The sequence below is a fragment of the Mobula birostris genome, chromosome 27 (genome assembly GCF_030028105.1).
Source record: "Mobula birostris isolate sMobBir1 chromosome 27, sMobBir1.hap1, whole genome shotgun sequence".
Taxonomy (NCBI): Eukaryota; Metazoa; Chordata; class Chondrichthyes; order Myliobatiformes; family Myliobatidae; genus Mobula; species Mobula birostris.
In genome coordinates, this window is record NC_092396.1 from 18,286,206 (window position 1) to 18,574,563 (window position 288,358).

Consider the following 288,358-nt stretch of genomic DNA (forward strand, 5'->3'; position numbering starts at 1 on the left):
CTTAAAAACTCGTTATTTTTTTTTTAATTTTCTGACAGATTTGGTCCATAGATTAGGACCAGGAGCATGTATTAGTCTCCAATCTCAAATCTGTTCCCGTAACATGAGTTTTCAGGCGCAGAGTCAGTCTCAGTGATTCGCTGCCATTTACACTCACAGCGGGAAGCCTGCCATGGCAGAAGCTGCTCATTTATTTTCTGTTGTGCATTTGCAAATGTGAGCAGCCGTCGGCAGCTTAGCAGTCACTCACTAACTCTGATGCAGCCAGTCAATTGAAACAGGGTGATGGATGAATTCAAACAACTTTTATTTTTAATCACACCTTAAACACTGTAATTTGTCCCAGCGGGCTTTACACAAGTGCTAATCAGGCAAGCTCTTGATTCTCAAGAAATTAAGATGGACGAGTAAGTCTTTAATCAAAGGTGCGGGTTTTAGGGATGGTTTTAACAGGAGGAGAAGACAGAAGGAATTCCCGAGCTTTGGAAATGGACAGCCGAATCAGAGGAGACCTGAGATTAGAGGTGATGAGAGGGGCAAAGCCAGTGAATGAAAGATTGCAGATTAAAGATTAGCTTTATTCGCCCCATGTACATTGAAACAGTGCAATGCATCGTTTGCGTCAAAGACCAACACAGCCCGAGGATGTGCTGGCGGCAGCCCACAAGTTTCGCCTTGTTTCCGGTGCCAGCGTAGCATGCCCACAATTTACCAACCCGTTCATCTTTGGACTGTGGGAGGAAACTGGAGCACCCGGAGGAAACCCACATGGGACCATGTACAAATTTGCTAAAGACAGCATTAGGAATTGAAGCTGGAGTGTTGGGGCTCCAATCTTACTTCTCCACTGCCTGTTACACCACTGGTGTTTGGGGCAGCAATGAAGGTCCCCTAAAATCTGGCCGTGTTCAGGGCTTCCTTCATCATGCCAGTAGCTTCCTCTCGGTTTTCACTCCTGTCGGCCATCAAGTCCCGGGTGGACGCTCAGGAATACCGTCACACTCAGATGTAGAAGGATTCTTCATTGCTGTTTCCATAGCAGTTTTGTTTTACTAGTCAGGGTTGTTGGCTCAGAGCTGCACCCCTGAACCTGGAGGACCGGTGGACCACTCCTAGTCTGGCCTCTACCCTTTGACCTGTTTGGCGTGGGTGACCCTACCAAGAACCAAAGCATAAAGGCCTGACCCCAGCCAACATAGCTCTCCGGGTCATTGAGGCACACAAGCCTCCCCAAACCCAATGGTCCTCTCGGAGGAGGTGCTGCAAAGTGTCACACTAGCCGATGTGGTAATGTGTCGCCCATCTCTTCAGCCGCACCCAGATTCTGTTCCTCACCCGCACGGGGATAAATTGCTGTGACCAATTGGTCTGCCCAATGGCAAGTCCTTGGGACGTGGGAGGAAACCAGAGCACCAAGAGGAAACCCACGTGTTCAAAGGGAGAAAGTGCAACTTCCACTCACAGGGCCTAGCCTTGGGCTTGAACCTGTGTTTCTGCCACTAAATCCGCTGCCTTACTCCCTTTGCCGCTGTGCAGGTAGTGAGTCAGCCCATTCAGAATAAGACCAGAGCAAGCAGTTTCATTCAGAAGATGTGGGCGGAAGCTGTCCTGGAAATTCCATTTACCATTGTTTTGTATAACCCTCTGATACACTTGATTAGATTAGAAAATTCAGGGTTCAAGATTCAAATCTATTTACCACATGTACATCGAAGCTCACAGTAAAAAAAATGTCATTTGTGTTAACAGCCAACACAGCCAAGGGTGCGCTAAGGGCAGCCCACAAGTGTTGCCACATATTTGGGCGCCAACAGAAGGTTGTACAAATTTACATTACTACTACTACATCGACTCAGGCCTAGGAGGCCTACATTAAGGCCTAGGCCTACATTAAGTAGAATTCAATGTACATCAATCAATCGGTCTCGTCCCCAGTTGCCCTGGGAGTGTGTTCAGTTGCTGCCATGCCTGGTGTACGATGCGTGTGAGGAGGGAGTTCTCACTGCGCTGTCTTGAACGTCCCACGTTCGAAGCTGTACTGGAGGGGAGGCCATTGACGGAGTGGCTAAAAACGGTTTGGTCTGGGACCTTCCACTGACGAACCTCCATGCTTCAGACCTGGGACTGAGATTATTGACTTCCAACAACTACAGCCATCTTCTGTGGAAGGAGCAGTTCCAGTCAGTAGTGAGTTTTCTCCTCGGTTCGCGTCGGCCGTCCTGTCCTGGTGTTGGAGGACTGTCCGTATGTGTGTGGGTTGGGACAGAGGAAAGGGGCTTGCTTTAGCTGTTGTTGTGTTCTGTGTTGAGCATTGTGGGCATGCCATGTTGGTGCTGGAATGTGTGGAGACACTAGTGGGCTGCCCCCGGCACATCTTTAGGATGTGTTGGTTGTTAACGCATTTCACAGTATAGTTCCATGTACGTGTAATAAATTAATCTGAATCCGATCACAAGCTTTTGCGGTCACCTGGAAACCATGTGTAGTCAGACCCAGTCTTGATGAGCAGAGCAGACCCTCTCACTCATCCATGGGATTAGTTGGGAAGACCTATCTCCAGTTCCCCCGGGGGGTCGGTGGTGCCTGAGCTGTGTGCTCAAAGCTCTGGAATGGCACTTGAACCCGAGACATCCTGACCAAATAGGAGAAGTGAGGAACAGCTGGCTCTTTACCTTGAGGGGACCTGACCGTCCCAGTTGTTCTGTCATCAGCCAGTAAAGAGAGACGAGGGATCTGTGATCTTCCTGCAGATCTCCTTGCTCGTTCGGTGTTCATGTAGTACAGGCAACGTCTGAGCAGAATTGCACTAATCCCATTGAATGAAGCCTTTAATTTGTTGTGGGACAGAGCTGCAGTGTGACAGTGTCTGCTCTGCAAAGCTCAGCGTCTATGGGTTTGGTGATCAGAATCTGACATCGTTAATCAGTCCTGATTAGTTGAAAGGCACCAATTAATTTACACTAATCATAACATGCACAGGAAACACTTTCACCAGCTGTGAAATGGCACTGTTCGGAAATTAGACCCAAAATGAGCTTGGCCCCGTCAGGGGCTTTATTAGAAACTTCCAGTCTTTGCTTTCCTTTTGTTCGCCTGATCATGTGTAACATTTCATGTGTAATCATTTCCTAAGAGCTCTCCCTCGCTCTCTTTCCCTCCCTCTCTCTTCCCTTTTCTCTCTTTCTCCCTCACACTTTCTTCTTTTCTCTTGCTGGCTCTCCTCTCTCCCACTCTCTCTTTCTTCCGTTCTCTCCCCTCACTCTCCCTGTCTGTCTCTCTCTTCCCCTCTCTCACTCTCTATGTCTCTCTTTTGTTTTCTCTCTCTCTCTTTCTCTTTCCCTTTCTCCCTCTCTTTATGTCCTTCCCTCAGACTTCTGCAATCTCCATTTCTTCCTCTCTCTCTGTTTCCCATTCTCTCTCTCTCTTCCTCTCTCTCTCTTTCCCATTCTCTCTCTCTCTTCCTCTCTCTCTCCCTGTCCCTTTCTCTCTTTCTCTCCTCAGACTCTGTTCTGCCATCTCCATTTCTTCCTCTCTCTCCCATCTCTCTCCCTCTCTTTCCCTTCCTTTCTCTCTCTCTACCTCTCTCTCTTTCCCATTCTCTCTCTCTCTTCATCTCTCTCTCTCTTTCCCTTCCTTTCTCTCTCTCTCTTCCTCTCTATCTCTTTCCCATTCTCTCTCTCTCTTCGTCTCTCTCTTTCTCTTTCCCTTTCTCTCTCTCTCTCCCATCTCTCTCCCTGTACCTTTCTCTCTGTCTCTCCTCTCAGACTCTATTCTGCCATCTCAGTTCCTTTTATTTTTTATTTTACTGAGATTCAGCGTGGAATGTGTCTATCTGGCCCCACCCAGTAATCCCTGCATTAACCCTGGCCTAATCACGGGACAATTTACAATGACCAGTTAACCTCCTAACTGGTTATCTTTGGACTGTGGGAGGAAACCAGAGCACCCGGAGGAAACCCACACGGTCACGGGGAGAACGTACAAACTCCTTACAGGCAGCGACGGGAATTCTGTGGTCTTTCACACACAATCTTGTTATGTTTTTCTTTCTGGATCTCCGACTGTGTCTCTCTCTTCCTTCCTAGCTAACAAACTAAGTCATTGTCCCTTTCCCCTGTCGTAACTCATTCTTTTTCTCCCTTTCTATCTCCCTTTCATTCTCACTTCATCATAAAATCCTCTCTCTCACAGACCCACTCTCCCCTTGTCTCTCATTAACTGACTGCCTGTGACGTTCTCTGCCTCTGTCACTCTTCATCGAAGAGTTCATAGTACAGCAGCAGGCAGGCCATTCGGCCCACAATGTTGTGCTGAACAGCTAAACAGCAAATCAAAGACACCCAAACACTAACCCCTCCTACCTACACAATGTCCACATCCCTCCATTTTCCTCACATTAATGTGCCTATCTAAACATCTCTTAAAAGCCTCCAGTGTATTTACCTCCACCACCATACCAGGCAGCGTATTCCAGACATCCACCACTCTCTGAGTAAAAAACTTACCCCTCACATCCCCGTCTCGCCTTCAGTGCATGCACTCTGGTATTAGACATTTCCATCCTGGGAAGCAGATACTCCCTGTCCACTCTGTCTGTGCCTCTCATAATCTTGTAAACCTCAATCAGATCTTTCCTCAGACTCCACCAGTCCAGAGAAAACAACCCAAGTTTATCCAGCCTCTCATGATAGCATGTTCCCTCTAATCTCTCTCTCTCTCTTCTTCTGTGCCAGTCATGTACTCTCGCTCTCTCCTTCTGCCATCACCCACTCCACCCCCTGCTCCCTGCCATCTCACGCTCCACCCCCTGCTCCCTGCCATTACCCACTCCACCCCCTGCTCCCTGCCATCTCACACTCCACCCCCTGCTCCCTGCCATCTCACGCTCCACCCCCTGCTCCCTGCCATCACCCACTCCACCCCCTGCTCCCTGCCATCACCCAATCCACCCCCTGCTCCCTGCCACCTCCCACTCCACCCCCTGCTCCCTGCCACCTCACACTCCACCCCCTGCTCCCTGCCACCACCCACTCCACCCCTGCTCCCTGCCACCTCACACTCCACCCCCTGCTCCCTGCCACCACCCACTCCACCCCCTGCTCCCTGCCACCACCCACTCCACCCCCTGCTCCCTGCCACCTCCCACTCCACCCCCGCTCCCTGCCACCTCCCACTCCACCCCCGCTCCCTGCCACCTCACACTCCACCCCCTGCTCCCTGCCACCTCCCACTCCACCCCCTGCTCCCTGCCACCACCCACTCCACCCCCTGCTCCCTGCCACCTCACACTCCACCCCCTGCTCCCTGCCACCACCCACTCCACCCCCTGCTCCCTGCCACCTCACACTCCACCCCCTGCTCCCTGCCACCACCCACTCCACCCCCTGCTCCCTGCCACCTCCCACTCCACCCCCTGCTCCCTGCCACCTCCCACTCCACCCCCCGCTCCCTGCCATCACCCAATCCATCCCCTGCTCCCTGCCACCTCCCACTCCACCCCCTGCTCCCTGCCACCTCCCACTCCACCCCTGCTCCCTGCCACCTCCCACTCCACCCCCGCTCCCTGCCACCTCACACTCCACCCCCTGCTCCCTGCCACCACCCACTCCACCCCCTGCTCCCTGCCACCACCCACTCCACCCCCTGCTCCCTGCCACCTCCCACTCCACCCCCGCTCCCTGCCACCTCCCACTCCACCCCCGCTCCCTGCCACCTCACACTCCACCCCCTGCTCCCTGCCATCTCCCACTCCATCCCCCGCTCCCTGCCACCTCACACTCCACCCCCTGCTCCCTGCCACCTCCCACTCCACCCCCTGCTCCCTGCCACCTCACACTCCACCCCCTGCTCCCTGCCACTTCCCACTCCACCCCCTGCTCCCTGCCACCTCCCACTCCACCCCCGCTCCCTGCCACCTCACACTCCATCCCCGCTCCCTGCCACCTCACACTCCACCCCCTGCTCCCTGCCACCACCCACTCCACCCCCTGCTCCCTGCCACCTCCCACTCCACCCCTTGCACCCTGCCACCTCACACTCCACCCCCTGCTCCCTGCCACCTCACACTCCATCCCCTGCTCCTTGCCACCTCACACTCCACCCCCCGCTCCCTGCCATCACCCAATCCATCCCCTGCTCCCTGCCACCTCCCACTCCACCCCCTGCTCCCTGCCACCTCCCACTCCACCCCCTGCTCCCTGCCACCTCCCACTCCACCCCTGCTCCCTGCCACCTCACACTCCACCCCCTGCTACCTGCCATCACCCAATCCATCCCCTGCTCCCTGCCACCTCCCACTCCACCCCCTGCTCCCTGCCACCTCCCACTCCACCCCCTGCTCTCTGCCATCACCCACTCCATCCTCTGCTCCCTGCCACCTCCCACTCCACCCCTGCTTCCTGCCACCTCCCACTCCACCCCCGCTCCCTGCCACCTCACACTCCATCCCCTGCTCCCTGCCACCTCACGCTCCACCCCTGCTCCCTGCCACCTTCCACTCCACCCCCGCTCCCTGCCATCACCCACTCCACCCTCTGCTCCCTCTGCCATCACCCAATCCATCCCCTGCTCCCTGCCACCTCCCGCTCCACCCCCTGCTTCCTGCCACCTCCCACTCCACCCCCGCTCCCTGCCACCTCCCACTCCACCCCCACTCCCTGCCACCTCCCACTCCATCCCCTGCTCCCTGCCACCTCACACTCCACCCCCCGCTCCCTGCCACCTCCCACTCCACCCCCGCTCCCTGCCATCACCCACTCCACCCTCTGCTCCCTCTGCCATCACCCACTCCATCCCCTGCTCCCTGCCACCTCCCACTCCACCCCCTGCTCCCTGCCACCTCACACTCCACCCCCCGCTCCCTGCCATCACCCACTCCACCGCCTGCTCCCTGCCACCTCCCACTCCACCCCCTGCTCCTTGCCACCTCACACTCCACCCCCCGCTCCCTGCCATCACCCACTCCACCGCCTGCTCCCTGCCACCTCCCACTCCACCCCCTGCTCCCTCTGCCACCTCACACTCCACCCCCGCTCCCTGCCACCTCCCACTCCACCCCCTCCTCCCTGCCACCTCACGCTCTCTGAATCTCTACCTCTCTCACTGGTCATTGCCATTCGTTCTCTGTCCTCCTGCACTTGGAGCCGATGGGTTAGAATGAGTCAGTTCCCACCCCCGACATGGTGAGAGAGGCCTCAAGGTTCAGTGAAGATCGAGGGATTGTGCTTGCTACCCTTACTCATGGTCGTTAAAAGGGGAACAAAAGTTCCACTCACACCTGGAAAAGGGGAGATGGAGAGACTGTTGGATATAGAAAGGTGGTGTAAACAGGGGTGAAACTTTATTTTCTCTTAAGGAAATTAGGGTGAAGCTATCTTGATGATTGGTCAGTGCTCTGACACTCCCTCAACTTCAAAGGTTTCAAGTTTTCTTGCAATTCACCCATTGAATGTCCTTCAGTCTCAGGACCCTATGTTAACGGGACTGCGTGGACTCTGTGAAACGTGGGCCTGCACTCAGTGGAAATTGGCCTGCGACACTCGAAGGGGAAGATGGGAGGGAAGTGAGGGGGTAGGAGGAGTAAAGTAAGAGAGGAGGGGAAAACAAGAGGGGAGGGTGTGGGGAGGGATGAGGAAAGTAACAGTGAAGAAAGGATGGAGGAAGGGAAAAGAGGAACATAACGGTCAGAGTTATAGAGCAATACAACACAGAAATCGGCACTTTGGCCCATCTAGTCTGTGGCAAGCTGCTAGTCCCATTGACCTGAAACTGGACCACAGCCCTCCATACCCCAGGGTGAAGGGCTGGGGTAGGGGAAGTGGGTGGGGGAGGTACAAGGGTAAGGAAGAAAGAGGCAAGTGGGAGAGTGGCAAATGAGAGGTAAGCAATGTATAAAGGATTAAAGGTTCGCTTCTTTTGTCACAAGTACCTTGAAACACCAAAACACACTGTAAAGTGGAATGCGCCATATACGCCAGTGACCAATACAGTCCGCAAGTGGCTGGGGGCAGCCCGCAAGTGTTGTCTGGCTTCTGCCGCCGACATAGCATCCCACGGGAAGGGAAGAAATGTGGAGAGAAACAGGATAGGGAAGGAAGAGGGAAAGAGTGGGTGGGGGGAGAGGGGAAGAGGGAAGAGACAGCGAGGAATGGAGAGAGAGGTAATAGGAGAGGAATGTGAGGGGAAAGGAGGGGGGAAGGGATGGGAAATGGAAATAAGCAAAGAGGGGGAGGAAGGGAGTGGGAGAGATATTGAGGTGAGCATTAGAAAGTTGAGGAGAGAGCCGGGGTGGAAGATTAAGTGTATGGAGGAGCTGTGGTGCCTGATGTGTGGGGAAGTCAGTGGCCCTGACTAAGGGAGGCTCGAGGAGCAGCTTGATGAACAGGGAGAACATCGTGACTGTCATTGTATGAATTAATCAGTCAGAGCTGAAAAGCTTGTCCTTAAACAGGCGTCAGATTCATTTGTACAGTTTGATTGGGGCCTTGATTAAATTAGAAGTCGACACAAATAAAATAAGCAGATGGAGGTTATAGTGAGGGGGATTAAAGAACCTGACAGCCAGCCCGGTGAAGCATCAAGTGTACAGAATCACTCACGTTGTAGCACCAATTCATTCTCTCCAGTACAGCTGCCTCCAACTCTCAAAGCACTGCCTCTTAACAGGGTGAGTCCTGGGCTTCTCCGTACCCCAGTGCAACTGTCGCTGCCCACGTGCCGTCGAGTCGCTCTGACGACTGACCCACAGACCTGCCCAAAGTTATTTCCGGGACCCAGGGTTGGGGGCTGACTGGGGAGGCAAACAGCGTCACTTGCGAAGGGGTAGGGGGGCAGGAGTGAGCAATTGAGAAACCATTTAAAAGCGGATTTACTAGAAGATGATATACCAGGCAAAGACCAGTGTCAGATTGGGACCTTGAACAAGGTGGGCAGCCTGGTTCATGGTGCGTGGGCTATGCTATTCATGGCCCTATGCAAATTGCTTGTATTTTGAAACGTAACCTTTACGAAATATCTTATCGAACACCTCCTGGAAGACCAAATATAATCTGTTGGTTCTCTTCTATGAGTTCTGGTTGAGCTTTGAAAACCTGCTAAACTTTTCAGACACAATTTCGCCTTTGTGAAGCCACACTAACTCCACTCATATTTGCAAATGTGCTGCTACAGTTTGGGTAACCCTAATCTGAAATGCTTGGGGCTTTCAGATATTTTTGGATTTTGTAATACAGGGTATATATGGGATCCCCATCATTTCCAACTTAATTAATGTGCCTTCTTTATCTTACACTTGTTCCTATACGTACTAATCAGTAAAAAATTATTACATACAATTAATATTATGAACATAGAACGTGCGCTGGGTAACAAAAGTAATATGGTAGAGTCAGGAGAATACCTAACTCGGCTGTTGAGCAACAACAACAACGGCAGGCTTTCAGTCTCACCTATGATGCCATTTTAAATTAAAAGGTTACACTACACTGTATTTGTATTTTACTTTTTTTAGGTTTTATGTAAGGTATAATAACAATCAGCTTCGTCGACTTGTTCTGGTTTTAAGCTTTCATCGGTGACGATCTTCACAAACTCATCAACAAACTTTTCTGCTACTTTGTGATCAGCACACGCTTTACCTTTAAAATGTTTTAAATCTTTAAAAATTTTTTAAATCTTTAAAAATTTAATGCTGTGGCCTTTCTTAAATTTCTGCAACCAGCCTTCAAATTTTAGTTTGTCGTGATAGATCTTTGCTTGTTTCGTGATTAAATGACATATATTCACTCCGATGCAGATGAATCCACTCTTTCAATACACAATCAATTTCTTCATTTTTCACTTAATGCAATATCTTTCTGTTTTTCATTAACCTGTTCATTTCATATGTGAGATCACTTCTCAGATCTGTCTGTGATGCGCAGAGATCTGCGTATCGCCTGGGAACCTTCCCAGCACCTTGTGGAAACTCCACATTTGTGACGTCATGTCAGCACTCAAAAACATTTTGGATTTCGGACGTTTTTGGATTTTGGAGTTTCAGATTACGGTACTCAACCTGGATTACTTCCTAAATCATTGGTTCCAGCACCTTACCAATGACAGATGTTAATCAGCCTGTAGTTACCAGTTTTTAATGCCCTCTTTTAGAAAAAAATGTGCCACTTTGACCCTTTTCCAATTCTCTGGACCTTCAGATTCAGATTTATTTATCATATGTACTCTACACCAAAAACATGCAGTCAATTGCATCATTTGCATTAACAACCAACGCATGTTCTGGGGCAGCCCGCAAAATGTCACCACATATTCTGGTGCCGATATAGCGTGCCCAGCGTGTTGATCAGAATAACAGAAGCACCCGCAACAACAAAACATGGCTCTTTCCCACCCTGGCACCTACCCACCCACCCACCCAGACAGGCTTCCTACTCCAGGGCAGGTCGCCTCCGGACCTGAGGATATTTGGAAGGTTTTAGTCAGTGCATTCACTACCTCAACTACGTATGCCAACCACGATGTCGATCTACATCAATCCCACTTGCCTGAGATTACCTGTGCCCTGTTCATTTGTGAATCTGTCCAGAGAATGCCCCTTGGCCAGTCTACATTGCCCCTTGTGTGCAGGTGAGGGGTAAAGTCCTGGGTAAAGTGACGGGAACATAGGCAGAATAAGTGGGATAGCATTAGTGTTCGAGAGAACTGATGGGCTGAAGGTCCTCTTGTCTGGTCTGCAAGACTCTATGATTCTGCTCACACTCTCCAATTGCTGTTAGACTGCTGAAGCCCAATTTTCAGCTAATATCAAGGTCGTGACAGCAGGCTATGAGGGCCTGGTAGGACATAATAGCAAAAGAATTGTAAATATTGGGTTTACTGAATGCGGAATGAGGAGTTGATGTGTAGGTTCCATTGCCTGCTCTCAGCCCTGACTAGGCTGTGCTGAGCAATTGGATTTTATATTCCACTGTGTCACATTAGATTTTCGGAGGTGCAGTGTGTCAGGTACACACCATTAGTAACACTTTAAGCTGTAATGAACCCATTCATTTATCATCCACACTTCTTATGAATACATAAACAGCTCTTCGACTGTGACAGACGAGCTGTGAGAGGGAGCAAAGTGTCCACGGGCTTTCCAATGCAAGATTATTTTTCTCGTGAACTGTAGAGGGACCAGCTGTGAAGGAGCAATCATAATTAACTGAAGCTGGTTAACTCTTTCTCCGGACACTTTTTTTCTCTCTGACTGTGGCTTTGGAATCTGAAAATTAGTGATGGCATGGGACTGAAGGAGGATCTTAAGGGAAGGGAAAGCTGGAGAGATTTTGGACGTGGATTCTGGAGCCCAGGGCAAGGTTGAACTGGGATCAGGGAAACTTAGGGGAGAGTAGAGATCTTAGAGGTGTAAGTATGGGGAGGTTCCAAGGCCAAGGAAAGATTGGAACGTAAGGATGACAAATCAAAATTTAAGATGCCATTAGGTTACTAGGTAAGAGGGCAGTTTAGCTTAACAAGTGAGCAGGAACTTATGTATGTGGGGAACTTGGTCAACAGAGGTTTGGTCAGCTGAAGCTAATGGAGAGTGGAAGATGGTAGGTCAGTCAGGAGAGAGGGAGAGTAGCAAAGGGCATGGATGAAGAGGTGGGCTTGGTCCACGTAATGGGGGTGGAAATGGAGGGGAGGGTGTGAAGGATGGGTCTACAGTGATGGAATAGACCACCCTTTCCCAGAGGCATTATTGGGGGTGGGTTGGCACTATTGGCCTTAAAAGTGTGGCAGATCCTTGTCCACATTTCTGTCCAGTGCACAAATCCCTCAATTCTCCTGACTCCTGAGACCCAAAGATCTTACCCTTCAGTGTAAGCAACATCGAACTTCAGTAGCCCAAAGATTCTCCCTTGTTCTATTTTCCCAGCCCTTTGCCATGAGAGACTAGGACCTCCGTAAGAGACTGAGTTACTTTTATCAAATTGAGGGGTTTAGAGATAATGTGAGAGTGGATGGAATGATGAGAAAGTGAATGTATACAAGGTTTAATGAGAACTCATGATTGTTATTGATTGACCAAGGGTTTATGAAGATGAATTGTGCACTAACTGTTAGCATCACCAGACCAACAAGCAGAACTAGGCTTCTGGCCCATCGAGACTGCTCCATCAGCATCATCAAACTAACGAGCAGGAATAGGCTTTTGGCCCATCGAGACTGCTACCCCATTCAATCAAGGCTGATTTATTTTCCCTCTCATCTCCATTCTCCTGCCTCCTCTACATGGATTTGACACTCTGTCTAATCAGGAACCTACCAACCTCCGCTTTAAACATACCCAATGACTTATTCTCGACACTCACCTGTGGCAATGAATTGCAGGTTCCCCACCGAATTCCTCATCATCTTTGTTCTAAATGGACATGCTTCTGTTCTGAGGGTGTACAGTTTGGGAACAGTCACACAATTGGAAATATCCTCTTCACACCTGTGCTATCTAGGCCTTTCAATAGTCAGTAGATTTCAATGGGTTATGGGCAGAGAAATGGCATATGGTGTTTAACCCAGATAAATGTGAGGTGTTGCACCTTGGTGGGGAAAACGCTAGGAGATGGTACGCTATTAGGGGCAAGACCCTTAATAGTGTTGCTGAGCAGAGACATCTTGGGGTCCAAGTTCACAGTTCCATTTAAGTGACTACACAGGTCGATATGGGGCTTAAGAAGGCTTCTGGAACTTGCTTTTATTAGCTGAGATGCTTGAGTTCAAAAGTCAAGAGGTTATGTTGCAACTTTATAAAACTCTGGTTGGGCCACATTTGGAGTATTGCGTTCAGTTCTGGTCGCCTCACTATAGGAGGGAAGTTGAGGCCGTGGAGAGGGTGCAGAAGAGGTTTACCAGGGTCCTGACTGGATTGGAGGACGTGTGCTATCATGACAGGCTGTTTTCCCTGAAGCAGCGGAGGCTGTGGGGAGAAACGATAGAGGGTTATAAGATTATAAGAGGCAATAGATAGAATAGACAGGGAGTACCTTTCTCTGAGGGTAGAAATATCTATAGTACCAGAGGGCATACATTGAAGGTGAGAGGGGGGTAAGTTCAAAGAGGATGTGAGTAAAAAGTTTTTTACTCAGAGTGGTGGATGCCTGGAGTGCACTGCCAGCTGTGGTAGTAGAGGCAAGTACATTAGAGGCTTTTAAGAGACGTTTGGATAGGTAAAAGAATAGGAAGGAGATGGAGGGATATGGACATTGTATAGGTAGGAGGGATTAGCTTTAGAGTTTTTTAAAAAAATTACTTTTTAGCTGTTTCAGCACAACATTGTGGGCCGAATGGCCTGTTCCCTGTGCTGTACTGGTCTATGTTCTATGAGATCCTCCCTTCATTTTTCTCAACTCCAGTGAGCAGAGGCTCAGGGCCATCAAATGCTCCTCGTACATTAACCCTTACATTCCTGGGATCATCACGAGGATGTGAACGGCTATGGGATTTAAGGACAGTGTACAAGTCTTAATGAGGGAGCATGTAAATATGGGGCCTAATGAGTGCAGTGTCGGTTTCTATGAGTGAGTGAGGATATATGGTGTGGTACAAAGGAGGGTGATGCTTTCGTGAGGAAAGGGAGAAGAGAATACAGGAGTCAGTTAACAACAAATGAAAAGCAAATAACAAGAGCTTGTTGGGGAGTTTGCTGCAGTACAGTGCAGAATCATAAAACTCCTATAAATTACAAAATAAATAGTGCAAAAAAAAAGGAATGATGTTCATGGACCATCCAGAAATCTCATGAAGGAGTTGTTCCGGAATCACTGAGTGTGGGTCTTCACCTCCTCCCTCCATCCTGACAGTAGTGACGAAAAGGGAGTATTTCCCAGATGGTGATGGTCCTTGGTGATGGAGATGGCTGAGTCTGTGATCCTCGCGGTACAAGATGGGCATCTAGAGACACCGCCGCTGGAAGATGTTCTTGATGGTGGGGAGGGTGGTCCTGTGATGGAGATGGCTGAGTCTGTGATCCTCTTCTGCCTCCTGCGACGCTGTGCATTGGAACCTCCGTATCAATCTGTGATGCTGCCAGTCAGAATGCCCTCGACCACACATCTGTAGAAATCTGTGCTGTACCAAATCCATGTCTTATAAGACTATATGGGAGAGGAGCAGAATTAGGCCATTCAGCCCATTGAGTCTGCTCCTACATTTCATCATGGCCGATCCATTTTCCCTCTCAACCCTATTTTTCTGCCTTCTCCCCATAACCTTTCATGCCCTGAATAATCAAGAATTTATCAACCTCTGCCTTAAATACACACAATGGCTTGGCCTCCACAGCCACATTGAATTTCCACAGATTCACCACTCTCTGGCTAAAGAAAGTTCTTCTCATTTCTATTCTAAATGGATGTCCTGCTTTTCTGAGGCTGTGTCCCCTGGTCCTACACTCCCCCACCAGAGGAAACATCCTCTCCACATCCACTCTGTTGACACGGTTCAACATTCGATAGGCTTCAGCGAGATTCCCTCTTATTCTTCTAAATTCCAGTGAGTACAGGCCCAGAACCATTAAACAGTCCTCATATGATAGTCCTCTCATTCCCAGAATCATTCTCGTGAGCCTCCTCTGAATCCTCTTTGTGTCAGCACATCCATTCTTAAAGAAGGGGCCCAAAACTTCACACAATACTCCAAGTGAGGCCTCATTAGTGCCTTATAAAGCCTCAGCATTACATCCTTGCTTTTATATTCTAGTCCTCTTGAAATGAATGCTAACATTGCATTTGCCTTCCTCACCACCAACTCAACATACAAGTTAGGGAAGTTAGGGAATCCTGCACGAAAACTCTCAAGTCCCTTGGCACCCCACTTAGAAAATAGTCTATGCTTTTGTTCCCTTCTATCAAAATGAAGGACCATATACTCTCTGACACTGTATTCCATCTGCCATTTCTTTGCCCATTCTCCTAATCTGTTTAAGTCATTCTGCAGACTCCCTGTTTCCTCAACACTACCTGTCCCTCCACCTATCTTCGTATTCTGGCCACAAAGCCATCAATTCCTCATCCAACTCATTGACAAATAATGTAAAAAGAAGCGGTCCTGACACCCCTCCCTGCGGAACACCACAGTCTCCTGCCAATTAGCAAGTCCTCTACCCATGCTAGTATCTTTCCTGTAATACATGGGCTCTTACTATTAAGGATGAGGTTTTGGGGTACTCGGAGACCAATGATAAAATAAGTCAAAGTCAGCGTGTAAAGGGAAACCTTGCCTGACAAATCTGTAAGGTGCCACACATGAGGCTGCTTAACAAAATAAAATCCTATGGCGTTACAAGAAAGATGCTGGCATGGATAGAGGAATGGCTGACAGGCAGGGGGCAGAAAGTGGGAATAAAAGGGGCCTTTTCTGGTTGGCTGCCAGTGACTAGTGGTGTTTGTCTGGGGTCAGTATTGGGACCACTACTTTTCACATTGTTTGTCAATGATTCAGGTAATGGAATTGATGACTTTGTGGCGAAGTTTGTGGATGATACAAAGATAGGTGGAGGAGTAGGTAGTGCTGAGGAAGCAATGCGACTGCAGCAGGACTTAGACAAATTGGAAGGATGGGCAAAGAAGTGTCAGATGGAATACAGTGTTGGGAAATGTAGGATAAAGCATTTTGGTAAAAAGAACAATAGTGCAGACTATTATCTAAATGGAGAGGAAATTCAAATATCAGAGGTGCAGAGGGCTTAGGAGTCCTTGTGCAAGACCTGCAGAAGGTTAATTAACAGGTTGAGTCTGTAGTAAAGAAAGCAAATGCAATGCTGCCGTTTATTTCAAGTGGAATAGAATATAAAAGCAAGGAGATAATGCTGGGGCTTTATGAGACACTCGTCAAGATGCACTTGGAGTATTGTCAACAGCTTTGGGCCTCATATCTCAGAAAGGATGTGTTGTCATTGAAGGGTGCCCAGAGGAGGTTCACGACAATGATTCTGGGAATGAAGGAGTTAACATATGAGGAGTGTTTGGCAGCTTTGGGCCTGTACTCACTGGAATTTAGAAGACTATGGGGGGATCTCATTGAAACCTGCCAAATGTTGAAAGGACTAGATAAGGTGGATGTGGAGAGGATGTTTCCTATAGTGGGGTTATCCAGAACTAGAGGGCACAACCTCAAAATACAGGGGCGACCTTTTAGAACAGAGGTAAGGGGGTATTTTTTTTGTCAGAGAGTAGTGAATCTGTGGAATGCTCTGTTGCAGACTGTGGAGGAGGCCAAGTCTGTGAGTATATTTGAAGCGGAAGTTGATATTTTCCTGATCAGTCAGGGCATCAAAAGATACGGTGAGGAGGCAGGTGTATGGGGTTGAGAGGGCTCTGGGATTAGCCATGATGGAGCAGACTTGATGGGCTGAATGGCCTAATTTTGCTCCTGTGTCTTATGGTCTTGTGGTCACTGGCAGCCAACCATTAAAGGCTTCTTTTTTTCCTATTCTTTGTCTCCTGAAAACTAGCCAATCCTCTATCCCCGCTAGTATCTTTCCTGTAATACCATGGGCTCTTATCTTGTTAAGCAGCCTCACGTACAGCATCTCGCCAAAGCCCTTCTGAAAATCCAAGTACCCAACATCCACCAATTCTCCTTTGTCTGTCCTGCTTGTTAGTTCCTCAAAGAATTCCAACAGACGTGTCAGACAAGATTTTCCCTTAAGGAAACCATGCTGACTTTGGCCTGTTTTATCAATCCCCTCAATCCTAACAAACTAGAGCCACTGACTTGACTTTTTTGATTGCTTAATCAATGTGTTGGCCCCAGGACAGATCCTCAGAGGTGTTGACATCTAGGAATTTAAAGCTGCTCACTCTTTCCATCACTGACCCTTCGATGCGGATGGGTATGTGTTCTTCCTACTTCTCCTTCCTGAAGTCCACAATCATTTCTTGGACTTCACAATCCGCAATCATTAGACTTGCTGACATTGACTGTGACACCACCCAACTGGGCAGCCTATCTCATTTCTGTACGCATTCTCATTGACAGCTGAGATTCTGCCAACAATAGTGGTGTCATTGGAGAATTTATAAATTGGGCTTGAGCTGTGCTTAGCTGCTCAGACGGGAGTGTGGAGAGAATAGAACAGTGGGCTAAGCACACATCCCTGAGGTGAGTCTGTGTTGATCGTCAGTGAGGAGATGTTCTTTCCAATCCATACTGACTGTGGTCTCCCGATGAGTAAATCGAGGATCTAATTGCAGCAGGAGGTACAGAGGCACAGGCTTAGAAGTTTGGTGATTAATATTGAGAGGATAATGATATTGAAACCTGACAGAAATGGATAGAAGCAGGAAAACTTATACTGGAGAATAATAGAAAGGAAAAGAAATATTTTACAACTGTAATCAGGGAAGAAGGGACAGAAAATACTGAAGAAATTATGGTGGATTACAGGACCAGAGTAGGCAAGTAATTATTGAATTACTGAAGAAATTAATAGAAATGAAAGCTGCTCCATCTCCAGTCCTGACCTGGATCCGGTGGTTTAAAATGATGAATACGGAGTCATGGATTCACTGGTTGTCACTGTCCAAAAATCTGTAGAATGATGGTGGTGGGTTGGAAGGTAGCAAATGTTTAACAAAGGCAGGAAGGAAAATTGCTGGAATTTACTGTCAAAGAAGTGGCAACAGGCAAAATAATAAAAGAATCGGCGAATGAATGTAGATTTATGAAAAGTCAGTTTAACAAATCTATTTCAATGTGTTGAGGTCATAACTTGTGAAATGGATAAAAGTAAAAGGAGTCCTAAAAGAGATTATTAAACAGCAATAGAGTACAAGGTCTTGGGGATTATAAATAGAGTACGTAGTCTTGGGGATTGTAAAATAGTGTGGTTTGTGAACTGGTTAACAGAGAATTGAAATAAACGGGTCGTTTTTGGGATTAGGAGACCAAAACCAGTGGAATGCTGCAGGAATGGTTCAGGGGATGCAGTTGTTCACAATCTAAATCAGTCATTTGGATTGGAGTATCAAGTATCATATATCCAAGTTTGCTGGTGTTATTGTTGCTGTGAGAAGCATACAGAGAAACTTCGGGGAGATATAGACAGGCTAAATGAATGGGCAAAGACATGGCAAAGAGAATATAAAGTGGAAATACAACATGGAAATTAAAAAAAATGAGGTAGTCACTTAGGTAGGAAAAATAGAAAGGCGCCACGTTTTTTAAAAGGTGAGAAATTGAATGTTGTTTGTATTCAACACGACCTGGGTGACTTGGTACAGGGATAGCTGAGAGTTACTATCTGGATTCAGCAGTAATTTGGAGAGTAAAGAATGTGGCAGGTTTTGAGTACAAGAATATAGGTATCTTTTTCCAATCATAAAGAGCTCACATGGAACTACGTCTGGTTTATTGGTAACTGACCTGGATGGATTTTGGAATAGGGGTTCACGAGATGTCTTTTCTCCCACGGACAAGCATCGACCTTCTCCCCCCAGTTCAGTAAAGAAAAGCATTAGCACCTCCACCCACCATGCAGGCAATAGCAAAGCCCCCAAGAGAACCCGTAATCAGCAGTGCAAAAAAAAATAATTGTGCACCCGAAAATTCAACATAACCACAGGCTCACTCTCTCCCTAATAAAGGCACAGATAGGTGTCCCCCTTTCACAGCGAGAGGGGAAACCAACAAGGACAAACAACTTGTTGATCACGGTGTTAAAGTCTGCCATGTGGCTTTGTTTTCTGAGTCCTCCAGCTCAAGTATCGGCAAAAAACTCTCCCCCACCTGACGACAGACAGAGTGAGAGAGCGTGCGTGATTCGCCCAGTACAGAGCCTCTGTACTGCTGATCCATTGTTCCTGATGTTCCATTTTCTCCCATGATGCTTCAGTCGGCAGCATGGGCATAGAATTGGCATGCCCACAGGGCCGCAAAGCCTCAGAATCCCAAACTTGGCCTTGTATTTTCGGCCAAGTCCTTGGGATGTCGAAAAATGGCCAGTCATGAGCATCTGGGAGTGGTTCCCACCACCGCAAAGATCTGAGGTTTGAGTGTGGCTCCAGGTCAGGCCCTTTGATAGAATCCATTCCACCTTGAAAGGGAAAGAGAGAGGCATCGGAGGTAGAAATCGAGATGTTTCCGCAGATGAGCTTGAAGGAGTAGCTGTCGAATGCCATCAAAGCTGCTTAATGTGAGGGCACATTAAGCAGATAGGCCTGTTGAGCTTAGAAGAAGCGATTTCACCGAAACAGAAAGAATTCTTTAGAGACCCAACAGGGTAGATTCAGACTTAATTTTTCACTTGGTTGGGGTACCCAGAATCAGGGATTGCCACTTCAAGATAAATATCGGCTAGTCGGGACAGAAATTTCTTCACCCAATGATTAGTGAGTCTTGATATTCACTCTGCAAGAGGGCCAGGGAGATTCAGTATATTCAAGGAAAGATTGGCAGATTCTTACGTATCAAGGGATGTGGAGTTAGGACAAGAAAGTGACACTGAAGTAAATGGTCAGCCACAATTTACTGAACAGGGAAGCAGGAATGAGGGGCCAAATGGCCTGCTTCTGTTCTGCATCTTAAGTTGTTATTAAGTTGTCTTTAGGTGTCCTTGTTCATCAGTCACTGAAAGTAAGCATGCAGGTACAGCAGGCAGTGAAGAAAGCTAATGGCATGTTGGCCTTCATAACAAGGAGAGTTGAGTATAGGAGCAAAGAAGTCCTTCTGCAGCTGTACAGGGCCCTGGTGAGACCACACTTGGAGTATTGTGTGCAGTTTTGGTCTTCAAATTTGAGGAGGGACATTCTATTGGGAGTGCAGCGTAGGTTCACGAGGTTAATTCCTGGGATGGCGGGAATGTCATATGTTGAAAGATTAGAGCGACTGGGCTTGTATACACTGGAATTTAGAAGGATGAGAGGGGATCTGATTGAAACATATAAGATTATTAAGGGATTGGACACTCTAGAGGCAGGAAACATGTTCCCGATGTTGGGGGAGCCCAGAACCAGAGGCCACAGTTTAAGAATAAGGGGTAGACCATTTAGAACAGAGTTGAGGAAAAACTTTTTCACACAGAGGGTTGTGGTTCTGTGGAACGCTCTGCCTCAGAAGGCAGTGGAGGCCAATTCTCTGGATTCTTCAAGAAAGAGTTAGATAGAGCTCTTAAAGATAGCGGAGTGAAGGGATATGGGGAGAAGGCAGGAAAAGGGTGCTGATTGTGGATGATCAGCCATGATCACAGCAAATGGCGGTGCTGGCTCGAAGGGCTGAATAGCCTACTCCTGCACCTATTGTCTATTGTCTATTGTTATACATACATGTAAGGCTCTGGAGGGTTTAATGAGAGTGTGAGGGTGGGTGGAGTTTACTGAGGGTTGGGGTGCACGGGGTAAAGTAGGCTTCAGATATGGATGAATGTAGGAAATTATGGAATTTAATGAGACAGATTGTTTAGGGTTTAGAAGAGATTTAGATGTATACACGATTTAATATGGATTTGTATGGTTTAATGAAAGTGCAGGGTCTTATGGGTTTAAATCAGTGTACAGAGAGTTACTAGGGCTAATGCGTATAGATCGTGAGAGGGTATGTGCTTTAATGAGGGATTTTATTGACAGTGAGAAACCATGTGGATCTTAATGAGGTATTGAGATTCAAGTGACAATGTACGGAGAATGCAGGAGAAGGTAATAGTTGAGTGTGGGTGCATCAATATGCAGAAGTTAACGAAGGTGTGAAAGATTGAGGATTAATCAGGTGCGAAGAAGTACATGAATTTATGAGCAATCTTGTGGGTGGGTTTCTGACCTTACAGTGTTTGGAATTCAAAAAGGGTCAAAGGGTACTTTGGATCAATGAGAGCGTGAGGTAAAAGGGATTTAATGTGTGTGTGAGGTGTTTGGGATTTTTAATGCAAGTGTGAGCTGTTTGGGATTCAATGTGAGTGTGAAGTGTTTGGGATTTAATACAAGTGTGAGGTGTCTGGGATTTAATGTGGGTGTGAAGTGTTTGGGATTTAATGCGGGTGTGAGTTGTTTGGGATTAATGTGAGTGTGAGGTGTTTAGGATTGAATGTGAGTGTGAGGTGTTTGGGATTTAATGTGGGTGTGAGGTCTTTGGGATTAAATGTGGGTGTGAGGTCTTTGGGATTTAATGAGAAGGAGAGATTAAAGGAGGTGGGTTTGCATTACTAGTTAGGGAAATGTCATGGCAGTGCTCAATCAGGACAGACTGGAGAGCTTGTCTAGTGAGGCACTATAGCTGGACCTGAGTAATTAGGAGGGTATGGCCATGGTATTTGGGCTATGTTACAGACCACCCAGCAGTCTGCGGGATTTAGAGGAGCAGATTTGTAGAAAGTTTGCAGACTCTTCCAAGAAACATAAGGTTGTTATACAAGGTGATTCTAAATTGCCACATATTGACTGGGACTTCCATACTGTAAAAGGACTATAATGGATAAAGTTTGTCAAATGTGTTCAAGAAAATTTCCTTCATCGGTATATAGAAGTCTCAACGAGAGAATGTGCAATACTTGATCTGCTATTAGTAAATGAGACAGGGCAGGTGTCCCGAGTTTGTGTCAGAGAACACTTTGCATCTAGTGATCACAATGACATTAGCAAATTCAAAGTAAGTATGCAAATAGATAGGTCTGGTCTGTGGGTTGAAATTGTAAATTGGAGAAAGGCCAATTTTGATGGTATCAAGAACAATCTCGGAAGTGTGAATTGGGAACGGGTGTTTTCTGGCTAAATTGTACTTGGTAGGTGGGAGACTTTCAAAAGTGAAATTTTGAGAGTACAAAGCTTGTGTGTGCCTGTCAGAATAAAAGTTAAAGATAACAGATGTAAGGAAACTTGGTTTTCATGAAATATTGAGGCTTGGGTTAAGGAAAAAAGGAGGTGCATAGCAATTATGGTATAGGTAGGTACAAGTGAGGTGTTTATGGAGTATAAGAAATGCAAGAGAACACTTACGAAAAAATCGGGGGGCGGGGCCTAAAGAAGGCATGAGATTGCCCTAGCAAACAAGGTGAAAGAGAACCCTAAGGGATTTTACAGATATGTTAAGAACATAAAGGATTGCAGGGGTCAAAATTGGTCCTCTGGAAGATCAAAATGGTAATCCATGCATGGAGATAAAAGATATTTCAGGCCGAAACCCTTCGTCAGGACTAACTGAAGGAAGAGTTAGTAAGAGACTTGAAAGTGGGAGGGGGAGGGGGAGATCCAAAATGATAGGAGAAGACAGGAGGGGGAGGGATGGAGCCAAGAGCTGGACAGGTGATTGGCAAAGGGGATATGAGAGGATCATCGGACAGGAGCCTCTCCCATGTCCCATGAGCCTCTCGTATCCCCTTTGCCAATCACCTGTCCAGCTCTTGGCTCCATCCCTCCCCCTCCTGTCTTCTCCTATCATTTTGGATCTCCCCCTCCTCCTCCCACTTTCAAATCTCTTACTAACTCTTCCTTCAGTTAGTCCTGACGAAGGGTCTCGGCCTGAAACATCGACCGTACCTCTTCCTAGAGATGCTGCCTGGCCTGCTGTGTTCACCAGCAACTTTGATGTGTGTTGCTTGAATTTCCAGCATCTGCAGAATTTCTGTTGTATGGAGATAAAAGAAACGAGGGAGATCTTAAATGGATTCTTTGTATTTTCTGTATTTACCCAGGAGATGGACACAGAGTCTATAGAAGTGAGGCAAAACAACATCAACTTCTTGGATCCTCCAGGGAGGAGGTGTTTGCTGTCTTGAGGCAAATCAGGGTGGATAAATCCCCAGGGCCTGACAAGGTGTTCCCTCAGACCCTGTGAGAGACTAGTGCTGCTGATGCCCTAGCAGAGATATTTAAATCATCATTCATGACAGCTGAGGTGCCAGAGGATCAGAGGATAACCAATGTTCTTCTGCTGTTTAAGAAAGGCTCTAAAAATAAACCAGGAGATTTCAGGCTGGTGAGCCTGAGATCAGTAGTGGGAAAGTTATTGGAAGGTATTCTAAGGGACCGGATATTTGAGTATTGGGATAGAAATGGACTGATTAAGGTCAGTAGGGCATGTGTAACCAATCTTGTAGAGATTTTTGAAGAAGTTAACAGGAAAGTTGACGAAGGCAAGGAGGTGGACGTTGCCTACATGGACTTTAGCAAAGTCTTTGACGAGGTCCCACGTGGGATTTGGTAAAGAATGTTCAGTCACAAGATGAGGTAGTAAATTGGATTAGACATTGGCTTTGCAGGAGCAGTTACAGGGTGGTATTTGATGGTTGCCTCTCTGACTGGAGGCCTGTGACTAGCGGTGTACCACAGGGATCGGTGCTGGGTCTTTTGTTTGTCATCTGTATCAATGATCTAGATGATAATGTGGTAAACTGGATCAGCAGCTTTGCAGATGACACCAAGATTGGGGGTGCAGTGTTCAGCGAGAAAGACTATCATGGCTTGCGGCAGGATCTGGACCCACTGGAAAAGTGGGCTAAAAAATGGCAGGTGGAATTTAATGCAGACAAGTGTGATGTGCTGCACTTTGATAGGACCAACCAGGGTAGGTCTTTCACAGTGAACATTAGGACACTGAGGAGTGCGGAAGAACAAATGGATCTGAGAGTACAGGTCCACAATTCATGAAAGCGGTGTCACAGATAAATATAGATAGAAAGAAAGCTTTTGGCACGTTGGCCTTCATAAAACAATGTATTGAGTACAGGAGATGGGATTTTATGTTGAAGTTGTATAAGACAATGGTGAGGCCTAATTTGGAGTATTGTGTGCAATTTTGATTACCTAAAGACAGGAAAGATGTAAATAAGATTGAAAGAGTGTAGAGAAAATTTACAAGGATGTTGCCAGGTCTGGAGGACCTGAATTATAAGGAAAGATTGAATAGGTTAGGACTTTATTCCTTGGAATGTAGAAGATTGAGCGGAGATTTCATAGAGGTATACAAAGTTATGAGGGGTGTAGATAGGATAAATGCAAACTGCATATTTCCTCTGAAGTTGGGTTGGACAACAACTGAAAGTCATGGGTTAAATGTGAAAAGTGAAAAGTTCAAGGGGAACATGAGGGGAAACTTCTTCACTCAGAGGGTCGTGAGAGAGTGGAATGAGCTGCCAGCTCAAGTAGTTCATGTGTGCTCAATTTCAATGTTTAACAGATAGGTAAATGGATGGTAGGGGTATGGAGGATAATGGTCCCAGTGCAGGTCGATGGGAATAGGCAGTTTAAGTGGTTCAGCATAGACTAGATGGGCCAAAGGGCCTGTTTCTGTGCTGTACTTTTCAATGATTCTATAACTCTATGATTTATTTTGGTTGTGAAATTTACCGGATGAAATATGGGTATCAGATGTGTGGGATTTTATGTGGCTGTGAGGTATAAGGTGTGTAATCAGGGTGTAAGGTTTATGGGCTTCAAGGTGCATGGGATACTGTATAACATGGGTGTGAGGTGTTTGGGATTTAATGTGAGTGTGAGGTGTTTGGGATTTACTGTGGATGTGAGGTGTTTGGGATTTATTGTGAGTGTGGGTGTCTGGGATTTGCTGTGGGTGTGGGGTCTTTGGGATTTCATTTAGGTTTGAGTATATGAGAAACATTTCAACAGCGATCCTGTCATATTGCCTGAAGATCTTGGTTTCAATAATATTGCTGCTCATTCTACAAAGACTGAAAAATACAGGATTGATTTCTTGAGCCATTGGTCCCAAACCTCTCATCTTCTGTTCCCTGAAATCTGTTGCAGACTGCTTCCAATGTTGGCACATCATTTGTTAAGTGTGAGTGTGAAAATTGTGCACGGTGTTTCTTGTGCAGCCTCACTAACACCCTCAAAGAGAAGGGAAGAGAGGTTCTCCTCTCCTCACTTGCCCATCACCTGCCCCTGGTGCTCCTCCTCCTTCCCTTTCTTCCATGGTCCACTCTCCTCTCCTTTTAGATTTCTTATAAGGCCATAAGACACAGGAGCAGAATTCAGCCATTAGGCTCATCGAGCCTGCTCCACCATTCAATCCTGGCCGATCCTTTCTTTCCCCTCCTCAGCCCCACTCTCCGGCCTTCTCCCTGTAACCTTTGATGCCGTATCCAATCTTCTTCAGTGTTTCACCTCAGTGGAAACACTGGGTCGGGTGGATTGAAACGGCAGGGTGTCAGGTCCGGAGGCGAGGGTTAGGCCACTTCTGCTTGCTGCTCGGCGATGTTTGTTCCACACTTCGCTCCGGTTGTTCTGGGCTTCATGCCTTGGACTCACTTTCATTCTGAATGCTGTTTGCTTGATTTTTAGTCTTTACACGATTTGTTTTTTTTTCTCTCTCTCTGCACACTGGGCTTATTTTTATGGATTCTTTTGGCTTTCTTTGCTTTGAGGCTGCTCGGAAGGAGACAAATCTCAAGGTTGTATAATGTATACAGACTTTTATAATAAACGTACTTTGAACTTTCAACTTTGAACTCTTTCGCCTATCCTGTCCCGGCTTCTTAACTCATCCTCCCTCCCCACCCCACCCCCTTCCTCCTCACCTGCTTTCACCTATCACCTGCCGACTTGTGTTGCTTCCCCTCCCCCCACCCCACCTTCTTATTTTGGACTCCACACTCTTTCTTTCCAGTCGCGATGAAGGGTCTCAGCCCAAAATGATAACTAAGTTTTCCTCTCCGTAGATGCTGCCTGACTTGCTGAGTTCGTCCCTCAATATCAAGAGCATTTCTAAACTGCAAGCCTCTTTCAGTCTAGGTGAATTTGCCATTTGCCTTCCTTTCCACTTGCAGTCCCCACCTGTCGCCCTTTTGTCATTCATGCACGAGGACACTTGGATTGTTCTGAGCTCTGTCCATTTGCAGTCCTGATCTGCCTTCTGACTTCTCCCACAAAAATGTATGACCTCACACTGCCCCACAGTAAACTCCATTTGCCAAGTTTTCACCCACTCACTCTCTTCGTCTTTGAGAGACCAACTGCCTTCGCCACACTCCCTCCCACTTCAGCGCCATCAGCAAACTTGGCTACTTCAGGCCCTGGCTCTCCTCCTAGTCATTAGAATAGATGATATGTAGGCGAAGCCAAGAACTAACCCTTGAACTACTCACTTAGTTTACAGCTTTCTAGCCTGGAAAAAGAACATTGATTCTGACTCTCTGTCTTTAAGTGATAACCTGTCTTCAGTCAATGTTAACGCACTTGCCCACAAGAACCTACAGAGGTTAGTAAAAATTACCAGGAGAATCACTGAGGTCTCCCTTCCCCTGTTTGTGACTTTTACTGGGAACATTGTGTATGAACCATTGCTGAGGGTCCCCATCACCCATCCTGACCCACTACCGTCAGGAAGGAGGTACAGGAGCATCAGGACTGGGACTGCTGGACTGGGTAACAGCTTCTTCCCTCAGTCTGTGAGACTAATGAATACTCTGCAAACACTGAGGTCTTGTCACTAGGACAGTGAGTTGTTTACTGTTTAACTGTCCTGTGGACTTCAGGCACATTTTGAATATTTTACTCACTTATATGTGGCAATATTTTGTTTTATGTGCTGTATGTGATGTATGAATTGTGGGTGCAATGAACTTCTTACTTACTCACTATCCATTACACCGCTGGCATTTAGGGCTACGATGAAAGTCCTCCATCTCTGGTGGTGTTCAGAGCTTGCTTCATCACATCAATAGCTTCCTCTCAGTTTTCACTACTGTCACTCGTGCAATCCTGGATGGAGACTCAGGAATACCATCACACTCAGATTTAGAAGGACTCTTCATTGCTGTTTCTGTAACAAATTTGTTTTGCCAGTCAGAGTTGTCAGCCCTGAGCTTGACCCTGAAACTGGAGGACTGGCACTGAGGTTAGAGGTTAGAGGTTAGGGTTGTATGTATGTACAGTCAGATGACAAACGTGAACTTGAACTTAAGCAATACTGTCAATCTTATCTTGATCAACAGCCATTTGTGTGGCATCTTGTAAAGGTCCGTCGTGGGAATTCAAATATACTACACCAATAGGATCCAAATGCATTACACCTATACGATCCAAATACATTATACCTATAGGATCTAAATATGCTACACTTATAGGATCCACCCGACCAATCCCACACTCTGTCAATCCACTCCATCGATTCTAGAAAGCCTGTCAATAGACAATAGACAATAGGTGCAGGAGTAGGCCATTCGGCCCTTCGAGCCAGCACCGCCATTCACTGTGATCATGGCTGATCATCCACAATCAGTATCCAGTTCCTGCCTTATCCCCATAACCTTTGATTCCGCTATCTTTAAGAGTTCTATCCATCTCTTTCTTGAAAGCATCCAGAGACTTGGCCTCCACAGCCTTCTGGGGCAGAGCATTCCATATATCCACCAGTCTCTGGGTGAAAAAGTTTTTCCTCAACTCTGTTCTAAATGGCCTACCCCTTATTCTTAAACTGTGGCCTCTGGTTCTGGACTCACCCATCAGCGGGAACATGCTTCCTGCCTCCAGTGTGTCCAATCCCTTAATAATCTTATATGTTTCAATAAGATCCCCTCTCAGCCTTCTAAATTCCAGAGTATACAAGCCCAGTCGCTCCAATCTTTCAACATATGACAGTCTCGCCATCCCGGGAATTAACCTTGTGAACCTACGCTGCACTCCCTCAATAGCAAGAATGTCCTTCCTCAAATTTGGAGACCAAAACTGCACACAGTACTCCAGGTGTGGTCTCGCCAGGGCCCTGTACAACTGCAGAAGGACCTCTTTGCTCTTATACTCAATTCCCCTTGTTATGAAGGCCAAACCTGGTTTCCTTTCAAAAATCCATGAGATTGCCATGACCGGAGTTTAATGAAGGTGTTGGAGTCAGTGCTTAATGAGAATGCAGAAGAGCAGGTCCAATGATGGTGTTGGAGACCAGTGTCTCATGAAGGTGCTGGTGTCCAGTGTCCAATAACAATATACAAGACCAGTGCCCAATGAGGATGCAGACGACCAGGTCCAATGAGAGTGCAGAAGACTGGTGTCCAATGAGAATGCAGAAAACCAATGTCTAATGAGAGTGCTGGAGTCCAGTGTCCAATGAGGGGGCTGAAGTTCAGTGTCCAATGAGAGTGCTGGAGTCCAGTGTCTAATTAGAGCATTGGAGTCCAGTGTCCAATGAGGGTGCTGGGTTCCAGTGTCCAATGAGAGTGCTGGAGCCCCGTGTTTAATTAGAGTGCTGGAATCCAGTGTCCAATGAGAATGCTGGAATCCAGTGTCCAATTAGAGTGCTGAAGTCCAGTGTTTAATGGGAGTGTTTCTGCCCAGGCTCTTGCACATGGAGAGTAAAAGAAATCTGGGTGCTTGCTCTGAGTAATTAGATTGCCATCATTCGACACAGGTTCAGTGTTGAATACTACGGCCTGCATTCTCATCATCCTAAGTACGTTGTTGACCCATCTTTCCAAATAATGAAAGTTACAGGTCAAATGATATCAGGGACATTGTAATGGGGGCCACCCCCACTAACAGAAGTGAATAGCTGCCGACTTGGAACATGATTTGGGATAATTGATGGTCAAAGATGATATCCTTGTCATTTCCAGCTACACTTACCTCAGTTACCTCCAGTGTATTGTTGAAACCTGACCTAACCAATATCTACCAATCGAGGTCTTAAATGTTTCCATTGACCTGCGGTATCCACAGCATTTAGGGGAGAAGGTTCCATGCTTTCAATTCTCTTCCGCTTGCTCAGTTCTCTTGCTCATGTGCAGTAAAAGACAGCCTACTGCTTACCAGAAATGTCTAGCACTCTTCTTCTGAAGTGTGCCATTTATTCACATTTTGTATCTGGGTTCACTGACCTGGTCTGTAATTATTCTCCATCCTTAATTATCAGTAATAATGTGGTGGTGACCTTCCTTTTGCAACTGCAGCAGTCGCTGTGGCACTTGGGATTCCTGAATTTAGACCCAGTGATGATACCAAAGGACTGATCTTTCCAAATTAGGATGGGGTGTGATTTGGAGGGGGAAGTGCTCCCATGCACCTGCTGCTCTTGTAGCTTACAACAGTATGGGAAGTGATGTTGGAATATCCCTGCAGGATATTTTACTTCAAAGCAAGTGAACAGTCAGTTTAATTTCTCTGGGAGTTCTAAATACCAGGATCTGTTAGCCTGAGTTTTCTGTGCCCAAGTCGAGGTTCAAAATAAAGTTATTATTGAAGTCCGAATATATCACTATATGCTACTTTCACAGTAGATACAGAGAAACACAATAGAATCAGTCAGATTCAATAGAATTGAAAAGACAGACAAACAACTAAAGAACAAAAGAAAACCAATTGTGCAAATACAGAAAGTAGATTGATTGATAGATAGAGAGATACTTTATTGATCCCAAAGGAAATTACAGTGGCACAGTGGCATTACAAGTGCACAGATATACAGGTATTAGAAGAGAAGTGAGAAAGAATAAAAAGTAAGTTACCTCAAGCATTCTAACAGGTGGAGGTCATCACTTGCTACAGGTTGACTCATGATAATGGCCGAGGATAAGAATAACCTCATAGAGCACTCTTTGGAGCAGCACACTCAGAATCAGAATCAGGTTCATTATCACCGGCATGTGTCATGAAATTTGTTAACTTAGCAACTGCAGTTCAATGCAATACATAATATAGAAGAAAAAAAGTAATAAATAGGGTAAATCAATTACACTATATGTTTATTGAATATATTAAAAACCATGCAAAAAACAGAAATAATACATATTTAAAAAGTGAGGTAGTGTCCAAGGGTTCAATGTCCATTTAGGAATCAGATGGCAGAGGGGAAGAAGCTGTTCCTCAATCGCTGAGTGTGTGTCTTCAGGCTTCTGTACCTCCTACCTGATGGTGACAGTGAGGAAAGGACATGCCCTGGGTGCTGGAGGTCCTTAATAATGGACGCTGACTTTCTGAGACAGCGCTCCTTGAAGATGTCCTAGGTACTTTGTAGGCTAGTACCCAAGATGGGGGCCAACTAAATTTACAACCCTTTCTAGCCTCTTTCGGTCCTGTGCAGTAGCCGCCCCCCCCATACTAGATCGTGATGCAGCCTGTCAGAATGCTCTCTATAGAAGTTTTAGTCTTACTCTATCATGTAAAGTGTTCCTCTGTTCAGCCAAGGTGGCATGCAGAGGGTAATACATAATGTTGAGAACATGAGTTGTAGAGTCCTTGAAATTGAGCCCATAGGTTGTGGAATCAGTTCAGTGTTGAGGTGAGTGAAGTTGCACGCATTGGTTTGGGAGCCTGATGGTTGAAGAGTGATAACTGCTCCTGGTGGTGTGCGACCCCAAGTTCCTGTACCTCCTTCCCAATGGCAGCAGCAAGAAGAGAGCATGGCCTGGATAGTGGGTTCCTTGAGGACGGATGCTGCTTTCCTGTGGCAGGACCCCTTCTGGGTGTGCTTAATGGTGATGCCAACTAGGGAGAAGCAATTTTCTGACTCCTAGTGAACCACAACGATGCAGCCCTCAAACACTTAGCTCAAAAAATGAATAAAAAGAAGATACAGCGGGGTATGTAAGGATAAACCTTCTCACACACAGCAGTTACAGACGGGAAGTCACTGCCTTCATCTGTGATGGGCACAGAATAAAAGGATACATTTGAAAGAGAATTGCATAGCACTTAGGAAAGATGAAGGGAAAAAACGGAGGAATAAGACTTATTCTAGTAGGAGTACAGACTCAAAGGGCTGAATAACTCCTTGTGTTCCATAACAGATCTCTGATTCTACAATTTTCTAGACTATCCTACTCTTTCTCTTTGTTTAACCTGCAAATTCCTTTAATCATTTTCAGCACTGTAGCAACTAGAGAAAAAGGGAACCTTAGATACCAACTTAAAAGGGTGGCACTGATGGGATGGAGATTGCAGATAATGGAAGGTGTTTTTTTTCTCCCTGTGAGATACAACCAGCTGTTTTTTTTAATGGAAGATTGCTAATTTATTTTTAATTTTTTTTTCCTTCTTATTCACTTTAATCTCCAGATTTCCATTGCTCTCCCTCCCCCCCTCTCCCATCGCAACTCTGAATCTACCCCTCAGAAGGTGGGATAGCATAAGTGATACCAGGCTGATTGTATTTAAAAGCAATAGACAAAATAAAAAATATTTGAAAATGTATTTCATGGTAATAATGTCATATTTTATGGTGTGATAAAGGTACTGAGGCACGAGCTGGATGCCTTAATTTGTATAGAAATTGTAATCATTTGTTCAACCCAAGGTGAAAATTGCATTTTTTAATTTAAATTGTATCTTCCATGATAGGCTATTATCTAGTAAAATTGTCTCCTTGTTCTGGGCCCATACAGTGAATTCACGGCTGTTAAGGTGTCGCTTATATTCATAAAAGGTTGCATTGCATGTGTGTGTCTTTTAAAAGCTGTCCTTTTTTCATAGAAAACTGTACAAAGAAGAGACGAAGTCATTTAAATGTTTTCTTCTTGTTAATTAGTCAGGGTTAGGGAAACCGAACACACAATATTTCAGACAGCAGCAGAATTTGTTTTATCTTTCCTTGCTCTGAGTTTTTCTCTCAGCTTGTGGACACCAAGCTAAATTTTAACCCTTGAACACCCAACACATTGCTTTTTTTTTACTGTTTGGTTTTTGAAGGGTGCTGTGGGGATGAATGGGATGGGGAGACATCTTCCACATGTCACTCTAACCCATTCTTCACAGCTTGTTCCTGCTACCAGGTAAAGCGATGTTTAATGTGGTAATTATAATGGAAGGAGTGACTATACTCATTTGATTAGAGTGTTGCTGTGGCAACACATGGTAAAACAAGATGTTACAATGGGAAACTGTTATTGATAACACATTAAGGAGAAATGTACAGAAAGGTGCTGGGGAAAGGCCAGCGATACCATGAAGGATCCACTCACCCTGCTCATGGACTGTTTGTCCCACTGCCATCAGAGAGGAGGCAACATTGCATCCACTCCAGGACCACTACACTCAGAAACAGTTACTTCCTGCAAGCAGTAAGGCTGATCAACACCACCACCACTACTTTATCACTTCGTGTCAGGGTCAGCTGAGATACATACCAAGTATCACTTTATGTCTGAAACACTTTGGTTTCCTCGGCTGCGTAAGTCTAGGAAAGACCATCTCCGGCGCCGCCAAATATGTGAGATCGAAGCGTGAGCCCACCACAAAACCCTCTGTTTGTGTGATTTGCTACTCTGTTACAAATGAGTGCCATGAATAACAGACAGTACACCGCAAACAATTAAAAGATTTAGCTTTACAATTCTTAGATAGATAGATATACTTTATTGATCCCAAGGGAAACTGGGTTTCATTACAGCCGCACCAACCAAGAACAGAGCATAAATATAGCAATACAAAAACCACAAGTGGTCTACAAACACGTTCCTCAATCGTAATATGACCCAGATTGCACCATCCGTTGTTAACCAGAACAGCAAGCCCCTAACTCCTTTACGCTTACTGCTCTTGGTGCACTTCTGGTCAGCCCGAATGGTCTGGAAGCCATCCATGGAAAAGTTTTGATTGGGTATGTCCTCGTGCAGCCCCGTTTTAGTAAAACACGTAATTTGACTAAAGGGTTAGTAAAAAAAAAGGGCCCGTTTTAATGAAACAGCCTAATGTGCTCAAGTTGGAGCTCACGGTTTCCCCATTGCTGATCCTCCATCGATCACCCCGGGCTTTGTCGAATCACGGCCCTGCTCCGGGTCGAATCCTATGACCTCTTCTCCATGCCTTCTCTCTTCATCTCTCTCTAACCAAAACCCCAAGCCCAACCTTAGTGTCCCTCACCAGAGAAACCTCCCCTTAATCCGACCATCCTAACTGGATGGCACACAATTCTCTTATCTCTTATCTTCAACAGTAACCCAGACATACGTGGGCATGTGGCCAAGTGGTTAAGGCATTGGACTAGCGATCTGAAGGTTGTGAGTTCAAGCCCCAGCCGAGGCAGCATGTTGTGTCCTTGAGCAAGGCACTTAACCACACATTGCTCTGCGACGACACCGGTGCCAAGCTGTATTGTCCCTACTGCCCTTCCCTTGGATAACATTGGTGTTGTGGAGAGGGGAGACTTGCAGCATGGGCAACTGCTGGTCTTTCATACAACCTTGCCCAGGCCTGCGCCCTGGAGAGTGAAGACTTTCCAGGTGCAGATCCATGGTCTCACAAGACTAATGGATGCCTTTAATTTAATTTAATCCAGACATAAGCTGAAAACAAGCAGCTCACGCAGAACAGCACAAAATGAAATACAGAACAGCATAATAGTAAAAAATATGAACTAGGGCATCACTATGTACATATGATCAATTTATGTATATAAGTTATCTTATGTATTTATATTTATTCTGTGCTTTTATGTGCTGCGTTGGAGTACTGGAAATGATATTAAACAATCTTGATTCTTAAATCTTGAAAGAACCATTGCTACAGAAAGGAAAGAGAGGGTAGGATTAGATTAAGGTCATTGTGTTAAGGCACTATCCCACCATAGGTCTGGGTACAATGAGGTTCCTCAGCACTACTCAGCATAGGAAAGCAGAAGGAAAAAAGACAAGGGAATTGGGTCCCTGAATTTATATAGTGCCTTTCACAACTTGAGGACTTCCCAAAGCGTTCATGGCCGGAGAAACATTTTGAAGTGTACTTACTGTTTCAGTGCAGGAAATACAGCAGCTTGCGTGTGGGAAGCTTCCACAGGCAGCAGGAAATTAAGTGGACAGATTACCTGTTTCACCGATGTGGGCTACACATTCGCTAAAGGCTTTCAAGAGAACTCCCTTCTCTAAATAGCACTGTGCGATTTCTTAATGGACAATTTTGTGGCCAGTGGGACTTGGTTTAGTGACGCACCTGCAGCAGTGGGGAACCTTCGGAGCGATAAGGCAGGCTGGCCCATCAGTCTGGAGCTGAAGGTCACTGCCCCTGCACTGTTACCCCGGAATCTCCGCAGATTAAAGGGTGGTCTTCAGTACAGAGCTACAAGTGGCACAGTAGCAAAGTGGCTAGCGTAACGCTCTCACAGCGCCAGTGATCCCGGTTCAATTCCCACCACCGTCTGTAAGGGGTTTGCACGTTCTCCCTGTGACTGTGTGGGATTCCTCCAGGTGCTCCGGTTTCCTCCCACAATCCAAAGACTACGGTTTATGAGGTTAATTGGCCACGTGGGTGCAAATGGGCAGTGTGAGCTCGTTGGGATGTTACACTGTTGTATCTTTAAATTAAATAAACACGCCTTCCCTTCATGGGCACTACAGTAGCCTAGCAGTCAGTGAGATGCTATTACAGCTTGGGGCATTCCAGAATTGAGAGTTCAATTCCATTGCCGTTCTGTAAGGAGGCTCAGTACGAACTTCCCATGGAACGCATGGGTTTTCCCGAGTGCTCTGGGTTCCTCCCACAGTCCAAAGACCTGCCGGATACATTATAAATTACCCTGAGATTAGTTTAGGATTAATCAGGGTTGTGGGGTTGCTGGGGGTGGGGTGGTCATAACTCAAAGAGGGCAGAAGGACCTATTCTTCACTGTATCACCAAATAAAAAGATAAATAAGCAAGATTTAGGAGAAAAAAAATCACAATATTCAAAGCTTTGCTCAGGGAAGTTATTCCCTTATTAGTCCTTCTGGGTTGGAGGTGTGAGGTCATGTGATGCAGGGCGTCCAATCAGAGTTTGAGATGTTAAGACTTAAACTAAAATGCGCAGGCTCAGTGTCTTTAAGGCGGGAGTTTGGTGTGACAGGCATCCCACTTCTAGTGTACGATGAATAATGAGAGTAGGAGGAGGAAAGAAACGTAAAAAGGAGGGGATTGGCCATTCTGAACCTCAGGCCTTGCCTACCATTGCTGATCTGTGCATTAACTACAGTTAGTGGCCTCTGCCCCATGTCCCTTGAGTCAGAATCAGAATCAGAATTAATATCTCCGGCGTATGGCATGAAAAGTGTTGTCTTTGCGGCAGCAGTACGATGCAAAACATAATAATAGAGGAAAACATGATTTACAGAATACAGAAATAAATAGTGCAAAAATAAAAAAGTAAGTGTGTTCATGGGTTCAATGTCCATTCAGAAATCGGATGGCCGAGGGAACAAGTTGTTCATGAATCACTGAGTGTGTGCCTTCAGGCTTCTGTACCTCCTTCCTGATGGTAGCAATGAGAAGAAGGCATGTCCTGGGTGATGGGGGTCCTTAAAGATGGATGCCGCCTTTCTGAGGCATCACTCCTCGACGATGTCCTGGATACTACAGAAGCTAGTGCCTGATGGAGCTGACTGAGTTTGCACCTCTCTGCTGTTTACTTCGATCCCGTGCGCACCCCCTCCCCCAGTGCCATACCAGATGGTGATGTAGTCAGCTGCAATGCTCTCCATAGTGCATCCGTACACATAACCAGCAAAAAAAAAATACACAACCTTCACAAAGGGTGACCTGGATTTCCTGTGCTCGTGGAGTCAAGAAGTTATTAAAGTCCGGGAAGGAAACGGATCAGCGAGGCACAGGTGTAACTGAGCCTCAGATTTTTACCAGTGAGGCGGTGCTGGAGCCTACCACCTGACTGTAAATTGGAATGCCGCCAGACCGGCTGGGTCCCCCGTTCACACGACAGAGCCTGCGATTGCTGCTGAGCTGTGCCAGACGGGGCTGCAGAACCTGGAGACCTGCTAAGGGTACAAAAGCGCAAAAAGAACTCCAGATTTTTGGCAGGAAAGCACCGTGTTAGCGACGTCATTTGCAGTTAGTTTTCCGAGTGACCCAGAGCCGCAGGTAAACAGAACTGCTCATTAAAACCCCCGTTTACTTACCAATTGCACAGGATTAAACGTGTCTATTTCTGCTTGTAATCCAATGCTCTCCAGCTATATCCTAGGATTTGATTAAATCCTGATTAATACGAGGCTTGACATGGCGGGGATAGTTTTGGTGAATGGCTGATAATCTCCCTTTGCTGAAGGATGTGTGTCCAGCAGGTCCACACGTTTCACTCTTCCTTTGCCGCTTCTCTGTGCCCTCACTTTAAGGTCCGGCACCCCCAACCCCACAAACAATCATTGTGAAATCTGCGAGGTTAACATTCATCGGCTACCCTCACCATCAGATAGTGATGCAAAACTTTGTACGAGCTCTAAGGTAGAGCAGAGCAGTTACAGCACACCAGCGACCTTGGTCCATCCCCCCCCCCAGCTGTTTGTAAGGAGTTTGTACCTTCCCCGACCCCCCCCCCCCGGGTTACCGTGTCCTACGGGAAGATCAGGAGACTTGGGACCGGGACCGCCGCTCACTGGTATTACACATAAACCTGTACCTCACCACCTCAGTCTTTGCTTTCCTTGTTCTCCTCACTGTTCTCTCATCCGTTTTTTATGTGCTTTACCTGTCTTTAACACCTCATTGCAGAACCAGCTGATGGCTGTCTGGGGAACTACAGCTAAGCGTTTATCAGTTCAAAGGTTTTAAAGGTTTCAAAGGTACATTTAATGTCAGAGAAATGTATACGATATGCATCCTGAAATGCTTTTTCTTCACAACATCCATGAAAACAGAGGAGTGCCCCCAAAGAATGAATGGCAGTTAAAAGTTAGAACCCCGGAGACCCCCCAGCTCCTCTCCCTCCTGTGCGTAAGCAGCAGCAAGCAACGATCCCCCTCCCGCAACCAGCAAAAAAAAGCATCGTCACCCACCACCGAACACTCAACCGTGCAGCAAAGCAACAGCAAAGACACAGACTAGCTGACTACTTGTTCACCCGGTATTCGACACACCACAGACTCTCTCTCTCCCTAATAAGGAAGAAAGAGATGTCTCCGTTTCACAGCGAGAGGGGAGACAGAGCAAACATCTCGCTGGTTTACAATGTTAAAAGCCTGTTGTATCGCTTTTTCTGAATTCTATGCCCAAAGATCTCAGGTCTCTGGGCACACAGCCGTAGATCTTCCGACTCCCACAACACACCGATCTCCCGCCGTGACACCGACCCTCGATCTCCCGTCTCCAGAGCCGTGAAATCTCGGACCTCCGAAGGCGAGTGAAGCTTTCAGGCTGCGCCCTTAGCATGTCGAATACGGCCAGTCGTGAAACCCCGAGAGCAGGTCCCATTCACGCAAAGAACTGAAGTCAGCATGTAACTCCAGGTCAGGGTCTTCAAAAGAACCTTGAAAGGGAAAAATAGAGATATTAAAGATAGAAATAGAGCTGTTTCTGAAGAAGCAAGCAAAGGACTCGCTGTTAGGTGCCATTAACTCTCCTAAACCCCCTGTGAGTTTCAACAATTGATGGTGTTATCTTATAATACCTCAAGATACCAACACCTCTTGGCCCTGTATCACACTCAAAATGCTGGAGGAACTCAGTAGGCCTAGACAGCATCCACAGAAAAGAGTAAACAGTTGATGTTTCAGCCCGAGACCCTTCTTCAGGACTCCAGCATTGTGTGTGTGTGTGTGTGTGTGTTGCTTTGGATTTCCAGCATCGGCAGGTTTCCTCATGTTTGTGCTCCTTGGCCCTGTACCCGACAGAGATTCTGGGGCCACACTGCTTGAGTTTAGAAATTACGCACAGTCTAAGCAATCTAACACTGAAGCAAAAGTAACACACTTGCCAATTACAAACACAAGAGATTCTGCAGCTGCTGAAAGTGTTGAGCAACACACACAGGGTGCTGGAGAGACTCAGCTTGTCAGGCAGCATCGATGCAGGGACATGAACAGTCAATGTGTTGGGCCAAGATTTCCATCAGGACTCATTCGGTAGATTCTGGTGATATTCTCACTTGTGATGTTACCTCAGATGATGCATCAACACCAAAAATTCCAGTTATCTCACAGACTCAACATCTATAATGACGGACTGATAGTCAGTCCTCTGCACTTCCTCATTTTCATAACTTTCTTTGGGGTACAATTTTCCACGGACTCTTGAATCCTACTGGGGTACAATTACGCAGCCACAGAATACCACTGAGCACCAGTTCCACAGTCACGGAAACTCAGTGGAGTAGAGTTCCACAGTCACAATCCCACAGGACAACAGATCCACAGTCACTGAAACACGCTGGGGTACAGTTTCACAGTCATGGAATCCCACTGGGGTACAGTTCCACAGTCACTGAATCCCAGTGGAGTACAGTTCCACAGTGACTGAATCCCACCGGGGAACAGTTCCTCAATCTTGGAATCCCATCCCACTGGGATACAGCTACACCATCACTGAATCTCCCTGGGGAACAGTTCCACAGTCACTGAACCCCACTGGGGAACAGTCCCACAGTTAATGAATCTCCCTGGGGAACAGTTCCACAGTCACTGAACCCCACTGGGGAACAGTCCCACAGTTAATGAATCACCCTGGGGAACAGTTCCACAGTCACTGAACCCCACTGGGGTACAGTTCCACAGTCACTCAATGACACTGGGGAATAGTTCCACAGTCACTGAATCCTGCTGGGGAATAGTTCCACAGTCACTGAATCCTGCTGGGGAACAGTTCCACAGTCACTGAATCCCGCTGGGGAACAGTTCCACGGGCCGAGAATACCACTGGGGTACAGTTGCACAGTCACTGAATCCCACTGGGGAACAGGTCCACAGTGACTGAATTGCTCTGGTGTATGGTTCCACAGTCACTGAATCCTACTTGGGAACAGATCCAGAGTCACTGAATCCCATCCCACTGGGGAACAGTTCCACAGTCACTGAATCCAGGCGAGGTACAGTTCCACAGACTCTAGAGCCTACTGGGGTATAGTTCCAAAGGCACTGAATCCCACTGGGACGCAGTTCCACAGGCATTGATTCGCGTTGGGGAGCAGTCCCTCAGTCACTCAATCCCAGTGTAGAACCTTCACCAGTCACTGAATCCCATCGTGCTGGGGTACGGTTCCACAGTCACTGAATCCCAGTGGGGTACGGTCCCATAGTCACTGAATCCACTGGGGAACATTCACCAGTTACTGAATCCCATCGCGCTGAGGTACAGTTCCACAGTTACTGAATCCCGCAGGGGTAGAGTTTCACATTCACTTAAACCCAATGGGGAACAGTTCCACACTCAGTAACTGTTCCCTACTGGGCTTCACTAAGTCATGGAATCCCACTGGAGAAGTCTTCTACAGTAACTGAATCCCTGCGGGGGACATTCTACAGTCACTGAATCCCATCGCGCTGGGGTACAGTTGCACAGTTACTGAATCCCACAGGGGCAGAGTTCCACAGTCACTTAATTCCGCTGAAACCAGTGACTGAGGAACTGTTCACCAGTGGCATTCGGTGAGGTTGGAAGAGGCAAGACTGCGCAGGGTTGTCTCCAACTCCTGTTCACTCTCTGAGTCTGGCCATTAGATTGGGGGTGGAAGCCAGACAAGAGGCTGGCCGTGGCTAGTACAAGAAAGCAGAAAGCCCTCCAAAAGTGGGAAGTGAACTGTGGTCCACGATCAGACACTATGTCTTGAGGAAAGCCATGGATCCTGAACACATGTTGAACCTTGAGTGTGGCAGTCTCACGAGCCGATGGGAGCTTGGGGAGGGCAATGAAGTGGCAGCCTTGGAAAGTCGATTCACAACGACCAAAATGGTGGTGTTTCTATTAGACGGTGGCAGATCAGTGATGAAATCCACTGACAGGTGGGACCAGGGGCGGTGGGGCACTGGCAGTGGACATAACAGACCCGTAGGACGTTGGTGTGATGTCTTGTTCCGACCGCAGGTGGGACGGGCAGATACAAGTCGTGGACATCATGAGACATAGATGGCCACTAAAATTATCTCTTTATAGGCTCCTGAGTCCGTTAAATTCCCCCTTGCCCAGCCAGACGGGAGGAGTGACCCCATTCCAACACTTTGGAATGCACCGTATCAGGGAGAAACAGCCGGTTGGGAGGTTCCCCATCCGGGCCTGGATCTGATTGTTGGGCAGCCCTCATCTCTGCCTCTATTCCCCAGATCACCGGAGCAGCGATACACGAGCGAGGAAGAATGGGCCCCGGATCGGCATTGTCCTCTGATCCGCCGAACTGTCGGGAGAGAGCGTCGGCCTTTGTATTCTTGCTGCCGGGACTGTATGTGATGATGAAATTGAACCGTGTGAAGAAGGGGCCCACCGGCCTTGAAGAGAGTTGAGTTTCTTAGCATCCTGAATATAGGGGAGGTTCTTGTGATCTGTCCAGACCAAGAATGGATGCTCTGCCAATGTCGCCATTCCTCCAGGGCCTCCTTGATAGCCAGAAGCTCCCGGTTCCCAACGTCGTAATTCCTCTCGGCCGGAATCAAATGACAGGAAAAAAGGGCACAAGGGTGCAGCCAGCTGAGAGAGGACAGTTCCAATGCCGACATTGGATGTATCCACCCAGACAATGAATGGCTGAGATGGGTCTGGGTGTCGCAGCAGCGGGGCAGTGGTGAAACATCGCTTTAGCTCAGAAAATGCTTGGTCGGTATCGTCCGTCCAATGGAGTTCTGCCGAGCTCTTGATGGTGAGTGCATTAATTGGAGCCGCGAGAGAACTGAAATTCCGGATGAAGCGGCGGTAAAAGTTCGCAAACCCCCCATGAAGCGCCGTACCTGTTTGACTGTAGACGGTTTGGGCCACTCTGCAGCTGCCTGAACTTTACGAGGGTCCATTTGAACACTGGATGGGGTAGGTATATAGCCCGAAAACGTCTTTATGGAATTCATATTTATCAAGCTTGGCCTACAGGTCATTTTCAAGAAGGCTCTCTCATTCCATCCCGTCTCTACTGCAAGGGAACGGAATTTCACTGCATAGGCTCTCAGAGTTCCTCTGCTTTGGCGCAGGTCCAAGAGTCGGTGGGCAGCCTCCTGACCCCATACTGGAAGATCAAAAGCTCTCATTAACTCTGCCACGAAATGTCGGGGTATCCTTGCTCCCGTAAAGCGTTGAACAGTTGCGGCTAGGGACGATACCTGTTCCTCCAAGTGAGACTGGGCTTGTCGGTACGAAGTTATCTAGCTCATTGCCTCCGTACCATCACTGAGAGCAGATTCCATTGCCTATAGTTTGTCTCCTGCCTGACCAATGAATCTCACGGCCAAGGTCAGCTGCTCTCTTTCTGTTAGGTCCACCTTTCTGTGGTCGAGACTTCCTACTACCAGGGTCGGATATGGCCCAAGTGCGGAGTGAGGGACACTGAAACAGCTCGATAGTTCACAAACTTTATTGCGAACAGTGTAAAAAAGAAAATAAACAATAAACTCTAGGCCAAATAGGGCCGTTAACTGAAACTCTCAAATGGGAAACGAAGCCTACACTGCGACTGAAAAGAAAATCTAAACATTAAACAAATACCGCGAGTCTCCAAAGTCAGTTGACACAAAAGTACAATTTCTCAGGGAAGGCCGAAAGCAAACAGGAAGTAAAGCGTTGTAGTGCTCTGTCCAACTCTCGACAAGCACTGCGACGACAAGAATGGAGTTAATTACTATTACCATTAACTAATAATTAGCTGACACGTGCAAATCCACCAGCGCAATTGCCGTATCTACTGCGTTGCCGATCCGTGGTTGGGACAGAATCCCACTGGGGTACAGTTCCTCAGTGAAGGAATCCCACTGGGGTACAGTTCCATAGTCACTGAATCCCACTGGGGTACAGTTCCACAGACACTGAGTCCCACGGGGATGCATTCCACAGTCACTAAAAAACCTCTGGGGAACTGTTCCACACTCCGTGAATCCCAGTGGTGTACTGTTACACAATCACTAAATCCCACAAAGGAACAGTTACACCGTCACTGAATGACAAAGTGGACATTTACTCAGTCATGTAATCCCACTGGTGTGCAGTTCCAAAGTCACTGAATCCCACTAGGGTCCTGTTTCACAGTCAGTGAATCCCACTGGGGAACGCTTCCACAGTCAGCGAATTTCAAGCCACTGGGGTACTGTTTCACAGTCACTGAATCACACTGGGGTACAGTTCCAGAGTCACTGAATTCCAGTGCGATACAGTTCCACAGTGATGGAATCCCACAATGGAACAGTTCCACAGTTACTGAATCCCACTAGGATATAGTTCAACAGTTGCTGAATACCATTGGGGAACATTACAACCGTCCCTGGATCCCACTGGGCTGCATTTCCACAGCCACTGAATCCCACAGGAGTACTGTTCCTCAGTCACTGAATCTCACTGGGGTACAGATCCACAGTCACTGAATCCCTTTGGGGTACAGTTGCACAGTCACTGTATGCAACTGGGGTACAGATTCCCAGCCATGGAACCCCACTAGGGTACTGTTCCACAGTTACTGAATCCCACTAGGATATAGTTCCACAGTCACTGAATCCCAATGGGGAACAGTTCAACAGTTACTGAATACCACAGGATAACATTTCCGCCATCACTGAATCCCACTGGGGAACAGTTCCACAGTGACTGAATTCCAGTAGGGGTACAGTTCGTATATCACTGTATCCCACTGGGGCACAGTTCCACAGTCACTGAATCCCACTGGAGAACAGCATCTCAGTTACTGAATTCCACTGGGGACAGATCCACAGTCACTGAATGCCACTAGGGAATAGGGTTACAGCTCCTCAGTCATGGAGTCCCACTGGGGTACAGCACCACAGTCACTAAATCCCAGTGGGGAACAGTTCAATAGTCACTGATTCCCACAGGGGAACAGTTCCACAGTCAGTAAATCCCACTGGGGTACAGTTCCACAGTCACTGAATCGCATTGTGATACCGTTCCACAGTCATGTACCCCGGTGGGGTACATTTCCTCGGTCACTGAATCCCACTGGGGGACAGCTCCACAGTCACTGAATCCCTCTGGGGTAAAATTGCACAGTCACTGTATCCCGCTGTGGTACAGTTCCTTAGTCATGGAATCCCACTGGGGAACAGTTCCACAGTTATTGAATCCCTCTGGGGTACAGTTCCTCAGTCATGGAATCCCAATGGGGAACAGTTCTATAGGTACTGAATCCTAATGGGAACACTGAATCCCACAGGGAAACAATTCTACCGTCACTGATCCCCGCAGGGGAAAACTTCCACAGTTAGTGATGCCACTTGGAGCAGTTCCACAATCACTGAATCCCAGTGTGAAACATTTCCACGGTCAGTAAATCCCACTGGGGAACAGTTCCACATTCACGGAATCCCAGTGGGATGCCATTCCACAGTCATGAATCCCAGTGGGGTACAGCTCCACAGTCACTGAATCCCTGTGGGTTATAGTTCGCAGATCAGAGAATCCCACTGGAGAACTGTTCCACAGGCACTGCATCCCACAGCGGTACAGTTCATCAGCCACTGAATCAAACTGGGTTACAGTTCCACAGTCACTGAATCATAGTGGGATACCGTTCCACCGTCATTGAATACCAGTGGGTAACATTATCACCATCACTGGATACCACTGGGGTGCAGTTGCACAGTCACTGTATTCCACTGGGGCACTTTCCCCTCAGTCACTGAATCCCACTGGGTACAGTTCCGCAGTCACTGTAAATCAGATGGGAACAGTTCCTTAGTCATGGAATTTCACTGAGTACAGTTCCACAGTCACTGAATCCCAGTGGGGTACAGTTCCACAGTCACTAAATTCCATTGGGGTACAGTCCGCTGTCAATGAATCCAATCCCCTTGGGGAACAGTTCCTTAGACACACAAAACCAACCCACTGGGACACAGTTCCACTGACACTGAATCCCACTGGGGAACAGTTCAACAGTCAGTAAATCCCACAGGGGAACAGTTCCACAGTCTCTGAACCCGCAGGGGAAATTTTCCATTGTTAATGATGCCACTGGAGAGCAGTTCCACAATCACTGAATCCCACTGGGGAACATTTCCACAGTCAGTAAATCGCACTGGGGAACAGTTCCACATTCACTGAATCCCAATGGAATGCCATTCCACAGTCATAAATCTCAGTGGGGTACAGTTCCACATTAACTGAATCCCAATGGGGTCCAGATCGTAAATCACTGTATCCCATTGGGGCACAGTTCCACAGTCACTGAATCCCAGAAGGGAACAGTTACACAGTCACTGAATCCTAAAGAACAGTTCCACAGTCACAGAATCCAAGTGGGGTACAGTTCCACAGTCACTGAATCCCAGAGGGGGAACAGTTACGCAGTCACTGAATCCTACAGAACAGTTCCACTGTCACCGAATCCCAGTGGGGTACAGTTCCACAGTCACTGAATCCCACAGGGGAACAGTTCCAGAGTAACTAAACCCCTGTGCGGTACAGTTGCAGAGACACTGAATCTCACAGGGGAGAAGTTCCAGAGTCACTAAATCCCTGGGGGTACACTGCCACAGTCACTGAATCCCACTGAGGTACAGTTCCACAGTCAATGAATCGCATCCCATTGACTTTCAATTCCACAGGCACTGAGTCCCAAGGGCTCTCTTCTTCACACGGTTCAATTTCATCCTCACTTATCGTCTCGGCACAAGAATATAAAGGCTGACGCTCTTTCTCGGCAGTTCGACGGATCTGAGGATAATGCCGATCCGGAGCCCATTCTTCCTCGCTCGTGTATCGCTGCTCCGGTGATCTGGGGAATAGAGGCAGAGGTTAGGGCTGCCCAACAATCAGATCCAGGCCCGGATGGGGAACCTCCCAACCGGCTGTTGGTCCCTGCTGCGGTGTGTTCCAAACTGTTGGAATGGGGTCACTCCTCCCGTCCGGCTGGACATCCAGGAATTCAACGGACTCAGGAGTTTATAAAGAGACAAATTTGGTGGCCATCTATGTCCCAGGATGTCCACGACTTTGTATCTTCCTGTCCCACCTGCGCTCGGAACAAGACATCACACCAGCGTCCTGCGGGTCTGTTGGTACCCCAGCGCCCCTGGTCCCACCTCTCAGTAGATTTCTTCACTGGTCTGCCCCCTTCTAATGGAAATACCACCATTTTGCTGGTTGTGGATCGATTTTCCAAGGCTGCTCACATCATTGCCCTCATTGGCTCGTGAGACTGCCGCACTCAAGGTTCAACATGTGATCAGGATCCATGGTTTTCGTCAAGGCATAGTGTCTGATCGTGGACCACAGTTCACTTCCCGCTTTTGGAGGGCTTTCAGCTCTCGTCTGGCTTCCACCCCCAATCTAATGGCCAGACAGAGAGAGTGAACCAGGAGTTTGAGACTACTCTGCGCTGTCTTGCCTCTTCCAACCCCAGGTCCTGGAGATCCCACCTGGTTTGGGCAGAGATCGCCCACAATAACTTCCAGTCGTCCTCCACTGGTATGTCTCCCTTTGAATGCCAGAAGCGATTCCAGTACCCGCTCTTCCCTGATCAGGAGATCAGGAGTTGCTGCTGCTGAACAGCTGATCCAGCGCTCCAAGCGCACCCGGAGGCGAGCCAGGGCTTTTCTGCTGCGCGCCCAGAAACAGCATTCCCGACAGGCTGATCGGTTCCATCGACAGGTAAGGCCATTCAAGCCAGGAGAGGAGGTCTGGTTGGCATCAATGGATCTTGCCCTAGAAGTCGAGAACTGGAAATTGGCACCACGCTACATGGGACCGTTTGTAGTGGAAAAAGCTGTGAACGAGGCGTCCTATAGATTGTGTCTACCAGCATCACTGAAGATCCACCCAGTATTCCATGTTTCCCAGCTCAAGCCGGTTACTACCTCTCCCCTGGCCCCAGTCACCCCGCCTCGCCCTCTTCCCCGGCTGGTAGATGTTTCCCTTGTCCATACTGTGCGGTGCCTCCTGGCATCTCGCTGGCTACGTGGTAAGGTCCAGTACCTTGTGAACTGGGAAGGGTTTGGCCCAGAAGAATGTACTTGGATCCTGGCGAAGGACATCTTGGACAAGTCGCTGATCCGGGACTTCCAGCGGACACAGGTCTGTGGCGCCTCAGGGGCTGCGCCTAGAGAGGGGTTCCTGTCACAACCACGGATTCGGCAGCGCATTAGATACGGCAATTGTGCTTGTGAATTTGCACGTGTCTGCTACTTATTAATTAATCGTCATAGCATTTAACTCCATACTTGTCGTCGTAGTGCTGGTCGAGACTTAGACTACGCCACGCTTCGCTGCCTGCTTCCTTTCGGCTTTCCCTGAGAAATTGGAGTTTGGAGTCAACGGACTCTGAAGACTAGCGGTATTCATTTAATGTTCAGATTTCCTTCATCCTTTCCCGTTTGAGAGTTTTAGTTAACGGCCCTATTTGGCCTAGTGTTTATTGTTTATTTTCCCTTTAACATTGTTCGGATTGAAGTTTGTGAACTATCGACCCGCTTCAGTGTCTCACACTCCGCGGTTGGGCAATATCCGAACCTGGTAATAGAGGGATATTTCCACGTTTGCTTAAACCCATCCCACAGGGGAGCAGTTCCAATGTCACTGAATCCCTCAGGGGTACATTTCCATAGTCATTGAATCCCACGTGGAACCAGTTCCTCCGACACTGAATCAAACTTGGGTACATCGCAATGGGTATAGTTCCTCTGTCATGGAATCCCACTGGGGTACAGTTGCACAGTCACTGAATCCCAGTGGGGTACAGTTGCACAGTCACTGAATCCCAGTGGGGTACAGTTGCACAGTCACTGAATCCCAGTGGGGTACTGTTCCACAGTCACTGAATCCCATCCCTCTGGGGTACAGTTCCACAGTCACTGAATCCTGTCACCACGGTTCGGATATGGCCCAAGTACGGAGTGAGAGACTGTGAAGCAGGTCGATAGTTCACAGACTTTAATACGAACAGTATTAAAGGAAAAATAAAACAATAAACGCTAGGACAAACAGGGCCGTAAGCAAAACGGCTGAAAAGAACATTTGAAATATTAAACGAGTACCTCTAGTCTTCAGAGTCAGTTGATTTGAAAGTCCAATATCTCAGAGAAGGCCGATTACAAAACAGTAGTGAAGCGTTGCTGTGCTCTGTCCAAGTCTCGACAAGCACCATGACGAGAAGTATGGAGTTAAATACTATCGCGATTAAGTAATAATTACCTGACTCGCGCAAATTCACAAGCGCAATTGCCGTATCTACTGTGCTGCCGAATCCGTGGTTGTGACAGGATCCCATCCCAGCGGGATACAGTTCCATAGTCACTGAATCCCTATGGGTTAAAGTTGCACAGTCACAGTATCCCACTGGGGTAGAGTTCCTCAGTCATGGAATCGCACTGGAGAACACTTACAAAGTCACTGAATTCCAGTGGGGAACTGTTCCACAGTCACAGAATCCGACTGGGGATCAGCTCGACAGTCAAAGAATCCTATCCCACAGGGGAACAGTAAAACAGTCACTGAATCCCACTGGGGTAACACTTCTGCAGTCAGTGAATCCCATCCCACATGATACAGTTCTTCAGTCACTGAATCTCTTCCCACTGAGATAACTGAATCCCACTGGTGAACAGTTCCACAGTCACTGAACCCCACTGTGGAACATTTCCACAGTCATTAAATCGTACTGGGGAAGATTTCCACAGTCACTGAGTTCCAGTGGGTTACAGTTCCACAGTCACTGAATCCCATTTGACTGGGGTTCAGTTCCACATTCACGGAATCCCAATGGGGAACAGTTCAACAGTCACTGAATCCCTTCCACTGGGATACAGTTCCACATTTACTGAACCCCAGTGTGGAACAGTTCAACTGTCACTGAATTCTAATGGAGAACAGATCCATAGTCACTGAATCCCACAGGAAAACAATTCTATGGTCACTGAATCCCACTGGGGAACAATTCCACTGTCATGGTATCGCACTGGGATACAGTTCATAAATCACTGAATCCTAGAACATAGAACATAGAAAACCTACAGTACAACAGAGGCCCTTCGGCCCACAATACTGTGTCCAACATGTATTTACTTTATTAATTACCTAGGTTACCCATAGTCCTGTATTTTTAAGCTCCATGTACCTATCCAGGATTCTCTTAAAAGACCCTATCTTATCCACCTCCACCACTGTCGCCGGCAGCCCATTCCATGCACTCACCACCCTCTGCATAAAAATCTTACCCCTGACATCTCCACTGTGCCTACTTCCAAGCACCTTAAAACTGTGCCCTCTCATGTTTTCTATTTCAGCCCTGGGAAAAAGCCTCTGACTATCCACACGGTCAATGCCTCTCATCATCTCTTACACCTCTATCAGGTCACCTCTCATCCTCCGCCTCTCCAAGGTGACAAGGCTGAGTTCACTCAATCTATTCTCATAAGGCATGCTCCCTAATCCAGGCAACATCCTTGTAAATCTCCTCTGCACCCTTTCTATAGTTTCCACATCCTTCCTGTAGTGAGGTGAACAGAACTGAACACAGTACTCCAAGTAGGTCCTGACTAGGGTCCTATATAGCTGCAACATTACCTCTTAGCTCTTAAATTCAATCCCATGGATGATGAATGCCAATGCACCGTATGCCTTCTTAACCACAGAGTCAACCTACGCAGCAGCTTTGAGTGTCCTATGGACTCGGACCCCAAGATCCCTCTGATCCTTCACACTGCCAAGAGTCTTACCATTAATATTATATTCTGCCATCATGTTTGACCTACCAAAATGAACCACCTCACACTTATTTGGGTTGAACTCCATCTGCCATTTCTCAGCCCAGTTTTGTATCCTATCGATGTCCTGCTGTAACCTTTGACAGCCTTCCACATTATCCACGACACCCCCAACCTTTGTGTCATTAGAAAATTTACAAACCCATCCCTCCACTTCCTGATCCAGGTCATTTATAAAAATCACTAAGAGAAGGGGGTCCCAAAACAGATTCTTGAGACACTCCACCGGTGACCGACCTCCATGCAGAATATGACCCGTCTACAACCACTCTGCCTTCTGTGGGCAAGCCAGTTCTGGATCCACAAAGCAATGTCCCCTTGGATCCCATGCCTCCTTACTTTCTCAATAAGCCTTGCATTGGGTACCTTATCAAAGGCCTTGCTGAAATCCATATACTCTACATCTACTGCTCTACCTTCATCAACATGTTCAGTCACATTCACAAAAATTTCAATCAGGCTCGTAAGGCATGACCTGCCTTTCACAAAGCCGTGCTGACTACACCTAATCATTTCATTCCTCTCAAATGTTCATAAACCCTGCCTCTCAGGATCTTTTCCATCAACTTACCAATCACTGAAGTAAGACTTATTGGTCTATAATTTCCTGGGCTATCTCTACTCCCTGTCTTGAGTAAGGGAACAATATCTGCAACCCTCCTATCCTCTGGAACCTCTCCCGTCCCATTTGATGATGCAAAGATCATTGCCAGAGGCACAACAATCTCCTCCCTCACCTCCCACAGTAGCCTGGGGTACATCTTGTCCGGTCCCAGAGATTTATCCAACTTGATGTTTTCCAAAAGCTCCAGCACATCCTCTTTCTTATTGTCTATATGCTCGAGCTTTGCAATCCAATTTAAGTAATCCTACTGGGGAAGAGTTCAACAGTCACTGAATCCCATTTGGAACATTTTGACAGTCACCGGGTCCAGTTCCACAGTCACTGAATCCCAATGGGGAAGTTCCACAGTCATGGAATCCCACTGGGGAACAGTTCCACAGCCACTGAATTCCAGTGGAGTACAGTTCCACAGTCACTGTATCCCAATGGGGTACTGTTCCTCAGTTACTGAATCCTGCTGGGGTACAATCCTCAGATATTGACTCTCACAAGGATGCACTTCCCCAAACACCGTGATTTGTATTCCCATGGAGCTGGCTGACGTCTGGTGCTGATGACCACAGCAGGATGGTCTGTTCTGCCACATGTGTAAGTGTTGATGGCTACATGGGCAGGTCCAGGGTTTGGGATCTTGACAGATTTCGGTGCTGCCCCCACTTCCTGGATCTGCCAGGATACCCTTCATTCCTGCTCAAATATTCCTAGCAGAATATCATTCTGACATTGACGGTGACGATCTTCAAGCCAATTCTATCACTTTATGGGGAATTTTGTGAGGACCTCATATCCCTGAAAGAAACTGTTGTTTGCTGTTCATAGGATCAAAAATTTTAACCTTTTGCCTTTCAGAAGTGTGCCCAGAATGTCCTGTGGATCTGGTAAATTAATGTACTCTGTACCACTCCTTTTATTTACTAAGACCTTCCTCAATCCCATTAATAAAATTAACGTGATCACTGCACCCATCCCGATCTAGTTCTTGATTAGTAAGGGAGTCAAAGGTTCTGGGGAAAGGCCGAATAATGGGTTGAGAGGGATAATAAATGATCAAATGGCAGAGCAGACTCAATGGGCTGAATGACCTAATTCTGCTCCTATCCCTTATAGTTTTATGGTCTTATAGTCTTCTATGACTTGGGCTGGTCTGGAGTCTAAGTGGCCAAATAGGCTCCTTCCATTTTTATGCCAGTGGTAGTTCAGCTGGACAGTTTCCAACTTCAGGCACTTGAGCACAGACCCACAGGCTGGCATTTCAGGGTGGTGCTGAGAAAGGGCTGCACTATTGAGAGAGCTGTCATACCCAGCCAGAGGCATTTATCCCCTGTACAGCTCAGTCCCCTACAACAGCCTTCTGCTTCCCAACCAAAGCTTAACTCATTCTAACGACAGAGCAGACTCAATGGGTTGACCCAGCTCACCCAGGTCAACCTCTCTCGTAGTAAATTCTAGGCAGACACATAACCCCTATACGCACCAGGCCTACTCCCATTCCAGCCCACCCTGGAGATACCCCATCTGGAGATAACCCTGAGAGGTAGGCCATCTCCAAGAACCATGTACTAGATTATTGATCTTGCTATCTCTGAAATCTATTGTTTCCATTATTCTGCATGTACCATCACCTCTAGCACCTATCAGTTTCCACAGGCACTGGTGATGTCCAGCTTTGCCCCTCCACACAACCGCGCCCCCCCCAACCCTCTTGTACTCCATGAATCACTGCCATCGTGTAGTCCCCGCGGCCAGGAGGTTTTTCAACATTTGGATGCCAGGGTCCAAACTTGTAACAGGTCCTATCTGGCTGTCAGCCCCGCGGTCACTGTGGTTTTAAACCCCTGCTGAGGCTTCCTGTTTCTGCAGCTTCTGTTCTCTCTCCAGTGCTCTGCTTGTCCAGTTGTGCCCTCTGGACCACCACTCACTTATTTGCCCCACCATTAGAAGATAGAACGGCACAGCACAGTAAAGGCCTTTTGGCCCATGATGTTGTGCCAACCTCTTTAACCTCCTCCAAGGCCCATCTAACCCTTCCCTCCCACATCGTCCTCCATTTTCCTTTCAGCCATGCACCTGTCTAAGAAACTCTGAAATGCCCCAAAGGTACCTGACCCTACCACCAACCCTGACAGGGCATTCCATACACCCATCAATCTCTATGTGAAATATCCACCTCTGACATCTCCTTATACTTCCCTCCCAATGCCTTAGAGTTATGCCCCTTTGTGTTATCAATTTTTGTCCTGGGAACATCTCTGTCCACTCAATGTATGCCTCTTATCATCATTGACACTATGCCATCTGCTGCATGGTCCCAAGATTTCACACCACTTCTGAAATTACATCTTTCATCTTTTAAGACAGTCCATAAAACATCAGGCTAACTATCAAGCATTGGCCAATATCTCCCTACATGGTTTAATTGCAAACATTCCTAGGCGGTGCCTTCAGATGCTTTACCAGATTATGGAAGCTCACGTAAAGCCTGGTTATTGTGCCAGCACTCAGAGGTGTCATGTTCAGTTGACCACTGGTTCCTGGCATTTGTGGAGGGTGTTTCTGGAAGTGTAGGGAGATACAAATGCTTATTCATGATCTTTCATATTATCAATTACTTTATGTCTGGTGTCGTATTCCCCCAGTGTCTAGGCTGCAGACACCCCCACCCCCACTGACACACACATGTTGTGATACCTTGAAGATCTTGGTTTCCCATTCCCTTCCACCCAGCCATTCTTGCCAATCATCTGTACCTCACCTTTCTTCTCACTGCCTGGCAGCAGTGTTGGTTGTAGGTCCCGGGTTACACCTGTCTCCGGGGAAGTAGGCTGATCAAATGTCTGGATGTCTAATGAAATCAAACGCACGTCTCATGGAACTCACAGAATGAAACCCATCTCTTCCCTGTGTGCTTCGGCCCTGATTTCCCAGAGAGTGGCTTTGGAGTCTTCATCGGTGAGTGTTTCACACATGAACAAGCATTCAAGCATAGGCAGACATTTACACATACATACTTCTACATACTCACGCACACGTGTATACACACAAATGTACACTCCGTGGCCACTTTATTAGGTACACCTACTCGTTAATGCAGATATCTAATCAGCCAATCATGTGGCAGCAACTCAATGCACAAAAGCATGCAGACATGGTCAAGAGGTTCAGATGTCGTTCCGAGCAAACATCAGAATGGGGAAGAAATGTGATCTAAGTGACTTTGACCGTGAAATGACGGTTGGTGCCAGACAGGGTGGTTTGAGTATCTCAGAAACATTCTGGGATTTACAAACAAGAATCCAGTGAGCGGTAGTTCTGTAAGCGAAAAGGCCTTGTTAACGAGCGAGGTCGTGGAATGGTCAGACTGGTTCCAGCTGACCGGAAGGTGAAGGCAACTCAAATAGCCACGCGTTGCAACACCTGGTGTGCAGAAGCGCATCTCCGAATGCACAACAAGCCGAATCTCGAAGTAACCGGGGTACAGCAAAACACGAGGAACTTAAATTCAGTAGACACTTTATGTACAAGCGGTATCTAATAAAGTGGCCTCTGAGTGTACACAAAAGCAAATGCACCCCGTACATATGCACACAAATATACACACAGACATATATAAATATAAATATATATACATAATATGGCGCCGGCTAGTTTCAGTTAACTTTTAATAAGGTAACAATTATAGCAGGTTACAGAGCCAGACATCTACTGACCGTATGTAAATGCGAGTACAGGTTCCCATCTACTCTATAATTAACAACGTAGCAGAATAAATTATGCAGTGGATTTATATACACACATGCTCAATCAAATTATAACAAGCACAGAAGCTAGGCGACTCATTGGGACAGGATTTAGGGAAGGGAGGTGGGAAGAAGTGAGTTGAAGAATCTGTTAATGGTTCAAGGATCAGCCAGATAGAGAATTTAATGGAAATCGAAGGTGCATTTGAGTGAAAATGAATGGGGCAAATGCCCTATAATGAGGTTGGACGTGCCCACAAATTGAGTCAAAATTTCGGGCCTTTGGATAACTAATATTTGCATTGCAATTAGATGTCCCTCTCTCCCGAATCCTTCGCCCAACCCAGAGTTAACCCATGAAGTTGCGTTCCCATTGACCGGAGGACATTGGAGTGAATGATTCTAGCACCAGGGTGAGGGGAGAAACTCAGAGCGGTTTTAAAACAAACCACGAAGTGAGTCGATGATTTTCCAGTTAGACGCATCGCAGACAGGGAAAACGATTGTCTGGTGGGAAATCACGCGACGGTTTGATAAGTCTGTTCCTCGGCTACTTTGGTCCCGACTCAGTCGTCTCTTTAAAATGGAGGACGGTGCCGCGAATCGCATTGGACAGGACACTGCGGCAAGAAACTCCCACCTGGGAAGGTACAGGCGGAGTTGCTCCGGTCTCGCTGCAGAAACGCGGGGTGGGGGCACTTATACCCCCCTCTTCTCTCTGTCTATGAGGATGGGCAAGGTACACCTGTCTCCCCTTTCCATGGAAACACGTCTCGGAACGAAGGCTTGATTTTAACTTCAAACAGACGAATTTGCGTGGGGTGGGGGCGAGCTGGAGAGGACTGGATTTTAGGTATCAATGAATTTCTTGGGTCATCGTAATCAGATTGATTTATGAATTTGTCATGGGAAAGTACCTGTAACCATGTTATCACGGTACCGTAGGTAAATAGATTGCAGACTGGAACCTAATGATTACCATCTTCTGCAACAGCGCAGTGGCCCCTGAAACCCTGAGCTGGGAGCAAAGAGAACGAAACAGCCTGATTTTCCTGCTCCTGTAGCCTTGCTAGGGAGAGCCCGTCTCAGGGCTGTGTGAGGTCAAGGTCACGGGTGGGAACTGGCACTGGCGGGTAAACCTCCGGGTTTCGATACGAATGTTCACCCCATCACGGTCAACCACAGCCCAACTTCATGGGAATTAACTTCCCTCTGGACAAGGTAACAGGCTGCAAACAGTACCTGGAATTTCCATTAAATACATTCAGGCCAGAAGAGTCTACAATATAGGGTACCGCATAGGTGGGAGGGAGCGGGAGGAAAGAGGTCGGGAGAGAGGAAGAGTTATTCAGTACCTAACATGCCAAAAATGTCTATAGAATATTGGTAAAGTTCTGTCGAATGTATTTTTTTAATTACAGTAAAATGCACGGAACCCACATTCTGTGACAGAAGATTACAAATCCTTCCTCAGTTCAGCGTCCGAAGAAGTGGGAAAAGGATTAGAGTTTTGCCAAGTAACAATACGTCTGAAAGCGTCATCCCTGGCATCGGGGATGTGTCCATCAATCACTGAGCGGGAACTGGAGGAGGATGGTAATTGGACGAGAAAAGAGAGGGGAGGGTTCTGAGTGAACGCAGCAGGGCTGTGAGGTGATAGTGAAAATAAAGCTTCTTCATTCAGTTGGTCCGTAATCTTAATAAAGAGCCCACAGGCCCCCATACAGTCTAGTTCTTGTCGAAATTCTTTTATCTGAGTCAATTTATTGGAAAAGAGACTACCATCTCTCTCGTACCAGCAGAGCGGAGACGAGACACTCCGTGAATGCTTCTTCCTGCAGTAAAGGCTGTGGAACAGACACAGGTCATGCCCGAGGTCTAGGACCCAGCTTCACACCGCACGGCGGACACGGGACACCCTCTCAAGAGTGTCAGAAACAAAGTACATAGATATTTCAGCGCCAGTCACTTGTATAAACAGTTTAGCACTTGCTGTGGATTACCGCTGGAATGTTTATATATACTTTGAATCCCCATTGACACTTCGCACTAATTAGAATTTAAAATAGTTAAAATCACAGACGTTATCGCCAAACCCCTCGCTTCACTTCCCCTCCCCCCCCCCAACAAACATTCTGGCCGTCTCCACTTCGCCTTCTTCCAGTCAGTTGAAGATTCTGTATATCAAACTCGGGCTCACGCACACAATAAAGCTGCCGCTTGTCAGTGCAGTCTCCTTCACCCCTCCCCGCTCCCTGCGCCCCACTCTGCCTCGAGAATCTGAGGGACGGTGTAAATTCCCATCGCTGCCGGAGTGGGTGAAGCCTCTGCAGGGACGGAGACCTCGCCCTTCCACCTGGAGTCACTGCTCGGGGTTGAGAGTTTCCAGTGGCGAGAAGCGGCTTGACTGGAGGAATCAAAATGTCCATCTCGGTCTCCCCTGCCCTGCGGTCCGCGAACAGCCCCGTGTTCACGATGTCACCGATGGGGGACGAACGGGCCACGGCACTCGCCGGCTCCACGGAGTCAGTCTGTGGCGGTGGCGCGTGGGAGGAGTGGATGTAACTTGAACAGCAATAAAAATATACACCTTTACAAACCATCGAAGGTGTTGCACAATTTGGGATGGGGTGGCAATTCTAGGTGGGCGTCGGGCTTCAGCACGGCGGCCCATGCGTGTTCGGAGCGTCGGAGGTCGCTGAGGATCGAGCGCGGAGGTCGAGGTCTCTAGAATTGTCCCACAGTGTCTCAGAGATCGTCACCCGCACGCCCGGCGACAATTTCTCTCTCGGTTTTTGCTCTGTGTATTTCTGCTCGGCGAGGGTGCGCGGACCCGGGCCACCCTCAGTAAGCTTGCCCCGTCTCGACCTGCAGCAAGCCCAGGACAGCGGAGTGCTCGCTCAGCTTCATCCGCCTCTGTGTGGACAGGCTCACGTTCTTGGTCAAGTAGTCCACCGCACCTGGGGGGGGGGGAGGGGGGAAGAGACAGAAACCAGAAAATCCAACAGAATAAATAAACAAACACAAACTAGGAATCCCGCCCTCCCGTGTTAGTGAAAACCACCTCCAGTGCTTGTGTGATGTGTTCTTTTTTAAGAGATGTCCCAAGGTAAACATTTGCCACCCAGCCGCTTAAATGTCCGCGGGAATGCCGACATCTATTGGGGAACAACCGGCGGTTATCTGCCTGAGTTGGATTTCTGCGTGAACATGCAGACCCTAAACTTCCTGTCCCGACTGCCCTCCCCCTCCCCAGCTGCACCCCACGCCTGGTCTTAGTCAATAGCGTTTTGAATGTCAGGGACATGCAGCAGCAGCGTTGAAACTTGACAACTTCGGCAGAACAAAATTACTGCGAGGCCTCGCGGTCGCACAGCTCTTTGATGGGCAGGCCTAGTTCCGACCCGCCCCACCTTTGGCGTCTTGCGAATACAGATAAGGCAGGGGGCGGGACAATCGGGTTCTTTAATGCGTTTCGGGCAGGGAAGGCAGGAGCTCAGTGAAAGGCGCGGGTTTAAAGGACGGCGCCGAGGAGGGGAGAGTAGTAGTAAGGTTTGTAAAAGGGAATTCTGGAGCGTCTGCAGAAAACAGTGGTGGGGCAAAGGGAGGGCGAGATTAAGAAGAGGGATACAGAAGGTTGTATGGGCGGATAGAGCTACGGAAATCAGGAGGGTGAAGTCTCGGAGCAGGAGAGTTTGTTCCTTGTGTGTGTGGGAAGTCGTCCTGGACTATTGAAACACCGCGTGCAGTCACTAGATGGTGATCCGGCATCACGGTGTGGGTCTGAGAGAGTGCGTGCAGCCCAATAAAAACCAGCGGTGGCTCTGGAGGTTCAGCTCAAGGTTTTCTTTTCTGCTGCCGACTCGCATTAAACCCGGAGCATGTTACATAAACAAATCGGCAAAGTTTTCTCCTGACCCATCTCTGCCTCATATGGCCCTTGTGGCTACGGGGATCAGGGGGTATGGAGGGAAGGCTGGGGTAGGGTTCTGAGTTGGATGATCAGCCATGATCATAATAAATGGCGGTGCAGGCTCGAAGGGCCGAATGGCCTACTCCTGCACCTATTTTCTATGTTTCTATGTTTAACATTGAAAAAGCACCGGAATTTAGACCTGTGTTCATGAGCGAAGGAGGAGTCCACATATCTGGACTTCAGGGTTCACCTTCAGTGGTGCATGTAAACGCGCTGCCTTGATTCGGGTTGCTTTCATTACCTCTCCGCTTACTCTTCCAATAACTGTTCTGTGCAAGCTGGCACACCAGACAATCGTGCCTGATAAACAAACAACATTTTCAGCATAAAGCGCTCGTCATCTCTCTGCCCCAAAGGGGGGAGCGGTGTTCGATGGAAAGCCTTATTACCGAGCTGTCATTTCCATTTAAATTCACTTCATGGTCTCGCACAAAGTATTTGCTATTCCTTGGCACCAGCCTGGAGATGGGGGATTGGCTAATTAATACGTTGCGCATGCTCGGTGGGCCAGGGAGCATACCATGGCGGGATGACTTCTTATGGCTCCCAGCGGGCCTTTCTTCCCAATAGACATTACTTATCACCTTTGATCTGTGACTTGAGGAGATTGGTTGGCCGACTAAATCGTTCGGGGTCCAGCCCAGAATTTGTCCTGCAATCTTCATTATCACTCGCGGGCAGGATAGCTATCAGATGTCAGACTTGGGACTCCTGTAATGGGGAAGTCGACGCGCAGACGGTGGTTATAGAGTGCCTGCTTGGGTTCAGGTTTTGGTGACAGGAAAGTGGTAAGGTGCCCGGTTTCAGAATGTGGTTATGCAGAAGAGACTTTTAAAATTTAATCATAAGTTGTGGCTATCGCCGTCAAGGCCATTCTCTCATCATACTCTGTAAATGGGTGGCTATTTAAGACTAGAACGAGCAGAAATTTTTCACTAAGATAGGGGAAAGTCTTTGTAATCCTTTGCCCTAGACGACTGTGGCAGCTCAGACATAGATTGCACTCCTGGACATAAAAAGAAATTGTGGGAGATGGGGACAGGTGCCTGGAGGATAGATCTTGTGGATAGGCTTGAGTAGCGAAATCAAGCTTCCATTTCTCATGTTCTTGCTCATCCCTATGACAAGATGCTGATAAGCTGCCTTCTTGAATCCATATATTCTGGCTGGTGAAGGCACTCCCCCAGAAGAGCTGGGTATGGAGCCTGAAGATTGAAACCTTGTGATGTTGAAAGAAGAATCATTTGATTTGAAGACAGAATGGCTTCTGACTTGGTGGCAATTCCAGTGAACAAAGTACAAATGAATAATGCCACTCGATGGCACTATTGAGAACATCTTCTGCAACTCTGCTGACGACTGATTGGTCAGCACTGAATTTTTTCCATTTGATTATGGGATGTGGAAAGCCCATTATTTCTCATTCTACTCCTCCATCCTACATCTTGTGATTAGGACATCAAAGTCAAAGCAACTTGTGACCACTGAGGCACAAATGCATATCCATATGGAAAGCGGCCAGTGCATGAGTGGAGCTTTGAGGCTTTGACTCGAGAGGCTTCGACGAGAAGAGGCAGAGGACAAGCTAGCTCACAGTTAGTTTTTACAGTGTCTCCTGAGACAGTGATGTGCCTCTCATGTGAGATGTGGCAGTCTTGGGGGAACTCCCCTCTCCCACAGAGTCACATCTGCCAGAAGTGCATACGGCTGGGCGATCTGGAAGACCGTGTAAGGAATCTGGAGCAGCAACTGGATGACCTTCGACTCATAAGGGAGAATGAAGCAGTCATAGACGAGAGCTACAGGGAGGTAGTCACACCTAGGCTGTCGGAAGCAGGTCGTTGGGTGACAGTCAGAGGGGGGAAAGCGAAGGTGAGCAGACAGGCAGTGCAGAGCACCCCTGTAGCCATTCCCCTGAATAATAAGTTTACCATCCTGGATACTGTTGGCAGGAACAACCGACCAGGTGTGAGCCACGGTGGCAGGGCCGCTGGCACTGTGTCTGACCCTGTGGTGCAGAAGGGTGGGACGGAGAAGAGGAGAGCTGTCGTCATTAGAGACTCTATAGTCAGGGGAGCAGACAGGAGATTTTGTGGACGTGAGAAGGACACCCGCATGGTTTGTTGCCTCCCAGGTGCCAGGGTCCGGGATGTCTCTGACCGGGTGCACAACATCCTGGTACGAGAGGGAAAGCAACCAGAAGTCGTGATACATGTTGGGACCAACAACATAGGCAGGAAGAGGGATGAGGTCCTGAAGTGTGAGTTTCGGGAACTAGGCAGAAGGCTGAAGTACAGGATCTCAAGGGTGACGTTCTCAGGATTGCTGCCAGCGCTACATGACAGTGATGGTAAGAATTGGAGGAGATGGCAATTGAATGCGTGGCTGAGGAGTTGGTGCAGGGAGCAGGGTTTTAGATTTTTAGATCATTGGGATCTCTTCTGGGGAAGGTGAGACCTGTACAGATTGGATGGGTTCCACCTGAACTCGAGGGGGAGCAATATCCTTGCAGGTAGGTTTGCTAGCATGGTTCAGGAGGGTTTAAACTAATTTGCGAGGGGGATGGGACCCAGAGCGATAGAGCAGTGAAAGAAGTGCATGGAGTAAAGCCAGATCTAACATACAGAGAGGCGTTGAGGAAAGAGAAGCAGAATAAATGGTGTAAAGACAGTAAGGTAGAAGGGCTGAAATCTGTGTACCTCAATGCAAGAAGCATCAGGAACAAAGGTGATGAACTGAGAGCTTGGATACATACATGGAATTATGATGTAGTGCTATTGGCTGGCACCAGGGCAGGAATGGATTCTCAATATTCCTGGATTTCAGTGCTTTAAAAGGGATAGAGAGGGTGGAAAAAGTGGAGGAGGGGTGGCATTACTGGTCAGGGAGACTATTACAGCTACAGAAAGGGTGGGTAATGTAGCAGGATCTTCTTTTGAGTCAATATGGGTGGAAGTCAGGAACAGGAAGGGAGCAGTTACTCTGTTGGGGGTATTCTATAGGTCCCCTGGTAGCAGCAGAGATACAGAGAAGCAGATTGGCAGGCAGATTTTGGAAAGGTGCAAAAATAACAGGGTTGTTATCATGGGTGACTTTAACTCCCTAATATTGATTGGCACCTGATTAGTTCCAAGAGTTTAGATGGGGCAGAGTTTGTCCAGGACGGATTCCTGTCGCAGTATGTGGACAGGCCGACCAGGGGGAATGCCATATTAGATCTAGTACTAGGTAATGAACTGGGTCAGGTCACAGATCTCTCAGTGGGTGAGCATCTGGGGGACAGTGACCAGCACTCCCTAGCCTTTAGCATTATCATGGAAAAGGATAGAATCAGAGAGGGCAGGAAAAGTTTTAATTAGGGAAAGACAAATTATGAGGCTATAAGGCTAGAACTTGCGGGTGTGAATTGGGATGATATTTTTGCAGGGAAATGTACTATGGACATGTGGTCGATGTTTAGAGATCTCTTGCAGGATGTTAGGGATAAATTTGTCCCTGTGAGGAAGATAAAGAATGGTAGGGTGAAGGAACCATGGGTGACAAGTGAGGTGGAAAATCTAGTCAGGTGGAAGAAGGCAGCATACATGAGGTTTAGGAAGCAAGGATCAGATGGGTCTATTGAGGAATATAGGGAAGCAAGAAAGGAGCTTAAGAAGGGGCTGAGAAGAGCAAGGGGGCATGAGAAGGCCTTGGCGAGTAGGGTAAAGGAAAACCCCAAGGCATTCTTCAATTATGTGAAGAAAAAAAGGATGACAGGAGTGAAGGTAGGACCGATTAGAGATAAAGGTGGGAAGATGTGCCTGGAGGCTGTGGAAGTGAGCGAGGTCCTCAATGAATACTTCTCTTCGGTATTCACCAATGAGAGGGAACTTGACGATGGTGAGGACAATATGAGTGAGGTTGATGTTCTGGAGCATGTTGATATTAAGGGAGGGGAGGTGTTGGAGTCGTTAAAATACATTAGGACAGATAAGTCCCCGGGGCCTGACAGAATATTCCCCAGGCTGCTCCACGAGGCAAGGGAAGAGATTGCTGAGCCTCTGGCTAGGATCTTTATGTCCTCGTTGTCCATGGGAATGGTACCGGAGGATTGGAGGGAGGCGAATGTTGTCCCCTTGTTCAAAAAAGGTAGTAGGAATAGTCCAGGTAATTATAGACCAGTGAGCCTTACGTCTGTGGTGGGAAAGCTGTTGGAAAAGATTCTTAGAGATAGGATCTATAGGCATTTAGAGAATCATGGTCTGGTCAGGGACAGTCAGCATGGCTTTGTGAAGGGCAGATCGTGTCTAACAAGCCTGATAGAGTTCTTTGAGGAGGTGACCAGGCATATAGATGAGAGTAGTGCAGTGGATGTGATCTATATGGATTTTAGTAAGGCATTTGACAAGGTTTCACACGGTAGGCTTATTCAGAAAGTTAGAAGGCATGGGATCCAGGGAAGTTTGGCCAGGTGGATTCAGAATTGGCTTGCCTGCAGAAGGCAGAGGGTGGTGGTGGAGGGAGTACATTCAGATTGGAGGATTGTGACTAGTGGTGTCCCACAAGGATCTGTTCTGGGACCTCTACTTTTCGCGATTTTTATTAACGATCTGGATGTGGGGGTAGAAGGGTGGGTTGGCAAGTTTGCAGATGACACAAAGGTTGGTGGTGTTGTAGAGGATTGTTGAAGATTGCAGAGAGACATTGATAGGATGCAGAAGTGGGCTGAGAAGTGGCAGATGGAGTTCAACCCGAAGAAGTGTGAGGTGGTACACTTTGAAAGGACAAACTCCAAGGCAGAGTACAAAGTAAATGGCAGAATACTTGGTAGTGTGGAGGAGCAGAGGGATCTCGGGGTACATGTCCACAGATCCCTGAAAGTTGCCTCACAGGTGGATAGGCTAGTTAAGAAAGCTTATGGGGTGTTAGCTTTCATAAGTCGAGGGATAGAGTTTAAGAGACGCGACGTAATGATGCAGCTCTATAAAACTCTGGTTAGGCCACACTTGGAGTACTGTGTCCAGTTCTGGTCACCTCACTATAGGAAGGATGTGGAAGCATTGGAAAGAGTACAGAGGAGATTTACCAGGATGCTGCCTGGTTTAGAAAGTATGCATTATGATCAGAGATTAAGGGAGCTAGGGTTTTACTCTTTGGAGAGAAGGAGGATGAGAGGAGACATGATAGAGGTGTACAAGATAATAAGAGGAATAGATAGAGTGGATTGCCAGCATCTCTTCCCCAGGGCACCACTGCTCAATACAAGAGGACATGGCTTTAAGGTAAGGGGTGGGAAGTACAAGGGGGATATTAGAGGAAGGTTTTTTACTCAGAGAGTGGTTGGTGTGTGGAATGCACTGCCTGAGTCAGTGGTGGAGGCAGATACACTAGTGAAGTTTAAGAGACTACTAGACAAGTATATGGAGGAATTTAAGGTGGGGGCTTATATGGGAGGCAGGGTTTGAGGGTCGGCACAGCATTGTGGGCCAAAGGGCCTGTACTGTGCTGTACTATTCTATTCTATTCATATGCATCAGAGCTGCAGATGCATATCTTGTGTCTTAGGTAATTCCCAGACAGACTAAGCTGGTCCTGCTCACCTCCTCACCGGTGCTGCCATTCAAATACTAACCAGACTGTGTCTTCTCAGCTTTGCACATCAGGCAGGATTGGGTGTCTGCAGACTAGGATGCATGGGTAGAAAAGGCACGTCTGGTTATAACGTTCCACCCTGGAACGTGCATGGCAGCCTTGTAGGCTCATTACGGGTTCAGACCATGATCAAAGTTGACTGAAGGCAGATTGTGGTTATGGAATGGTTGTTGTTAAGAGAGTCCATTGCTCTAGAGTGTCCACATGCCAACTGTGGTTATGGGTTATCTATGATTTAACGTGGCTGTGAGGTGTATAGGGTTTAATTTGGATTTAATGAGGTTTCAAGAGTGCATATGTTCAATGCAAGATCCATAATTTAATGGAGTGTTAGAATGTGATGAGTTTGTTCATGATATGAGTGTTTATAATGTGTATCATGGCTATGAGTTGCACAGGTTGTTTATACATGTACCATTTTGGGGATCAGGCATCACTGGGCAGTGCTAACTATTCTTGAGAAGTTGGTAGTGAGGTAGTTTCTGTGTAGATACACTCCCTCAGTGAAGATTTTCCAATAGGCTTGTTTTGCAGATACAGTGAAGTGTGCCAAGAGCTAATCAGGGCAGTCACTTATTTTGCACAACTCTCAACAGAACAAAAACTAATCAAGAAAATAGCTGGCATTCCCTTTGTTTATTTGGGACTGCTGCTTATTTGGGGCAGGAGACCGTTGCCGAATAGTTTCTAACTTGTTTCAGACATGTGCATGTCACGTGGCAACTAGACACTACACCATACTTAGAGTGAACAGTTTTTAAATAGTGTGTCTTTGCATGTGCTTGCATTTGAAAAGCAGTGATTTTTATCACTGATAGTTGGAAGAAATAAACAGTAAAGACAATTCAGAACTACTCAGCTCCCAATGGTTTCAAACATTCAGAAAATCAAACTATTTCACTGCTTCAACAAGTTAGGACCTACGAAGAATTTGAAGGTATCCACAATCATCTTGAATGTTACAATGAAAATGCAGACTTGGACGATGCAATCTACATGAGGTATCTATGCTGAATTTGTTCATTTATGGTTAATCAAAAGAACACAGCATTGTACACTGTATTAATTCCTACATTAATACAGTTTTATACTACTGTAGTAGTATTGGTAGTGTTTTAATTTGTTCCGTATTTTATTTAAATACTTAATTTGTTACTCAGTTAAATGGTAGTTTTTTCTAATACCTTTTAGCTATTTCCACAAAACTTCTGTTCACTGGGACAGCCCTTTAATTGGGACAAAATATACAGGTCCTGACGTGTCCCAATCAACCCGAAATGCACTGTATTGGTTAATTGTACTGAACAATTGCCGAAGGTTCTGGAGTGAATCTCAGCTGCTTGGGCTTCAGTTTGTATCAGGTTTCTGATACACATGGTGAAACACACCCTGGAAACTTTGATCCTTTCTGGATATTCCCTTGAGCTCAGCTGTGGGGCAGTGGCGTGCTAAGGAAGGGTCTAGGTGCACACTACATCTGTCGTCAGCATTGTACCTGGAAAGTAGCAAACCCACACTATTGCTGTGTGGAAGGACAACAATGTACGCAAGTGGATGACTCACTTCTTGTTAATATAGTGCAAAGCATCTTAATGTGTTTTAATTGAATTAATCTTTAAAAATACTCTCAATCTATCTAATGAATTTTTAAGTATGTTCATCACAGACAGTTAAGAACTGCTCCAAAATCTTTGTCAACCAGTGAGTGGTCAGATGCTGTCAGTGGGATTATGGTCTCAAGAGACGGTATGTAAAACAGAGACTGCTCCACCTCACCAGACCTCTGCTGGGTGCAAAAGGTCAGCCTGGAAGGGTAAATGTGGAAGGGTGGGAACACTGGACTCTCAGTTTGGATGCAGGGTAATCTAGCCCATTAACTGGGAAGTTGCACAGGACAATCCCGTCAGAACGGTCCTGGGGTTTAAAGGGTTAAAAATTTGTGCAACAGGTGCATTGATGAGGGGAGGATCTAATCCAGAGGTTTAAAATGATAACAAGGAATCAGTAGAGTGGATTGGAGAAACATTTCCTTGGGTGGGAAAATCCAGAACAAGGGTGCTGAAGACTGGTGCCAGGGATCTGGCAGGTAAAGTATGAAATACATTTTCACACGATAGGTAATAGAATTCAGAATTCTTGAGCACTGAGCGAGGATATTCTGGTGACCAGTAGAGTTTTACAAAGCAGAGGTTCACAGATCGATGGAACACAACTGGGAAAACTGTGTCCCTCTATGATCTCACAATATTCCTTCTGTTCAGCTATGATGGCACAGCAGATCTGAGGGGCTGAATGGCCTAATGCCATTCCTGTAAATTTATGTTTCTGAGGAAATTGGACTGCATTCTGATGTTTCCCACAGTTACATGGCCCCACTGACAGTTAAGTTCATCTTCAGCCCAAAACGTCAACTGTTCATTTCCATTTGTAGACACTGCCTGACCTGCTGAGATTGTCCTGTGTTTCGGATTTGTGTTACCACTGACCATCATGTGTAGGGTTTCTGATTAGAGGCATTTGATACAGCTTTTAAAGTTCTGAATAAAACCAATGACAAAATTCATCCAGGCACATGAAGCGAGGATTCTAGGATGTGTCTAGGTGTCCGGAGGGGGGGTCAGGACAGTGACTGGGAGGGCAGAGGGGAAGCTTCAAGTTAAGGAGATGTGCCGAGGCTCTGCTCCTAGTGAGAAATATCACAGCTTGTGGTATGTCCAGGCTGTGGACTCGATGGAAGTTAGAAGTTAGATGTGGGGGGTGTGTATACATAAATACCGCAGATATCAAGATATGCTGGTGAGATTCTTAGAATGGCATGTGGAATCCTGACTCTATAAACATAAGAACATAACGAAATAGAAGCAAAAGTAGGCTATTTGGCCCCTCTAGTCTATTCTATTATCCAATTTGATTATGGCTGACTAATGGGATGCCTCATTTTTTCCTCTGTGTCAATTCCTATAGGCCTCAATTCTCCAGACTTTCAAAAATGTATCAATTTCCTCTCAAAGCACCTCCAACAATCAAGTCCCCACGATGTTCCAGGGTGGAGAGTTCTCCAGATTCACTACCTTTCTCCATTAGTCCATATGAACCAGAGTTTTATATGTCGGACCATCAACCTTGTAACCATGCTCCCTCATTCAAGATTTTCCCACTGGTAGAAACATCATAACCTCCTCTCTCTCCTTCTGCCTCTGGAGTGTTGTATGTTTCAAAAACATCAGCCTCCATTCTTCTAATCTCAATGAGTGTAGATCTAACTTCTTCAGCCACTTGTGGAAGGACAACCCTATCATTACTGGGAATTATCCTAGTGAAGTCTTTCTGACAGCCTCCAATCTTCCTTCCTTAAGTAAGTGGACCAGAGACAGCATACAGGCCAAACACAGGGAAGTTATGTGAGTCGCAGGTTGAGCCCCTCCCTGGAGAGCTGTGGCCAACCTGGTCACCACACCTCAGGAAGGACAGCAAGGTCCTGGAGAAGATGTAGGAGAGAATAACCAAAGGAGGACTAGTTCATGTGGAGAAAAAAGGAGAGATTTAGTACAGTCATAGAGCCCTACAGCACAGAAACAGGTCCTTCGGCCCATCTCATCTATGCCAAACTATTACTCTGCCTAATCTCATCTTCCTGCACTTGGACCTTAGCCCTCCGTACCCTTTCCATCCATCCATCTAATAGGGGTTTATCAATGGGTTTTGCAGTGTCAATAAGGAGGAATTGTTTCTGGCTACTCACTGGGTTGATAAATAGAAAATACTCATTAAATTGTTAACAGTAAAAAGTTTACAGGATTGAGTAGAATTCTATTCCGCAGCCAGAATACATTGCCTGGGAAGGTGCTGGGAACAAGACCCAACAGTGACTCTCAAAACAGAATTGCAAAGGAAACATTTTTCAGGGCTATGCGGAAGAAACACTGAAGTAGTTCTGGGAGGTGACGGAGAAGTTGGCTGAATTTTGAAAGAGCCAGCGCCGACATGATGTTCCCTGTGTTGCAATACGTTCTGACGACTCTGAACTGTGCAGGTATATCAGCCGAGTGGTGTTCAGCCCATGCGAGGGCCAGAAATGAAGGGTGTGACTCACTGATTGCCCCTGGGCACATGGTATTGGCAATAAACGATAGCAGTATTTATTCGAGATTTATATCAACTACACATGTCCGTTCACATCCAGAGGCAAGTGTGGGGAGGTCAGAGGGCACTGCGTGCACTCAGTGAAAGGGAAAGCTGCTATTGATCCTGCCAGCTCCTGCAGAAGGTTTCAATTTAACGGCAGGAGCTAAAGACATTAGGAGCGGCTGCAGAGGGAGCGTGGAGAATCCAGGCTGGGGTCGGAAAGGACAGTACAAGGGCAGGACAACGAGGATGATGGGGGTGGAGGTGCTGAGTGGGGGATGGAAGGAAGGACCTCTGAACCCATCAAGGACAAGAGCTGTGTTGCCAGGAAGCTGCGATTAGTTTAACATCCAACAGAATTGGCCAGTGAGACTTTCAGTTTCCACTCCTGCTGGTGATATGGTTCCTTCTGCATAACCGTAACATCAATATTTTATCAGATTCTACAGCTAACGTCGACCCCATCAAACATTTCATCACATGTCAAAACCCTTGAAACAAATGCAAAGACTCAGCAGTTTCAACCTTGATTGATAGCTTCACTTTAGCTTTGCACTTGGAAATCTTAATCCTCTTCCTTGCACACGCGTGCGCGCAACACACACACACACACACACACACACACACACACACATAGGTGCAGACATGCACACTCTCTCAGAATTCAAAGCAAATGGAAGGCTAACAATTATCCTTCACGACTGCATTGTCAAACATAGTACGACATCATCAATACATATACTCTCCAGCACAACCTTCGCTTTACATTTGGGACCTCCAGTGTAATCCTCTGATTTAACTGACCATCCTGAATACCTTTTACTGCAAGAGTCTCATATGAACACCACACGTACACCCAGTGGCCACTTTATTAGATAGCTCTTGTACCTAATAAAGTGGCCACTGATTGTATGTTTGTGGTCTTCTGTTGCTGTAGCCCATCCACTTCAAGGTTCAATGTGTTGTGTGTTCTGCACATCGCTGATGTAACGTGTGGTTGTTTGAGTACTGTTGCCTTCCTGTCAGCTTGAACCAGGTGTCCACTCTCTTCTGACTTCTCTCATTAACAAGGCACTTTTGCCCACTGATCTGCTTCATTTTTGTTTCTTGCACCATCCTCTGTAAACTCTAGAGACTGTTATGCGTGAATATCATAGGAGATCAGCAGCTTCTGAGATACTCAAACCACCCCGTCTGGCACCAACAATCATTCCACAGCCAAAGTCACTTAGATCACGTTTCTTTCCCAGTTTTGATGTTTTGTCTGAACAACAACCGAACCTCTTGACCATGCCTGCTTGCTTTTATGCATTGAGTTGCTGTCACATGATTGGCTGATTAGATGCATGCATTAACAAGGTGTACAGATGTTCCTAATAAAGTGACGACTAGGTGTCGTTGTAGGAAAGTCCCTCAGGGTTGAGGGTGATGTTTCCACTTGAGTCTTGTGGGTTTAGAAGAGGCTGGTATGACTGACGTTAGAATCAAACACTCCCACATATGGTGCTGCGTATGCCAGTCTGGTGGGCAGGAGGGTGCTTTACTAGGTGATGCGATCCCCTCCCTGGTTCTGCAGGGCCCCTTAATACCACCCAGGGTGCTCCTTCTCCATCCAGTGCAGTTAGGGAACAGAGAACCCCAGGCATCAGTCGTTCATTTCTTCAAGGAAACTGTGAGCGAATCCTTGAAGCTTCCAGCTGCCCACCAGCTGATATCACCCTTTGACAGAGCTTGCAGCAGTGTCTGTTTCAAGGGTCTGATATAAATAACTGTAGTGTCTGATGTGACACACCTCTCACTAAAACATTATCACACACACCTCAGAGTAACACTCAAATATCCCTCACAGCAACTCTGACATAGCATACCGCTAACGGTAGCAATGATGAAACCAACTCCTGCGTGTAATATCTGAACTAAAACACACCTCTTGTTTTAACGTACTGATTTAGCACATCACTAACTGTAACTCAATCTGATGGAATACGTCCTTCAGTGTAACACTGAACACCGTTCACAATAACTCTGCCAGAAGACAATCCCCAGTGTACTGGATTTAGTTGATTTAAATCTGGGTGCTCCATCAGCTTGAGACAAATTTAAGCCCATGATCCGCAGCCCACACCTGGATTCTGAGGAAATTCTGATGTTCTAATTAATTTTGTCAGCAGATGTTGGTGGCATCAAGTGGGAAGACAGGAAGGGAATTGAATCTTTGGGCCCTGTTTCATATTAATGTTCTAACTTGTTCCCTGCTGTCATAAACCCAACAGAATGCCTCCGTTGGCATCAGTGTTAACAGGGGTACTGAGAAGCTCAGTATACTCTCACATAATACACACACACACACACACAGTCCAGCGGGGCAATGGTCACAGACAGAGATCTTGCAATATTCCACCTCCATTGAGGCCAGTACTCAGACTGCTCTCTGGTAGCTGAGAAAGATTATCCCTGCGTAGACCAGGGGTCTATGAGTCTTTCTGCCGTGTGTGATACAAAGATGGGCTATCATTTTGACCCACCCATGCTGGTGTCCTTCCTCCCCTCCCCTCCCCTCCCCCAGGAGGATGTTTCAACAGGCAACGCTTACTCTGTCCATACTGAGCGTACTGGTAGCCAGGCACGGGGTCCATGCTGTATCCGGATGTGCTGTAAGCCGGCGTGCAGTAGGACTGAGAGGTGGGCAGGCTCTCCACAGCCTTGATGGACTCAGAGCGCTGGCTGCAGCTGCCGGACAGTGGGTTCGAGGTATCCAGGCTCCCGTGCAGGGGGGAGATGGAGAAATCATGCTGCCCCTGAGTGGAGACTGCTCCAGGGTTACTCAGGATGCTCATTACCTGCGGAAACGGGACCAAGAGGGGCAAGGAGAGACAGAGAGAGGAATGGTTAGTGGACAGGAAGAGAATTAGGCTTCCAGTCTGGGCTGGGGTGGGGGAGAGGGAAAGAGGAAAGGAAATTATAAGGGGAGAGGAGGGGTGGTGAATGAAAAGGAAAGGGTTGGAGAAGGGATTATGGGTGGTCGAGTAGGAAGGGGTTAATGAGGAATTGGAAGGAGGTGGGAAAAAGAGATAGGAAGTTGGAGGATAGGGGGCTGGAGATGCTGCAGAGTGTTGAGGAGAAGGCGAGGGGGAAAAGGGAAGGTTACAGCCCAGTGTTTCACATTATTACCATCACCAGCAGTGAGTTGGTGGTCTGGCTGTACAGGCAACATCGGCTCTCGAGATCCTGGCTCCAGCTCCCAATCACCTCCCAGTGACTTGGGTGCAGAATGGGTGAGAAGGTGGTTGGGGTTGACAGGGAACATGCAGGGAATGGCAGTTTAAGCATGCAAGGAAAGGGATGGGGTTAAGTGGGATACTGGGAATGTGAGATTGTGGAAAAAGGGATAAGGTGACAATAGAGGAATGGGTATGAAAGGTGGATTGGGAAACAGATTGATGGGATGGTGTGATAGGAACTGCAGACGAGGATTGGGAGGTTTGGGATGGCAGGATGGGGATAAGAAATATGAAAACATGGGAATGGGATATGTGGAATTGGTGACATAACGAATGGTGATGGGGAATAAGGATGAAGAAGCCGGGCTGGTGATTGGATAACTATCAACAGGGAACATGCTGGTCATACACAAGGAGCAAAAATGCAGACCTAAAGAGTATAATTGGAACATTAGAACAAGCTCGCTGACAGCTTCACACCAAAATTAATAATCCCATTAAACAAGGGCAAACCTGGACAGGGAATTTTATAAAACTCTTCTACCCACAGTTTGTACCCCTCCTTTTCCAGACGGTGAATGTGCAAAACAAGGACAATGGCTCCCGAGCAGAAATCAAATAGCGTGCGACATCTGCAAAGTTTTATCCGATCAGTGCCGAGTGGGTGGGGGCGAGCAGAGGGCAGGGGAGGGGGGATATCCGAGTTGGTTAGCTGTCAATCACCCAGACTGACAGAACTCCTCTGAAATCACAAACAGACTGCAGTGATTACTGTTGGTGGATGGAGCCGGTCTGTTCCCAGATCAAGGCTCTGCATTGAGAAGTTTTTCCAGGCTGGATCACTGGGCTGTTCCCTGGGTTTGGAGAGGATGGTTTATGAGATAAATCCAAGTAGGCATAAACACACCAGTCTTGCTGAAAGATACACAAAAATACCTTCAGGGTATCTCGCACTTTCCCTGCAAGATAGTCATTCTTTGAGGGGGAAAAAAATAATTAATTTTGGCAACTTCAGAGCCAACAGCCTCAGGGAGTGCTAATCCCACAGGGACCATTACTTAACCCACACAAACAGCCTTGGCTGTTAAACAACAAGCTATCTGTTCCACTTACATGTGCTCCTGTTAAAGAGGGAACTGTTCTACTGGGCACCCTTATATAAAAAATAGGGCCTCGCTGTTAGGACCCCTTATAAGAAAGTTGGACAGTGAGGACGGAGTTGTCAGCGACCCTCATTAAGAGAGACTCGCACTGTCAGGAGTGCATGTAAAAACAGTCACGCTGTGAGGACCTCTTATAAAATCAGAGTCTCCTCGTCAGGACCCCTCATAGCTACACTATGAAGAATCCTCATAAATAACTAGCCATACTGTTAAGACCCCTTATCGGAAGGAGCGTTAGTGCCAGAATCCCTTATGAAGGGGGAGTCGGTAACGGTGCATTGGGGGAGGGTTACTGAGTGACAGTGTGAAGGAGCTGCCTTAACAATAGAGATATTGTCAGAAGTAGGGAGTGCTCCACGAGCAGTTAATCCATCTCTCTCTGTCACTCAGTAACTCCTTTCCCAATGAGCTGGGGGATCCGAACCTTCTGAAGAGGAGGGCGGGGGGTGGGGGGGTGGTATCGCTTTCACGTTTTAAAAAGAAATTTGTGGAAGTGCCCGAAATGTTCCCCTCAGTTTGAAAACCGATAGCTACAAATTTGCCAAATGAAAGTGTTCCTCCAACTCACCAATAATCCAGTTTTTATTCACTTGTTCCTCGCACAGAATTCTCATGGGACGGCAGCCTGCTGTTCTATGGATAAGTTTCCAAAGTTTTATTTTGGATTTGCAATGTTATTAAAACATTGTCTAAAACGCAAGCTGTGAATGGATGGTGGACAGGATCACTTCACTACTCAGCAATGCGACGAGGAGCTGTAGACCAACTCGTCTCATTCCCACCCAGATACACTTTCACTCGTTGGCAGGGCTGGGGGATTTCTAAAAGTAGCCTGCCAGAATCAGGCTATCAAACAGCTCTCCAACTAATCACTACATGGGGGGGGGGGGGCGGGGACTGTAGAATATCTTGGGCTGATAAAAGGGGCTGATAACTTTCTAGTGTTTGAACCCAAACGGGGGGGTGGGGGGGAGAGGAATCTCAAGTTTATTTACTCTCACAATGAGCTGCGGCTCCGTCTCATCTTACTGGCAGCTTGGTTCTTCTGATCGTTGCAATCTGCAGCAGCGGGGAGATGTACTGTTGTAACCTCCACCAACTGCATTATTACAGATTGGAAACTGCTGCTTGTGAGAGAGTTCTTCAATGAAGAATTTACCTCAGTCTGAGACGTTGCTCTGCTTTGTCAAGAGCCACATTAGTATGTACAGCGACATGGCAGCTTAGTGGTTACACGACGCAATTACAGCACCAGAGACCCGGGGTTCAGTTCTGCCACTGCGAGGGGTTTGTGCGTTCTCCCAGTGACGTGTGGGTTCCTCCGGGTGCTCTGGTTTCCTCCCACAGTCCAAAGCCCTGCTAAGGCAGGCTAGTTGGTCACACGGGCATAATTAGGTGGAAGGACCCATCACCATGCTGTATCTCGCAAATCAAAAATAAAAATAATGAACTCTATGTTACAATAAGTCATAGGGGTCAGGGCAATATCTGACGCACGGTGCAGTGCAGGGAGCAGTGAAGGAGTTCAGCAGCAGGTCGGGAAATGCTACGCGTTCTGAGAGTCAGTGCGGAAGGAAGTCTGTACAGTCAGAAAGCAGAGCGGAGGGAGATCTGCGTTTCCAGAAGGGTGGCTTTGAGAGCTCAGTGCGTGGCTGGGGAAAGGACAGAGTCAGACCTGCGGATCGATGGGAGATCTCTGCCCTGCAGCACCGAAGGGGTCAAAGGGAACGCAGCACAGTCGGAGGGTCAGAGCCGAGTGACGGTACAACAATAAGTAGCTCAGCACCGCGAAGATCTGCATAGCCAAAGGCCTCTTCATCCTGATGGAACATGAAGCAACTGCTCCCCATCTCTAATTGGGCGCTAACATTTGTCAAGCCAAAGCTACTTTCCCTTCTGATGTTTTGGAATCTTGCTGAAAAAACAGTGCTGCTTCAATTAATGACAAAACAGTGTTCCTCTCTCTGCCGAGACATTACTTAACTCAAACTTATCTTAATTAAAGCCTACCCGTCTATTCTAATCCCATTGGCCAACACTTGGAGCATTGCTTCTTATTTCAAGACAATGGAGGCCATTCGGCCCATTGAACGCACGCCATTTCCCAGACTATCCACGGCCACACCCATGTGAGAGGAAACCAGACCACTCAGGGGAATCTCACACAATAACAAAAGCTGAGGGCTACAGGGAGCCAGCACAGAACAGGAACATAAAACAAATCCGCACAATAAAGGCCTTTTGGCCCATTATGTTGTGCCGACCTTTTAACCTACTTCAAGATCAATCCTATGCTTCCCTCCCACAAAGCCCTCCATTTCTCCTTCATTCATGCGCCCATCTCATGGTCTCTTACGTCTCTGATGTATCTGCCTCTACCACCGCCCCTGGTAATGTGACCCACGCACTTACCACTGTCTGTGATATCCCCCATATACTTTCCTCCACCAATCACCTTAAAATGTGCCCTCTTTTATTAATGACATTTTTTTCTTGCAAAATTTTAATGACAAAAAAAAGAACACACAAACTCCGCCCAAGGTCAGAAAGGAACTCGGGTGGCTGGAACTGCAAGGCTGTATCACTTCAAGGTGCGTTTATAGAACAAGTTACAGTAATTCTGTGAAGCCTGAGTATAATCAGTTCTCCACAAGCTTTCACAGCTTTAAACTATGATCGTCAGAACATACCGCAGCAGGATGATCGCTATTCAGACAATCTGCTTAACAGCTGTAGTGGGAAGTGCGGTAGAACATAACAAAAAGAGACATTGAGAAACTGAAATTGCAAATAACAATCAACTTGGCTCAGCAACCTTACTGCATGTTGTGATGGAGTAATAGAAAGAACAGATAATGGAGATGTCAGGATTTTCAAAAATACTTTAGTAAGGTATGTAGTGTACCATATTGCAGGATCGTGACCAAAGGTAGAAAATAGAACATAAAAATAAGGAAATATTAAAAGACATTTTGAGAAGTATGTGGTCAGGGAAGTTTAAAGAAGGATATAGGCCAGATGCAGGCAAATGGTAGACAATTTGGTTGGGTTAGACCGAAGAGCTGTATGATTCTAGGACTAAACAGGAGCAGGAATAAGCCGTGCGACTCCACAAGCCCGCTTGCCAGTCAATATCTTAAAAGCTGATCTTCCTCAGGCCTCACCTCCTCTGCACCCTCACTAAAGCTTTCACACCTTTCCTAGAATGAGGTGACCAGAACCGAACGCAATACTCCAAGTGCCTGGAAGGAATATCTGGATTGGAGATTGTGTCTTATGGAAGAAAGGTTGACCCAGCTAGGGCTTTTCTCTTTGGAGCATAGAAGAGTAAGAGATAATAGAGGTGTATAAAATGATGACAGGCATCGGCAGAGTAGATAGGCAGCAACTTTTTCCCATTGCAGAAGAGGCTAATGCAAGAGGGCCTGATTTTAAGAAAAGTATAAGGAGGAATGTCAGAAGTAGTTTTTTTTCACCCAGAGAGTTGTTGGTGTGGAACGCACTGCCAAGGGTGGTGGTAGAGGCAGATAAATTATGGAAATTTAAGAGACTCTTAAGAATGCACATGGACGAAAGAAAAGTGGAGGGCTATGTGGGAGGGAAGGGTTAGATTGATCTTGGAGTGGGTTAAAAGATTGGTATAACATTGTGGGCTGAAGGGCCTGTACTGTTCTATGTTCCTGTTCTGTATCAGCTTCATAGCCCTCAGATCTTTTCAAAAGGGACTACTTCGATGATCTAGCCTGCACCACCCTCCCAAAGAAAGGAAGGGTGGGAAATAGACTAAGGATTTAAATCGTAAACAAGTGGATGCTAAATAGAAAACTGAGTCTGTTGTTTAAGTGGGTACTGGGCTGGCATTCCATAATGATTGTTGCTGGGATCATTGTTCAAAACTTCCATCTGCAGATGGTATCTCATTGGGAGGTGCAGTTAATGAGAGGAGGGCAGTGATAAAATACAGGAAACACCTCAACTTGCCAAATGGGCATGTAATTGAGTAGTTAAAAGATTAAGTTAATTATAATTAAGTATGAGGTAATAGACTCTGATTGGAAGAATAATTAGATGTAAGGCTCATTCAAATGTGGGAAGGTTCGATTGACCCTAGAGTAGGTTAAAAGATTGGCAGAACACCCTGAGCCAAAGTGCCTGTATTGTGCTGCTCTATTCTATGGTCCATTAAAAGAAAGAGTCTAAATTTGGTTGACGATAACACAGAAACACATTCATTAACAGTGCCAAAACAAGTTCATAAAGTCTTTAAAAAGTGAACAAGGAACAAGGTGCATCGCTGTTGGGACAGAATAGATAGACGTGTAAGACCCTGGTCAGACCACCTGGAATACTCCCACAGATCTATTCCCAGTATTTCATCAAGGAATTATTAGAAGCATTATAGATATAAATCATAAAATGAGTCCACAGTGAAAGCATGAGAAATCATAGATAAATACTGAATTTAATTCACCCAGTTCAAATTTGATCAAGTACTTAAAGACCAAAACTAGTAATCTAAATTGATTAAATCTATTAACTTCAATTAACAAAATAAGTAAAACACAGTAAGAATGGGAGAGGATGGAGATAAGGCAGGGAAAATGGATGAAATGTATCTGGAATGCTACCAACACAAAAGATGGAACTCATTAATAAGTTACAGCTAAAGGTTCTCTTTTTTTTTTGCCAAGACCAGGACTCTGTCTTAAATTTACATCCATTAAATATTTATTTTTAAAGATTAGCCTTTTTTTGGCCAAAATGTTATCGAAACTTACAAGTGAAATCTGTCGTTTGCCTCCAGGACCAACACAGTTGGAATATGCACTGGGGGCAGCCTGCAAGGGTTGCCACGCTTCTGGCGCCAACATAGCATGCCCACAACTTATCAAAGCTAACCCCTTTGAATGTGGGAGGAAACTGGAGCACCCGGAGGAAACCCATGCATTCACATGAGAGCGCACAAACCCCTTACAGACAGTGGCGGGATTTGAGCCCTGATTATGGATCACTGCCGTTGCAACAGTGTTGCATTAACCGCTACGTTACCATGCCAACCCATTAAGTAGAATTAGTGGTTTAATAAGCAGAGGTTGGCACTCTATACTATCAAGTGCATATCCCGTGCCACGCAGGAACACACGCGTACAGGCAGTGACGTCAGCGAGAGGAGCTGGATCTCCAAATTATGGAGTTTGAGCTGCAGCTGGCATTCCTTTAATAATCCCTCAAGGCCAGCATTGTTTAATTTCCCTGGAGGAAGCACTGCCCCAGTGTTCAGAAGCACCAGGGGGCTGAGAGCAGAGTGCCAGCGTTCTTCAGAAAGTGGTCACTCCACAGCTTAAGGTACACAGGCAGAGGGAAGATGGGATGGAATGGAACTCCCCAGGTGCATCTTGGTGCTTCAGATCACTCAGGAGATGATTGTTCCTCCAGACAGCAGAGTCAGTCCACGACAGAGTTGGTAGCTCAGTTCGGTATGGTAATGGGGCATTCAATAGTGCGGGAGACTGCCAGATATTTCTGCAGTCACTGATGTGATTCCAGGAATGGATATTGCTGCTTAGCGCCAGCGTCAAGGACATCAGTGAGTAAAAGGAAAGGTATGTCGCATCCGGAGTTTCTCCGGTTAGCGGACGATTTCCCTCCACGTCTCTCTGACGTAGTGGGGAACTGCATACGAGGCAAGTTACAGCGGTGGTTTGCCGTTGCCTTCTGCCGGGTGAGTTTCCAAAGAGATCACCAGCTCGTAACCCAGCACGGATATAAGCGTGCAGGTAAGCCGGCTGGATTCGAACTCAGGACCTTTCGTCCCGAAGTCTGGTGAGAGTAAGTGCAGAAAATTATGAGAGGCTTAGACAGTCGAAAATGTTTCCACAAAGCAGAGGTCTCTGAAGTGAGAGGGCAAAATTTTACGGTAAGATGTGAGAATTTATGAGGGATTGCAGGAAACCTCTTGGATGCAGAGAGGAGTTGGTGTTGGCAATGCACGGCATGGGGGAGTGGTGAGGACATTTCACAACACTGTTTAATAAAGTACTTGTACAAGCACTGAACACAGGTGTGGACCAAGTGCGGGTAAATGGGATTAGCATAAATGGATAGGTGATGGTTGGCGTGGGTAAAATCGACCAAATGCCTTACTCCTTATCATCTCTAACAGGGAGTGTGGACATCAGTGTCTATATAAGATTTTCTAGACATGGGCAAAAAATGCAATGAAGTCCCTTGAGAAAATTATAGAAATATAGAAAAGAGACGAAAAGCAGAACATCAAAGGAAATAACCCCAGGATTACTGCTGGTGCCATGCACTAGTGAGACCAGAAATAGGAAGGTGGTGCAGAGGAGTGCGGGCTGGAGAGAAGGTCCAGGAGGGAAGGCTGCAGATTCCTTCCGCACCAGGACCTGATCTAGCAAGCTGGGACCTGGACGAGCTGGAACAGTTGCACATCGACAGGGACTGGAACCAATTCAACAGCAAGTTTATGCTTGGCATTTTAGGAAGATTTAAATGAATTTGGCAGGGAACTGAGAACAGGAGTGCAGGCTATTCAGAAAGAAGAGAAGTAAAATTAGAAATGGGTAGATGTCTTGAGAGGAATGTCTGATAGTGATCTTTATCACTGATAGCAACAGTGATATAAAAAAAACAGGTGGTTGTAATATTGCTTAACAGATAAATTATGGTTGTGGGAATAGGCAATATGTTAGAAGGATCATTTAATGGGGGTATAGTTAAAATGTTAGGTAGAAATGGAATACAAAAGCAAAAGAGTGCATATGCTGGAAAACCAAATTAAAAACAGACAATACTAGGAATACTCAGCAGAGCAGTTCCATACATCTGGGAGAATACTGTGGGTCCCCAGTCAGAGGACCATGGAAGAGCAAATAGATAAAGGAACTGCTGAGACATATGCAGTTGTGTTATGGCAACTATTCTGAGAATCTGACTAACCGAACTTTAACTGTGATGGATCTTGTAAGAGATGTAAAGGGTTCAAACTTCTTAAAGCACAACCAAATTTAGGCTATACCGACCAAATACATGGAGAGGGCAATTTAGTCTCAGTCTTAGGGAAAGAAATTAGGCAGCTGTAGGTTGTATAAGCGAATCAATGTTTTGAGACTAGTGACTACGATTCAGGTAGGTATAGGTAGATTGATAGATATGTATGTATTCCGTTATATTCATTTATGGAAAGTACAAAGATTGACCAGGAACAAATGTTCTTTCTTAGAGAGAAAGAGATCAACTTTGCTTAGTTGAGATGCAGAGGTTCTGAAGATTAGTTTTATTTGTCACGTGAACACTGAAACTGCAAAACATACAGCGAAATGCATTGTTTGCACCAACGATCAACACAGGCTAAGAAGAGTGTCACCAGGCTTTTGGCTCCAACTCACAAACCCTAACCCGTACAACTTTTGGAATGTGGGTGGAAACCAGAGCACCCAGAGGAAACCCGCACCGTCACGGGAAAAACGTACAAACTCCTTACCGACAGGGGTGGGAATTGAACCCTGACTTTCCAATCACGGCCACTGTAAAGCCTTACGCTAACCTCTATGCCACCATGCCACTCTTTCGGGAAAAAAGATATTCCAGCCAAGGAGCAGTGTAAGGTTTTTAGTCCGGTACAGAGAGTTAAAACCATAAGACTATAAGACATATTTAGGTTATTCAGCCCATCAAGTCTGCTTCACCACTAGACCATGGATCCCTATCTTCCTCCTCAATGCCATTCTCCAGCCCTCTCCCCATAACCTACTGAGTGCCTTCATCTCTGTGGAATACCCAGAGCTGCATCAAAAGTGTAAAGTAAATGTAAACTATTCACTTAGGGACTAAAAATGTTAGCAAATTAAATTGTGTAACTCTAACATGCTTTAAAATTACATTTGGAAAAAGAAACTGAAGGAGAAGGTGGATCCAATTAGAGACCAAAAAGGCAACTTATCTATGGTGAGGCAAGATCTGGGACAGTGCTGCAAATACTCAGCATCTGTTAATTATGAAACAGCAGGAAGATGTAGACATTGTATACTACAGAGTGTTGGCTGGGTTAAACGAAGGGAGACTGAAAATATGAATTAACTTAGTATCTTTACTAGAATAGAACTTCTTACTGAAGAACAGAACACTACTGCAACACAAAATTTTGTGTTAGGGCGCCACAGTAGTGTAGCAGTTAGCGCGACACAATTACAGCTCATGACATTCCGGAGTTCAGAATTCGACTCTGGCGCATCTGGAAGGAGTTTGTACGTTCTCCCCGTGACCACGTGGGTTTCCTCTGGGTGCTCCAGTTACCTCCCACAGTGCAAAGGTTGGTAGGTTAATTGGTCATTGTAAATTGTCCTGTGATTAGGCTAGGGTTAAAGAGGTAGGTTGCAGAGTAGTGTGGCTCATTGGTGCAGGAGGGCCTGTTCCACACTATCTCTAAAGAAAACAAACTAACCAAATAAATAAATGCTTGTTATTCTGTGCGGCAGTCTAGTGGTGTTCCAGTGTATCTTTGTAAGCAGATAAAATCACAGGCCCAGATAAAATCCATTACACCTGTTAAAAGAAGCAAGGTAGAAAATAATGGAAGTTCTGAGTATTGTTTTCCAATCCTCTCTGGTTAGTGCTGTGGGTCCAGAAAAGGCTGTTCATATGATGTAATTGTTAAATAAAAATGGCAAGAAATTTCAGGCCAGTCAAACTAATTAGATAGTGGAAAAGTTCTTTGGGGCGGGGGGGGGGGGGACAGGGAGAAGAAACTTCTATAGGACAGCAGTAATAATCATTTAGAAAAACAACAGTTTTCATTCCTTTCCTGATATTTTGTAATATTACATGGGAAATGTGGGCATAGAATTAAAATCATCGGCAAGGGGAAATATAGAGAAATATTTTCACCCAGTTGTGGTTGGAGTCTGGAATTCAGTGACCTGAAATGGCAGTTCAGGCAGGAACAGTCATCCCATTTTAAAAATTGTTGACTAGAAGCTGGAAGGTGGCATTAGATGGATCTCTTTTGGCTGACTCACTCACACACACACACAGTGGCTGAACAATCCATGCTGTAAATTTCAATGGTTCAATGACTCAAAGGTGAAAAAGACATTTACTACAATGATAACAGAAGTAAGAGGAAAAATTGAACAAGGTGAGGCACTTTGTTCTATAACAGTGTGACCTAATATGAGGTCACTGTCATGGTGAAAAAAATTGATAGGTAGACACAGGGAAAGTGTTTCCTACAAGGAAGTTGATCAATAATTTATATCAGAAGGAAATTGGATAGGTACACTGGGGAAATAAACCTACAGGGCTACAATGATAAAGTGGGAAATTGGAAATGACTGGGTTCCGCAGAAAACCAGCTTAGTCTCAATGTCCTAAATAGTTCCTTCTGTGCCATGGTGGCTCCATAACTCTATTACCAACTATTTATAGTACAGAAACACACCATCCAGTCCAGCAGAGATGTGGCCCACAACCACTGCAGACAAGATCAGAATCAAAGGCCATATATAAATATTTCAGTTAGGAATTTCAAAGTTCAGAATAAATTTATTATCAAAGTATGTGTAATATACCAGAGACTTATTCTGCTGCAGACATTTACAGGGTAAAGGAAATACAATAAAATTCCACACACAAAAAAACTACATAAAGACTGACAAGCAATGTGCAAAAAAAATACAAACTGTGCAAACAAAAAAAAAACTTTGGGAGCAACTTCTACACTTAGAGTGTGAAATTCACCACTATAAGAAGTGGTTGAGTTAAGTGGTATGTTAAAGGTAGATCGATAAACAGATAAAGGAGAAGACAGAAGGATGTATTGATGAGATTAGGTGCAGAAATGTGGGAGGATACTTGAGTGGAATATGGATCTCTCAGATTGAATAGGTTGTTTCAGTACTGAAAATAGGTTGCAATGGTCATAGAACCAGTACTCTCCAATACTACCTATACAGCAAGTTTACCTTTACCATTTCTGCCTCCATTAGTAAACCTTGAGACAAGATACTTAGAAATTAGCCAACTTGACAGTCACTCCGGTTGGCTTCTAAGGCTGCCGAATGCTCTGGATGAAAGATATTCCTTTAATTGTTATCAAGTTGGGAACCAAATCCACTCTGTCAATTAGCTCCTTGCAAATTGAATTTGTTGCCATTCAAACCCACTTTCCATTCTTCCACATCAGATATAAAGACCCTACCCCACATCTCATCTAGCTCTCTTTCAGATACTTGGCCAATGCATGTACAATTTTCTTTGTCTCTGAGAGTGCCATCCTACATCCTACTACCCACCAACACACACAAAATGCTGGATGAACTCAACAGGTCAGACAGCATATATAGAAGAAAATGAACAAACAACGTTTTGGGCCTGGATACTTCATCACGATTTTACTATCTACCCATTAGTTACATGCTAACAGTAAATTCATTGCTTCATTTTATTAAACTGCCACTCTACATATTCTCTCTTTGCCAGTCTTATTTCCCTCTTTGTTCCCCTACACATCTCCAAGAATTTAGCTTGGCTTTCAGTTGATGAATTCACATTTTATGCTTCGTACAATCTCTTTTTGTGTTTTGTCATAGCTACCATCTCTCACATCATTCCTGGCTTTGAATACTCCACCTTTAAACCTGTGGGAATGTACCCAGCCAATAATATCCTCCACACAGGTTGTTCCATTGAAGATACTCCTGTTAATCTTCATTTGCATTATACCCTGCTTACATAACCTGTCCCATTAAAGTCCGCCCCCTCCCAAGTTAGAAGTTCTACTGGAGATTGTCCTTGCCCTTCTTCATTATTAATCTTAATGCTTGCTCAAGTATTTTTCCACTGGTATTTTAGCTGTCTTTGACCCCCCCCCCCCAAAGTCCCAGATCTAACAGTGACCTCTTCCAATTTGGACCAATAACATACTGGTCAAGGAAGTTCTCCTGAACACATTTTGGAAATTCCTCCTTTTTTAAACATTGTCCTGATTGGTATTCAAGTAATTAAAATCCCCAACATCTCTGTGCTATAGCTTTTAATTACCTCTATAATTTCTCTGCAGGTTTATTCCTCTAACTTCCTCTCACTGTGTGACGGGGTATAGAATATTCACAGTGACACAGTCAACTCCCTTCTGCTTCTCAACTGTAACCAGACAGATGTTGCCCTTGTTCACTCAATTTTACCCTCTGTTTCCAATGGGATAATGAATTCACCAATCAGTACCTCCTTAATCATCAGGACCATAAACTCTGCAGATGCTGGAAATCCAAAGCAACACACACACACACAAAATGCTGGAGGAACTCAGCAGGTCAGGCAGCATCCATAGAAATGAAAAAACAGTCGACATTTTGGGCTGAGACCCTTCTTCAAGACGGGGGGGTGGGGGGGGGTGGGGGGGGGTGGGGTCAAAGACAGTTAAAATATCAGGGTCTCAGCCTGAAACGTCAACCGTTTATTCATTTCCATTGGTGCTTCCTGACTGGCTGAGTGTGAGCATTTTCTGTGTGTATCCTCCTTAATCACACTATCTTCTTCTCTTCACTAAATCTTCTCTGCACCTGTGAATATTAAGCACCGGGTCTTTGCAGTTTTAAGCTGAACTTTTGTTGCTGACACTACACCAACCTTATTTCCCGCACTTGCCTTGTTATATGCACGTGGTCTAAACCTGTTCTAGTGACCCTTACAGTTCTTAGTCTGTCCTGCTGAACAAGATACTACTTGCTTCTGTGGAACTATCCAAAACTCTCAACTTCACGCTCCTTATTCCTCTTTACTGCTTCTAAATGCGGCTGCCATCAAATCTCCACACAAGGAAACTTGGGCTGGGTACGTCCTGCCCCAGAACACGTCCCGATGGCCACACACTGATCCCCCTCACCTTCCTGGTTCTACTCTCACTAGTGCGTGGCACTGGTGGCAACCCAGCCTTCACCTCCTTCCTGGCTCTCCTCAGCTCCCTCTCTAGCTCCTGAAGTCTGCCCCTCTCTATGCCCCTGCTGTGAATTAATAATGTGGCGAGAATTTGTACAATCCCAACCATTATTGAAAGATATTTATAAAATGACATAATTGAGAAGCTGGGGGAAAAAAACATTGGTTCAATCGGTCTCGGTTTAATTTGGATAGAAATGGAAAGGGTAAACCCTTCTGGTTCACGTCATTACCCAGTGATACCTTCCTGGCTGAATATACAGAGGAGAGGCCGGATGGGTTTCTGGGCCGGACTGAGTATTTGTGTTCTAAATGGATCCCCACAAAGCGTCAACTGACAAGTCTATTTGGTTAAACTATCGGATAATGGGCCGCCGAGGAGGGGAAAAAAATCCCTCTCCATAGAGTTGGGTGTAGAGGAAAAAGACCAAGAGTGGTTCTGAAAATACTGAACTTGCACTCTTTATTGTTGATCTACAATACACATACTGTATAATATTTACCTTTAGTGTTAATAACATCCACCTTCTCTCATCCGCGGTAATAATTGTTTTAGTATTCGGAGGATTCTGGGACAATTCCGGAGTGCTGCATGGGATCTGTTAGCAAATGATTTTGATTAAAGTTTAAAGTTCTCTCCGTGCCTCTCTCTTTCTCTCCACGCTCTGTATCAGGAGTACGCGGTAACCCCCTGCGGGTGCAAGTAATAGACTACGCCGAGTGACTTATTGGATCCAAACGAGGTTTCTCGAGATCTTTCGGGTCTCCTCTGTGGTTTCAATGAAACGTGAAAGAAAGTCAAAGTACAAAGAGCGACAAGGGCAGTCAGTGCTGCCCGGGGCGACGCTGTTTGCAGCACTGATAGTCCAAGGCTTCAGATGCCTGCCCTCCACACCATCAATCAGTCCCTGTAATCTGTATCGAGTGCGGAAAGAGGGTGTGAGGGGAACAGAAAGGGAGGAGGGGAAAGGACGCTGGCCACAAAACCAGATCCAGTCGTTTAAAAAAAAAGTCTTTTTTCCCCCTTTGTACTGATTGCTTCGGGCAAATATCTGAAAGAGAGAGGTGGGGGGGGGGGGTTGGGGCTGTATTTAAAGAGGAAGAAACAATTGGAAACTGGGTCTAAATGTGACAACAAATGAATTCAATTCGCAGGGAGCTAATTTGCACATCAGATTACAATGGAATCTGTGACCAGGCCTGATGGCAATTAACGGAGAAGCCGTATAGCAGCTTTAGAGAACGGTCTGAGTGACTGACAAATGGAGCTAATTTCACGTAATTTAATCCCTTCACTTTCATATTTCAGTTTGCTGATGGAAGCCGATTTCTAAAAAGACAGTTTAACCCTTTGGCATATCACACGTTGTTAGAGTACAGCGCCACAGTCCATTCCCCACTGGGTGACTGAGTACCTGCTCCAGAACTCTTCTCCCACTGGGTGATTGAGCACCCACTCCCGAACCCTTTAACCCAATAGCACCCATTCACATTTCCCTCTCCCACTGGGTGACTGAACACCCATTCACATTTCCCTCTCCCACTGGGTGACTGAGCACCCACTCCCAAACCCTTTAAACCAATAGGTAATAGCACCCATTCACATTTCCCTCTCCCACTGGGTGACTGGACACCCATTCACATTTCCCTCTCCCACTGGGTGACTGAACACACACTCCTATCTCCCTCTCCAACTTGAAGACTTGAGCACCCACTCCCATTCCCTTCTCCTAATGAGTGACTGGACATTCACTCACATGCCCCTCTCCCTCTGGACGTCTGAGCACCCACCCTCACTCTCTTCCCCCACTGGGTGCCTGAGCACCATCTTCCACACTCCTCTCCCATTTGGTGATTGTGTTCGCATCTCTTGTCACATTCCTCACCCACTGGGTGCTTTAAATCACAGCCACGGACAGCCAACTCCCCTAGTGAGAGATTGAGTCAGGTCATTGTGCCTATCATCGAATAATAGGACGACACAGCATGGAAAAAGGCCACATGGTCCAACTCATTCGTACCAACCATACTAATCCTATCACACACCTCTCCGACCACAGCCTAAAATCAGGGGTCGGCAACCTTTTCGCCTCTGTGGGCTGGATCATGTATTAATGAGCGGACGGTGGGCTAGATAAATGCCATTAAAAACTTGAAATATGGGAATTATCCATTTAAATACATCTAGTTATGTTTTGCCTCAAATTAATGAATAATGCATGCTAGAAAATCATTTGTGCTTAAGGTTGCCTACCCTGGCCTAAATTATCCAAGTGCTCACGTAGACTTTAAAAACATTGCCAGGAATCCAGTTTCAGCCACAGTCCCAGGAGGTGAATTCCAGGTATTCACCACTCTGGGAGGAGAAGGACCTCTCCTATCCCCCCTGATTTCTTTCCCTTCCCCTTTTACTTTTATTAATCTCTGATATGGGGTAAGTTTCTTGCAGCCTACCCGATGAGTACCTGTTATAATTCTACATTTCTCAATCATGTTCCACTCACGAGGGTGAACAAGTAGTTTCTCCAGTCTCTCCTCTTTCAATGGTGACTGAGTTAAAGTTTAAAATTCAAAATAAATTTATTATCAATGTATACGTCACCAAGTACTACACTGAGATTCATTTGCTTGCAGGCATTCACAGTGGAACAAAGAAACACAATAGAATCAATGGAAGATGACACATAAAGACTGACAAACAACCAATGTGCAAAAGAAACTGTGCAAATACAAAATAATAATGATGATAACTAATACATAAGTAAATAAATACTGAGAATGAGTTTGTAAAGTTCTTGAAAGTGAGTTAATACTTCTCTACCCCCCAGGGGTAACAGAATCTCTGTCACACCCCTTTCTCGGGTGGGCAGGGGGGGACGCTCATCCAGTCCCACTGCATGATGCTGCATTGCTGCCCACTGCCTTTGGTTTGTTACCACCCTCCACACAGCACTCCTCCCACTGGCAGTGAACTGGCTTCCAATGCCTTTGCAGAGCCCTCAGGACATCCCACGCTGGCTCAACCAGCTTGTCAGACCTGTATCACGGCGCTGAGGTGCCCCAGTGGGATAACCTTGCGGTTAGGCGTCGTTGTGAAACCAGCCCCAGGGAAGCCCTTAGACACTATTCTGCAGTGTAGCTCGACAAGCTGCAACATGATCAGTCATCACATCAGAGCCTCACAGACCTCTGCATAGAACAATCACACGCATCCTTGTATTTCACTCTTGCCGGGGACTGCAGCAAGAGACACAATAAGGCACTTGCCATCCTTCAAGGTTCGAACTTAATAATCGTGCGTACGTTGAAACATAGTGCAATGTGTCATTTGCATTAACACCCAAGGATGCACTGGGGGCATCCAGCAAGTATTGCTATACATTCAGGCACCAACACAACATGCCTACCATGCTTGGCAGAACCATGACAAAATAGGGAACAGAACAACAACAGCAAACCAAGCCCCATTCCTCCCGCCCTACACCCACCCACCCACTTGCACAGTTCTCCAACACGAGGTCAGGCTGCCTTTGGCCTCCAGTCTCCAGTAGACTCAAACTCCTGGAGAATTTCGCTCTCATCCAGCCCTTCCTTCCTGTCCAAAATAATATTCCTGCCAAGACTCAGCAAGGGGAGAGCCCAAGCACACACCAGAACCAGCGCCAGATCAACAAACACACTCAACAATGAGGAATCACGCTTCACAAGTAGAACAAGGGAGGCAGGCAGGTGAGCAGGAAGTTTTACCTGGTCCAAGTTTGATGGGACGTCAGAGAGGGAGCTTGGCCATGATTGCAGCCAAAGTTGTACCTGCCTCAACCAAAGGACCATGTGGGGTTAATCCCCTCTGAATTACTGCCAATTACTACACTGAAATGATGGGAAATAGTCTCAGTTAATACATTAAAAGTTCTGTGATTCTCAGATGGGCAGGCCTGGGAATTGAACTGGGGGCGGTGGGGGGGAGAAGTGTCAGGTTATCTTTCAGCCAAAATAAAGCAAATTCACGAGCTTCAAAATAAATTGTGATGACCGCAATTATGGGGATTTTCACGCCTCATTCAATCTGTTCTAATTAATAGACCTGGACTGGGCAGTGTTTGTGACTGAGCCTCGCTGCCTCCTGTCTGGCAGAGAACAGATGACAGAGATGATTTCTATCTGGTCTCCATGTCACTTGGCTAATTGGCTGCAGTGATTTAATGAAAACTGAAAAGCTCCAGAAGGAAAGCACGGCGAGGGAGTTGGGAGGAAGCATTTGGAGTGGGTGGTGGGAAGGGGAGCTCAGGGCATGAGGGGGAGCTGAAGGTGTGAGGGGGACATGGGGGAAGAAGGAAGAGATGGGAGGGGAAACAGGAAGTTGATCAACAGGGAGGGAGAATGGGACAAAGGGGTGGGAGGAGGGGGAAAGATGATAGGAGGAGAGGGGAATGCATGCGGAGGGAAAGGGAATCAAAAACCAGAGGTCGTAGGTTTAAGCTGAGAGGGGAAAGATTTAAAAGGGGCCTGAGGGGCAACTTCACACAGAGGGTGGCCGGCATGTGGAACTACAGTACTGTGCAAAAGTCTTAGGCTCCCTAGCTAAATATATGTGCCTAATACTTTTGTGCAGTACTGTAGCTGCCAGATGAAGCAATAGAGGCAGGTGCAATTACTTGGACAGGTACCACACACAAGATGTCGAAGGAACTCAGCACCATACAGAATCTATGGAGGGAAATAAACATCTCAGCTGTTTGCTCCTCTCTACAGATGCTGCCTGATTTGCTGAGTTCTTCCAGCATTCAGTGTGTGTTGCTCAAGATTTCCTACATCTTCAGAACCTCTTGTCTTTAACACTCAGACAGGTATGTGGATAGGAGAGGCTTAGAGGAACATGGGCCAAACGCAGGCAAATGGGACCAGCACAGATGGGCATCTTAGTTGGCATGGATGGGTCAGGCTGAAGGGCCAGATTCTGTGCTGTGCTGCCCTGAGAGGGGGAGGGACAGTGGTGAGGAGGTGGAGTAGAAGGTTGGGAGGGAGATGGATGAAGGGGCAAGGGCAGAGATGGGTGGGAGGTGAGAGGGTGGAAGAGAAGTTGAGAGGGAATGAAGGTCACCACTGTGGGTAGGAACTGTTGAGGGAGGGGTGAGAACGTGAACCTCAAAGGAGGAGAAAGAGGGACAGTCCCTGGAGAAATTTGACACAGACCACTGGAGTGTGGTGTAAATTTAGTCCTTGCTGTCATAAAAAAGGGTATTGTCTCAATAGCAGGAAGAGTTTGGTTTATGACTACATGATACGGTCAAGAGAAGCAAAGAAAGAATGTTTCATATTTGATGAAGATCAGAACTGAACATATCACTTACAGTACTGTACAAATGTCTTAGGCATCCTAGTATTTATATGTGCCTAAGAATTTTGCATAGTACTGAGGTTTGCCAGAAACCTACTGCCTAAGAAACACAATCGCCTGTTTGCACAGATTATCATTGATGCCACAGTGGGAGGGATGTGTTCCTTGCATTGGGGGATTCTGCTCTTCACTCTACAGTGAAGTGAAGACTAATTTTCCTTTAATCTATGCTTTAAGAATCTTGGCACCACAGTTCACTGGAGACGAGAAAATCTGCAGTTCACTGGAATTCAGTTTCTTTCTACAACTTACAGTCTATTACAATACACATTTAATGGTTTCACTCTTAGGAAATAAGTCAGAAAATGTATAGCTCGGGCAGTTAATGACTGGGTTGAGTTATTCTCTGATCTTGGAGAACAACACAACCCAACCGTTCCACTCTTTACTCCATGTCCAGTTTTTCTTGACTATGGTGTCAATTAACCAGTGAAATGCTGCCCCTGTTAGTAAAACATTTCATCCATGAGCAAGAAAGCAACAAACTCATTATGCAATATTATGAGGGCAAACACCTTAGATTCCACCCTTTGGAATAATTCCACCCCCCAGTCCTCTAAAGAAACAATGAGGGATTATTCTGAATAAGTTGGAACATAACCCAATTGATCAGCATGGGAACTCTTCCACAGAAGAAAATGATGTAAAATACAGTTTGTAAATACAAAGTATTGAATTACATACTTCTCATAATATCTCAATCTGAATTTATGTGGAGCTTTAAACATGTAAAAAAAGGCTCAATAAAAGCACATCATACAAAATAAAACACCAAGATCTTCAGATTAGGATGGTTGACAAAAGGTGCAATTATTAAGGAGGTAGAAAGCTCGTGAGGTTTAAGGAGGAAGTCCAAAACCTAGAAAATTCGGATTTGAATGCAGGCTCACCTACACTGAAACAGTACAAATGGGGAAATGCAAAAACTCAGATTTGAAGGTGTATGGAATTGAAGACAGGACGGTAAGAGGAAGTTGAAGAGAGGAGGGAATGTGAAGGCTGGTGAAGGTTACAGAGTTGTGGAGGGGTTAAAGATTACACACGTCGAATGCGTTGTGAAGGTTACATAGGACCAGGATAGAACTGAAGGTTACAGATGTAGGGAAAGGGGTGAAGGTTGCATCGATAGGGAGAGGAGTGAAGGTTACAGATGTGGGGAAAAGGTGAAGGTTACATGGACAGGGAGGGGTGAAGGTTACAGACATGGGGAATGGGGTGAAGCTTATAAGGATAGAGACGGGGTGAGGATTACACAGACGGAGAGGAGTGAAGATTACACAGACAGGGAGAGGGGTGAAGATTACACAGAAAGGGAGGGGGAGAGGTTACACAGATAGGGGAGAGGGGTGAAGATTACACAGATAGGGAGGGGGTGAGGTTACACAGATAGGGAGGGGGTGAGGTTACACAGATAGGGGAGGGGGTGAAGATTACACAGATAGGGGAGGGGGTGAAGATTACACAGATGGGGAGGGGGTGAAGATTACACAGACAGGGAGGGGATGAGGTTATACAGATAGGGGAGAGGGGTGAAGATTACACAGATAGGGAGGGTGTGAAGATTTCACAGATAGGGAGATGAGTGAAGATTACACAGACAGGGAGATGAGTGAAGATTACACAGATAGGGAGAGGAGTGAAGATTACACAGACAGGGAGATGGGTGAAGGTCACTGAAATTGGGAGAGGGGTGAAGGTTATAGAAATAGGTAGAGAGGTGAATGTTACAGAGAACGGGAGGGGGTGAAAGTACAGAGGTGGGGAGGGGGATAAAGATTAAAGAGGCACTGTAATACAATTGTTCTGCCAACTATGGAATCCCACCTCCAACAGTCACCACTCAGTTAGGATCCAAGGTTCAAGATTATTTATTGTCATTCTTCAATACATGAGTGTAAAGGGGAACAAAATTACTCAGTTTATAAAGAAGCAATAAGCATGAGCACAATTAAAAAACAAAAAGATAAAAAGCCATCCGATAACACACAAGTAACTGTTACATACATTGATTGTATGCCAGGTGATATGTATATGTAATGGTGGTGGAGGGGTTGGTTGATGGGTGGAGGTGTTGATCAGCCTCTCGGCTTGGGGGAAAGTAGCTGGTTTTGCATCTAGTGGTCCTGACATCGATGCTGCGTAGCCTTGTCCCTGATGGGACTGGGTCAAACAGTCCATGAGCAGGGTGGGTGGAAGCCTTTCTGAAACTGCGGGCCTTTTTCCAGCACCTTTCCCTATACGTGTCTCCATGAATACTTGGTGTTAAGGAGGATCATTTGAGTTGGGCCATCAATCATGGAGTTCACCTTGCTCCACCATCTTGGTGAAAAGTCAAGATGCATTCTCCTAATGCGGGGCTCCAATGCACCCCTGGTCCCCTCACCTGCATTACTGGAGGTCATGCCTTTCACAGCCAAGGCCCTGAGGTGCTGCCTAAACCTCCTTGCCTCTTCACCAGCCACTCTTCACATGCACTTCCTCTTTAACCAAGCTGTGAATCTGCTCCGTGTCTGTTTTATGTGTCTCCGTGTCAATCTTCGTCTTATAAAAGCTACTGCTGTTGATTCTATTCCAGTCTCTTTGGTCTAATGCTGCTGACGAGAATGGGCACTGGATCAAACAGTCCAGTTTTACTTGCAATTCCCCTGGTAAAATTGTCCCTGAATTGTGCAGAATTAATCTCCCTGGTCTTGGGTCCTGTGATCAATACCCTGGAGTGAAGTATGATCAGGGATCATTACAAAGCTGGATGTCGTCCACAGTAACTTGGACTAGACACCTGGGAGAGACAGAAGTCCGCTCACCAATCCCTCTCTCTCTCCATCTATCATTTGATATGGTAAAGAACACATACAGCAGAGCCCCTGGGTGCAAATACAGTGTCTGAGAAAATAATAGCTGGTTGTAGAAATGAATGTAGTTTCTCTCATTGGGTTTGTGTCGAGATAATAAATGAGAGAAGAGAAGAGAGACAGAATGAGAGAGAGAGGACTGTGATAAACATTATCTTCGACCCAAGGGTGAGATTTTGTACCCCAGAGAATGAAGCACATAGCAGCTGTTTCTCAAACATTTTCTATTCGTGTTTGTGATCCAGTAATGACAAAAGGAATCTGGTGTATTAATTAAGATACTGTGTGTGTTACTGTACTGATAGTGCTGACACCAGCCACCCTCAGGGCTCGAGAGAGGAATGTTTCACTCATTGGGATACTCAGACGAACTACAAGCAAGATCCCAGATTCAAGCTGTGGTACCGAGCAGGTTTGTGCATTTCTGCTTGGACGGGTGTTGGGTTTACCAGTTTGTCTGAATAACATACAAAACAGGGAGAAAATCAATTGGGATTTTAGCTGCTGTACACTGCACGACAACTCTTGAAAGATCATACAGGACTCTGCATGTTGGACAAAATTGTTTCGGTACTAGCTTTAAGTCTCACTGCCCTTCTGTGCTGTAGAAGTTCATGCATGACCAATTGATTTTTAGTACGGAGACTGAGCCCCAGTGAGTCAAAACCTTCAGGGGAGAGGTCTGATCCCCAGTGAAAGTCAGCACCTTCAGGGGAGGGGTCTGAACCCCAGTGAGAGTCAGCACCTTCAGGGGAGGGGTCTGAATCCCAGTGAAAGTCAGCACCTTCAGGGGAGGGGTCTGAACCCCAGTGAGAGTCAGCACCTTCAGGGGAGGGGTCTGAATCCCAGTGAAAGTCAGCACCTTCAGGGGAGGGGTCTTATCCCCAGCGAGAGTCAGCACCTTCAGGGGAGGGGACTGATCCCCAGTGAGAGTCATCACCTTCAGGGGAGGGGTCTGAACCCCAGTGAGAGTCAGCACCTTCAGGGGAGGGGTCTGAACCCCAGTGAGAGTCAGCACCTGCAGGGGAGGGGACTGAACCCCAGTGAGAGTCAGCACCTTCAGGGGAGGAATCTGAACCCCAGTGACAGTCAACACTTTTGGGACAGAAGCAAACATGTAACCAATTTTACTCTCCATTTCGGAAAACAGAGCCAAATAAGTCGCAAAATTGGCTCCCATTTTCCTCTCACCCTTTTTGTACTGACATCTGTGGTGATTTTTTTTCTCTCTCCCCAAGTACACTGTCTGAATCTGAAATTGTCAGCATATTTTGAGGTTTACTGAGATAACAACTACGGTAACAGCTGCTCTCTGTTATAAACTATGACCGATTAATGGGAGGTTAATATTTCACATTAAGATTTCATTTCAAAAAATCTTTGACACAAATTTATTTTGAAAACTGTCAGACCCTGAATTCAGACTCACTAACAAGTATATAAAAAACACTTTCAATACACAGCTTGCTAGACATTTGATCAGGGAATGAAACCGCTGAGTTTAACAGTGAGGCACAGGTTTGTTATGAATCTATGACACAGTTTGAAGAGAGAAAAAAACAGTGCAGGTTCTGAGTGGCAAGTGGTTTTCGGTGAGAATGGTGGGTAAGAGACAAAGTGAGAAATGTCAAAGCAAATTGCTGTTGACAGAGTTAATAACCGCACCTTACAGACATAATTACATGTAAATAAATACTGAAATAGGCTCAGCTGGAGTCTGAGTGAAGACGAGCAGCCACTTGGAGCAGTCACCAGCTGAGAATTCTGAGTGGGCACAGGTTTAACTCAGTGAATGCCATCGCTGAGTGGGGACAGGTTTAACTCTGCGACTGCCTACTCTGTGTGTGTGTGTGCTGGTTTAACCTTATGAATGCCTGCTCTGTGTGGGCAAGGATTTAACTCAGTGGCTGCTGTATCTCTGACTGGGCACCATTTTAACCTTGAGAAGGCTGGTATAATGAGGCACAAATTTAACCCTTACAGTGCTGACTCCCGAACACACTGAGCACCAACTTTCTGAGTGTTGTTTCTTGTGGGCATGAGTTTGCCACAGTCGATACAACCCGTCTAAAGATGGTCAGTATTGACTGTGACGGACCACAGTTTTATCCCAGTCAATGCTGATGCAGAGTAGACACAGTTTTAACCCTAAGAGCGCTAACTTTAGGAAGATAAGTTTTAAACCTACAGAGTGCAAAAGAGAATCTGTTCACTTAATAAGTGTCAGTTCTGAGAGACCAAACTGGGTACCGATCCAACAGGGACAATAGTTTAAGGACACTGAATCTTGATGGACGGCTTTTTAACCCAGAGCCATTGATGTATGTGTGTACACACAGATATTTAGATACACACAGGTTCAAACACTCCTGGCCAGGCAAATTCACATTGTCAAAATATAAACCCACTTACATAGGAAAATATGCATATTCATTCAGAGTATTCAAACATATTAATTACACAAGTACATAAAAATAACCTCGTACTGAATGTACGCAGACTTACTTACTCTGCTAACTTATAAATCAGGATTTCACACCTTCCCATTCACAAGTTTGTCCACACATTCAGTCACAGTCCCGCATTTACACTGGGTGTACCTACAACTTCTGTATAATGAGCTACTTTCACAACGTGTGACGGGAACTACACGTCTTTCTTATACACAATTTTGGTTTATTCATTCTGCGGATCCCTCACTAGACAAAGCCTGAAAGATACTCAATTTTTTTAATATCTAAAGGGGTTTCATGGGCACTTAAAGCGAAAAGATGCACTTGAGTACGTGGGAAGAGTGCAGGAGTGGAAGGCACCCAGTTCGGAAGGGGACGGGTCGTGAGGAGGATCTCCTGGTGGACGTGCTCCTGGGCCTGGACAAGTTGGCCATTCACAGGTCCAGGTGGCAGAAAGCGAAGGGCACTGCCTGGGCCAACCGCCTGCCCCTTTTCCAAGGATACGTTCGTGCCCAACTGTCTTTGGAGAGGGAGCATGTGGATGCAATGGGCACACTGGGGGACTTACGGGAGCGATGGGCCCCCCTGGGGTAGTGATTGTAATGGACAGTAGAAACCATATTTTAATCTCAGTGTACTCACTGTCTTGTAAATACTGAATGTCTGTACCTTGTATATTTGTGATGTAAATAAGCTTTCATAGTTTTGTAAGAAAGAGTGGAAGAGTAGGTTTACAGAGAGCTAGCGCAGGCTTGATGGGCCGAAGAACATCCATCTGCTGAGCATTTTACTATAATCCATGCTTTTGGAATCAGGAGATCTGGCAGACAGAGTGACATCCATCTGTGCTCCTTGTGATCTTAAGTGAGCAAGAGCAAATAATCTTACAGCCCCTCCGAACAGAATGGACAAGAATGGTGAGTTTTACTCTCAGGCTCACGGAATCATCTGCAGACCCAGGGTGAGAAAAGGAAGGAGCCAGGGCTCGAAGGAGAGCAGGGATTAATTACAGGGCCCGCCCCTGTCAGTCTGGTATTTGTAACTAACGCAAAGCACATGCGGCCAATTGACCTTTCCGTCTTGAGTAGGCCCTTGATATCTGTCTGTTTGTCACCACATCTAATGCTTCTTGTTCAACAGGCGGTGGATCGGGGGGTGAGGATGGTGTCAGAGGGCTTGGTGTTTGAAGGGATACGCAGTGGCCCTGAGAGTGCTTGGTCGCAGGAGCTCAGCAGAGAAAAGGAGTGAGGAGAGGGATGAAGAGCAGGGGATCGGACCAGAGGGGCGGAGGATTGAGAAGAATGAAGCAAGGGGGGAGTGAGGGAGATGATAGGGGGCTGGAATGAATGAAGAAGGGAGGAAGGAAGAGAAAGAAGGGGAGGGAGAGAAGGAAAGCTTCACCATGGATGGCCCCCAAGCTCGGCTATAGAAGAAGGGTTGGGTAAGGGGCTAACAACCCCATCCAGTGAAAGCTAGAGCGGCAGAAACACCAACATAAGTTCCAAAGACCTTATCACTGGGAGAGGAAGGTCTTCATCCAGACAACTTGAAAGACTGGCCCAGGCCAGGGCTGCTGTTGGTGGGTGACGGGCCGAAAACAGAGGACAAAGGAGAAGGAAGGTTGAAGTAGAGGGAAAGAGAGGGGGGAGGAGGAGCAGGAAGGAAAGAGGGAGAGAGAGGAGAGAGAGAGCAAGAGAGAGAGAGAAGGAGCAAGGGGGGGCGGAAGGAGGGGGGGCAAAAAGCGAGGGGGGAAGGAGACAGAGAGAGAGAGAATCAAGCAGACTTTAAGAAAGATGAACAGGGGAATCTCCACAGACTGCAGGGGAATCTCCACAGACTGCTGTTTTCCTATTGTGACATGTACTTTGACAAAACCTTTCAGTGTGTTAATTAAATGTTCAATGCAGGGAATGCTTGTACAAGTGTAGCAGAGCTTGAAGGGGACAACAGTAATCAGAATTTGAACCTCATAAGAAGGAGAGGCAAAGATTTACAAAGGAAAAGCAAGAGCAACGGGCAAGAATTTATGAATGATTGTACTCTATCTGACAATGACCCTTCAGTACAGGTGCTTCAGAACATGTTAAAATACTTGACTTGAAGTACTTAGTGTATTCTGAAGCACCTATTCCGGCTCTCTGTTCCAGACATGGATTTCACTGTAATTCCACAGATTGGCCAGCTGCTGGTGTGATGGGTTGTGTACAATGCTGGGGTTCTGTTCTTATCTCCAACAGACACTTGCCAGGAATAACTGAAAACCTCTCACTCAGACTGGAAGTGGTTGTGAAGTGTGCCTGGGGCGGTGGATCAAAGGAGAGCGAACGTCTCTCTCATTCCCTCGCTCCAAACTCACCGGGTTGATAGCGGCTCAGGAAACATCAAATGCAGCCTGTCTCCCTCCAACTAATCATCCAACAATTCTAATTATAAAGATTCACAAATTTCTCTCTTCCTACTTATCTAATGAAATAAATGAAACATGGCCACTTTAGTAAATCGCTCACACATTCAGGTACATTAAAGTCACTTGCTGTTAATTGCTAGTGTTGATAACTGGCAGGTAGCAAACAATGCAAAGCACACAGACCCCTAGAGTCATGGTTTCTGCAGATCTTGGTCTACAGGATCCAGGGTGTGTAGACCTCATGGTGACTTTCACAGAGCCACCCAACCTCCCAAAGGCCTTGATTGTCTCTTAAGGTCCCAATTCTAGTTCTGGTTGAATTCCAAACCCATTGCCATTCAGCATTGAAAGGGGCTCAACTCCTATTCCAGTCCTAAGGATTAAGTCAAGTGGAGTTTCATGTCATGTGCACAAGTCCCAGTGAGTTCCAGGTGCAATTAAAAACTTCACCACATTCTTAAAGTTTCAAACAGCACACAGAACATAAATTATACAAAAAATGAAGGAAAAAGAAGTCTGTGCAAAAGTAAGACTTTAGTGCAAAATAAAAGACTATCAGAAACAAGTCCAGGGTATTGCAAGAGTTGGTCTGTGTGTTCTGTTTCTGAGGTAGCATTTGAGTTGTGCACGCAAGTTCAAGAACCTGATGAACCTGTTCCTGAAGGCTTCTGTACTCAAGTCTCACTGTTCATGCTGGATGTGACTGGGAAGAGTTTCAGAAAGAACCTCCAAAGTATCCTCCGGCCCTTTTAATATGGTAACTGGTGACTCAGAGTGAGAGTGTGCCCTTACTGGGGAGGATAAATCAGTGATGGCTTTTGTCACTAAATGCAAAGCAGACTGCACACCATGATCACTCCAGCGATGCAGAGAAGGGAGAGGTTAACAGGGAGAGCTGAATTATTTCTGTTGGTCCCAAAGAGGTAGACCTGACCTACAGAAACAATTGTGCTTTTTTCTGGCCTGAACTCCAGAAGCCCCTCACCCAACCTCAAACTCTGGGCTCTTCCTTTCCGCCCTCAAGCATAACCCTCCATCCATAAACCACAAGATTTTCCATGCAAACCAATCCCACCCACTCCAAGAGCCCCCGAGACTGTCACATCCTCAGACCCCACACCACCCTGAAATGAAACTGTTTAGAGGACACATAGAAAGAAAGCAGGTGGCATTGGTCTGGCCCCACAGTCAGACTGCAGGATCCTGAATGAAGTTTCCACTACTGCTGTCCCACTGTACAAATGCAAGTGGCCCTGTGTACTGAGTCTATTCATTAACATGGTATGACTCTGACAGATTAAGGCAGAGGTGGGTAGGTTCAAGTGTCCAAACCCTGGCAGATGTTCCAACAGATAAACATCACCAATTAATGTAAAACTCCAAATTCTTTAAAGGACAAATATTACCAAATCTGGTAGAGACAATTTCGTGTGTGTGTGTGTTTGTGTGTGTGTGTGTGTGTTGGGGGGTGGGGTGTGCGTGCGTGTGTGTTAATCTACGTGCTGTGGTTACTTTATTAGGTACACTGGTACACCTGCTTTATTAACGCAAATATCTAATCAGCCAATGGCTTGGCAGCAGTTCAATGCATAATAACATGCAAATGTCGTCAACAGGTTCAGACCAAACACAGAATGAGGAAGAAGTGTGATCTAAGTGACTTTGACCATGGGATGATTGTTGGTGGCAGACAGCAGGGCCTGAGTATCTCAGAAACTACTGATCTCCTGGGATTTTCAGTCTTTAGTTTACAGAGAAAGTTATAAAAAGCAAGAAAACATCCAGAGGAGTGGCAGTTCTAAGGGTGAAAATACCTTTTGAATGAGAAAGGTCAGAATTAGAATGGCAGACGGATTCAAGCCAACAGGAAGGTGACAGTAATTCAAATAACAATGTGTTACCAACAGTGGTGTGCAGAAGAGCATCTCTGAATGCACAACACATCGAATCTTGGTGTGAATAAGCTACAGATCACACTGGGTTCCACTCCTGTACCTAATAAAGTGGCCACTGAGTGTATTTCTATCTGCTTCTCCCTCCCTCTCTGTTGCAAAACCTTCTTCTCTTCAATCCCCTGTTTTGGACCTCATTCAAATAAGTCATGCAAAAGCATTGATTTAACATTGCACAGTTTAAGAAAAATTTTGCGCTTATCAAGTTTACAAGATGACTGTGTGGCAGCCCACTCAAGGATCTCAGAGAAACAGTAGCGTAGATGGAGTGAGAAAATATTACTGGGATTACTGATTTCCCAAACAAAAAATGGGATTCATTCCAAAAGACGGTGGAAGCTGAAGAAAGGAACTTTCCACCAGTGCAGAGTGAGAAATCTGTGAAAAGTATTTAAGTATTTAACAGCCCCCCAAGGATGGAGAGAAGCTTAGCTTTCCGTAGTCCTGCCATAAGATCATGATGATATCTCATGCCATGTGGTTGCAGTGTGGCCCTGCCAAGTTAGAGTGCAGACATTGTTCGGACCGTACCAGGTGCTACTAACATCCGCTTCTCAGACAAGCTTTCGGCTCCACAGGGAATGCGAAAATGAAGAACTTTCTGGTAAATATGTCATACCCGCAGCCCCGCCTACTAGCAGAGAGTCAGGTCATGAGAAATTGGAAGCCTTCCAGAACAAGGCTTAATGCTTCCACTTTGGCTCTCACCAGCTCGAAATGAAGACTGATTCACTTTGTCCCTGGCCCATTTTCATAAGCCTTTTGAAGGTGCTGACTCTCACTGGGGTTCAGTCCCCTCCCCTGAAGATGCTGATTCTCACTGGGGTTCAGACCCCTCCCCTGAAGGTGCTGACTCTCACTGGGGTTCAGACCCCTCCCGTGAAGGTTCTGTCACTGGGGTTCAGTCCCCTCCCCTGAAGGTGCTGACTCTCACTGGGGTTCAGACCCCTCCCCTGAAGGTGCTGACTCTCATTGGGGTTCAGACCCCTCCCCTGAAGGTTCTGTCACTGGGGTTCAATCCCCTCCCCTGAAGGTGCTGACTCTCACTGGGGTTCAGACCCCTCCCCTGAAGGTGCTGACTCTCACTGGGGTTCAGACCCCTCCCCTGAAGGTGCTGACTCTCACTGGGGATCAGACCCCTCCCCTGAAGGTGCTGACTCTCACTGGGGTTCAGACCCCTCCCTTGAAGGTGCTGACTCTCGCTGGGGTTCAGACCCCTCCCCTGAAGGTGCTGACACCCACTGGGGTTCAGACCCCTCCCCTGAAGGTGTTGACTGTCACTGGGGTTCAGACCCCTCCCCTGAAGGTGTTGACTCTCACTGGGGTTCAGACCCCTCCTCTGAAAGTGCTAACTCTCACTGGGGTTCGGGTGTGTTCCTTCTCTATATATGGGGGGGCCCTTCTGTCTTCCTTTATATCAATATGCTTCTTTAACCCCTATTTGACTCCCACATCCGGGCAACCCACCAGTTCAACATCTAATCCCATCTTCAACTTCCCCTGCTCTTCGGTGAGTTATGTTCCCCATCAAGTCTCCTTTCCTGTCCCTCAGAATTGCCAACCAGGTCTGAAACATCTGTTCCACAAACTCTTTGTCCGCACCATGAATACACACACCACCCTACTGCTCTGTCTATCCTCCCCTCTATTAACCTCTCCTTTCTCTAATAGTCCATGGCAGTATAACCAAGAGGACCATCATCTCCGGATTTGCCCACCTTTTTGCCCTGGTAATCATTCTCCAGTCCAGAGCCCGGGATTAAATCTGATGGATTCCTGTCACTCTGTTGGGTTCATTTGAACATCTGTACCATTAGGATGGCCTATTTGGGAGAAATAATTGAAATACAGAAGTAATGCCAGTGCCAATGGGATGGAAGGTCCTGCTTCTGAGACCTGAGCCTTGTCCCAGGTGGGGAGGTTGGGAAGGGGATCTGGGGTGGGGGGACATAGTGGTACCGAGTGGGGTTCGAGCATGCGATTGCATGAAGGCTGACCTGTGGAGAGAGTCCATTGCTGACCTGGCTCATGGAGTTGTTGGGTGCTGTTGGGTTCATGAAGCTGTCGGGGTAGCCGGAGAAGCCGTGCCGATTGGACGCCAGGCCGTAGGAGGCGCTCTCTGCTGCCGCTGCCAGGCCGCTCTGGTGCATGGAAGAGGGCGGCAGGGGCTGTGGCCTGTGGACAGTGCTCCCTCCATCTGAGTCCAACCACATACCACAGCAGTTAGTCACACAGGCAAGCTCCAACATCATGTCCACAATGTATTCCTCCTCTCTTTCTCCAATACTCTCTACTTTCCCTAATTTCTCTCTTCCCCCTCTCCAAGACTACCCTATCCTTCTCTTTATATGTCTCCCTTTCCATGTCCTTTCACTTTCCTTCCTTCATTCTCCATTCCCAAGCCCCCACCCCCCCCCACTGTGCTCCTCTCCTCCCTTCTCCTCTTCCCCTTCCCTGCCTTGCCCATTCCTTCCCCATATCTCCCTTCCCCACCTCCACCCCCTCTCCATCCTCCCTCAAAGCGTTCCCACTACTCGATTCCATTGAACAGGCAGGAGCAGCTCTTCAGCTGATGTCAGGTAGGTCTTTGCGGTCACAGAGGTACTGTATCTGAACCCAAGACCGTGCTCACTCATGCTGTCTGGCAGAGTGTCCGGGGAAGGACCCCTGGTTAGCTCCTGCTCCTCCCTCACCCAGCAGCTTGAAGACTCATTGTGCGTCCCTACAGCAGAGGACGGAGCCTAGATCCCCCAACTCAGACTGCCAAGAAGGAGATCTCCTTAACATTAGACTTTAAGAGTTTGGCTGGATCCACCTTTAAATAGGAGCAAAATTTTCCATCATTTTACTTTTCAACTGAATTTAATAGAACACAAATCAGACCACTTCAGTACCGGCCAGTGATCCCACTCCAACCGACAGCCTCAAATAATCCCATCACCCATTCAACGTCTGCTCTACCAGAGAGAGCTTCACCAGGAGCTGAAAAGGCTCAGAGCCAATATCAGCTGGCCCAAGACCGTACACACAATCTTGCCTGTTCAAGTGATCTTGTACAGGGTGTCAATGAGCTACAAGCTCATCCCTTGCATGCTGTTCTGCAGACATGAGACTGCCCTTACCTTGGGAGAGCGTAGTTGATGGGTACGATGACTCGGGCAACTGGTATGGGGGCAGGGTTGGCATTCCAGTGGGCGCAAAGCCTCCTGGTAACAGGTGGTTGAAAGCTGCCAGCTGATTGGCTCCAGCCTGTTTACGCCACCGAGCACGGCGATTACTGAACCACACCTGAAAAACAGAAAAGAAAACTATTACTTCAATACAGTGTGAGTGTTAGATGGGGAGCAGAGAGGGATCAGGTAAGGCATAGTGCTGTCACTCTTAAATACTCTCAAGGCTTTGCACCATTCACACCGAGACCACCAGACTCAAAATGAGTTAGGCTGATCATCACCTCCTCCATTAACCCATCCCACCATACCTGCCCCCCCCCAACTACCACTACTTTATCATTTCCTGACAGTCATCTGATGTTCAGATACTCCTGTACCTAGTGTCACTCATTTACATACAACCAGTCCATGTATATAAGCTAACCTTATGTATTTATGTTACTTGTGTTTTCGATTGTGTTCTTTATGCTTGTAGTTTTTTATGCTGAATTGGATATAGAGTAACAATCATTGTGTTCTCCTTTACCCTTGTGTACTGGATAATAACAATAAACAGTCTTGAATCTTTAAACTTCAGGAAGGAACTATCCAGTGTGTGATTCTTTGAATCTGCGTTCAATCCATTGCTTTGAACACACACTAGACAACTGCAGTTTTCTCCTCCTTCCTTTCAACTCTTCCATTTCACCCAGGTTGAGTTTATTTCCCTCTTGACTTCTCCACCTTTCACTTGGCGTTTGGCTCTTCTCTGTGGCCAAAACATTTGGTCAGTCCTTCAACTTACTGTCCAATTTTATCTTATTTGTGCTTCTATAACGCTGCATCAGTGAAACACCTGTCCAGCCATACCTGTACAGCAACACATACACGCAGAAACACACACACAGCCTTGCTACTTTCCTTCACTTAGAGCTGCTGTGAAGGTGCAGATCCTTGGTGGGGTTTAGTTCTGAGAGCACTGCGTTCCCTCTCCATTTGCCAGCCCGTGCATTCAGTAATGGTGGGCCATACAGTCACTGAAGGAAAAAAATAATGATCAAGGCAACAGGAGTGGGTGCAACGTACCTACCTGGACGTATGCACAGAGAGGTATCAGAAAAAGGCCAGCAATATCATGAATGATCCTGCCCACCCGGCTCATGGACTGTTTGTCCCGCTCCCATCAGGGAGGAGGCTACTTAGCATCCACGCCAGGACCACCAGACTCAAAAACTGTTACTTCCCTCAAGCCATTAGGCTGATCAACACCTCCACCCACTAACCCACCACCACTTCTTTACCATTTTCTGTCACAGTCACCTTACGTACAGATACTCTTCTACTTAGTGTCACTTTAACGTGCATGCAATCGGTGTCTGTATATTAGCTAATCTATGTATTTATATTTATTATGTTTTTGCTGTATTCATCATGCTTATTGTGCTTTTTTTATGCTGCACCGAGCCCGAAGTAACAATCGTTTCATTCTCCTTTACACTTTTGTACAGATGAATGACAATAACGATCTCGAAAGTTTCCTGATCTGCTAACAATGCTAAACTGAGTTGGTGCATTGAGTGTGCTGGGGGTTTGAAATGTTTCCCCAGGTGTACACATGAAAAGCCATGTATGGTTACTCACCTTCTCTTCCTTTGTCTCTGGGGCACGTGTCCAGTGTGTAGATACCTCTCATTTAACCAATTTCCCCCGGGATCAATAAAGTATGACTATGACTATGACTCTCTTTGTGTGTCTGCAAAGAGCCTTAGGAACGTCAGGCAAGAAGCTGAGAGATGTGAGGTTCTGCATTTTTGAAAACGGTGCCATAGTATTAAATATTCAAATGGCTTCACGTGTCCTAATTGCTTGCAACGCCTGCATGCAAGTACTCTGTGTGTCTTTGCACACAAAACACAGTCTCTTGCAGGTGTTGCAAGCAGTTAGGAAGCAAATAGAATATTGGACTCCTCTGCACGAATCCACGAGTCTGCTAGAGGCTGGAGGCGATGACCTCTGCTGGGGTTGGAGGATTGTGCATGCTCGTAGGGTGGGAGGAACAGGGCTTGTGTCCGGTTTTATTGTGTCCTGTGTTGTTTTTGCCCAGCTTCGTGGCCATGTTCTGCTGGCAGCAGAATGTGTGGCAAAACTTGAGGGCTGCCCCCACCAGCACATCCTGAAGTGTGTCGATTGTTAACGCAAATGTCACATTGCACCATATGCTTCAATGTACATTTGATAAATAATTCTACATCTACACGTCCCGGGCATCACTGTGACCTCACCCGGAGAACCAAATGCACTGAGGGAAGGTCACGCCTGCCTCCCAAGGCAGAACCTTAAAGGTTCATCAGATTGATTATTGGGGTAGTAGTTGTTCTTCTGAGTAAAGATTGGGACTCTGCTGTCTGCCGTTTAAAAGAATGAGATGCGAGATCCTGAGAGGTTTTGACAAATGTAACAGCTGAGAGGCTGTTTCCCACAGCTGGAGTCAACATTAGGTGATGGGAAATGCACTAGCCGTTTGGAACTGAGATAAATAGAGAATTCTTTACATGAGAACACGAACCTCAGAGATGGTGCCACGATTCCCATATCTGCTGTCTCTTGTGCAACAAGAAGTACATTTGGCTCTTTCGATGAGACCACAGCTGATCAGTACCACTTCCCCGCACTAACACAGTTTCAGTTCATTTGCGAAAATCTAGCTTTGTCTTTAATATAGCCGCAGTCCAGCCTCCACAGCTCCCCTGGGTAGAGAATTCCAAGGACTCACCATCCTCTGGGTGGGAAGTTCCTCTTCATCTCGGCCCTGAATGGTCAACTCCTCATTTTGAGACTGTAACCCCTTGTTCGAGGCACCCAACAGTGGAAAAAACATCCCTCCATCCACCCTGCCAACCCCTTACTTACGTTATTTAGATTATGAGGACACACAGTCCTCTTTTATTGTCACTTAGTAATGCATGCATTAAGAAATGATACAATGTTCCTCCGGTGTGATATCACAGAAACACAAGACAGACCAAGACTGAAAAACTGACAAAAACCACATAATTATAACATATAGTTACAACAGTGCAAGCAATACCATAATTTGATGAAGAACAGGACATGAGCACGGTAAAAAAAGTTCAAAGTCTCTCGGAAGTCCCATCATCTCACGCAGACAGGAGAAGGAAGAAAACTCTCTTCCTGCCATGAGCTTCCAGCGCCGCAAACTTGCCGATGCAGTATCCTGGAAGCACCCGACCACAGTCCGACTCTGGGTCGTCTGAAAACTTCGAGCCTCCGACCAGCCCTCCGACACCAAGCACCGAGCACCATCTCTGCTGAGCGCTTCAACCCCGACCCTGGCCACCAGCAACAGGCAAAGCCGAGGATTTGGGGCCCTCCCTCCGGAGATTCTCGATCGCACAGTAGCAGCGGCAGTGAACCGGGCATTTTTACTGAGAATGCCTCTCATTCTTATAAACTGAGGGGAGAACAGGCGCTGTTTGCATAATCCCCCACCCCCCCCATTCACCTTCCCCCTTTGTCTAGCTTCACCAATCACCTGCCAGCTTGTACTCATTCCCCTACCTCCACTTTCTTATTCTGGCTTCTCTCCCTCTTCCTTTCCAGTCCTGATGTAGAGTCTTGGCCCAAAATGACTACTGCTTATTCCCATCCACAGCTGCTGCCCGACCTGCTGAGTCCCTCCAGCATCTTGTGTCTGTTGCACAGGTAGTTTCTGTTTTATCTCAAACACGAGGGATTCTGCAGATGCTGGAACACACGCAAAATGCTGCGGGAACTCAGCAGGTCAGGCCGCATCTGTGGAAATGAATAAACAGTCGACGTTCAGGTAAGACCTTTCTTCAAGACTGGAAAGGGAGGGGGAAGATGCCAGAAGGAAAAAGGTAGGGCGAGGGGAAGAAAGACTAGCAAGAAAATAATAGGTGAAGCCAGGTGAGTGGGAAAGCTAAAGGACTGGAGAAGAAGGAACCTCAAAGAAGAGGAGAGTGGACCACAGGAGAAAGGGAAGGAGGGGGACCCAGGAGAGGTGATAGGCAGGTGAAGAGAAGAGGTACAAGGCCAGAGTGGGAAATATAAGAAGGGGGAGGGGAGGGAAAGAAAAGATTTACCAGAAGGAGAAAGCAATGTTCATGCCATCAGGTTGGAGGCTAGCTAGACGGAATACGAGATGTTGCTCCTCCACCCTGAGGGTGGCCTCATTGTGGCAAAGGAGGAGGCCTTAGACCAACATGTCGGAACAGAAAAGGAGATAGGATTTAAAGTGGTTGGCCACCAGGAAATTCTGCTTTTGGTGGAATGGACGGAGGTGACTGCTTTGCTCAATGCCCACTCAACTCATCTGAGCTGCTCACCCAAGTCATTGACATAGATTGTGGACAGCCAAGGTCCCTGTACTGATCCCTGCTGCATCTCACCAGCCATGGCCTCAAAACGTGAAAATGACATATCTATTCCTCCACTCTCTTTTTTGGTCATTACTAATCTTCTTAAAAATTAGCAAGTTACAAGGACTTGAGGACCTGAGTTTTGGGGAAAGGTTGAACAAGTTAGGACTTTAGTCCCTGGCGTGTAGGAGATTGAGGGAGATTTATAGAGGTATATGAAATTATGAGGGGTATAGATAGGGTAAATGCAAGCAGGCTTTTTCCACTGAGGTTGGGAGAGACAAGAGGTAGAGGTCATAGGTTAAGGGTGAAAGGTGAAATATTTAAGGGGAACCTGAGGGAGAGCTTCTTCACTCAGAGAGTGGTTAGAGTGTGGAATGAGCTGCCAGGAGAAGTTATGGTTCTGGGTTCCAGTTCAACATTCAAGAGAAGTTTGTATAAATACACGGAAGGGAGGGTCATGGAGGACCACGGTCTGGGTGCGGGTCAATGGGACTAGGCAGAGTAACAGCTCAGCATGAACTGGACGGGTCGAATGGCCTGATTACGTGCTGCAGTGCTCTATGACTCTGTAGCTCCATAACTTCTATCGACGACGCTATTTTATCCCTAATAACAGGCATGGTAATGTTGTCCAATAATCTCTTGCGTGACACATCATCCAAATCTTTCTGAAAGTCCATTCTTTCGCTGATCAACCCTACCTGCTTTGACCAACACATCTCAAAAAACGCTGACAGATTTGACAAATGTGATTTCTCTTTCAATGATAGGGCTGACTCTGACCTATTGTTAATTCCCTGCATTGCCGCTCTTTCCTTTCTTAAATATTAAGTTTGTACATATTACTTTTTGATCTGTGGAAGCCATTCTGGAATCCATTAACCTTTGGAAAATGACAACAGTAGCCTCCTCTTTCAAAGCTGTCGAATGCACACCATGTCCTTGGGATTTACTGTCCTTTGGGCTCATTACCCTCTCAGATATTGATTTTTTTGGATGTTAGTTTCCTTGAGTTGTTTGCCTACTCAGACAGGTTCACTTTTCCCTGGAATTTCTGAATCCGTTTTCAGAAAGCAATACACATAAGATGTGATTGATTTCTCTGCCATTACTTTATTTTCTCCAGTATAGTTTCCCGCGCCTCACCCCGAAGGGGGACCACAGTAATTTAAGCTAATCTTGCCCTTTTTAAATATCTGTTGAAGCTTCGACAGTCTGTTTTTACGTTTCTGGCTGGCCTCTTCTTGAATTCTACTTTCCCTTATCAATGCCTCAGTCCTCCCTTGCTGAATTCTGAAATTCTCTCAATCCTCAGGCTTACTGCTTTTTTTTTTGGCAATGTTATAAGCCTTTTCCTTTGATCTAACACTATCTTTAACTTCTCTTGATAGCCATGGCTGGACCACTTTCCCTGCTTTTTTTTGCTTTAAAAGGAAAATATATCATTCGCAATCTATGTATTAATTCTTTAAATGTTAGATATTCTTTGTTCACTCAGGGGCTTGTGGAATTTTGTGACTTTGTGGTGGATACTTGGATGTTATAGGATGTTTAAGGCTGAGGTGGGTTCTCAGGAATTTTAAGGAATTGGTGATTTCCAAGGGTGGGAAGGGGTTGGTAAAGGATCAGCCATAACATTACTGAGTGGTAGAACAGGAATCAGGAAAACAAGCTTTCTATTTCTCCAAAAAAAATTTAAGATTAGCTTTATTTGTCACATGTGCATCGAAACATCCAAACATAGTTTAGTCCGAGTATACGCTGGGGCAGCCTGGAGGTGTTACCCTGCTTCAGACACTATCATAGCATGCCCACAATGCACTAACCCGAACCCATATATCTTTGGAACGTGGGAGGAAACGGGAGCACCTGGAGGAGACCTACGCGGTCATGGAGAACGTACAAACTCCTTACAGTCAGCAACGGGATTTGAACCCTGATTGGTGGCCGCTGGCGCTGTAAAGTGTTAACGCTAACCACTGTGTCACCATATTCTTACTTTGTACATCACAGCCAAATGGATCCCAGTCATTTCTGACCAGTGCACAAGCAAGATTTAAATTAGGAATTGTGATCAGGAGAAGCAATCCTGGATGATCCTTCCCCTCCCCTTGAATGGATACACTGGATCCTCATCCCTGTAGTTCCCAGTGCTACCCCAGAACATTAAAAGGACGGGTTCCTGGGAGGAGGCTTCAGACAGGGGACTAGTAAGTACACAGCCAAGTACAGACAGGGAACTCAGACCCGAGCATAAAGCCAGTGAATGATTCTGCACACACACATACCTGCACACCTGAGCCATTCCCCTCCTTCACACCATAGTGAGAAGTGAAGTAACCCGCAGGTTCAACTTCGCTCAGGTTACAATGAGAAGCCGAATTCACTAGTTTGTGCTCTGGTGCCTAATTCAATCACCCTTGAAAGTTGCTGGATCATTGTTAAGGGCACAGCAGCCTAGTGGCTAAATTACTGCTAGGATTTGGGACCACTGAACCATGGGGGGCATGAATGTGAATCTCTTCATAGCTGTTGGGAATTTAAGTGTGTAACATTAGATAAATATGGAATTAAGTTTCTTAATTACAGAAGTTAAAAGATCACTAGATTTCCACAGAAGCCCCTTTGACTCACCAATGGGCTTCAGGAAAGGAAATCTGTCATTGTTAATCACTCTGGACCATATGACACTCCAAATCAACCAATGTGATTGACCCTTAACTAGCCCACTTCAGACTGGGGCAGAAGTCCCAGTGGTGCCTGTAACCCACTGGTGAAATATCTGGCTGGTTCACCAGCCTCCTTTGCGAAGGGGAATTTGCTGCCCCTAAATGGTTTGGCTCCACAAATGAACCCTATTCCACACACCAACCTTTCAATGTCCCTGGCGTACGTGGAGATGGACAACGGTGCTGTTTTGCCGGTGTGACTTTTGTCCGCAGGACACCAATTATAGAGAGTAAAGCACTGACCTTTGAGGTCCAAAGGTAAATCAGTGTCAAGTGCAGTACCGACAGATCTGTGTGCAGTCTAACTGAGTCTGTGAAAATGTTGGCAAGTCAGGCCTCAGGATGGAATTGCCCTGTGTGGGTTAGCTACTTACCGAAGTATGAATCACAACATTCGGCTGCTATGGGAACTGAGTGGGAAATGGGCAAGACTGCCTCCAAATGAAAATTGACAGGAACAGTTGTGAGTGTGAGTGGGAGTTGTTTGCCTTCAGCCCCCAGCTACACAGAGATCTTTTGTTTTACAAAAACAAGCCAAATCACAACTCATTGGAAGCCCGGTTGGGATTACAGTCGGAATCGTCGCCTGGCTTCACAGCAAGGGCTGACGCCTTTTCAAATTAATTTATGACATCCTCAGAAAGTTCAGAGCACAGGCCTCATTTTTAACAAGATTGATTTCCAAAATATCAAGTGTGAAGTTAGCACAGCTAGTCCGAACTGATAACCAGGACACCTGGCCGGTTTGTGTCCAGTACCAGCCTATCCCAGGTCAGCTAAAATCACCACTCATTCCAGAACACAGAGACAACAGGCCACAGTAAAGGGGTTTCACTGGTTCAGATGGCCAATGTCCAGTCACTCAATGTGGCTTAGTACGGTCACTGTATAATGTCCCCCAACAAATAAGGCAACTAGGGATGCACAATAAATGCTGGCTTAGCTGGTGACACCCACACCCCGTAAATGAATTAAAAAAAACATAGGATCTTCCCAGTTCCATTCTCCTTCATACCCACTAAATCATGGAATTAACCTATCCTCAAGTCCTGGAGAGTGACCCCTGCCATGAAGTCTACCCTTCACAATCTCTTCTGCAGATCCTGTACACTTCCCACCACCATTCACTTACCCTCATCTACTCCACACCCCTGTACGCTCTGCCATACCAATACGCTCCATCCTACCACGGATCTTACCCCACTCCTTTTGTCCCCCCTAAGAGCATCTGTGTAATCATCTGCTGAAGAACCTCAAGAACACCCTCTTCCATCTCCCAGAGGTAACCAAGGTGAACTTCCAGAACCTCTCTCCTAAGTTACTGCCCACATCTTTAACCTGTTGCTTCAGGCAAGGATGAATGAGGTTTTCTGTATAATCAGGCACTGGCATTGGAAATAATTCATCATGAGTTTTAGAGCCACACTTCTGCCGATGGGAAAATTCATGACTGGACCTTCCAAACACTGACTTTGACACACTCCATCACCACCACATGCATCAAAAGGCTTATCTCAGCTGCACTGTTTATCTGGACAACAACAATGGGCCTCGAGCAGATTTTGAGGCTAAGCCTGGCACTATAGTTTGACATTTGTGCCCTTAGAAACTTAGTTAAATTCAAAGTTCAAAGTAAATTTATTATCAAAGTACATATATGTCACCATATACAACCCTGTAATTCATTTTCTTGCGGGCATACTCAATAAATTCAATAGCCATAATAGAATCAGCAAAAGACCAGACCAACAGGGCAGACAACAAATGTGCAAAAGACAACAAACCGTGCAAATACAAAATGAAATAAATAATAATACATAAATAAGCAATAGATATTGAGAACATGAGATGAAGATTTCCTTAAAAGTGAGTCCATAGGTTGTGGGATGTGGCCAAGTGGTTAAGACATTGGACTAGCGACCTGAAGGTCGTGAGTTCGAGCCCCAGCTGAGGCAGTGTGTCGTGGTCCTTGAGCAAGGCACTTAATCACACAGTGCTCTGCAACGACACTGGTGCCAAGCTGTATCGGCCCTTGCCCTTCCCTTGGACAACATCGGTGTTGTGGAGGGGGAGACTTGCAGCATGGGCAACTGCCGGTCTTCCATACAACCTTGCCCAGGACTGCGCCCTGGAGAGTGAAGACTTTCCAGGCGCAGAGCCACAGTCTCGCAAGACTAATGGGTGCCTTTATTTATTATAGGTTGTGGGAACAGTTCAGTGATGGGGCAAGTGAGTTGAGTGAAGTTATCCCCTCTGGTTCAAGAGCCTGATGGTTGAGGGGTAATAACTATTCCTGAACCTGGTGATGTGAGTCCTGAGGCTCCTGTACCCTCTTTCTGATGGCAGCAGTGAGAAGAGAGCGTGATCTGGGTGGTGGGGGTCCCTGATGATTGATGCTGCTTTCCTGCAACAACGCTCTGTGTAGACGTGCTCAATGGTGGCGTGGGTTTTACCTGTGATGGACTGGGTTGTATCCACTACTTTTTGGAGGGTTTTCAGTTCAAGGGCATTGGTGCTTCCATAACAAGCTGTGATGCAGGCAATCAATATACTTTGTACCACACACCTATAGAAGTTTGTCAAAGTTTTAGATGTCATGACAAATCTTCGTAAATTTCTAAGGAAGGGGAGGTGCTGCTGTGCTTTCTTCATAATTGCACGTACGTGCTGGGCCCAAGACAAGTCTAATGAAATGATAACATTGGAGGATTTAAAGTTGCCGACCCTCTCCACCTCTGATCCCCCAATGAGAACTGGTTCATGGACCTCCGGTTTCTTTCTCCTGAAGTCAATAATCAGCTCCTTGGTCTCACTGACACTGAGCAAGAGATACTTGCTATAAATGTGATGCACCTCTCCAGTTCACGTCTCAAGTTAGTTTTACGCACATTTTTATGGCACATTGCTGAGTCACAACTAGGACAGACACTGTTGCTAGGATACAACTTGGGCCTCTTGTAGCAACTCCTCAGGCACTACTGCACTGGTTTCTCAGTTGGCTGCTGAATCATGGATGTTGTTCAGCGGTTAAGTCTTTCATTTTTGTAACTAGGAGTTCAGATGTTTGTGGGGGTTGGGTGGGACCAGTCCTACATCAAGATTCATCAGGATTCCTTCTTCAGTTTGCCTTATGATGGAGGACAGAGTGGGGGTGTAACTTGGGGGGAGTACATTGGGGCGAAGGGAAGAGCAGAGTCAGGGTATGGAATCGGACTATGAGAAAACAAACAGGAGTCTGAAGTGGGTTATTTACTGCAGGTCAACATCAGACACTCCCATCTGCCCCCATGAGATAGATTTCACTGAAACTCACAGCTAGGCATCTGAACCCTGACCCTTCCTGTCCACAAAAACCATCCTCCCTTTCATGTTCTCTTTAACTCCATCCCTCAGAAGGGAATGTGCTTAGCAGGGAACTCAGAGAGAAGTCCCGGCTGAAAGCAGACAGCGCGTCACCCTGAGGTAACGCCGGGCCTACACCACCAGGCTTATCACTATAACCACACTCTAGGTCAGATTATTAAATTTCACTGTCAGCAGAGGAATGGATCAAAAGCAAAGTCATTAAAATAAAACCTGTGTCTCAGAGAGAGAGTGTGTGTGTGTGTGTGTGTGTGTGTGTGTGTGTGAGAGAGAGTGAGAGTGAGAGTGAGAGACAGAGAGACAGAGAGACAGAGAGACAGAGAGACAGAGAGACAGAGAGACAGAGAGATCGGACAGTAACCATGTTTAACCCCTTTCAGGAAGAGTCACACTGTGGTTGGTTAGAGTCTCGAGGTCGCAGTTGGGTAATGGTTGAACATGGACTGAAATCAGGAACTGTGGATTGGCGGACAGTTGTCTCCGTCCCTGACTGGAGAATCATACTGTTCTTCCTCCCTCTCCCTTTTCCCCAGTTGAGCTTCCCCTCTCCCTATCCTTTCCCAGACACCTACCTCACTGTGGGGCTTGTGTTTCAAGATAATAACATCCCTCACATCAACCTGTTAGCGTAGACATGGGTGATATTCAGCGTTGGAACCCTCCTCAGATTTTCAGAGAAAACAGTGTTGAGTGATTGGCGGATGTACTACCCCACTAGCCCCATGCTATGAAGAGCTCATAAATCTATAGTTGGGGGCACTTTTCAGCTTTTCATTACCCAATGGACAATCAAAATTCAAGATTCAAGATTGTTTAATGTAATTTCCAGTAGGCAGGTGTAAAGGAGAACGAATCAATTGTTACTCCAGATCCGATGCTGCACAAAACAAAAATACAGTAAGATAAAGAACACAATAGTAAAAGAAAACACAAATAAATATAAATTAATAAGATAGCTTATATACATAGATTGATAAGGTGCAGCAGGCACAGGACTGTCTGTACGTAAGCTGACTGACAGGAAATAACAAAATAGTGGTGGTGGGAGGTATGGAGGGATGGGGGTGTTGATCAACTTTACTGCTTGGGGAAAGTAAAGGTTTTTGAGTTTGGTGGTCCTACGTGGCCTCCTCTGATGGGAGTGGGACAAACCGTCCATGAGCAGGGCAGGTGGGATCCTTCATCATGACACTGGCCCTTTTAGAATATATGTTCTCGGTGGTGGGTAGGCTGGTGTTGGTGATGCGTTGGGCAGCTTTGACTATCTGTTGTAGACCCATCCTGTCTGCCACAGTGCAGTTTTCGTACCATGCTGTGCATCAGGATGCTTTGTACCGCACATCTGTAGAATGACATGAGTTTAGATGAGTGAGTGTGGCCAACTGAGTTTGAGTACAGGTGAGTGTTACAAACAGAAGACTCTTCCATTTTCAGCCTTGGGTTGGTTGGGAGCGCTCTTATCTGATCAGGAGGCTGTTTCTGCAGTCACTGTGGACTAGGACACAGGGGTAATCTGCAATGCAGATGAATCAAGACTTGGTCTGCAATCGTAGGTGTATAACAGCACCTGTAACTACTCAGGATAAAATCAAGACAGTTATCGCTGTATTTTTTTAAATCTATTATTTCTGTCTGCGAACCCACTGGGGGAATTGGAGGCCCAGTGCCTAAGAGTCCACATGACCAATGGAGACTGGAGGTCAGGGGATCAGGGGGCAGCCTGTCCTAGGGTGGAGGACTGTCTCTGTGTGAGAGTGCTGGATGGGAAGGATGGAAGAGCCTCGTCTGTATTGGCACTGTTGTTCTGCTGCATATTGTGGGCTCGCTACGTTGTGTGGCGACCCTCGCCAGCTGCCACCAGCACATCCTGATGTTGTGTTGGTCGTTAACGCAAATGACACATTTCGCTGTAGACTTCTACATACATTTGATAAATAAATGAATCTGAATCTGAATAAACATCAAAAAAACAGATTATCAAATTAATGTCTCAATCCCGTTTATGGAAGCTTGCTGTGTACAATTTGACTATAATATTTCATCAAAGTTTGATTATACACATGAACAGGGAAGGTACTATTGAAATATCAGGAGGCTGTCTCTGCAGTCACTGTGGACCATGTATTTGTTTTCTTTGGTTTCTTTCAGCTTCCCAAAGTTTCCCTTCTTCAAACCCTTTTCCAGTGATGCCTTTCTGTACCGACTACCCCAGGGTCACTGTGGACCAAAACGAACTTACTCTTTTTTTGCTCTTTCTCATAAAAAATGTGACAGTTTAAGTTATTCTTCTCAATGCTGCTTACATCATGCTATGTGCCTGCAATGCAGCTGCAAGATATTCACTGCACCTTTTGCAAGTGACATTAACCTCAACTTGACTCGGGTCCCCCAGTGAGGATCGTGCAGGAGCTTCTGGGGACTCGGTAAAGAGCCACAATGTCTTATCTCACAGAACATAAACATTTATTGACATCAAAGTGGAATCCTTGAGACAGACTGCAGGAGAAATCTGGGCTCTTGAGTCATCCCCCAAAGTCTGAGTCAAGTCCATGGTTCAGATTTGCTCTGACATTGAGTAGGAAAGCTCAGATGTTCAGTGGAAGAACAATTGGTTCCCAGCGAGGAAGTGAGTCCCAGTGATAAACAGGGAAAGTGCCCCAGCTCCTCCAGGATGGGACTGCACTCAGCAAAGGACAGCCATGCTCAATGCCAAGGGGGTCCAGTGCCCAAAAGTGGGAGCAGCCTGCATGTTTGCTGCTCCGCACTGCGCAGAAATAAGTGAAGGCTTCCAGTGATGCGGAATCCTTCATTGGGGGACAGTTGTAGCATTGAGAATGGGGCTTTGTGGATGTCAGAGTGGGATCAGGGAAGGGCCGGGAGGGGATGGTTTGGGTGCAGGGTCTGACTGACCAGATGGTCGTATCGTGAGACCAGTGATGGTTGGGGGGGGGGGGGGGTCAGAGCAGGAAGAAACACCCTGGTACATATCTAACCAAAGCAGACAACCTGAGACCAAGAGGGGAGGGAGAGAAGATGGCAGAAGAAGAGGAAAATGAATGGGGGTGAGAACAAGTGGGAGCTGAAGGCAGGAGAGTGCTGGACAGGTAGGACTGTGTCAGTCTGCGGGCTCTGGGATTGATTACACCGGGAGCTAATGATAAGGATCAGTGCTTACAATTTGTCAGACAAGCGGGTAAAGTGATCGCACAGGGGAGAGGCCCAGTTCTGCTCCTTCCATCGCAGCCTGGTCATTTTATGAAGATGGATTGCCCTCCAGGTGCTGTGTGTAACAGAGCACAGGAAAACACACAGGAGCTGATGCAGTCAGGGAGCAGGCGTAGTGCCCGGCTCAGGAACCTCCCCCCCCGCACCCCCAGCACCGCTTCTCACAAAATATTCCAGAAGACGGCAATGCCAAGGTGCACACTAAAAGGCAGTCAGATGCCCACTGCCATTTCCTCGGCACCTTGCACCACTGTGCAGAAGATTTTCACCCCGTGAAAATGCGGCATTGCTTAATTAACTGGAAGTATAGGCAGCCTGAACGATTAATATGCCCCCCCCATTACCCTCTTCAAAAGGCCTGCCTGAGAATCAGACACCGAGAGGGTTACGAGATTGAGGAACAGTGTGGGGGGGGGGGGGGGGAAGAGTGGGATGCCAGGAAAAGTTGAGTCGATAGTCAGGAAGGCAGATGCAATGTTAATGTTCATTTCAAGAGGATTAGGATAGAAAGGCAATGCTGAGTAACACAAACAAAATACTGGAGGAACTCAGCAAGTCAAGCACATCTAAGGAAAAGAATAAACAATTTATTCTTGCCCTTTGATGCTGCCTAACCTGCTGTGTTCCTCCAGCATTTTGTGCGTGCTATGCTGGATTTCCAGCGTCTGCAGAGCCTCTTGTGTTGATGTAATGCCAAGGCTTTTTAAAGCATTGGGCAGATCACACTTGAAGCATTGCGAGCCGTTTTGGACCCTGTATCTAAGAAAGGATGTGCTGGCATGGAGAGGATCCGGAAAAGGTTCACGAGAGTGATCCCGGGAATGACAGGGTTAATGTATGAGGAGCATTTGATGGCTCTGGGCCTGTACTCACTGGAGCTTAGAAGAATGAGGAGAGGATCTCAATGAAACCCTATCAGATATAGGGCATGGGGAGGATGATTCCTATAGTGGAGGAGCCGAGGACCAGAGGGCACAGCCTCAGAATACAAGGACATCCCTTTATAACAGAATGAGAAAGAACTTCTTTCGCTAGTGGGTGGTGAATCTGTGAAATTCATTGCCACAGACAGCTGAGGACTCCAAGTCATTTGGTATATTTGAAGCGAAGGTAGATAGTTCTTGATTAGTAAACAGCATCAAAGGTTACAGGGAAGAAGGTAGGGGAATGGGGTTGAGAGGGAAAATAAATTAGCCATGATGGAATGGCATACTGAATAGGCCGAACAGCCTAATTCTGCTCCTCTGACATGGGTGGGAGAGCTGGGAACAGTGTGGGGGGGGGGGGAAGAGGAAGAGTGGGGTTCCAGGAAAGTAGCTTCAGGTTGGTTGGAGGGCGAGGCGGGGGAGCAAAGGGGAGAAAGAGGAAGATGATTGGTGAGGATTTGGGACAGAAAGGGGAATGGGAGAGGAGATGAGGAAGGGGAGAGAAGAGGATGTAAATGAGGGGGTTGTGGTGCTGAGACAGGTTGGACAGAGTGGGGAGAGGGTGGGAAACAGAGGAGAGGAGGTGGACACAGGATGCGAATGAGAAGAGGAAGAAAAGGTAGAGGGGAAGGTGGGGAGAAGAGGGAAGAAGGGAGAAAGTTGCCAGTGGGGATGACATGACAACGTGACAACACGCACTGGCTTTATAAAGAGGTCAGTAAAATGAGCCCAAACCTTTTGGGTGGTTTCTTGCAGAGGGATCTTAAATGAAGTATGATGGGCAGCATTTCCAGTGTATAATGGGCACCAGGTCCCACCACATGGGTAACTCACCACTTAATTATTTATTGAGATACACCACAGAATAGGCTCTTCTGGCCTATCGAACCGTGCTGCCCAGCAATCCCCGATTTAATCCGAGCCCAATCATGTGTCAATTTGCAGTGACCAATTAACCTTCCCACCAGTGGGAGAAAACCTCGCGGTCACAGGGAGAACGCACAGACAGCAGCGGGAATTGAACTCGGATTGCTGGTACCACAAAGCATTGCGCTGACCACTACACTACAGCACCCCATCTGTGTACTACCTGTGGAACCAGCTAACCCTCTTCACTGGGAATATCACAGAGATGGCTAAGTGCATCTTCACCTTGCATGATGGTTAAGGTGGGTGACCCAGAGCCAATTTCCCAGCTCTTAGTTAAAGCCAAGGATTTTTTGTGTGTGACTGTATTTTACTGATTATCTTCTATGTGCTAGGTACTGCATGGTGCACCTTGGCCCCAGTGTAACATTGCTTTGTTTGGCTGTATTTATGGGTATTCATGTCTGGTTGGATGACAATTCAACTTGAACTATTAGAACTAGAGGTGGATGGGTATGTAAATTGCACTGTGGATTTATTGTGTCCCAGTTTACACCAACACACATCTCAGCACTGTGGTAAGGGCCACAGTGACAAGCAAGCTGACTGCCATCCCAGAACTTTCTAACACTGTTTGTGCTCATTTGCTCCCCTGCCAAGCTCTGCTGGGGTTGTTCTGGTTTCTCTCACATTGCCGGGGGAAAGTGTTAATGATACCAGTGCTCCTCACACACAGGGAGGGGGGAGGGAGGGAGGGAAGGGGAGGGGGAGTGGGAGAGAGGAGGGGGGGAGAAGGGGGGGGGAGAAAGGGGGGGGAGAAAGGGGGGGGAGAAAGGGGGGGGGAGAAAGGGGGGGGGAGAAAGGGGGGGAGAAAGGGGGGGAGAAAGGGGGGGGAGAAAGGGGGGGGGAGAAAGGGGGGGGGAGAAAGGGGGGGGGAGAAAGGGGGGGGAGAAAGGGGGGGGAGAAAGGGGGGGGAGAAAGGGGGGGGAGAAAGGGGGGGAGGGAGCAGTGTTGCTCTCACAGATTCTCAACTGTGCGCCTGTCTTGTGACTTGGAGAAATGTTCTTGTCAAAGGATTCTGCTGTTTAAATAAATCCATTTACTCATAAATGAAATTAGTGAGTATCATGACCGTTCATCTGAACAAAGATTCAATGATGACAATTCCAGTTTCTCTGAAACATTTGCAACGTGTCAAAAGCCAAAAAAACTCATCCAACTGATACAGCCTGGATGGTTGGACTGGATTTTGAGGTCACATTTGCTCAGAGAAAGGGGGGAAACATTAATTTTTGAAAAGGAGACAAATCAAACAGAAGCCTTACAATTTCTACAGCACCTTCTATGACTTCATTATCTCCAAGTGCTTTCTGGCCAGTGAAGTGCTGTGAGGATGTGGGCAGTTTGGGATCTGTTAGTGTCAGCAGCTTGACAATGAGGAAGAGAAATTCTTAGTCCCAGAGAAACATCTTGGAATGAGCACTGGGGAAAGTGCCCTGAGCTTGAGTAAAACAAGACTGAGACATTTTTCAGTTGTGGATGGATGAGCAGCAGGATGGATGGGGTACTCAGCTCTCCGGAAGCCTAGGATTTCCAACGCAGATGAGAGTCCAAACAAATGAGAAGAAAACTGTGTGGGATTCAGCTAGCATAAAGGGATGATGAAATGGTTAACCTGGAGTACACTAGTTCTTGCCCCATTCCTCATTGAAATGCTGCGGAGTTTGGGGACGAATATGGCTACCCATGCCCCAATAATAAATTCTGACCAAGGGTCTATGAAGCAAAAGGGATCGAGAGTGGTTAGCCTGTTTCACGTGGCAGAGTGTGCACAGCTTCCTGAGAAGCTGTCTGGAGGAAAATGCAACTTGGTGAATGCAGTAAAAAGTGAAATGAGCAATCTATAAATAAGGGTGATCGAAGACGTGACGTCAATTACATTTGCTTGCGCACGGGCACCTTGAAAAGGAGGCTACGTAACACCTCCATTCTCAATGCCCCGGGACTCAGACAATGTACAAGTGGTAAGTCTGAAGAGTTTGCAACCATCTGCAGCCATTAGTACTGGTTGATGATCACCCCCTGGTTCACATCATTGCAGCCAATTCATTGCAATCCATGCACTACCATGGAGTAATTTAGAATCTTGGATTCTGTGTGTGTGTGTGTGTGTGTGTGTGTGTGTGTGTGTGTGTGTGTGTGTGTGTGTGTGTGTGTGTGTTACTTTAAGAAAATCCAACCGCGTTGTTGAAGTTCTATGCTCCCGACAAACGCACATCTTGCCAGACTGCTGCAGTACTGGCACTTACCCAGCATATCCTACCCAGTAAAAGCAAGACGAATCCGATCCAATCCAAACCTCCGCCACCCATCGGTAGCAACAGAAGGAGTCATCAACAGAACTGTCAGGGGGCAGTAAAGCAGATTGCATAACCCCAACAATCCCTGTCGAGAGAGGAGGACCGATTGGACAACTACTTCACAGAGCTAGCATGGGTATGGTGGCCAGAATGGCCACCTTCTAAACGTTAAGATTCTATTAACCTAATTGGCTTCAAAGTAGCTGAAAGGCAGTTTACATTTATTTTCTTTCCAATTGAGTGAGGGATGGAAAAAAAAAACTAAAGCTCGTTTGTAGAGAAAAGAAATAAAGGTACAGCTGTTGTCAGCGCGCATTCCAGAAGGATTTCTCACTGCCAGAGTCTGCCTCTTCCCACCACTTTCAAGCCCACCGATCCCTCAAACATTTTCTACATTTCATTGTCGATCTCTCAGCCTCTCTGGGGCTTTCTGAAAAACTGCAAACATTAATCACTGAAATGCCTGCGCTGTGCCAAGCCCCGCTTGCTCCCTGCCCCCACAACCTCGGAGGTATGAGCCGAGAGGGTCGAACAGGAAATTGAGGATTTAAGATGTGGTAGGAGCCTCTCCTTGCTCATGGAAACTCATTCAGTCATACCTGTGACTGATCCCTTTCTTCAGAGGCGTGAAGACCCCTGAGGCTGTGATGAATTCCTGATGGACCAACCCTGAGGGATTGTATAGGGAATGGTGCTGGGCTAAAGGGTGTGCAGAAGAAGAGGTTTAGTGTGATTTACTCTGCACCATTTAGCAATCAGCTTGGATCCTTTGGGCACAAAGGTTTCAGAACATGTGTGTCAGCCATGGCTCAGTACATAACTCTTCCTCCTTTGAGGCAGGTTTTGTTTTCAAGTTCCACCCGAGAACCTGAGCCCAACATGTGGTCTGACCCAGTACCCAGGGAGCACCACACGGTGGGAGGTGCTATTTTTCAGAGGAGATGACAAATTGAGGCCCTGGCAACCCTCCCAGCTGGACGTAAAGCATTCTGCAATACTAATTTGAAGAGAGCATGTGTTTTTTTTCTCCCCCCAGTGTTCTGACCACATCCAAGCTTCAGCTGAAATCATCGTCTGACCTTCATCACATTGTGGTCTGTGGGATTTTACACAGTTTCAGATCTGCTGCTCAAACCTTTCTAATCTTCGTCGGCAGTCACAGACATGTCCTCAGAACTTGCAGTTTGTATTGAACCCTGGACCTTTGATATCTGGTCATTTCATTAAGCTTCATTGTGACATCTTCACAATAAGACCAAAATATATAGGAGAAGAATTAGGCCTTTCGGCCCATTGAGTCTACTCCTGCATTCCATCATGGCTGATTTATTAGCCCCTCGACCCTGTGCTCCTGCTTTCTCCCCATAACCTTTTACACCTTATCAATTAAGAACCTATCAACCTCCTCTTTAAATACACCCAATGACTTGGCCTCCACAGCCATCTGTGGCAATGAATTCCACAAATCCATCACCTGCCCACTGGTCCTAAACTCCCCCACTATAGGAGACATCCTTTCCATGTCCACTCTATTCAATAGGTTTCAATGAGAACTTATTAAGTCTACAGTGGTGGCTCATTAATTCAGCCTGGGCCAGGTGCTGTCACCAACTGGTAAAAACTTTCATCTTCCTGTTCCAGTTTGTGCTTAACACATCTGATCCTTGCAATTAAATAGCAAGGGTTCCAACACGCTCAATGTGCTAGCGAGATTCCCTTTGCTTCATCTATCCAATTCAGTCAGAACACCCCAGTATTAAAGCTGGGAGTGCATTGGCACACCAAACCCACAGGACAAAAACTAGTTTTCTGTTTCTACATATTGAAAAAAACAGGATGTTACCCCAATAAATAAATTATAAGTATGAGAGGATTGGGAAGAGGCTCCAACAATGAAAGGCGTATTTCCATATCCTGGCCAGAAGCATGGAATGACAGCGAATAGTAGGAGACCATTCAGCCCAATCTGCAACTGGCCTACGGCAGGGATATCCAATTAGTCTCAATCTCTACACTTTCTCTGAAACGCTGTGTTTTTGTCTTTAATTCAAATATTTATCCAAGAGATTTATGAAAGTATCTATTGAATCCGCTGCCCACACCCTCTGACCCTCTTTCACACAACTTTACAGACTACAACAACTGATGTTGCTGATTCACTCTCCTTTCATCTATGCTCTCTGATTAGCAATTCTTCCGTCACTGAAAAACAAAACTGCAGCCTTATTCTGGCAAACAGATCTAGGGTTTTGAACACCACCATCATCAAACCTCCTCTTTGAGTCTCTGCTTAGAAGAGAACAATCTTATATTTTCCGGTTTTCCAGCGGAGAACTGAAGTCCTATAATGCCTCCATTGCTAACATGTCCCAGTCAGATACTGGGATGAGTTTGCTGACCCCAATCTGACTGGGAGATCCCACTCCAGGAACTGAGTAATGAGGTCTACTTCATGCTTCCCAGTGAGACCCTTAAACAGCATTGGCGTTTCATCTCGTAGTTGTTGTTTACATAACTCTGAATATTATTAATGTTGGACTGAGGATCTATGCATGTGTAGATGTGGAAGGCCATACCAATGAGATACAGCAAGACGTCATCAGGAGAGAAACCCACTGTACAGATTTGTCCACCAAGGGACTGAGCCCTATAGACCAGAACAGACCATGGTTTGTTCCAGGAAGACTTGGGTCTACAGAGGGATGGCAACAAATGGGGAAGGGAGACAGAGAGATCAGCTAGGTTTCTTTCTTGTGATTTCTACCAGTGATCCACCTGTCTACGAGCACAGAATAGGCCCAGCCGTGGCCTTCTCCATTACCGATATTCTCTGCTTCACCCTAGAAGGCAGGATGTTTGACAGTTAGACAAGTCAAAATGCTTTTGAGAGTGGCATTGTATGGTCACGTTCTTCAAAATCTATGACCCTTATAATAGACACAGTTTGTTTTAAGCCACTCCAAAATGTCCCTTTCAAATTTTATTTTACTTTTTATTGTTATTGGGATACAGTGCGGAAGATGCCCTTCTGGCCCTTTGAGCTTTGCCACCCGGCAGTCCCTGGTTTAATCCTAGCCTAATCATGGAACAATTTACAATGACCAATTAACCTACCAACCAGTACGTCTTTGGACTGAGGGAGGAAACTGGAGCACCTGGAGGAAACCCACGCAGTCACAGGGAGAACATACAGACACCTTACAGGTAGCGGGCGGGAACTGAACCCAGGCGCTATTACTGTAAAGAGTTGTGTTAACCACTACACTACCATGCCACCCCATTTAAGACCCATTCACTATGAATCCAACGCCAGCTCAAGGTGAAGATTCTGCAGTGCCTTCAGGACAAATGGGGGAAGGGGGAGCTTTGGCAAATGCTTATCAGTGCAAAGGCCCAGTGAAATGAGGAGTGAATTACTAACTTCAGCCTGGGTAAACCAAGGGACTGAGTCCCATAGACCAGAACAGACCATGGTTTGTTCCAGGAAGACTTGGGTCTACAGAGGGATGGTGACAATTGGGGAAGGGAGACAGAGAAATCAGCTAGGCTTCTTTCTTGTGATTTCTACCAGTGATCCACCTGTCTACGAGCGCAGAATAGGCCCAGCTGTGGCCTTCTCCATTACCGATACTCTCTGCTTCACCCTAGAAGGCAGGATGTTTGACAGTTAGACAAGTCACAAGGGGTTGTGGCCTCTGTATCAACCTGGCCGAGATTTGTCAGAGCAAACCATTCCCTGGAGCCTCAGTGTAATAATGAAACTAAACAAACATCTTGTACAACCTTTGCTCTCTCACTTTGATGGTGCTGATTCACTGGGTGTAGGCAACAACATTATTGCAGCTGCCCAAATATTAGAATTCCAATGGACCAAGTCCTTTTCCATATCTTCCCTTTGTACAGAATCAGAACAAGCTTAAACCCTTCCCATTCACTCCTATTGTACAATTCCCAATGATGCAACATACTTTTCAATTCACTCTCCTTATACAGAATTCCAATTAATTTTAAAATCAATTGTGTTCATTCCATTACACAGAATCTTAAATAATTCAAAAATCATCATCGACATGGAATCCCAATGGATTTACGCCCATTGCCATCTGCTTCCATTATACAGAATCCTAAAGGAATGAAGTATATTTACTCCCTTCATGCACAATTTCATAATGTTTTCATCCTGTCTCACATTTCCATAGCAAGGAATCCAAAGTCCTCTACCAACTAAAAAGATTTCATCTCCCTTGCATGCACTCCCACCGCGAAGAAGTGCAGCAACTTTCATTCATATGGTGTGTTTAACAGAGCAAAGATCATCTAATTTGCAGGTGTGCTGACAAACAAAGTTAACATCATATTAAGTGAAAACACGGCAGATGACCAAAAGCTCGAGCAAAGAGATGGGTTTTGAGGAGCATCTTATATATAGCGGAATTGGAAAGACAAAGATTTTTGAGGTAGAAACATCAATGTTTTGGGCTTTGATAGGTGTACTCAAGGTTAGTTTATAGAGCATTACAGCTCTTCAGTCTACACTGTTGTACCTACTCCAATCTAACCTTTCCCTCTTACATAACCCTCTATTTTTCTATCATTCATGTACCTATCTAAGAGTTTCTAAAATGCCACTAATGTATCTGCCTCTACCAGCACACCTGGCAGGATATTCCATGCACCCACCACACTCTGTATAAATAACTTTCCTCTGATATTCCTCCAATCGCCATAAAATTATGCACCTTGGTATTCGCCATTCCTTCCTTGGGAAAATGTCTCTGGCTAATCAGTTGATGTATGCCTTTTATCATCCTGTACACCTCTGTTAAGTCACTTTTCACCCTCCTTCGCTCCAAAGAGAAAAGCCTTAGCTCTCTCAACCTATCTTCATCTGAAGATGATGGAAAGATTAAAAATGGAGAAGTGAAAATTGAGGAATTGGTAATGGGAACTGAGTAGCAGCAAAATCTTGAGGGATTGGAGGATAAGAATGAGACTTCTAAAAATAAAACCCAAGAGGAGATGTATACCAAATGAGAATAACACTGTCAACAGTGTTTTAAGGACTTCAAGCTTACAGGGGATAGAACAGATTGAAATTTATTATAATGGCCAGTCTAGAGTTAGTAGAGACAAGTTTCAGCCAGTGAGCTGAAGCAGGGGCAGAGCTGATTTGTAAACTATAAAGCTGGAGTTGTAAAGAGACAACCTTAATTAAAGCTAATCCTAATGGAACAAACACCTCATTAGTCCCACTCTACAGAATTCCAGTGAATCAAAATCTTTCTCATTCAGTCCAACCACACAAATTTTCAATGCAGCCAACTCCTTCTCATTTATTTCCAATTCATATACAAGCATACTGGTCTAAATGTTTTCCTTACAATGTCATTTCATCTGGGATTTCAAAGGAACCGACCCTTTGACACTTATTATGTTTCCCTGGTCCATGGAAGAAGAAAGCAATTTTAAATGTTCAAGTGCTTCAGAAAGTCATGGTTAAACAAATGAGGTTCATTCCTAACACAATATAAAGGAATATAAGCAGTTCATGTGACTGCAGGAATATTTCATAACTGTTGCATACCAGGTGGCACAGAGCTTGGAAACAAACAGAAACACATGCAATATACTGAAAGTAAATCTATGCGATGAGAAAGGCGGGTTGGTGAAATGTGTGGACAAGCGAAAAAAAGGAAATTTAACGCAGAGAATTAGGAACTGTTTAATCCTAGTAGCAAAAATAAGAGGCAAACTGAACTGGGGGGCACATTTCTAAAAGGGTACTGGAATCAGCTGATCAGAAAAGTTGTTGACAGTGGCAGGGCTGATTGAGAAAATGAGTAAAAAGCTAAATGAAGCTCTGATGCTAGCACAGAAGGATGAAGCAAGGAAGTGCTCCACCAATACTGTAAAACACTTGTTTGTCCTTGATTAGAGCATTGCCTAATTCTAAACAGACCAGGAAAGACTTGAGACCTCAGAGAAAGATTTACTGAAATGGTTTCAAAGTTGAAGAATTTTAGTTATGTAAATAGTCTTATAAGTTGTTTTCCCCCTTGAAATAAAGACTAAGAGGAAATTTGATAGAGATGTTCAGACTATGATGGGTCTAGGCAGAATAGAGAGAAATTGTTCAAAAGCCAGGGGGAGGTGGGATGAAAGTGACTGATATGGTAAGGATTTGCTCCAGAATGAGCAGTTAGGTATCTGGAACTCACTGTTGCAGACTGAAAGCTGATTTATTTTTTCATAGCAAAGGAATGACAGACTATTGGAAGAGGGCAGGACAGTGAGCTTGCCTGGGATGGACTGGATGGACCAACCTAGCTCAGTTCAGTCGTGGTCAGTGCAGATGTTTACATCTGTATTGTCAAAATGGGCTTGCTGGTGGGACTGATACATGCCCTTGATGGCTTCGAGCTCAGGGGAGGATCAAGTCCGCAAAGTGCAGCTAGAGGAGGACACATGGTGAGGGGGTGGTTGGGTTCCCCAAAGCTCAGAAAGTTGAACATGTGCCTGTGGACAGTAGAGGTCAATGAAAGATGGCAGTGGAGGCAATTATGGAAGACTACTGACATAATAAGAGCTGAACACACCAACACTGAAAGTGCCCAGTTCAGTCACACTCTCTACCTTGTGTATGGTGCAGAACAGTGAACCTCAAGCGCTGGCTCTCCTGTTGCCTGGTATGCCAGCCTTGTATTGGAGGCTTTGAGGTAGCACAGGTCCTCCAATTGAGATGAGACTAGGATGACGTGATGAAAGGGTGCGGCGGTGGGAGGCACTTACTCGATGGGCCAAATAGCCCCTTTCCGCGCCAAAGTTTCTGTAACCAAAGGAAAGCCAATATAACTCACCTGGACCCGTGCCTCTGTGAGCTTAGTCCTCTGGGCCAGCTCCTCTCGAGTGTAGATGTCTGGGTAGTGGGTCCTTTCGAAAGCTTTTTCCAACTCCTCCAGCTGCTCGGCGGTGAATGTGGTGCGACTCCGCCGCTGCTTCCGCTTCAGAGGCAGGTCCGGCTCGGATTCCACGTCCGAGGTCCCATCATCCAAACGATTACCTGCAGAGGGGCAACGTTCAATAAATCACTAATGTGCGGGAAGAGAAGAATAACATGAGCCTCCCCTCCTCCTCCCCCCCCCCCCCCAACGCCGGTCAAAGGCACCGCAATGTTCAAAAGTAAAATAAGCTTGGGACGGGCGCATCCCGACCTCGATGGACTTCCAGCCAGAGGCCGGACAGAACCTGCTCACAAGGAACAGTTCGATCGTGGCCGCGCCGGGACGCGGTCTCCCTGAGCAGGCTTTGAGGGTGAGTTGGGAGCTCACTGCCACGAACCTGCGTTGGTTTGCCCGGGTTTATTTGCGCTTCTTCCCAAGATTAATTTAACTCCTCACCCATCCCACGCCCAGAGCGTCAGTCTCTGTCATGCAGGCTATTATCAACATAGCAACATTTCTAATTTTAAAAAAACACCTCTGATTGACGTCTCAGAGCTTCTATTCTCATGGACGAAGCAACGAAAAACCCAATGCCCTGAATTCGGGTTCCAAGCCACATCCAATGATCCAGGCAAAATGGCCCTTGACCAATGCACGAGTGCGCATGCGCCCGTTGTGTGAGGGATTCAAGGAGAATCTATTATGTGAATGGTTCACTTCAAAGGGATCGGCGTGGAATATGAAGAGCGAGAGATCCATTGGGAAGGCAGCAACTCTTTTTTTGGTTCCACAGACTCAATCATTCGGCGGTAGCTCACGTGTGATCGAGGGCAGCGAGGCTTGACGTGCTGTCCGGCTGCAGAAGGCGCCACTGTTGACCCTGAGTCTGCCCTTTCCTCGTAGGCATACAGACCCTATCCCAGCAGCAATCCTAGGCCGGTGAGCATCTTAATCCTGCGAAACTCAAACCTATTTCAGCTGCGACTGAGATCACCAAAGATTCCAGGGTGACCACGGTTTCTCATCAAGAAGGGTACGTCCCCTGTAGGGGTTGAGATGTATTTACCTGTTCTACAAGTTTGATCATTCAGCAAGCCCCTGGAGTGTTAATGTCAGATCCGTGCTTTCTTGAAGGGTGAAGGATATTTAATCCAGGCACGTTACAGGGGAGGCAGCTGTCGAGTTCTGGAGGAGATCAGTCCTAACATGCCAATGTTGCTGAGCCTCGCCTTCAGGTCTTGGTGAGTCGCTGGAGGGTTCGGCGCGGCAGCAATGGGAGTCCAGTCTCCGTGAGGTGTAGTTTCGAATGAATTGCAACTACAACTACTCTGCCTGTCAATGGAGAGCCAACGAGTATATTCCCCTAAGTGGTTCGGCGATAGGCCTCACCACCAGCCTCCCACAGCCGGTTGCCATGGGCAATAAATGGGCTGAGGTCATCACATACCATAATGAGAAAAGACCCGTTACCGCGGAGATCTGCGATGGCACTGGGAGCAAACCCACCAAATGGTTCTTTCTCGCCGATCACCGGATTCCTTCCCAAACCGGGGCGAGACCTTTGCTTGGTTACTGCGTGCCTCTTAGTTGCTCGACCGTCTGCCGGCGCTCAACGCGTGAGCCTCAGCTCGGTGTCGGTGCTGTGTTCGAGTGAGTGGAGAGTACAGCTGCGCCCGATCCTGTCCACATCCAACACACACACACACAAGGATTCCCTCAGGTTAATGAGCAACAGCGGCATCCCCGCCTGATTTCCTCCTCCCTAACTTGGGGGCTCCTCAACTACTCAACTGACAGAGGTAATCTAATTAACAACTGACTGCACGTCAAACTTTCCCGTCTTTGTAACTCTCTGATTCACTACACTCCTCTCTGCCACATCCTGATATAACATACCCGGCACCCATGCAACCTAATATAACTACGCAGCGCGTAATTGATTTAAAAAAAAACTACAGGTGCTAGAAATCTGAAACAAAAACAGAAAATGTCAGAAAGAAAGGCCAGCAGGCTAGGCACCATCTGTGGAAAGAGAAATGGTCAACGTTTCCGGTCCGCGGACGTTTTTCAGAACATTATATTCTTATTCTTAGAGATACAAGACAGTAACGGGTCCTTCCGGCTCCATGAGCCCACGCCGCCCAGTTACATCCATGTGGCCAATTAACCTCATAACCCGTACACCTTAGTCTCCGTCCTCTCAAATCGCCTCGCCCACAGTGTGAAAACATCGATTTAATGCACCCCTAATATGCACTCGTTAATATTTCGTACGGGAGGAAACCGGGGCACACGGAGGAAACCCACGAGATTAAGGGAAGAACCTTCAAACTCCTTACAGGTGAGGTGAGGGCCTCCGTCAGTCAGGAGGGTGCGTCCTGGCTGTCTAGATACGCAAGCTGGGCAGTACGATATGGAGAGCAAGCTGTTGCTCATGTAGAAAGCTCCCCCTCTCCACGCATCTGATAAACCCAAAGGAATGGCAGAGACCAATACAGTTTGGTAGCAGTCAGCGTTGTACTCAACAATGGAATGCCTTAGCTCCGGATTTTTTCCCCATGGGGTTTACTCCCGAAGCCTTTCCCATGAGTGGATATAGCTGCAAGGCAGTAGAGGTCTGAGATCGGAGGTTTCCCCCTCCTCGATGAGCTGCCACCCACGGCTGGCGAGCCTCATCTGCCCGAAAACTCCTTACAGACAGCGGCGGGAATTGGACCCGAATCACTGGCGCTGTAATAGCGTTACGCTGAACGTTACGTTTTGCTCTAGCTGAACTCCCAGTATAATGAATACCCCGATACAGTTTACCAACGTTCTGCTTCACCGCGCCCTTGGCTTTAACACCTCTCAACTCAACTCACCCACAATGTAAAAAACCCGATTTAATGCACCTCTAACTTTGCTACTCATTAATATTTCATCCCCTCACCTATTTACTCCGCTATATTCCAACATTGAAAAATGCGGGGATGCAAGATATCGTATTCTATGTCCTGTTTAAACAAGAGGAAACCTATTAGAAAGTGGTACTCTGGAATATGGCAGCTGTCGAAATTCACTTTCAGGAAGTCCCCCGCTCCTCTCTTGTTATGGCCGGACTAGAAACATATCTAAGCCACGCCAGGTAAGAATATTCGTTTAGTGAGTCTTACGCTAGATTTTGAATTCAGTGTAAAAGGACTGGATATAGGAAGTTCGATGATTTTATTCCAAACCAGACGATTAACCCATTGGGTAACACGCCTCCACCGGCTTTCTGGCCCATTTAGCGCAGCCGGCTGGGAATTCTTCAGCAGAAGTGACCAAAAAATGTCGTGGTTTGTAGTAAAACAAAAGTGGTCCAATAATGTGTTATAGGAAGGTAACTTGCTCCCCTGGTTAAGGTCCATACGTGACTCCTGTCCCAAACCAAAATAGTTGACTTAACTCCCATTAGGTCGAGCCAATGAAACACGCGAGTAACACGCGCAAAATGCGGGATGAACTCAGCAGGTCAGGCAGCATCTATGGAGACGAATAAAGATTCAACGTTTCCGACCAAGATCCTTCATTGCATTTCCAGCATCTGTACAACCTCTCGTGTTTATGAAACACACAAGTGTAGAGACAGCGGCCGGTCTCGCCTCCAGGAAAGGAAAGCTGTGCATTCCTGGTGTGCAGTGTGCCGGCCGGGTCGGCGCACAAGTGTGGGCGCGGTTCCTCCGCCGCTTGAACGGCAGGCAGCGCGCCCGCACTGGCGGAGCACAGGTTTCGGCGGCCGAGGGGCTGCAGAGGGAGCTCGCAGGCATAGCTACCCCCCTCATATCAAAATGTCTTCAGCACCCCAATCCCACACATGCGCACACACCCAAAAGGCACAGACATAAACAGAGCGCAACAAATACACACCAGCGTTCACACACGCATTTTCAATATACATACACGCTAACACGGAGAAACATTATTCAACGTCCATCCGATACAAACACCGATTCTCTCTCTCTCTCTCTCTCCCTCTCTCAAACACACACAGTCAGAACACCTTCTCACGTAACACCCTCCAACAGGAGTCTCAGTCTCCCGACCCCAAATTGTGTGATGATGGCCGGTGCGGGTGGATTTCAGGGGCTCTGGCCCGGTGTAACCTGGCGCTGCTACCAGACTAAATTGCCCGACGTTTCCTACTGTGGCCGAACCCAACCCCGTGCCTGTTTGACAGTCTTCCGCAAACATCTGGGGGCAATCGCTAACCAGATCTCCCCGCTCCTCGCCAGAGAAATCTATTTTGGAAAAAAAAGAGGAGGCGGAATCCGAAGGATTACTTCGAAATATATAAGTAAAAGCCTTTCAGGGGTTTAAAATGTAACCGTCCTTCAAATTCAATTTGATAGTGGCGGGATACGGTAAACAATGTTTGCAGGTGTGATGTGGTCATTTGTGCGGACTGCGAGGGTGGAAAAATTGCAGCTTTGTGATGCAGTCTACCGTGAACTAATGTGTAAATTAGTGAGTAGAAGTCAAGCAGCCAGAGCACATTCTCCAATAATAAATCCAAACAAGCCCTAGAGTCATTAGAGGAGCGTCTTCGCGCTAGGAGTTTTGTGCAGTTAGGATTAGGGAGAAACACATCTCTCGGTAGATTGAGGTGGGAGGGAGAGGGAGGTGTGGGGGCGGCGGTGCTTGGGAAATGGGACCAAGGTACGGAGCGAATCAGCAGGCTGCCGTGGTTTAATTAAACAAGGTGTTAAGGGATTAGGTGGAACTTGTCATTAAAATCCACTCAGGGCCTCCTCAGGACTAGGAGATGGTGTTTCACTTTGGAGAGGGAGACGCGGATGGTTGAAGGCATGAGGATGCATTAATGAAATCAAATTGCGCATCAGCCCCTTATAACAGCATCGCAGCGCTGGGGCTTGTTTTCTCGGGATGACTGAGATCAGCGCTGCCCTTCATTTGGCCTGGCGCATCTCGAGGACCCAGGCTCCCGAGAGAGCGGCTCAAATTTCCCCGGCCGAGGGCTCAGTCTGGGAGAACGCACCCGAGGGGGGGGGGGGACCAAATTGAGAGCAATTCCCCCCCCCCACCCCGGAAGTCGAGTCGCCATTGTTCTTTGGAATATTGGGAGCAGAGGACAGTGAGTGATTCCAGCGTTAGGTGTGGAAATAGACCAAAACAGGGGGGCAAGGAGTCTCCCTGACCTTCAGTCTAATAGATCTTAACCCCGTGATCGTGTTATAAAGAAACACCAGAGGCAGTGGTGAAAGTGAAGCAAAGAATGGGCGGTTGTACTTCGCGGTCTGGACAAAGGTGAAAAGAGCCTTGAGATTACGGGGGTGGGGTGGGGTGGGGTGGGGTGGGAGAAGCGATGGGTCAATGAATGTGTGTGGGGGGGTGACAGTAAGAAACTTAATATTCAGGAGAAACGGTTTGCCCAGAGTAGTGGGAATGAGCGTCAAGGGGAGGTTGGGAGAGCAGCCCCCCAACAAAAGCAAGAGGAACCGAGGGCTAAGCTTCCCGTGAAGAGGGGGGTGAAGGTCTGGACTCAGCGACCAGAGGAAATGGCGGGGGCAGAAACACTCACTATGTTCCAGAGGTGTTTGGAGATATATTTGGATATGAACGGTGTAGAGGGATACTGGCCAAATGCGGACAATTGGGGTCAATATAGATGGGCATCAGCGTCCCCAGGGACAAGGTGCGCTGGGAAGGCCCATATCTACTATTATTGTAAATTTTTACACCACTGACCTCCACAGTTCCTCACTGAGTGACATTATTCCCCCCCCCCCCGGACGTTAAGTGGAAGTTCACCTGACAGGTATTCAGAGTGGAAAGCCAACCCCAGAAGAAGGATTCACTGATGAAGGATTTCAGCTGGAAACATTGGCTCTCCATAGATGCTGCCCGACCTGCTGAGTTCCTCCGGCATTATGAGTGAGTTACCCCAAACAGGGAATCCCATACAGACTGTGAGATGTGTTCATTGGTTGGGGCTGAGTAGAGTTCAGAGAAACATCAGGCGGGTTCCTGCTCAATGTCATTCTGTCCACTCTCCACATATGGAGATGAGGTTGAGATGGACGACGCCCAGTTATATTGACCGCCTGTCAGAGTTAGAGTTCCCACATGAAGAATTTCCCTTTACCCCGGTGATGGGGTAGACAAATTTTGAGAATAAAAAATATCAAAAATACAAATGAAAAAGAGCAAAGAAAGGCCAGAGTAAATTTGATCCTGTTACCCACACCACAGTCTGTGCAGCAACAGATGCCAGTGGCTACAGCTCCTTCCTTTCACATGTTCAAATGCTTTCTCTTTGCTACATCTGACCTTGCAGCAGGCCCAGATCTAACAGGGCCTCAGCTAGACTCTGTCCACATCTGTGAAGTCTATTATAGGCTTTTATTCTGCATTCACTGGGGTGGGACGTGGCTGGAACCAGGCTCAGGAGCCCGTGTGCATGGGCTGAAGGAGAGGGTTGCTAACAAACGGGGGAAGATAGAGAGGTCGACAGGAGTGGATAGGAAGAGGGTAACGGTGACAGAAATGATGGCAGCTACAGAGTTTGAGATGCACATAAAGAATAAGAGACAGAAAGAGAAACATTATTATTATCAGAGAGAGGCATAGGTAGGCACAGTGCAAGGCAGATAGAAAGGACAGACAAAGAGTGGGACAAGCAAGACAAATATTGGCACGGAAAGTCAGAGAAGGTTTGAGTAAGTGATAAACAGTGTGGGGAAGACAAAAATAGAGAGAATGAGATAGTGTCAGAAGGAGATGTGTGGACTGACACAGAACGTGCAGTTCACTGCTTTATTGTTTCCCTGACTAAGCAAAACAAGAAGAGATAAAAGTGTCTTATTTTCTGAATTTCTGTGTTTTAGCCCATGCACACTTTCAGAAACAAGTAGAGTTCAAGGGCCTCCTCACTTTGGGCAGTAAAGTTGCTTCACAAGCTGACATACATTTTACGTTTCTGAAAACAGTATAAATTATTTATTTTTTTGAGCCCAAGTGAATGAAAACGCTCCCGTCTTTTATTTTTTCGTTGATAATGGTCCCTTTTGAAGGATGGGGAATCCTGAACAGTTGGGCCTCCTCCCTTTTAGCACACAAAAACCTGGCACTATTTGGCTTTTAATAGCTCTTGTCATGTGTGCTGTGCGCACTCTGAGTTTTTTGTCTCACCTAGGACAAAACAGAGGCCCAGGGACCCTTTCAGTGCTCTGCGGCCCGCACCTTAGGGGTCCATTAGTGAGTGAATACAGCACTGACAAACCCGTGCAGTCCAATGTGATATCTATAAACGCTGACATATTTACTCGATGTGCAGCGCTGTGAAGGAAGGTGCTCCCTGAATATTAAAACATTAAACAGCAGGGGGTGGGATCACAGGGTCTCGAGCTGTTTTAGGCATAACAAAGATACCTGCTCTTCAGGCCTAGTGGCTAAGACAGCTGTCATTATGACTGGCTACAAGGCCCTTTTCACACTTCTAGCCTCACCATTGATTCTCTTTATGGATGGGAGGGAGGTGGTGGTGAGAGAGAAGGGGAAAGTTTAAATTGACACTGTGAATGTATTTTTCTGCACTGATAGTCAGGCTGGGGCTTTCCTTTAACCACTTCTTGCCCGGGGCAGGTCCCGGAACCAGAACTCAACAGCTGCAGGCATCCAGAGCTGGGCATGGAATTGGCTTGCACGTGATGTTGGTGTAAACAGGTTGGGATTAGTTTCTGCAAAACTTCCCCTTCCCCACTCAGCACCTGGCTCTCCTCACTGTCAGCCCCTCCCTCACAAGTCATCCCAAATGCCAAGAATCAAAGGGTTAATGGTTTAATAGTTTGCAGCTTAGTCCAGAATGTGCTTTACATGAATATTTCAATTCCACCCCCCCCCACGGACAAAGCACCTGTAGATTTTGACTTATTTCAAGACCTTCCCTTTCCCTCAGCACCATTCCCGCCAAGATTTGTTACAGAATTTGCACAAGTTATTTACACTGAGCGTGTCTCAGTTCCATCTGCTCATCTGCTGGCTTGGGGAAGAAGAGCTGGGAATCTGAGCTGGAGTTTACAGCACATAATCAGGCCACTCAGCCCATCATAAGGTGAATGGAACAGCCATGGAGTCATACAGCCAGGAAACAGACCTAGCCTCGCCGACTGCAACACCTGTCAGCATTAAACCCCATTTCCCTGCAGCCAGCCCATATCTCTCTGTGCGTCTTGCCCACCCACCTACCCTCAGTCTGGGGTTGGGTTTGTGTTCCATGTGACCTCTCCTCTGGCCAGCTCAGGAGTCCTTGAAAGTGGATGTGCAGGTTGTAGAATTAGTTCAGAGTAGTGGTAAGTGAGGTGATCCACACTGGTTCAGGAGCCTGATGGTTGTAGGGTAATAAGTGTTCCTGAACCTAGAGATACAGGACCCAAGGGCGTCTGTACATCCTGCCCAATGGTAGCAGTGACAGGGCATGGCCTGAATGGGGGTGTCTTTGATGATGGATTCTGCTTTCTTGTGGCAGTGAGTGATCCATGTAAATGTTAGTCTTTAATATTTAACAGAAATAGTCCATCTCTAGGTGTAAAATCCTTCAATCCAAAAAAAAACACACACATGACTTTCCTTTATTTTAAACATGTTTGGAAAGAATTATGTTTCAGCTGTGCTGGGACTTTTATTCTTTAGATGTTTGAGTGTCTGCACCTACAGCCCCCATGGTGATTTACAGATAGATTGGGTTACTCTACCCACTGGTGCCAGCACTGAGGCGATGGCATTCCCATTCATCTCCAGGTCACCCAGTGTTTTCCTTCCAAGTATCACTATCTCCTGAGTAGACATTAAGCTGCACTCCTGCCATCCACACTAAATTCCTCTCGCAGTCCAGACATAGCTAACACATTGAAAATGTTGTCAGTGATCCTTGAAGATTTAGCATGGAGATCAAAACTACAAGCACGCTGATCTCATCTAGGGCAGCGAAATCTGTGTGTGTAAATCTTTGACAGGGAAAGGGAAAGGGGAAAATGAGCTGTAAGACAGTTGACTGCAGCTACAATTTCACAATAACCCTTTCTAGGCTTTAACTCTAGCTGAAGATGAGCCACTCGAAGGCCAGATTCAGACATTTGTCAGGACAGACATGTCGGACGCTGACACAACAGCATAGTCAAGCATGGATTTGGTTCGGTGCCTGAACAACCAGCAATGGCCAACACATCAAGTTTGAAGCAGGTCCTGCAATAAGTGCTCTCTGATGTTTAAGAACTTAATCAACTTGGAAATCCGGCTCCGAGTCAAACTGCAGGGACCGGACAGTGTTATCTGCCATATCTGGCCAGGGAAGGGGGTGCCATGCCTAGCACTGGGCTGGGATGTGAGATCAGGCAGAAGACTGGGGTTCTGGTTAATCAGCTTTCAGAAGAAAGTCGTGACAGGCAACTTAAAGTGTAAATTTAACCAGCTGGAGGCAAATAGAGTGTTTGCAATGATGATCTGAGGCACAAGGGTGTTCACAAAGAGCCCAGTGAGACAAGGGTATAGACCATTTGCTTTCTGCAGTTACTGCTCAAACCCCTTAACCTAATTCTGTAGAAGCTGGGGACACGTTGACTTTTTTGGGAATATGTTAACTCACTCTTGCCCAAATCTCTTACTCTGTTTTCCTTTTGTTGAAATACATTCGCATATAATTTGGCAGCTGCTGGCAGGACTGCATTGGTTGTGCAAGAACATTGGACCAGGAAAGGAGCTGATGTGAGCCATGCCTGGCCCATGAGCAGTTTCAGTGTGGCCATACACCTCTGGATTAGTTCAGAGGGTAGTTAACTCTCAGACACATGGATCCGGCATTGGAATCACACACTGGCCCAGACTGGGCAAGGACAGCAGATATACACTCAGTGGCCACTTTATTAGCTACACCTGCTTATTAATATAAAAATCTAATCAGCCAATCACCTGGCAGCAACTCAATGCATTAAAGCATGCAGGCATGGTCAAGAAGTTCAGTTGTTGCTCAGACTAAACATCAGAATGGGAGAAGAAATGTGATCAAATTGACTTTGGCAGATGAATGATTGGAGTGGTTTGAGTATCTCCTGGGATTTTAATGCATAACAGTCTTTAGAGTTTAGAGAGGGTGGTGCGAAAAGCAAAAATTAAAAAAACATCCAGTGAGTGGCGGTTCTGTGGGCGAAAATGCCTTGTTAGAGAGAGAGGCCAGAGGAGAATGGCCAGACTGGTTCAAGCTGACAGGAAGGTGACAGTAACTCAAACAACCATGCCTTACAAAAGCGGTGCACAGAAGAGTATCACTGAACACACGACACATCAAACCTTGAAGTGAATAGACTACAGCAGCAGCCGACTACACCAGGTTCCTCTCCTGTACCTTATAAAGTGGCCACTTAGTGTATTTCCCTAACAGAGATCAGCTGCAGTTTCAGGAAGAGCTAATATATTCGTGGCCACTTCTGCTGTTTCCACATTTGCCGAATACAATTCAAGCTCTGGAAATGCCTATCTCAGAGAAATAACACTGCACAGGAAACAGCCACTGGACCTCCAGTGTTAATGTCAGCTCCTGGTCTCCTGCTTGGAAAATTCCCTCCCAAATATCTATCCAATTCTTTTCTGAGATCATTTGATTTTATTTTCAGAAGTAATGCAGTTCATAACTGCCCTCTAAATAGAAAAAAAAATTCCTCACACAACCCTGATATCATTTACCAAAATCTCAAAACTGGTCCTTGAACTATACGACAATGGGAACAACTCCTCTCTATCTTCCTGAACTAAACCAATTCTGATCTTGTACACCTCTATCAAATCTCCCGTCAGCTTTAAACTCTTACCTGCTGAGTTAATAACCTGGAGCTCAGGTTTACCGATTCAGACACATAATCACAATGTTATCCTATCCAATGTACCATGAATGTGTTTCACATCAGTGGAGTTCAAGAGCTCCTGTTTCTAACCTCCAACCAGGTACATCAAACAGAAAGTGACATATGTAAGATGATAGAAAAATGTTGAGGGCTGTTTAGGAGGGAAGGGTTAGATTGATCTTAGAGTGGGTTAAGAGGTCAGCACAACACCAGAAGCCGAAGGGCCCGTACTGTGTTGTAACATTCTATCTTCTATGTAGATGCAAACTCTTCAGGCATGTTAGGATCTCCAAGCAGTGAAGTGAGCCAGAAGTAGTAACAATAATAGCAATTGGCAAGAGTACCTGCGACAGATCCCCACATTATCAACTGTAGCTGCAGACCAGAGACACCAATTTGAGTTCCCAGGTACAGTAATCACTTCCAGTACAGCAGCTGTGAGCATTGTTGAGTCTGTTCTTATTCAAGGCATAAGTACGGCCAAATGTGATCTTACCTGTTTCGTTTGTTCAGAGGCATTATGTGAGGACTGGATCAGACTTGACTATGATGCCCCCACTGGCTGAATAACTTCCTGGTGCTGTCTAGGCTCTCATAAGACCATGTATCCGTCAAGCTGCTTTAATGCCTTAAATGTCCACCGTGGCTCACAGTTCATTCATTATGAGCCAAAATAAGTAGGTTTGAAGAAGGGCCTTAAATGGTGGGGAGAGATAAAGAGATGGAGAGGTTTAGGGAGGTAATTTCAAAATTTAAGGCCTAAGAAGCTGAAGGCCTGGCTTCCAATAATAGAGATGAAAGTCAGGGATAAGCAAGAACCCGGGATTAGAGGAGCACAGACACCTTAGAGTGCTATGGGCTGGAGGACATTGTAGAGAACGGTAGGGGCAGGGGAGAGAAGAATGAGGACGGGGCAATGCCAATCCCTATCGGACTTGTATTCCATCGAGACGGACAGAGGAAACTAAATCTGCCTTTTGTTTTTAAGTGGTGCTGATCTGCCCCCTCTTAAACAAATAGGCTTCTTTAAAAATTACATAAGCAGTTTGAAAAGCACAATTTACAAAGAAAGCTTCCTAAAGTTTTGCTGCGAGCAAGAATTGTTCAAGTTCTGCCTCAGTTAACCTCAGAATAAATAAAAGCAGGAGATCAAGCAAGCGGAGCCAGCCATCAGTGAAGCTCCCCCCTCCCCCCACCACCGCCTCCTGTCTCCTCTCCCCAGCAGAAGAGGAATGGGAACAGTGAGCAGGCCCACAGCTGGTCAGTCCCTACTGCTGAGCCCACAGTTCACCTCATTGATACATTAAGTTGGTGTAAAAGTCTGAACAAATTACTGATTTGCAACACTCAGGGTAGGACCGTTTACCGCCTTTGTCTGTGTGAAAATCTCACGTGGAAATGAATCTGCTGACAGACTCTGGCAAACTCACTGAAAAGCATAAAATGGGAAATTTTCTGCCCGTAAGTGGCATGAGCTAATGTCCATGTTTGAGCCACTGGACCATGCTGCTGGTTAGTGCAACGGGCTCTGTGATCTCACCGGGTATCTGACTTCTTAATTAGTGCAGAATTGTGGCACAAAGGAGTTGTGATTTACTCTCCCTCTGAGGCTCGGTGGGTACGTGGTCGGTCTTCTGCACAGTCGAGTGACTGAAGGTCCCACAACAACCACAGTCCACACGGACTCAGCATATCCCAACAAAGGGGTTAATAGGGAGGGGGGGCTGCGGTGAATCATTTTCATCGTTTTCAAAATTCATTGTAAGTAACATCAGACTTGGTTCCGACTCTAAATTATTACTCATCAAATACTTCCTGCCGCATCATCCCATGGACAATGAGCAGTGATGACTGTGACTGCAACTGCTCCTGAATTACCTATTGCCAGTTGCCAATGAGAACAGGGCAAAGGGGCAGTGGTAGCGAAGGGTCATTAAATAATTCGGGAAACTGTCAGACCACCATTAAGAGTCAGCACCTTCAGGGGAGGGGTCTGAACCCCAATGAGTCAGCACTCTCAGGGGAGGGGTCTGAACCCCAGTGAGAGTCAGCATCTTCAGGGGAGGGGTCTGAACCCCAGTGAGAGTCACAACCTTCAGGGGATGGGACTGAACCCCAGTCAGAGTCAGCACCTTCAGGGGAGGGGTCTGAACCCCAGTGAGAGTCAACACCTTCGGGGAGGGGTCTGAACCCCAGTGACGGTCAGCACCTTTAGGGGAGGGGTCTGAACCCCAGTGAGAGTCAGCACCTTCAGGGGAGGGGTCTGAACCCCAGTGACATTCAGCACCTTCAGGGGAGGGGTCTGAACCCCAGTGACGGTCAGCACCTTCAGGGGAGGGGTCTGAACCCCAGTGACAGTCAGCATCTTCAGGGGAGGGGTCTGAACCCCAGTGAGAGTCACAACCTTCAGGGGATGTGACTGAACCCCAGTCAGAGTCAGCACCTTCAGGGGAGGGGTCTGAACCCCAGCGAGAGTCAGCACCTTCAGGGGAGGGGTCTGATCCCCAGTGAGAGTCAGCACCTTCAGGGGAGGGGTCTGAACCCCAGTGAGAGTCAGCACCTTCAGGGGAGGAGTGTGATCCCCAGTGAGAGTCAGCACCTTCAGGGGAGGGGTCTGAACCCCAGTGACGGTCAGCACCTTCAGGGGAGGGGTCTGAACCCCAGTGACAGTCAGCATCTTCAGGGGAGGGGTCTGAACCCCAGTGAGAGTCACAACCTTCAGGGGATGTGACTGAACCCCAGTCAGAGTCAGCACCTTCAGGGGAGGGGTCTGAACCCCAGTGAGAGTCAGCACCTTCAGGGGAGGGGTCTGAACCCCAGCGAGAGTCAGCACCTTCAGGGGAGGGGTCTGATCCCCAGTGAGAGTCAGCACCTTCAGGGGAGGGGTCTGAACCCCAGTGAGAGCCAGCACCTTCAGGGGAGGAGTGTGATCCCCAGTGAGAGTCAGCACCTTCAGGGGAGGGGTCTGAGCCCCAGTGAGAGTCAGCACCTTCAGGGGAGGGGTCTGAACCCCAGTGAGAGTCAGCATCTTCAGGGGAGGGGTCTGAACCCCAGTGAGAGTCAACACCTTCAGGGGAGGGATCTGATCCCCAGTGAGAGTCAGCACCTTCAGGGGAGGGGTCTGAACCCCAGTGAGAGTCAGCACCTTCAGGGGAGGGGTCTGAACCCCAGTGACGGTCAGCACCTTCAGGGGAGGGGTCTGATCCCCAGTGAGAGTCAGCACCTTCAGGGGAGGGGTCTGAACCCCAGTGCGGTCAGCACCTTCAGGGGAGGGGTCTGAACCCCAGTGAGAGTCAGCATCTTCAGGGGAGGGGTCTGAACCCCAGTGAGAGTCACAACCTTCAGGGGATGGGACTGAACCCCAGTCAGAGTCAGCACCTTCAGGGGAGGGGTCTGAACCCGTGAGAGTCAGCACGTTCAGGGGAGGGGTCTGAACCCCAGTGATGGTCAGCGCCTTCAGGGGAGGGGTCTGATCCCCAGTGAGAGTCAGCACCTTCAGGGGAGGGATCTGATCCCCAGTGAGAGTCAGCACCTTCAGGGGAGGGGTCTGAACCCCAGTGAGAGCCAGCACCTTCAGGGGAGGAGTGTGATCCCCAGTGAGAGTCAGCACCTTCAGGGGAGGGGTCTGAGCCCCAGTGAGAGTCAGCACCTTCAGGGGAGGGATCTGAGCCCCAGTGAGAGTCAGCACCTTCATGGGAGGGGCCTGATCTCCAGTGAGAGTCAGCACCTTCAGGGGAGGGGTCTGATCCCCAGAGAGAGTCAGCACCTTCAGGGTAGGGGTCTGAACCCCAGTGACGGTCAGCACCTTCAGGGGAGGGGTCTGAACCCCAGTGAGAGTCACAACCTTCAGCGGATGGGACTGAACCCCAGTCAGAGTCAGCACCTTCAGGGGAGGGGTCTGAACCCCAGTGAGAGTCAGCACCTTCAGGGGAGGGGTCTGAACCCCAGTGAGAGTCAGCACCTTCAGGGGAGGGATCTGATCCCCAGTGAGAGTCAGCACCTTCAGGGGAGGGGTCTGAACCCCAGTGAGAGTCAGCACCTTCAGGGGAGGGGTGTGATCCCCAGTGAGAGTCAGCACCTTCAGGGGAGGGGTCTGTGCCCCAGTGAGTCAAAACCTTCAAGGGAGGGGTCTGAACCCCAGTGAGAGTCAGCACCTTCATGGGAGGGGCCTGATCTCCAGTGAGAGTCAGCACCTTCAGGGGAGGGGTCTGAACCCCAGTGAGAGTCAGCATCTTCAGGGGAGGGGTCTGAACCCCAGTGAGAGTCAACACCTTCAGGGGAGGGATCTGATCCCCAGTGAGAGTCAGCACCTTCAGGGGAGGGGTCTGAACCCCAGTGAGAGTCAGCACCTTCAGGGGAGGGGTCTGAACCCCAGTGACGGTCAGCACCTTCAGGGGAGGGGTCTGATCCCCAGTGAGAGTCAGCACCTTCAGGGGAGGGGTCTGAACCCCAGTGAGAGTCAGCATCTTCAGGGGAGGGGTCTGAACCCCAGTGAGAGTCACAACCTTCAGGGGATGGGACTGAACCCCAGTCAGAGTCAGCACCTTCAGGGGAGGGGTCTGAACCCGTGAGAGTCAGCACGTTCAGGGGAGGGGTCTGAACCCCAGTGATGGTCAGCGCCTTCAGGGGAGGGGTCTGATCCCCAGTGAGAGTCAGCATCTTCAGGGGAGGGGTCTGAACCCCAGTGAGCGTCAGCACCTTCAGGGGAGGGATCTGATCCCCAGTGAAAGTCAGCACCTTCAGGGGAGGGGTCTGTGCCCCAGTGAGTCAAAACCTTCAGGGGAGGGGTCTGAACCCCAGTGAGAGTCAGCACCTTCTTGGGAGGGGCCTGATCTCCAGTGAGAGTCAGCACCTTCAGGGGAGGGGCCTGAACCCCAGTGAGAGTCAGCATCTTCAGGGGAGGGGTCTGAACCCCAGTGAGAGTCAACACCTTCAGGGGAGGGATCTGATCCCCAGTGAGAGTCAGCACCTTCAGGGGAGGGGTCTGAACCCCAGTGAGAGTCAGCACCTTCAGGGGAGGGGTCTGATCCCCAGTGAGAGTCAGCACCTTCAGGGGAGGGGTATGAGCCCCAGTGAGTCAAAACCTTCAGGGAAGGGGTCTGAACCCCAGTGAGAGTCAGCACCTTCATGGGAGGGGTCTGATCCCCAGTGAGAGTCAGCACCTTCATGGGAGGGGCCTGATCTCCAGTGAGAGTCAGCACCTTCAGGGGAGGGGTCTGATCCCCAGTGAGAGTCAGCACCTTCAGGGGAGGGGTCTGAACCCCAGTGAGAGTCAGCACCTTCATGGGAGGGGCCTGATCTCCAGTGAGAGTCAGCACCTTCAGGAGCGCAGCCACCCAGCCGAACACAACAGCCGCTGGGACATGGTGACCCACAGTCCGCGCAACCTCGGCGACAGTTAATCTCACCCATCAGTAAAATGATCCCTCCAGGGAGGTTCTGTTCGTCTGTGGTTTGTTGACATAAACTCTTCATTTGTAAAATAATCTGCCCACGGTTTCACAATTATGCCGGTTGAATCATACTTTGCAAATTCTCAGAAGAAAGCCTCGCTGCTCTTCGACTGCAGCAAGCTCACACAACCCGGGAACCGCGCCAAAATAGAGTCAAACGGCCGTGCTATGCACAGTTCAATTACACCTCCAATTTCCCATGCCAGGGAGAGGCAAGGATGAGCAAGAGGCCGCGAGGGGCAACGTTGCAAAGAGAAAGGCGGGTGGAGAAAGAACGAAAACAAACGAGATGGAAAAATCGAACGGTGACATGTGCTCAGTGGCTCCAGAGCACATAACAGTCATACGGCACATGTCTTAATGTTTGAAAATAATGTGGAAAAACCGTGGCACCTGGAATCTTTAAACTCCAGCCTTGGAATTTTATTGCATCTGTCTGAGAAGGCGATGGGGTTTTGGTCCTCCGACGTAACCGCACTGCGTTAGAGGGTCACCCCAAATGCCAAGTTCTCCAGAATCCGAACAACCTTCTGACACAAGCTATCTATAATATTAATGCCTGACTTCCGAATTTGTAGCCTGCATTCAGTGTGATACAGCCTGGTGAACAGGGAGTGGCGTGCTGCAGTACTTTATGCACTAAAAGGCTGGTCTTAGTGCCTACTGTCCCATAATTATAATGAGTGTAGGACTGGTGTAAGTGTCTACTGGATGTCTGGCACTGCTTAGATGGGCTGAAGGGCCCGTTTTCACGCTGTGCCACCGTGTCTGTGGAAGGAATGTCACTGAATTGTGTTGCCCCACAAAGGCATCTCATTACCCGGGCGCATTTCTGGGCAGAGTCCGTAGAGTTTGGGATTTTCCTGTGGAGGAACAGAAATGGAGAGAGACCTGGCAGTCAAGAGAGTGTACATTTTAATCGGCAGATAGGGGCTTGGTTATGAAATTCCTCCAATTGTCTCTCCCTAGGTGGTGAAGTTGCCATAGGACTCACCCTGTGTCATTTCGATTCTCTACTTAGTCACCCAGGCACCTTCCCTTTGCTCACTGTACAGTCAGAAGCTTTTCACTTCCTCTTTGAGTCACCTAATATTGAAGAAATACCCCCTTCCTCTCCTAGATGACATGGGCATGGACTGCCTCTAATAACCTGCCTTAATGCTATCCCTCAAGGCAGACTTTATGACCAAGGAGAGCACTGCGTCCCAGCTTTAGTTTCATGTCCATTACAGAATGAACTCTGTGCGTTAGTGATAGGTGATACTGATTTGGATGATCAAGGTGTAGAATCATTTTGGGCATAAAAAAATACGGAAAATAAATTACTGGTGAGAGGCTTCCAAAGCCCTTTACTGTAGCCACCCCAATGGAGAAGCAGTGGGGGTTTGGAAGGAAGGTGCTGCAATAATGGTGGGTTACTTCAATCACATAGTTTGGACAAATATTGGTGAGGATGCCTCCATCACACGTACTCAGGACAGGTCCCTCGACCAATACGTTGTGGAGCCAACCAGTGATCAAACACAACAGAACCTCACATTCAGTTCTAGAGTGAGAAACCCAATCTGAAACTCATACCTTACACTTAACCAAAGGCTGCTAAAAGTTAAGAAGACAGAATTGGTTAAAGTGAAAATAGATTAGATGGTAAGGCAGCAGGTAAGGAATGGCAAACACTTAAGGAGGTACAGTACAGTATACCATAATCCTCAAGATATATTCCATTGACTAAGCACGGCAGCAAACTGAACCAAATAGCCAAACAGCACAAATGTTGCAAAGACTGGCGAGAGGCCAGAGACTGAGAAGTTGGAGGACACCAGAAGTGGATGACCAAAGAAATAGTAAAAAGGGAAGGAAGACATATTAAACAGTAAACCACTAATAATTTTTAAAAAGACAGTACAAATGTCCACACATTTATAAGAAGGAAGAGTAACAAAATTAGAAATTGGTTCCTGAGTCATTGATAAAGCACAGAAACAGATCCCTCGACCTACTAAGCCCATGCCAACCAGCAACTATCCACTTGCATTAATCTTACACTGATCTCCTTCTTTATCCTCCATCATAACTCATTATCTCCCCCCAAATTATACAAAACGGGAAGATTAAGTAGGTTCAGTCGCTTGGCATTCAGGACAAGGTAGTAAACTGGATTAGACATTGCCTTTGTGGAAGAAGCCAGAGAGTGGGTAGTAGATGGTTGCCTCTCCGACTGGAGGCCTGTGACTAGTGGAGTGTTGCAGGGGTCAGTGCTAGCTTTGTTGTTGTTTGTTATCCATATCAATGATCTGGATGATAATGTGGTTAACTGGATCAGCAAATTTGTGGATGACACCAAGATTGGGGGTGTAATGGACAGTGAGGAAGGCTATCAGAGCTTGCAGCTGGATCTGGACCAACTGGAAAAACTGGCTGAAAAATGGCAGATGTAATTTAATGCAGACAAATGTGAGGTGTTGCACTTCGGTAGGACCAACGAGGGTAGGCCTTACATGGTGAACAGTAGGACACTGAGGAGTGCAAGAGAATGATCTGGGAATACAGGTCCATAATTCATTGAATGTGACAGCACAGGTTGGTAGGGTCATAAAGAAAGCTTTGGCCTTCATAAATCAAACTATTGACCATAGGACATGGGATGTTATGTTGAAGTATCCTCCCGGGAGGGGGGAGAAGATGGCCGCGTGACGACAGCGTGTGGCCTCTTCGGTGATGATATGTCTAATCTGTCAAGTAGGGGCCGTGCACAATTCTGATTTGATGGAGACAGACGTGAGAGCACGGAGGAACATCTGGAAACTTCTGAAATGCCCGCTTCGCTGCTGCTGCTACTGTGTGGTAACCGGAATCTCCGGAGCTGAAGGCCCCGAAGTCCTCGACTTTGCGTGGTTCAGCGGCTGGGGAGAGGTCGAAGCTGCTTGGCAGAGGATGGCACTCGGGAGGCTGTATCGGAGAGGCTGGTCGGAAGCTCAAAGTTTTCGGACGGATGGACTCAGTGTCGGCTGTGGTCGGCTGCTTCCAAGGTATCGGCAAGTTGACGGTGCCTGGAGGTTTATAGCAGGGAGTTTCTCCCTTTTGCCGCCTATATCGGGGACTCGGGAGTCAATTGACTCGGGACTTTTTTTACTGTGCCCATGGTCTGTTCTTTATCAAGTTATGGTATTGCTTTGCACTGCTGTAACTATATGTTATAATTATGTGGTTCTGTCAGTGTTAGTCTTTGGTCTGTCCTGTTTTCTGTGATATCACTCCAGAGAAACATTGTATCATTTCTTAATGCATGTATGCATTTCTAAATGACAATAAAAGAGGACTGAGTGTTCTCATAATCTAAAAAAAATTATACAAGGCATTGTTGAGGTCTAATTTGGAGTATTGTGTGCAGTTTTAGTTACCTCCCTACAGGAAAGATGCGAATAAGGTTGACAGAGTACAGAGAAAGTTTACATGGATGTTGCCAAGTTCTAAAGGACCAGAGTTATAAAGAAAGATTGAATAGCTTGGGACTTTATTCCTTGGAACGTAGAAGGCTGAGGGGAGATTTGATTGAGTTATAAAAAATTATGAGGTCTTTATATAGGGAAAATGCAAGCAGGCTTTTTCCACCGAGGTTGGGTGGGACTACAACCAGAGGTCATGGGTTAAGGATGAAAGGTAAAATGTTCAAGGGGAAACCTCACTCAGTGGGTCATATGAGTGTGGAATGAGCTGCCAGTGCAAGTGGAGCATGCGAGCTCGATTTCAACGTTGAAGGGAAGTTTGGCTAGATACATGGATAGGAGGAGTATGGAGGGCTAAGATCCGGGTACAGGTCGATGGGAAGAGGAAACTTAAATGCTTCAGCATGGACTAAATATGCCGAATGGCCTGTTTCTGTGTTGTACTTTTCTATGACTCCATGACGAGGTGTGATTTACCATGGTTAATTAAACTACCAATGCACGTGTGTTTGGGATGAAGGAGGAAACTGAAACACCAGACTGGAAACCTGCATGGTCACAGGAAGAATGTGCAAAGACTGACAGCACCCAAGGCCAGGATTGAACCTAGGTCTCTGGTGTCGATAGCAGCAGCTCTATCAGCTGTGCCTCTGGGCCACTCCCCCTTTAGAGGATGAGATGGGGAAATTATTAATGGGAAACGAGGAAAGGCAGAGATATGGAATAAGTATTTTAATCTGTCTTCTAACCAGAGGCACAAGGAATTCAGCAGGTCAGGCAAAATCTATGGAAATGAATAAAGAGTTGACGTTTTGGTCTGAGACCATTCAGCAGGAACGGAAAGGACGAGGGAAGAAGCAAGAGTGAGAAGGTGAGGTGAGCACAAGGATTCCAAGCTAGAAGGTGATAGGTGAAGCCAGGAGGTTGGGGAAGGGGAGTGATAAGAAGCTGGGAGGTGATAGGTGGAAGAGGTAAAGGGTTGGAGAAGAAGGACTCTGATAGGAGAGGAGAGTGGACAGTAAGGGAAAGGAAAAGAGGAGGAAATGATAGGCAGGTGAGGAGAAGAAAAAAAGGTAAGGGGAAGTCAGAGTGGGAATTGAAGAGGAGGAAGGAGGATGGGGAAAATTACTGGAAATCAAATTTTTTCTCTCCCCTTCCTCTCCTATCAGCTCCCTTCTTCTCCAGCCTTTTATCTTTCCACCTCACAGTTCTTAGTTCATCACCACCCCCTTTCCCCTTCACTTATCACCTAGCTTGTACCCATTCCCCTCCTTCCACCTTCTTATTCTGGCTTCTTCCCACTTCCTTTCCAGTCCTGCTGAAGGGTCTCAGCCCAAAACGTCAACTGTTCACTTATTTCCATATTTGTTGCCTGACCTGCCGACTAGCATTTTGTGTATGCTGCTCTAGATTTCCAGCATTTGCAGAATCTCTTGTGTTTCTAACTAGAGGTATTAGCAGTGATCTTTCAAGAAGCCCTGGATCCTGGAATGGTTCTGAAGTACTGGAAAATTCCAGATGTTACTTCACTCTAAGAGGTAAGGGAGGCAAAAGGCATAAAATTACAGGCCAATTAGCCCAACTTCAGTGGCTGGGAAGATGTAGTCCATTATTAAGGATGAGATTTGGAGTACTTGGAGCCACATGATAACATTTTTTTTATAGACAGCTGTTAGTCTTGTGAAACCATGGATTTGCGCCTTGGAAGGTCTCCAGGATGCAGGCCTGGGCAAGGCTGTATGGAAGACTGGCAGTTGCCCATGCTGCAAGTCTCTCCTCTCCACGACACTGATGTTGTCCAAGGGAAGGGAACTAGGGACGATACAGCTTGGCACCAGTGTCGTCGCAGAGCAATGTTCAAGGACACAACAAGCTGCCTCAGCTGAGGCTCGAACTAGCAACTTTCAGATCACTAGACCGACGCCTTAACCACTTGGCCACATGCCAACACACATGATTAAAATAGGCTAAAGTTAACATGGTTTCCTTAAGGGGAAATCTTGCCTGATAAATCTGTTGGAATTCTTTGAGGAAATAACAGGCAGGATAGACAAATGTAAACCAGTGGATGTTGTTTACTTGGATTTTCAGAAGCCTTTTGACAAGGTGCCACAGATGAGGCTGCTTAACAAGATAAGAGTCCATCGTACTACTGGAAAGATACTAGCATGATTGGCTGACTGGCAGGAAATAACCTTTTCTGGTTGGCTGCCAGTGACTAGTGGTGTGCCGCAGGGGTCGGTTTTGGGGTCGCTTCGTTTCATGGTTTATTTCAGTGATTTGGATGATGAAATTTATGGCTTTGTGGCCAAATGTGTGGATGGTACAAAGGTAAGTAGAGAGGCAGGTAGTGTTGAGGAAGCAGGGAATCTGCAGAAGGACAGATTAGGAGAACGGGCAAAAAGGTTTTAGATAGAATATAGTGTATGGTCATGCACTGCGGTAAAAAGAATAAAGGCACAGACTTTTTTTTAAAAAAGAAAGAAAATTCAAAAGTCAAAGGTGCAGATGGCTTGGGCAGTAGTGGGGTTGGGGGGTGGGGATTGTCTTAGTGCAGGATTCCCTAAAGGTTAACTTGCAGATTGAGTCGGTGATAAGGGAGACAAATGCAATGTTAGTATTCATTATTCATTTTGAAAGGACTAGAACATAAATGCAAGGATGTGATGCTGAGGCTTTATAAGGCATTGGTCAGACCTCACTTGGAGTATTGTGACCAGCTTTGTGCCTCTTATCAAGAAAGGATGTTTTGGCATTGGAGAGGGTCCAGAGGAGGTTCATGAGAATGATCTTGGGAATGAAAGGGTTAACATATGAGAAGCATTTGATCGCTCTGTGCCTGTACTCGCTGGAGTTTTGAAGAACGAGGGGGGATCTCATTGAAATCTATCGAATATTGAAAGGCCCAAATAGAGTGGGGAAGATGTTTCCTATATTGGAGGAATCTAGGACCAGAGGGCACAGCCTCAGAATAGAAGGTTGTTGCTCAAGAACAGAGAGGAGGAGGAATTTCTTCAGCCAGTGGGTGGTGAATCTGTGGAATTCATTGCCACAGACAGCTGTGGAGGCCCAGTGACTAGGTACATTTAAAGTGGAGGTTGATAGGGTCTTTATTAGTCAGGGTGTCAAAGGTTATGGAGAGAAGACAGGAGAATGGGGTTGAAAGGAATAATAAATCAGCCAGGATTGAATGCAGAGCTGACTCGATGGACCAAATGACATAATTCCACTCCTATGTGTTATGGTCTAAGACATCAAATATCCCAATTTAATCTGTGGGCTAAACCTAAGTAACAATACATTTCACAAGACTAAGTGCTAAAGAAACCAAAGGGATTAAAGGCTGGCAGTGTCCTTTGACAGATAGCTAATTTTCCAGGGTCTTAAAACAAGTGGAGACACAAGAGACCGCAGATGCAGGGATCTGGATCTGCAGTTCTGGTGTTGGGTCCTGGTGCAAGATCTTGACCCAAAAGATCGACAGTTTGTTTCCTCCCACAGATGCTGCTTGGCCTGCTGGATTCCAACAGTGTTTGTTGCTCTAATTGCAGAAACCGTGGAAGCATTAGTTGTGATCATCCAAAATTCTCTCGAGTCTAAACATGTCCCAGTGGATTAGAAAATTGTAATTTTATTGCCTCTATTGATGAAAGTGAAACCAGGAATCTACGGGCCAATTAGCTGAATATCTATCACTGGGAAAATGCTGCAATCCACCCTCGAAGAAATAGTAGAAAGATATTTGGAAAAATATTGACCTTGTTTAGTAAAGTCAACAGGGTTTCATAAAGGGAAGGCTTATCATAGATCTTTGAGAATGGAATGAATGGGGTGGATAAAGAGAACGATAGATATAGTATATTTAAATTTTTAAAAGATATCTGGTAAGGTGGCATGTGTAAGATAAGAAGTTATTACACTGGGTTTTAATGTATTATTGTGGACAGAGTTGGACTACCTAAGATGGATGAAAACGTTATTTTTATGTTGGCAGCTATAACCTGTGGGGGTGCCACAGGAAGTCAGCAGCGGGGCTTGAAATATTTACTCCTATTTATATTTATGGCAGATGAAGACACAGATTATTGTGGGTAAATTTGTTGACAGAACTGTGGTAAATAGGAAAGCAGGTTGTGAGGAGGGCGCAAAGAACCAGCACAGGTTTACCTCTGAGATAGGCATGCTGTTGGAAACCAGAAGCTAGGAGCAGCAGGCCATTCAGCCCATCATGCCTGCTCTAGTATTTGACTCAGCTCTCAAATCCTGCAGCAACTCAGCAGGCCAGACAGCATCTATGCCGGGAAGTGGATTGTCATCGATGCTGCCTGAGTCGTTGAGTTCTTCCTGGGCTTTGTGTGTTGTCTCAAGTTCCCACATCTGTAGCCTCTTGCATCCATCGTTTGGCTCAACCACGACTGGTCATCCATTTCAGAATTCTTTTCCTGCCTTCTCCCTGTATCTTTTGATCCCCTTTGAAATGAAGACATATATCTACCGTTTTTCTGAATATATTTCATGTGCCAGGGAACAGGCTGGGAAGTAGAGCCAAGTCCAAAATCAGATTGGTCATAACGTGTTTGAGTGGCAGAACAGGACCGAGAGGCCAATTGGCCTGACCCCACTCCATTCCTGATGTTCTAACTTCACTCACTGTGCACAGAGGGTTTGGAACCTGCAATTTCATTCAGACTGATGGATTAGGTTGGGGAATGGTGATGCTTCTCAGTAGCGCAGGAGGAGCTGGGGCTTGCTGGAATATCAATAACCACTTCTCACGGAGCTGAAGGCCCTTTAAACATTGTGTTAAAATCACACGCACGCAGGATTCCCCCAAGGTATCAGTTAACTACTGCGAATCCGATACCCACCATAGACTAGACCCAAACATAATGCAAAGAGAATAACTCCCTCATCAATCATAGGGACTTCTGAGTTTTACACTAACAGACAGGGAGAAGAAATTAAGTTCTCCATAAAACAACATCCCTTTCTAAAGATGTTCGTCAATCGTGAAAGGAAGGTAGACAGATTCACTCCAGATAATGTACAGTATCCCAAACAACCAGCCACAACTCCTGAGGTCACACCTCACTATCTAGATTCCTGTCTTGGACTTTCACCCAGATTGCAAGGGAAGGCCCTCAGGGTCACAAAGCTTGTTTGTTTGTGGGTGTGAGGAGAAGGAATAATTACTGTCCTTTCTTTCAGAACTCAGATGAGGAGAAATGGCTTTGGAGGCTAAGTCATTTGGTGTATTTAAAGAGGTTATTGATCAAAGGTTATAGGGAGAAAGCGGGAGAATGGAGTTGAGAGAATAATCTATCAGCCATTATGGGATGGCAGGCCAGACACGACGGGCCGAATGGCCTCATTCTGCTCCTCCGTTTTATGGTCTTTTCCGTGCATTGTCGTCCTACCGCCATCCTCTCACCAATTACCCCACCCTCACCACACAATCAGGTGTCAGTGCGTCATGAACAAGGCTTTGAAGTGCTGCCCGTTTCCACCCCAAGGCACTGGCTCATTGCCGGCAAACAGTAAGGCGCAGAGAGGGCAGAGCCTTTCAAAGCAGCTGACGCGAAATGGGGGGCTCTTCCGATCATCTGCAACATGGGGGAGACCTGTTACTAACCCTCCGCTTATCAACCGGTTGCAAAAGGCTTTCAAAAAGTCACCCCAGCTGCATGTCAGAGTTTAAAGAATTAATACTCCGGGAGAGCGTCAACATTACTTCTGCCCATGGATGGCTGAGATGTGTTTCTTTCTGCCGCCTCTTTCTACACCCATTGCCTGCTCTTCCTTCCTTTTGATCTTTTTTTCTCCTTCTGCTGCCTGATGCAGCTCGTCTTCAGATTTGATGTATCCAATCTCAAGGAAGAAAAACGGAATTAAATGATTGTAAATGAGCCCAAGACACGACAGATGACTGATTAAAGCTCAGGCAGGGTGGGGGTGGACTGAACTGTGACACTGATCAATGCAGCAAACAGCCCTGTTTATTGCAGGGCTGGTCTCCAGGGGAAGTTAATGCCTAAATGCATTGTCTTGCTAGTTAATTAATTGAGTTAATATGTACTTAACTATTGTGCGCTGTCCAAGTGACCCAGCTGGAGTCCGCGCTGTTGTTTAAAATATCTCAACAGTGGCTGCCTCTCCAGGAGTGAGGGGCCAGAAAACTCCAGAAAACATTGTAACAACCTCTCGGTGGAGGAGGGGGAGCCGCACATTTTACAACGAGAAACTCGAGGAGGGGGTCTGGGAAGTGCAGGAGTAATCAAAGGCGTTCTAGCCGGTTGCTGGTTTACAATTATGGCTGGACCGCTTATGATGAAACCAGATGCTGCACCTGATCGCGGCTCCGAACCAACCACCCGGGGAAGCAAGTGGGGCTGCGCGATATTTAAATGAACTGAACATGGTATTGAGGCTCGCTGAACTCTGTCCGGTGACTTCTGCTTAAAGCTTTTCCTGATACTTCATGGATGTATCCGTCTTTCCCAAGTGCTGACTCTCACTGGGGTACAGTCCCCTCCCCTGAAGGTGCTGACTCTGACTAGGGTTCAGACCCCTCCCCTGAAGGTGCTGACTCTCACTGGGGATCAGACCCCTCCCCTGAAGGTGCTGACTCTCACTGGGGTACAGTCCCCTCCCCTGAAGGTGCTGACTCTGACTGGGGTTCAGACCCCTCCCCTGAAGGTTTTGACTCTCAGACACTTCCAGCAAGGCTGCTGACTCACTGGGAATCAGAAGTCTCTCACCAAGCGACAATTTTTAATTCAGACATGTGGAGAATACAATATACATTAGCTAATTATTCTACTCCAGTGGTTATCACAGTGAGAAGTTTAACCATTTTGCAAAAACCACTCATACATCGGACAGTGACCAGAATCATGTAGCACTTCAATCAGGTACTCCATCCCCGTGGGATTAAAATTGACACTGAAGCCAATTGCTGTCCCCACCCCAGTAGGGTGCAGTCCTGGAAGTTGATGCCAGTTTCACTGTCCACTCAAGGCTCTGCATCTACAAATCGAAGCCGGTAGGAGACCACGGTTCAGTGACTATGGCCTGGCTTTGTCCTGAGAAAGGAGGTGAAGGGTTAATTCAGTTGTGGCCTCTGTCCTTTTGCCACTTGGCCCCGTGCTTGGCCTGAGAGGAGCGTTATGTCTGTGCCTCCCGCTGGCCCTGTGATCCCATCCTAGTCCAGGTCAAATCCCACTGACACTTGTTCCCCTTTCAATGTGCTAAGTATAGGTTAGTGGGGTCAGAAGTCAGGGGGCAGTCTGTGCTCAGTCAGCTATGAACAGGCATCCAGTTCTTTAAGAGCAAACAAGGGAGAGACACACACACTCGTAAACTGACAAAGGAACTCTCCTTCTCAGAGGTTTAATCTACCTTCTGGTTCCAGTGGTATCACAAAATTGGTTCTAGTTAGACTTTCGGTGTGGTTTCTCGTTGTATTTCTCCGTTATGTTTGCTGCTCCAAAGAGTAACTTGCAAAGGATGTGAGAAATCACAAACTCTCTCCCAAGCAACTGTGAACGATGGGGTGATATGAGATTTTCAGATCCTACTCTTCTAGATGGGTACAGAGCATATGGACCATTCTGCACAGGGGTCCTTAGCATCTGGACCATGTTGCATGGGTGTGGGGGGGGGGTGAGTATGGAGGATGTGGACCACACTGCACAGGGGTACAGAGAACATGGACCACATTGCACAGAGAGAGGTGGGGAGCATATGGACCACACTGCACAGGGGTATGGAGCGTATGGACCATGTTGCAAAGGAGTACAGAGTATATGAAACACATTGCACAGAGGTACTGAGTGTATGGACCACATTGCACAGGGGTACAGAGTGTATGGACCACATTGCACAGGCGTATAGAGTGTGTGGACCACATTGCACAGGTGTATAGAGTGTATGGACCACAGTGCACAGGGGTACAGAGTGTATGGACCACATTGCACAGGTGTATAGAGTGTGTGGACCACATTGCACAGGTGTATAGAGTGTATGGACCACATTGCACAGGTGTATAGAGTGTATGGACCACACTGCACAGGGGTATAGAGTGTGTGGACCACACTGCACAGGGGTATAGAGTGTATGGACCACATTGTTCAGAGGAACAGAGTGTATGGACCACATTGCACAGGGGCACAGAGTGCATGAACCTTGTTACACAGGGGTACTGAGCGAATGGACTACGTTGCACAGGAGTGGGGGGACGCAGGGTCATGAGGTGTATGGACCAAGTTGTGCAGGGGCACAGTGTCTATGAAGAAACAGCAGGTTCTTTGACTATTAGTAGATAGACCAGCAATGACCTAATGCAATGGCAGATGGAGCAGTAGTTCATTTTATTAACTTTTGGGACATGGGTGTTGCTGGCAAAATCAATGTTTATTGTCCATTGCTAAGAATAATATGTCCAAATTCACTCGTGAAATCACAAAATAATACAACACAAAGGGTGCCCATTTGGATCAAGTTCTTGTACTTCAGAATTAAAAGAAGTCGCACACCATTGCCACTTCTCTAGAACTCAACAGATGTTTCTACTTCATGTATGTTTCCTACACAAAATGCTGGACAAACATGTTCTGTGTGAGTTGTTCTGGATTTCCAGCATCTGCAGAATCTCTTGTTTCCTACCCGCTTTTTAATGTTACTATACAACTTACATCTACCCATCCTTTCAGGCAGTTTACTCTGGGTAGTTTTAAGAAGCTCCACAATTTTTTTCACTGATATTTTGCCTAGTCTTTTCATGAAATGCAAGTCCTCTGTTAGCTGGTACTTCTAGCAATAGAAACTGTGCCTACTTGCTTACTGTAATTTTGAACCCTTTGATCAAATCTCCCCTTTACTCTAAGTTGAGTTTCTCTGGTTAGGTGACTTGACTGACAAAAAACTTTCCTCCCTGTATCACTGTAGTGAACTGGACTTGTACCTTGTTTGAAACCTGGATATTCACCACTTGTGTGCTAAGAACAGATAGCATACTCCAGCTGATACAGAACCAGTGTTTTAACAAGGCTCCCTTGCTTTTGTACCCTTTACCTGAGAAAAGGGATCACAAGACTGTCACTCAGGACACCACAACAACTTCCCTTCTGTCACTGAAGCAAACAACCAGCATTTGCTGGTTTCCTGTACCATTTGCTAATTAGATAACCATGCACTCACCACCCTTCTCATCCCAGGTGCCTTTCTTCATTTGCTGGGGCTCTTGCCTCCAAGTCAGTAGTCTTTACCTTTCCCACTCGAAGCATTTGAACTCAAAATATTACCATAAATCCCAGGGAAGTACTAAAGGAATATCGCAGCATCGGATGTCTGTCTTTCGAATGAGACTTTAAGCTCCGCTTCTGTTTGCCTCCTCCAGTGATTGTAATGGACCCTATAGAGTTGTTCCTGGTGCATTGTCCGATGTTTAACCCTCAGTCCTTTTTGCTAAAGTGTTACTTATCAGGAGTACCTCACTGCTCTATCTGGAGCTTGTGTACAAACTATCAGTTGCATTTCATACTTTGCATCAGTTACCACACACTTCAAAAGCACTTTGTGTGGAAAGGAGCATGGGATAGATGTAAAATCCATATAAATGCAGATTATATTTTTCAATTGTGCTTAGAACTCTCAACACTTGGTGCCTTATCAAATTCCTCTTAAAATTCCATAGACTCAACTGCACAACACTACCTCCTCAACCTACTCCTTACTTCAACAAAAGCTAAGAAAATCATGTGAGGGTCTTCCTCAAGTAGAGTATCCAGGACACTTGCAATGATAGCCAAAGTAGAACCCTTGATCTTTTCACTAGCGTTACCATTTCCTGCTTCCATCCTCCTCACCTACCATCCTAATTCCTCCTGCCGCTATTCCAGGGCTTCTCACTGTCCTCCCCATCCCACCATCGCGGATACCCACAAGGAGCACTGACACAAGAAAGCAGCATCCATCATCAAGGACCCCAACCACCCAGGACATGCCCTCTTCTCACTGCTGCCACCAGGAAGGAGGTACAAGAACCCTCCGTCCCACATCACCAGATTCAGGAACAGTTATTACCTTTCAACTAACAGGCTCCTGAACCAGCGTGGATAACCTCGCTCACCTCAACACTGAACGTTCCACAACCTATGGACTCATGACGACACCTATGTACTTTGATCATAAATTTACTTTGAATTTTGAACTATGCAGTCTCCTCATCGTTGGTCATCCCCTGCTCTAAACTGAACACCATTTCCATCCTGTCCTTCCTCTACATATTATCCCTATGTCCATCCTATACATCCTTCTCTCTCACTCCTATCCCTGCCATACACATCGCCCCTATTTCTAGCCGTACACACCCTCCCCAAGCCCCCCCTCCCACTCACAAGACCCCTCATACTCCCCCACCCAACACTTATCCACTGCAGATTTAGCTTATCCATTCTCTACTCTGCCTGCTTCTGCATTTTATATGAACCTCAATCTCCTTAGGGTATAAAAGTTTACTGGTAGAATTTCTGTGGAGGATATTATAGATTAAATCAGTCCAAACGTTGCAGAAATGAGGGATTAGTCCTACATCGAATGAAAGAGGCAAAAACACCTGTGCTGATGAACTCCCAAAGAAAATATTAGCATTTTTTTTCTCTCTCTCATTCCTGTCTCTGTGTCTTTCTCTCTGTACTTCTCTTAAAGTAATATGCTGTCTCATTTTACACCTCTCTCTCTCTTGATGTTACCAGGACTTGAGCTATAGGGGAAAGGTTGAACAGGTTAGGACCTTTTTTCCTGGAGTGTAGGTGAATGAGGGGAGATTTGATGGAGGTATACAAAATTATGAGTGGTGTAGATACGGCTAATGCAAGCAGGCTTTTTCCACTGAGGTTGGGTGAGACTAGAACTAGAGGTCACAGGATAAGTGTGAAAGGTGAAATATTTAAGAACACGACGGAGAACTTCTACACTCAAGAGGTTTGTGCGAGAGCGGAACAAGCTGCTGGGTTCAATTGCAACACTTAAGAGAAGGTTTAGATAAGTACTATGCATGTGTGGGAGGCAGATGGTTGGCTATTGTCCAGATGTGGGTCGATGGGTCTAGGTAGAACAACAGTTTGGCATGCACTGGTTGGGCTGAAGGGCCTTTCTGTGCTGTAGTGCTCTATGACCGTGAATATCTCTCTCTTTCTGTTCACCTATTGGTTTAGACTGTACTATAGCACGTTTCTCTGGATTCATGTTGCAGGTTGGCAGGACTCACAGATTTTTCATTACATCTGTCAGGTAAACGAGAACTGCTCGCTGCTGAAGTGTGGTAATCCCACTCCAGCCACTCTGAACCTGCTTGCTAGCAGTGCACAGGGTCTGTAGGCCTGATGATTATCTCAGCGGGTCAAAGTAACACAAGGCTGCTGATCAGCAAAGGGGTCACATTTCTCAGAGACGTGGCTTCGTCAAGGGGAGAACTCATGGTCAAGAGTGTTTGAAAATTTCCTCAATCAATTAATAACCCAGGCACCAAAACAATAATGTTCCCTGTAGCTTGGCTCACTCTTCTCTCTGCCAGTTTGCTCTGATGGAGTGCAGTGGAAACACTACACGACTGGTGTTGTTTCTGTTGCTTGTGTTGTTCTGCTGAACACTGTGGGCATACTATGTGTGGTGAAACTTGCAGGCTGTCCCAGCCACTTCCTTTGGTGTGTTGCAAACAATGCATTTCACCGTACAGTATGTTTCAGTGTACCCCTGACAAGTAAATCGGAATCTGTCATGAATGAACTTTTTCTAGAAGGTGCAGGTTTGCAAAGTTTGCTTTCATGGCAGTGCCTGGGGTGTAGCCCAGGTTCTTGCCACTGAAGGTAACCGGGACAGATCACACCCCGCCACTGTGCACCTCACAGGTGGATAGCGAGCCCGCCCTCATGTCACTGCACGTGGAGGGTGACAAGTGGCTGAGGTCCACAGCTGAGAAACTGGTCCTGTCCTCAACTTGCGTTTGATCTGCAGCTCTGGGATGGCGGGTGGAGCAAACTTAGTGGAGAACTTTATCCTGTTCTCGGCAGTCTCCACACATGGGAGAACCCCCTGGCTCTGGTGTTTGCACAGGCTCTCTGGGTACCAGGTCAACCACTGTGAGGTTGCACCACAGGCCAAATTCACCAGTAGCCTAGTAACTATTTGCACCTGACAAATCTATTCTAGCGTTGGCCTTGGATTGGGGTTGAGCTCTTTAAAAGAGCAGCTCAAAGTATTGATGGGACCAAAAGACTTGGCTGTACCTTCCTCTCTGAACTATGGGCACGGGATAGTGTTCCCAATACCCAGGCAGCTTTAACAACATCCACATGTGACCCTGGGAATGAGCACTGGCAGGGATCACTATGGTGTCAAGATATAAAGACTTTGATCCTCCTTGACTAGCCAGGAAGCACCATTGTTGTAGGCAGTCAGGTAGTTCTGACCACAGTGTGAGGCTATGTGTACACACACACACACACACACACACACACACACACACACAGTTTCAGGTAAGCAACCTCAGGTCCGAGTTTAGAACATGAACAAAGAGGAGTACAGCTCAGTGCCAGCTCTTCAGCCCACAATGCTGGCATTTTAACCTATTCTAAGATCAACCTAACCCTTCCCTACCACATAGCCCTTTGCTATTCTTTCACTCATGTGCCTAAAAGTCAGTTAAATGGCCCTAATATATCTGCTTTTATCACCATCCCTGCTAGCGTGTTCCACACACTCTGACACCTTCCCCATACTTTCCTCCAAACACCATAAAGTTATGCCCCCTTGTATTAGCCATTTCCAGCCTGGGAAAAATGTCCTTGGCTGCCATACTATCTACACCTCCTATCACCTTGTGCATCTCCACCAAGTCTCCTCTCAGCCTCCTTTACTCCAAAGAGAAAACCCCTCGCTTTCTCAACCTATCCTCCCACAACAAGCTCTCTAATCCAGGTTACTGAATAGAGAAATAATCTCAAGAATGCCTCAGAAAGGCGGCATCCATCATGAAGCACCCCAACCACCCAGGACATGCCCCTTCTCATTACAACCATCAGAGAGGAGGTGCAAGAGCCTGAAGCCAGACACTCGACATTTCGGGAACAACTTCTTCCCTTCTGCCATCAGATTTCTGAACGGACACTGAACCCTCACTATTTTTGCACTACACATTTATCTATTTTTTTAAATATATATTTCTACATTTCTCATTATAATTTATAGTATATTATATGTAACGCACTATACTGCTGTCACAAAGCAATACATTTCATGACATCCAGTATATCAATGATGATACACCCGAGTCTGATTCTGGTTCTGATTCAGAATTTTAGCTCAGATCCCGGACATCCCACCCTGCAAAAACTCATTTCAGGGAGGTAGCACCACCCCCTGCCCCCATCGACCTCTAAGGGTGTATGTAATACTTTGTTTAGTGATTTTGTCTAATCTGTAAACCAAGTTGGGTATATGCAGAAAATGTGACATTAAAATATGTACTTATTTTGTTATTTTGTTAATCTATTACAACTTTAAGCAAGTCTACAGGGAGTTTGGCCTCATCACGTAGGACATCAATAGAATAGCTCCTTAGCAGCTAGCCAGCTAGTTTAAATAACGTTAGCTATGCTAATGAATGGATGACACGTGTTAAACTCACCTCAACATGTCTTTTACATTCTAACCCACCATGGGCAATAGAAAAGTCACTGTTGCAAACAGTGCAGCGAGCAACACTGTCAATATTTTTGAGGTTGACTGTAAAGCCCGCCCACAGAGAAAATTGATAGGTCTACTTAGCACGAAGAGAGACCAATCAGGATGCTCCCTCTCGCCCTCTCTTCCTCCTCCTCTTCCTCTTCCTCTCAAAAAAAATCGATTTCCGGGATATTGCATATAATTTGCGGGTGTCAGGGAGCTGCCATCAATATGCGGGAGACTCCCGGAACTTCCGGGAGAGGTGGGATGTCTGAGATCCCACTACATGAGAATTCAAATTCTGACTTGCAGACAAAAAGCTCGTGTCAATAACGTTTTCAATAAAACTGAAGAATTCTTTAAAGCCCCAATAGATAAATAAGGAGGAAAATCTACCATCCCCAAACAAATGGTCTGGGTACGACACCACAATGGGTGACCTGTAACTGAGTTGGCCAGGCAATTTTATCAGATCTCTTGAAGAAGGCTCAGCATCAGCTTGTCAGGGCACATAGGAATGGGCAGTAATGCTGGGGCAAGATCTCAGGAACAAACAACTGAAACCAGAACTGTTTCGCTTCTTCCCTCCTCAAACTGGGAGCTGACATCAAGAGTTGGCTCCTCAGTGCACGTCAGCAGGAACTCCTGGGTCAGACATCTCTGCTGCTTTAGGTATGCCTTTCTTTCCCCTTGGAAAATGGCTCCCAGTATGACCCGCAGTTTGAAAACCCTTCCCCTTAGTTTGCGGCCCTCACCGTGTACCCCCGGCCCTTCACCCTGGGAACTTCCTCCGGCGTTTCTCCATTCTGGTCTCTGAAGCATCTTCGGTGTCTGAGCCTTCCACGGTCTGGGCCCAGCACTCTGGAATTCCCTGACTACTCTATCTTCTTTAAGGTGCTTCTTAAAACCTAATTCCATGTTCAAATGTTTAGTCACCTACAATTACTGGGTATCTAATGGAATTACTTAGAAACATTCCTGTGATCGACAATTTAAAAGTGCTATTTAAGTACTTGTAAGAATCTAGACCTTGCTGCAATGTGCAATATCGCAATGATTGGTATACTGTGGGCTGATTGGTGTGTTCATCCTTTGTGACCCCCCCCCCAAAGCACAGAGTCAGATTAAGCCTCTGAACCGGAGCTGCCCATGTCCTAGAAGGGAGGGTATCCATGGAGACAAAGATGGAATGAGCTGTATGCAGACAATGGGCCTAGAGAAAAAGGTATCATTCTCTCCACTCTAAGGTCATCAGATGGAGAGAGACCTCAGCCTCCGACTGTGTTGTGAAGATAGAGTGAACAGCATTGTATTGACAGTAACACTTCTCTCTCAAACAACAGTACGGCATTTTGGAATTGCAATCTTGGGGCATCCGGGAACTGAGCATGCTCCTGTTCCTTGAACGTCTGATGATGTATCATCAGTCCTGAAGAAGGGTCTCGGCTTGAAACATTGGCTGCCTATTCATTTCCATAGATGCTGCCTGACCTGCTGAGTTCCTCCAGCATTTTATATGTGTTATCAGCAGTTACTGCTTTAGGGCTGGGTGCAGTGTCCAGTCTTCTCTTCATTGTAGGCATATCACTCCAGTGAGGAGGGAAACTAATGCTGGAATGAAGGCTGAACAAAGGTAATAAGAGGCTACTCAAAGAAGACAATCAGGTTGTTTGCAATATGAGCTCCGGATTTGCTTTGCATGTCCACCAAAACTCACTTTCCCCTCCAGTATCTGCAGCACAAGGACAGACCATTCTTCTCAAACCTCTGCTTTCAGTCCTCAAAGGCACTTCCCCTCTTGTCCCTGTATCTGTCCAATCCTTCTGCTACAAACCTTCCCCTAAGTGCCTCACCATGCGCTCTGTGTGGCAGTGGGACTCGCAATCTCACCACCCGTTGAGCTCTCAGGTACCATCCACATTTTCTTCGATCTCCTCATGGCCATCTTGTACGGGACTCAACAACTCAACTGCCAAATCAGTTTCTCCATATCTAACCCAGAACACGCTCACTGATTTAAGGTCCTTTACCTTTATCCCTTTGCCAAAGAAACCATCTCAGCCTATTCGATGTCACACCCACTCAGTTCGGACCACTCCGCTTCTGATTTCTCCAAAACTTCTGTGTCATTTTCCTCACAACTAACACTGTTTACTTTGGCACAGAGTGGCAGGTGGTGAAGTGGGATTTGAAGTGTCCGCTGTCAATGATTCTAACAGATTTCTCACTCTCCCGCACCATGCATTCTCACTGTCCTTTACTGTGTGTTCAGATTATCCCATACCACGATCTGATTCCCTGATCATGTAATTTTGCTGCCCTTTCACTGTCCCTTACTATATCCCCACTCTGCTGTTTCTCCTGTATTGTGTGTTCACTCTCCCCTTACCACTTGACAGTAAACACATACAATACAGGACATCTACCCCCTATAATATCAGCCTCTCTATTTTATCACCTTGTTTTCAGTAACATGCACTGAAACTTAGTGTTTCTTCTGTCCACTTTGAAAACTTGTTCCTTTTCCTGTCAACTTCATTAAAAAAAACCCTTTCCCCACTAAAGATGGTGTCATAGATTCAATCTTGTCATTTGTTAAATTACATTTGTTAGTTACACCTCCCTGTTTACTGGTGGTAAATAACCAAAAGCTATTGAGTCAGAGTCAAAGTTAATTTGTTATCAAAATACATGTATGTCACCAAATATCACCCTGAGATTCATTTTCTTGAGGGCATTTACAGGAAAAGAAAGAAATACAATAGAACTTGTGAAAAACTATACATAAAGATTGACAAACAACCAGTGTGCAAAAGATTGTGCAAATAGAAAAGAAAATAAATAATACTGAGAACTTGAGTCGTGGAGTCCTTGAAAGTGAGTGTTTAGGTTGCGGAGTTGAGTTTAGGTGAGTAAAGGGGAAGGAAGAGAATATGTAGGGACTGAAGGTTAAAACAGAGCACGGTGGCTCAACTGAAAGGTTTAAGAAATGTGAGCTTTTTGGACCCAGGATGTAACTTTTTGAGTCAGTAGCAACAGAGGGTGCAAAGACCACCTGTCAGGCCAGGGTCAGACAGCCCGTGTGCAGAGAAGCAGGTAGGCTGAACAGCAAAGACCCAGCAGCGTCCAGCAGTAGCCACACTTTCCGTTGCCTCCTTTGTCTCGGCAATGCAGACAATCGGCAGTGAAGTGGCCAGGCTGACACTGAGAGGGCTGCGGGTGGGGATGGGGGGGGGGAAGTGGGGGGAGCCTTCGCACTCTGCCGAGTGCAGATGTACATTAATGCAGAAAGCAGCCCAGAACCATAGATTTTAAAAAAAGGAGACTGAAATAAGTACCCTTCCCTTTTAACATACTGTTGTCTGGTTTGATGGTGTCACTTTAGTGAGTGGTCCTATTGGGAAGTATTCAGGCAGCAGCTATTGTGAGGGAGGCCTGATTGGGAGTTGATGAACTCACTTGCCTACTTGCTTCTACCCTTTAGTCCCCATTGTTTTCTGGCCTCTTAATAAACTTTTTGGAAGAGTTAATTAATCCGCTTGAATTGGTTGATGGAGTGATTCTCAGAAGTTGAAATAACAGAAGGTTCCCTTTCTGAAGAGGGTGAGAAGGAGAGTGTGTGACAGACATCAGCTTGTCACATAATCAAAGCCAGGAAAGAAACAAAAAAAAACAGCCTCCAACTTGGAGAAAAGGGAGTTAGAGTTGGAAGTGAGTTCTCTTTTCACCGTCCAAATGCCCTGTGTTAACAAGCCATCGGTTCAATCTGCCAAAACTGACGAATATATCAAGATCTGCTGCTTTAAAATGTGATTTATTTTGAGAAGGTCGTGTCAAGGAGAATTAATTTAAGCTGTTTATTTGGCCCATTTCTTTTTAAACTGCATGGATTTCGTTCTTGTTTTATTCCATTAAACTGTGTTCCATTTACTAAAGGCCTGTGATGAGGTATCTCCCCACTCTGTGGATTATTAGAGTGAAAAGCAGTTTAAAATATGTGTCTGCCTGAAGGAGCTGGTTAAATGTGACAGTGTTGGTTGTTATCAGGCAGACACATTTGTACTTTGACTGTTGGATTTCTGTAGTGTTTCACTGGGGAATCTGTCAGGCTCCCAGTTCAGACAGCTGGGAGAGTGGAGTGGGATCTGGACATTGGGGACCTGGGGAAGCAGGTCCACAGGAGTGGGTAAGGACCATAGGGAGGTGGGTGTGCTACGGTGCACTAGGATTCCAGGTAAGTGGACCTCCTCCAGACTGACCAGTCTGGTATCCTCATCCACTCTTGCAGACTGACCAGTCCAGGATCATGTTCTGCTCCAGTGGTCTGACCAGTCTGGTATCCTCGTCCACTCTTACAGACTGACCAGTCCAGGATCATGTTCTTCTCCTGCAGTCTGACTGGCCTAGTATCCTGTCCACCCCTGCAGTCTGAGCAGTCTGGTATTCTGTCTACCCCATGTAGACTGACCAGTCCGGTATCCCATCCACCCCTGCAGTCTGACCAGTCTGTTATCCTGTCCACTCCATGTCGACTGACCAGTCTGGTATGCTGTCCACCCCATGTAGACTGACCAGTCTGGTATCCTGTCCACCTCATGTAGACTGACCAGTCTGGTATCCTGTCCACCCCTGCAGTCTGACCAGTCTGGTATCCTGTCCACCCCATGTAGACTGACCAGTCTGGTATCCTGTCCACCCCTGCAGTCTGACCAGTCTGGTATCCTGTCCACCCCATGTAGACTGACCAGTCTGGTATCCTGTCCACCCCAAGTAGACTGACCAGTCTGGTATCCTGTCTACCTCTGCCATCTGACCAGTCTGGTATCCTGTCTACCCCAAGTAGACTGACCAGTCTGGTATCCTGTCTACCCCTGCAGTCTGACCAGTCTGGTATCCTGTCCACCCCATGTAGACTGACCAGCCTGTGGAACTGGGTCCACTCCTGTGGACTGACTGGTCCAGAAGCCCTGGTCCACTCAAACTGACTGACTTGTCTAGGGGTCCTGATCCAGTCCTGCAGACCGATAAGCCGTGGATCCTCATCCACTTCTGCCACATGGCTCGTCTAGGGGTCTGATCCAGTCCTGCTGAGTGAATAGTTTGGTAGCCTGGTCCATACCTGCAGACTGACCAGTCTAGCGGTCCTGGTCTACAGTCTGATCATTCTGGGAGTCCTGGTCTACTTCTCTCCAGGTCGTTCGGTCAGGAGCAGGCTCACAGGCTAGTTCCTGGATGTTTTTCAGGTAATGAGACTCAGTGTGGACATTAACAAGGCACCTAATGCACACATTGGGTAATGCACGTGAAGCTCACTGCTATACAACCTGAATGGCTTTCATCTTCTTTCCTAGTGTATGGCCTCCCTTAGTTTTGATTGAATATGAATTCCTGACCCCCTACCTGTATAAATATTTAGAAAGTCAACTCAATCGTAACACCCCCCTCTTTAATAAAAGACATTGGGACAAACTAAAAGGGCAGTAGCAAGTGACATTGAAGGTGACTTCACATCATAGGTTACAAAAACATTGAAATAAAATTTCAGTGACATCAGATGGGAAGGGAGGTTAAGTAGACAGTTTAATTTGTGGGACTTGACCTGGCAATTGAGGAGTGGAGGCGAAAACAAGGAAGAAAGAGAAATGCATTGATGAGTTTTAAACATGTTTTTAAAGCTTAAACATTTCTATCACTTCCACCTACAGTGGATATCCACGCAGGTTCAATTCTAATTATACTAACATACCATTGTTGTCTCATTTACTTAAATTATATAGGTATTCTTGACATTATTGAAAGATAAAGCTCTGTGCAGTCAGGCAGTGCCTGTCACAATTTACACTCCCCATACATCTCTTGCTTCTTTCTTTCATTATAAACTTCAAATATTTTCTATTCCTAAACCCTTGGAGAACTGGTGATCATCTAGAGAAGTGTCACCTCCGTTCTACATTCAGCCTTTGCGTCGGGTCTGTGGTTGTGGGATTCCCAAGACAGATAATCCACAGGTAAAACTAGCAGCTAACTCACACCTGCTGAAATGCCCTGCTGAAATGCCCAGTTTTCTTTATCCTGGACGGAGAGAAATCTGGTCTATTTCAAATGGTAGTTTGCTCCTATTTCTGTAGATTGTAAAATGAATGAGCCATCTACACGCCCATATTGTACAGCCATTGATATTCTATTGACTCCACATTGTGGTATTTTGACTGCATATGCAATTGTATTCTGTGGCTAGTACGCCGAGTCCTAGGTACTATGTGTTTATTCTTTTAACAGCCATGTTAATCTGTCTATAATCGCATTTTTGTCCGAATCGGTTTTGACCACATGTTATGTTCACTGCTCAGGCCGAGTCTTTCTTACAGGCTTACTTTAACTCAGATTCACCTGTAACCCTATACCTGGCCACTGCTCTTTCGAAACAGAACCCTTTTAAAAAAACCTGTTTATTCACGGAAAAATACACGAAATACAAACATCGAGTATTTACAAGACAGTCAACAAATTCAAATTAACATATGATTATTACTGTCTACAAACAGTCAATTCCTTGGGGGGGAGGCATTCCCGGAAATCTCCCACTGTACGCAAGGTGACCGCATGCTCAAGCTCCAAGGACTCGCGGGTACCGACGTATCCCTAGAAGACGCTCGGGCAGTCGGCCTGGGTAGAGCCTTCGACAGACCGCCACCTGGACTCGTGAATGGCCATCTTGGCCAGGCCCAGCCGCAAGCCCACCAGGAGATCCTCCGAGCGACCCGCCCCCTTCGTACTGGATGCCCATATACCAGGAGCGCGGGTCCACACAGACCCCTCACGCACTACGTCCAATATCTAGCCTTTACCCATCACATTCATTCCTTGGATTTGGTCTAAGCAGCTATGTCAAGTCTTTGATTTATGCTGGCTGCTTTACTGAAGCAGCTGGAAGCATAAACAAAGTCCAAAAAGCCGAGGCCGTGGTGCGCTGAGCTGGGTCCTCAGCCCTCCGCAGATAACTGCCGTCAGCTGCCATACTAAGCCGAGGAGCACCTGGAGAGAATGTTTCCCTCGGTGCATCGATAAAAATCGGCACGGGTCGACAGGGTCAAGTCCAAAAGCCACCGAAACACCAACCTCCCTGGGAGGATTCCAACCACCAACTTTTCGGTTAGCAGCGAACCACAGAAGTAACTCTGTCCACGTCTCCACACAAGATGATTAATGGAACAAAACAAAATGCTGATGCTATTTAGGACTATGTCTATTTCCCCGAACGTATAATGTGAGGATCCCTTATATTCAAATCTCGGTTTATTCATCCGTCCACTTGCATCGTACCTGAGACTGATTTAGAACAAAGTGTCGAAGCTGCCCATCCCTAAACACGCTCTCCTGTGAAAATAGATAATGGAGATAGCAAAGGATAAGTGCCTTTCTGAAACTAATGTGGCCTTTGAACTGACGCTGCCCCAGGGACTAATTATGAGTCCACCTTAAGTTGATGATCCCTCTTAATGATACCGTTAGGGTCCCTTCAGAGAGTCACCCGTGCACGATTACAGGACAGGAATGGCCTGCTCGCTGGCTCTCCGCTTACCTGAGCCTCACTTCCATGGTCACTGGAAACTCGTGGTCATCCTGGGCCCACGACCACTGGCACCTGCGCCTCATTGTAAGCGTGGTGCTTTTGGAAAGGCTGTTTCTTTTCATAAAAGTTCGCCTTATCTTTCAAAGGAGAAAGACGGCCTCGTCAAGGAGGCAGTCAAATTCCCTTTAAGTTCAATCATGATCGGCTAAACAAAGGACTCTCAATTGTCCTTTTAAAGGTCCTTTATGCAAAACAAGGCTGTGGATGAGACCAATAGCCACACCATGCCACGCTTCCCTCAGCGACCCTGCCTCGGAGTCGCTCGCCCTCCCCCCACAGTCCCTGTTTAATTAAAGGCGATTATAGACTGGGGCACTGCCGGGACCCGGAGCTCCTTCGATCCAGGTGCAAGTCCCCAAAGGCAGGGAAATTACAGAGCTAGTGCGAATAAGTGGAGTTTACATCCAACAGGGTTCAAAACTCTTGGAGTCGCCGCCAAGTCTCCGCACAGCCGGTCAGTAACGAAGCGGCGATGCCAAGCGGAGCAAAAGAATGCCAAGTGAACGAGGAAATAACAGAACACTTCACAAATGATTAACATTCCTCTCTCAACCAGACAACAGATTTCCCCGCAGTTTGTGAATCTGACATTCCCTAACACAGGGCAGCCCCGGGTGTTAACATGGGGCCCAAAAACGAAGGACTGCTGGTAAACACGCGGGCACCACCGGCGCCTCTTCATTCTCACCATCTCCTTGGACTGTAATAGCTATTACGAAATATCCTTTCGCCATCTCCTGTAAATGGCATCCAAAATCCAGTGTGTGACAGAGTCAAGCAGGCTGCAGACTGGCGAAGAACGGGGGTGGGGGTAGCTGAGCGGGGTGAAGAGGGATGGTAGCTGAGGAAAATATTAGAGCACAGGAAAGACAGGGTTTCTGAAGGGAGGGAGGGTGCTTTCTGTGCTTGAACAGGAATGGAATTGACTGAAGAACTAAATACACTTTCTACAATAACCGGTCCTTGACAATTCCAGAGAGGATTCCTACATTAAAGTGAAAGTGTAGCTTCCTTCCTGAATAAGGAGGATTGGTAGAGGTTCTGCCAGCTCTGGTGTTTGCCCATAAACTGCGCATATTAATCCTCCTCAAGCAACACACATAAAAGTTGCTGGTGAACGCAGCAGGCCAGGCAGCATCTCTAGGAAGAGGTACAGTCAGAACGAAGGGTCTCGGCCCGAAACGTCGACTGTACCTCTTCCTAGGGATGCTGCCTGGCCTGCTGCGTTCACCAGCAACTTTTATGTGTGTTGATATAATTTCCAGCGTCTGCAGATTTCCTCGTGTTTGCGTTTTTAATCCTCCTCAGATCATTTTCAGGTAAATTCGGTGAGCCAGCGAGGGAGAGTTAATCAGCTCAAAGTGGACCGGGGTGAACTGGTTGACTAAAACCGCAAAGGCAATGACACCACTTGGAATTTGCACAGGTTCACGACACCAGCCTCGGCACAGCAGGTCTAAGTTAGTGTTTATACTCCACACAAGTCCGCCGACTCTCCCCTCGCCCGTCAACGTGTCCTTTTCTCCCTTAATAACTAGCTTCCCTTTAAACGTGTGTGGGTCATTCTTGGACCAGCTCGTTCATTTTTATCTCCTCTCCAGATGTTAGCAACATCTCTTCATGTTCGGTCTAGCCTACCGAGTCACTTCACAATAATGGAATCCACCTCTCCTTTTCTCAAGAACAGCGGGCAGTCCGTTGGTTAATCAATTAATACATTGAGTTGGTTAAAGGGGAGCCCTAATTCGGGTTCAAGGTTGGAGAGTTGATAATGTTCCATTGTTATGAAACCGAAAACCTCAGCGGGAGTCATTTCGAACTCATTTCGCCGGTGAAAAAAAGCTAACCTGGAAGTCATTTCTGGGTCTTGTATGTATTAATCAAATACATCTTTAACAAAGGCTCACTTAATAATGGACTCAAGAGAGTTCAAATTTTGTGTTGCATACACAGGTTCTCTTCTCTCTCTCTTTCTGTCTCCTCTCTTTCTCTCGAGAACTATACAGCGAGTTAAGCATTGGCAACAATCTGTTAAATGATCTGTTTGACTAAGTTCTTTGGTATTTTCTGCTTTTTTTCCCCCTGCAGATTCCGAGAACAACTTTCACATGATTTGATTTGGAATAAATCCGCGGGAGCCCTGATCCGCTAATCCGCAAGCAATGTTCAAACTTATTTCGGATCTTGACCAGTTACAACTAACGACGTAAGTGGGGGAGAGGAGTTAGCAGTGTCTTCACTGGACTATCGATACTGGTAACCAGTTGTATATAGAAGCATTAGACCTAGTCTGCGGGATTTGTGATTGGGTTTGGCAGAGTGAATGATGCATGTGTCCCAGCCTTTACCCAGGCCAGCCCTCGTCGCTTTCTCCTTTGTACAATCACCATCTTTTGTTAGATAATCAGTCGCTTGATGGGATGAGGAATAGATAAAGATTCTTGGCATCTGGCGGCTAAAATGAAAGGGGGATTAGGTACCCGCCGCTGCACACACCATGGCACATGTGGCTGCTATTCCCGTCATTCAGGATACCATTGATTATACCCAACCCTCCGTGTTTCGTTACATCTCCCCGAGATGTTTGTATTTCTAAATTCGCTGGACAAAAAAAGCCAGTAGCTCCACGCTGCATGTGAAAGAAAACATCTTGGACTACTGGGAACCTTAAAGAGACAGTCCCACCGTTTCACCGCCCTATCATCCACTGGCGCAATGAAAGAGGGAAGAGTGCTTGCCTCGGTGGTTTAATGTACGGATACGTTACGTGGTTAAATAAACACAGCGTTTCCCAGAACAAGTTGTTACATTCAACAGTAGAGATAGGAATGCTATGGTCCCAGTCATATTTTGAAAATTGAGGTTGGCGACTGCAAAGGTTCACGAACCTGCTGAGTGCTTGCAGTACTTTTTGTGCGTACTTCCGTGCTCTGACTTTGAGCCACAATGTTGTGGTTTAGCATCCTACCAGATGGAGCCGAGCACAAAAAAAATCTGGTGCTGACTAGTCGGCACCATCAGGCTTTCCCAATGCCCTCCAAGGAGAAGTTAAGAGATTCCAGGACACTATTTTGGAGAAGGGCGAGGCAGTTAACCCCACGTGTTGGACAATATTTATCTCAGGTCACCAAAATTCAGGTCATTATCCAATTGTTGCTGTTTGTGGGAGCTTGCTGTGCACAAATTGCTGACGGGTTTTCCTATATAACAGGTGTAATTACAGTTAAAAGCACGTGTGGTGGGAGGCTCCATACGAATGCGGAACTACATTTATTTTTGGACTGGAATAGTCCTAACAGTATAAGACAGGGTGTATAAGAGAGCTGCTAGGCTCTCCAGAGTCTATTGAAGTGGTGAGGTTCATGTTGTGCAACAAGTTAGCATAGTAAACTTTGTATCTAGAACTGAGACATCAGTGTAATTAACAGGAACATTTCCATTGTAAAACAGAACTATAACAGCCTCTAAAATCTACATATCTCTTAGCGGCCATTTGCTTAGCACAGTTTGAATAATCTCACAGAATGTGGTATGGGGCTAATTTGGAGGCTTGTGCTGTGCCCAGAGGAGATGTCTGGCAACAACAGGCTGGTCCATTTAACCTCAGAGTTGCAGAAACTGTTAAAATCATTAATCATGGAAAAATAATGGGCAGCTGGAGACACCTGAGTTAATAAAGGAGATCAAGCACAGATTGGGTCAAGGAAAACAATGTTTGACTAACCCAACAGAGGTTTTTGATGAGGTAACAGAGAAGGGTGATTAGGGAGACATGGGAGATAAAACTTATGTAGATTTTCAAGAACTGAGAGAGTCCCATGATAAGGCTGGTTTGAGAAAAGGATGCTTATGGAATCAAATGGTAAGTGGTGCTTGGATATGGAATTAGCATTGGGGAAAAAGTTGGGAATTATGGCTCATGAACAACAGGAATTCTGCAGATGCTGGAAATTCAGGCAACACACATCAAAGTTGCTGGTGAACGCAGCAGGCCAGGCAGCATCTCTAGGAAGAGGTACAGTCGATGTTTCAGGCCGAGACCCTTCGGCAGGACTTATGGCTCATGGTTGATTTTTGGACTGAAGGATGCTGCATAGTGATGTTCGCCAGTATGCTAAGACTTTCACATTTATTTTAGTATAAAGACTTGGATGTGGTAACAAATGACAAGAAGGATAGAAATAGACATGTGAACAGTCATGGATACACGTGCAGAGATGCTTTTCAGCAGAATAATAGAATGGCATCTTGGCATAGAGAATAATGCTCCTGCCTCACTGCTCCTGGACCCAGGCTCCGTGTACACCTCCAAGCTGAGTGGAGTTGTCTTTGTGACTGAATGAGTTGCTCTGGTTTCATTCCACAACCTAAATATGTCCCGGCAGGTTCATTGCCACAGTAACTTCCCACCCACACACCCAGTAGATAGGCAAAGGAAAAAAAAAAGGAGGCAGGTTTATGGATATGTCAGAGAGAATACATTTCAGAGGAAATATAACAAGGGGAATTGGACAAGAGATTTCCCTTTAGGAGTGTCATGAGCTCAGTGGGCCAACAGGCCTCCTTGGTTGTACTGGGCTAAGTGGGACTACTTGTAAAGTACATTAAATTGGTATACTGTATATGAGCACCCATATGGTGCTTCCTATATGAAAGACGTGCTGAATCAGATAAAACTTGCATGAAGTTAGGTTTAATTAAAGCAGAAATAACTGAAGTGTTGCATTCAATTTGGGTTATCATATTTTAGGAAAAATCTGGAAATGTTAAAAGCGATTTGATAGAATATTTCCAAGGAAGGGAAAGTTCAGCATAATGCTAGACTGGAGAGTCTGGAGTTGCTTAAGCAAAGAAACTTCAGAGGAAAACTGGTAAATTACAACTGATTTAGAAAGGGTAACTAAGACAGTGGTAGGGTGGAGATATGTCTGTACTAAAGGAGGTGTGAGGTGCTGCTTCTCTCTGCTAGCCTGCAAGTCACCTTTGGCGAAGGTGTAGCACCTGTTTAGCTCCCCCAATCAGGGTTATGTGAAGCCATGGGAGCAGGTGGTGGATGGTCGTATGAGCAGTTGGTGCATATCACAAGTCCTGGTTGTGTGACCACTGATGCCAGGCAGACAATCTCTGAAGAATGTTGATAATGGCTGGGGTCACTCATCTTGTAAATACACTGTCCAGAAGAAGGCAATGGCAAACCACTTCTGTAGGAAAATTTGGCATTTTGTAAGGAAATAGCTGTAAGTGATAGAACCGATGGTTGAAACTGATTGGATTTCTCCATAAAAAGCCAGCATTGGCATGGTTGGCTGTATTGATTCTGAAGTCTGCAGAATTTATATTTTATAGAACATTCATTTTCTAGTGCTGGGATGGTTCCTTTGATCTATAGATCTCCAGTATTCCCTAATTTCTACAACTGTGAGATTCCCCAAATTATGTGGAACTGGGATAACTGTTACTCCATGCTTGGTTCCCACTTAATATATAAAAGGAATAGTCTTTATAATATAATATTTCAAACACATACACACAAATAAAATTACTGTATTGAACTTGGAACAAATACATCGAATAAGGCTAATGCCAGAACTTGGATAGGTCCACTGGCATCATTCTTACCATGTATAAAACTAGGCTGTGGTTTGGAACTGTAAAGTCATAACAAACCAATGGAGTTGCAAAAAGATGAATCATTGATATATCAAGATGGAGTAAAGGTGAGCAGTAAAGAGCAGTAAAGGTGAGGAATTACATAATTTATATCTGAAGATCTAGGAAACAGAGGGGAGGAAGTAGAAGTTTTTGACAGTTGGAGAATACGTTCTGATGAAATTACTTCTGGTGAACTTTGAACAATTCTCAACAGCAAAACTTCAACTTATTTCAGAATTTTAGCATTTATTGACCAAAGGATTGCTTGAGGTGCATATATGATTGTGGATTTGTCAAATGATGCCTGGACTCCAAGGTTAAGTTAACATGAGAAGCAATCAGACTATCAATACATTGCCTTGAATTTGGTCAGTTCAATAGTGATTAGAGTGAAATTTTAAAGGTAGTATCTGTGACTGTTGAGAGAAACTAATTCTGATGGTTGTGGAGCCTGACCTTTGAGGATTGGAGCTAGGAAATACTTCTAAATGCAGATGGTGGTAGAAGATCAGAAATCTTTCCTACAAATGACAGTCAAAGCTGGGTCAATTGTCAGTTTTAAATCTGGGATTGAAATATTTTTTTTAATAGAAGGCATTAAGGAATAAGGTGGATATATGAAGTTAAGTCACAGATCAGCTATGATCTGACTAGAGGAACAAGCTTGATGGATAACCAGCCTCCTTCTGTTCCTATGTTCTTTTGTTTGAGTGCTTTGATTGTCTCCTGGTGTGAACTGAGCTTTGTGGAGCCATTACAGTATGCAGAAGAGAAATAATTTCTACAGTGTTTAAAGCTGTAACAATTACTGGATATTAGATGCCCCATAGAGCTCAGAAAAGGGATGTTTCCAAAATACAGGATACAATGCAGAGATCTGGACTAGCGGCTATGCTATACAATGCAGACATCTGCACTAGCTGCCTCAGAATGTGGAACTGGGATGCTCCTACAGAATGTTGAACAGGTACTCAGTGGCCACTTTATTAGCTGCACCTGTGCAACTACTCGGTAATGCAAATATCTAATCAGCCAATCATGTGGCAGCAACTCAATGCATAAAAGCTTGCAGACATGGTCAACAAGTTTGGCTAAAATGACAGCATAGAGGAAGAAATGTGATCTATATGACTTTGACCATGAAATAATTGTTGATGCCAGACGGGGTGGTTTGAGTATCTCAGAAACTGCTGATATGCTGGGATTTTCATGCACAACAGTCGTTAGAGTTTACAGAGAATAGTACAAAAGTAAAAAAAAAATCCAGTGAGACACAGTTCTGTGAGCAAAGATGCCTTGCTAATGAGAGAGGTTAGAAGAGAATGTCCAGACTGATTCAAGCTGACAGGAAGGCAACAATAATATAATAGAGGTGTTCAGAAGAGCATCTCACAATGCACAACACATCAAACCCCGAATTGCATGCTCTTGCAGCAGACAACAAACATACACTTGAGGGCACTCTATTAAGTACAGGAAGTGCCTAATGAAGTGGCCACTGAGGGTATGTATCTGGGATAGTCCCAACATTGATCTGATGGGCACATTTGGAAGTTTTGTAGAGCCCTGCACTGCATGGAACTAAATAGTTCCTAAAGTGTGCAAGACTAGGATAGAATTGTGTAAACTGAGCATGTACTGCGGTTTAGGAAGTTGCAATAAATCCCACTTTATACAGAACAGGGATTGTCCCTATGTAATTGAGAATGTTCCAACAGTCCATAGGACTGCAATAATTGCTACTTTTTCTATTTCTAATGTTTATTTCAGTACATACAACTCTAATGTTCCTGGAGTATATTGAACTTGGACTTTTCATAGAGTGCATGGAAGTTGGTCCCTGAGTGGTACTAGGGTATGGAGTCCTAAATATGTCTAGAACTGGGCTTGTCAGTGTAATATGTTGAATTGACATTATTGCTGGTACATCTTGATCTGAATAGATCAGGATATTAAGAATAAGTAATTTTGAATCCCACAGTATGTGCAGCTGGGATGAATGATTTCAATATGTGTGGAAATGTAAGAGTTCTCACTATAGTAAAGAGATAGTACAGATTTTACTCCTCATGTAAGTGAAGGATGTAAGAAATAAAGTCAATTCAATTCTTCCACCAGGCCATCAGACCGATGAACTCACGCTGATTTGAGTGTACCCTATATCACATTGACTGTTCTATTTATTATAAATTACTATAATTGCACATTTAGACAGACGTAATGTAAAGATTTTTACTCCTCATGTATGTGAAGGATGTGAGAAATAAAGTCAATTCAATTCAATCCAATTCAGATTATAAAACTGAATTGCAATAATCCTTATAGCACATTGCACTAGTTTGCTTGCTACATTTCACAAAATTGAGTATTTCCCTCATTGCCCTCATGGTGTACAAAACTGGAGATAGTTTCATTGCACCCCTCCACCAAAGGAAGCCAGGTTGACAGTGTCCTGCTGGTTTATGGATCGTACCTATTTCAGAAATGAGAAAAAACTTCACGCCGTAAAGAATTAAGTCAATACAGTGCGTAGAACTAGATAGGTTCCAGCTTATATGAAAGGAAGACAATTCAAACAGTCCGTAAAACTGAGATCAAACCTGCTGTTCCTATGTTCATCAATCTGGTACCATCCCTGTAAAGTCCAGAACTAACGGCAGAACTCGACGACCAAAAATATTTAGAACTAAGTACATGGAGTGAGTGTAGTTCCTCTAGTACATGGAACAGGTGTAGTCCTTTATTATAGAGAGCAAGTGTGTTCTCTTTGCTTACGATACAGCATTGGCCCATCGACTCTGTGGAACAAGTGCTGCTCCTACACTCTGCTGCAAGCGTGGGAAGTCCATGTTACTGTATGGGTGCAATTCTTACACTACAGCATGCGAAGCAGGGACATATTGTTTGCCATATAGAACACACATTTCATTTCTATGAAGCAACTACATTTTCTCCATTATATGGAACAGTATTGGCTCTCCGTACAAGGATCGGCTATCATCTCCCCCCGATATAGATCAAGTATGCTCCCGTCACCATATAGAGGAGGAAAGCTCCCTCAGCTATCTGGAAATGTATGACCCCCACCCTTTATAGAAGCGTGATTCTATTCTGCATTTTACGGAATTACCTTGCTCCCCACTCTCTGTAGAACTGAACGCGCCCTTGCAGTACAAAATGCTGAGATGGCCACACGCTATTCAAAACTGGTATTGTCCCTAAAGTTAAGAATTAATAGAACTGAGATTGTCTTCGCGGCACAGTGGCTGGAATCAGACATTTCCTGTTATATATAACCTTAAAAAATAGATTAGTGAATTGATGTATTCTTAGGGCGACATGGTAGTGGTTAGCTTAACACTGTACAGCGCCAACGAACTGGGTTCAAATCCCGCCGCTGTCAGTGGTGGGTTTGAACGTTCTCCCCGTGGCCGTGTGGTTTTCCTCCGGGTGCTTCGGTTTTCTCCCACGTTCTAAAGATATACGGGTTAGTAGGTTAATTGGTCGAATGGATGGGCTGAAAGGCTGTATCGCTAAATAACATTAAAAATAAAATATTGTCACATGTACAGTACCTAGGTACAGTGAAACATTTGCCTCGCATGTTGTTCATACAGCAGTGAACTGAGGTAGTACAAGGGAAAACAGTGACAGAGTGCAGAATAAAGTGTTTGGGTAGGTTTTAGAAGTGGCTCGGCTCCTGCAGTGTGTAAACGGCCGGGTTGCAGGCTACAGTGTGTAGTTGTAATATCAATTAGACCAACAGTGTGGGCATAGAATCACTTTAAAACGCTTTAATCGTGGCTCTGGCTGACCAGCTCGCTTCCTAAGTCAGAAGCAACTTGCGGCGTACTTGGTTGTACACTGTGGCAGGGAATAGCTCGCTGAGACGGAGCACGCAGCCCGCCCCTTCATGGGGCGGCTGGTGTTTAGAGATCGCGCCTGGTAGGACAGGGACTAGAATCAGAAGAATTGCAAGGTTCACCCAGTGCTGGCACATTGACGCTACTCGGATACCCAACCGCACCCGCAACTGATGCGAGGAAAGCGAGTGGCGGCGTCTCTCCAGACTCCGGTTACATGTTACAATGTTGGGTCCACACGCGAGCCCGGGGTCCTGGCCCTGACACGAGCTCCACAAGCGGTAGAGGATCTTTCCCTGCAAGTGTTTTTGCCACCACTGCAAACAGATTTGGTGGGGAATATTTTTAGAGGGAAGATAAATCAGATCTGTGGGCATATCGCCACGAATTGAAGCACACTGTCGCGAGCGGCACTCTGTCACCGGGGTCCTCGCCCCGTAAAGTTTCACACTCCACACTTGCCCGCAGACTGCAATAGTTTAAAACGAACACCCTTTTGCGACACGCCGCGACAGATTCCACCCGTTTCGCACTTGGGGCGTTTAGGAGGAGAGCAAGCCCGAGCGATCAGTTGGTGATCACGTCCTGCCAACTGATTTAAACCAGCTTCATACTTCCCGCCGGCAGCCGACAGGGAAACACCGCAGCGGGTCACATGTTGATTATTAATTAACGAGTCTGATGTATGAGGCGTGTGATAAACAAACCCCACTTCCGACCCAGGACGTTCACGGTTGTTACCCGCAGATGAATATACCATGATAATTTGCTTCTAAAGACTTCTATTTATTTTCCTTAATGAAATCTCTCCTCTTACAGATTTGAGGTTGTTCCCCTGTTCGGGACCCATCTCAATTCGGACACTCCCTACCAGTTAATACGGTCTGGATGTTTAGAACAAGGTTCTCAGAGTTTATGACAGCGGAGCTAATTTTGGAGGGGAACCTCGTCCCCCAGGAAGCAAGGAATTCGTCCTGTGTCCGCGTGGTCTTCCATCAGGAATCATCCCCCAACAACCTCCTGCGCACCATTCCCCGTTCAGTTCCCGCAGCTGCAGTGTAATATCTCACTTCCATCACCGTGGCCGGGACGCATCTGTGACACCGGTCTCGCAACACGGAGCCTGGTGCCGCCGAGCAGCTGCAGCAGCCGGCGGCTCCCGGGCGGAAATTCGGCAGAGCCCCGGCCGGGTCAGGGGGTAAAGTTGCCGTCCGCTTTCTAATTACAGGTGGAGAATGCGTCAGCGGTGAGATTTCTCGCCGTCGTGAGAGAGTCACTCACAGGATCGCAAGGTTTGTAGGTGTAGCGATGTTGAAGGAGTCAAAAGAGTAGGGAGGTTGTGGGGACGGGGGTCTCTGTAGAGGCAGGCCTAGCTAGAATGGCACACAGCAGGAGAATGGAGGTGGAAGTGAATTCAGCAACATCAAAAAAGCAGTGAGTTTAGAAGCATTGAGGGAGATTGGGTGCAGTACTGTGGGAGTATTATTTACTTAAACTCTGTGTACTTTTGGCAGAGCCAGCGTTTATTGCCCATCCTTAATGGAGTTCTGGTGACAATTCAAAGCGTTAAGACGATTAAGCCTAGTTCTATGGCATTTTCAGGAAAAGGAGCCGTGTTGTTGGCAGTTTGGAAGAAAGGAGGGAGATCTTATTGAAACATCACAGGAAAGGCCCTCCCCGTCATTGAGTGCATCTGCTGGGAGCGCTGCCGCGAGCAGGCAGCATCCACCACCAAGGACCCCCACGCTCTCTTCTCACTGCTGTCATCGGGAAGGCGGTACACACCACCAGGTTCAGGAACAGTTAGTATATACCCTTTAACCATCAGACTTCTCAACCAGCGTACTCACCTTAACACTGAACACAACTCACGGACTCACTTTCAAGGACTTTGCAACTCACGTTCTCAGTATTATTTGTTTATGTTTCTTTTTTCTCTCAGGCCAAGCTGATAAAACCTGAGGTACCGGCGCAGCCAAGCATGTTTATTTCTCACTTGCCAGGAACTTTCGAACTATGTTAGTGGTGTTTAGTATTGTGGCTTGCTGCAGATTTACATAAATATTGTCGTGTAGAGCGAACAGTTTGATGCTATTGTGTAGTGACGTTAGGATGATACCAGTTGTAGATATCACTAGCAAGACAATGTACATACCCTGTTCATGTTCCATTGTCTTTCAATTTCCTCTTTTAATTCAACATATTTCTGGTGTTTTTCACTTACTGATTTCTGTATGTTACGTGCGTTTGGAATGGATAGATCTATCAAATTGTTCTTGCTTGTCTATTCTGTAATATTAGATTTGGATGGTTATTATGGATTGTCCTATCTGTCATAATGGCTCAGTCATAATATAATTTGTAGGATCCTGGCTCTAAAACTGGATTGAACTTGTATTTATAGTAAGGGAAGGTGTTTTTTTTATGAGTTTGTATTTTAAAGCAAGAATTTGGTGAATGATGTTTGCCACTTGATTGTGTCTGTGTAATTAATTAGAGGGAGTTAAACTCAAGGATCTTGTAATGTGTTGGATTGCTTTTGGTTTCCCTTGACATTTTCTTCATTTATCGTGTTGAATTTGTTGGTCTTTTATTATGCGTTTTTGATCATTTTTTGTGTTAACCGCCTGCCACTGTATTGTCATAATAAGGAACCCCTCCGTCTCTGGGAAGAGTTTTCCAACTCTGAGCCAGGCATTTGAGGCTTTCTTATCGACATCTAGTCTGCTCGGATTGTGGGGAATGTCTTCCATGAAGGGTCATGCTCTTCCATTGGTTAACGTTTCCTTCTATAGTGATAATCTCTTCCTTTTTCCAGGTTGTGCTTTCATTTAAGTTTAGTGGCATGTACTTCTTATCAGTTGCTTGTCAGTCTTTGTTTTGTATGTAGTTTGTCCTTGGGAGTGAGGTATTCTATCGTGTTTCTTTGTTCTACTGTGAATGCCTGCAAGAAAGTGAATCTCAGGCTAATACATGGTGACATATATGTACTTTGATAATACATTTACTTTGACTTTGAATATCCTATTAACATTCGTATAACAACAAGGAGAGAGAGAGAAGGGGGACTTGATGGAAGTTGAGATGTTTCTGCCAGTGGGTGAATATTGAATGAGGAGATGTGGTACAAGATGGGGGGTAGGGGAAGGATGGGGCATTGAAAACTGTGGTGTGATAGGAAGCTCTTCTCACTGAGGGTAGTGACCCGCTGGAATTCTCTATTCTGAAGGACAAAGAGGAGGTAGATACACCCTTTAAGGACCAAAGTATTGAGGGCATAGTGGAAATGGCACAGAAACAAAGGTGATGCCTCGGGAAGATCAGCCATGATCACATTGAATGGAGGTGCAGGAGGTCTATTCCTGCTCCTGTCTTTTTGTGCAAGTCCTACCTGAAGGGGAGATGTTATGGTGGATGCAGCCCCAGCACTGAGTTAAGAAGTGCATCCCCAAAGTCTATTTGCCATAACCGTGGTATTAAGAAACAAACACTGCTCTGCTATTTGCTTCGAAGATCCAGACTATCTGCAGCAGACACCCTAAGGCACTCAAAAGATGCTGGAAAATCCTCCGGATTCACTGCAAGGAGAAGTTACCCTCTCCCAGGACTGAGGCCTCAGTTATATGATGGGGCTGGCCCATCATGTCTGTTCTGAGCATTGTCACAGGAAGGGATGACCCGGTGGACAGTAGAAAAGATTCATGGAACATGCTCAAAGTCTCCATGAAAATAAATCCCTACCTAGGAATCTCTGGCTCCAGATCACTCAAGGAGTTATTGAGATCTTAGAATTTATGCATCAGAGTAGCAGTAGCAAGAGAGTATGGCAGAATTGAGGGATGAGTGAGTGGAGCAGTATTGAATGAGCTGTGAATGCAGCTTGCAACTCCTGCAGTACTGTAATGCTTGTTGCTTCCATAACATTTCCTTCCTTCATTACTCTGCCAGTACCATTCCCCTTACCACAGCAAGCACTAATTCTTCTAAAATGCTCTACCCCCTTCTCACTACTGCTGCAATACTGAGGGAGCTGTGCGTGCTGTGCTATTGGAGGAAGTTCATCGTATGCAGTTTAGGAATGAGAGAGCAATGGGAAAATATGCACTGTTGCATTGGTGCCCTGCAAGCTGCTTCTCCCAGCATTGCATCAGCTAATTCCACTGGAGCTCTCTTCATTGACTGCGGCTTTTTTAAATACTTAGATCTGATGCCATGATTATGCCCTGGCCATAATGTTTCAAATGCCTGTAGATTCAGGCCGAGTCATAGAACATTCCCAATATTACAACCTTGCTGAAAGGAAACAGCAACTATTGACCAGCCAGTTTAACCTTGGTGTAGGTAAAGTTCTAAATGCATAAATTCAAGGCATATCATGTTTAATTAACTTAATAGCATTTTTTGATGAAGGAAAAGAGAGGGTTGCTGAGAGAAATGTTGTTGGTGTGTTGTATGAGGGCTTCTAAATGGATGTAAATTGGATGCCATATAATAGGCTTGTCATCAAGATTGAAGCTTATGGGACAAAAAGGACTTCAGCAGCATGCATCAAAAAATGGCTCAATAACAGGAAACAGAGTCATAATGAAAGGTTGTTTCTTAGACAGGAGGGAAAGTTACAGTGGAGTTGTCTAGTGGTCAGTAAAAGGACATGGCTTTTCTGAATGTATCTTAATGATTTGGACTTCCTACAAAGCCCTTCATTTTTCTATCATCCAGGTGCCTAAGAGTTTATTAAATGCCCTGCCCACATCTGGCAGGATATTCCATGCATCTACCACACTCAGTGTAAAAAAAAATCTCTGACATCGCACCTGTACTTTCCCCCAATCATCTTAAAGTTATGCCCCCACATATTAACCATTTTGGTCCTGGGAAAAAGTCTTCGGTTACCTCTAGATCTCTGCCTCTTTTCATTTTATACAACCCTTATCAAGTCATCTCTCATCCTCTTTTGCTCCAAAGAAAAAAGTCCTAGCTTGCTGATCCTATCCTCATAAGACATGATCTGTAGTCCAGGCAGCAACTTGCAAAAAGCTCCTCTGTATCCTCTCTAAAGCTTCCACATCCTTCTGATAATGAGTTAGACTTGGGTACACAGGTTACAGTTTACAAATATCCAAATGACTCAAAACCTGTGGATAAAAGGAACTGTGAAGAGGGTAGCAATAAACTTCAAGGCCATGCATACAAGCAGGTCTGATAATGGATAAGTGGTAAATGCATTTTAATGTTAAGAACGGTGAATTGCTAAATTTTGAGAAGTGAAATGAGAAGATACAATATAAAATAGAGGCCACAATTCCTAATAAGATACAAGAACCCAGGGACCTGGGGCTACATGTGAATAGTTCATTTGAAGTGGCACAGAAGATTGAGAAGTCTTGAAGAAACTTTATGAAACCGGTTCAAGCACAACAAGAGAACTATGTCCAATTTAGGGTGCCACACTTTAGAAATGTATGGAGGCTTTAGCAACATGAAGACATACAGCACAGAAATGGTCCTTTGACCCATTAAATCCATGCAGGTAATTTCATGCCCATCTGGACGAATGGAACTTAAATCCCATTCTATTTTCCCCAATTCCTCATTATCTTCCCCCATTTCCTACAAGGACAATTTGCAGTGGTCAATTAACCTATTATCTGGGGAGGGGGTTGAGTGGGGGTATCAGAAGCAGAATGGGTACGTTTCAGATACACAGTACTGGAGATCAATTTGAACCCACTGGATCTACAAGCGGAAGCTTTACAAGTTGGATCACTGTAGCGCCCACAAGGCAAAAATGTCCTCAAGGGTTTAACTGACTCCAACGAGGGTTTTGATTATCTGGATAGAGAGGGTTGTTCTCTTTAGAACAGAGGAATTGTGAGGAGAATGGATAGTGAATAAAATGCTGTAGGGAATGGACACAGAAGGTAAAAAAAGAAATTGTCCGTATGGGTAAAGAAGTAAAAGGCTAAGGGTCATAAAATAAAGGTCATTAGAAACAGAACCAAAGGTGACTTGCGGAAAAGTTAGTTTCATGCAACAAATGGTCAGGTGCTGGATTGTGCTTCCAAAGATTGCAGTGAAATCCAGTTCCCCTGCAGTATTCACAAGTGGAGTGGATAAAAACCTTCAATAAATAATTTGCAGAACTATGGGAAGGGTGTCAGAGAATGGGGCTCATGGTTGGCTCTTATACAAATTGATGGGGTGAAAGCACCTCCATCATTCTGTGATTATCTTCAGGAAGTGGTGTTGAGCATAGTATTGAGAGAATAGTTAATATAACTATAGAGACCATATATTATGTAGCTTTTTATTGATTCCATTGTATATATTTGTTCTACTGTGAAGGCCTGCAGGAAAAAGAATATCAGGATACGTACTGTATATATTATGTGTAAAGATATAGAAATATATATTATATATTGCATATACATACTTTCTTAATACATTTACTGTGAACTTTGTTAACCAGTAAGCGGTGCTGTATTAGGATGGTTGCAAGCACAGCAAAATATGGTTTTACTTCATAGGATGTTTATTAGCCATTATCAATTGCCCTGAACTTAACAGCCAATCACATTGGTGGTCCTAGAGTCTCTTTCAGGTAAAAGAGGACAACTGATACTTTCCCGGAAGGGGATCAGTGATCTGCAAAGGTTTATTTGACAGGCTAGTACTGAAACTACCTGTTGTTTTAAACATCACTTTTATTTAATGTTGGACTTTAAAAATCCCAGCTGCCAGGATGGGATGTGAACTCTGATTCTTGGAGCTGGAACATAACTATGTCACCATATGATTCTGTACAGTGACAGTAGAGAGTACAGCAATACAGTGGGAGGACTATATGTAGTGTTATAATCACAGAAAATAACTGGAGCTGTCAAAAAAGCATTGAACTTCATGGCTGAAGGCCTGATGCAAGAATTGTCATGAGCCTTGTGGGCCTCTGCAGTGAAGTGTAGAGCATTGGACTCCAAGGTGCACCTGTATTTATTAATTTTTGTCTTAACTAGAGTCGTTAAGCCCTTGTGCTTTCTATTTAGTCTTGCCAAATTTATTTTGACTGGCATGGGTTTTCTGCATGCTGTGATTATTTAAAGTGGACTCCTAACTCGCACTTATTGAGTGGTCCTTGTTCTGAGATAAGTTTGTCTTACAGTGTCGCTCGGTTGTGACACCAATGTTCAGTTGGAATTCTTATGTATAAACTCTCATTTCTGTCTCTCCATGGGAGTCTGACATTCCTCCGCACCTAGGTTCAGTTGTTGCCAGTGCACATTGTGACAAGATTGGAGTGTGGACATCCATGCCACAGGAGTAGTGAAACTTCAGATATTGAGGGAATACAGATTACAATAGTAATCTGCATTGCCTATTTTGAAAGGTTGAGTGAGTTCGGGCTTTTGTCTTTGGAGTGAAGGAGGAAAAGATGGAGAATAAGATTATAAGAGGCATAGACACAGTGGGCAGCCAGTGTCTTTTTTCCAGGGGTAGCACTGGCCAATACCAGAGGACATACTTTTAAGGTGTGTGGGAGAAAGTTTAGGAAAGATGTCAGAGGGAGGTTGGGTGTGTGTTTTTTTTTGTGTTTTTTTTTTTACACAGAGAGAGGTAAGTGCTTGGATTGCACTCCTAGGGGTGGTGGTAAAAGCTGATATATTAGGCACTGAGATAGGCATACGGATGAAAGAAAACTGGATAATTATATTCTATGTAGGAGGGAAGGGTGAGCTTGATCATAGAGTAGATTAAAATGATCAGCACAACATTGTGGGCTAAAGGACCCATACTGTTCTGATTTCTATGTTGACAGCACCAACGGAGCAGTTTTGGCAGTGGAATGGGTCTCATTCAGAAGATATTTATTGTCCATTTCTAATTGCCTTGAACTGGGTAGCAAGTAAGAGTCAACCTGTTTGGTAGGTCTGGAGTCATACACTGGCCAGATTGGGTAAGAACAGCTGATTTCCTTCCCTGAACAGAAACAGTGAACCAGATGTTTCTTCTTGACATCTCAGAAGTAAGATAAGCTATTTTTTTCCCCAGATTGATTTTACATTTTGATTTACAATCCCCAGCTGTTGGGGTGGATTTTGGCAACTACTCTAGTAAATTAAATATTATGCCATTTTGAGTATTGTGAGAACTGTATGTACAGCAGTATTGTGAGAGTAGTTCTGAGTGCAGCAAAGAGATTGTATAGTAAACACAGCGGAGTTTAGTAGGCAGAGATCACAGTAGTATTGACGGTTTTGGACTGAACTAGTATTGGTAGACCATTTTAAGAGAAGCTGATGCATGGTAGAAGGAATGAAGGCATAGACTATTTTCAAAAAAAAAAAAAAAAATGGGAAGAGCAAAGGGGCTTGGCCTTATGCAGGATTCCCTAAAGGTCAGCGTGCAGGAGTCGGTGGTAAGGAAGGCAAATGCAACGTCAGCAGTCGTTTCGAGAGGACTAGAATATAAGAGCAAGGATGTAATGCTGGGGTTTTATAAGGCATTGGGCAGACCACATTTGGAATATTGTGAGCAGTTTTGGGCCTCTTATCTGAGAAAAGATGGAGAGAATCCAGAGGAGGTTTACGAGAATGATTCTGGGAATGAAAAGGTTAATATATAATGACTCTGGGCCTGTACTTGCCAGAGTTTAGAAGAATGAGGTAGGGGGAGGGGGGAATCTCACCGAAGCCTATTTTAAATTGAAAGGCCTAGATAGAGTGGATGTGGTATGTGCAGAGAATGTTTCCTATAGTGGGTGAGTCTAGGACCAGAGGGCACAACCTCAGGATAGAGGGACGGCCATTTAGAACAGAGGTGAGGAGGAATTTCTTTAGCCAGAAGGTGGTAAATCTGTGGAATTCATTGCCACAGATGGCTGTGGAGGCTAAGTCATTGAGTATATTTGAAGCGGAGGTTGGTAGTTTCTTGATTAATCAGGGAGTCAAATGTTACAAGGAGAAGGCAGAAGAATGGGGTTGAGAAGAAAAATCAATCAACCATGATGGAATAGCAGAGTAGACCCCATAGTCCGAGTGGCCCAATTCTGCTCCTATGTCTTATAAAGGAGAGAAAGCGAAGCAGCGAGAACAGTTTAGTTTGTTCTGTTACTACATGATTATATCAGAAACAATTGCTCTCTGGACTTGCATACTAGTCGCTTTATTAAACTTACCAGTGGGGATTCTGCTATTTTATTGTCGCGCATAATTTTAAGGACCTTCCATCTTACTCCAACACCCACCCGCTCCCATACCATTTTGCATTCAAAACGAATGTACAACTCGCACGGGAGTGGTGCAGTAGAAAGTTGTGACCAGAGTTTTGCTGAGAGCACAGATCCTTAACTTCACACAGCTGTTGCCACTAATGCTCCACTGTCTCACATCCATTTTAAAACTTGCATCGTTCTTGCATGGACCAGCAGGGTTTGTATCCAGGGAATCAGGCAACAGAAGATACTGAGCACAAATCCTTACGATATGGGGTTATGCTATCAATAAGAATAGATGTTACTGAAACCTTATTTAAATTTCACAGACAAAAATTCGTACATGCACCAATGACAGGCCAGTCATTTTGCATTGCCTTTTGAGTTTTCAGCATTTGAAGATTGGACAATCCTACAATGATAAATTATGGGGGAAGAGCATGTTCTGGGTTGTGAAAACCCTGTCCAATTACCACCACACACCTATTCCATCCCACAACTCTGCAATGTTTTCCTCACTGTAAAGTTTTCCAATTCTTTTTTCCCCTGAAGTCAAAAATGTTTTCTGAGGGTCTTTAGGTGTCTGAAGTGTAATCAATCCAGAAGATGCATCCCACATGTATTCATTTCCAGTAATCGGTGCAGAATGGTTGAAACTGGCTGGTGGACAGACTTATTTAATTCTATCTGTGCACTTGAATCGGCATCAAGCACTAGATGGCAGAGACACCAGAGGACAATTCCGTGAAGCTGTCCCATACCGTGGTGGGTTTCTCAGCGTCTAGTTTATAGATTTGAGGATCCAGAGCAGCATTTCTTGACGTTTGTTTTATATATATCTAATTTAGGAGAGAGGTCTCGGTTGGACAATATGAAATAAATTCTCAGCAGTCACTCTGATAGACCCTTGCATACCTGAGGTATTCGGTACACTGAACGACACAGGAATATCGAGTGTCGTTGAGGAGGAACTGGGTGCCAACGCACAAATCTCCAAAATTACACACTTATACACAGATAAACATACATTCCCCTACTGACACATACAGACACATCCACCAACATACACATATCCTCTAAATCATACATTTTCCTTCTTCTGAGGCAGTCACACAGGGTTGAGGATAACTTGGATTCCACACCACTGCTGTGTGTTCTTCCCATGGTGGGACCTGTAGACTCTGTCAGGGATGAGACGGGAGATGCTCATTCCAGTTGGTGGGGGAGGTGATGGGTTGTTTAGGAAAGAACTCAATCCTTCCACCATTTACTGAGCTTCTGTGCACACCCAATGTGTGGACTCGAGGTTTTTAATGCCATCTAAGATTATCTATCTCATTTTTGATTAATCAGGGTTTCCCACAAGTTAGTGAGGATGTCATGAAACTTCAAGGAGAATATATTTTTGAATCATTTCCTCTGTCCACTTGGTAGCCCCTCACTTGACAGAATTTACAATAGAACAATCTGAGCTGGGAGTCCAGTGTTAGTCATAATAACAATATTGATTGAGTATAATAAGTCCTCCATACTGGGGATAATGTCCTGGGAGAGAATGTGGGTACCAGATCAATTATACTGCTAATGGATTTGGAGAATTTTGAAGAGGCAACATGGATGGTATCTCTCTGGTGATTTGAGGTGCCTGTTGTTAATAGTCCATGTCTCAGAGGCAGGGATCACTGCTGAACTCTCCATGAATTTTGGGCTGAGTTTGGGGCATTGAATCTTTACATTTAATTATATTAAAACAAAATGGGAGAAGGAAGGAGGGATAATAATATCTGAGGAAGACTGGACAATAATATGGAGGTATCAATGGAAGTGTACCAGTTCACAGAAATAGAGGGAGTTCGGGTGGAAAAACTTGATAAAATACTTCATTACACCCTCTCAGAAATCCCATTATGATAGTAACCCCCTGTTTGCTGGAGAAATTGTGGAAATCAAAATGCAAACCATTATCATATTTTCTGGGAATGCCCTGTTATCAAAGACTATTGGAGTGGGATACATAATGCCCTACAAGACATCATTAAATGAGAAATACCCTTAGAGAGTAAGACCATATATTTTGAGTTTATACCTCAAGAATGGTTGAAAAGAGATAACTATTTAATGAATGTACTGCTGGGGGCTGGTAAAAAAAACCCTTACCAGGAAATGGTTATCACAGGAGAGCCCAACTTTAAATGTATGGATGGAAATTACAATGGACATTTACAAAATGAAGATAACAGCATCTGTTAATCTTAAATTGGAACAATTTTATTCATACTGGAAAAAAAATGGTTTAACTACATAACACCTCATAGGCCTGATTTTATTCTCACAGATCAATGAATATGTTGTAAAAAAAAAATCACTCCCTACTTGTACATAGTTTTCCTTTCGATTGTTCTTTCTTTCCTCTCCTTCCTATAAGTGTATACCTCAGATAAATATTATGTGGAGATTTGTGACAAATATGATATGATATATGTACAGTATCTGAAATACATCTTATGGAAATGTTTGTTTGATGATGAAATTCAATAAAAAATAAATTACAAAAAAATCTTTAATCCCTTGGCCAATGGTTGTGCTGATGTAAAGAGGGGAAAATGACCTTCACCATCAACATCTGTCTGTCTTCCTTGAGGAATGGCTCAATTCCATCAATTGAGGTCCTTGGGCACATCCTTGTCTTCCCAGATGTGATTTAAGGTGGACAAATCCCACGTCTTGACAAGACCTGACAAGATATTCCCTCTGACCTTGTGAGAGGCAAGTACAGAAATTGCAAGGGCCCTAGCAGAGATGTTTATAACATCCTTAGGGATGGATGAAGTGCCAAAATATTGGAGGATAGCTAATATTCTTCCAATGTTTAAGAAAGGGACTAAGAATAACCCAGGAAATTATAGACTGGTGAGCCTGACATTAGTAGTGGAAAAGTTATTGGAAGATATTCTAAGGGACTGGATATGCAGGTATTTGGATAGACAGGAGCTGATTCAGGATAGTTAACATGGCTTTATGCAGGGCAGGTCATGTCTAGCCAATCTTATGAGTTTTTTGAGGAAGTTACCAAGAAGGTTGATGAAGGCAAGGCAATGAATGTTGTCTACATGGACCTTAGCAAGGCCTTTGATAAGGCTCTGCATAGAAGGTTGGTAAAGAAGGCTCAGTTTCTGGGCATTCAAGATGTGGTAGAAAAATCAGATTAGACTTTGGCTTGCATGAGAAGTCAAAAAGTCGTAGTAGATAGCTGCCTCTCTGACCAGTGGCCTGTAAGTAGTGGTGTGCTGCAGGAATCGGTCTTGGGTCCATTGCTGGTTGTCCTCTATATCAAGGAGCTGGATGCAAATTTGAGGATGACACCATGAGTGGGGGTGTACTGTACAGTAAGGAATACCATCAAAACTTGCAGCGGGATCTGGATCAGCTGGAAAAGTGGATGAAAAACGGCAGATGGAATTTGATGCAGACAAAGATGAGGTGTTATAATTTGGGACGACCAATCAGAGTAGGTATTATACTGTGAGTAGTGAGTGGTAGGAGACTGAGGAGTCTGGTAGATCAGAGGGCTCTGGGAAGACAGATCTATAATTCCTTGAAAGTGGTGCCACAGGTGGATAGGGTCCTAAAGAAAGCTTTTGTAACATTGGCCTTCATAAATTAATGCATTGAGTAAAAGAATTGTGATGCGATGTTGAAGTTGTACAAAACGTTGGTGAGGCTTAATTTAGATTATTGTGTGTGCGGTTTTGGTCACCTACCTACAAGAAAGATAGAAAGATTGAAAGAGTGCAGAGAAAATTTTCAAGGATGTTGCTGGGACTTGAGGCCTTGAGTTATAGGAAAAGATTGAATAGGTTAGGAGTCTATTCCCTAGAACGTAGAAAATTGAGAGGAGATTTGAAAGAGGTAGTCAAAATTATGAAAGGTTTAGATAGGGCAAATGCAAGGTGAAATGTTCAAGAGGAGCAAGAGGGGGAACTTTCTCGCTCAAAAGTTGATGAGTGTGTTGTACGAGCTGCCAGCGCAAGTGGTAGATTTGGATAGGTGCATGGATGGGAAGGGTATGGTGGGCTTTGATCTGGGTCCAGATCGGTAGGACTATGCAGGTTAATGACTCGGCACAGACTAGATGGGCCGAAGGGCCGGTTTCTGTGCTGTAGTGTTCTATGACTCTCAAGATGAGGACAATAAAACAACTGCCGCAAAGAAATATTGCGACAAGAAAATCAATGTCGAAAGTTCTGTGGACCTCACAAAGGCAGCTTATCTCAGACAGCATATAAAAGATAACGCGATGATTTTCAGCCAACTGGAGCTACAGAGTATTGATATAATCTGAAATGCATCGATCCATCAAAGTTAGCATCTGGGAGAGACTCCAGGTCTCACTAACAGAAACCACCGGTACTCTGCACCAACCAATCAGGAAATCTAGGAGCTAATTTAACATTAATTCCCACATTGCAATCTCCACTTGACCACAAGGGATAAGACATAGTACTACAAGACAACAGAATGTCAAGGCCGTAAACTCATAACCTAAAGAACAGACTGTGAACGTAAAGAGTACGAGATATCCAGCAATTCATTGATAACTAAGACATGTATGAATTCCTCAGTACTGTCAAAGTTTCCCATGTCCCACGTATCTACAGCCATTTTTTGTCAGAGCCGAGAATGGCGGTGAATTTATCTAGTTCGCCGTTGATGGAAGGGAGACTTCGGGCAACTCCTCAACTGAGACTCTGTCATGGACATCCGTGATGCCTTGCCACAGAAATCAGCTTGTCTCACCGCTGGGTCAACTGACAAGAAATCAAGTGGGCCACACACCAATTGATTAAAAAAACTGTCTGCGGGAGCATATGGTAACTTCTTACGTTTTAACTTTGGCTGAGAGGAACTTCAGTCAGTGATATATACACACAGTCACTGACATGTATCTCAACCTATCATTGACGCATCTCTCCTATCTTGAAACGTTGGCTACAGACAGTCCTTGTAATTGATACCAGTGCATTGAGTTGACCTTTTCCCTAAACTAATCCTTTGGACTTGACACAGAATTTACCAAGAGATTAAACTAATGAAACCTCCGTTTGCTATCAATTTACTGAACCTCCGTCAGATTTAGTATCGGGTAGTATCTGCCTCTTTCTCTATTCTGTTGTCTGAAACTGACCAAGGCCGCCCTTTGTTCGAACCGATTGATATGAACATAGATATCAAGCACTGAGATTACGAGTAATACTTGCCTCATGTTAAACAAGATGGACAGACTCCGTGTTGGCAAACCACGGCACAAATTTTGCTGCTAAAGTGGTACCAATTCAGTTCAGAGAAATTGCAGTTTAACTTCTTCCAGAACATCATTCTGGCCGTAATGATTTGAGAAGAAGTAATTCGCTGGGAGAGTGTGAAGGGAGCTTTGCTCTGTCCGTCACCTTTTCCCTCTATCTTTCCCTGTCCCTGTTTGGCGGGATTGTCCAGAAAAAGATTTACTCTGTCTAAGCTCTGCCTTTCTCGGCACGACGATGTAAAGTCTTGGAATTGTTTGATGGGACCAGGGTAGAGGGAGCTTAGCTCCATATCCAACCCATCGTAAATTAAGTGACCTGTGAATGTTGATAGTTCAGACCAGTGATTAAAAAAGACTTACATAATTCCTTAGACACATAGTTAAACGGGGAGATTTATTCCACATTTATCCAACCATGCTCTTTCTTTCCTGATAGCACAGAATGGGTTCCAATCTTCTCACCTCATCATATTAACCGTGGGTTAAGACGCCGAGACTCGGTCAGAGCAGTAGGTCGACAGAACTCCGATGTTCAAGGAATAAATCTGGGACTGCGGGTTGAATGAATGACGGGTTTGTGGTGGAAGGCGGGAGTTGGGCTAAAGGAAAGAGATAGGGTGGAGCGGGAGGGAGTAGAGTGGAGCTGGAGGGGGAGACAGATGAGGTTGGACGAGGGAGGTGGAGTAGAGTTGGAGAGACTGAGGTGAGTAGGGTAGTAGACGGGGGATGGAGGGAGAGGGGTCGGGTGGAAAGAATGATGGAAAATTTTTCTACATTTTGCCAACACTTGGTGTGTTGTTCTCAGTGGCAATCTATCTCTGGGCTTTACGCTTGGACGAGTATCAGACTGTGCGGCGTCAAACCTTTGCAACTTCTTATTCTGATTAAACCGAACGCCTCAACTTCAGTGGTTAAAGAGAGCGGGCCGTGCAGGCAGGGCTAAAATCCTCAGGGATATTCTGACGAATGGATGAAATCTCCGCCTGGCCGGAGTTCCCTAAACCAAGGCTAACCAATGCCAACCCCTAGTTCACTTTAAATCGAGCTGAACTTACTCACACCTGCTGCTAAAGGAGCTTGGACCATTGACATATAGATGTGTCCTCACAGTAAGACCCGCCAACTAAGCATCTTGCAAATAAAATTCCGAGGTTAACTTTACATTTGTGTGGGCGAATCCCCATAAGGAATTATTTTATCAACAATAACAAAAAAAGACTCTAGTGAGGGACAGGATTTATTCCGCACATTTTGGAATATTAGCATGGACTTTTCCTCCATATCCTCACCGTGATCTCCCTTTCTGCGAAATAGCCAGCAATCTCTATTCATTCGAGGAAGTAATGTGTGTGCTGAGATCCAGCCTGTCCCTAACCTAATGCAGACTCCCTTTAATTAGTTGAAATCGGGAGCCCCGCACCAAAGCACAGTGAGACTGTAATATGATGAACTCCCTTTGTTGAGGTGTCACCATAAATGTTCCCGATAAGCAAAGGCGAAAGGGATCAAAGGAAATAAGCTTCTCAATTTCCTGACTCGGTCTCCTACTTTTCCTTACCTAGCTTTCCTCCCTTGAACAACAAACCCGACAATCCGTCCCGTTTCTTGCCGACAGAAGTTCAGAGGTCAACCAAGCACTTGGAAATAATTGTGTATTAATAACCCTCTCAAAAGGCTTATTCTATGCTTTTCCCTCAGATGACAAACGACTTTATAAATTCGCACTGAGATGACATCCAATTTTATTTTATTTTTTTTGTCACGATTCTGTAAGCGGAGTTTGAAACCTAATCTGCTCTGGGGTTATGACCCAAAGTGTTCCTTTACAAAGCGCTCACAATCGGAGCTGGCATATCTACTCTTATTAAATATTTCTCCAAACACAACATAATCAGCCTTCCCTGATACTCAACAATAGTGGCTGGCAGGCGGCTTTCTAAGGTACGTTTAGATGTTTTCTCTCTTCCCTTGTTTGTTATGACTAGAGTGGGCCTGTGTTTTGGGTTGGGCGCACGTCAGTCCCGGGTGTTTGGACTATATTTTCTGTGCTACCTATAAGACCAGGAGGCTGCGTAATCACAGCGGTGAGGCTCAGTCCCTGGAATATGGTTTTCAATTCCAAGTTTAAATAAGAACGACAGTCTCCTAATGTATTCAGCGGTGCATTTCAATAAAGCAGCAACCTGTTGATATATGTGGAATTAAAGCCACTCTATCTGTCAATCTTATTAAACCACGTGAGTGCGACGCGCGATATCCGCAGTCTTCAATCTCGAATTTCCAGCTGACATCCAGATGGAAGAACCCAGCAGGTCAGGCAGCATTTATGGAGGGAGGGACGTTTCGGAATACCAGGCTCCCGATGAAGGGTCTCCAGCCCGAAACGTCTTCTCTTTATTCCCCACCATAGATGCTGCCTGACCTGCTGAGTTTCGCCCTGCACTTTGCGTGCGTTGCTCAAGATCAGCAGCATCTGCAGAATCTCCTGTGTTTACGCCATCCAGATGGACCCGGTCCCTTAGCACTGTCCCGTGTACGTGGAATGATTTATTGATATGTTGACGACAAAGCTCCCACAGCGAGGATGAACCTGATGGTTGAGTCCTTACGTTGAGGGATTCCCAAATTGAGGTTTCTCTTCCATCTGGAATATCATATCATTCGCGCTAACGAATATCAAGACTCTAACCCTAAATTTCACTAATTCTAACATCAGTTCAAATCGATTTATCAGTAACGCTCCACTTTCGGATAAAGTTTGGGATAAAGTCAATACAGTGATGGGATATCATGCCCCCTGCACGATTGCCAACTTTGTTTCCCCAATCCTTCAACACTAAAGGATTCTGGGTAAGGAGCATGCTTTTTTAAAAGAAAAATTATTCAACGTAAATTCCGAACAGTGACTCTTACAATCAGCATTGGGTGGAATTTCACCAACGGATTGAATTGCTGGGTCACTTTTTGTTATTATTTCATACATTTGAGAGGGGATTTAGAGTTTTGCTCCGTCCCAAAGACCTTTCAGCTTTAGGTGCTGGTTCCTATATGCTCTTTAAAATCCTTTCCATGTAAATTGCAATGAAATATAGAAGGGGTAAGAGGGAAAGCCTTGATGGGAAAGAGGAGGTTAATCCTAGTTTAATGCAGTGATGCTGCTATAGGACCGAGCAGTGCTGATTGTGTTATCTCTGCCTAACATTTGTATCTCGCTCAATTCCTGCAGCCAAATAGCTGGGAGAAAGTGGAGATGTATGGACTGCTGATGCCTCGGGAAAATGTGTTATTAATATCTAAATAACGTTGCCATATTTGAGCTAAATCTCTCTCTCTCACTCTTTCCTGGTGTGGGATGAATTCGTTTGAAGTGCAGCCCTATCGCATTCTCTCATCCTCTTTCTTCGTTATGCTTTCTCACTTCTGACACATGAATCGAAGATAGTTAAACTCATGCAAAATATTAAAACATTCTCAATTTCCTAACTCAGTCTGGCAAATTATTCTCTCTCCCTTTCTTTCTGTCTTCCTTTCTCTACACTTTTCTACCCTTTTACATCCTTACTTTCAATTACTCTGATTTAAATCGTATTAATGGTTTCGAGTTCCTTTGCTCTGATGTCTCTCGCTGTCGGCCCTCAACATCCAAAAAGAGTATCATTCTCTCTTTTCCTAAGTCCTGGTTCCCCTCCCCTCACGTTTTCCGTCACTTTATCCTCTTCAAATCCGATCTCTTTCCCTAAATCGTTTCCCCATTCTCTTTTTCCAGTTCGCTGAACTTGGACCACTTTGGTTTACTATCTTCAACTTGCGTTCTCGCTCGCCTACTCGCGTGTTTATTTATGTAAACCCCGACTAGTAAAGTACTCCGCGCTAGTATTTGCTTTAGTAATTACTATCTCAGTGATGCGCCTTATTTGTCTGTGCTTTCTCTGGCAAGTGTTATTCGTGTGCTCGGTATATCCTTTCCTTTAATTGAATATGCACATTACAATGAGTTGCATCCTCAGATAATTTGACATTCTTCTATCTCTTCCTGGCCTCTATTATTTCAGCTGATTTCCCCTTGCAATCACAGAAATCCTCCCTGCTTTCTGTTTGATTAGATTCGCAACTTCCAGGTGACCCCCCGGTCTTCAAGTACTGACTGTAGCCTCTTTCCCCGATACAGAGTGCTGGTTAGGTTACTGGATAGGCACTCCTCGCAAGCCACACACACACACACACACACACACACAAAAAACACCTCCACGAGCTAAACACCCCCCCGCCCCAAAATTACTTTAGTGGGAGTCACCTGTATTTTAATCACATCTCTTTTGGTCCAAATTAGATGACACGTTCCCGTGAGCAGTGCAATCGGCCTCGGACACGCAGTATCACCCTGCGCAGCCAAATGCAACTGGCTTGTCTAAATGTTTACATGATCTCAAAAAAAAATCACCACCTCCCCACTCTAGGACATACGGCTAGGCAGCGAACACATGAACAAATCTCACCAAAAGCAATCATCCAGTCAATGATTCGAAACTTCTCAGTTGGAATCCCCAAACGCCCATCTCTGCGGTCCCCACGCATTAATTATACTATCAGACTGACCCATTGTCCATTCGTGTTTTCCAAATCTTTTTTTTAAGCTACGTTTGGTCAGTTTACGTTAAAACTCTACCTGCTCGCCATTTTTATTCAGCTTTGACATGCCACCCAATGTAGTTCTCCCGAGTCTATCAATCTCCCAGTTATAATTATATTCATGCATTCATTGTGTTGCATTTTCGTAATCGTCATCAGCATTTCTACTTGCCCCGTGTCACACAGATTACAAACATATTAAGAGATATTTCTCTGTATAGAAATCATCCCGCGTGTTTTCGTTATATTGCCTCTCTTGTTTGCCGTTTCCCCGATTATGTAAAAATCTATCTCTATTTAAGACTTTTTTTTGGAGGCGATAATTGCAGAAATTGTACTCTGGGAGGGACGTTGAAGCAAAAAAAAATGCTACCCCTATCCCAACGCAAAAAAAGCACATATAAACAACTTTCAGCACACACCACTCTGTGAAACCGGTTAGAAGTCAGCAGATGAACCTTATCTCCCATTGCCATTCATTGTCTCTCAATTATTTCGATTGTTAACTATTTCCTTTTCAGATTTATAGTTTAATTTCAACATGTCACATAGTTAAACGTTTCAACATTGATTTCCTGCACTGGACGGTTGTTGTCAGCACGAGGTTGAAGGGGCATGTGACAAAATGCTAAATATGTTCTAAGATAATATATACATTTATAAAAATTCTCGGACTATAAAAAGGAACTGAAATCTGGCGAATTGGTGCCTGGAGCTACAGAGAGCGAAGCGTTTAAAGATGAAAGTGCGAGAAATAAAAGGGCTCAATTTAATCTGCCTTAAAACCCTTCAACATAACGTTGCGCTTAAAAGTCCCCACAGTGGCTGATTGGGGCTAAATACACTTCTAACCATGGCTAGGAGCTATTACACTCATCGGAAACACAGCCCCTCATTCACACAGCGCCGTTTTCATTACTTTCTTTAATAAGCCTTAACATTATTAAATGTCAGAGAGATGAGAGAGAAAGAACAATCCGCCAAAATCTATGCTTAAAAAAGGAGTGAGGGCATTACAGCCTCTGCCCAGAGTTACCGCAGTAAAGACACAAATTAACTTGAGATATGTTTGGGTTTCCTGTCGTTCTGGAAAATATAAATAATTATACAAAACAAATCGCTTAAAGAGACAAAGCTGTCCATTGACACTTTCTAACCAACTTGTACTATGGCAAGTATTGAAGACTCAGCATTAAACAGCATGTCTTATTAAATTCCTCTTTTAAAAAAAGTTTTATGTAGTAATACTCTCAGATTGGAACCGATGATTATCGATGATTGGGGGAGGGTGGGGTGGGGGTGGGGTGATGGTCGGAATATTCTGGGGGTATTAACGTCTACGGCCGTTGATCAACGGAGGTCACCGGACGCCCGCGTTTTGATACCTTAAGCATTTCAAAAACAAGAATCTATTTTAAAGCGGTAAATACGAGTAAAAAATACTGTATCCCACGAGACAAATTGTTCGAACAAAACAAATATGCTCTTTAAAAGATCATATCAGTGCTCCCACTAGGCAGTTTAGAAGGTTAAAAAGTTTTACAGATGTCTTTTTAACACTTCCACTTAAAACTTATTTACAAATATAAACACGATCACGTCACCTAGGCCTCTTAGAGAAACAATCAGTCTTTTCGCTGTTACCCAGCGGGAACTCCGGCTTCTCTTTAAAGGCTGATTGTAAAACCGCAGCACGCGGCGCTCGCTTTTTCAAATGTTTCAACATTTTTAAACATATTATAATATTAAGAGTCAGGAGTTTAGTCGAGTTCGGTTGATAGTTATATATAAATTGAATAAAATTAAACAGAAATGTATCCTTCTCTAAAAACCTAACTGAAATTTAGGAGACACGTAAAAGAATAAAAAGTTTTTTTTAAAGTTGGATTTGCCAAATCGACGACTAATTATTTTTTAACAATGAAAAATTTGCAAGTTGAGCTAAATTAATCTGCATCTACAAGTAAAACATAAATGCATGAATATTTCGCAGTGTATCTTGGTTGGAACTAGATTTATAAAACATTGTCTTTTTCGTGATATTTATAATGGTTTAAAAACTTTGTAAAATCTTAAAATTACAAAATTTTAACGTTCGGAATGTTTTCCAGACTTTGTTCAGCTGAGATTTAATTCATATTTATACATTGTTACGAGGTGGGAAGGCTGGCACTGAGGGTTGCAGACAGAATACATACAATAGAAACCTCAGATTTTAAAAACGAGACGAAGTTGATACATCTTTAAGAAATATCAAAGAACGGGTTTAATGAAACTTGGTAGAACAATGAAATACCTAACTAACTCAGAACAGATTTAAAAGTAAACGAAAAAAGTGCTTCCTCGTTTCCTTTTTATCTGACTGCGATATAGTAAAGGTTTTTATTTTATAATTGATTTAAATGTTTAAACATTTCATTGAATGGTTGGATTCAGAAGCAGACGGGGGGCAAACTGCGTGGAATCTGCTTCCCAAATGAATATTGACTGTTTCTAAATGTTTTTTTAAAATCGTTTTGTACCTTCAGCCAGTTATTCTTTCTCAATATTATTACCAAACTCTTAACAGCGGGGAGGGTTTGCATTATTCATGTGAATCCCTTTCTCCATTATTTCCTCCCTCGCTCTTTTGTCCTGATATTTTTTTCCCCTCTCGCAGATTTTTTGAATGAGAATGTCGGACTCTGTCCGCCTCAGAACAGGCTGCTGTCTTTCTCTTTCTCTCTCCCTCTCTCTTTTCGGCTCTGTTCGCTTTTGTATTTCAGCTTTTAAAACATTTTCAATGGACTCGCTGGTCTTTGTGCTCAAGTTCATCTCCAAGTCTGGAAATGAGTGCGTCTTCGAGAAACCCCTTTGTCAAATCCAGTAGAAATGTTTGAACATCTCGTTTGACAGTTTTTTATCCTTTTTTTTAAAAAAGGGCAAATGTTGATTTAAATATTCCCGAGCGCCCCGAGGAATTAAAAAGAACAAGCAATCTTTTTCTCCCCCCAAAGTTTCGCCACGAATAGTTTCGAATTGGTACACAAGTCAGCGTACCGGTTTCACCCCGTCAACACTTAAAGAATAAAGCGATTGATTTAACTTATAGGAACTTTGCATGTAATACATCAAATAATATAGAGCGAGAAGCGGCGTCAGAACCTTGTGTGAGGGGCGCCATTTACTCAGAGACCACAGTTAGGTAACAAAAACAACTGCATGCATGAAACCAAAGGCAAATATTTCGATTATTTACATAAAAATCGTGACAATCCATTTACTTCTGATTTCACCAAGAAGCAATGCTAAATAAGTGCAGGTTCGTAACTTCTGTGATCCCCCCCCCCCACATTGATTCCCGAAACGTTGCAGTTTATTTCCTAACTAACTGATGGAGTCTGTTTTATTCCCCCCCCCCCACCCCTCCTCTTTCTGTCCCTTGCTCATCAGAGCAGAGTAAATGTCCCATCTCCTCGCCTTTCATCAGCCGGTCGCCCCGATCTCCCTTCCTAATTGTTACTGATTGGCAAAGCGGGCAACTGTCAGCCGCGGTTTCAAGGGACCGTTTAAGAAACCTGGAGAACGATCTGTCCACAACACAAATTAATTTAAGCACCAACAATACTTTCCATCACAGTCTGGAATGAATAATTGATGGCCCGTCCTGCCAAAGAGGACTGCAGCATTTTCTGACTTCCTCCACCCTATGCGTTCGGCACTCGGGGCCATCTGATGGGTTGAGAGTTTCCCCATTTTGGACAAATTATTCAGCCACGTCTACAGAAAGATTTTCAAAACCCAGTAACAGACAAAAATAACAAAACAATTCCCAATTTCACCGAGAGAAGACAAGAGGCAAGAGCAGCATGCGATCTTTAGCTTTACCACACATTCTATGTAAACATATTCTATGGAGTAGAAGCTAAAACGTGGGGCCGTACAAGCATTTCTTCCCAGATCGATCGTGTATGTTTGAGTTAATCAGAAATAGGCAGAGAAACGATTTCATATGACGCCAACCCCATCGCTGAGGATGCTAACGGAGGCAGGTATAGGCCACTGATCTGCCGTGGAAAGCCAGAGAAGCAGTTCTCTATTTTTAAAATCCAAATGTACACACACACACACACACACACACACACACACAATGAAATCATTTTATCTTTTACCAAGAAGCCCAAATTCTGTGAAACGCGAAAAAAAACCTCAGCATCACCCCCACCCCAGCATCTTTCCAGCTTACACAAAACGAACCCAACTGCAAGCAAGTGCTAGTGTTACCTTTCTCCCCGAGGATTCCATCAATACTATGTTTAGTCTTTCTGCCCCCTTCTTCCTCTTTCTTCTCCATTTCTTCGTCATCATCTCTCTTTCCAAACTTGGCTCTTAACACCCGACTGATGGAACTCACTTTCAAAAATAAAAGGGAAAAATAAGGAGAAGGAAACTTGGAAAATCGGCAATATGTTTCAGGAGTGTGGAATTCCTGACCCGTAAACCTTAAATAACTCATTTAATCTAAGCCGATTCTTTACATGTCTCCTGGCCATTAAAGGCAACAATTTAATAATTTAGGATTTAAAACTCCTGAAGTAATTTGATAGCATTTACAATGTTTTATTAAAATTAATTGTTGGTACATTCGATCTCTCCTACCAATAATGGTTTTTCCAGATAGTTGTTATAAATTTCTTTTAAAAAAAACCAACAAAAAATCTGAAAAGTTTGTGCTTCGAGGTAAATCTCGGGAATTGTCCATAACTGTAATAATCCCTCCCCATTCCCAGACTCTCTAAACATGTAAATTTCGAGTCATGCCATTGATAGGAATAGGAATCGGGATAGACCCCCGACTGACGGGATGATCGGCGAAACCAACAGCTCTAGCCCAGCCACAGGGAAGAAAAATGATCACGAAGAAATGCTGCAAAAATGAAGTTTAGCAATAGACAAGGCAATAAAAACAAAACCATTCCAGCCCCATCCATTACACAAAACTCTAACGTAGGGCAGTTGGACTCCTCATTAAACCGACCTGCAACTTCAGTTAATCTGAAACAGAACGTTCAATTCACTATCACAGAGGTGTAGCTGCATACTTTTAAAGAACATTCAAATTATGCATGAGAATTTTCGGGGATGTAGACTTTGTGAAGACCAAATGAGAATTACTTCAACCCCAATGAAACCCGGGCTTCAATAACTGCAACTTATGCCAAGGGTGGGTTCGGCTATCTCCTTTTGCAAGTCTATCTCAATAACGTGGGCTGCCGAGCTCAGCCGTGGTAGTTTGAGTCTGACAGGTGATTCTGTATACAGCGCCCAGGTAGCTGTAGCCACAAGTTGCCCTCACCTGAAGGTACAGTGCTTCTGTCGCAAATCCCATCTTTGAGCAGCTTATCCCTGATCTCCCAACTAAACATCCCCGGGTTTTCTCTCTTGTATTCCTCGATCTTTTTTTCCACATCAGGCGTTGCTACCTGCTTTAAGGGGGGAAAGGACACATAGACAGACACACAGGGAAACAGAGACACAAACAAAAAAAAACTTTTAATTTATTTGACGTGAATCACGAAGTAACTAAATCATTACATTTCCATTCTTGGTTAACAAGTTGTCAAAATAAGTTTAACTATCGTGCTTGTTTCCATTCCAATAATTACATCTCTCTGTTGAGAATCACCACATGTCTTATCTAACTGTGTGAGAAAGCATTTGGAGGAAGTTATTCACGGTCATGTATTTAACTTGCACAGAACTGTGGATTTCGTCAAATTAAATATAATTTTATTGATCACAATGGCTTCGGTCCTACAGATTTGTGGACTGTTGAGATTTCAGGTTTGAACTGAAACCCTGTGTCGAATTCCAGTTCAGTTCACTCTGATCTCACCGCCGCTCCTGCCCAGTTTTATTCTGAATGACCCCGTGTGTCCTCGTGAAGAATGAGAAAGCTATCCCTGCCGGTGTGTCAAACGCCACCAGCCAAGACTCTCACTGCTTTAAGTTAATTACCAACTTGATAGAATATCCGCTGGTGAGGAGGAGAAGAAAACTGCAACATTAACTTTAAGGAAAGTTTATTTCTTGCGAATTTTAGAGCATGGTTGCTGCGGTTTAGAGATAAATGATTACGATTTACCAGCGAGCGCGGAATGCACACAGAGCGTGCACGGGTTACTGCAGTGGTAAGTTTCTGAGTGGGTTATTTGTTTTGCGATTTAAAAAAAAAATTAACTTCTTATTTTTCTTCTACTTAAACCATTCGCAGTAGCGACAACCACCGCCACACCTCCGGAACTGGGCCTGGATGAATGGGCAAGCATGAGAAAAAATGCACGAGATTGGAAAGTGAAACTTCGGAGGGAAGTTGTATTTGCGCGGGTTGGGAATGGCGTGAGGATTTATCACCGCCTGGCTCGGATATGCATCTATTTCTTGCTCCTCTGGCTCATCAACTGGAATGGCCGGAGAGCCTCCTCGTCCCCGCTATTTCCTCCACTCACCCTGGGCTTGCTGCCTCCAATAGCCCCAGGCCGGATAGACCCAGTCTCTTGATAGCGGCACAAGATTTTGGAAACGCAGCCGTGAGAGACTCGCAACTGCCTGGAAATAACACAAGGCCGGATACCATGATGGGCCATTTCCACAATTTTGTGTCGAATATGGTTCGGTAGGGGTCTGCCGTTTATAAACACTCCGCCCAGCTGATTAACTCTCCCCTGACCCAGAGGCGTCGACACTATTTATAAACAGAAAGAGAGAGAAAAAAGGAGAAAATCAAGAGTTAAACATGTTATCAGAAGCACCGGCCTATACAACAGTCTGTGAGTAAAAGATATCTGGAACTGGGCTAATAAAAAAAGCTGAGATTTAAAACTTCCCAACAGTGATCTGCGGCAGAACCCACGCCTGTAATGCCTTTATTTCACACGAGCAGTTTAATTAGGAGATCTTATTTCCCCTGAAGTCTCCTGGAATCTCCATCTGCCCCCAAGATTGTGATAATTGTAGAACGGATGAATGCAGCTTTTCAAACAGGTGTGTGTTACTGGCTCGGCTCCAGACTCGGCTATACGAAGTTAAAGAAATACCCATATCTTACTTTTGCTTTAAGAAATAAATTCGAGAATAAATCGTAATATAGCCTTTCTCCTATTAGAGGAAAAGTAGGGAGCTAAGCTTTAGTTGAAATTGTTACTAACTCCAGAGGAGCTTAACGTTGTTGTAGATACGCAGGCTGGAAATGTAATCAGAATAATGCAATTAAACTTCCAACTTTTTAAAACAGGGCCAAGGATATCCGGCCTTGAAGAATTTAAAAACCTTGCTATAGAACTGAGAATAATTCTAATTTAATACATTCCCTCATTACAAATCAGGGCGACCTCTCTTCATTGAAATGTGTTATTTTCCAGTTAAAGGTTGAACTGGGCTAACGAAATCGGCTTTAATAAATTCGTTTTCTATGAAAGGTTTGCTTATTAAATGAAGTGTGTTAGTTGTATTTAATGGATAAAAGGCGAGACGGAACAAAAATACACAGAAGCTGATCGGGAGCTAGCGTTGCTGCGCCAGTCTGCAGATTGGAGCTCTTTATTTCTTAATCTGAATCAGGCATTGCTAATTTAAAGTAATGATGACCAACACATGCGGTTAGCTAGGGCACAACTCATTCCTCCCAAACATCTCCAAGTGGCTGATTTCTGCACTCGACAGACACTAGAAATTGAAACACTTTCTTCACTCATTATTCCCAGTCATGTTGTGCAAATATTGGTGTAATCCCCCTTATCCCCCTCCTGACTATTCTTCACTTCAGTGTGCTGAATGATGCACTTCATTAAATCCACCAAGCTTGTGTGTTTTGCGGCATGCGTGGCTTGTGGGGTTTCACGAATTTCTCCTTAATCACGAAATATACGAGGCGAAAGAAGTAACTAAATAAATTCCACCCCAAACCCTACACCGACTCTGTGCAAGGCTGCACGTGCTCAGAAACATTATAACAAAAACAGAATTAGCAATAAATGCCCAGTGCCAATTAATTCAAGGCCTTATGTTAACACAGGTGCATCACAAAGGAGTATTTCGCCAGGGGAAAATACACTAACTTTTTCTGAACACAGTTAAGCAAATGTTACATTTATCCCAAGTTATTTTCTCCGAACAGACATTTAAAAAAACAAAAGCAGGAATCCACGTTTATATCTTTACTGTTTGTACAGCCCCCTGATATATTCTAATTTATTTAATTACATTGAGAAACACGGTTGATCAGGCGAGACATACCTTCTAAAGGGAATCCGGCCCTGCTGTAGTTCTGACTTGGACTCGGGCGCATCATCCGCGGTACTGTCCCGGTTAAAGATGTCATTCTAGAATCGGTACCGAAATTAACAGTATCGTGGTGAGGGGAGGGCGGGAGTGGGCAAAAGGAGCAATTTGCAAAAATAATTATGAGCGAGTCACAAAGTCCAACAGACAGGGTGAACGGATCGGCTCCCTCCCAGTGCACTGCAGCTTATAGCACTCTGCGCCCGCCGCAAGTGCCTCCGCCGATAGCCTCGCCTCGCTCTGATCTTCCGGAGAGAGAGAGAGAGAGAGAAAGAAAAAAAAGTTTCTTAGGAAAGTGAGATGAGGGGTAGAAAACTGATGGAGAAGTTGAGGAGAGCAGTAGTTCTAATGTCGAAATCCCCTTCCCAACGGGGTTTTCTTGAGGGGTGCTAATTCTAAACCCACACCCCCTTTTTAATGCCCTTTGGTAGAGAGTTTTGAAACTGTTAAAAGTCTTCAGGAAGCTGTGAGATGTTCAGGCGCCCAAGTTCGGCGCAGTGTGGAGGAGGAGAAGAGTTTAGACTCTGATAGGCTCGGGCGGATTCTTTTATTCACGAGGAGGGAACGAACACACTGACAAGTGAACGCGCCAATGACGGGGGGATGTCTCCGGGCCGACCACACTCTTTCGCTGCCTCGTTATCAATCAAACAGATGTTTTATTAAAGCAAAATTATATCAAAATAACACATCAACCAACAGTCAGAAATCGGCGCTAAAAGATGTTTTCCTAACAGAAATATCTCGCCCTGCCTTCTTACCAGCGAGAACCACAGACAGAAACAGCATCATTAACCGAACTTTAGACGGTGAAATGTTTGGTACTGTCGGCAAAAGACAACACTTGATTTAACTCTCCAGTACTCAGATGGACAAACGTCGGTTCAAAAGTAAAATGTCCAGTCTCCAGAGCCGTGGTGTGGCTGGCTGTCGCTGAACAAATCGTGTATACGAACCCCATTAATGACAGATTCGGATACCCCCTCCCCACAGAATCACCAGTAAACATCGGCAGAAACTGAACGAATGTCAGTCAATATGCTCCTCAGATTTCGGGACGGTTATACAGAACAAACATATCTTGGAACTGTTGTACACTTAAAGGTGTAAAGCAAAGGTGGACGTGTAACGATAAGCGGACGTGCTTTTAGGCCTGACCCTGTTACATTCACCCTTTCTTCCATTTCCCCAATAATATCTCCTAGAACTGTCCTCCCTCGGGTTAGGTCATTTTGCCTTAACAGTAGCCAGTTCCCCCCACACCACCCCCGAACGCGTTTTAAAATTGATCTGACCGCATTACCGGAGTCTTTTCCCCCGAACGGTTTTAATTATTGTTGGTGAAATTTGTTAATCCACACCGGGGAAACGGTGAGAGGCAAAAGTAATTTCATTCTGTTTAAATCAGCTGTTTATGCTGACATCCTGACAGCGAAGGGTCGAGCATTTGCCCTGCCTTCTCCACAGTTTATAGAGCGCAGGTCTGTTTGCAGAAGGTATATGTTTTCAAGGCTTGAAGCTTTTTGATGGATTTGAAAAAGAACCCCTCTATTCTGAAAAATCCGTGACGTTATCTCCTTTCCAAAGACACATGACTGAAAATACAGTGTTTTCTCTGAGGTACACATAGCACCCACACCTACGCACACACTCAAACATTCAATCAACGCTCTTAATCATCTCCCCACGCACCCGCACAGACACAGAGACCCACAAACTCAAACTCCCATACATGTCCACACGCACATTCTCGTAAACATACACACTAACTTGTATCTTCCATGCATACAGGCAAGCAATCACAGCCATGCACCCGCGCGCACACATTTACATACACACACACACACACACACACACACACACACACACACACACACACACCACTAATGCAGACACAGCCCCGTATACAATTTTTACACATGCAAACATCCGCACGTTTTGAAATGGGTTCACATAGATTTATACACACACACACACGTACCTAAAATACACCTTCTCTGAATATATGCACACACATTGAACGCGCAAATATGCTACAACACATACACATCATACCCATACTCACCCTTCACATTTGTGACCCTGAGCAGAGACCGCACACACACACGTATTCAAATTTACACAACTTGTACAGAGACCAATCTTTTCCACACAAACACCACGCACACAAATAGAACCTTGTTGTGAGAATCACCAAAATGAGTCACAAAAGTTTCTGATTTAATTTCCCCTCGATGGCGGATCTCCCAAGCATGCTAATTGTTCTAATGTAATACAATACTGATCACTGGTGCCAGGAACCAATCGATGATCCCTTTATGAAATGTGTTCTGTTATGGCTACTTTACCAAATGTCACTGATGTTAATTATAATAATAAGATTTTTTTTTAAGTTGCGCTTTGCTTCACAAACCCTCCCCTTAATCTTCGTATAATTCGTATTCACCTCGGCTAATAATTCGCCTGCCAAGTAATAACAACGCGTGTGTTCCACAAATGACTTCCTAAATGAAAACTGGTAACAAAGCGGTGACTCGCTGTGTGCCAGGTACCCAGTCTGGAGGTGAATTCCCTTCAATGCACTCAACAATTCATTCCAAGCCGCCTTTGCTTTTATTTAAAATGTTGCAAAATTTTGCCCCTATGCAGTCGACTTCGAAGTGCACTTATGAAAATATGATCTCTGCAGATTGATTCTTCTCCGTTAAGTCGTTGCGATATTTACTCCGAAACTCTGACCATTTGACTGACGGTCTGCTGTTCACTGTTCAGAGTATTAAATGCCGTACAAGGACTGACAATTCAGTTATTCCTAACTCAAAGCTTTACCACTCAGACTTCTCTTGCTAACTTTATTCCCGACCCCACCTCTTGATTTATTTAACCCCAAATCAGTCGCAACCCCAAATCTAAAACCAACTCAATTTCGTCCTAAACTATTCCGAATCCTACTTGGGGTATGGTTTTGAAAATCTTTTCTAAACTCAACCCCAAGAGCGTCTACGAACCGAACTCACATTTTGCGCCCTTGCCTTTAACCTGAAAAACATACTTGCTCAGAGTCCCGCACACCATATGTGAACGAATTGATAAATCGCGCAAAATTTGGAACCTGGAAAGCGGAGGGTGAGACCGGCACCGTTTGGTCCGAATAGGGCGATATACTTCCTTCATTTATCCCCTGAGTTCCAAATCCTTATGCTTCAGAGTCGAGGTCCGATTTCTCTTCATCCCCTTCTCAGCATTCACACACAGAAAGAAGCAGCGAATTGGAAAAGACGGATGAACAGGGAAATGAAAAAGGAATATCAATCCCGTTATCAATAATACGACCCCCCCCCCTCTCTCTCTCACACACACATGTCTAGTTCTCATTTAAAAACACACCCAGTATTGTTATCACAGTACAAAGTTATATTAGTCCCTAATGAGTTGATATTTCGGTGTCACTAACCAGTTCCTTCCCTTTCCAATTTTATATGAGTCTACAATATACAATACAATTCGTTTTAAGTATTCACTTATTTCGAGCAATATCTCGGTATATAGCCCTAATAATTATTTATATTATCTATTAAATTAAAGAAAAAATTGAGATATCACAGTTACTAATATCTGGTTATCAATCAAAAATTTCCAACTATTTCTGGTCCTGAACATAGTTATACAGTGGCATGCAAAGGTTTGGGAACACCTAGTCAAAATTTCTGTTACTGTGAATAGCTAAGTGAATAAAAGATGACCTGATTTCCAAAAGGCATAAAGTTAAATATGACACATTTCTTTAATATTTTAAGCAAGATTACTTTTTTATTTCCATCTTTCACAGTTTCAAAATAACAAAAAAGGAAAAGGGCCCGAAGCAAAAGTTTGGGCACCCTGCATGGTCAGTACTTAGTAATACCCCCTTTGGCAAGTATCACAGCTTGTAAACACTTCCTGTAGCCAGCTAAGAGTCTTTCAATTCTTATTTGGGGGATTTTCAACCATTCTTCCTTGCAAAAGACTTCTAGTTCTGTGAGATTCTTGGGCCGTCTTGCATGCACTGCTCCTTTGAAGTCTATCCACAGATTCTCGATGATGTTTAGGTCAGGGGACTGTGAGGGCCATGGCAAAACCATCAGCTTGCACCTCTTGAGCTAGTCCATTGTGGATTTTGAGGTGTGTTTAGGATCATTATCCTGTTGTAGAAGCCATCCTCTTTTCATCTTCAGCTTTTTTTTTACAGACGATGTGATGTTTGCTTCCAGAATTTGCTGGTATTTAATTGAATTCATTCTTCCCTCTACCAGTGAAATGTACCCCATGCCACTGGCTGCAACACAAGCCCAAAGCATGATCGATCCACCCCCGTGCTTAATAGTTGAAGAGGTGTTCTTTTCATGAAATTTTGCACCCTTTTTTCTCCAAACATACCTTTGCTCATTGCGGCCAGAAAGTTCTATTTCAACTACATCAGTCCACAGGACTTGTTTCCAAAATGCATCAGGCTTGTTTAGATGTTCCTTTGAAAACTTCTGACGCTGAAGTTTGTGGTGAGGATGCAGGAAAGGTTTTCTTCTGATGACTTTTCCATGAAGGTCATATTTGTGCAGGTGTCGCTGCACAGCAGAACAGTGCACCACCACTCCAGAGTCTGCTAAATCCTCCTGAAGGTCTTTTGCAGTCAAACGGGGGTTTTGATTTGCCTTTCTAGCAATCCTACTAGTAGTTCTCTCAGAATGTTTTCTTGGTCTTCCAGACCTCAACTTGACCTCCACCGTTCCTGTTAACTGCCATTTCTTAATTACATTACGAACTGAGGAAACGGCTACCTGAAAACACTTTGCTATCATCTTATAGCCTTCTCCTGCTGTGTGGGCATCATTTATTTTAATTTTCAGAGTACTAGGCAGTTGCTTAGAGGAGCCCATGGCTGCTGATTGTTGGGACAAGGTTTGAGGAGTCAGGGTATTTTTAAAGCTTTGAAATTTGCATCACCTGGCCTTTCCTAACGATGACTGTGAACAAGCCATAGCCCTAACAAGCTAATTAAGGTCTGAGACCTTGGTAAAAGTTATCTGAGAGCTCAAATCTCTTGGGGTGCCCAAACTTTTGTATGGTGTTCCTTTCCCTTTTTTCACTCTAACATTTTACAAAACAAAAATAATACACTAATCTTGCTTAAAATGTTGAAAAGAATGTTTCATCTTTAACTTTATGACATTTGGAGATCAGTTCATCCTCTACTCACTTAACTATTCACAGTAACAAAAATTTTGACCAGGGGTTCCCAAACTTTTGCATGGCACTGTATAGGTCCCAACCATCTTGTTAAAATCATACCTCCAATACCAAGTCACAGCAGTTCTCAGAAATTGTTAGATCACTCCAGGTATTTGGTTATTCTAATCAATTAACTTTAGATAAATCAGATCCTAGTGTTTAATTACTGTTTCCATTTTGAATTTTATGTGTTTCTTATGTCTCATATGAGTTAATAATATTCAGCCATTTAAGCCCTTTTTAAACCATCAGCCTCCAATAGTCCAATACTAGTTGTGAACATCCAATAAGCACTGATCTTGTAGGCAATGTCCATATATTGTAAATGAATGAAAACAAAACCTGGTTAAGTCTGTTGCTTGTAACCAGATTAAAAAATCACAGACAACAGCAGTACATAGTGATTAATATATTAGCCAACAACTAAATGAAAATATTGGGTTGAATTTATTCAAAAGATGCATTTATTATCTACAAATGTTGGTTACCTATTTCTAGCATTGAGCTAAGTTGTGTCTAATACATTCTTATCAGTCTCATTATCAGTTATAGCACATATTTGTCTGTAAAGCCTATTTCAGTGATTACTAATATCAGTGACAAAATCATATACATATGATTATATATATTTATTTTCAATAACATTATTCATCTTCAGGTCCAGTTGCCAGTATTCAATATATCAGATCCAATATTTATTGATATCCATATCCCTCATTCTGATTTTTTATATTCTATTATGTTGTTTATGATCTGTATTTTATGTTGGCCTGATTAAATGCTTATCAATTCAATTACTGTATTAATACCAAATATTCATCATGTTGTCAGTACACAATACCATCAGTTTTTAGTATTCAGGCATATTCTGATGAAAGGACTCTAATCTGAAATGCTAAACCTGTATCACTTTCCACAGATGCTGTTGGACTTGTTGAGTTTTCTCAGCATTTTCTGATTTTGTTTCAGATTTTTGGCTTCTGCACTTTTTTAGAATTTGCACATTACCCCGATAACCAGTTATAATGTATCTGATAGTGCGTGTGCTTGAATCAGTTGTCCAAAATGCATATATACAGTACCTGGCTTATCAAAGTTGTAAAATTTGTTAATCCTCATTATCCAGTTATATTATGTTCAACTACAACAGTCTCAATGTTCAGCAATATAACAGCTCAATACTGTCATTTTCATCCTTAATACTGTATGTATTTTATCCACTTAATACAGCTGTCTTCAATCTGACACTAGTGAAGTGTCTTGGAATTCCCTGAACTCCAACTGTTATATCAAGCCTGTCAGGAATGGTATTCCTTACTGCTTTTTTCAGGCAGCACCCATATGTGTTTGCAGGGAGTTTGAGAGAAAATCTCTAGTTGTTTCCTTAGGTAGTTGTGTGGGCCCCACACAGTCTTGTGTTGTCTGTAAACTTAGCAACAGGTGAAAGACGGAGTGTGAGCTGACCGCAAATCTAAAGCCGCCTCTGTTTCACCGAACAGCAAAACCCAGACTCTGGTTTCAACACAGTTAATAAACCAAAGATCAAAGCGGAAGTTCACTGTGACCTAAGATACGTAAACGTATTTAAACTCATTAAAACTTCAATCGGCGCGCACAGGTGCACTTGGGAGGAGAGTTGCATCTCGACGGTGTGAGTGGTTTGTTAAGTACTGATGGGAGGGTATCAAGGGATGGGGTGTGGGGTTACATGTGAACACGAGAGTATAAGTGGACAGAAGCAGGAGTGGGCCACCCAGCCCCACCATTTAACATGATCATGACTTATCTTTCCCAGGCTTCATCTTTTCTTCTGCACTAGTTACAGATAGCTCTCAATTCTCCACTCTTTCAAACATTTATCTACTTTCTCATTAAATACATCCAATGATCTGGTCTCCATGACCTTTTGCGGTGGATAATTCCACCGGTCCATCACTCTTTGTGGAAAGAGGCTCCTACACGCCTTATTTTTAAATGACTGCTGGCTAACCTCGTGCACATTCAAGAGTCTCCCACTAGTGGAAACATCTCAACATCCACCTGTCCTGCACCCTCAGGATGTTATATGTTTTAATAAGCTCTTCAAAACTGGAAAGAATATAGATCTCATTTCATTAGCCACTGTTAATAGGACAACACTTTCATCCCAGGAATATCTAGTAGTGAACACAGAGTGTGGAAAGGAGGCTGCCAAAGGAGAATCTCCCAAATTATTTCTCTTCCAGCCGGGGTGTAGCGTAACATCACAGGAGAAAGGAGAAGGAAAAAAGTGGGAAAGGGAAAGACAATCAAAAAAAGGGGACACAAAAACGTGAGTAAAGTGTAACGAGGAAGTGGTTGGAGGAAGTCAGAAGGTAGGATATAGAGAATGTGTGAATGGGAGAAATTATATAGGAAAGGGTTTCCTCGCTGACACTGTAACCAAGTGATCTTGTACCTTCCTTGTTTGATGTCAAAACAAAGATTTTAATTCCACAACTCATAAAGGAAGCAAATAAACTTTGGTGAATTTCATGGCAAAACTTTGTGATGAACAGCAAGTTATCAGGAAAGTCTTTAACCCACATTCCCAATGAAGTGAATTGTGTCCGATATAATGGAGTCCATCCAGCAGTATAAGAGCAGGGGAATGAACCTCACAAAGAAAGTCGGCTTCTCCTAGAGTTGGGTTTTGTAGTGCAGTTACTCGACTAACTGCTAGAATTCTGGACTATTAATCCAGGGACACAAATCCTAATACCATTATTGCAGCTAGAGAATTTAAATTTAAGCAACTAATTAATCTAGGATTTAATAAAAAAAACCAGTTTCAGTATCTGTAACCTTGAAACAACTGGACTGCAAAAGAAAAGTTTATCTGTTTCTTTAATTATACTTTAGGAAGAAAATCTGCTGTCCTTATGCAGTCTGTCCTAGACTTAACCGTTTCCTCCATTCTGACTTGGGGTGTTTGGGTAGACCATAAATACCATCATTGTGAACAGTACTGCATCCCGTGAATGTATGTAAAAACAGCTTCCCTTGAGGGAAAGAATTTTTTTTTCCCTGAAACTTTTATAAAGCAGTCTATTTGATGATCAATGAGGCATGACAATTAAAGAGACACTTATGAAAAATTCACTCGGGCAAATCTTTTTAGCAATATCCATCCCAATGAATTATTCCATGAATTCTGAGAGATGGAAGTATTCCAAGGCTCTTCCCGAACAATTTAAGCAATGAGCAGGTTTCCCAAGCGCTATAATGATTATTGTAGCAGCTCTGCGTTGATTCACAATTGTAATTGTAAGGATTAGCAAGTTGGTATTCTCTTGTTTAAGTATCAGCAAACCAAGAAATTTCATGCATTTATGGACAAACACATGTTCAGAATTGCTTTGGCCATAGCGGATGCTGGTTCCATCCAGGACCTTTAACGCTGGACTCTCCAATGAGTATCATGGCAGATCTCAACCCAGCTGAGATTCAACAGTAACACAAGGAAATCTGCAGATGCTGGAATTTCAAGCAACACACATCAAAGTTGCTGGTGAACGCAGCAGGCCAGGCAGCATCTATAGGAAGAGGTACAGTCGACGTTTCGGGCCGAAACCCTTCGTCAGGACTAACTGAAAGAACAGCTAGTAAGAGATTTGAAAGTGGGAGGGGGAGGGGGAGATCCGAAATGATAGGAGAAGACAGGAGGAGGAGGGATGGAGACAAGAGCTGGACAGTTGATTGGCAAAAGGGATAGGAGAGGATCATGGGACAGGAGGCCTAGCGAGAAAGAAAAGGGGAGGGGGGGAGCCTAGAGGATGGACAAGGGGTATAGTGAGAGGGACAGAGGGAGAAAAAGGAGAGATCCCAATGGGATCCCACCGCTAAGCACATCTTTCCCTCCCCCCCCCCCGCTTTCCACAAGCTCCCTATGTGACTCCCTTGTCCATTTGTCCCCCCCATCCCTCCCCACCGATCTCCCTCCTGGCACTTATCCTTGTAAGTGGAACAAGTGCTACACATGCCCTTACACTTCCTCCCTCACTACCATTCAGGGCCCCAGACAGTCCTTTCAGGTGAGGTGACACTTCACCTGTGAGTCGGCTGGGGTGATAGTCTGGTGCTCCCGATGCAGCCTTCTATATATTGGCGAGACCCAACGCAGCCTGGGAGACCGTTTCGCTGAACACCTACGCTCTGTCCGCCAGAGAAAGCAGGATCTCCCAGCGGCCACACATTTTAATTCCACATCCCATTCCCATTCTGATGTGTCTATCCACGGCCTCCTCTACTGTCAAGATGAAGCCACACTCAGGTTGGAGGAACAACACCTTATATTCCGTCTGGATAGCCTCCAACCTGATGGAATGAACATTGACTTCTCAAACTTCCGCTAATGCCCCACCTCCCCTTCATACCCCATCAGTTATTTATTTATTTATATACACACACATTCTTTTTCTCTCTCTCCTTTTTCTCCCTCTGTCCCTCTCACTATACCCCTTGCCCATCCTTTGGGCTCCCCCCCCTTTTCTTTCTCCCTAGGCCTCCTGTCCCATGATCCTCTCATATCCCTTTTGCCAATCAACAGTCCGGCTCTTGGCTCCATCCCTCCCCCTCTTGTCTTCTCCTGTCATTTTGGATCTCCCCCTCACCCTCCTACTTTCAAATCTCTTACTAGCTCTTCTTTCAAGTAGTCCTGACGAAGGGCCTCGGCCTGAAATGTTGACTGTACCTCTTCCTAGAGATGCTGCCTGGCCTGCTGCGTTCACCAGCAACTTTCATGTGTGTTGCTTGAGATTCAACAGTATTGACATTGGCAATGGGGATTGAAGAGTTGTAATGAAGAAAGTCAAGGTGTAAATATTCCATTTATTGCAATTGTTTGAGCTTTCATTGAAGTTTTTAATTTTTTTGTGTATTTGGATAATTTTGTTTTTTATAATTTAAGAAAAATCTAATTAAGTATTTAATTTCAAGAATTTATAAATGGTTCTGAATATCTGTCATTTAGAAATATGTGTAATTCTCATAGTTTTGGCAGCCAGGAAAGCTGAAATATGGCTTTGCCAGCAGACAGTGAAGTTTTAGAGGCAGTTCTCCTTCAATGCAGTGTTTGGCAATTTGATAATCATGTAGGAGATTCTTCTGGAGTCTGGGATGTTTCAGCTCATCAGGAAGAGTCCCTTTATGTCTGGACCTGAGAGGTTTGGGAATTGGTGACTACAGGAAATAGTTGCAGCAGCTGCCTACATCAGCATAATTGACCCCATGATGAACTGTATTTTTGTTTAAAAGAGAAGAATTTTATCATGGCCCCTCCTGCAGTGCATAAGGTAATTCACCACTCATTGTGAGTTAGGAGCTGAGGGCGGTGGGAGGGCGTAATTATTATTCAAATACTAATTGATAAGAAACATTAGATTTAGGATCATTCTTCAGTTTGTCTAAACCTTGAGATAGAGCCAGTCCTTACTGAAATATTATAGGAACGTTGTATAATTATCCAGCTTCTAGATAATGCCAATTTGTGGGCCTGTCTACACATGAGTTAGACAAACAACTCATTAGACAGGCATTAAACTACTGGTTACTTTATATCTTTTTTATTACTCAGAACGTATGAAAGGGTTTTTGGATTGGATGGGGCGGTGGGAATTTGGAGCCATGTGGTGCTGCTCCTGGAAAAAGTTCAAAGTGCAAAGTAAATTTTATTATCAGAGTAAATACATCACACCACATATTCTTTTTCCTGCAGGCATACTCAGCAAATCTATAGAATAGTAACTATAAACAGGATCAATGAAAGAGCAGGTAGAACACAGCAGACAACAAAATGGGCAAATGCAAATATAAATAAATAGCAATAAATAACGAGAGCATGAAATGACAAGATAAAGAGTCCTTAGAGTGAGATCATTGGTTGTGAGAACATCTCAATAGATGAATGTAGTTATCCTCTCTTGTTCAAGAGCCTGATGGTTGAGGGGTAGGAAGTGTTCTTGAACCAGGTGGTGTGAGTCCTGAGGCTCCTGTACCTTCCACCTGATGGCAGCAGCAAGAAAAGATCTTTGATGATGGATGCAGCTTTCCTGCAACAGTGTTTCATATAGATAGGAATGCACCCAACCAGAGTTAGTCAGCCCAATGAAGTTTGGAAATTTGCCTACCGGTGTCAGCATGGGGCAGCCCAGGAATAAGCTTTCACTCAACTTCATCTCAAGATAAGGAAAGTAAATTGGGGCAGGATATTCCCAATTTACCCAGTACTGATTCCTACCCCACCTAGTGGCCAGCTGAAGTATTCTGGTAGTGTGTTCAATCCCCTGCAGAGCTCGAAGGGAAAATTTGCTTAGTTTATTAGGTCCTCTCTTTGCGTCTCTGGCCGCAAAGGTGGAGGGCTGGGAGCAAGTTTAGTTAATCTTGTTTTCCACTTGTGAATTGGAACTGGCACAATGGACAAATTCTCCCTTCCTTTCCTGTCTGATCCATACAGTCCCTTCTCCTTTATTGATCTCAGGAAGATTATAGCGCCTATCTCATCCGCCGGCTTGGAGCTGGTTATCAAGGAATGAGGAATCTGTATGAGCGGCCATCGGCTTGGTTGTGATGCCACAAAGAACTGAAGGTTACCAGCCCTACTTGAAGAATGGCCGTGGGACAAAGTGATTTACTACAACAACATGTGACCATGGGTCGGCACAGACATTGCTGGCCTCAGGGCATTCAACTCTAGAGGGCATCCCTGGCTAATTTGCTACTGAACTTACGCTACATCTTCACGTGAACCTTCCAGTGGGCAGTCCAGACCGATGTATCTCCAGCTGAGGAACACTGAGAAGAATTGTATCCACTCTATTTCTTCAGCTGGGATCAGATGATTGATTCAGTGGAGGATAATTATATACGTGACACCGTTCTTACTCTCCAAACCCTTTTTATTCACACGGATACAAATCATTCTTCTGTCAGTGATTTCAGAGTCTTGTATGTTTAGTGGTGATGGCAGTGGGGGGGGGCCATGTGGAAGGGGAGATCATGACACATTGTCACTGAGGAACAGTGCAAAGCTGAACTTGAAGAACATGTCTGGACAATGAGGCAATTAAACAGGAATTAATCTTTCATTCTTCTTTTCATTGAACTTCAGTCTGATGTATAATTTATGTAGATTTTTAATAATTGGCTAGGATTACATTAGCTCAATCGTTCATAAAGCTGTGTGAGAATACCAGAACTGAGGTACATATCAGGAAAGAATAAAAACACTGGAATTCTTTTCTCTGCAGAAGGATGAGGACTGACCTGATTATGGTTGGGTTTCAATAGGTTAGATATATAGAGGATGTTTCCTCCAGTATGAAATTCCAGAATATCAGGCTATGAACATGACAGTCCCTGCTAAATCTAATAAAGAAATCTGTAGGAACTCCTTTCCTTATTATCCCCAAAAGCGACGAGAATGTGAAACTCACTGAAGCAAAGTGATTTTCACAGCTGTGTTTTAAGAAGAGGGAAAAAGGATGCGAGACTATATAAGTAGGGTTTGAGAAAATAGGGCGAAAAGAGGCCACGGTGAAACCTAAACACTGTTATAAAATTGTAGGGACAAATGCCTATTTCTATGCCATAAAATATACGTAATTCTATCTAAGTTCAAATAGCCTAAGAAACTTTTGTATTGCCTCCTATTACACACAAGCCAGATAAAAAATATAGGAAGTAAGTTGACACATACTATTCGACTTCAAAAATTTTGCTCTATGTGTTAACTAAGACAGTTCCAAATCTTGTTCAATAATTGTCCTATTGAGATCTTTCACTATTTAATTGAAATTTCCATCATCATAAATTGATATTTTAATTCTGGTAATTTCTGTCAAAGCTAAGTGTCATCAACGTTTCTCAGTCATCTTTAAATATCAGACTGTTAATACAGGGACTCCTTTCTCCAACCACTTCAATTTATTACATTTATTCCGTCATTTGCAAAGGCCTTTTATAGTCAAACGCCATTATCTTTACATTCTTTCCTGGAAAGAGTGTTGCTTTTCTGGAAATGTAAACATTCATTGCCCATTCTTGTTTGTCCTGGGCCAGATGGTGATGAGTAATTCTACATTGCTGGTGAGCACGGTTTTCCAGCATTTCACCTGGTACTAATCATGGTATTTCCAAGTCAGAATGAATTGTAGGGATGATTTTGAAAGAGTGGCTTCCCCAAGCACTTCTTGTCCTGATTTTCGGAGAAAATGGTAAGCTACGGGTAACGTACCCAAAGAAGCATTGCTGAGTACCTCCAGCACATTTTGTGCAGAGCACCCGGGGGGAAACTCACGCAGTCACAAGGAGAGCATACAGGCTCCTTACAGACAGAATTGAACCTTGATCTTACAACTGGCTCTGCGAAGAACTGCATTAATCGGGACCTCTCTTCTGTGGTCCAACACTGCTTCCGGGCTCTTGCCTTTTGGGATGAAGCATACTGGATAGCCAAGGGCAACGGTGCGGGAGAAGCGTTAAGTCACAGTGAGCCAAGGCTGAACTCTGCTTCCTGCAGCTGGAAGTGGTGACTGTGAATATGGCTGCCATCCAAGGGATTGACATCTATTACTTATTCCTAACCGATACGTACCTCACAAGTGATGGAAATGCTTTGAGGGGATAGGAGGTACCACTCTCAGCAAGACCTCCAGGCTTTGACCTGCTCCCATGGCCACTTATACTTACAATGTGTACATTTAATGGCTAGTGCTGCAGAATGCTTAGTTAATAGTAATTTCAAGTAGTTGGTAGTAAGGGACTCAACCATGTCACTGCCACTGAAGGGAATGGGTCAAGAATATCATCAGTTTTCAGGAAAGGAGAGAACATAAATAACAAAAGTACTCCTGTTTGAGTACTATTGGAGAGGGGGGAGATGGCCTACCTGGGGGAAGCAATAGTGGCCACGTCTCTGGCATGGAGTCTGTCCCTGTGGCTCAGAAGGGTAGGGAAATGAAGAAGGCAGCAGTGATAGGGGACTGTATAGTTAGGGGTCAGACAGGAGATTCTGTGAAAGCAGGAAAGAAACGCGGATGATAGCTTGCCTCTCAGGTGCCAGGGTCCGGGATGTTTCTGATCATGTCCACAATATCCTGAAGTGGGAAGGTGAACAGCCAGAGGCCGTGATACATATTGGTACCAACGACATAGGTAGGAAAAGGGAGGCGGTCCTGAAAACAGACTACAAGGGGTTAGGAAGGAAGTTGAGAAGCAGGACCTCAATGGTAGTAATCTCGGGATTATTGCCTGTGCCACGCACCAGTGAGTATAGGAATAGAGTGGGGTGGAGAATAAATGCTTGGCTGAGGGATTGGAGCAGGAAGCAGGGATTCAGATTTCTGGATCATTGGGACCTGTTTTGAGGTGGGGTGACCTGTACAAAAAGAACGGGTTGCACTTGAATCCGAGGGGGACCAATATCCTGGCAGGGAGGTTTACTAAGGCTATTGGGGAGAGTTTAAACTAGAATTGCTGAGGGGTGGGAGAAGAGACGGAGGAAGGGGCTGTTGGCTCACATATAGAGAAAGCTTGGAGACAGTGCGAGAGGGAGGATAGGGAAGGGATATGCTCAGACCAATAGTTTGAGATGTGTCTATTTTAATGCAAGAACCATCATGAACAAAGTGGATGAGCTTAGAGTGTGGATTAGTACTTGGAGCTATGATGCTGTGGCCATTACAGAGACTTGGATGGCTCAGGGACTGGAATGGTTACTTAGAGTGCCAGACTTTAGATGTTTCAGAAAGGACAGGGAGGGAGGCAAAAGAGGTGGGGGTGTGGCACTGTTGATCAGAGATAGTGTCATGGCTGTAGAAAAAGAGGAAGTCATGGAGGGATTGTCTTCTGAGTCTCTGTGGGTGGAAGTTAGAAACAGGAAGGGGTCAATAACTCTCCTGGGTGTTTTTTAAAGACCACCCAATAGCAACAGGGACATCGAAGAGCAGGTAGGGAGACCAATTCTGGAAAGGTGTAATAATAACAGGGTTGTCATGGTGGGAGATTTTAATTTCCAAAATATTGATTGGATCTCCTGAGAACAAGGGGCTCAGATGGGGTGGAGTTTGTTAGGTGTGTTCAAGAAGGTTTCCTGACACAATATGTAGCTAAGCCTATAAGAAGAGAGGCCGTACTTGATCTGGTATTGGGAAATGAACCTGGTCAGGTGTCAGGTCTCTCAGTAGGAGAGCATTTTGGAGATAGTGATCACAAATCTATCTCCTTTACCATAGCATTGGAGAAGGATAGGAATAGACAAGTTAGGAAAGCGTTTAACTGGAGCAAGGGGAAATATGAAGCTATCAGGCAGGAACTTGGAAGCATGAGTTGGGAACAGATGTTCTCAGGGAAATGTACGGCAGAAATGTGGCAAATGTTCAGGGGATGTTTGTGTGGCGTTCTGCATAGGTACAGAGAAAGGATGGTAGGATACAGTAACCATGCTGTACAAAGGCTCTTGAAAATCTAGTCAAGAAGAAAACAAAACCTTGTGAAAGGTTCAAAAAACTAGGTAATGATAGAGATCTAGAAGATTATAAGGCTAGCAGGCAGGAGCTTAAGAATGAAATTAGGAGAGCCAGAAGGGGCCATGAGAAGGCCTTAGCGAGAAGCATTGAAGAAAACCCCAAGGCATTCTACAAGTATGTGAAGAGCAAGAGGATATGACGTGAGAGAATAGGACCAATCAAGTGTGACAGTGGAAAAGTGTGTATGGAACCGGAGGAGATAGCTGAGGTACATAATGAATATTTTGCTTCAGTATTCACTATGGAAAAGGATCTTGGCGATTGTAGGAATGACTTACAGCAGATTGAAAAACTTGAGCATATAGACAATAAGAAAGAGGATGTGCTGGAGCTTTTGGAAAGCATCAAGTTGGATAAGTCTCCGGGACCGGACAAGATGTACCCCAGGCAACTGTGGGAGGTGAGGGAGGAAATTGCTGAGCCTCTGGCAATGATCTTTGCATCATTAATTGGGATGGAGGAGGTTCCAGAGGATTGGAGGGTTGCAGATGTTGTTCCCTTATTCAAGAAAAGGAGTAGAGATAGCCCAGGAAATTATAGACCAGTAAGTCTTACTTCAGTGGTTGGTACGTTGATGGAACAGATCCTGAGAGGCAGAATTTATGAACATTTGGAAAGGCATAATATGATTAGGAATAGTCAGCATGGCTTTGTCAAAGGCCGGTCATGCCTTACAAGACTGATTGAATTTTTTGAGGATGTGACTAAACACATTGATGAAGGTAGAGCAGTAGGTGTAGTGTATATGGATTTCAGCAAGACCTTTGATAAGGTACCCCATGCAAGGCTTATTGAGAAAGTAAAGAGGCATGGGATCCAAGGGGACATTGCTTTGTGGATCCAGAATTGGCTTGCCCACAGAAGGCAGAGAGTGGTTGTAGACGGGTCATATTCTGCATGGAGGTCGGTTACCAGTGGTGTGCCTCAGGAATCTGTTTTGGGACCCCCTTCTCTTTGTGAGTTCTTGGCGGCGTGGAGGATCAGAGGGATCTTGGGGTCGGAGTCCACAGGACACTCGAAGCTACCGCGCGGTTAAGAAGGCATATTGTGCATTGGCCTTCATCAACCATGGGATTGAGTTCAAGAACTGAGAGGTAATGTTACGGTTATATAGGACCTGGTCAGACCCCACTTGGAGTACTGTGCTCAGTTCTGGTCACCTCACTACAGGAAGGATGTGGAAACTATAGAAAGGGTGTAGAGGAGATTTACAAGAATGTTGCCTGGATTGGGGAGCATGCCTTACAAGAATAGTTTGAGTGAACTTGGCCTTTTCTCCTTGGAGCGACAGAGGATGAGAGGTGACCTGATAGAGGTGCATAAGGTGATGAGAGGCATTGATTGTGTGGATAGTCAGAGGCTCTTTCCCAGGGTTGAAATGGCAAGCACAAGAGGGCACAGTTTTAAGGTTCTTGGAAGCAGGTACAGAGGAGATGTCAGGGGTAAGTTTTTTACACAGAGTGTGGTGAGCGCATGGAATGGGCTGCCAGCAATGGTGGTGGAGGCGGATACGATAGGGTCTACTGGATAGGTACATGGAACTTAGAAAAATAGAGGGCTCTGGGTAACCCTAGGTAATTTCTAAAGTAAGGACATGTTCGGCAGAGCATTGTGGGCCAAAGGGCCTGTATTGTGCTGTGGTTTTTCTGTGTTTCTACATTTCTATAAAATTATAACAGGTTGAGGGGAACCCCAAGCAACGTGCTCAGATTTGCAAATGGACGCAGCATGGTGTAAATCCAAGTTTACAGATGACTTTAACTTAGGAGACTGGGTGTATTGTGCCGGTTGCAGTAGTTAATGAAGGAACCAAACTGAGCTAAGGCAAAGGGCAAAGCGAAAAGAATGGGAGTCAATGCCAGGCTTTGAGAGTGATAAATTGTATGATTTTCTTAATGGGATCGGGGAGTTGAGGCGCTAAAAATCATTAAGTTATGACAGAAGAATGGGACATGGGACTTTATCTCAAAGCTGCATTTATCACCACACTAGATAAGTCTTAAATACGAAAAATTCTGCAGGTACTAGAAATCCCAATGCAACACACACAAAATGATGGAGGAACTTAGCAGGTCAGGCAGCATCCATGGAAAGCAACAAAAGAGTTGACGATTTGGGCTGAGTCCCTTCTTCAAGGATTGAACCCAGGTCACTGGCGCTGTTACAGTGTTAAGCTAACCTCCACACAATCTGCAAAAGAATTGTTTGTTTCCCAAACGGCAACTATTTATCAAGTTCCCTGGATACCAACTGGCCTTGCTAAGTTCCTCCAGAATTTCTAAGCGTTGCACGGGATAAATCTATAGGCTTTGGAGGACCACAGATATAGATACTGACATGACAGTTGATGGGTCAAATTAAGTCTATTTGCATAACCGTGGTTCCTTTGGGTGTGGGGTTGTGGTGTTTAACATGAAAAGTATATGTGAGCATTGGAGTCAAGTTAATCGGGAGTGAAATCAGAAAGGTGTGCTTATACAAATCATGATGAAAGGTCGGAGCCTTCTCATAGAACTCCCACAGATGTTTGGAAACAAACAGCACTTTGCAAATTGTGTGGAGGTTAGCGTAACACTGTTTTGGTGCCAGTGGCCTGAGTTTAATCCCTGCTGCTGTCTGTAAGGAGTTTGTACGTTCTCCCCGTGACCGCATGGGTTTCCTCCGGGTGCTTTGGTTTCCTCCCACGTTCCAAAGAAGTGCAGGTCACTAGATCAGTTGGTCACAGGGGTGTAATTGGGTGGATTGGGCTCATTGGACTGAAAGGGCTTGTTAATCTCTAAATTAAATCATTAAATAAAAATAACAACTGAAAATAAAAGAACTGCAGATGCAGCAAATCTGAAATAAAATGCAGGATCTGTAAGAAACCAAGTTAGTGGTCAAAAATGCACCAGGACCTGTTTCTCATTCCACAGGTATTTCTCTGCACTGAGTGAACTTTGCTGGCCGCGTGTTGTGGGAAAGGTACCAGGCTCGGGTAGTTCAATCCAGTGTAAATTTTGGCCATGATCTAATAGACTGACAGAACAGGCACAAGAGGCTGAAAGGCCTAACTGGTTTAATCTATTTACAATAACAATTACAGAGGGTCTACAATGGAAAAGTGTTTGGTGGACTGTAAACACTTGGGAAAATGTTTGATAGATGCTTTGTATTTGCCTGAATCTTGGAGGAATTTGACAATATTTCAGTTAAACATGAAAATGAATGTGAAGAACAAGTCTTGAAAATATCTCTAACTGTTAGGAGTGCTCGGAGTCCTCTGACGGTGCAGCGAGTGCATGTGGGTTGAGGGTAGAATTGGTTGGGATGGAACAGTAATGGCTGCAGGTTGCAGGTGTGACTGGCAGATGGCGCTGTGGACCCAGTGTGATCCAGTAAACAGAAAACTTATAGGGGAAAGGGTTCTGGTCCTCTTTCCAGGAAATCTGAGACCCATAAACTGATTCTATTTTCAGTTACATTGCCTCTGTATTCTTACAAAAATGCATTTCCTTGTTTTTCTGATTGATTTTGCAAACTCGCCACTACCACAAAATGCACCAACCAACATCTTCCTACCTGTGCTCCAGATATCATTCCCCACCCTCAGCCACAACCCATACCACCACCTTTCTCTGTCCCCACCATTCCTGCCTCTTCTGGAAAGTAAACTCTGAGGCAAGGGATTATGTGGAGATGAGATAAACTGTAAGGATGGAAAAATGTATAAAACAATGCAACTTAAACGTACAAGACCGTCTCAAAGCCCATAGCCAAGTAAGTAACATCCCTTTACTGAAACAATTTATAAACATGCTTCCAAGAGGGAAAAAATTGCACAGAATTGTGTGAGAGAGCTTTTTTGTGTGTGTTTACTTTGATATGTAATTATTGAAGTTGCAGAATGTGGGAATGCTAGTTTATTGTGCTTGACAGTCTGTCATCAAGTCTTCATCAAGGAATAACCCTTTCCTGTTCACCCTCACTAAACTCTCCATAATATTACACATAGCAGCTAAATCTTTCAAATTTCTTAGCTTCACTGCACTTTCCCATCCCTGGTACCATCTGTGGCTTTCATTTTCTATCTAATATTAGGATCGCCAACCTCCAGCATCTTTACTGAGGCTCAAGCAGTGTGGCAGATACATTTCAAAGTTCAAAGTATATTTATTATCAAAGTAAGTATATGTCTCCATATACTACCTTGAGATTCATTTTCTCACAGGCATTCACAGTAGAACGTAAAAATATAAGATAATCAGTGAAAAACCACATGTAAAGACTGACAAACAACCTATGTGCAAAAGAAGGCAAAATGTGCAAATACAAAAAAAAAATGATAAATAAGTAAGGAAGGAAATAAACAAACAAACAAACAGATAAATAAAGAGTACTGAGAATGTGAGTCGCAGAGTCCTTGAGAGTGAGTCCACAGGCTGTGTTCAGTGATCAGATCAGTGTTGAGCTGAGTGAAGTTATCCACGCTGATTCAGGAGCCTGATGATTAAAGAGTAACAACTGTACCTGAACCTGGTGGTGTGCGACCTAAGACTCCTGTGCCTCCTTTCTGATGGCAGCAGTGAGAAGAGAACATGGCCTGGCTGGTGGGTGATGGATGCTGCTTTCTTGTAGATGTTCTCAATGGTGGGGAGTTCTTTTCCTGGGATGAACTGAGCTGTACCCTCTACTTTTTGAAGGCTTTTCTATTAAATTTATTGCTACTCGTTATTCTGGTAATCTATAGTCCTATTTTCTAAGCTCTGCATTTCATTATAGTATCAGGAGGGCTAAAAGAAGACATGAGGTTGCCTTGGCAGTCAAAGTGAAGGATAATCTAAAGAGCTTTTACAGGTATATTAAGAGCAAAAGGATTGTAAGGGATAAAATTGGTCCTCTTGAAGATCAGAGTGGTCGGTTATGTGCGGAACCAAAGGAAATGGGGGAGATCTTAAATAGGTTTTTTGCGTCTGTATTTACTAAGGAAACTAGCATGAAGTCTATGGAATTAAGGGAAACAAGTAGTGAGATCATGGAAATTGTACAGATCGAAAAGGAGGAGGTCCTTGCTGTCTTGAGGAAAATGAAAGTGGATAAATCCCCGGGACCTGACAGGGTGATCCCTCGGACCTTGAAGGAGACTAGTGTTGAAATTGCGGGGGCCCTGGCTGAAATATTTAAAATGTCGCTGTCTACAGGTGAGGTGCCGGAGGATTGGAGAGTGGCTCATGTTGTTCCGTTGTTTAAAAAAGGATCGAAAAGTAATCTGGGAAATTATAGGCCAGTAAGTTTAATGTCGGTAGTAGGTAAGCTATTGGAGGGAGTACCAAGAGACAGAATCTACAAGCATTTGGATAGACAGGGACTTATTAGGGAGAGTCAACATGGCTTTGTGCATGGTAGGTCATGTTTGACCAATCTATTGGAGTTTTTCGAGGAGGTTACCAGGAAAGTGGATGAAGGGAAGGCAGTGGATATTGTCTACATGGACTTCAGTAAGGCCTTTGACAAGGTCCTGCATGGGAGGTTAGTTAGGAAAATTCAGTCGCTAGGTATACATGGAGAGGTGGTAAATTGGATTAGACATTGGCTCAATGGAAGAAGCCAAAGAGTGGTAGTAGAGAATTGCTTCTCCGGGTGGAGGCCTGTGACTAGTGGTGTGCCACAGGGATCGGTGCTGGGTCCATTGTTATTTGTCATCTATATCAATGATCTGGATGATAATGTGGTGAATTGGATCAGCAAATTTGCTGATGATACAAAGATTGGAGGTGTAGTAAACAGTGAGGAGGGTTTTCAGAGCCTGCAGAGGGACTTGGACCAGCTGGAAAAATGGGCTGAAAAATGGCAGATGGAGTTTAATACAGACAAGTGTGAGGTATTGCACTTTGGAAGGACAAACCAAGGTAGAACATACAGGGTTAATGGTAAGGCACTGAGGAGTGCAGTGGAACAGAGAGATCTGGGAATACAGATACAAAATTCCCTAAAAGTGGTGTCACAGGTAGATAGGGTTGCAAAGAGAGCTTTTGGTACATTGGCCTTTATTAATCAAAGTATTGAGTATAAGAGCTGGAATGTTATGATGAAGTTGTATAAGGCATTGGTGAGGCCGAATCTGGAGTATTGTGTTCAGTTTTGGTCACCAAATTACAGGAAGGATATAAATAAGGTTGAAAGAGTGCAGAGAAGGTTTACAAGGATGTTGCCGGGACTTGAGAAACTCAGTTACAGAGAAAGGTTGAATAGGTTAGGATTTTATTCCCTGGAGCATAGAAGAATGAGGGGAGATTTGATAGAGGTATATAAAATTATGATGGGTATAGATAGAGTGAATGCAAGCAGGCTTTTTCCACTGAGGCAAGGGGAGAAAAAAAACCAGAGGACATGGGTTAAGGGTGAGGGGGGAAAAGTTTAAAGGGAACATTAGGGGGGCTTCTTCACACAGAGAGTGGTGGGAGTATGGAATGAGCTGCCAGATGAGGTGGTAAATGCGGGTTCTTTTTTAACATTTAAGAATAAGTTGGACAGATACATGGATGGGAGGTGTATGGAGGGATATGGTCCATGTGCAGATCAGTGGGACTAGGCAGAAAATGATTCGGCACAGCCAAGAAGGACCAAAAGGCCTGTTTCTGTGCTGTAGTTTCTATGGTTTCTATAGTAATAGGTTCAGTTGTTTTGCCACTGATAAAACTCTGCACAGGGAAACTGAGAGCATCCTGTCTGACTGCATCACTGCCTGGTATGGGAACTGTACTTCCCTCAATCGCAGGACTCTGCAGAGAGTGGTACGGACAGCCCAGCGCATCTGTAGATGTGAACTTCCCACTATTCAGGACACTTACAAGGACAGCAACACACATCAAAGTTGCTGGTGAACGCAGCAGGCCAGGCAGCATCTCTAGGAAGAGGTACAGTCGACGTTTCAGGCTGAGACCCTTCGTCAGGACTGTCGAAGGGTCCTGACGAAGGGTCTCAGCCTGAAACTTCGACTGTACCTCTTCCTAGAGATGCTGCCTGGCCTGCTGCGTTCACCAGCAACTTTGATGTGTGTTGCTTGAATTTCCAGCATCTGCAGAATTCCTCTTGTTTGCATTTACAAGGACAGGTGTGTAAAAAGGGCCCAAAGGGTTACGGGGGACCTGAGTCACCCCAACCACAAACTGTTCTAGCTGATACAATCCAGGAAAAGGTACCGCAGCATAAAAGCCAGGACTAACAAGCTCCGGGACAGCTTCTTCCACCAGATCTTCAGACTGATTGATTCACGATGATACAATTGCATTTATATGTTATGTTGACTGTCATTTTGACTGTCCTGTTGTACATACTATTTATTGTAAGTTATTATAAATTGTACATTGCACATTTAGATGGACATGTAATGTGAAGATTTTTATTCCTCATGTATATGAAGGATGTAAGTAATAAAGTCAATTCAATTTGTAATGCCAAACAAAAAGAGGCAAACAACAGCTTTCATCATTCCCAGCAGGTGGTGACAAGAAACTGTTAGATCTGGACAGTTTGTTAGTATATGGTGTCACCTCTTCCAGTGCCCAGTAAAGAACTAACTCACCATATTAGCCAATGTGTAGACCAGAAATCAACTTCTCCTGACTGAGCAATGAACCCCCTCATTCTAGCCTGCTGAACACCAGCCTCATGGGCCGCATCGCCACAGCAAGGTGCAAGGGGCGACCACTGCTGGATTTGCTCCCAGTTCCTGGAGCAGTGGGAAGGACAGGACTCCGAGGCAACAGCACAGAGCCAGCTGACAGAGCTGCACTGTGCACCCCGCTAATTCAAACGCCTTCAGAACCCACGATCGTGCAGTCCATTAGCATTCCCATTCTGGGGAGCTGAGTATGTATGGCACATAACAAATGCATAAAGCCAAATGAGACTGCACCTTCTGGGATCTAGGTCAAAAATCAGAATAGTTATAGAACTCAGCAGCTCAAGCAACGTCTATTTATTTAATGAGATACAGTGAAGAATAGGTCCTTCCAGCACTTCGAGCCTTGCCGTTCAGCAATCCTTGGTCCGATCATGGGACAATTTCCAATTAACCTACCAACCAGTACATCTTTGGACTGTGAGAGGAAACCTATGCAGTCATGGGAAAAACGTACAAACTCTTTACAGGCAGCGGTGGGACGTGAACCTGGGTCGTTGGTACTGTAAAGCATTACGCTAACCACTATGGTACTGTGCTGCCCTCCACTACACTATCATGCCATGGAGGCAAAAGTTGTAAGTCAACATTTTGGGTCAAGAGCCTATCAGGACTCAAGGCAACAAAAATATGAGAAGTTGTCGGGGGCAAGGACAAGTTCTGCCAAACAGGTGAGGATATTAGTGGAGTGGAACTGGTTGGCTCTTTGTTCAAGGAAGAAACCAAAGACCTGAAGACCCCCTTGGTGGGAGATGAAAGTGTGTTGAGACTGGTTGTCCTGGGTAACGATGAGCATCTTGGCACATGGGAATTGGAATTGATGAAAATGCTGGCAGATGTGAGAGGTGTCTCCAAGGTAAGTGGGAAGACATTGGACAAGGGGAGATATAATGAAGTCCAGATATTAAGAAATGAGTTTAGTGGGGCAAGAGCAGGCAGAAACAATGGGCCTCCAGGGTAGACCTGTTTATGGAATTCAGGCAAGAGAGAGAAATCGGCAGTATGGGGTTGGAGGGGCTGTGAAGAGATCCCCTGATGCGATGAGGTCTGGAATAGCCCAGTGGATGGTGAGCTGGTGTTCACTTGTGGGGTCATGGTTCAGAGGGAGGTATGGGGAGTTGTGAGAAAGCTGTCTCCCAACCTCTGCAAAGTAGCAGACTGTGTATCAGACTAGTACAGCAAACCTCTAGTGTGCCAGATTAGGAATGGAATGAGTGATGGAGTGCTGTGTTTATGAAGCGGTTGAGGGTGAAGTCGTGATGGGACTAAAGAAATCAAGTTGGATCAATGCAATATGGAAATCAAAAGAGCCAGAGAGGGTATAAGATCGGTGGGGTGGGGGGGATAGTTTCAAGTTGAAGTGCTGGAGATAGGAGAAGGGGTGGTCAATGAGGATTCATTGCTGAAGTAGTAAGGACAGAGCTGAGATGGTGGAAGAAGAGTTCAATATCATGTTGAGCCCAGAGCTCGCTGTGATGTTGGCACAGGAATACATAGGTAAGACCTCTGTTGAGGAGTGACTGCTGTGTTTTTTTTGGAGGGGGGTTGGTGTGAAAGTTAGGAGGGATTGCAAAGACACGGCAGGAATTGGAGCTGAGGTTAGACAGAGGCTCAGAGGAGGGGAATGATGTAACATGGAATTATTGGGTTTTTGGGTCTTTCAACATCAGACCCTCTCACCCAGGTGACCCAGCCAGGTTGATCTGGTGCTGGCTTGTGTCAAAGCAGCACTGGTCCATGGGTCACACCTCTTGATCCATAGCCACCTGGAGGCTCGCTCATTAGCCTCTGTGATGGTCCTGATGGCTTTTGTTTTCTTTGCAGCCCCCGTAGTGCCAAAGAGAGAGTAGGTTCTGTACAGCGAGCAGCCAGCTCTATATCCCACCTCTGTAGGCACACCTAGTGCTGTCTGCCCCTGTCTCTGGGACTGCTCTACCAACTCCTGGTATTTGGCTTTCTTACGCTTAAACGCCTCCTCAATCCAGTCTTCCTAAGAAATGGTCAGCTCTACCATGACCACCTGCTTCGATGTTTCTGACAGAATGACCATGTCAGGGCTCAAATTCCAGTTTACAACCCCTCTTTGTATAAAACTATTTCTTTTTAATTCTCTATAGCTTTTGTCCATCTGTCTCCCCTGCTTCTTGAACAGGAAGTTAGTTTATCCTATCCTACCCAAACCCTTGAATCCAACCTCCTGTCAACTTCCTTGTTGCAAAGAGAACAACCATGGGGTTTTTCCCCTCCCCTTTTAAACCCTGTCACTGAAATCTTTCATCTCTGCAGTCAATCAAGTGAATCTTTATCCGTCTTTTCTAAAGTGTGTTGATCAGAAATGAAGCAAATTTTATTATCAAAGTACATATATGTCACCAGAATCATTTTCTTGTGTGCATACTCAACAAATCTATAGAATAGTAACTATAACAGGATCAAGGACAGACCACCCGACTTGGGCGTTCAACCAGAATGCAGAAGACAACAAACTGTTCAAATGCAAATATAAGTAAATAGCAATAAATATCGAGAACATGAGATGAAGTGTTCTTGAAAATGACTCCATAGGTTGTGGGAACATTTCAACGATGGGGCAAGTGAAGTTGAGTGAAGTTATCCCCTTGTGGTCTTGACAGTGTTCAACAGAAAAAAAATCCAGCGTTATTGACACATGAACCCCTTACTACCCATTCTCCGGATGTGACCTGCCACTTTCAAAGACTAGTGCACATATTATGCATACACTCTCCCCTGTTCCATATTCCCTTTGAAACTCTGCCGTTTATATCGTTGCTTCTCTCTTCCAGAAAGTATCGCTTCGTAGACTCCGCAGCTCTCACAGAAACAACCCAGTCAGTCGCACTGCTTTACCCCAATCCATGCAAATTATCTCGTTCAATTATTTATCTAATTTCCTTCAGAAGCCCACTGTTAAATCTGTATCAATCAAATTTATTAAATGGAGCACTCCAAATCCTGAGGAACGCTGTAAGGTATAATTACAAGTAATAACATAGCTTATAAAGCATTACGCACCACGGCGAAACATTATAAAGGATGGGTGTCACACTGTTTGATATTGCACTGTAGGGACTAATGCCATAAAGTCGTATGCGAAGAGAAGCTATCACATCAACGGGTATAACTATTAACCAAGCATTATGATGTGTTCCTATCTGAACCCTCTTTATGATAGCGGCACCTCAGAGTAATCTGAAACGTGCATTTGATTTATTTATTTATTTATTGGTTGATTGCCCGGGCCTTGTTTCTCAAAGTGACCCTAATGCCGTTGACCCTGAGTGCAATCCGCAGCAGTTGCTGCGCCCTCGCCCTGGCTGTCAATCACGGGCTGCCGTCCCGCCCACGCACCCCCGGCGCACCAATCGCGGGCGCCAGAGGGCTGGGCGCGTGACGCGCAGGTGAGCGGAAGACGGTGCAGGTGAACAGCGGGCGGCCGCAGCTCCTGGTTCCCTCGCTTTATCCCCCCCCCCGGCGGCCGCCGCGTACATGGACCGTCTGCTAAGTCGGCTGCGAGGGCCGGAGCTGGTGGCTCACTTTCAGTGGCGCTGCGGGCTCCGTCCGCTCTCGGGAGCCGCGCCGGCGGAGCGACGCTCCCCCGAGGCTGACAAACGGACAACACGAGTCTCCACAGCCAGCTCCTGGAGGGAACAGGGCAGAACCGAAAGCAACGGCGCGCTGAGCGGCACTGTGGTGAGTGCAATGCCAATGCATTCGCCTTGTCCCTGCAACTCCGGGAGTGGACCCAGCTAGGACTTCGGAACACATAAAAAGTCTGTTAAATAGTAACGTTGACAGGGAGGAGACGGTGGGCGGATCTCACCGCCGCCCAAAGACACATTTGACAGCTGAACTCACTTATATATGTGTCAGGTGGCCCAGCACCCGCGGTTTTGGGAAGGGAGGAATGGGCGGGCTTCTGTGGAGGGAAGCTACAATGCCTACTGTCCTCGAATAGCAGAATTGGGAACATGCCGCAGCTCCGTGAACGCTGATGTGGCCCGGGAATTATTTTTTTTTCTGAACTTTCTAAATGGTGCTGGCCGCCTCGTGGTGGGAACACCATCCCCCATCCCTACACAGTCTGACTCCACACTGACATTGGGATCTGGTTTATGTCACTCCAAACTGTGCCTGTACTCAGGGAGCTCAGCTGTGTTCAGTGAACTGGGTGGCTGCGTGTCCCTGATCTTGGGCGTGAGGGTTTCCCATCTTTTATATCTGATCTAATTTCGTGATGAGGAACGTCAAGGTGCTTACTGCACTGAAATTTGAGGATCTTTCACATTTCCTCTTTCTGAATATTGCTCAATAAATTACAAATTATGTCATTTGCTTAGGCGTATATTCACTAGAGCAGGGGTGGCCAACCTTTTACATTCCATGTATCAATTTTTTTTTCACGCACGAGTTCTATATTAACATATTTTTACAAGAATTGAATGGGGGTACAAGAGTTGTATGGCGCATCTGAACTCGTAAGGAAATCTCAGAGGAGCCTGTAAAACTCCAACAAGGTTAGACAACTCGATCTAGGGAGGAAGTTCTGATGGCTAAAGTCCCTGCAGCAGACTGCTGCAGGATAAAGGGTATGTCATTTGGATCTGAAAGAATTGTCATCACACAGAATGGTGAAATTGTGGAATTCTTCAAAAGTAGTGGAGTCCAAGTCTTTTAAATTTATTCAAGGAGGACGGAGGTAACATTCACAATCAGAATCAGGTTTATTATCACCTGCATGTGTCATAAAATTTGTTAACTTAGCAGCAGCTGTTCAATGCAATACATAATATAGAAGAAAAATAAAATAATCAAGTAAATCAATTACAGTATATGTGTATTGAATAAATTTAAAATGGTGCAAAAACAGAAATAATATATATTAGAAAAGTGAGGTAGTGTCTAAGGGTTCAATATCCATTTAGGAATCGGATGGCAGAGGGGAAGAAGCTGTTCCTGAATCACTGAGTGTGTGCCTTCAGGCTTCTGTACCTCCTACCTGATGGTAACAGTGAGAAAAGGGCATGTCCTGGGTGCTGGAGGTCCTTAATAATGGACACTGCCTTTCTGAGACACTGGTCCTTGAAGGTGTCCTGGGTACTTTGTAGGCTAGTACTCATGATGGAGCCGACTAAATTTTCAACCCTCTGCAGCTTCCGTAACAATGTTCCCTCTAATTTTCTTTTTACACAGCTGTGCGGGCCAACTATTGCTCTGAGCAGGAATTTTTTTTACATGGCCTGAAAACTGTGTGGCACATTAAATATTCTTTTTTGGAATGTGCACATCAAACAAACACAAACTGCAACTCACAACACAAGAAAATGATGCCAGGCAGTCAAAACAACTGACAGGCACAATGGCAAAAGTAAAATGTTTTGACTAGATGGTGTTGGTGTTCAGCGGACCAGCAGTTTATTAACAATGAGCTACCGACTTCCATTCTGTGCTTGTTGTTACAATTTGTAACAGCGTTGTAACTTGAACACTGACAATGTAAACATGTTGAAGCTCTAAAATGTTTCAGAGTAAAGGTTGTGTGTGTTTATTATTTTGAAAAATTATGGATTATATTTATTAACACAATAACAGGGTATTCACAATTATGTTACCAAAGATTATTAAATTATATTAGCATAATTTCAAAATTATGTTAACATTATATAAAAGAAAATTGCAGCTGTGCAGCAACAAAGGCTATGTGCACAAGAGTATTTATGGGGAGAAGGCAGGTGCAGGCTCCTGGAGTGAATAATCAGCATGAAAATGTTGAACTGTGGAACAGGTGTGGAAGCCTGAATGGCCTAACCTGCTCCTTTTTAATATATCTACAATCAGATCATTAAATATTGTCCATCCACTTCGAAAGAGATCACTCAGCTCCTTGGGCTTGTCCTGTCTCTGACATATAGCACAATTCCAGTTGTCCAGTGTCAGTGCATGCTGATTATCCTCTCCCTTTTGGATGTAAAGGTTTAAAACCTCTTGGTCTATAATGACAGGCAATGTATCTGAGTGACAGCTCTTCACCTTAAGTGTAGACCACAGACTATTCGATTTCTAAAGTCAACAAAATCCACACTTTACAGCAAGGACGCTGAGCTTCATTTAGCAGACTGCATGTTGAACTTCAGGGAGCTGGTAACAAATTTGTTTGTGTAACTGCAGACTCCTTCTGCAGAGATCTAAAGTGAGCTGTGAGAGACATTCAGTACAGATATTTCACTCTTCCTATTTATCCTGATACAGAGTAATTGCCTATTCGCAACTGAATTTGAGCCTAACTCTGCCCCAGAAATGAGATATTGCTTTAATTGACACCAACTCCAGGTGGAACTGAAGAGTCTGTATTTATGCATTAGGTTATCATCAGCTCAGGTAGAAATCTGTTTTATCAATACATTTCAGCCTCAGATTCGTTTACTCATCAAATGTCAGTACGTTGAAACATACAGTGGAACGCATTGTTTGTATTAAGAATGAACACAACCTACGGATGTGCTGGGGACAGCCCCCAAGTTGAAGTGTGGTCGCTATTGTAATATAGTAAATTCAGCAGATAATTTGTACACAGCAAAATGTCACAAACTATCCTGTGATAATTTTTTCTAGTGATGTTGGCTGCTGAATAAATGTTGTCTAGGACTCAGCGCAAACTCTGCGCAATGGAATCTTTTGCATTCAGCTGAGAGGCTGGAAGCAACTGCAGCCTAACATCTGACAGTGTGGCAGTACCTCAGTACTGTGCAAAAGGGTTGTTGTGAATTATGGATGAGGGACTCTAGTGTGGGACTTGAATCTACAATTTTCTGAGACTGAGGTGAGAGGGCAACGCAGTGAGATGCAGAGTCACAGTCGCATTGTTCTCGGATTTATGCTCACACTGCAGAATTAATTCTTGAAAGTTAATTTAATTTGCTGTGTTGGTAGAGGAACCCCAGGCGCTCCAGGTTATGTTAAACTCAACAACAAATGAGCAAATACCTTCAGTGCTGATTCCTTCCCTGTTGGTGAGGTAGGTGATGCACCAGGCTAAGTATGGCAACAGGTTCCTCCTCTCAAACTTAAACATATGCACGTTGTGCTAACTCTTGTATAGGCCTTTAACTGGTATAAAGGCATAGCACTGAGGTATTGTGATCAGGGCAGAGGCAGGTGAGTTCAGAATTAGGTTTACTATCACTGGCATATGTTGTGAAATTTGTTGTCTTTGCAGCAGCAGTATACCACAATGCATAATAGAAAAAAATCTGTGAATTACAGTAAAGATATATATATATAACAGTTAAATTAGTGCAAAAATAGAAATAAAAAGTAAGTAGTGAGGTAGTGTTCATGGTTTCAAGGTCCATTCAGAAATTGGATGGCAGAGGGGGAAAAGCTGTTCCTGAATCATTGTGTGTGTCTTCAGTTGACTAATCTTGAGCTGAGCTGACACTTCAATAGGTGCATTTAATTTCAGAGAAATGTGTACAATATACAGCCTGAAATTCATTTTCTTCGCAAACATCCATGAAAACAGAGGAGTTCCCTAAAGAATGACAGTTAAATGTTAGAACCCCAAAGCCCCCCCAGCTCCCCCCGGCCACGCACAAGCAGCAGCAAAGCGACATTTGGTTGAGATCATTAAATTATCCAATATTTTGCAGAAGTTCCTAAAGTGACACTTGGCACCAGGATCCATCTATGCTGTTTCTCCTTATTGGATTGATGTCCACTGAGAGTTTGATGACTGATTAAAGTATTTTGAAGATGTTACCTTAATTACTGGCCATGGCAGCTATGGCTCAGAAAGTTGAACTATTGTGTTGATTTAGAAGGTCATGGGTATTTCAATGACTTTGTCATATAGTTAGGCACTACTAGATGAAGGCTGCGCTGCCTTGAGTGGCATACTGTGCCTGCAGCAGAACAGCTGAGGCCCTATCTTTCCTTGTATGTAAACAGAAATTATCCCATTGGAAGGTTAGTAAAGTTGTACAAGAAATAGAAACAAGAGTTTGCCATAGGACCCCTCAAGGATACCGTGCCTTTGTATAAGACTATGGCTGGTTTGATCTTTGGACTTGAATCCAATTTCCTCCCTGATTCTCCTAACATTTGTTTCCCCTGTATTCCAAAATCTATCCAATCCTGTTTTGAATATACTTAATGTCTCAACCTTGATTGATGAACCACCCCCCCCCACAATGTTTAAACTCCCCTGACCACGTAATATACCCTATTAAGTTCCTTTCAGAATTTTGTTTCAATGAGATCACCTCTCATTCTTCTAAACTCCAGAGAATACTGGCACATTCTGCTTAACCTTTCATTTAAAATGGCAGCCACGATGTACTGGCATCTCATCCTGTGTTTGCGTTTTTTTTTGTTCAATAGTAGTGTCTGGTGATCCTCTCCAGATTACATATTATTCTTTATAATTGTTGAATGTTGGGTTTTTTTTTGGTTACATGGTCATGCCCTAACAAACACACCACAGAGAATTCCTAATACATATCAATGTATTTGGTGAATAACACTGATCAGAAAACTGTTCTTATTCCAGGTATCAACTTAGTGAACCGTCACTGCAGCACCTGGAAGGCAATATGTCCTTCATGAATTGATATACATTGTGTGCCAGCTGTGATTTCACCAAAGACCTGTATATTTGCTGAGAGATTTCCTTATTTTTATATTCTGTCCCCAACATCCTACTTCTCTTTATCACTCACTGCATGTCCATGCAATTCTGAAGTTCACTGAACATTAACATCTAGTGATATTACGTAATTAAAATAACTTCTTTTCTGTGGACAACCTTGTACTTCTCTGTGCTTACGGTAATCACTTACCCTAATTCTCTAAATCTCTTTGTAGACACTAGTGCTGCCACACCTTACTTTGCTAACTGTCTTCATATTATTAGCAAGCCTGGATACAGTACACTATACTGCTTCATCCACTATTAATACATAACAAAAATAGCTGAGGCCCAAGCATGAGGCACTCCACTGGTTAAAACCTAACAACGGAAAAGAAATCACCTGTTTGCCCTTGCCATTTGTTTTCTGTTGGTTAGCCAATCGTCTATAATAATGTAATATGCCAGCTTTAATCCCATGAGTCTTTCTGTTGCGCAGTAACCTTTATTGCAGCAATTTATTGAATGTTTTTTGGAAATCCAAATGTTCTATATCCAGTAACTATATATCCTGCTAGTTACTTCCTCAAAGAACTCAAATGCATTTGTTAAATGTGTTTTTTTTTCTCTTTCCTAAAGCCAGAATAATGTTATTCGGTATTTCTAAATGTCCTGTTACTTATGGATTCCAGTGTTTACCCAACAGTTAATGTTAGGCTAACAGGCCTGTAGTTCTCATTATTCTCTGTTCTTCCTTTTTTTTTCCGAATAGAAGTGCTATGTTTGCTATTCTCCAAACTGCTGGAAATAAGAGTTCTTCATAGTATTGTTCCCATGACTATTGGAAAGTGAACAGGCCATTTAGTTGCTCAAACCAGTCCCACTATTCAATGTGATTATGGCCAATCAGCCACCAAATTTTATAGATGTTTCCTCCATTTTCCTTTCTAATAAGGGCCAATCTCAATCCATATGACAATAACATTTCCCAAATACTGTTGCGCCCACTCATTCATGCATTTATATGTTAATACTTACAAACCTGGGTGTTTAGAGCAGGTAAGCTGGACAAGCTCCACTGGAAACCAGTGCATCAACTTCTTCTACACGCTCTTTCCTTACGCAAACACGAGGAATTCTGCAGATGCTGGAAATTCAAGCAACACACATCAAAGTTGCTGGTGAACGCAGTAGGCCAGGCAGCATCTATACGAAGAGGTACAGTCGATGTTTCGGGCCGAGACCCTTCGTCAGGACTAACTGAAAGAAGAGCTAGTAAGAGATTTGAAAGGGGGAGGGGGAGATCCAAAATGATAGGAGGAAACAGGAGGGGGAGGGATGGAGCCAAGAGCTGGACAGTTGATTGGCAAATGGGATATAAGAGGATGCTCCCTACGCGACTCCCTTGTCCATTCATCCCCCACATCCCTTCCCACCGATCTCCCTCCTGGCGCTTATCCTTGTAAAAGGAACAAGTGCTACACATGCCCTTACACTTCCTCCCTTACCACCATTCGGGGCCCCAGACAGTCCTTCCAGGTGAGGCGACACTTCACCTGTGAGTCGGCTGGGGTGATATTACTGCGTCCGGTGCTCCTGATGTGGTCTTCTATATATTTGCGAGACCCGACGCAGACTGGGAGATCATTTCGCTGAACACCTACGCTCTGTTTGCCAGGGAAAGCAAGATCTCCCAGTGGCCACACATTTTAATTCCACGTCCCATTCCCATTCTGATATGTCTATCCACGGCCTCCTCTACTGTAATGAAGCCACACTCAGGTTGGAGGAACAACACCTTATATTCCGTCTGGGTAGCCTCCAACCTGATGGCATGAACACTGAATCCTCTAACTTCTGCTAATGCCCCACCTCCCCCTCGTCCCCATCCGTTATTTATTTACATACGCACATTCTTTCTCTCTCTCTCTCCTTTTTCTCCCTCTGTCCCTCTCACTATACCCCTTGCCCATCCTCTGGGTTTCCCCCCCTCCCCCTTTTCTTTCTCCCTGGGCCTCCTGTCCCATGATCCTCTCATATCCCTTTTGCCAATCACCTGTCCAGCTCTTGGCTCCATCCCTCCCCCTCCTGTCTTCTCCTATCATTTTGGATCTCTCCCTCCCCCTCCCACTTTCAAATCCCTTACTAGCTGTTCTTTCAGTTAGTCCTGATGAAGGGTCTCAGCCCGAAACGTCGACTGTACCTCTTCGTATAGATGCTGCCTGGCCTGCTGCGTTCACCAGCAACTTTGATGTGTGTTGCCCAACTCTTTCCTTACTTGGGTTACCTCACTTTAGCAAACACTTTGCCTAAAAGGCCTGAACAGACCGAACCTGGACAGGATGTTTTCATCAGTAGAAGAGTCTAGGGTTTGAGAGCACAGTCTCAGAATTAAGAGATGTCCCTTTAAAACTGTGACAACTAAGAACCTCTTCAGCCAGAGGATAGTGAATCTGTGGAATCTGTTGCCATAGAGGGCCATGGAGGCCAATTTATTGGGTATATTTAAGTCCGAGATTATGAAGTTCTTACTTGATAAGGCTTTAAGGGTTATGGAGAGAAGGCAGAAGAATGGGGTTGGAAACAAAAAAACCATAGCCATGACTGAATATGGAGCAGATTTGATGGGCCAAATGGCCTAAATCTGCTCCTTTGTCCTGTAGTCTTTATATGACAGAAGTGATATATTTTACTATCATTTAGAGAACTTATTTCCATGTAGACGTCCTAGTTTTATTTTGTTCCAAGTCCTGAATGTCCTGCAGTTTGTTATAGTTTTGGTGACGTTGCCATACACCTTCAAGCTGAATGTTGTGCCTTTAATTCATTTCACTGTTTCTCCATGCACGTGGTTTTATATAGGAGCATTTATTCAGATTGGTTCTTCTGATCAATTGTTTTATTCATGCATTTCTTGTTTCTTTATCCTGGCTAATTACTTTATACATTTGTAACTTTTCCTTTCCAGCTGTTGGCCCATATGCACTTTCAGACTATTGCTCCACACTTTTCCCTTTCGCTTGCCTTGGAGCTACTCATACTACCTTTCTGGGTCAACGTGACTGGCCAAACCTGGACCCTACATTTTGATTAATTTATGAAGCTGTAATTACTTTAGCATCCAATATATAAAATACATTGAAAACATTTGTTATATAGTGGGAAGTCAAATTAAAATGTTGGGACAGTGTTTTACTATATAATTTTATGGTAGTGCCATATTACTACATTATATTGGTAACCTTGTTCTGCTCATGGTAATTCCTTCAAGGGCATTATCCAGTAACTCTGGGTGAGATTCTTGAAGGTCAGTTAAGAGGCTACAGGCATCCTGGCTGCAATCCTTAGTGTACTGGAGAGTTTTTTTCCCTCTTGTAACACAGAATGTTGACTTAGTAGCTTAGTTTGATGCTCAAGAAATACCAACAGGCTGTTCTTCTAGTATTACTGATGGATTGACATAATGTACATTGTGTTTTACAAAGTTCAGCTGTCTATCACCATCTCAGCTCTCGACTGCTGCAAGATCTACTGGCTTGCTCCTCAAAGCCCAATGACCATGTTGTGTGTATGATTCCTCTAGATTCCTCTGAAGAAATACAAGATTGAGAATTATTTCCTCTACTACCTCTTCCTGTTTGCTGCCACATTGGGCCAGGAGGTTTTTTACATCACCTTCCTTCCCTTCTGCTACTGGAATATTGACCCACATGTTGCTCGGAGAGTGATCAATGTCTGGGCAGTGAGTTTCTTCTTTTGTTAATGTTACATGGGAGGGTAAGTGCTTAAATGACAAAGCACTGGGATAAATGCAATCTCTTACGGTGGTTAACACAACAATGGCAATATACAAACTTGATTTATTTTCCTTCTCCTGGTCTCTGTCAAATTCAGTGTGGTCCTGTTTAAAATGTTATAATATGGTGAAACTCCTTGGGATATTTTATTAAGTCAGTGTTGCAATTAAATGTTGACATCATCATATCCTGCTGGTACCTCATTCAAGTAGCTATTGCGTGTGTGTGTGTGTGTGTGTGTGTGTGTGTGTGTGTGTGTGTGAGTGAGAGAGAGAGATCAGATTGATCTGTTTATGCCTATATTTGCCAATAAAGAGCTTGACCCAAAATGCTCATATACCTTAGCTTCACTTATTGGCTTGTATCACCTCTTCAGACTGGAGAACAAATGTGGGGATTTCCCTAATTTGAATAACAAGCATAACATTTAACAATTCAGGCCCAAAGACACCTTTGTTTAGGATTATTCCTCAAATGCTAGTTGATTGTGTCTGATACTTGGGCACAAACATCTGATGTCAGACCCAGCACATATTCCTGGATTGAAGAGTTTATAGTGTTTAAACTGGTATCCGAATACCTGAACCCAAAACTTACCAATGGATGTCCTGTCAATTATAGAATAACTTGAAGAGAATAATCTCATCTGGCAGTAATTCATTGCTAAACATCCCAACTGACAATTGATAGCAGGGGTGGGACATTAGGGGAAGGACGAGAAGGTGTTACAAAAGTCTAAGACTGTTGATTTTTAGTGAAGGCCTCCACCCACTATTCCCTCCTGATCAAAAGCTGCTTTCTGGATGGTTATGTCGGTGCTTGCCTTACATAGTTACGTCATCATGTGGTAATTTATCCGGTGCAGAACTAGTTTACCAAGATGTTTTGTGAATGGCTCATCATCACCATCAGCTAAAATGGAAACAAAAGTCCCAGCCTCAAAGCACAAAGGAGCAGTTAATCATTCAGGTTAAATTAAATATCCAGGTTAAAATACAAAGCAAAATACTGCTGTTCATTTTCTCATTCAATTAATTTCTTATACTGTGATTTTTTTTTTAATGAACACTTTTGAAAGGCCACCGACTCAAATTATTAAATGCTTCCGATTTCACTGATGTTGCCAAACTTGCTCAGTATTTCCAGCAGTTTTTATTATAAAAGTTGTTATGTGTGACTCAGGTCAATAAGTTGAATATAATGCAGAACTTTCAGAAAGTCGAATGGTCAGAAGGAAGAAGTGATTTAATACTCCAAATATCCAAATCACAAACCCTAAGAACAATGGAAGACTAATCATGGCTCTTCTGCTGTTCACTCAATGTTTCACCAGTATCTTGCTTTTGTCCATTTATATTGATTCAATATCCCTTAAGATCTCACCTTGCAATTTGCTACTGCTGATGCTGGAAATGTGAAATATAGAAATACTCCGGTAAGTCACCATTTACTATTCATAGCTTGAAAATCTCTGTCATTCATATTCTCAATAGTCATTTTAGAGCAGATAATATCAAAATCGGGTGACAGGTGACAGGAGAGAGCTGGAGACGTTGCAGAGGGAGGAACCATAAGGCTGATCTTTAGATATCAGATTTGGGAAAAGATTAGGGCTTGGGGATAAGGTAACTTTAAAAAGGTACATGAAGAGTTTAGGGAAAGCAAAAGATAGTTCCAGAACATTACATTAAGTTACACATGAGAGTGGGATTATGATAGTAAAAGGAAATTTACAGCCTGACCACAGCAATTTTTTTTTTCCACATGCTGGGATTAATAAACTCATGGCCGAAACTTTAAAGTAGGGTGGTGAAGCCCCATCACAATGACAGATCAATCATAACATTCGGTCTCAATGCTGGAACGAGTATGGTGCAGAAAACCTGAACCCCAGAGTGCTAGGTGGCCATCTTACTGGTTTGCAAGAAAAAAATAAGTTGTGACTACCTTCGAAGGTGATTAAAGCATCATTGCTGATGAGGATGGCAGAGTTTGTCGGTTAAGATTGATACCTGTCGCCGGCTGGAAGCTCAAGAAGAGTTTATTCATTTCATCAAAGATGTTCATTAAACAATAGAAAGTCGTAAGATAATTATGAAAGGGAACCACATTCTCAACACCTATCTCTTTTATCCCCAACTCTGTCAGCTTCACTATAGTATTCAGTTGTTTTTTTCTTCGTTCCCGCTCCTTGGGTTGCAAACTTAGGTCGAATGAATTCCTGAAGGTTTCACCCAGTACTCCCAGCTCCAGGTGAACAGTTTGCATAGCGAGCTTGTTTGATTAGCAACCCACCTTCCCACAGTCATCTGAAAAATAAGAGGTCTTCTCATTGCCTGATTGGATGATTCTTGGCTATCTATTAAAATTTTATCTCTAGTGCCTTAATTAGATTTAGATTTAGATTATGAGAACACTCAGTCCTCTTTTTACTGTCATTTAGAAATGCAGACATGCATTAAGAAATGATACAATATTTCTCCGGAGTGATATCACAGAAAACAGGACAAACCAAAGACTAACACTGACAGAACCACATAATTATAACATATAGTTACAGCAGTGCAAAGCAATACCATAATTTGATGAAGAACAAACCATGGGCACAGTAAATAAAGTCTCAAAAGTCCCCGAGTCCCCGATAGCAGGTGGCAAAAGGGAGAAACTCCCTGCCATAAACCTCCAGGCACCGTCAACTTGCCGATGCCTTGGAAGCAGCTGACACTGAGTCCATCCGTCCGAAAGCTTCGAGCTTCCGACCAGCCTCTCCGATACAGCCTCCCAAGCGCCATCCTCTGCCGAGCGCCTTCGACCTCACCCCGGCCACTGAAACACGCAAAACCGAGGATATCAGGGCCTTCTGCTCTGGAGATTCCAGTTACCACACAGTAGCAGTAGCAGTGAAGCGGGCATTTCAGAAGTTTTCCAGATCTTCCTCCATACTCACGTCTGTCTCCATCAAATCAGAATTGTGCACGGTCCCCTACTTGACAGATCACAGATATTCACCACCGAAGTGGCTGTGCACACTGCCATCACGCCGCCATCTTCTCCCTCCCTCCCTAATTACTAATACGTTGGAAAAAAGATCTAAAGAATGTAGTATAATTTCTTTGTAGTTTTACTTGAAGTAGTGGCTGGGAGGTTAATCTTAATTTCCTGGAGGTTTAGCTGACCCCACTTGTACCCCAGCCAGGGAGTTGTTTAATGATGCATCCACATGAGCAGGGTTCTTTTCCAAGGGCACATTACAGAGTAGAACAGCAGGAAGAAACAGGTTGGGTAGGGAAAACGGGAAGAAGGGCTCGTTTGAGCATTGCTGTCATTATTTATTTAAATTGGACTCTAAAGGCTGAGGTGAGAAATTTAAATTTATCAAAGCCCCCAGTGAGACCAAGGGTTTGATAGTAATTTTCATCATGAGACTAAGGTTGGGTCAAGCCATCACTCTAAAGGACTGTGTAAATATCCCATTTGGAGCAAATGCTATGGTTGGAAGTTAGAAGAGGTAATTAAAAAGCTTCCAGACACACAGATTGTGATGGGTCCTGACATCTTGGGAATGCAGAAGGTCAAGGATAAGAAATGTTTATAGTGGATTAATGTCTCTCTCCTTGCCTTCACAATACTCCAGGTTGTGATGTACATTGGGCAGGCTTCGAAAGACGTCTTAAGATGGCCGAGACCCCCATCACCTCCAGTAATTAAGCTTGAGGTGCGGGTGGATGCGGAGTATGGCATGCCTTCCACTCATGCCATGGCGGCCACTGCCATTCCTTTCACCTTCCTCTTGGCCACAATGAACAGGTACAAGGTGAGGCATAATTATTTTCTTCCTTAATCTTTCAGTGTTAAGAATTCAGTGGGAACTTCAAGATGTTTGCATCTGTTCTACTTAATTGCTAGTTCTCAGAATGACAAATCAATTTTTCTACAAAAAAAAAAATTAGCCCTGTTTGATTTTTCTTTCCCTTTTCTGACTTGCTATCATCCCTTGCCATGCCAATGTCTGATTTGGGTTTCATTCCTTTTGCTTGTTGATAAATCTCAACCAGGGTGAATGGAAGTTTTGGTGGATCCCACAGATCCATCCAGATAGACGTTCACAGATGTGTGCAACACACGCACACACACGTCATTCACCCCCCTTCTCAAGTTTTCATTGTTCATAAACACTGGCAAAGGACTATGGCAATAGGCGGTTTGAGGGAGAGATTGCTATGTTCCAACCTCTCACTGTCTGTTGACCAGAGTAGAGGAAGCTAAATGAGGAAGAACATGTTTTAAAAGCAAGGTAACTGGAACCAGGTGTTCCCTGTTCGGAGCTGCCAAGAAGCCTTTAAAATTACTGGCAAGGTCATCTCTGAGTGCAGTAAAACTTAATTACTGTGAAAATGACTCTCTATCTGGTTAATCAGTTACTACTGAGTGTCAGAAAAGGAATTTCTGCATTTCTGCATCTGCATACACTGAGCTCACAAACCTAGGTACTCTGCTATGCGAGTTTGTTTCAAACGACGAGAGTGAGGCAAAAAAAAGGATTAACAAAACAATCAACCAGTAACCCACAGTACAGGTTAGTTTCTGGTCACAGAATCTCTTCCTGAGGTTTTATCGGACACTCCCTTTCTGCGTGGAGATGCATGCATTGTCAAAAACGTGGGAGCCAATTTACACAAACAATAACGTGATAAATGACCAGGTAATCTATTTTAATAATGTTCAGGGATAAACAATGACATAAAAAGTAGGAACTGCTTCCTGCTTTTCTCTTGAAGAAGACCTTTTCCATTAGAGTGGCATTTTCTTCATACTGCTCTGGCAAGGTCAAGTCTGACTTTACTTTGAAAGTATGATATTCTGACTTATGACTTGAAGTGCTATCCATAACCTAAAGCTGACAGGCAAAACAAGTTTACAGCAAGTTGAGGATGCATCTGTGGAATGATCCTTCATTGAATGTTGATTCTGTCAAGACCTGTCATCCTGTACACTCAGGGTTTGCAAAGTGATGTGGTTTCATTTCTTGGAGAAGTGGACAGTCCGAGTGCTAAAAGAGTAGCTTGCACCACAAATGATCCGATAGTTTGGGTTTTATTCCAGACTTCATTTGGGCTACATTTTTGTGGGATTAGAGTTCATTGAACCCTCGTTCCAGTTTTGTCTTTTGGTTGAGATTGCCTGGGGATTTTATTTGAGTCATTCTTGCTGCAATACATTCTCTTGTTCAAAGGTCATAAGCGCAGTTCATTGCAAAGAACTGTGTGCATGGCTTATGAAATGGATTTGATAGCCTTGGGGCATTGCAAAGCAGAAAGCTGTGTCTGTATTGAGATCTTTATTTTACACAAGAAGATGCAAGGAGTAGGATTAAGCTGTGACATTGACTGGGGACTATGGGAGACACACTGCACAGCTAGAATTAGAACATGTACAGCTGAACATTTGAAGTTCAGTACCAAAGTGTATAATGAAATGTGGGTTCATGGTTTTGGATGTCAAGGATTATATTTATACTTATCTCAAGCAACCCCATCTCATCACATTTACTTAGATTCAGAGAGTATACTGAAAATGCTCCCACCTGTGTTAGCACTGACTTCAGAGAAAAATAGAATTCGATAGGTATTAAATATGTGCTGAGTCTAATCAGTGTGGTTCCTGCTCTTGGATTGTTTGATGGGGCAGTGCAGACAGAACCTTGCACTGTATCTAACCCATTAAGTGCATCTGTGTGTGTGTCTCTCTCTCTCTTTTCCAGTACCCGTTTCCCTTTGAGCTGGGTTTGCTGTTTGCGGTAACGATTTGTACCTTGGTCTCTCTCAGCCGTATTTACACAGGAATGCATACAGTTTTGGTAAGACAAACACAGCAATTTATATACAAAGGATTCTGTTGCAGAAGGTTTGCTTTATGACCTTGGTTCAACAGATGTTTTAAAACAAAATTTAATTGCCAACAATATAACAAAAAGTGAATAAATTAGCATAAAAGGTGACTGAAGTATTTGCAAATTTGTATCTTTGAGAAGCAATGGAAGGTTATGTTCTGAAGCACAGAAATTTAACACTAGTTCAAAGAATAATTACTTCAGACTATTGATAAAAGATGAGTTTAACAAATCCCATGCTTTGACTTTGTTATTAACCCACTTTTGCATTAATCCTCATCTCACTACTCTTTCCCATTCATTCACTGTTTCCCATTAATCCTCATCTCCCAATTCTACCCAATTCACTTCCCCACTGTTTCCCATTAATCCTCCTATCCCTACTCTAACCCATTCACCTCACTGTCTCCCATTAATCCTCATATCCCTACACTTCCCCATTCACCTCAGTCTCCCATTAATCCTCATATCCCTATTCTTCCCCATTCACCTCACTGTCTCCCATTAATTCTCATCTCCCTACTCTTCCCCATTCACCTCACTGTCTCCCATTAATCCTCATCTCCCTACACTTCCCCATTCACCTCACTGTCTCCCATTAATCCTCATATCCCTACTCTTCCCCGTTCACCTCACAGTCTCCCATTAATCCTCATCTCCCTATTCTTCCCCATTCACCTCACTGTCTCCCATTAATCCTCATATCCCTACTCTTCCCCGTTCACCTCACTGTCTCCCATTAATTCTCATCTCCCTACACTTCCCTGTTCACCTCACTGTTTCCCATTAATCCTTATATCCCTACTCTAACCTATCCACTTTCCCACTGTCTCCCATTAATCCTCATATCCCTACTCTTCCCCGTTCACCTCACTGACTCCTATTAATTCTCATCTCCCTACTCTTCCCCTATTCACCTTCCCACTGTATCCCACAGATGTAAGTACATGCATTCCCCACCTTGCCAATCTACCCCTCTTATCTACCTTCCATCCCAATCCCACCTACCTACCAACCCATTGTATTGTCGAACCCCCATCCCACCCAGAGCACCCACTTAATTCGATTGATCTAGTGTTTCACTATGTTAACCTAATGGTCGTGGAATTAGACCAGGACCTCATTGGACATGAGTTCAAATCACACGGTGATAAAATGATTTTAATCATTTGGTCAATTTGTGATGCCAGGTTCTTGTAAAGCTGTCAGGAATGGGACCTGTCATTATTGCACAGATTTGTGGCTCATGACGCACAATACAAGGTTAATCCCGAATGCCCCTGGGCCATTAGGGAATGGTAAATAAGTGCTGCCTTGCCAGCGTTTTATACAATCCCAAAGGGTTTTAAAAATGTTAACCAAAGTTTCACAGAACAGGTGGCATACTTCTAAAGTCAATCTTTATTCTGGAAAAAAATGACTGTGGTTTTATTGGTTTCCAACAGTGAGCCTGCTCACTACCCTGGGGGTTGCAGGAGCAACTGCATACTTCAGACTATTCACCCTCTCCATTATTGCAGTCACCCTCGGGTTTGTTGACTTACTCCAGTCAAAACTGCCAAACAGTGCCTAGCCCTAAGTATTAACAGCTAAAAGCAGCATTCCTTTCAAAGTTTTCTATTCACTAAAAGCTTCTGCTGTTATCTCAATCCAAGAACCACACTTCTTTAGCTGGAGGACAAACAACAAAAAAAGACTCTATCTCTCTACAGAGTCTGGATTGTTAATGAATGGTTAGGTATTGTAGAGCTTTCCACTGGAACGTCTTCCATCCTGGAGAGCGTGTGCTGGTAATATGGTATGAGGGCTAAAGTTAGGATTTCTTTTACAGTCAGATAAGCTGCCAATTATCTTATATATCTCTGTGGGGTGTCATTGCAATTCATTCTGCAACTAGGGCCAAATACTTTCAGGAGGTGAAGGTTAAGTAAGGAGTAAGATAATGTTTTGCATTCAGGACTGATTGCCATGCTCCCAAATAATGTTCATGCTAAATCTCAATACTTCAGTATTCTTTTTGTTCAATCCTTATCAGGTGATGTTTTAGATCCTGTAAGTGGTCAGGCCTGAAATGGCAGCTTGGTGAGAAATTGAAGTTGATTTGAAATTTATTCCCATGGCTTGCTACAACTAATGGTCCTTTCTTTTCTTCAGGATGTGCTCTGTGGAATTGCAATCACTGCTGTGCTGGTAACCGTTTCGTACCCTTTCTGGGATGCCATTGAGACTTTCCAAATGAAGAATCACTTTGCTCCTGTACTAGCACTGACACTGTCCTTCCTGCTATCTATAAACTATCCCGAGCTGGACCATTGGAGCACAGCAAGGGGTGACACCACTAATATAGTCAGTGCAGGTGGAGGAGCTACCTTGGCCACTTGGATTAATTATCAGTGGGGGCTTATCCCGGAGCCCTTGTCGGCTCCGCCTTATGAGATGCCTTCGGTGACACCTGAACTCCTCGGCAGGATGGTTGCCCGATTTACCATTGGCATTGTGATTGTGTTTTTCGCACGGCAGGTTATAAAATCACTGGCCTTGGCCTTTGTTTGCAGGTTGGCTGGAGTCTCCCCCAGGGACCAGGAAGCTCGGAAGCTGCTGTGGGTGGAAGTCCCCTACAAGTACATTACGTATAGTTGCCTTGGAGTTGTTGGACTTGCTTTGTGCCCAGCGGTGCATAGATATTTATCACTTTGATCAGGTTACTGATCTACTTTGCTGCATGCTGGGGAGCTGTAAGAGCTGCTGGTGCGTGTAGTACTGAACGGCTGCACCAATTTGTCTTTTGGACTTTGGATTCAACCTGGGGTTTAGTCAGAGATCTGAGGGATAGCAGTCCAATGCTCGATAGTGAAGTTCCTCAATCGACTGAGACATAAATTCTGTGGACATTCCTGTCTTGTTATCACCTTGTTTGTTGCTTTGCAGATGTTTGTATTTGGGATCTTTGTTTTACGCTGCCTTTCAGGGGGTAGGCAGGCAGGCTGGAGTGTAGGAACAATTGGATCATCTCTGTGCCTTATGGTTCTTTCAAAGATGACAACCCCTTCCCACTGAAATCAAGCTTGGAATCAGTTTTGTTTGCTTGCAGTATCTTCAGTAGAGGTTCCATCACAGGTCAGCTGATGAGCTGAATAGTATTGTTGATGTTGTTCTGGCTGCTGCTCCCCATTGCGTCTAATGCGTTCACTGGGGGTCAGTATGCAGGAGCTTGTCTCCAGTGTACACCTGGCCAGAGGCTAGTCACTGGGAAGGGTTGGGGAGGTTGCCCTGGCCTTGCTCTCCACAGGCGCATATGGCCCACTCAAGTTGAGGTCAAACAGTAAAATTAAATAAAAAGCTTTGTTTTTCAGAGTTCCAACCACTTTTCTGATATAAGCTCAACCAATAAATTAGTTCACCAAGCCCATACTACTCAATTGACTGAGCATACAGAGCTACAAAGATATGTGTGAGCAGCTCTCCACTTGTAAACAGGGCCCAGTCTGTGAGTGCAGGACTCTGTGGATCATGCAAGGTGTTGAGTATGTTCACGTGTTTCTGTAGATTGAAACTTGACTGAGCCAACAGTGCTGGAACTTCAAGCAGAGAAAGTTGCTGCACACACTGACACATACAGACACATCTCCTTGGTATTAATTGGGATGGGGGCAGGTTCCAGATCTATCAAGAGCAGTAAGAAACACCTTGGTTACCTTTGAGTCTGCCTTGTGCTCTGGGGGCACTCAGTAGGAGACTTTGAGTCCACTGTGAATTTCAGCAAAAGTGTCCAACATGGTTAAATAAAAAAAGGAAATGCTGGAACTACTCATCTGGTCAGGGTATTTTAACTCTTAGAAAACTGGGGTAAAGGGTTTGAGTGATAGTGTGCTTAGTGACAAAACCTTGCAACTAAATCGTAAGAAAACTGAGGCGTTCAGTTCAGTCTCGGTTACTTTGCACCACAGAGTTCGTAAGGGTGAAGAATACACAGGGCAGGAATATTCACACATTCTATACATGAGCCATTATGTTAAGATGATCTCTTGTAATCTCAATTTATTTGTGCCCTGGTATGAATGTACATACAGAACACACCTAGACTGTTATAATCCAAGTTAGGCCGTTAGGAGATTCAAACTCTGCTTTAAAGGTAGAGTAACCAAAATGCCTCAGTTCAGTGTGAAGCCAGCTTAACCTTTTACTGTACCTCAGCATGTGAGGGTGTTCCCTCATGTAGTATATTTTAAATATAATTACAATATGGAATTCAAACCAGTTCCAGTTACTGTAACGCCAATTGCACAAGTCCAATTTCCTTTAGTCTCATTGTGGGGAAACCCGTTGGACTAATCTCCTCCCCCTTCAAATAGATTGCATGGGTTCTGAAATGAATTTACCCTTTCCTATCTGTGTCACTTGTGTTTAAGATTGAACCTTGTCATTATAAAAACTGGATTTGCCGAGTCTTTCCTGGCTTGGTTAAATTAATGAAGAAAAGGCTTTATCTTATTTTTTTTACTGTTATTTTGTTGCAGAATCAGCAATGTATAAAACTTGTAAAGAATGTTGTAGTTTTTTTGTGTGCTTTCAACTTTAAGAATTTGTCTAAATGATGTATGTTGTTATCTTTTTGTACCTTCAGTTTGTCTGCACTTGGTCCATTATGGGTATTTTCATTGGCCATGATTATACCAGGTTTGTAGGGCAAAATGAGAGGGAGGAGGAAGAATTGTTTTCTCCCCAAATATCTGATATTTTAGTCCAGGGCACCCCCTCAAGCCCTCCCTGTATAAATTATGTGGATTCTGTCATGATCCATGGTGCAGTATCACATCTAGTTGAACCGAGTGCCTGTTAGCCTGTTCCCATCCCTTGCTGTAATGCACTTATCTCAGGCCACGTGTGTCAGTGAAAATTGGTTTTGCTGTGAGCTAGGGTTCCTTGTTGAAAGCTGGCATTGTCAGACAGATCCATTTCAATACATTATTTAAAAACAAATTTCTCTGCATTGTTGAATCAAATATTTCCAGGTCAGGTACTGTACAGATTAGGAACAGACTAAAGCAACCTCTTCACTTCCTGTTGAGCACACCTGGGGGAAGGGGCACCATGTGATAATATTAACAACACAACCCCCTACCCCCAGCAAATGGACAGCTATGAATCACTTGCAGTAGTATAAGATTAATTGCAAAATTTCCCAAAAGTGGCAGAGTTGCTGGAGTTAGAAAAGATTAAACATTTTGACACATCACATTCAATATGTTTTGTATATCTATTTTTTAAAAAGTCCTGCTCCACAGGGATGATCCGGCAATGTGTTGTCTAAAATTAGGGGTCACAGTTGCAAAGTAACAAGCCAGCCATCCAGGACCGAGAATGCAGAGAAATCTCTTCAGCAAACAGGCAACAAGTCTTTTAAATTCTCTCTATCATAGCTATTGAGCCTCAGTTACTCAGTAGATTCAATTCAGCTAACCTCAGACTTGTCGATATTAAGGATATCAAGGTATACGGTACTAGTACTGGGGTAAAAATTACCCATGGCCTTTGAATGGAGGAGGAGCTGTGCTGGGTTGAATGGTTCACTCCTCATTCTATTTCAGTCCATCAACAGAAGGTGCTTGGAGCCTTCACAGGCGTAAGGATGGATAAATCCCCAGGGCCAGACGAGATTTGACTGAGGCCACAATGGGAGCCAAAGAAAGAGATCACTGGGGCTCCCGCCGAGATTTGTTTATCTTTACTGGCCGGAAGTGAGCTACCAAAGGACGACATAAACATGGTCCTTCTTTTCAAGAAGAGCAGAATGGAAAAGCCTAGCAAATATACCCCCATGAGCCTAACGTCAGTGGTTATGGGACAGGATAAATAATTACTTGGAAAGGTGGGGGCTAATGAGAGAAATCTAGCTTGGCTTTAAGGCCAGCACTACCCTTACCAATCTTTTGAGGAAGCAATAGAAAGTGTATTGATGAAAGTAGTGCAGTAGATATGGTTTATGTAGATTTCAATAAGACTTTCAATTAATCCAAAAGATTAGGGCCAATGGGATCTCGGGCAAGTAGGCTTGGCACTAAGTGACAGTAGAAGGGTGACACACATCAAAGTTGCTGGTGAACGCAGCAGGCCAGGCAGCATCTCTAGGAAGAGGTACAGTCGACGTTTCAGGCCGAGACCCTTCATCAGGACTAACTGACGAAGGGTCTCGGCCTGAAATGTCGACTGTACCTCTTCCTAGAGATGCTGCCTGGCCTGCTGCGTTCACCAGCAACTTTGATGTGTGTTGCTTGAATTTCCAGCATCTGCAGAATTCCTGTTGTTTGAGTAGAAGGGTGATTTGGTTTCCTATAACCAGTGGTTTTCCGCAGGAATCAGTACTAGAACCCTTGCTGTTGAAATGCCCAAGCCACAGCTACTGTCCCAAGACAAGGGGAATAGTGGCCAAGTTGCAATACTGGTGTCCTGTACATTGGGATTATGTCAGCATGGTGTGCGAGGCAAGGAATGTGTTAGAGCAACATTCCCTCTGAGCAGGTCCTGTTTCTTCGGAGACTGAAACCCAGGTAACCAGTCATCAGAGGATACACCACTGCAGGGATTCCAGTCAGTTGTTCTTGTCCACACAAAACAAAATCCATTATGACAGGAGTTTAGTTACACAGTCGTTTAGCAGTCATTGACAATCGTGGATGCAGGATAATGACCTGAATGTAAAGCCAGGCTGCTCAGTGCCGGCATGGCAGTGAGTTTCCAAGTGAAGTTTTGAAGGCTGTGCTGGAAATTATTTAGCCTTTAACTACAGTTCTTGGTTCCACAGGGAATCAAACTCTGATGCACACAGCAGAGAGATGCCACACAGCTTAATACTGGCAGGCTCAGTCAGGAGATAAAGACATTTTAATGCTTGTGTAACATTGTTACTGCTTTCTTATGCTCTACCAGACAGGGTGAGGGATATAGGTGTTGCAATCGGAATTTACCCCACTTTTGGCGCTGACTCAAACACTCCATCAATATTCAAGAAGCACATAGGTAGGATCCAGCATACAACTCCCCCTCTGTTCAACAGTGGTTCGGTGTTTTAATGCATTTCACAAGCTTAAAATATCCTAAAGCTTGACAGACAAGTGTCAAGGATGTTTAGCACAGCTAAGTGACAGCAATCTGCACAATGCTTATGGGTTGCTTCACATTTGGCTGATTACAAAACATTCTGGGTCAAATCACAGAGGGGCAGTTTTCACAACACTGATTCATAGTAGAAGTAATGAGGTTACATATGGGAGCCATGATCTGCAGAGTTTGGGAGGGAATCCAAGCTGTAAAAGGGACTGGATGAATTGAATCAAAATTAGGTTTATTATCACTGACCTGCAGTATATTGTGAGTTCTGTTTTGTGGCAGCAGTACAGTACAATATATACCATGAATTACAATAAGAATTGTATTTAAACATAGTGCAAAAAGAGAGCAAAAATACTGAGGTAGTGTTCGTGGACGATTCAGAAAATTGCAGAGGGGTAGAGAAGGTTGTCCCAAAACATTGCATGGCTATTTCTTCAGTTACTACCACCCTGACACAGGTGCTGCATTTGTGATTCACAGGGCATATTTGTATGAAGGAAGGCAGACAGGAGAGGTTAATGGCAAAGCAGAAATGCCCCAGGTACCAAAGAAGGGTTTGCGCCTGCATACACTATCCATCAGTATAAAATGAACTGCACTCCCTCCTCGAACTGCACTCCCACCTCCAACTGCTGAGGGGCAAAATAACCAGTGACTAGGTTTTCAAAGTTAATGTTGAGAGGGATCTGCACCTGGAGCTGATTGTGGATTAAGCCACTGAGGTAGGCAAGGGTTAAAATTTATCCACAGTTTATGTTATGTGCCCTCTTCTAATCTCTCCACTGCTTATATCTGAGGGCTTTCACTAAAGCTACTGATAGTTATCATGTGCAATAAAGAAGAGATGACACACTTTCCTTCAGTGACCTTGTGAGAGCATGGCCAAATAAGGATTGCTGACTGTGAAATGGGATATTGCCTGCTACTCACTGAACTGCAGGAGTTACCTAGACTGACACCAGAAGAGGACGCACAATCAGAGATATCAACTTTTTTTAAGCCCCAGTTTCTTAGGCTGATGTGAGATCCCATATTATATTTGAAGAAAATCAGGGGCATTCTTCCCAGTATTCCTGCCAATATTGATCCCATAAGCAACATCACAGAAGAATTTACTTGAACGTTCTTTGGGCGGTGTGCTCATCTTACTGGGTGCAGATTGGATTTGGATTTCCAACGTTTCAAATATGTACTTGAAAAGTTATTTCATATGCTCTGAAGAGCTTTGGAATATCCTGAGATTATAAAATCTCAAATGAAAGATTTTTTTGTCTACATAAACAGATCAGAATCTTTACACGATAAGTAACTATCAAAGGAATTTATTGTACTGTACTGTTCCTTCAGCAAGTCTGGGTACCTCAGGCTCTCTCATTGAGTTAATTACAACAAAGCCACAGTCTGACAGATCAAACTGCTCAGAGAGTTTAAGTAGGATCCAGAAAGTATACATTCACCATCAGCCAGTTTGATGCTTTGTTTCAATAAGGGCTAGCTTTCAACTTGGCAGATAGTAATTTCAAGTGACCTGCCTCCCAAATGGAAAACAGGCTGTTGAGATGAAGGCAGGATACAACAGTCCAAAAGCAGGAATGGCTGTAGTCAAAGCAGGGAACTTCCTGTACCAGGCCTGATAATGAGTCTCAGCCCAAAACGTCAACTGTTTATTCCTCTCTGTAGATGCTGCCTGGCCTGCTGAGTTCCTCCAGCATTTTGTGTGTGTTGCTTTGGATTTCCAGCATCTGCAGAATCTCTTGCATTTAGAACTTCCTGCTCCTCCTCATCATCAGAAGTTTGAATTGATCAACATCCTGTCAGATCATCAATACTGCAGAGGAGTGAGAACTGATTTGGTGGCTGTGTCCTGGAATAAAGGAGTAAAATTAATCACACCTTCCTCAACCTTTATTTCCCAAACCACTTATAACCAAGTCACTGCCGTAAGGAAACATGGCAGTTCTTCGTACAAGCAATAGTCCCACAAGCGGTGATATTTACCAGATAATCTGAATTGTTAGACTGAGGGACAGATATTGACTAGGGTACTACAAAGAATTCATTGATTCTTTTTCAAATGTGATCTCTTCCATTCTTCTAAAGGGGAAAGTGGAAGCTAATATAACTTGTTATCAGAAGTTCTGCACTTCTGGTGGGGTAGTTCTTTTCATTGGTGTCACCTTGGACTGTCATAAAGCTCAGATTCTTATCTGTACAAAGATTTGGGAAGTGAATTTTTGTCCCATACAGGAGCCCCTCAGGGCTGCATACTGAGTCCCCTCCTTTACTCCCTGTATACCCACAATTGTATCACCACCCACAGCTCCAATCTGCTAATTAAATTTGCTGACAACACTACATTGATTGGCCTTATCTCAAACAATAATGAGGTGGCCTACAGGGAAGAAGTCATCTCTCTGATACAGTGGTGTCAAGAAAACTCCCTCAATGTCGCGTAAACAAAGGAACTGGTTGTGGATTACAGGAGGAATGGAGATGGGCTAACCCCTATTGGCATCAATGGATCTGGGGTTGAGAGGGTAAACAGCTTTAAGTTCCTTGGCACCCACATCACCAAGGACCTCACGTGGTCTGTACACACCAGCTGTGTGGTGTAAAAAGGCACAACAGCGCTTCTTTCACCTCAGATGGTTGAGGAAGTTTGGTATGGGCCTTCAAACCTTCAGAACTTTCCACAGGGGCACAACTGAGAGCATCCTGACTGGCTGCATCACTGCCTGGTATGGGAACTGTACTTCCCTCGATCTCAGGACTCTGCAGAGAGTAGTGCAGACAGCCCAGTGCATCTGTAGTTGTGAACTTCCCGTGATTCAGGACATTTACAAGGTCAGGTGTGTAAAAAGGGCCCGAAGGATCAAATCACCCCAACCACAATCTATTCCAGCTGCTACCATCCGGGAAGCGGTACTGCAGCATAAAAGCCAGGACCAACGGGCTCCGGGACAGCTTCTTCCACCAGGCCATCAGACTGATGAACTCACGCTGACTTGAGTGTACTCTATATCACACTGACTGTTCTATTTATTATAAATTGCTATGATTGCAAATTTAGATGGAGACATAACATAAAGATTTTTACTCGTATGTGAAGGATGTAAGAAATAAAGTCAATTCAATTCAATGTACTGTAAATTTAGCACTGAAACAGGCTAAATGGCTCAATAGGTTCTTGTAAGTGCTTGAAACCAACACAAGCTTCCCCTCACTGTTCTTCATTTCACCAATCAACATGTACTTCAAATTTTCTCTCTCGTGTTTTGTGCCAAATCCATCCAGGCTAAGTGCCATAATTGTTCTGTGTGATAGTAATTTCCCCATCCATACCACTCCCTGCATAAGTACATTTTTGCTTGTCAGATTTAGTGGATTTATTGTCAATAACTAGTTAGAATTCAGTGGGGATCCTGTTCAAATGGTTGAGTGTTTCACTAAGCACTGCACCTACTAGTCCAAGCCCACTCAAAAGGTCACAGAGTGTTTAACATTGATTAAAACATATAATTGATTACAACATATGAACATCTGCAAATTTAAAAAAAAGTTGGTTTGGGCATAAATGAATTGACTTCAGTTTCCCAATAGACCTCTTTACTCAGAGAGACCAGACTGGAAATGAACAAATAATGATAAAATTCAATTCATTTATAAATTAAAAATTGCCTATACTATCACAGTCACAGTATTCATATTACAAGAGGCCATATTGATATCTTCGGACAGATTGCAGCAATAGCTATCTACATAACTGATCAGCTCCCAGTCAGGTTAATTTTTATGCCTGCAGAGGCTTGGCAAAGATGACCAGAAAATACACCTGCAAGTTGCTGATTCTTGAAGTGGGTCAGTGTCACAGAATAGGTGATATGGAAGAAATTAGGCACATCTAAAGCTCTTGGTGTCTTTTCCCAGAGTTAAGCTGCTATTGGATGACATTGCAGGGCTGGTCAAGGTTTCTTTATTGCTCTGCTGCTGGGCTGGAATCATAGAAGATGTACAAAACAGAAGGGGGTCACTCAGGCCAATTTTATCTGTGCTGGTAGGACTGGTCAGAGGGAATCATTGTCTTGTGTACTCTGGGAGATGTTGTGGGGTGCAGGAAAGACAATGTTCCTGTCCTCAGCTTCAAGAAAAATAAATGAGACAGGATCTGACCTTTATTTACCAGTAAAAGATGAAAGGCCATGTATCTGCCCCATTTGTTGATAATTAATTGTATACAGGGGTTTGTCAATGGGCTTTAGGTCCTCCTTTAAAGCAATGCAGGAGGGAGGAGATAGAATTGAAAGCTTGTTTTTGGCATCTGCTTAAGACTGCAGAGATTTGGCAGAGGCAATGTTGCTGTTTCCAAGTCATTCTACTCCTATTTCAGTCATGGGATACAGTGTGAAAGGATGACATAAAACAATTTATGCCACAATATCTCTCTGTGTATGTTTTTAACCTGCAGCTGGGTTATGGGTTGACATTCTATAAACAAGTAAGGCAGGAGCTCTCTAACCGAGTATGCAGCTTTCCAACTATCAATGGTGAAGTGGCAGAACATATTAAAAATAATTTTAGAGTCTGTGACCTTCTGTTTCAGAATATAAAACTTAACATATAAGCTTTCTGGGTCTCTGGGGGACAATGTGAAGTGTGAGAAAGTCTAAAAGCTGTCCAGCTATGAGTTGTGGGTCATGGAAATTCCAAAAATCCCACAAGGACTATTGGCTAGGTGATGACATCATCACCTGGACTTGCCAACTTGCAAATCATATTCTAAACATGGACCTGCTGTCTGATTAATTCTTTGTTAAATTATATTTCCAGGATCACACACACAAAAACTTAATTCTGTTCAGGATTTTAATGAGGTCTGTACCAGTTCTTATATTTGCAGCACTTTGAAGTTGAGTCTCCGGATTAATGTAACATCCTTTTAACAGTCTCTGAGAGAATGAAGCAAATCTTTTCTTTTAAGACCTCGCAAAAAGATTAAGCAGCAATATGCAGCTTCTCCATTAAGCAAAGGCCAGGCAATCTGGTCTCCGTTAATGCAAAATCACCTCTTGTCCCACTGGTCAGTCGGAGACAAAATCAGCCAGGCCGGTTTGGTTCAGAGTTACTGTTCTGTCCACACTGGATCAGCTAGTCACAACTTGACACGATTGCTGTTCTACCAAATCCTCCACACTTCCATTGGCAAAAAGGTGGGTTAATTGATGCCCCAAACCGTAGGCTGTTATTAACAGGAAAACAACATTTGGTCATTCTGTAAAATGAATTAATAGTAGGATGCCGGGCGAGAAATGTAAACACTCCCACTGGCCTAAGCCTCTCTTGTCCACATTGCCTTTGGATGTTTCTTTCCCAGGGTGAAGCATCAAGAGTGGATACTTGTGCATGATATCTACCCACTTTGTTGGAAAAGTCGCCTAGCGTCAAGCACCTCATGAGAGAAGGGTACCTGAGATTTTCAGAGAGAAGATGACCTGACTGATCCCCAGTGAGAGTCAGCACCTTCAGGGGAGGGGTCTGAACCCCAGTGAGAGTCAACACCTTCAGGGGAGGGGTCTGAACCCCAGTGAGAGTCAGCACCTTCAGGGGAGGGGTCTGAACCCCAGTGAGAGTCAGCACCTTCAGGGGAGGGGTCTGAACCCCAGTGAGAGTCAGCACCTTCAGGGGAGGGGTCTGAACCTCAGTGAGTGTCACACCTTCAGGGGAGGGGTCTGAACCCCAGTGAGAGTCAGCACCTTCAGGGGAGGGGTCTGATCCCCAGTGAGAGTCAGCACCTTCAGGGGAGGAGTCTGAACCCCAGTGAGAGTCAGCACCTTCAGGGGAGGGGACTGAACCCCAGTGAGAGTCAGCACCTTCAGGGGAGGGGCCTGAACCCCAGTGAGAGTCAGCACCTTCAGGGGAGGGGTCTGATCCCCAGTGAGAGTCAGCACCTTCAGGGGAGGGGTCTGAACCCCAGTGAGAGTCAGCATCTTCGGGGGGGGGTGCAGAATTGATCCCTAGTGAGAGGCAGCACCTTCCTGAGAGGATAGGACCAGAATTAAACGATTGTAAGCTCTTTCAAGATCAGAAGGATATTCTAAATAAAAATAAATAAACATTGAAAATATATATTTTTGTTGAAACATGTGCATTAAAATGAAAGATGTGATGAATAAGATATTGTTATCCCAGGCTACCAGAACAGATTTGGATTAGCCTCAGAGTAAAGGTTTGTAAAGAGAGGTAATATGTAGACATCTAACACCATGTCACCAGAAAGTTGCTCCATAATATTGAAGTATCCTGAGAGTGTGTCCTACATTTTTCTATTTTTAAGCTTGTTTGCTGGGTCACTACATATTTTAATGTGGGCCTTTTGTGTATCTTGAACTAGTGTTTCCCATGAACAAAGAACCTTCATCACTTTTTCCTGCTTCCAGGGCTAAATCATGTGTTTTCCATCCTTAGGTTGGGGGTGGGGGGTGGAGACAGTGTTGTAGGTGTATCAGAATCTCTCTGTCAACATAAGAGTGTAGTTACACACCAAGAACCAGATTTGTTGAATGTTATCAAGATAACCCAACATCACTCAGCTCAAGCAACTGCTTACAGAACTGAAACGAAACGTTGCTTCTAACAAAGATAATAGAAACAGCAAATTCCATTCACCGGTTTAATCTCCGAGTCTTGGCTCGAATCATCGACAGTTTACTCTTCTCCATAGATGCTGCCTGGCCTGCTGAGTTCCTCCAGTATTTTGTGTGCTCCCTGAAATTCCTGCTATTCCATAGGTTTATTTTATTGTTCAAATATGCACGTTCTCCAGGCATAGCAACAGCCTCTCCCCTCTCCGATACTAGAGTGATCCCCCAGCAATGAAAAGGCAGACTCCCCTCTCTGGTAGCAGAGCGATCCCTGAGTGATCAAAAGGCAGTCTCCCTCTCTGATAGTAGAGATCCCCCAGTGATGAAAAGGCAGACTCCTTTCTCTGATAGGAGAGCATTCCTCCAGCGATCAAAAGGCAATCTCCCCCCTCCGATAATACAGAGATCCCCCAGTGATCAAAAGGCAGGTAGCCGGCACTCAGCTTCCGCATTGGGCTTCAGTGTTTTAATCTCCCTCATCACTTTAATTGATAAACAATGGAAGCTTTAATCGGCGAAATGGAGTCAAACACTGGTTTGTGCCCTGTCCCACAGCCTTCTCGCCACAAGGTTTGCACATGCTGCCCCAGCCTCCCGGAATCCTCTCGGAGACCGCAGAGGATTGCAACACCCAAATGATCTCCAATTTGCAAATCACAGGCTCCAACAGTTCCAGAATCTCATGAAAAATGGAAAACAAATGTTAACGACATAAACGAAGTGAAATATATGGTTTCATGATCTATCCAGCAGACATCGACCGAAGGAGCGTTTTATGCAGGCACCAATTCAAACTGTAGTCCCAGAAGTTATCCCACAACACAGGGCATTAAGTTTGGAATCCTTTATATATAGAAACAATAATCGTGAGTTGAGTTAGGTGAGGATTTATTACGCATCCCTAGTTACCCTGAAAAGCTGGTGATGTCTTTTCCTTGAGGTTATATCAGAGGACATTTAACCACATTAACAGAATGGTGGGAAGCCTTTGGCCAGGACAATAAACGTCCCTTTGTTTACATGTCAGAATATAAACAGCAGGCCCAGAATGTTGTGAATCTGGACCCTTAACCTGTCTCAAATACCTCAAATGGTTTCCACACAAATGCCCAGAGGGCCAGGAATTGGGTGAGCGGGCTTCAGCCTTTTCACTCTGCAGAGGAAATCACTAGTTGAAAATGTTGAATTAAGTCTAAATTTAACCTGGTGAAAGGTCATTTAGGACCTTGACTAACACCATAATGTGAGGCAGAATATGATGTTCCAGATATTCCATTTCACTCCAAGACTGTGATCAATGGAGTAGGAGAAGTAAGGCCTTTGAAATAATTGAATTGTACATTAGGGGAGGGCAGGGTCATTCTGCGAATGGTTGGGGGTGAGACTGGAAAATAATGCTGGATCTTGCTGTGTTGTGCAGGCTGCATAACAATGACCAGTAAGCAACAACAAAATACATAACCCATCAATTGCCTAAAACCAGTGCTCCCTCTTCTTTTTCCTTGGTGGGCCTGGTGAATTATCACGAAAGCAGAGCGGTTAGAGGGGTTGTGGATTGGAACTGGGCAGCCTACACAAGACAGTACTCAGAGCAGAGGTGTTTTTTTATGGAGAAAGTGGGGACAGGTGACAGGTGAGGACTAAGCCGACCTGTCAACATGTCCTGCAGTCTGCCAATCACAGGGAAATGTAGATTACGAGGACACTCAGTCCTCATTTATTGTCATTTAGAAATGCATGCATGCAAGAAATGATACGATGTTCCTCCAGAGTGATATCATAAAAATAACAGGACAAACCAAAGACTAACACTGACAAGACCACATAATTATAACATATAGTTACTGCAGTGCAAAGCAATACCATAATTCGATAAAGAACAGACCATGGGCGCGGTAAAAAAAGTCTCAAAGTTCCGATCGACTCCCGATAGTCCCCGATAGCAGGCGGCAGAAGGGATAAACTCTCTCTGTCTTTTTAAACCTCCAGGCACCTACAACTGTCGATGCATTGGAAGCACCCGGCCACAGCCGACTCCGAGTCTGTCTGAAAACTTCGAGCCTCCGACCAGCTCTTTGACATTGAGTACCGAGCACCATCTCTGCTGAGCACATTGATCCATCCCGGCCGCCGAGCAACAAGCAAAGCCGAGGACTCGGGGCCTTCACCTCCGGAGATTCTGGATCACACAGTAAAAGCGGCAGCGAAGCAGGCAGTTCAGAAGTTTCTCCAGACGTTCCTTTGTTCTCTCATGTCTGTCTCCATCAAATCAGGATTGTGCACGGCACCCTACTTGACAGATTACAGATATCATTCACCGGAGTGGCCGCGCAAGCTGCGTCGCGCCACCATCTTCTACATCTGTATACGAATGGATTGCAAGAGAGCATCATGATCTTCTGATTTGTCTGTACCAAGTCCTCTTCCTTCACTTCCTTCCTCGCCCCCCTCACTATCCCCCATGTCCTAAGGGTGTTGATTTTTCATTGGGATTGTGGTCAGCCTCTAAACCTTCATCCATGTTCCGCCCTTCATGTATGATATCGGACGTGTGTCAGATGGCTAACACAGCACACTGGACATCACAGCCAAGCCCTGACCATCACTGAATGCTCACCAGTTTACAAAGGCACATATTGGCAGCAGGAGCCTTAGCTGATTCTTCCTCCCTCTTTCCCAATCCATAGTGTGGGAGCCCATAGGTCATGTTCGTGAATAGCAGGTTAGGGGCCTGGACAGTCTGTGAGTTTGTTCTCAGGTTTTAACAAAAGACTAATGACGAGATGGTATCAGCAAAAGTGATGTGGTAGCTGTGAATCTGTAGTTTAAATCTCATTGGAGGAAACCTCCCTTTCTTACCCTGTCTGAGTCTTTATACGATTCTAGTCCCAAAAACAATATGACTGATTTCTAAACTAGCCATGTACAGTAGGTTAGTCAAGGAGTATTGCACAGCATACAAGTAGGCAGCCTACTGCTTCCCCAGATCAAATGAGGAAAGGAATAAATCTTAAGTCTTTCACGGACAGCCTAGGAATGAACAGAGAAGAGGCCAGAGATGGCAACTATTCATGAGGCTCCTGCCACCATCCAGGTTAAGGTGAGTATCCTGATTCTCCATCGTATATCTCTGGTCCCCACAGTTCAAGATTACTTAAAGTCATTTCCTGTAAGGAGTATGAAATAATTGTCACTCTGGATCTGGTGCAGCTATATTTCATTAGGAGTTTGATGAAGATTTGGTTTGCCACCTAAAACACTCGAAAACTTCTACAGATGTACCATGGAGACCATTCTGACAGGCTGCATCACCATCTGGCATTGGGGACTACTGAACAGGATCAGAAGAAAGGACAGAAAATTGCAAAATTAGTCAGCTCCATCAGGGGTACTAGCCTCCGTTGAATCGAAGACATCTTCAAGGAGTGATGCCTCAGAAAGGTCCATTATTAAGGACCTGCATTACCCAGGACATGCCCTCTTCTCACTGTTACCATCAGGTAGGAGGTACAGAAGCCTGAAGGCACACACTCAGTGATTCAGGAACAGCTTCTTCCCCCCTGCCATCCGATTCCTAAATGGACATTGACCCCATGAACTCTACCTCACTACTTCTTATTATTTCTGGTTTTGCACTATTACTTTTAATTCAACTATGTACTCTAGATATATATACTAATTTATATATAAATTTATTTATTTATTTTTCTATATTTCTATATTTATCATGTATTGCATTGTACTGTTGCCACTAGGTTAACAAATTTCACTACATATGCCGGTGATATTAAACCTGATTCCGATAAAACACACAAAAGATAAAGAACAGAATAATAATAAAAACACAATTAATATAAATATATGAGCTATCTTATATACAAACTGTAGATTGATTTTACGTCCATAAAGTGACTCCAGGCTGTACTGGCAGGAAATAATAAAGTAGTGGTGGATCAGCGGGTGGAGGTCTTGTTCAGCCTTACTTCTTAGGGGAAGTATCTGTTTTTGAGTCAGGTGGCATGGATGTTATGAACAAATATGATTCCTCACATCATTGGACAAAATAAATTCAACATACAAGGAACAACGGGGTGAATTTTAAGAAGCTTTCTTACTGACGCAAGGAGACAAGAGTTTATTGCGGAGCGATCCGGGTTTCTGGAGGTCTGAGTTCATAGTTTTTTGCATATTTTATAGCTATTAAAATATAGTTAAAGCACTATTTAAACCATGAGAACACTAATAGAATATTTCCATGTCTGTTCAGACAGACGAATGAAAGCCAAATGTAAAATCTGGAATCACCTACAAATGGTTTTCGTCTCCCACCTAAACTTGGCAGCTCTGGTACTCAGCTGAATGTGATTAGTGGTGTAAATTAAAGATGGTGATAAATAGGTCTTGGTCCCATCCATCATACTCACTCAAGGTGAAAGGGTTTGCATGATATACAAATAGATCTGACAGTGATGACTGCCTGATAACGATTACAAATAGCTTAATAATTAAAACCAGGTCCTCCCCTGCTCTCTCCCAGAAATCATTGTACTGCTATCAGGTCGTAGAATACTGTCAGGAAAATTATATGACAGCCCGTGAGAATTACATTGGGGAGGTTTTATTTTGTAAGCCATTTCTTTGCGGAGAGGTTGAAAGAATTAAGTTTTTCTCAACTCAAGCACTGATAAGTACAATTATTTAAAATTAATTACCTCAAGGAGAAGACAGATAAAAGTGAGGGAAAAAAGGAAGAGGAAGGAAGTGTTGATTAGGTGAGCTGAAAGTGAACAGGATGATACGTTTAGCAAAAATTAGTTAGGCCAAATGGTTTGTCCTGATATAGACTCAATGTATTTACCCACATCATTGTATTCATTCTTTAGAGATGATCAAGACAACCACTTAATGTTCAGACCTCAGTACCCTGTGCAGGATGCACTCTAGCCAAATGGCTGAGGTTATCACAAAGACCTTATCCACCACATAGTCCTGGAACTGAAGACATGTATCAGCCCAGATTGGTCATGGATGGCAGTTTTCTTTCCTTTGAGGACATTGGTGAGCTGTGTGACTATCTGACAGTTTCACAGTCAGTTAACTAATTGTCACTTGCTTAGTGGTCAGCAGCTGTTGCTAGGTTCCTCTCAATAGCTCACCAACAGATCAATCCATTTACAGGTATATCGGTTTGCTGAATGTGTTAATTTAATTCTCATTTACCAGTTCAAAACAGACAGGTAATAGAACCTCCATTTCTAGTCTCACCCACCCTCAGCAGAAAAAAACTTGCTTGCATTCACCCCTCATAATTGTGCATACCTCTGTCAAATCTCTCCTCATTCTGCTACGCTCCAGGGAAGAAAGTCCTGACCTATGCAACCTTCCCCTATAACTCAGGTCCTCAAGTCACAGCAAGATCCTTGTAAGTGTTCTCTGTAGTGGTCACAGAGTCACAGCAAGATCCTTGTAAGTGTTCTCTGCACTCTTTCAATCTTATTTCTATCTTTCCTGTAGATGGGTGAGCAGAAATGTACACAATACTCCAAATTAGGCCTTGCCAATGTCTTACACACTTCAACATAACATCCTGACTCCTGTACTCAAGATAGACGAAGGCCAATGTGCTGAAAGCTCTCTTTATGACCCTTTCCACCTGTGACACTACTTTCAAGGAATTATGGATCTGTGTTCCCAGATCCCTCCATTCTCCTACACACCTCAGTGCCCTGCTGCTCACCCTGTAGTCCTACTCCCGTTTGTCCTTCCAAAGTATACTCGTCTGCATTAAATTCCATCTGCCATTTTCTCATCTCATTTTTCCAGCTAGCCCAGATCCTGCTGCAAGCTCTGATAGCCTTTCTCGTCGTTCACTACACCCCCAGTCTTGGTGTCACCTATGAATTTGCTAGTCCAGTTTATCACATTATCATCCAGGTCGTTGATATAGATGACACACAACACTGGACCCAGCATCGAACCCTGCAGCACACCACTAGTCACAGACCTTCAATCAGAGAGGCAACCATCTACTACCACTACCTGACTTCTCCTGTAAAGCCAATCTCTCAGCCAATTTACTATCTCATCCTGAAAGTCAAGCCAGTGAACCGTCTTGACCAACCTCCCATGGCAGGACCTTGTCAAATGCCTTGGGAAGTCCATGTAGACAACATCCACTGACTTGTTGGTACTTCTTTGAAAAATTCTATAAGACCATGCACAATGCCATGAGCCAAGCAGAAATAAACATTGAAGAGGCCCCAGATTTCATGAAAAATGCTTATTTTCTACATATACAGAAGTTGGTCCTTAAATTCTTGGGCTCGATGACAACACAAACTCTTTGATTTGAGTCCAGCTACTTTTTGAGGATTGTTGTTACTGTGATAACTCAGCAGGGAATAGAAGCGTGTCTGAACTCTTGGGCTAGTAGAATTTTCCATGGTAATTGCCCCCGATCACGATCCATCACCATAATGGTGATTTGTTTAGCCCTGCCACAATTGTGCTATTTCTTATTGAACAGCCTATTCCGTTGGCAACTTTATACAATAATTTTAGTTAATTACTGCAATAGTGAAAGGGCACCTAATCCCCAAACCAATGCAATGCAATCCACCACCTCCATTGACTGGGGATAGAATATATTCTACATTGGGACATCCACAGAACTAGTACCGAGATCAGAGTATCTGCTCCAAATCCCAATCCCAGGTAGTGCGAATCAGTTAGTTCTGTCAAAGAAATGTGATGTTGATTAACTGTTGACAACACTAGCCCCTATCCCCAGCAAAACGTCTTTGGGAAATTGGGAATATCAAAGCACAGAAAGAAACCAGTTGCCTCCTGGTATCTGCACTGGCTCCAGCCATGGAGCAGGACTAATAATTGAAATACTTTACAAACTTTAACAGTTGTTGAAGAGAGTCAGGCATGAGATAAGAAGATGTGATAGGGACCCTATTTAAATAGTGTAATTAATATGGTATTTATCAAGAGATATATCGTTGGAAAAAATTATTAAATATTCAGTGGGAGCAGATTGATTTTGGCCTGACCTTTAAAATTTGTGAATTCAGAGAGTTTACAGGACATCATGTGCATGGTCTGAAGATTTGGGATAAGTAAAACCATGTGATGGACAATTATATCCCCCTCCCAGCCCTCTATTCCTGTCTCCCTTAAGGATTTTTAACTGAAACCAACCAACTCAGCTGCTGCCACAGTGAAGGACATTCTTGTCTCTTCCCTGATTAACACTCTTCTGTCCTATTTTAAACAGTCTGACTTTTGTTTGATATTTAATAAGCAATGTTGATCAAATGACTGGCATTACGTGTAGCCCTGCAGTCATGCGTGCAGTTATTTCATCAATGGATGCATTTAGTTTTTAGTGATAAACAAGTGGTTAGAAGGCTTCATTGCTTGTGAGGGGCTGACAAGGTGCTGGAGGGTATGGGCTTTGAAGACATACAAAGCGGAAAGTATCTTAACCACAGTATCCTCTCTTCTCTTGGGGGTGACTAGGATAGCTGTGAGGCTTTTCTTTTGACACATAAGTTACATCTTTGTAAGCTCTTATCGTTCCATAATAATGTTTTTTTTCTCAAAATTCAACTTTATCCAAGTCTGAAGTTAGATTCAGATTCTCACTAGACTGATTTAAAGCTTTACCTCTTAAGTAGTTTGTAGCTCTGACTCGGTTACGTTTTATCCCATTTCTCTATACATTTAAAATCATAAAATTACGGTCCAGTGACTCTTGTTACCATGTAGCCTCCTTCTGTGGTGACGCAGCTGCTTACACTCTTTCCCAAACAAGATGTTGCAAGAGCCAGCAAGAAAACTGAAAATGGGGTCAACCTGAATGCCCTTCCATTTTTAGCAGAGTTTACTGTACAGTAACAGGATCAGAAATCTTGCCTAATTTCCCCTCTCTCTAACTCAGGGTCACACTGTGGTGATTAGGAGTTGGTTTGCTCTCTGCGTTGGTGTCCCTGAGAGTAACCAAGTTCCGGATCCCAGTCTGGTTTCTCCTCTCCCTGACTCAAGGTCTCTTGACAGTGATCAGGATTACGTACCCTTGTGGGTTCCCCCTTTACTAATCCAGGATTACATACAGTGATCTGAACCAATAATCTGGTGTCCTTCGCTGTCCACGCAGGAGTTACTGACCTACTGGGCCTGAACACCTCCCTCTGCAACTGGATCCTAGACTTCCTGACTGGGAGACCTCAGTCAGTCGGGATTGGAAGCAGCATCTCCAACACCATCACACTGAGCACGGGGGCCCCCCAGGGCTGTGTGCTCAGTCCACTGCTGTTCATTCTGCTGACCCACGACTGTGCTGCAACACACAGCTCGAACCATATCATCAAGTTCGCCGATGACACGACCGTGGTGGGTCTCGTCAGCAAGAACGATGAGTCAGCATACGGAGAGGAGGTGCAGTGGCTAACGGACTGGTGCAGAGCTAACAACCTGTCTCTGAATGTGAACAAAACAAAAGAGATGGTTGTTGACTTCAGGAAGACAAAGAGCAACCACTCTCCGCTGAACATCGACGACTCTTCCGTAGAAATCATTAAGAGCACCAAATTTCTTGGTGTCCACCTGGCGGAGAATCTCACCTGGTCCCTCAACACCAGCTCCATAGCAAAGAAAACCCAGCAGTGTCTCTACTTTCTGCGAAGGCTGAGAAAAGTCCATCTCCCACCCCCCATCTTCACCACATTCTACAGAAGTTGTATTGAGAGCATCCTGAGCAGCTGCATCACTGCCTGGTTCGGAAATTGCACCATCTGGGATCGCAAGATCCTGCAGCGGATAGTGAAGTCAGCTGAGAAGATCATTGGGGTCTCTCTTCCCGCCATTAGAGACATTTACACCACACACTGCATCCGTAAAGCAAACAGCATTATGAAGGACCCCACGCACCCCTCATATAAACTCTTCTCCCTCCTGCCATCTGGAAAAAGGCACCGAAGCATTCGGGCTCTCATGACCAGACTATGTAACGGTTGCTTCCCCCAAGTCATCAGACTCCTCAATACTCAGAGCCTAGACTGACACCAACCTATTGCCCTCTACTGTGCCTATTGTCTTGTTTATTATTTATTATAATGCCTGCACTGTTTTGTGCAATTTATGCTGTCCTGGATAGGTCTGCAGTCTAGTGTAGTTTTGTGTTGTTTTTTTTATGTAGTTCAGTGTAGTTTTTGTATTGTTTCATGTAGCACCATGGTCCTGAAAAACGTTGTCTCATTTTTACTGTGGACTGTACCAGCAGTTATGGTCGAAATGACAATAAAGGTGACCTGACTTGACTTGACTACATTCACAAAATGTTCCTTAGCAAATTGCTTTTTCCTCAGTGGACAAAGATCAGCAAGAACAAAACGAGCTGACTTCTCCTTCATCTAACCTTGGGGCTACTAAACAGGAGTCAGGAGACAGAACAAGGACTACTTTCCATTTTTATTTCCAACTCTGGGGTCATTAGACAGGGAGATGCCAATTTCCCCTTTCTGTAACCCTGTAATCATGGACAGGAAATCAAGGCCAGCAACAAACCCTGGCTGATTTCCCTATTCTGTAGTTGGGAGGAGAGGGATCATTGGACACGAATCAGGAGAAGATCACTGACTGACTTAGCTTTTCTCTAACCCTGTGGTCATTGGTTCAACATCAGAGCAGGAACATCAGCTAACTTGGCATTTCCATAAACCTGCAGTCACTGGACAGGGATCAGGACAGAATCACTGGCCATTTCAAAATTTAAAGTTCAAAGTAAATTTATTATTAAAGTACATATACGTCACTATATACAACCCTGAGATTTGTTTTCTTGCAGACATTCTCAGTAAACCCAGGAAGAATCAATGAAAGACCATACAAACAACCAAGGTCAAAAAGCAACCAACTGTGCAAATACAAAAGGGAATTTAAACAAATAAATAAATAAATAAATAGATAAATAAATAAATAAATAAATAGATAAGCAAGCAAGCAAACAAGCAATAAATATCGAGAACATGAAATGAAGAGTCCTTGAAAGTGAGTCCATAGTTTGTGGGAACATTTCAGTAACTGGGCAGGTGAAGTTGAATGAAGTTATCCTCTCTGGTTCTGATGGTTGAGGGGTAGTAACTGTGCCTGAATCTGGTAGTGTGAGGCTTGAGGCTCCTATACCTTCTTCTTGATGGCCACAGCAAGAAGAGAGCATGACCTAGATGGTGGGGGTCCCTGATGATGGATGCTGCTTTCCTGCAACAGCGCTCCATGTAAATGTGCTCAATGGAGGGGAGGATTTTACCCGTGACAGACTGGGCAGTATCCACTACTTTCTGTGGGACATTCAAAGGCATTGGTATTTCCATAGCAGGCTGTGGCGCAGCCATTCTCCACCACGCATCCATCGAAGTTTGTCGAAACATTAGAAAGCATTGCAAATCTTCACAAACTCCTAAGGAAGTAGAATCACTGCCGTGCTTTCTTTGTGGTTGCACTTACATACCGGGCTCAGGACAGGGGACAGGTCCTCTGAAATGATAACACCGAGGAACATAAAGTTGCTGACCCTCTCCACTTTTGATTCCCCAATTAGGACAGGCTCATGGATCTCTGGTTTCCTCTTCCTGGTCAACAGTCATCTCCTATTTCCCCTATCTCTCATAAGGGATTACTGGACAATGATCAGGAGCAGAAGCATTGGCTGATCTCTACTTGTTTTAACCCATGGATATGGCATCACTGATTAGGAGCATGGCCAATGGCCAATGAAACCTCTCTATGATCAAAGGATCACTGCCAGTCATTGGGAGCATGGTCACTAGCTGATCTCCCTTTTTCTTATCCCAGGACCATTGTCTCTGTACTTCATACATATTTTTTGAGAATGATCCAGGAATGAAAGAGATTATGGCTCCGTGTCGGTACTTGCTGGAGATTAGAAGAATGGGGTAGGGGGGATATCACTGAAGCTTATCGAATGTTGAAAGACCTCGATAGAGTGGATCTGGGGAGGATGATTCCCAAAGTGGGGGAGTCTAGGACCAGGGGGCTGAGCCTCGGCATACAAGGACGTCCCTTTCAAACAGAGATGAGGAGGACTTTCTTTGGCCAGAGAGTGGTGAGTCTATGGAAGACACTGTAGCAGACAGCTGTAGAGGCAAAGTCATTGGGTATATCTCAGGCAGAGGTTGATGGATTCTTGATTGGTCAGGGCATGAAGGGATACGGGAGAAGGCAGGAGATTGGGGCTGAGAAGGAAAACGGATCAGCCATGATGAAATGGTGGAGCAGACTTGATGGGCCAAATGGCCTAATTCTGCTCCTATGTCTAAGGTCTTCTGCTCGTACCCTTCCACAACTGAGATTAGCTGAATCAGGGGTTTGGGTTTGCAGTAGACCTGCTTTTGAATTGATTCCATGATTTATTTTAAGTAAAACATAGACGTAAGGAGCTGTGAGTGCTATTTTGAGTGGACTTATCCATAAACATTATTAAAAATGGCAACCAGATCATTCATTGACTATAGTCAATTATATTCTTGATCATCATTGATAAGTGTATCATTAAGTTAAATATATTATACTTTATCTTAGAAAGGAAAGCTGTCTGCTTGCTTCAACATAATTAATTCAGTATATCCATGCTCAATAAACCATAAAAATACATTAATCACCATCTCAGAAATAACATGGTTTTTCCAAAAAATTGTATTTATTAAAATTAAATATTAGTTCCTCTTTGTTAAGTAGAATAATCAGCCTTAAAATTCAGTCAGGGTTCTAACCAAAATAGTATCAATCTGCCCAACACCATATCAGACTGGCTTGATCCAGCAATGCGAATACACTTACAACTGGGAGGGAGGCCTTAAATGTCCTGGTTTGTGAGCCTGGTCTGAGTCTGAATCACTGGGCTGCTCTTTCCTCCTCCTGATTGTCTGATATAAAGAGAGGAAATGTGGAAAATGTTCAGCAGGTCATAGAGAATTTACGGAGAAACAAATTTACCATTTCAGGTCTATAATCTGTCACACTGATCAATTCTGATTAAAGGTGAATCAACTCTTTTTGGGCTTCCAGCTGGGTACAGGTATCAATTATAGGATGTTTTGATGACAAACTCTGTCATCTACTAGAGTCGAAAACTGCAGCCGGCTGGAAGCCCGAGAAGAGTTCATTTGTCATATACCCCAGGAAAGCACCAGATCCTTTTTCTATTAAAGACATTAATCTACAACTTTAACTCTTTTTTTTCTCTCCACATATACTGGCTACCCTGCTGGATATATCCAGCCCTTTCTGCTTTTATTTCTGATTTCTGACCTTCCGAGTACTCTGCCTGACGTAGGGCAGCGGGCAGAGCCCAGATGCACCAGAATTCTTCACAGGACTCAGAGTTTAATTATAAGGGCCGAATGCTTGAGCTTGCTTGTTCTTGTTTTCAGTTCAGAAAATGGAGGATAATCAGTCCGATGTGTTCAAATGTTGAAAGGACAGTATTAAAATCCAGCTGCACAATCGAGCCTGACTGGGTGTGTTGCAGCCAGTTCGGGACGGGTAAGGTGTCTGTTCTGTGTCACATGTTCAGGTTCAGTTAGACTAGGCCATCACCTACAAAATTATTTCCAGCTTTGTTAGTATTATCCTACTTGAGTAACCAATAAAGCATTAAGTTTGCAGTGAGAGTGTGTTTGAGCTACCCTTACAGTGATGGTCAGCTTGAGTTGAGTTGTTTATGAAAATATTTTACCTCACGTTTGGGGTGTGAACTGAGGTCGGGCTTCCTGTGGTCAGTTTAAGTTTATTCCTTGGTTGTTTGCCAGTCTTTATTTATGTATCGTTTATCATAAACTGTATGGTATTTCTTTATTTTTCCGTAAACGCCTGCAAGAGATGAATCTCAAAGCAGAGAATGGTGACGTATATGTACTTTCATAAACTTATTTTGACTTTTAATTGAAGTTTTAAATTTTATGCTCGAGCAGATCATCGCGACAGAAACAGAAATGACTTCTTCTATAGGGAGGGTCAAAAGCAGGGAGGCACAATCTTGAAGATAGAGCTTGGCCTTTGGGAAGTAAATTGGAAAGATCTCGAGTGGAAACGTTGGAACGTCCCCCACAAAAGATTGTTTTCCTGCAGTTTATTGGGAGCTTTAACCACTAAGTTCATTCAGCTTTCATTAGCTCAGGGTGTTCATAGGTAGAGCATGTCAGTGAGTAATTGGAACTGAAGTAACACCCTTGGCGTTGAGAATAACTCTCATCTACTCCAGTCTTGATAAGTGTAAGTTGTCAGAGCATGAATTCTTCTATCGTGGGTTGGGCATTGCCACCAGCTCCCACATGATCTAAACAGAGCAAGGTCATAGTCCACTGCAACTAACTAATTGTAGAAGCAGGCTGGAGGGGCTGAAGGGCCTCCACTTCCCTTAAACCACAAGGACTAGTAGATTCAGTCCCCAGACTGTGCATCAGGAGCTGATCAAAGTTCATGGGTCTAAGGAGGTGAAAAGTAGGAGTGCCAGCCCTAAACAGTTACCCCGTACAAAGAGTGCAGGTTAGCTGCAAGTGAAGAAGCGAAGTGTCTGAGGTTCCAGGGAGTGGCCAGTGGTCAGTGGTTGTGAGTCTGAAGCCCAGCAACAGTCAGGGAACAGGAAAAATAAACACAAGACTATCAGGAGAGTGTCCTTTGCACCTCATCAGTTTTCCAGCACTTCCTGTTATAAATCAAGGAGTGGTATTCCTGGCATGAAGGAGCAAAGCCTGATTAGTCATTCATACCTTCTCAGGACAGGTATAGCATAGCTTAGGTATTGATACAGTGGCTTTTACTTTGCCACATTTGAATTCTTTTATGAGACTTTACAGCACTGGTCAGATACAGATTAAAATTCCCTCTTCCCGGACACTGTTGGAAGGTCCATCCATGTTGACCATCTGCTTCTCTACTGAGGTGATGTTTGCGTCTGGTCTCCCTGGAGTGGGAAGCATTTGGTGTCTGCTGGCTCACTTGAAGCCTTTTGAGGTTGGTGGGCACAGCTGGGGATGAAACGTATCCTTTAAGCTGTGCTAATGTTTTAATAAGCTCTGGTCAAAAGGGGACACTGGCTCATATACTGTCTGGGTGTAAAACAGCTCTAACTCAAGGATGGTATAGGTGGCACCATGATAAGGTGCTTCTGGCTCTTGCTGACACACTAGAGCGGGAGAGATGCAAGAAGAGGACGGCTGGCACAGATTTGAGGAAGGCCATCACCTTCATCAAAGAGGGAGCCAGGCCTTTCGTAACCAAACAACCAAAGCCCAATCTGCTGCTAACGGCCAGGTCCTGGGAGATGAGGGTCGATGTGGGAAGGAGGTTCCCGGATGTGGTGCACACAACCCTACGCCCAGACAATGTACCGTGGTCAACTGAAGACAGGAGAATAATTCTGGTTGAGCTGACTGTGCTGTGGGAGGAGGGATGGGAAGAGGCCCACGAGAGAAAGGCCTTGAAGTACCAGCCCTTACTGCAGGAGTGTAAAGACACGGGATGGCAGGCATGGTTGTTCCCTGTGGAGATCGGCTGCAGAGGTTTCCCAGCCAAATCAACATGGCGGTTGTCATCAGCTCTGGGCCTGGACGAAAGGAGCAAAAAACAAGCAGCTCGTAGGATGGGGGAAGAGGCAGAACGAGCCCCATGTTGGATTTAGAGTAGGCAAGAGGAGGGGAGCTGGAAGCCAGGAGCAGATGGGCAGTGATTTGACCACCACTGCCGGCCCACCAACTGGAGAGTGTTGTGGTTAAGGGTCGAAACACTCTGCGAAGGTTGGGAACTACCTGATGACATCTGCTCCTGGCTGAAGGCTACAGTTACCTTATGAGGTGTCCGGAGAATGCACCCTAACAGGTGTATGTGACAAGTAACAAGTAATAAGGTTACTTTAAAATAGAAAATTAATTAAAAACTGATGAGGTTAGTGTTCAAACCTCCAAATAACCCACAGCAGCACAACTTTAAGCAGTGCAGTTTATGTTTCAATGTGGTTCTTGTTATATTGGAAATGCCAGGACATTGTCCTGGAACAGCACTGAAGACTGGTATCTATAATGGTGGTATCTCAGAAGGAAGTTCAGATAGAGCAATAGAAAAGCACAGCACAGAAGCAGGCACTTCAACCCTCGTCCCATCAACCTGCTCCCAGACCACAGGCATCCATACCCCGACTATCCTATGCCTATCTGTTGATTTGGATAATTTAGATAGGTACTTTATTGATCCCAAAGGAAATTACAGTGTCACAGTAGCATTGCAAGTGCACAGATCTACAAATATCAGAAGAGATGTAAGAGAAAGAATAAAAAATAAGTTACCTCAAAGAGTGTAATAGCACGAATTTGTGAATGCTTCTGGCTTTTTTTTTAGCGCTCATACACTAAGACCTCTGATCAATGAGACTGGGATGTTCATGCAGCCTCCACCTCCTGCTAATAGTTGAATTGTCCTCAGCTCAATGTGGTAGGACGGCGGAGCTTTCATCATATCAGTTCATTCAGTTAGCTATGCCTATGGCACGGTGTTTTTGTGTTACTTGTATTTATTTGGTATCTTTGAGGCAGTAAGGTTCTTTGGCAGACGTTGGAGGGATGGGAGGTGCTATTGAGTAGAATCCAGTTGAGTTGCTGACTGCAGCAACAGTAAAGGGACTGGATTTTTTTTAGATTATGAGGACACGCAGTCCTCTTTTATTGTCATTTAGTAATGCGTGCATTAAGAAATGATACAATGTTCCTCCAGTATGATATCACAGAAACACGAGACAAACCAAGACTGAAAAACTGACAAAAACCACATAATTATAACATATAGTTACAACAGTGCAAAGCAATGCCGTAATTTGATAAAGAACAGACGATGAGCACGGTAAAAAAAAGTCTCAAAGTCTCTCAAAAGTCCCATCATCTCACACAGACGGTAGAAGGAAGAAAAACTCTCCCTGCCATAAACGTCCAGCACCACAAACTTGCCGATGCAGCACCCTGGAAGCACCCGACCACAGCCTACTCTTGAGTCCGTCTGAAAACTTCGAGCCTCCAACCAGCCCTCTGACACTGAGCACCGAGCACTTCGACCCCGACCCCGGCTGCCAAGCAATAGGCAGAGCCGAGGATTTGGGGCCTCCCCCTCCGGAAATTCCCGGTCGCACAGCAGCAGCGGCAGCGAAGCGGGCATTTCAGAAGTTTCTCCATACGTTCCTCTGTGCTTCTCACATCTGTCTCCATCAAATCAGGATTGTGCACAGTACCTACTTAACAAATACCGATATCGTTCCGAAGCGGCCGCATGCGCTGCATCGCGCCGCCGTCTTCTCCTCCCTTCCAGCTCCAGTTGGGTTAAACTTTGTGGTTCCATTCTATTGAAATGGTTGATCTGGGGTACTAGCAAGCTTTTTGTCACTGGACCATCCAAATGAATGGCATGTGCTTCATTATGTTTCTAATAAGATTATGGATAGTCTTTGAGGGTTCATGAAGTAGCCAAGTCCTTGAGAGCCCAGTGACTGTGTAATATGCTGACCTTGTTCAGCCTTTGTCCAGTGGTGATTCTGACAGCATTTAGGATGGGTCTGTTGGTAAACGTGATGTCACCAGAGCTACCTCACATTATCTGTCATATGAGATATTATACATACATACTTTGATAATAAATTTACTTTGAACTTTACCTGCCGTTTGCCAGCATAATCTTAGATGTTATTCAGGTCCCGTTGTGTGCTGGTGTGGGCCACATTGTTATCGGAGATGTTGAATGCTGAGAATGGTTCTCAACCACCCTTGCATCAGGTATCACAACAGTTATGGATGGTTTTGGCTTTTGTTTTCTCGTGCCTAGCACAGTCGGATGTTGTTTGAACATCACAACACTTACTCTCATTGCTGCTCTGCATTTCCACTGCAGAATGTGCAGCTAAATTCAAACTGTGCTGAACTATTGTGCACTGCCTGCATAGATTTCCAGCAATTATGAACTAGAATTAATACCTTCCTGTAAAATAGAGCATGCTCAGTCACAGCGGTTTCTACAGGGCCAAACAAAGGTGTTGGTGTCTTTCTTAAAGGTATTTTTTACAATTGCAAGACCCTACCGGGCATTAAGGATTCAAAGTACTGCAGGCCTGCCCAATTAGCGAGTTGCTCGTTGGCGGAGAAACTGAAGGAGCTGGACTTGGTGCTGCTGCCTGCATCAGAGAAACGTCTGAGTGGATGTGCAAAGGAGGTGAGCAGTCTATCAGCAAGTAATAGTCTCAGTCATTTTTATTGTGGTTGCAAGACCCTGTTGGACATTGTTAGCGTGGAATACAGCAAGTCTGATTCACTGGTTTATTGGCGAACAGCGGGGACGGATGGTGGGGGAGCTGCGTGTCCTCAGTCATAGCACGGACAAGGCCTCCTGCCGCAGTGCCACCTGCTTGTGGCCATCCAGGAGAGAGGCGTCGCAGTCAGTGCACTCCGCTGGAGGCAGTGTGGCATGGCGTGCATGCCGGAGCTGGTGCTGCCCTTTAGTGTTCACTCGGCAGAAGATGAGACGTATTGAGCTCGGCTGCAGACTGCTGCAACATTCATAACTCGGTGACTTGGACTTTTCTTTGTGTGACTATATTTTACTGCTGTCTTATATATGCCATATGTGCTTTGTGCTGTGTATGATTGTTGGTACTATGTTTTGCTCTGTGTCACCAGAGTACCGCTGTTTTGTTTGGCTGTATTCATGTATGGTTAAATGACAATTAAACCTGAACTTGAATATCTAGTTCAACACCTATCAGTTGCAGCTCAATAGTTTTTGATGAAACTTTTGGAGAAACAGTGAGGTGACACATTTCCACCCCAGGGTCTTGTCCAGATGCAGGTCTATATGTCACCTGGTCAGAATGTGATTCATTCATGGCCCCTAAATGTCCCGAAGTGCCTTGAAGTCCTCGATATGTTTTGGAAATGTCGTCATTGTATTGTGAAGGAAACATGGCAGCCTGTTTGAACACACCGCATTCATTCAGAAAGTGAAACTGAGCAGATCATCTGCAATAGCTTTTGGTTATGGGGGGGGGCAGGTATCACATAAATCCCCTCACTCCTCTACGTTCATTCCATTGGATATTTTATCATCAGCCTAGGAGGGGTAGCAGTGCAGCACACACAAAATGCTGGAGGAACTCAGCAGGCCAGGCAGCATATGTAGAAAAGAGTAAACAGTCAAGATTTCAGTCCAGGCCTTTCATCAGGACCTGAATGAAGGGTTTTGGCCTGAAATGATGATTGTTTATTCTTTTCTGTAGACGCTGCCTGGCCTGCTGAGTTCCTCCAGCATTTTGTGTGTATTATTTTGACCTAGCACCTGCAGATTTTTTCCTGTTTGGGGTACTTGCACATCATGGTGAGCACTGGCAACGACTGAACCCAGGTGCGGAGGAACTGCAGATTTTTGTTGGTCCAGGGAACCTTGGAAAACCTCTTGAACATAGATTGGAGAAGCTCGGAACTTAGACTCGGGGCGTGAACTGAGTAAAGAAGGCATCCCTTCCAGCCGACCAATGTCCAAGCCACTGTTGTACATCCACCTGGTCTATTGATCATGGGCTCCTTCTGTCACGGTGAGCGCAGGCGATGACTGAACCCAGGTGCAGAGGAACAGCAGACACCCATGTAGAAGTGGAAACAAGAATTTGTACACAGGAATTCCAGCAGACTATCAGCAAGACAAATCATTCTCCACACAAGGACCCCACGATGAGTGCTAATCAAGTGTCCACTTTAAATAATCACTGTATGTGGAAAACCCGTGCCAGTCACAATTAACTTGACAAGATTAAACAGAAAGCACAAGGGCTTAATGACTCGTTTAGACAGCAATCAGTAAATATAGGTGATCTAGAAACCTAGAAGCCCAACGCTCTACGGCAAGTCACGGAGGCCCACAGGGCTCATGACACAGTCCCTCAGCTTAATTCCCGTTTTGAAAATGTATCTACTAACCATGTATCCATGCTCAAGTGTGGGCATTAAATTATGTCATCCACTTCAGAAGCTGGAACCGAGAAGAATAATTTATTTGAGGGTCTTCGATGGTAAGGAGAGGTGGAGAAAAGTTGAAGCAAGGTTTTGCAAGTGCAACAAGGAACTTGAGATGATACTGTGAATGAACTGACACTCAAACTACCACACTGATCCTCCTGGGGGCTCAAGTTTCCTACTATGGAGGAGTAGTCCCTGGTTCTGACCATGAGCACGGAAGGATGTGTGTGATCACTCAGGCAATAGAGACAGAAACACTGCCAACAGTTCCTTAGTGGAGGCTTTAGATCCAGGACACGGGCACCATTGTGCTGCCCTCAAACAGCTCGTTGGGCCTCAATAAATTTGCACGCTGCCTCAGGGTTGTACTCACTGTCAGCATGTGACCAATATCAAGGCAGAAGCATTGTACTCTGACAGCATGTATCACCAACACAATCACATACAAGTGACTACACTCCTCTGCCTTGTGAGAAATTGCAGCCCTTAAACAGGAAGGTCTGGAATGGGCCTGTGTTTGTGCAGAGTTGTTACATCAGGAATCGTTACTCTTAGCTTCAGTGTCCACAGGATATAGAGAAGGGATTTGACCACATTCAGTTATGATCCAGCAACACTTTTTGGAAAATGTCACACAAACCAATCTTCCGTCCTTGGACTCACTTTACACCGCGCGCTGTCGGAGCAGTGCTGCCAGGATAATCAAGGACATGACCCACCCAGCCGACACACTTTTCGTCCCTCTTCCCTCCGGGAGAAGGCTCAGGAGCTTGAAGACTCATATGGCCAGATTTGGGAACAGCTTCTTTCCAACTGTGGTAAGACTGCTGAACGGATCCTGACCTGGATCCGGGCTGTACCCTCCAAATATCCGGACCTGCCTCTCGGTTTTTTAGCACTACTTTACTTCCCATTTTTCTATTTTTAACACAGAACATAGAACATAGAATAGTACAGCACAGTACAGGCCTTTCGGCCCACAATGTTGTGCTGACCCTCAAGCCCTGCCTCCCATATAAGCCCCCACCTTAAATTCCTCCATATACCTGTCTAGTAGTCTCTTAAACTTCACTAGTGTATCTGCCTCCACCACTGACTCAGGCAGTGCATTCCACGCACCAACCACTCTCTGAGTAAAAAACCTTCCTCTAATATCCCCCATACCTTAAAGCCATGTCCTCTTGTATTGAGCAGTGGTGCCCTGGGGAAGAGGCGCTGGCTATCCACTCTATCTATTCCTCTTATTATCTTGTACACCTCTATCACGTCTCCTCTCATCCTCCTTCTCTCCAAAGAGTAAAGCCCTAGCTCCCTTAATCTCTGATCATAATGCATATTCTCTAAACCAGGCAGCATCCTGGTAAATCTCCTCTGTACCCTTTCCAATGCTTCCACATCCTTCCTATAGTGACGTGACCAGAACTGGACACAGTACTCCAAGTGTGGCCTAACCAGAGTTTTATAGAGCTTCATCATTACATCGCGACTCTTAAACTCTATCCCTCGACTTATGAAAGCTAACACCCCATAAGCTTTTTTAACTACCCTATCCACCTGTGAGGCAACTTTCAGGGATCTGTGGACATGTACCCCGAGATCCCTCTGCTCCTCCACACTACCAAGTACCCTGCCATTTACTTTGTACTCTGCCTTGGAGTTTGTCCTTTCAAGGTGTACCACCTCACACTTCTCCGGGTTGAACTCCATCTGCCACTTCTCAGCCCACTTCTGCATCCTATCAATGTCTCTCTGCAATCTTTGACAATCCTCTACACTACCTACAACACCACCAACCTTTGTGTCATCTGCAAACTTGCCAACCCACCCTTCTACCCCCACATCCAGGTCGTTAATAAAAAACATGAAAAGTAGAGGTCCCAGAACAGATCCTTGTGGGACACCACTAGTCACAATCCTCCAATCTGAATGTACTCCCTCCACCACCACCCTCTGCCTTCTGCAGGCAAGCCAATTCTGAATCCACCTAGCCAAACTTCCCTGGATCCCATGCCTTCTAACTTTCTGAATAAGCCTACCGTGTGGAACCTTGTCAAATGCCTTACTAAAATCCATATAGATCACATCCACCGCCCTCTCTATCCCTTTTAAAGCACTGAAATCCAGGAATATTGAGAATCCATTCCTGCCCTGGTGCCAGCCAAGTCTCTGTAATGGCCACTACATCATAATTCCATGTATGTATCCAAGCTCTCAGTTCATCACCTTTGTTCCTGATGCTTCTTTCATTGAGGTACACACATTTCAGCCCTTCTACCTTACTGTCTTTACACCGTTTATTCTGCTTCTCTTTCCTCAACGCCTCTCTGTATGTTAGATCTGGCTTTACTCCATGCACTTCTTTCACTGCTCTATCGCTCTGGGTCCCATCCCCCACACAAATTAGTTTAAACCCTCCCGAATCATGCTAGCAAATCTACCTGCAAGGATATTGCTCCCCCTCGAGTTCAGGTGCAACCCATCCAATCTGTACAGGTCCCACCTTCCCCAGAAGAGATCCCAATGATCTAAAAATCTAAACCCCTGCTCCCTGCACCAACTCCTCAGCCACGCATTCAACTGCCATCTCCTCCAATTCTTACCATCACTGTCACGTAGCACTGACAGCAATCCTGAGAACGTCACCCTTGAGGTCCTGTTCTTCAGTCTTCTGCCTAATTCCCGAAACTCACACTTCAGGACCTCATCCCTCTTCCTGCCTATGTCGTTGGTCCCAACATGTATCACGACTTCTGGTTGCTTTCCCTCTCGTACCAGGATGTCGTGCACCTGGTCAGAGACATCCCGGACCCTGGCACCTGGGAGGCAACAAACCATGCAGTTGTCCTTCTCATGTCCACAAAATCTCCTGTCTGCTCCCCTGACTATAGAGTCTCCAATGACGACAGCTCTCCTCTTCTCCGTCCCACCCTTCTGCACCACAGGGTCAAACTCAGTGCTGGAGGCCCTACCACCGTGGCTCACACCTGGTCGGTCGTCCCCGCCAACAGTATCCAGGATGGTAAACTTATTATTCAGGGGAATGGCTACAGGGGTGCTCTGCACTACCTGTCTGCTCACCTTCGCTTTCCCCTCTCTGACTGTCACCCAACGACCTGCTTCCGACAGCCTAGGTGTGACTACCTCCCTGTAGCTCTCATCTATGACTGCTTAATTCTCCCTTATAAGCCGAAGGTCATCCAGCTGCTGCTCCAGATTCCTTACACTGTCTTCCAGATCACCCAGCCGTATGCACTTCTGGCAGATGTGACTCTGCGGGAGAGGGGAGTTCCCCCAAGACTGCCACATCTCACATGAGAGGCACATCACCATCTCAGGAGACATTGTAAAAACTAACTGCGAGCTAGCTTGTCCTCCGCCTCTTCTCGTCGAAGCCTCTCGAGTCAAAGCCTCAAAGCTCCACTCCTTCACTGGTCCACTCACGCTCTGGCCGCTTTCCACTGGCCGCTTCGCTTGAGATATCCCTCTATTTATCGGTTTGAGCTTTTCAAAATGTTTTGTCACCTGACCTCGACTGCCCAATCAGCTGCTTTCTGCTGAGTCTGAGCTATTCAAATCTTGATTGTCTAATCAATTTTCTATTTATGATTCTTAATTTAAATTTTTAATATTTACTATCAATTTGTAATCCGGGGAGCGGGAAGCGCAGAATCAAATATCGCTCTGATGATTGGACGTTCTAGTATCAATTATTTGGCGACAATAAAGTATAAAGTATGTGTGCAAGAAGCTGCCATGTACTCAGCAGACAAGCCCTCCTGGTCAAATAGCCCTCTAATGAAGCCACACTCAGGTTGGAGGAACAACACCTTATATTCCGTCTGGGTAGCCTCCAACCTGACGGCATGAACATCGACTTCTCTAACTTCCGCTAGGCCCCACCTCCCCCTCGTACCCCATCTGTTACTTATTTTTATGCACACATTCTTTCTCTCACTCTCCTTTTTCTCCCTCTGTCCCTCTGAATATACCTCTTGCCCATCCTCTGGGTCCCCCCCCCCCTTGTCTTTCTTCCCGGACCTCCTGTCCCATGATCCCCTCGTATCCCCTTTTGCCAATCACCTGTTCAGCTCTTGGCTCCATCCCACCCCCTCCTGTCTTCTCCTATCATTTTGGATCTCCCCCTCCCCCTCCAACTTTCAAATCCCTTACTCACTCTTCCTTCAGTTAGTCCTGACGAAGGGTCTCAGCCTGAAACGTCGACTGCACCTCTTCCTAGAGATGCTGCCTGGCCTGCTGCGTTCACCAGCAACTTTGATGTGTGTTGCTTGAATTTCCAGCATCTGCAGAATTCCTGTTGTTAGCCCTCTAATCTCTTGGCTCACTCTAGGATTCACAGCTGTGGACTGGCAGGAAGATTTAAAGAGAAGTTATGGGAGACGTAGTGAATAATTAAGCATATAACAATGGATAAATGGAATAGATTACAGAAGGAACAATAAATAGGAGAGATTAAACAGAGAATTGTCGATGAAAGGGGAGAACAAGTATTGATAGAAGAGAGATTACAGAGAATAGTGGAATATGTGGGTGTGAATGCCCTGATAAATGACATACGGAACAGTGAGCATATGCACTCAAAGGTTGCTTTATTCTGTGGAGTACCTTCTGTACCTAAGAGAGTGGCCATTGAGTGTATGTTCACGGTTTTTTGCTGCTGCAGACCATCTTCTTATACACGGTCGTCCACTTTGGAAGGGAAAATGAAAGAGCAGATTATTTTTTAAATGGTAAAAGATTGCAGCGTGCTGCTGTGCAGAGGGACTTGGGAGTGCTTGTGCATGGATCACAAAAGGTTGGTTTGCAGGTGCAGCAGGCTATCAAGAAGGCAAAAGGAATGTTGGCCTTCATTGCGAGAGGGACTGAATTTCAGAGCAGGGAGGTTATGCTGCAACTGTACAGGGTACTGGTGAAGCCACACCTGAAGTACTCCGTACAGTTCTGGTCTCCATACTTGAAGAAGATATACTGGCTTTGGAGGCAGTGCAGAGAAAGTTCACCAGGCTGATTCCAGAGATGAGGGGGTTCGACTATGAGGAGAGATTGAGTCACCTGGAACTATACTCGCTGGAATTCAGAAGAATGAGAGGAGATTTTATAGAAACATATAAAATTATGCAGGGGATAGATAAGATAGAGGCAGGAAAGTTGTTCAATGGTAGGTGAGACTAGAACTAGGGACATAGCCTCAAGATTCGGGGGAGAAGATTTAGGAGGGAGATGAGGAGGAACTGCTTTTCCCAGAGAGTAGTGAATCTGCGGAATTTTCTACCCAATGAAGCAGTGGACGTTACCTCATTAAGTATATTTAAGACAAGATTGGATAGATTTTTGCATCGTAGGGGAATTAAGGGTTATGGGGAAAAGGCAGGCAGGGGCAGATGAGTCCATGGCCAGATCAGCCATGATCTTACTGAATGTGGACTAGGCTCGATGGCCTACTTCTGCTCCTATTTCTTATGTTCTTCTTCAAGGCTTAACAAGTTGTGTGTTCAGATTTACTCTTCTGCACACACCACTGTTGTAACATGAGCTACTGTCGCCTACCTGTCAGCTTGAACCAGTCTGGCCATTCTCCTCTGACCTCTCTCATTAACAAAGCCTTTTCACCTACAGAACTGCCACCTGCTGGATGATTTTTGTTCTTCACACCATGCTCTGTAAACTCTAGAGACTATTGTCTGTGAAGAGTTCCAGGACATCAGTAGATTCTGAAATATTCACACTATCCTGCCTGGCTCCAACAAACATTCCACAGTCATAGTCACTTAGATCACATTTCTTCCCCATTCTGATGTTTGGTCTGTACAACAACTGAACCTCATGACCATGTCCGCATGCTTTTCTGCATTGAGTTGCTGCTACATGATTGGCTGATTAGCTGTTTGTGTTAACTACCAGGTGTACAGATGTACATAGTAAACTGGGCATTGAGTACAGAGCGATCACACAGAGCACAATGGTCCAGTAGTTTCTGAATGGAGAGTAGCAGTAGTGATTGCCCAGAAAAGTAATGGCTAAATAGGAATAATTTTAAAGAGGAGTGGTAACAGAGAGAATAATACATAACTCAGAGCGATCACCCAGAATAGCAGGAGTGATTACGCTTAGAATAATGATTAAATAGGAATTAGTGAACAAAATAAAGATAAATAGGAACAACTGTGTGCAAGTTTACATGGAGAATAATGGACACACAGAGTAACTGTCGAGTAGAAATAAATACATTAAGAATTATGGAGAAGGGAATTATTAACAAAGAAAAATATTACATTTAATAAAAAGCATGACATAGAAGATATTAATTAACAGAACTGCTTGCACTGAAGAATAGGTAAATATGAAGAATTAAGACAAATAGGTGTGATTATAGAGATAACGAGTGGTATTCTGAAGGGAACGACTACATTTCCGGGAGTGATGCTAACGTCCTTTGATGGGAAGATTTTTTATGTTTGGTCTACGTGGCACCGGAATGTGTGGCGACATTTGCTGGCTGCCCACAGCAGATCTTTAGGTTGTGTTAGTTGGAGTTCTCTATCCCATGGGGCAGAGGGTGTTCCACCAATGAGGATATTCCAATCCACTGGGAAATTTGGAAAGCAAGGAAATTGAGGGATAGGGAAAACAAGTAGGAGAGTGGACGAGGCACAATAGTAGCCACAATCATATTGAGCACTGCAGGAAACTCTTAAAACTCTATGATCTACTTTTGCCTCTGGTTTTTACTGCAAGTGTTTTACTGCATTGAGAATAATCATGCATTGGATTGTTTATACCAAGAGTAAGGGACACATTAGACTCATTAAAATGTACTTACATCAGGTAAATGGTTTTGCCCTGACTTTACCTTTGTTGCCAATTATCAAGGTTGCCTTAGAGTGGTAGACCAACCCTTCTTCAATCCTCAGGAACTTGCTTCTCACTCTGACTCCTCTAATCCTTCATCAGGATGAGCTTTAAATTAAAAGTAGTTTCAATAACGATAGCCACGAAATGACTGGATAGTCTCAAAAATTCATCTGGTTCACTCATGTGCTCCGGAAGAAGACATCTCGCATCCTTACTCGGTCTGACCCACATTTCAACAGCAGAGGCTGCCAATGTGGGTGACAGTTAAGTGGCTCCTCAAATCAGCATCAATTGGAGATGGCCAGTAAATACTGGCGTTGCCAGTGATGTCCACATCCTGTGAATGCATAGAATAGAGGCAAGTAGGAGCCCTACTCTTATAAAATCACCGAAGCTAGTCGATGAACTGAATGTTTTCTGCAAAGAATAATTACGTCAACACATACCAGGAGTCAAAAATGAACGTATCCCGTAAGCAGGACTACAGGAAATCACCAAGGTAATGAAATACATTAGAAAGTGGAACTTTATTATTATTTTTAAAATAAGCACGTTTTTTAAGATCTCCCATTTCCCTCAGTGTCCGCTTAATTGAAAACATCTTGTAATTTCACACCTGAGGACTGAGTCCACTTCTTGGGCCTGACAGTAAACAAATCAAAATCTGTTCCTGCCGTGGTACAACAGAAATGCCATATGACAAAGTGTGACAAAAGGGCCGTCAATCCCGTCACACCATTCAAATGCAGTTAAAGATAAAACGGCTGTTCATTGCCAATGCTGTAAACATCTTAAATGCCTCAGAATCCGTCTCAGTTGAGTTAGGTACTTATTTAGATACCACAGCCATTGAATTTTGAAAAGCAAATATAATCTTTGCTTTCAGCTGATCCCATGATGTGCATTCTGTGGGCTGGCATTTGTTTCCAGGAACTTCAGAGAAATGAGCATCCTCTTCCCAGTGACGATCCTGACTCTTTCCCCTCTGAAGATTCTGACCCATATTTTTAAGCTTAATTCTGCAACCACTGACTTCCATGCCTGAGGGATTGCTCCTTGCACGGGAGACCAGGCAATGGATCTGGATGTGTTACCTGATCAAGGGGGTTATTAACCAGGATCAAAGCACAACCAGACAAGCAGGTGGACACCTGGAAACCTACCCTCAGTCACTGGTGTACAGGCACACTCTCTCTTGCTCCCTCTCACTCTTTCTCGCTCTCTCTCTTTCTCACTCTTTTTCTTTCTCTTTCTCTCTCGTTCTCTGTTCCACTCCCACTAGGGAAGAGGCGACACAGCATCCATGCCAAGACCATGAGACTCAAAACCAGTTACTTCCCCCAAGCCTGATATTGATCAATACCTCCACCCATTAACCCGCCCCAGCACCACTACATCCACTCCTCTCCACAGCCTTCACCCCGATATACTGCCACTTTACGTTTCCATTCAACACCTCATACCCACACTGATACAGTCTCTGTCCTACTGTGTTCTCATAGGCCCTGCTGCTGCCTAGAACAGTTCTTCTTGCCAAGAGTCACGTTGTCACTTGATTTCCAATCAGCATCATCTTATGTACAGATCCTCCTGTAGCTAGCTTCACTTTGTGTACATACAATCAGTCCATAGCTAATCTTACGTGTATATGGTCACACTCAATTACTTGTACATTGTGTTTAATATGAGTGCTCTTATATTTCAAAGTTAAAAGTAAACTTATTATCAATGTGCATATATGTCACCATATACAACCCTGAGATTTATTTTCTTGCGGGCATGCTCAATAAATCCATAATAGAATAATAATCATAATGATCAATGAAAGACGGCACCAACTTGGGCATTAAACCGAGTTCAAAAGACAGCAAACAGTGCAAATACAAAAAGAAAGAAATAATAATAATAAATAAATAGGCAATAAATATTGAGAACATGAGATGAAGAGTCCTTGAAAGTGAGTCCATAGGTTGTGGGAATATTTCAATGCTGGGGCAAGTGAATCTGAGTGAAACTTTGTTCGAAGGCCTGATGGCTGAAGGGTTATGACTGCTCCTGAACCTGGTGGTGTGAGTGCTGATGCTCCTGTACCGTGCAGCAGTGAGAAGAGAGCCTGGATAATAGACATCCCTGATGATAGACGGTGCTTTCCTGTGACAACAGTCCGTGTAGATGTGCTCAGTGGTGGGGAGGGTTTTACCTGTGATGGACTGGGCTGTATCCATTACTTTTTGTAGGATTTTCCCTTCAAGGGCATTGGTGTTTCCATACCAGGCTGTGATGCAGCTGATCAATATACTCCCCTTTACATATTTGTTTGAAGTTTGAAGTTTGTCAAAGTTTTAGATCTTCGCAAACTCCTAAGGAAGTAGAGGTGCTGCCGAGCTTTCTTCATAATTGCACTGACGTGCTGGGCCCAGGACAGGTCCTCTGAAATGATAACACCGAGGAATTTAACATTGCTGATGCTCTCCACATCTGCTCCCTGATGAGGCCTGGCTCATGGACCTCTTGTTTCCTCCTCCTGAAGTCAACAATCAGCTCCTTGGTCTTGACGTTGAGTAAGAGGTTGTTGTTGTGGCATCACTCAGACTGATTTTCAATCTCCCTCATAAATGTGCACTTGTCAACACCTTTGATTTGACCAATGACAGTTGCGTTGTCAGCAAACTTAAATAGGGCATCAGAGCTGTGCTAGGGAGCTAGGGCTTTACTCCTAGGAGAGAGGGAGGATGAGAGGAGACATGATAGAGGTGTACAAGATAATAAGAAGAATAGATAGAGTGGATAGCCAGCGCCT

General features: G+C 45.1%; 2 protein-coding genes across 8 annotated transcripts; one reads left to right on the forward strand and one right to left on the reverse strand.

Annotated features, from left to right (window-relative positions):
* Positions 1–52,810: 52,810 nt before the first annotated feature.
* On the reverse strand, positions 52,811–206,203 carry LOC140188502 (paired box protein Pax-7). Of its 6 annotated transcripts, none has more exons than XM_072244825.1 (10): positions 206,136–206,203; positions 204,026–204,315; positions 202,240–202,475; positions 201,087–201,216; positions 200,015–200,143; positions 125,883–126,085; positions 101,123–101,288; positions 99,998–100,197; positions 69,190–69,436; positions 52,811–55,824 (listed from the first exon to the last, which is right to left on the reverse strand). In XM_072244825.1, exons 2-10 carry the CDS (start codon positions 204,108–204,110, stop codon positions 55,709–55,711), a joined length of 1,512 nt encoding a protein of 503 aa, XP_072100926.1. In that variant the 5' UTR covers positions 204,111–204,315; positions 206,136–206,203; the 3' UTR covers positions 52,811–55,708. The 6 variants fall into 6 exon arrangements, with proteins under 6 accessions (XP_072100926.1, XP_072100930.1, XP_072100927.1 ...); XM_072244829.1 differs by having other exon boundaries at positions 204,026–204,310; positions 206,136–206,179; XM_072244826.1 differs by lacking the exon at positions 206,136–206,203 and adding an exon at positions 205,374–206,121.
* Positions 206,204–230,957: 24,754 nt separating this feature from the next.
* LOC140188591 (sphingosine-1-phosphate phosphatase 2-like) lies at positions 230,958–251,954 on the forward strand. 2 transcript variants are annotated; one of them, XM_072245020.1, is made up of 5 exons: positions 230,958–231,253; positions 239,770–239,928; positions 243,618–243,797; positions 245,745–245,840; positions 248,028–251,954. In XM_072245020.1, exons 1-5 carry the CDS (start codon positions 231,050–231,052, stop codon positions 248,568–248,570), a joined length of 1,182 nt encoding a protein of 393 aa, XP_072101121.1. In that variant the 5' UTR covers positions 230,958–231,049; the 3' UTR covers positions 248,571–251,954. The 2 variants fall into 2 exon arrangements, with proteins under 2 accessions (XP_072101121.1, XP_072101122.1); XM_072245021.1 differs by lacking the exon at positions 245,745–245,840.
* The last annotated feature ends 36,404 nt before the right edge of the window (positions 251,955–288,358 follow it).

Bases quoted from the DNA above. Each gene is read 5' to 3' on its own strand.
- LOC140188502 (XM_072244825.1), bottom strand. From the start codon at position 204,110: ATGACATCTTTAACCGGGACAGTACCGCGGATGATGCGCCCGAGTCCA. The intron at 101,289-125,882 runs GTGAGTTATATT...TCTGTTTTTCAG, and splicing joins TCACAGAGGCACGGGTCCAG to GTGTGGTTCAGTAATCGCCG. The intron at 69,437-99,997 runs GTCAGCCTTCAT...CCGTTTCCGCAG, and splicing joins GCAATGGACTCTCTCCACAG to GTAATGAGCATCCTGAGTAA.
- LOC140188591 (XM_072245020.1), top strand. From the start codon at position 231,050: ATGGACCGTCTGCTAAGTCGGCTGCGAGGGCCGGAGCTGGTGGCTCAC. The intron at 231,254-239,769 runs GTGAGTGCAATG...TGATTCCTCTAG, and splicing joins GCGCGCTGAGCGGCACTGTG to ATTCCTCTGAAGAAATACAA. The intron at 245,841-248,027 runs GTAAGACAAACA...TCTTTTCTTCAG, and splicing joins CAGGAATGCATACAGTTTTG to GATGTGCTCTGTGGAATTGC.